This window comes from Salvelinus alpinus, chromosome 30 (assembly GCF_045679555.1).
Source record: "Salvelinus alpinus chromosome 30, SLU_Salpinus.1, whole genome shotgun sequence".
Taxonomy (NCBI): domain Eukaryota; kingdom Metazoa; phylum Chordata; class Actinopteri; order Salmoniformes; family Salmonidae; genus Salvelinus; species Salvelinus alpinus.
In genome coordinates, this window is record NC_092115.1 from 46,297,445 (window position 1) to 46,543,573 (window position 246,129).

At 43.0% G+C, this 246,129-nt stretch overlaps 10 protein-coding genes and 1 long non-coding RNA gene across 27 annotated transcripts; 4 read left to right on the forward strand and 7 right to left on the reverse strand.

The window, feature by feature from the left end:
- Window positions 1–2,436: 2,436 nt before the first annotated feature.
- Window positions 2,437–3,089, forward strand: gpr160 (G protein-coupled receptor 160). The gene is given in 5 exon segments (XM_071376533.1): window positions 2,437–2,673; window positions 2,675–2,863; window positions 2,865–2,888; window positions 2,890–3,007; window positions 3,009–3,089. Coding segments are annotated over 5 exon segments (579 nt in total). The 5' UTR covers window positions 2,437–2,506.
- A 601-nt stretch (window positions 3,090–3,690) lies between these two features.
- Window positions 3,691–37,422, reverse strand: skila (SKI-like proto-oncogene a). Of its 2 annotated transcripts, XM_071377533.1 has the most exons (9): window positions 37,266–37,422; window positions 33,662–35,011; window positions 13,022–13,111; window positions 12,203–12,307; window positions 11,636–11,721; window positions 10,421–10,566; window positions 9,656–9,963; window positions 9,187–9,417; window positions 3,691–8,754 (listed from the first exon to the last, which is right to left on the reverse strand). In XM_071377533.1, the coding sequence occupies exons 2-9, from the start codon at window positions 34,817–34,819 to the stop codon at window positions 8,479–8,481; spliced, it is 2,400 nt and encodes a 799-aa protein (XP_071233634.1). In that variant the 5' UTR covers window positions 34,820–35,011; window positions 37,266–37,422; the 3' UTR covers window positions 3,691–8,478. The 2 variants fall into 2 exon arrangements, with proteins under 2 accessions (XP_071233634.1, XP_071233635.1); XM_071377534.1 differs by lacking the exon at window positions 13,022–13,111.
- Window positions 37,423–57,657: 20,235 nt separating this feature from the next.
- On the reverse strand, window positions 57,658–115,248 carry prkci (protein kinase C, iota). The gene is made up of 17 exons (XM_071377396.1): window positions 114,854–115,248; window positions 96,024–96,145; window positions 87,239–87,328; window positions 86,563–86,613; window positions 86,345–86,430; window positions 78,678–78,815; window positions 78,418–78,481; window positions 68,657–68,712; window positions 68,301–68,477; window positions 67,766–67,950; window positions 67,388–67,523; window positions 66,178–66,265; window positions 65,859–65,984; window positions 64,850–64,929; window positions 64,426–64,515; window positions 61,603–61,718; window positions 57,658–59,899 (listed from the first exon to the last, which is right to left on the reverse strand). The coding sequence occupies exons 1-17, from the start codon at window positions 114,934–114,936 to the stop codon at window positions 59,812–59,814; spliced, it is 1,776 nt and encodes a 591-aa protein (XP_071233497.1). The 5' UTR covers window positions 114,937–115,248; the 3' UTR covers window positions 57,658–59,811.
- On the forward strand, window positions 70,604–73,120 carry LOC139560538 (uncharacterized). 2 transcript variants are annotated; one of them, XR_011671981.1, is made up of 5 exons: window positions 70,607–70,977; window positions 71,222–71,333; window positions 72,004–72,148; window positions 72,467–72,649; window positions 73,007–73,120. It is a non-coding gene; the product is annotated as an uncharacterized lncRNA (long non-coding RNA). The 2 variants fall into 2 exon arrangements; XR_011671980.1 differs by lacking the exon at window positions 73,007–73,120 and having other exon boundaries at window positions 70,604–70,977; window positions 72,467–72,576.
- LOC139560536 (piggyBac transposable element-derived protein 4-like) lies at window positions 72,295–74,270 on the reverse strand. The gene is made up of 2 exons (XM_071377397.1): window positions 72,815–74,270; window positions 72,295–72,666 (listed from the first exon to the last, which is right to left on the reverse strand). The coding sequence occupies exons 1-2, from the start codon at window positions 74,268–74,270 to the stop codon at window positions 72,347–72,349; spliced, it is 1,776 nt and encodes a 591-aa protein (XP_071233498.1). The 3' UTR covers window positions 72,295–72,346.
- Window positions 115,249–117,935: 2,687 nt separating the features above from the next.
- Window positions 117,936–141,736, forward strand: phc3 (polyhomeotic homolog 3 (Drosophila)). Of its 3 annotated transcripts, none has more exons than XM_071376413.1 (13): window positions 117,936–118,024; window positions 119,975–120,253; window positions 131,801–131,995; window positions 132,075–132,227; window positions 132,499–132,588; window positions 133,013–133,247; window positions 133,494–134,294; window positions 134,427–134,671; window positions 137,398–137,641; window positions 137,724–137,838; window positions 138,204–138,345; window positions 138,838–139,111; window positions 140,802–141,736. In XM_071376413.1, the coding sequence occupies exons 2-13, from the start codon at window positions 120,017–120,019 to the stop codon at window positions 140,954–140,956; spliced, it is 2,886 nt and encodes a 961-aa protein (XP_071232514.1). In that variant the 5' UTR covers window positions 117,936–118,024; window positions 119,975–120,016; the 3' UTR covers window positions 140,957–141,736. The 3 variants fall into 3 exon arrangements, with proteins under 3 accessions (XP_071232514.1, XP_071232513.1, XP_071232515.1); XM_071376412.1 differs by having other exon boundaries at window positions 117,959–118,081; XM_071376414.1 differs by having other exon boundaries at window positions 117,959–118,081; window positions 134,427–134,539.
- Window positions 141,737–143,879: 2,143 nt separating this feature from the next.
- On the reverse strand, window positions 143,880–153,495 carry LOC139559714 (PWWP domain-containing DNA repair factor 3A). Of its 7 annotated transcripts, none has more exons than XM_071375948.1 (12): window positions 153,394–153,495; window positions 150,093–152,801; window positions 149,218–149,644; window positions 148,128–148,198; window positions 147,957–148,042; window positions 147,763–147,823; window positions 146,267–146,342; window positions 146,117–146,164; window positions 145,701–145,945; window positions 145,302–145,511; window positions 144,711–144,799; window positions 143,880–144,622 (listed from the first exon to the last, which is right to left on the reverse strand). In XM_071375948.1, the coding sequence occupies exons 2-12, from the start codon at window positions 152,736–152,738 to the stop codon at window positions 144,544–144,546; spliced, it is 4,038 nt and encodes a 1,345-aa protein (XP_071232049.1). In that variant the 5' UTR covers window positions 152,739–152,801; window positions 153,394–153,495; the 3' UTR covers window positions 143,880–144,543. The 7 variants fall into 7 exon arrangements, 5 of the variants coding, with proteins under 5 accessions (XP_071232049.1, XP_071232048.1, XP_071232051.1 ...); XM_071375947.1 differs by having other exon boundaries at window positions 147,757–147,823; XR_011671814.1 differs by lacking the exon at window positions 146,267–146,342.
- A 1,992-nt stretch (window positions 153,496–155,487) lies between these two features.
- LOC139560288 (uncharacterized) lies at window positions 155,488–158,990 on the reverse strand. Its single transcript, XM_071376930.1, has 7 exons — window positions 158,854–158,990; window positions 158,395–158,581; window positions 158,077–158,253; window positions 157,778–157,874; window positions 157,386–157,539; window positions 157,203–157,228; window positions 155,488–157,054 (listed from the first exon to the last, which is right to left on the reverse strand). The coding sequence occupies exons 2-7, from the start codon at window positions 158,548–158,550 to the stop codon at window positions 157,032–157,034; spliced, it is 633 nt and encodes a 210-aa protein (XP_071233031.1). The 5' UTR covers window positions 158,551–158,581; window positions 158,854–158,990; the 3' UTR covers window positions 155,488–157,031.
- Window positions 158,991–159,329: 339 nt separating this feature from the next.
- Window positions 159,330–174,918, reverse strand: LOC139559843 (death-associated protein kinase 3-like). Of its 3 annotated transcripts, none has more exons than XM_071376217.1 (11): window positions 174,806–174,918; window positions 173,337–173,443; window positions 166,401–166,622; window positions 165,609–165,747; window positions 163,236–163,365; window positions 162,857–162,905; window positions 162,719–162,745; window positions 162,272–162,424; window positions 161,995–162,040; window positions 161,561–161,772; window positions 159,330–161,391 (listed from the first exon to the last, which is right to left on the reverse strand). In XM_071376217.1, the coding sequence occupies exons 2-11, from the start codon at window positions 173,396–173,398 to the stop codon at window positions 161,076–161,078; spliced, it is 1,356 nt and encodes a 451-aa protein (XP_071232318.1). In that variant the 5' UTR covers window positions 173,399–173,443; window positions 174,806–174,918; the 3' UTR covers window positions 159,330–161,075. The 3 variants fall into 3 exon arrangements, with proteins under 3 accessions (XP_071232318.1, XP_071232317.1, XP_071232319.1); XM_071376216.1 differs by lacking the exon at window positions 174,806–174,918 and adding an exon at window positions 174,637–174,737; XM_071376218.1 differs by lacking the exon at window positions 174,806–174,918 and adding an exon at window positions 174,502–174,595.
- An 11,330-nt stretch (window positions 174,919–186,248) lies between these two features.
- On the reverse strand, window positions 186,249–194,949 carry LOC139559679 (U6 snRNA-associated Sm-like protein LSm7). Its single transcript, XM_071375884.1, has 4 exons — window positions 194,722–194,949; window positions 187,566–187,680; window positions 187,258–187,329; window positions 186,249–186,978 (listed from the first exon to the last, which is right to left on the reverse strand). The coding sequence occupies exons 1-4, from the start codon at window positions 194,725–194,727 to the stop codon at window positions 186,836–186,838; spliced, it is 336 nt and encodes a 111-aa protein (XP_071231985.1). The 5' UTR covers window positions 194,728–194,949; the 3' UTR covers window positions 186,249–186,835.
- A 153-nt stretch (window positions 194,950–195,102) lies between these two features.
- On the forward strand, window positions 195,103–243,166 carry sppl2 (signal peptide peptidase-like 2). Of its 5 annotated transcripts, XR_011671890.1 has the most exons (16): window positions 195,105–195,335; window positions 198,836–198,952; window positions 199,105–199,287; window positions 201,196–201,285; window positions 201,661–201,800; window positions 210,177–210,316; window positions 210,800–210,896; window positions 211,118–211,234; window positions 227,376–227,457; window positions 229,746–229,820; window positions 229,987–230,049; window positions 230,213–230,312; window positions 235,143–235,220; window positions 235,367–235,527; window positions 239,704–239,778; window positions 240,701–243,166. XR_011671890.1 is itself a non-coding variant. In XM_071376793.1 (15 exons), the coding sequence occupies exons 1-15, from the start codon at window positions 195,288–195,290 to the stop codon at window positions 240,800–240,802; spliced, it is 1,593 nt and encodes a 530-aa protein (XP_071232894.1). In that variant the 5' UTR covers window positions 195,104–195,287; the 3' UTR covers window positions 240,803–243,166. The 5 variants fall into 5 exon arrangements, 4 of the variants coding, with proteins under 4 accessions (XP_071232895.1, XP_071232894.1, XP_071232897.1 ...); XM_071376793.1 differs by lacking the exon at window positions 239,704–239,778 and having other exon boundaries at window positions 195,104–195,335; XM_071376794.1 differs by lacking the exons at window positions 198,836–198,952; window positions 239,704–239,778 and having other exon boundaries at window positions 195,103–195,335.
- Window positions 243,167–246,129: the final 2,963 nt, after the last annotated feature.

A 246,129-nucleotide genomic window follows, 5' to 3' on the forward strand; every position in this document is an offset into this window, starting at 1 on the left:
CTTACTGAGATTTACTGTCAGGGCCCAGGTCTGGCAGAATCTGTGCAGAAGATCTAGGTGCTGCTGTAGGCCCTCCTTGGTTGGTGACAGAAGCACCAGATCATCAGCAAACAGTGGACATTTGACCTCAGATTCTATTAGGGTGAGGCCGGGTGCTGCAGACTGTTCTAGTGCCTTCGCCAATTCGTTGATATATATGTTGAAGAGGGTGGGGCTTAAGCTGCATCCCTGTCTCACCCCACGGCCCTGTGGGAAGAAATGTGTGTGTTCTTTGCCTATTTTAACCGCACACTTGTTGTTTGTGTACATGGATTTTATAATGTCGGATGTTTTTCCCCCAACACCACTTTCCATCAATTTGTATGGCAGAGCTTCATGCCAAATTGAGTCGAAGGCTTTTTTGAAATCAACAAAGCATGAGAAGACTTTGCCTTTGTTTTGATTTGTTTGTTTGTCAATTAGGGTGTGCAGGGTGAATACGTGTTCTGTCGTATGATAATTTGGTAAAAAGACAATTTGACATTTGCTCAATACATTGTTTTCAGTGAGGAAATGTACAAGTCTGCTGTTAATGATAATGCAGAGGATTTTCCCAAGGTTGCTGTGGACGCATATGCCACGGTAGTTATTGGGGTCAAATTTGTCTCCACTTTTGTGGATTGGGGTGATCAGTCCTTGGTTCCAAATATTGGGGAAGATACCAGACCTAAGGATGTTGTTAAAGAGTATATCCAATTGTAATTTGTTGTATGTTAATTTGATCATTTCATTGAGGATACCATCAACACCACATGCCTTTTTGGGTTGGAGGGTTTTTATTTTGTCCTGTAGCTCTTTCAAGGTAATTGAAGAATCCAGTGGGGTCTGGTAGTCTTTAATAGATAAGATTTGTATTTGATCATGTATATGTTTTTGCTGTTTGTTCTTTGTTATAGAGCCAAAAAGATTGGAGTAGTGGTTTACCCATACATTTCCATTTTGGATAGATAATTCTTCTGTTTGTTGTTTGTTTAGTGTTTTACAATTTTCCCAGAAGTGGTTAGAGTCTATGGATTCTTCCTCTCTCTAACAGTGGTTCACAACCAGCAGTAGGCTACTAGGACCCCCGGGGGTACTTGGGCTATTCACAGGGGAAGACTTACGAGACCATAGGATAACTGGTCAAATGCACATGAGGAGAGGGGGTACTTCAGGGGTAACCCGGCCAGAGCAAAATTCAGTCGGGAACCACTGCTCTAACAGAAGCATTCTGTGTAACCTACCATTTAGTACTTTCAACAGACTATTGCCAATTGAGTAGCTTATGTATCTCCCTATTTTTAAGTTTAGACTGAAAACACATGAACATTTGAATCCTGAGTCAGCCATTTAAATGTGGTGGGAAGTGAGCTGCCAACAAGAGGGTTTCTGGCATCAGTACCCACGATGCACTTCATCCGTAAATCTGCTCCAATCTGCTCCTGGCTTCCAACCCCTCGGACAATATACAATTGACTATTCATGTTTTTCTACCCTTTGACAATGGGACCTGTGATACACACCTGTGACAGCAATATGTGTCTACTGTCTATAGATCTTCCCGCTCTATTGATAAACCTGCTGTGTGAACAAACACCCTATGTACTTATGTTTTCTTTTTGGTACTTACGTATATCACTGTCCAACCTATGGACAAACAGGTCACTTACACTGTAAGATGCTTGATGTCAACCTCGACTACATTGCCTTTTATTCCCAACGCTCGTATGGGAACCACAAGAGACTCACAGCTACACGGTAGGTCTACATTACACATCGGCCAACGGTGCATTGAGAATATCACTTCTACTAAGTTGAAGTGTTTGTTCACCCAACAGGCTACAACAGTGCCATATATTTAGAGAGTTCGGACAACTTTGAGAATTTAGAATGCTGATCGCATAAAAGACATTCAGTTGCTTGATATTCCCCATGTTATGTTAATGGGGAGCTAACATAGCTGCCATATTTCATGTAAATGCATCAGAACACAGAAACCTCAAAGCTGTCCCAACTCTCTAAATATTATGGCTCTGGGATACAGGTGTAGTGTATGATTTACATCCTTTTTTACATTGTCATTCATTGTGGTAATTTAAATATGAATGTTTGATGAACAATGAGGTAGCCAACATATATTTGAATAAATCTATCATAGTATGCTAATTGACATGTTCTGTATTCGACCCACTGAAAAACAGCTTGTGATGAAGCTATTCAAGCAAACTGCCATCACAAAACATGCAATACAACTGGTCCCACGACCGCATCCTCTGGCCTGTGGAGGTTCTGACTGGGCTAGACCACTACTGGACCACCAACAACCTGGGTCATGTTCCCGGTCCGACTGAGACCACTTCGCTCTGGGGTGAAGTTAGAGATCTAGGATCAGCTTCCCGGGCTCCCCCAAATCCTGACCGTAACCATTAGTGGGCAAAATACTAAACTCACCCAGCATCTCCATCTAGGGGCAACTTCACCCTACACCATGAGGACTCCATGCTGGGATCTAAAGATCGTGTTCTTAGCGGCTGTCTCTCTGCTGTGGATTGTGGCCCTGCTCTATGTGTTCCTGGTGTCTGGGGTCATTGTAGTGCTGGGGAACCAGTCTTCTCCCCAGCTGCATCAGTGCTGGGTGTTCACTAGCGCTCGTACCTCAGTTGGCCGAAGTGCTGCTACTGACTGTGGCCTGTGCAGTGCTGTACGTTCATAGCCACACAGGGTCTCCTATGGGTATCCACAGGGGTGGAAGAATGCTCACATGGATTCATCCTCCATTTTGGAGTCACACCGGCAGGCAGTGCAGAGTAGAGGTGTTTCGCCAGGTGTTGTGGATTTTCCTCAGACTGGGCTCTGTTACTGGTGTTCCTGCCTGTGTCTGGTCTTCCAAGTCGGGATCCCTGGATACCTGGGGCTGAACGTTCCCTGGTTCTGTTCGCTCAACAGCTTCATTCTTGGGGTTGTGTAGTGTGTTCGCTGCCCGGCTAGCATTTCAGCTAGCTCAGGGCTCAGTGACTACTGACAGACCTAAGCACACATGCTGCGCTGGAGGAGCTACACTTGTCCCCTAATGCTTAAAGCCACACAGAGCTGTAATGCATTAAGGGCCACTCTGTAAGTCCAGTGACAAGACATACACAATGGAGTCCATATACTGTAGGTCCTTTCTTTTTTTGTCATTATCAGGCAAGAGAGCTGTACAAATCTTAACAGGGTATTTATAAGTCACACTCTTAGTCTTGACTTGTAAGACTATGTAGTCTCTCATGAAAGATTAAATATTACACAACGGAAGGTTTGGTTTGGTTCTGGGTACCGAGAATAAAAATAAGACCGGCTGGTCAGTTGTCATTCTCATGTTAACTTTAACATGAACACCCAAAAATATCTGCATATTCACATTCACGTAGTTCTGTCTACTTGATGTGTAGGCCATTGTTGTATTTTGGATAATGATGCATACAATGTAACGAGTTAATTTTATGATGTACAGTTATGTTTTTTTGTACTCTAGTTATAGTATTTGTATATACTTTGACTGGCTGATGTACAGCTAATTGCCTATGAGCGATAATAACGATGTCCTATTCTACTTTAAACTATCAGTGATAGTCTACGACAACACACGACATCAGTCTCGACTCCGGAAGAAAAGAAGATTCACGACACCAATTGTGACACTACAGAACTTTACTTGAATGTGATCCAAGTTCATTGTTTACACAGTGTATATTTACAAGATCTGAAATAAGGGCGGGAGAAGAAAAAAAAACACTGAACACGAGATATACAACTGAGGTATTAGCTAAAAGCAAGTACAGGTATGTCGTCATCGTTTACTAGTAAATATCAATGATGATCAACGGTTAAAAGATGCAGTGTCCTCTGCTTAAAAAACATTTTATATCACAACATGAGGTAGGAGAACAGTGTCTCGTTTCATGCAACAAAAAAAAAAAACGTCTCAATCACTCAATCGTTGTTGGCAACATGGTATGCAATGGTCATACATAGACACTCACTGCCATACAGGTTTCTGAACAAAAAAAAGCCATAAAAAGATAACAGTTCTTCTTTAAACTATGATTTGTCAGGTGTAGCCTACTAACTTTAAACTGAAAACATGGCGTGTTTATCCCAGGCATACATCATATTAAGAACCATTTTGTGAAATCATTAACCAGGTGGGACCTAGCTAGGACGAGGTGTAATGTCCTGGCCAGGTCCCACGCTTGTAAATAAGAAGGGTGTTTATAAATAAATATTTTGACTCAAAGCATAAATGGAAACAATTGATCTAGCGTTATTTCACCGATCCAAAATCCAACTTGTTGCCATTGTTAAAGAGCGCCACTTCTACACTTCATCGCCTTCTTCGTTAAAAGGGATAGTTCAGCCATTTTATATATCTAAAAATCTAAAATCGCTGAACTATCCTTTTATGTCTGGGAACAATCCATTGGGGATGCATGTAAAAAAAAAATATATATATATAGTGATAGTTACTGTTTAGCTGTGCTTCTGAAGCAAGGCCAGGACCAAGCCTAATGGTAATGATCTAGTTAGTAGTGAGTTGGGCAAATTGCACCCCTCTAAAAACATATTTTTTAAAAACTCTGTACAAAGCACATCTGTCTTAGGCTAGTGTCCTAAATGGCACCCTATTCCCTATATAGTGCACTACTTTTGACCATGGCCCGTAGGGCCCCGGAACAAAAAGTTGCTTACGGTGTAGGGAACAGGGAGCCTTTTGGGACACAATATTAGTTCTCATAACAATGCGAATGCAAGAGGGCCCAGCCCGCTGTGTTATATAGTATTTTTTTGGACTTCTTTTAATCCATTGTATCTATCATATCATTATTATGGCATTTAACTAAAGTCAATATAGAGCGCCCTTTGGAAAATAAAATTCAATTTACACCCGACAGAAAATAAAATACAGAAAAACATTAGATACCCCAGAACGATTGTTAAAAAACAAAATGCAGTAGACTGTAGAGATAGGTAATTATGGTGTTAATAACAAACCGAATACTGATTTATCTTGTGATGTAAACACAATGCCGTTAAAGACCCCGAAGAGGACAATTGTCTCTGTGTGTTGGACAAAAATGAGGACAACCACAGTGCTACTTGAGAATAAGCCTCTCCCTTTTTCATAGCTACTGTGCTTCGGTCACTTTCAAATCGATGGCATACAGTCAAGTCAGACACAAATACATGCGCTCGGACACAAACTCGACACACACTTCTCGCTCATCTTTGCAAAATCTAATGAGGCTACATTTGTATGGTGTGATTAGGTAGTTGGACTTTAGTACAATTTAGCCTTCTTCTAAAGCCAGAAGTATATTTCAACGGTCAAACTAGCTCAGATGCCCTCAGTCATTGTGTCTCCTTGCTAGTAGTGAGACAGGTCAACAACGTGTACGTTGGAGACACTGGTTGCATCCCAAATGGCACCATATTCCCTATATAGTGCACTACAAAATCGGGAATAGGGTGCCATTTAGGACAGGGCCCTTTTTTTCTTCTTTTTTTTTTACAAAAACGTATCAATTGAGTGGCTCAGCGAGAAGTAAGAAATCATTCACCTAACAAAATTAATTAGGGGTATCGATCCACTCGTTATATGCAAAGTTGAGTTTCTTTTCAAGTTCTTTAAAAAAAAAAAAAATTATAAACAAATGTTCGGTGCATTTTCAAATTGTCTGGGATGAGGGTTTAGCGCACAAAAAGGGAAGGTATTAAGGGAGAAAGATTATACATCATTATTACACATCAGTCTATCAAGGTGAAATCATCCACAAAAGAAAATAAATGAAAGCAATCAGTTCTGGGGAAGTACTGTAACAATGCTCTTTCTTTCCTATTCAACTCTGACCTCTGTCAGGTGGTCACATCTGAACACCATGCATTTAAACTCCCAACAGCAAGTTTACATCCTTTAAAAAGGTGCAATATGATATCGTCGTACACAGCAGAGCGACAAATTCAAATCTGCCACTATTGGTTAGTCCCAATGTAGGCATGGCTCAATTTTTTGGGAAAGAGCCAAGTGTCAATCTTGAATTAGGTTGTTGATAATGTGTGAACAGGAAGTCACTCAGCTGCGTATTGTCATATTGCTGCGTGTCCCTTTAACAGGGTAAACAACAAGTTAAGTGAATCTTTGAAGAATTCAGAGTTAACAAAAACATCAGGGCTGTTTAGAGCTTCAGGCCTGGTCCAGTTAATATTATAATAACCTTTAAAAGATCATCCCATAACACAGTAAATATATTAAATGACTAATGTATGTACAAAGTGAATATAAATCTTTAGTTAATACATTAAATATATTTTTATTTCTTTATTTTGTTTACAATTTCCAAGAAAGGTTTATGTGGAACAATGGTCGGTAGAGAGCATACATTTGCAGTATGGATTGGATATTTCTGCATGCGAGTGAACTTCACATCACACACCAAGGGTGTTAGTTTCATTGTTGGTTTTTTTCTCCTCGTGAAAATAACTTTTTGTAGCTTAGTTGAAACTCGATTACAAAATAAGACCTACTATACTTTAGTACTCTGGCAGAGCATTGAGTATGTTGTAGGGAATTCTCTTTAGAGATCTGCATTGAACGGTTGAGCACAGTGGAATGTCTATCAACTTGCATGTACAGCAGATGCATAAAAAAGCAGCTTGGGAGTTAAAGCCAAGGCCAATACCTCTTTTAAACAACTATTTACACGCTGCCTGGCTCTGAGTCGGCCTGGGAGGCTATAAAAGAAAGACTGTCTGGCAACTAGACAAAACCCCTGTTCTGTGTGTGTGTACGTTTGTGGGAGGGAGAGATGGCGATGTGTGTGTGTATATATGTGTGTGTGTGTGTGTGTGGCAGAGAGAGGGGCTCCTGTACCAGCTCCCCGGGGGCAAGAGAGAGAGTCCCCAGACTATAGAAACTGCCCCAATTCTGACAGGACAAAAGAGGCTCCTCTCTCCTCCTCATCACCCGCTCCCGGCCCACCCAGCCCGAGAGAGAGAGGGCATCAGCCCCCTGCACTACCTCAATCCCCTTTCTTCCTTTTTTCTCCACCCCTGACTGTCTCTCTGCCACTCCTCTCTTCCCCCGCCTCCATTTCTCTCTCCGCTTGACTGTACCTCACTCCCTGCATCCTGGTCTTTCCCGCCTCCCTCTCGGGATCGGTTTGTTCAGTGAGTTGGAATAACGCGGAGGGGAAAGAGGGAGCAGGGGCCTGGATCCAAGGCAGCAGCCAGCCCACACCACACTGTCAATCTGCACTAATTCCTTTCACCTGTGACCCACATTCCACCAAGCAGACAGCTAGGTTCTGCTGCTCTCACGAGAAGGAGAGATGAGAGGATGGCAAACACACCAACTGCTGCCAACAGGGAAATCAAAACTAAAAAAACAGGACAGATTTCCACAAGGAAATTTGGTGTGTGTGTGTGTATGTGTGTATGTGTGTGAGTGACATGTCCTATCAAAACAGACCGAGCCAGACTAGTTCAGGGGTTTGTTGTTGTTCCAGACCACAACAACCTCAGCAGTCCTCAGAGTCGCATCACTCATATGTCTTTACATCTTAATATCACATCAGCATTTTCAGTAGGCTTAACAATGACGATGCTCTGTACTCTGTACAATATGCTCTGTACAATAACGTTTTCATTTGTTTTACACATTTAGAACTTTTGTCTTCTTTCCATGAATAGGTATGAGTACAAAAACAAACAAAGGTGAAATGAAAATGTCTGTCAATGCAGTCTCCTGCTGGGTGTGGCTGGTAGCTGGTCCAGAATGGCTGGGCTGGGTGTATGTACAGAGATTGAGAGCACCCACACGGGCACCATCTTGGCTCCAGTTGGCGTGCAAGGTAGTAGTAGAAAGAGCGACTGAGCGCTAGTGTAACCACAGTTCAGAACAGAGTCGAGGGGTGCAAGGAGAGAACTGTCTTTCTGTCTGACTGACTTCCCGGTCTCTATGGGGGCGACAAAACAGCAAGTCCAAGATCCAAGGAGGGAGGGATGGAGGAAAGGGTCCTAAAAACATCCAACTCCTATCGGTCTGCCAAGCAGTCATTAGTTTGTTCAGTAAAACTATAAATTAAAACAAACATATACTTCCCAAAATGTAAATACTGTTTAAGGATAGGGGGTCTAAAAAAATAATTTAAAAAAACTACATAAAACTCATTTGATGTGATATTAAATAAAAACCAACGAGAGTTCCTTTTCCAAAGAAGTAAAAATGAGGGGGGGACGAGGAAGGAAACGCGTGAGACAGAGTGGAGAGAAGCAGCCTTGGGGGACAGAGTACTCTGTCTGTCTGTCTAGGGCTGCTGTCTCTGCCAGCAGGGGGTGAGGGATGAGGGAGTGAGTTGGAGGAACAAAACGGAGGGGGTTTGGGGGGGTTGAGAGACGAACGGAAAAGGGGAGTTTCGTGAGGGGCTACTTCTGAGCGTGGCCGTTCTGCTGCTCGAGGCCTGCGATGTGCCCCTCAGTGTGGGGTGTTTGTGTGGAGGGGGTGGGGGGTGAAGAGGGGCTCCCTGTAGCAATTGTGGTGGCCGAGGAAGACGAGGAAGAAGCCGTCTGGTCCATCTGGTGTTTGAGCTGAGAGATGATTCTCTCCAGCTTCTCCCGGGCGTCCCGCTCCCTCTTCAACTCCTCCTGGAGCTCCTCCCTGTCAGCCTCCGCACCGTCCAACCTCCCACGCAGCTCTGCCAGCTAAAGAGGAGGAGGGAGGGAGGAAGAAAGAAGTAAGAGAGATGAGGTCAGGTTAGTCTGAACTGTCTGAACAGCACACAGACACTCACACACTTGGACACACACACACAGCCAGACAGTCTGAGCCAGACACCGAGGCTGAAGGAGACAGCAGGACAGGAGGGGTTTGTGTGTGTGTGTGTGTGTGTGTGTGTGTGTGTGTGTGTGTGTGTGTGTGTGTTACATTCCTCCCGGAGCTGAGCCCAGCAGCACTATCTGAAAATAAAGCTCTGTACTGGAAACCCAAACAAAGACCCAGTGTCCTCTACACACCACACACACCACTACAATGTCACAAACAGATATGAGTATATTTTCCCAGAATGACTAAGTGTTGTGTTGTCTGAGGTCAAGCAGGATATGGTGGTGTGTGTGTGTATCTCCAGTGCCTACCTGGTTGGCGTAGTGTGCCTCCTGGTGTGTGTGTATGTTGTTGTCACACACACACCTCTGCTGTCGCAGCTGTTCCAGCCTGTGCTCCAGCTCCCTCTGTTCCTCCCTCACCTGCCCCAGCCTCTGGGTGTGCTCAGTGTGGACCGCCTCCAGTTCACTCTGCAGCTCACGCTGCTCTGCAGACAACTGCTGCAGCCTGGCTGCCTCGCCTCCACGCAGCGCCTCCAACTCCTAGAGACGGAGGACGGGATGGTCAGTTACATAGCTCTAAATTACACTATATTACACACACATCTTGGTTCTTTGGTCTTGAATCAGGAGTGTTAGTGCTGGAACTAAGAAGACCTGAGGAGTCCCTGATGAATAGATTGAGAAATGTTGTTTTATGCCATTGACTCTCTGGCTAAATCTGTTTCAATGGGTGGAGTAGACAACCTCTAGTTGTCTCACTGTGTGTCTCGTGTCTCACCATCTCTAGATGCAGCTGTTTGTGCAGGGTGGAGTGCAGTTTCTCCTGCTGCCTGCTGTAAATCTGAACGATCTCCACTACGATCCTGTCCTTGTCGTCCTCACAGCCTGAGGACAGAACATCTTTACTCCCCAGCGCCGCTCCCGATGACGCTACCGCCGCAGTCGCCGCGGCTCCCGCTACAGCAGAATAACTCTTGTTGCCGGGGCTGGTCTCCATGGAAACTGGCTGCTGGCGCTCCCGGTCGGCAGCGGAAACGACGCGCTGCTGAGACTTGGTCTCGTCAACTACAGGAGAGGCGTGGAGATCTGTGGAGGGGGAAAGAAGGAGAAGAAGAAGAGAGGGAAGTTGAGAGATGGAAGCAGTACATCCACCTACACAGCATAGTCAACCCACACACATGCATGTGCGACGCAGATATATGGACAAATACACACATCCTCCCACACAGCTGGAGAAGAACCATTCACCTAACAACCCGACACCACATAGTCACCCACACAAATGGTCCCTCATGCACACGCACTTCCAGGACTGAATCCCCAATGGCACCCCTATTCCCTTTATAGTGCGCTACTTTTGACCCATAGACTTTTGGCCCATAGAGCTCTGGTCAAATGTAGTGCAATAGGGTGACATTTGGGACGTGACCTGGGACTTTAACGCACTAATGTATTCATATGTGTGTGACAGGAGGGTGCAGCAGCATGGCTGAGTCATCCATGTGTGGCTGTGTGTGTGTGTGTTTCCGTGTGTGGTACTGACCCATAGCAGTGTCGCCGTGGCCGTGGGTCAGTCTCCTGCTGTAGTGGTGTTTGAGCAGCACCCCCAGTACCTCAGGGCTGACCTCCGGCTGACCCCTCAGAGACACGTTAGGAGCCACCATCTTATCATATGTATACAGGAAGTGACTAGGGAGAGAGAGAAAGAGAGGGAGAGAGTAGACGTTATCAAATGTATATACAGGTACAGAGTTACAGAGAGACACATGCTGACCGTTATTCTACGTATACCACTTGTGCATTTTTGGCATCCAAGTTGCACTAAAATGGTAAAATGGATATACATCAGTTATGGAAACACTCTCTTTAAAGCTGCAATATGTCGCTTTCTGAGAAGCCACGCTGCTTCTCAACACGCTGCTTCTTAACCTGGAAGTCATCCAATGTGTCGGAGAAAACACTGTTCGACTGACGACTGAAGTCAGCTTGCAGGCGCCCGGCCCAAGGAGAGGCTAGAGCGCGATGAGCCCCCCCCCCCCCCGGCCAAACCCTCCCCTAACCCGGATGGCGCTGGACCAAAGTGTGCTCCGTCCTATGAGGCTCCAGGTCACGGCCCCAGGACTCAGCACTGCAGTGCCTTAGCCCGCTACAGCACTCGGTAAGCCCAAAACGATTCGAATTTTAGCAACCATGAAATGGCAGATCGACTTCTGCATAGTGCACACCTTTAATATGGGGCAAGTTTTCACAGGCTAGCGAGACGCACTGGTGTTATAGAAAACACTCGGTTCTAACGGTGAACTTCAGTAGCGACCATTGTAAAAACCACCGAATGCGGGGAAACCAGCTTTGGTCTGGTCTGGTCTGAAGTCTAAGGCAGACATGTCCTGTCGAGCGGTCAGTTGTAATCCCATAGTCTAGCCTGTCTGTTTCCTGCGGTCACATGCTGCCCTGCCATCCTATAATCCAGCTAGTCTCCACATGAATCTGGAGCCGATTACTGATCAGAAGACCACAGAAAGTCACACTGGCACGGGCCCATGGTCGGGTCAACTGGAGGCAGGGTGAGGGGCAGAGCGGGGTTTCAGCACTGCTCTAGTAACGGTCCCCGAGAGGATGTTGGGAAAGTTACTTGGAAAAGATTCTCAAGGGCCAGGTCTTCACAGGAGGAAGACTGTAGCTAGCCAGTCCCCGGGACTCTTGGAAGATTAGCCTCCATTGTGGGCTAAAATATATGAAAATAGGAAAACAAATGTACCTGGGATGGACCATGGCAGGGTGGCCAGGCTCTTCCTTAATGTGGGGGAACAAGCGGTTGAACACCAGAGTAGCCTGGGCTTTAGCCTGTAAACAAACATAATAATACATTAATACACATGTTCATATACTGTAGATAAAAAATTTTTTAAATCACACAAAGATAAAACCAAAAAGAGATCTGTAGATGTTTATTAATTATCATATGAAACCTATATCTGAATGTCAATGTTTGTAGCTATAATTGTGTGTGCGTGTTAAAGAAGATTGTGATGAAAAATCCATGTGTTTTTAATGGCCATGTATGTTTAGGGGAGGGTGGCGTAGGGGTTGAGAGAGAAGGAGAGTGAGCATGACGTGCTTTTTCAAATAGGAGAGTGTTTTAGGGAATGACCCCAGTTTGTGTGGGGTTACGTGGCAAGGGGGGGGTTGGGTTAGGGCCGTAGGGGGTTCGAGGAAGGTTAGGGTGTAGTCAATTCAACCTGTTACATCGTCAGCAGTACACCGCTTCCTGTGTGTGTGTGTGTGTCGTACCTTGTGGCAAGTGTGTGTGTGTGTGTGTGTGTACCTTGGTTGCTGCATCGCTGTCGGCCAGTTTACTATTAGGAGAAACCAGAGGCTCAGGAGGACGCGATCTCCTCACCTGGCTGTCCCTGTCCTCATCTTCCACCTTCTGAAACACACACACACACACACACACACACACACACACACACACACACACACACACACACACACACACACACACACACACACACACACACACACACACACACACACACACACACACACACACACACACACACAGAGAGAGAGAGAGAGAGGAGGGTTAGACACTGGAGAGAGAGCGAGACGGGCCTCTGTGTTATGACGCCGGTTAGCCAGAGGCTTCCACTCTTTTTCAAGACATTATTTTCCAGGACTTTTCAATTATTGGGGGGGGGAGAACAGCATTAACTGCACACACAGGCATCAGTTGTTTTATGTCTACAACAAAAATGTCTGCCCCCTCCCAGCCACGCAGTCCAATCTCGCTCTGCTGGAGCTGCTGCCCGGTTGTGTGCGTGTGTGTTTTAATCCAGGTCACTCTCAGCAAGAGGCCATGAGCTAATGTGTTAATGCTCATCGCGGACAGACAGGGCTGACACACACACACACACAGTACTAATGCAACAGGACGGTTCGCAGCTCAATAACAATTCTAACACGCAGCCAAGGGAAGGAGGGATGAAGAGCACGAGAGAAGCGTGAGAAAAGCCCGTAGTAGGTAAGAGAGAGAGGTGTATGTGCGTTTTTGCATTAGGCTTGGCCATGTGTGTGTTTACATACATGTGTGGTGTGTAATGTACTAATGCAAAAAATATATAAAAAAATAAATACACCTCACCTGAGCCAGTGTGAATATTCCTGAGTGTGTGTATGGGGTGCGCTGTCTGTGTCTGAAATTGTTTGCTGTATTTCTCAGAGGCAGTGCATACTGCAGCAGAGGTGGGGGGGGGGGGGGGAGAGAGAGAGAGAGAGAGAGAGAGAGAGAGAGGAGGGGTAAGCAACAGCAAATCAGCCACTGCAGTGGTGAGGCAGTCTGTCCCTCTCTCTTTCCATTCCTCTCTCCCCCTTTTTCTCTCCCTCGCTCTTTCCATCACCTTCTCATATTAAACCAGACAAACACCAGGTCAGTTAGAGGCCTCTCCGTGAGGACAATACAACTCATTACAAACTCATTACTGTGTGTGTGTGTGTGTGTGGGGGGTTCAGTCAATCAGGAGTCCCAGGGAGAAACAGGGAACCATTAGAATCCGGTGCTGATGTGACACACATCCGAGGGCACTCACAGTGTTCTTACAGGAGCATACTGTCGGGCTGCATCACAGCCTGGTAAGGCAACTCCACCGCCGCTGACTGCAAGGCTCTACAGAGGGTGGTACGCTCAGCCCAACGCACCATTGGGTGCTCACTGCCTGTACTCCAGGACACAGCTGTAACCCTGTGCATGTGACTTATAAACTAAACATATACATACACACAAACGGATTATTGCGTGACTCTGTAGTGTGTGAGCATGTGTGCTTATATACCTATATATACACACACAATTAGCTATGTGTGAGAACCCCAAGTTGTATGACAATCCCAAGCTGTATGACAATGTGGATTAGTATTCTAGGCACAGGAACAGGTCTCCCCTACTGTTATAATCTACCAGCCACAAACACACACACTGCCAGGGTTCATGTCTCTACTCCACATCTCATACACTGCTGAGGAGGGTCAGACCAATGATATACATGTATTCACTAGATGAATGACAGGGGGCGCTGTTCTGAAGTCACCGTCCGCCAATAATAACTCCATAGGAATTGACGGTATTTCAATGTAATTTTTCAAGGACAAAAATACATGCATTTAACTATTTCTTTGTTGTAGTGGGGACTCTAAAATGTTTTTATGTTTTCAATTTTTATTGAGAAATGATTGGCTTCTTTCAGTTCATACAATACTATGTATTTGTCTCTAATGAAATAAAATATGTATTTATCTTCTTAAAAAAACACAATGTCGATTACTATAATGTACGCTGGAGAAGTTAATGCATCATCCCATAATAATGTTTTCAACACCGCTGACCAATTTAAAGATCAACCTGATGTAAAACACTCCCCAATGAAGCCAGAGAAAAGAAACTGATTTAGAGTCAAGAAGACCAATAGTTAACTCTCAGTACAATGAACCAAGGAACTCGTTCACTCAGACTGTCCAAAAAAAACACCAGGTTCACCGGTGACCTTTTTGTATTCATCGTCTCATGTAAAGGTACTAGGCTGGCTGCTAACGTTAACTACATTCATTGTCAACGCACAACAGTTGGAAAAGGACAATTAGACAAACCCGAAGAACAGGAGTTCAATTGTACACACGCGTCGCCACTTCATCCATGTTTAATAACGTCAACAATGGGTTATCATTTCGTCTCGACCTCATTATTATAAGCTCAGCAATGCAGACGTGGATGTAGGCTACGCGGAAATGTTCCAAAAATACAATTGGTGGGAAAACATTGTTCTCGAAAGCGCACCGCACATGTGAGCGGTTTCATGTGTCAAGAGATTAAAATATCCATTAGAAATGAAAAGAGGGGAGATCTAAAGATGCATCAACTAGCAGGGGTTACTTATATGATTATCATCAACTAGCATGGGTTACTTATATGATTATCATCAACTAGCATGGGTTACTTATATGATTCGGATTATGCCTTTGCTGCTGGACAATTTGAAAAAAGTTCATTTGAAAACCAAAAGAACATGAGAAAAATGCTCGTTTCAAATGGTGTTTATCAAATAATTCCTAAATATTTCTAAAGGTCCAATTTTGGCTAGGCTACTTTGAAACAAAGACCCGCTTCATAAAAGTACACAAAATGTCCAGGTTTTAAACAATTAAGTTTCTGGTTAGATAGTTTCAAAATTCTGACTGATTTTTGTGCGGTGCCGTGCGCAACAGGCATCCCCACAGCATGATGCTGCCACCACCATGCTTCACCCTTGGGATGGTGCCAGGTTTCCTCCCGACGTGGCACTTGGCATTCAGGCCAAAGGGTTCAAACTTGGTTTCAACAGACCAGAGAACTTTGTTTCTCATGGTCTGAGAGTACTTCAGGTGCCTTTTGGCAAACTCCAAGCGTGCTATCATGTGCCTTTTACTGAGGAGCAGTTTCCGTCTGGCCACTCTACCATAAACGCCTGATTGGTGGAGTGATCCAGAGATGGGAGAACCTTCCAGAAGGACAACCATCTCCACAAAAGGAACGCTGGAGCTCTGTCAGAGTGACATAGGGTTCTTGATCACCTCCCTGAACAAAGCCTTTCTCTCACGATTGCTCAGTTTGACAGGGCGGCCAGGTCTAGAAAGAGTCTTGGTGGTTCCAAACTTCTTCCATTTAAGAATGACGGAGGCCACTGTGTTCTTGGGGACCTTCAATGCTGCAGACATTTTTTGGTAGCTTTCCCCAGATCTGTGCCTCGATACAATCCTGTCTCGGAGCTCTATGGACAATTTCATTGAGCTCAGGTCTTGGTTTTTGCTCTGACATGCACTGTCAGCTGTGGGACCTGTATATAGACAGGTGTGCGCCTTTCCAAATCATGTCCAATCAATTGAATTTACAACAGGTGAACTCCAATCAAGTTGCGGAAACATCAAGGACAATCAATGGATACAGGATGCACCTGCGCTCAATTTCTAGTCTCATTGAAAAGGGTATGTAAAATAGATGAGGGGTGTTTTTCAAATAAATGATCAAAAGTTTCTACAATCCTGTTTTCGCTTTGTCATTATGGGGTATTGTGTGTAGATTGATGAGGGGGGGAATTAATTTAAGCCATTTCAGGATAAGGCTGTAACATAACAAAATGTGGAAAAAGTCAAAGGGTCTGAATACTTTCCAAAGATAGTTTCATTCCTAAAATAAAGGGATACATACATGTATATATATAAAAAAATATTAAAAATAGTTTGCTGATCTTTCTTATATCTCTCAGATATATGACAGACACTTAAAAAATAAAAAATACGTTTTTTCTTTGGGGAGGGATATCTGTTGTTCCATGTAGTGAATATGTTATTCAATGCATTTGTATTGGCTAATAGCAGTAATGCCAAATTCATTGTTTCACCCAATAATTATTCAGATTTTTTTGATACTTAAGGAGTCTTAAAATTCTAAATCAAATAGCTAAATGATCATTGGCATGACCATCTTAAAACAATTCCATGTTACCCTAGAACACCCCTCCCCCGGCTTAGACAGGGCTTAGACTCTAGACGGTTAAGAAGAAGGGGCCAGGAAAAGACAGGAGCTGGTCTCTACAAGGAAGTAAAACTCTGTTTGGGTTAGCATTCTCCGTCTCCCCGAACGGGAAACAAGGGAGAAAAAGACACACACACACACACAGCAGTCAGTGGGTCCGCCCTGTCTGCAGTCTACCACATCCTGTTCCAGAGCTCACTGTTGTTAGAGCAGTATCAGAGTTCACTGTGTGTGTGTGTGTGTGTGTGTGTGTGTGTGTGTCTCACACTTCATTCTCTCTGTGCCCTAAGAAGAACATGCTGAAAGAACCCTTGTGACTGTCTGGTTAAAGACACACACCTGTTCCTCTGTCTCTTTCCTTCAGACACAAACACAGGAAGGAAAAACAAAAGCAGACAGACATACAGATAAATATCAGTCACGACACACACACACACACACACACACACACACACACACACACACACACACACACACACACACACACACACACACACACACACACACACACACACACACACACACACACACACACACACACACACACACACACAGGTTTGTTCCTGACCAGAGTTGGCTGCTGGCCTGAGGCACATTTTTCAGGCCACATGGGCACTGACTGTCTAGACGCCTGTCATCAGTGGCAGCGTCACACACACACTCCGTCTGCCCCTCCCAGCCACTCAGTCCAATCTCTCCCTTCTCAGCCATCTCCAGGCTGAAGACTAGTTTCCTCTAGTCTGCAGACTAGTTTCGTCGAGATAATGAATTACCCAGTTGTCACTGCTTACCTCTGAGTCATCAAAAAAAAAAAAACGCACAGAGAGTGGGAGGACAGGATGATGACGCACCTTACAGTGCGCACACCACAGTGTACACACATAAACGTAAACAAACAGTAAAGGGACAGAGGCAGACGGACGGACAGGACAGACACCAGGGGATATTGCTTTGGGAGTACAGTACAGTTGTATTTCTCTCATGGATGTACAAACGGAGGAATTGATTCCTGTCAGTCAGAATCCCATCTGATGATGAATCTGTGTTGTGTTGTTGTGATGAGAGGAGAGAAGCAGAGGGCATGGAACACGCAAGTGATGCAGCTCACACACACACACACACACACACACACACACACACACACACACACACACACACACACACACACACGAGTCATCAGGCTACAGAGCTACAGGAAGCAGAGCAGTGACGGGGAGGAAATGACCCAAGTGAGGCTGGGAGCTGTGTCTGTGTGTGGACATATGGCCCTGACCCCTCTGCCCATGGGTACCATAGCCTGTGTGTCATAGGAACCCTGATGATGCCACTACACAGAGTGTGTCACTCCCTCGAGCATGCTGATAATGGCCCCACGTCATACCTTCACAGTCCAGTAGCAACAAAGTAACGTACATTAGTGATGTGACAGATGGAGAGAGAAAAAATCTGAATGTTTAAACAAAACACACAAAAATACTGGTTTTTCCACTTCGTTCATGTCGCTTGCCTTTCTCTGCCATTTCTCCAACTTAACGACAATGACGTAGTGGTGGATTCCTTTGCACATCGACTCCTATTTCTGAGTTTCAAGATTAGTTGCCGTACTTCCGAGAACACAAATACCTGCATCTTTCATAGCGAGCTAGAGAGGATCGACCACCAGGCAGAGTCAGTGCACTAGGCCTATCTATCGGCAATCAAAAGCTGCATCTCGCAATGGAATGCTGTATCTCGCAATTTCGTGGCTTGCGACGTGTCCCAACTTCAGTAAAGCAGGGCCTATCGTCAATGAATGAGCTAGGATATTGAGATGAGCGAGACGCAACACGACGCTCTCACACAGCATCTCCGCACAGGTTCGCTTCACGCTGTTCACAGCATGGTAGCCAGGGCACCAAAACAGTGGAGAAGTCGAGCCTCTAACTTCAACACTCTAAATTGTGGCGGAAATTGAACCACTATACTGTTTACTTTCTGCATCGACGTCAAAATATTTATTTTCTTTTTTCCCTTCTTAGCGTGAAGGATCCGTTTAAACGTTCAAACCCCCAACGTGCCCAAACTATACAGGATTGTACCCTCATGTGACACATGCTGTGTGTGTAGTGTCTCAGTGATGTGCAATAGGCAGTGTGTACTATCCGTTTATGACAACAGAAACAACAGTACTTCTCCTAAAGGCGGTGTTTCCTCAGCTACCTCGCGACTAGAGGCCTGACTGTCAGCACCCAGTTGGGTAAGGAGGGAAAACAGCTCTATTCTGGGAGCACAAAAGGTTGGCGGAGGAGATTCTCCTGAGGTTCCTAATGACAAGAGAGGACACGGTGTAAGTGCAGCTAGCGCGCAAGAAGATCCTCAGCCTCTATCGCCTCTGCTTCCAGGCTTCCTCGTGTTTTTTCCTCAATAAGCCATAGTGATGAACGAGACTTTGTAGTAAGGTAATGCGAGACTGTTGCTACTGTAACTAGCAAGCTTCAAACACATTGGCAGCCATGTTGACATGGGAGCTACCAACCAAAATGAGGACAAACTTGCTTTCATTAAAACAAAAAGGACATGAGAGCAACCAGCAACCAGCACACATACCATTAACACACGCCATTACACACACACACAGAGTGTGAATACATAATCACACAACACCACCACCATGGGTGTGTCCCACATAGCACCCTATTCAGAGCCTAAAACAAACTTGTTCGTCCACCAGCCACTGTGGCAGGTAGACGACAAAAAAAGAAAACCAGCCACTCAAATTTTTTACCAGCCAAAATATTTTGTAATAATTACACTTTTTTGTTTTACATACAAGGGATGAGCATGCTTTGTAATGTTTGTTAAACAATACATGTATTACTAGTACGAAGTGATGTGGTATATTGATGCATTTTATTTCCTTTTTTTTGTAACCTGAGTATCACTGACCAGACAAAAAAAACTCAGCTGCCACTTTAAGGGCGGGAGGTTACCGTGGCAACGAGGGCAGGACACTCAAGCCCTCAAGTCTTTCAGTGACCGTGTGCCTTTGAGGTAGAGAATCTGACCAGTAGCCAATCTTTGCTAGCAGTTGAAGCAAACTCAAACATTGGAGAAAATTACACTAACTTTCATGCCTGGGAACAGCACTTCTAAAAATGAATCTTAAGCCGAATCACAGTGCGCACAGCTCCCCAGCCAGGCAGTGTGGCTGTGCGGGATATATACATTTGAAGTCGGAAGTTTACATACACATTAGCCAAATGCATTTAAACTCAGTTTTTCACAATTCCTGATATTTAATCCTAGTAAAAATTCTCTGTCTTAGGTCAGTTAGGATCACCACTTTATTTTAAGAATGTGAAATGTCAGAATAATAATAGAGAGAATCATTTATTTCAGCTTTTATTTCTTTCATCACATTCCCAGTGGGTCAGAAGTTTACATACACTCAATTAGTATTTGGTAGCATTGCCATTAAAATGTTTAACTTGGGTCAAACGTTTCAGGATGCCTTCCACAAGCTTCCCACAATACGTTGGGTGAATTCTGGCCCTTTCCTTCTGACAGAGCTGGTGTAACTGAGTCAGGTTTGTAGGCCTCCTTGCTCACACACGCGTTTTCAGTTCTGCCCACAAATTTTCTATGGGATTGAGATCATGGCGTTGTGATGGCCACTCCAATACCTTGACTTTGTTGTCCTTAAGCCATTTTGCCACAACTTTGGAAGTATGCTTGGGGTCATTGTCCATTTGGAAGACCCATTTGCGACCAAGCTTTAACTTCCTGACTGATGTCTTGAGATGTTGCTTCAATATATCCACATCATTTTCCTCCCTCATGACGCCATCTATTTTGTGAAGTGCACCAGTCCCTTCTGCAGCAAAGCACCCCCACAACATGATGATGCCACCCCCGTGCTTCCCGGTTGGGATGGTGTTCTTCGGCTTGCAAGCCTCCCCCTTTTCCCTCTAAACACAACAATGGTCATTATGGCCAAACAGTTATATTTTTGATTCATCAGACCAGAGGATATTTCTCCAAAAAGTACGATCTTGTCCCCATGTGCAGTTGCAAACTGTAGTCTGGCTTTTTTATGGCGGTTTTGGAGCAGTGGCTTCTTCCTTGCTGAACGGCCTTTCAAGTTATGTCAATATAGGACTCGTTTTACTGTGGATATAAATAATTTTGTACCCGTTTCCTCCAGCATCTTCACAAGGTCCTTTGCTGTTGTTCTGGAATTGATTTGCACTTTTCGCAACAAAGTACGTTCATCTCTAGGAGACAGAACCCATCTCCTTCCTGAGCGGTATGACGGCTGCATGGTCCCATGGTGTTTATACTTGCGTACGATTGTTTGTACAGATGAATGTGGTACCTTCAGGCGTTGGGAAATTGCTCCCAAGGATGAACCAGACTTGTGGAGGTCTACAATTTTGTAGGCTGATTTCTTTTGATTTTTTAAAGTAGGCCTTGAAATACATCCACAGGTACACCTCCAATTGACTCCAATTATGTCAATTAGCCTATCAGAAGCTTCTAAAGCCATGACAATTTTCCAAGATGTTTAAAGGCACAGTCAACTTAGTGTATGTTAACTTCTGACCCACTGGAATTGCGATACAGTGAATTATAAGTGAAATAATCTGTCTGTAAACAATTGTTGGGAAAATTACATGTGGCATGCACAAAGTAGAAGTCCTAACCGACTTGCCAAAACTATAGTTTGTTAACAAGAAATGTGTGGAGTGGTTGAAAAACGAGTTTTAATGACTCCAACCTAAGTGTATGTAAACTTCCGACTTCAACTGTATTATTGGATTAATAGCTCTGTGTGATTAGCTACCAGCGACGAAACAAAACGACAGAAACACTTTGAAAACAGCTACTGCTTCATTCATTTCGCTAGAATTGTGCTCATACTTGACTGCGAGTGAAATGTGTGCGCCGTGGAGCCCTGACCACCCACCAACGTGGCTGGAGAAATATACATATTACCTGCCAATTCCAAAATCTACCGACATTTGGCAGGTGGCGGGTGTTAATTTTAGACCCTGACCCTATTCCCTTCATAGTGCACTACTTTTGACCAGACCCTGACCCTATTCCCTTCATAGTGCACTACTTTTGACCAGACCCTAATGGGCACTGGTCAAAAGTAGTGCACTATAAAAAGCATAATTTATTTAGGATGCACATCATCGCTTCCCCGTGGAAATGACAGCCATTACAGAACCTGCTGCAGACATAGGAGTAGTAAAGTGGAGCGAAGAGGATTCCTTTAATGGAATATGGTCTTTTCCCTCTTCCCATGTTTGCATCATGTATAATGGAGAGATAGATGGTGGAAGGAGAGAAGGACGGAGAAAAGAGATGTACAGAGACTAGAGTATGTGCAGTTTCAATATGTTCCTGTGTGTGTGTGTGTGTGTGTGTGTGTGTGTGTGTGTGTGTGTGTGTGTGTGTGTGTGTGTGTGTGTGTGTGTGTGTGTGTGTGTGTGTGTGTGTGTGTGTGTGTGTGTCCCTCTGGATGCTCTGGGAGACTAGACGCAGTTAATCTTCTCATTGGTCAATTCATTTATGTACTACTAGCACGAGCTACACATTATTATTCTGGTCTGCATTCTAAAATGGCACCCTATTCTCTACATTTACATTTACATTTAAGTCATTTAGCAGACGCTCTTATCCAGAGCGACTTACAAATATATAGTGCACTACTTTTTGATCGGTGCTCATACAAGGCTGTATATAGAAAATAGGGTGCCATTTGGGACACAACCCTGGTTCCATGCTAACAACCTCATCTCCATGTTCTCCTCTCCATCCGCCCGCCTTCCTTTATGTTGTTGGAGCCAGCTCTGTCTATCTGTCGACTTTAGGTAGTGAGACAAGGGAACAGGCGTGTTTGTGTGTGTTTAGTCTGCTGCCTGACTGCCTGGCTGGCTGGTTGGCTCTGGGCTGGAGTGCGTATGAAGCAAGCTGCAGTTAGAGAACCCCTTCCCCCTCCCCCTGCCAGAAACAACAGGGCAGGAGCATAGCTCTATGGAGGGAAGTGAAGTTTCCCTAGTAATTCTACGGCGCATTTCCATACAGGATTTACCTCAGTGTATTACCCAAGAGCTATCGAAACACAATTTCCCTAGTATAACACAAGGGTGTATACTAGGGGTGTAACGGTACACGTACCATTCAGACCGTGAACCTGAACGAATACAAAAATATATATATTTACAATATTAAAAAAACACTAGGTAACAGGCTATGCCTCTGCTGCGTTGTAGGCCTAAATGCCTCGAGTAAATCTGAGCTGAAAAACATTTCAGGTTATTCCTTTAAAACTAGAGCCTATGCGCACGTCGTATGCAAAACTATCATCTTAATTGGCACATTTCAAACTGTCCTTTTGTGAGGCGCAGCCGGGAACTAGTTCTGTACGATGGTGAGTGGTGGGGTTGATAAACCAGGAGGATTCTCAAATCAGCATTTAAAATCAACAGTTTGGAAAAATGTTGGCTTCCCAGTAGATTAAAACGATGACGGACAGAGTTGTGGATAAAATGTTAACAACATGTCGCCACGCTCAATGAGAATAGCCTATGCAGCTGCCAACACCTCCAATATGTTGACATATTTACGCTGACACCCCCCCACCCCAGTATACCAGAGAAAGACATAAACGCAAAAAAACAACGGTCTCCCTTCTGCATTCAAGCAGCACTTGGCAGCCGATTCTGACCGGGTCAAAGAAATTAAAAAGGGTGATACGTAGGCGCTTTATAGTTTTACAGTCTTTGGTTTATAGCGGCGGATATGCGCCCATTCTCAGTGGTTGAGAGGGTTTCAGCACCTCATGAAAGTGCTCGACCCACATTACGAACTTCCCTCTTGCACCCATTTCTGCAAACAGATAGTACCCGCTCTATGTAAGCAAGCCAAAGTTTTTATTCAATTGGCCAATGCACCATGTGTTGTGTTAGCCCATCACATTACCCCAGAGTCACAAGAGAGAGTCACAAGTACACATCTGGCATGGTCAGTGCAATCCTGGATCGTCCCTACCCTGAACCCTAACCTCTACCCTTACCATAACCCTTCCCTAACCATTTTAAAATGTCAACTTCAAGGACCCATCTGGCACTGAAGAAAGCAGTGTCATGGTGCGTTCGTAGCCAAGTGGAAAGTGGGAATTTACCACATACAACTGGGAAAAATCCATTTTAACGGCCCTCAAACTGGTAATTACTAGTGGGAAACTTGTCTATCAACCTGAGCACCCACTTCTCCCACATGGTGACCTCTGTCACCTACTAAGGAAAAAGCATTTTCTGCAGTTAAATGCAACAAAACATTATTTATAAAAAGCAATCTATTAATGTGTTTTTTTAACTCTATAATTCGTCTACAAGCATGATAGCTGTACTTTTAGTTTATGGTTGACACAGTTTGCTGTCCATTAGCCAATCGGCATTTCTCAATGAGTTCAAAATCACATGAACGCATCCAACTGGTACATACAACTTCACATCTGGTAAATTCCCACCTGCCCACATGGCTACAAACACAGCATCAGAGTGGAAACTTGAGGCACATTATAACAATCCGGTCTCAACAGACAATGCAAGAAACATTGTGACTGCGGAAAATTGTCAATGGCATTTCATTTTCCAGCTGTACCGAAACGTGACCCAAAAACCGCAACACGTACTGAACCATGGGTTTGGTGAACCGTTACACACCTAGTGTAAACACTAGTGTAACCACTGGTGTTACAGTCAAAAAACATCATTAGTATTTCCTTAGCTGGGGCTGTTTAGAAATAACGTAGTGACTCTCATTAAACATCTACAACCACAACTGTGAACAGGTTGTTATTACAGCAGAGGGAAAATAATAAAAAAACGTTTTAAAAACTATCCATAGACTAACACATCCACACGGGGGAGGGGGGAGAGAGAGAGAGGCTGGGAGCGAGAGGGAGACATGGGGAGGAGGCCGGCCCTAGCGTGTGATTGGCTGAACATGAGGGTTGTAAACAGGCGGAGCATTTCGTTCAGACGAGGTCTTGTGAGGTTAGTCTCCCCCTGAACGAGGAGAAGAAGAGAGCAGAGGAGCGAAGAGGGGGAGGAAAGAAGAGGGAGAGGAGAGCAGGGTTCATACACATGTTGACAGATGGAAGTTCATGACTTTTCCAGGACTTTTAACCAAATTTCCATGATCAACAATTGGCAGTGCCTCTATGTATTTACAAAAAAAGTAAGCGTATTGTGGTAACAACACTGGGACGCATCTCCTGTCGTTGTTGTTAGTCAACTGTATAACACACACACGTGGTCAACCCTAAGGCTGGAGAGCTACTGGGTGTGCAGGCTTTTGATCAAGCCCTGCTCAAACACAAACACATCAGAGACAGTTTGCGAAGGTCCGGTTGAGCAGCTCATTTCTAAAATGTGGTTTGTTAGAGGGGAACTGTAATAAAAGCCTGCACGCCCATTAGCTCTCCTGGAGGACGGTTGACCAACCTTGATATACAGTACCAGTCAACGTTTGGACACACCTACTCATTAAAGTGTTTCTTTATTTTTACTATTGTCTACATTGTAGAATAATAGTGAAGACATCAAAACTATGAAATAACACATATGGAATCATGTGGTAACCAACAACAACAAAAAAGTGTTAAACAATTCAAAATATGTTTTAGATTCTTTGAAGTAGCCACCCTTTGCCTTGATGACAGCTTTGCACACTCTTGTCCGACTGTCTCGCTCTCCTTGAGGAACAGCCCACACATCTCACAAACACATGCCGGTGATGCGCACAACCAGACGGGCTAAAGTGTCATTCAGATCCTGACTGATATGTTGATTTTTATTTGATTGATAAAATATTTTTAAACTTTGCCTAAATAACTGATATTAACAGAAATTAAATTAATTTAAATGACTTTTCGGGTTTTGATAATTTTACAAAACTCTTCCAGGCCTGGAAAACACAATTTTAAAATTCCATCACTTTTCCATGCGTTTCATGACCGTACAAACCCTGGGAGAATAGTGGGAGATGAGAGCTGGGAGAATAGTGGGAGATAAGAGGGGGGGGGGGGGGTAGAAACTTCATAACATGCTGCTGCATGAGGGTTTTGCATGTCTGAGCCATGCGTAGAGAGAAAGAGAGACAGAAACAAGAGAGTGGTTTCTGCTGAGTTATGTAAGCATCGACTTATCGTCTCGTTTCAATGCTTATTTTGCTACGGTCTTCTAATTGGGCCCTCAGGGACGTTGACTGTTTAAAAATAATAATAATAATAATAATGTGGTGGGGCAGGGCTCCGGACACGAAGTGGGAAAGATCTGTTCGAGAACTCTGCAGAGAGTAGAATGCTCTAGTCTAGAACGATTTGGAAGAGACAGACAAGTGACCCCCACTCCTATAATTACAAAGCCCTCAAAAGCCATGCGGTGCCATAGAGAAGAGTCCCCTCAGCCAGCTGGCCCTGAAGATAAGTTCACTAACCACTACCAACCCAATAAAGCCTCAGGACAGCACTCAGAAAATCAGGCCCAACCAAATTATCACAAAGCAAAATATATCACCTATTGGAAAATGTATCGAAGTAAACTTCCATGCTATTTGATACACGCTAGAAAATTTAGAAAAACATCGACTATGTACAGATTCAATGAGCACAGACTGGCAATAGAAACCGGCCATCACAGGCAGATCTGGCTACCCAGAGTGGACAGGTTGTGCCCACCCTGCCCTCAGAGGTCGAGCGAGAGAGAGCTGCGAGAACTACACAGACTTAGTGGCAATCTTTTTTTCTTCCCCACAAAATTGAAAACAAATACCAAGATGTTTAAACAAAATCTGAAGAAAAAAAACTTCTTGCCATATTAGTTGCAAATGATGTAGCTTCCTGTATCCTGACACACCCGTAGGGACAACCAGCAGAATGACAAACCACAGTAATAACATTGCTACCTGTGTCTTTCTCACTATTTCATTATTGTCCTCATTCATTTCTTATTGCATTGTCCTGTTAATTGCTATTGAGTATTATAATTCTTCCTATTATCAATCCGCACCATCATTGACATGTGTCTGTTTGCTTTGGCAATGTATGTGGTAACACTTTCCATGCCAATAAAGCTTATTGATTAGAGAGCAAGAGAGAGAGAGAGAACTTGAGAGAGCACATGGGACAGAACGCAGGTCTGGTCTGTGGTAATGAAGTCACTGGTGTGTAAATAGCCAATAGAGGAAGCATAGAGAAGCAGCTGTCTGCTGTCTGTACGGCAGTCGTCTAGGACCTGCCGACACAGACACGCACAGGAGTGTTGTCTGTCTACCACAGCTGACATGGTGCTAGGGCTAAAACTACAGGGGTGGATTGGTATAGGGCAACATGGCTGGCTCTTCTGGACAACTCCCAGGCACACAGACAGACATGTAAACGTTCCCAGCCTCACACACTATCCTAACAAGTACGTCACAAAGTGTTTTTCCTAATCTGAATGTGTGTGTATCAGGACACTGTGTCCCTCCAGACAGACTAGCAGGTATTTCACAACCAGGCCAACTAGGCCAAGGAGGAGTCACACACTGGGAATTTCTGCTTTCCTCTAATCAGAGAACAGAGACAAAACGCCTCCCAACATAGACACCCTATCAATCTGTGTGCGTGCGTGTCTGTCCGAGAGGGAAGTACAAGCTGCTTGTCATCCCCGCAGGCTCATTACATCATTGTTTCAGACGCCAAACACACAAACACTGTAAAGAGCCGCCAGTTATAGTCATCTGTTGTAGTGACTGTCTGTTGTCTCACCAACATCTCCTTTGACACTATCATTACTAGAGAACGACTGATAATTGGTAATCCTAACCCAAAGGGTAACCATAACCCGAAGGTGTTCCTAATGTTTTGTACGCTTAGTTGTATGTGTATTAAAGAAGGAAAAAGTTTTGTATTTGGTCCCGTATTCAGAGCACACAATGACTACATCTAGCTTGTGACTCTACAAATGTGTTGGGTACATTTGCTGTTTGTTTTGGTTGTGTTTCAGATGATTTTGTGCCCAATAGAAATGAATGGTAAATAATGCAGTGTGTCATTTTGGAGTCACTGTTACTGTAAATGAGAATAGAATATGTTTCTAAACACGTTTACATTAATATGGATGTTACCATGAATACGGTAAGTCCTGAATGAATCGTGAATAATGATGAGTGAGAAAGTCACAGACGCACAAATACCATACCAAGACATGCTAACCTCTCACCACTACAATAACAGGGGAGGTTAGCATTTTTGGGGGGGGGTATGATATTTATGCCTCAAACATTATTTATGATTCATTCAAGAAGTTAAATCTGCTTTGTATTTTGTTTCCTTGCCACGAGTCTCGCGATACTGGTATCGTCCAGGCCCTAGCGAACAACCAAAAAAAACACAGCCAAACACCTAAACTAACCAAAACATCACAAAATCTCATAATATATGCACGAACCGCTGACTGGATAGCATGTGACAGGCTTACCTAACCAGTCACCGTACAGCTTCAGCGGTAGGCTACATGATACACCATAAGGTAGATGTGTGTGTGTGTGTGATTAGTCTGCTCTGCGGTGGAGACGTGTCTGCGTGACTGAGTGGCCCCAGGTCGATCTGTCTGACTCTCTCAGACGAAAGTGAGACAAGCCGAGGAGCGAGGGAGGAGAGGGAGAGAGAAAAAGGGGAGGGGGTTAGGAATGTGGTTTGGGCACTAGACTAGACACCAGACAGTATTTCCGGCAGAATCACGCACACACTTCAAACACACAGGGAGAGGCTGGGGATTCTCTCTAACCTCACTCTCTTTCTGCCAGACACAAACAGAGCGGACAGGGAGTGCCAAATGACTGTACAGCAGGTAGTGTTCTCACACCTGTCTGCACACACACTCACACAGAAACTAAAGCCTGTCTGCTCCGAGTCCATAGTCTCTTATTTAACCCATAATGTGCCAGGCGGCTACAGTGAAGACAAATTACTTGGCCTAGAAAACACCAATTAAAGTCAGTGTTTATCTCAACAATACAAAACCGAGCCTGCGTCCCAAATGGCACCCTATTCCATAGATAGCGCACTACTTTTCATCAGACTTATGGGCCCTGGTCAAAAGTAGTGCACTGTATAGAGAATAGAGTGCCATTTGGGACGCACTTAATAGTCCGGTTTGGTCAAGAAGAAAACATGAGACATGGATGTGAACCAGTCAATGGAAGGGAACCAATCTATAGCTTTTCATGTTTTCAGCTATAAAAACAAAAGAGAGTCGCACACTCCATATATATGTATAAACTCCCAGTAATTTATCGGGTAAAACACCAACGTTTCAGCATCCCTGTGCCTTCTTCAGGGTGTCTGACATTTCTATAGGTCCCGGCCTGTGCACTGCTCTCTCTCCCACTGTCACTTTCTTTTTTGTAAGAATGACTGAAAGAAAAAAAACATCAAAACCCCCTCTGCTCTGTAGAAGCCTCCCTTGGGTTTTGGTCTTTAGTGGAAAGCACTGGTGGTGGGGGTGGTGATGCAACATGGGCATTCCCCCATGCAAGGGCTTGGGTTGCCTGTTTCGGTACACTTCCCGCTTGGTGGTACAAAAACAGATCAAAGGATGGTTTCCCGGAAACATCTTAAGCCTAGTCCCCGTTGCGAAGACATTAAAACATAATTCAACAATAGAACATTTTTTATTGAAGTATATGAAATAAACTTAAATGCAATGAACTTATAAAAAAAAAATTATTTTTATATTTAACCTTAATTTAACTAGACATGTCAGTGAAGAACAAATTCTTATTTACAATGACGGCCTAGGAACAGTGGGTTAACTGCCTTGTTCAGGGTCAGAACAACAGATGTTTACCGTGTCAGCTCGGGGATTCGATCTAGCAACGTTTCGGGTTACTGGCCCAACGCTCTAACCACTAGGCTACTTGCCACCCCAAGATAATTTGCCCAAGATAAACATAAGATATGAACAAAATGAACCAGTGATTCGTATTTTCCTGCAACTTTCTGAAATGGAACAGGAATGCCCACTTTGTGTAGCTGCTAGCGGTGATGCTAATGATAACCTTCTGGTAGAGATGGAACAGCTTTGGAAAACCTCCTAAATGAAATGTTAACTACAAAGTAGCCTATGCCTACACGGCAGTATGATATGATTATTTGCATACATCCAGTGGCCATTTGTTTTGCAAACTCTGCAATCACATGAGCGCTACAGAAAAATTGCTAACCAAACAACGGTCTCCTGCATGGTAAATGGTAACTACACCCAAGAATCCACATTAATTTTTTTCCAGACCTCAAAAGTCTCCTTATGTGTTTTAAGTATTGTTGTGGACTAGAAACATAAAATGTAGTTGTTTTACATTCAAAATTGGTGGTTTTGAGAGCAAAAACCGGGAAAAACTGTAATCAGTCAAAAAACAAAATGTATAGGGCGGTATATCGTATTATTTCTATATATACACACACACACCGGTATGCCGCTTTGATCCTTGCTATCTGGGATCCTTGGGACGTCCCTACCCCATTGAAGTTTACATTTAAAAGGGTTAAGGTTTAAGGATAGGGTAGAGACCAAGGATCCTGGATATAGCATGCCGGTTCCCACACCAAGCCCTGCCCCGTCACTCAAGGAGAGCATGTTGTTGCTCGACCATGAAGTCACGAACACGTCACTTGCCGTTCACTCTGCAGTCTGTATGGTCAAGATGTTGGTGACATGGATGCTGCTTTCAAGCGTTATATAATGACACTATTAGTTTGTTTGTCTGCAAATAGCTAGTTTGTCTTTTCATAGCACATGACTAAAATAAATTGTGTTAGCCGCTAACGCTAATCACTAGCTAAATGTATTCAGTCAGAGCAAACGTAGCTCAAATCAAATCAAATTGTATTTGTCACACACACATGGTTAGCAGATGTTAATGCGAGTGTAGCGAAATACTTGTGCTTCTAGTTCCGACAATGCAGTAATAAGCTAACTAATAGAGCCGGATACCAGTGCTGGTGTACGCCTAGATCGGCATGTGGTTTGTACAACGGTATCTTCTAAATCAGAAAGGAATAGGCTTAGCATGAATATGTTAGCCAGAGAGCTAGATAGTTACATGGGAAAACATAATGTAACATCATATAGGATCCCCTGGGAAACACTGACCAACACTACCCTGTCACAATAATTCCTTCCTGGCTTATTCATTTGTCGTGTCATGTCATGTCAAACAACAATGTATTCAAAGTGCTGTCCACTATATTCCAACTAGAGGTCGACCGATTAATCGGAATGGCCGATTAATTAGGGCCGATTTCAAGTTTTCGTAACAATCTTATAAAAAAACGTATCTTATAAAAAACAATCAATCAATCATAATCACTAGTTATAACTACACATGGTTGATGATATTACTAGTTTATCTAGCGTGTCCTGCGTTGCATATAATCGATGGCCTAAATTTCATATCATGATATTTTTCAAATTTATGAGAGTTCACCGATATATCGGTGAACATATGGGAATCGGCCGATATTAGCTAAAAATGCCAACATCGGTATCGGCCCGATGTCTAGTTTAACGCCGATGTCAAAGCTACCGTGCAATGACACCACGCTAAATTTTGCACTACACGTGCAACACAGCATTCCTAACCTAGCCCACAATGTCTGCTGTGTGGATCGAGCAGTCAACAAATCGAGCAGTCATTTGAAAGAGTAAGAACATTTCAGCGAGACAACTCAAAGGCGAAATCCATTAAAGCCAAGATAATGGAATTCATCCCCTTGACAATCAACTGTTCTCTGTCGCGGGTGATGTTTGCTTTCGCCGACTGGACGAGCACCGGTACACACTACTAAGTGCGCTATTTTTCAGATGTTGCCCTACCAGAGTTACAAAGTAATTGCGTCGCTGCTATTATCTTCATGACATATATACTATGGAACGCTGTTTGGGTCTTTGCGTATCAAAAAAGATACAGTAGCACTGTCAAAGCTGTACAAAAAAGTCTGCAAACAAGCAAACACCGGCGAAGAACAATGAGTTTACAATACCGCGTTGGTAATAAAGCATAATTTGTTCGACCGCAACTTCTGGGATAGATAGCTTTAGCTTGGTACCTAGCTAGCACCAATACAACCAGCCTGAAAACAATGACCATTAGAAACTGCAGTCATTTTCATTATTCTTAGCAATGATTTAGGAATCCTTGTGCGTAAGTATTAGCTAGGTTGCCACTTGTTGTTCGCCTATTGAAATTGAACTTCAGTTCATGAAAATAAATAGCTAGCCAGCTACTTAACTCGGTTTCCCAAAGCTAACGTTATAAGCAGCCAGCTAGCTTCATCTGGCTAGTGAGGCTCGACCTGACCGGGTTATCTGTTATGAAGCTAGCCACAATAAGGATTAGGCACAATAGTGGAATTTGTAGGTTGCGTTCAAAATAAATGTAATTGACAGTGATGCAAATGAATACAAATATAATTATGCCATACTTTTATTTTGAAGGCTAACCGCAAAGTCCACTATTGCGGCTAATCCTTATTGGGTCTGACCACCATTAATCAAATAACTGTTTTATAAATTAGGGTTATTTTAGCTGATGACACTTAGCTAAATAGTTAGCTAGCTAACTATAGCTACTGAAACAGATTATGTCGTTTTGCTATGTTTTTGGGGAAGAACATTGTTTGCATCCATGAGCTAGCTAGCTTTTTTTTTATGACCAGCACTGTAGGTGCGAGACAACTTTAGCAGCATCATAGCATATGTATCGATGAATCCCTGTAACATATGAAATACGAGTGATAGTTATTACACATTGATTAAACTATGTAAAACGTGTATGAACGCATTAAATTATTATGTGACGTGCAGTCATATTCAGGTCCTGATTGGTCAACAAGCTTATTTGACACGTCAAATAGTGTTATTTGTATCTTTTTTGACATGCAAAGACCCAAACGGCGTTCCATAGAAATCCTGCTTGAGAATGAAACATCCGAACAATGAAACAGCACAGCAAGTAAGTGAAAGAAATAGGGTTTGATTATGTTTTACTGGTAATGGGGACATACGTAAATGCTAACAAAATAACTTTTTGGCCAGTGTGGTGTGTGTGTGTAACCTTTATTTAACTAGGCAAGAAGGTTAAGAACAAATTCTTATTTACAATGACGGCCCGGACGATGCTGGGCCAATTGTGCGCTGCCCTATGGGACTCCCAATCACAGCCGGATGTGATACAGCCTGGATTCGAACCAGGGACTGTAGTGACGCCTCTTGCACTGAGATGCAGTGCCTTAGACCGCTGCGTTCATGTGTGTGTGTTAACTATTTAACTGTACTAGCTGCCTTTTAGCAGCTTAAAAAGGCAGCTAAAAAAATTAATATTGGGTATCGGTATCGTTTTTTGGCAAGGAAAATATCAGATATCGGTCAAATATATATATATATTTTTTTATATATATATTTTAAACCATCCCTAAAAGTATCAATTAACTAAATTACTTCAAAATACTTTAAAAGTAATTTAAATATGGAAGGGTGTAGCGGGGTGGATGCAATGGATGTAAATTGTCAGCCCATCCATTCAAGCCCAGAGGTCTGTGAAAGAGTCCACTAGTTCAGTTAGTGTTGTGGCCTATTGTCTAGTGATGGTTCTAGTGACCTCCAGCTGACCTGGAAGACAAATGATGCCCTTCCCCGTGACACACACACACACACACTGGGACCAACCGAGAGAGCGAGAAACCAGCTGGTCAGTGGTCATCCTGTCCGCCCCTCCTCAAAATCAGTTTATTGATCACGTACACGAATTTACATATGTTATCGCAGGTGCAGCAAAATGCTCGGATCTACTACACTACAGCCAGCAGGAGGGATGACACCAGTCCCCTGTCTTATACACACACCTAATGAAACCCATAGTTGGGGCTGGCTTCTAGAGACTCAATAGATATCATTTATTGGTAGTTGTATCGACAGTGCAACCAAACGAACTGACAAAATAAAAAGTCTGACACACACACACACACACACACACACACACACACACACACACACACACACACACACACACACACACACACACACACACACACACACACACACACACACACACACACACACACACACACACACACACACACACACACACACACACACACAAAATAAGAAAATCAGTGCTTACTTTGTCAGTGGTCCTGTTGTAGTGGAACTTGTCCTTCATGTCCTCTAGCAGAAGTTTGAGCTGCGGCTCCTCAGGCGTTCCCAGATACTTCCTCCCCAGCTGCAGGTAGCACGGCCACTTGGCCGAGTCAAAGCCCCAGTGGCAGGTCCTCTTGTCCGGGGACTTGTGTGAGTGCATCACAAACTTCTGCGGTGAAAAAATCAGCTGGCACTCCACGCACTGAACACAGGGCGCCTCGGGCTGTGTGTAGAACTGGGGTACAAACAGACCCTGGCATTTCCCTAGACACTGGTGCTCCACCTGGAAGCTAGACTCTGTCTCCTTTAGGAGCCCCTGGCCGGGCCGCTTGGTGCTGGGGTCAGAGGGCAGGGCAGCCCCCGGGCGGAGCAAGGCGTTGCAGAGGCGCTGGGCGTCGGTAAGGGTGATGAGGCCGCAAGACGGGGCGTTGAACGGTAAAATACCCAGCACCTTGAGGATGTGGAGCTGCTCACCGTCACAGCGCGAGCAGTACACGTAGAGCTCGTCGCACACTGCGTTGATCTGCTGCAAGGAGAAGTCGCGGAGCACCGAGTTGAGCACCTGGGGGAGGCAGAGGCGTTTCTCCCCACCGACAGCAAAGCAGGAGATGGATTCACCCTCTAGAAGGGAGTGGCTTAACTCTGTGGAGCTGTCGCTGGGCACCAAGAGGGGTCCACCTCCTAGGACTGGTGGGGAGGGGAGAGGGGCCATGCTGGAGCAGGAATCAGGGCTGACCTCGGGGGAGGCTTCGTGGCCGGAGCGGGCGGAGAAGGCTGCTGGGCCCCCCAGAGAGCTTTGGCTGCTGAGGGTGAAGGCAGCCAGTGTGTGTTTCAGCCCAGGACTGAGATCCAGAGCCTTGGCTCCACATACCTGGAGCTCCCCTCTACTGTCCATCTCTATGGATCTATCCATGCCTCTATCTGCCTCCCGGGGCTGGGTGTGCTCCTCCCCAGACTCCCTCTTCACCTTGGGGGTCTGGGGCAGGGTGTCTAGGCTGCGTCGCTTCAGGTTCATCTCAGCCATCAGCCTCTTCTTGATGGGCACGTCCTCTAGCCTCTCTCGGTACAGCCGCTTCATGTTGCCCTTGAACGAGGTCAGATCTTTGAATGAGGTTTTCAGACTCGTCTGAGTACTGGCCATGTCGGCGTTGATAGAGGTCCGTTTCGTTCCACTACCAGCTTCACTTGGATTTATAGAACCCTTTGAGTTAATGTGGGTTTTGTTAGTTTGTTTTATTCTCGTGTCAAATGTTCCAGATCTTCTGGTGTTCAGAAAGGTACATGGTGGAGACTGCTGTGTTTCTGTTCAGATTGTTGTCTGTATGTCTGCTTCCTGTAGGGGACGAGAGGTGGGGCAGTGGGGGAGTGGAATGGTTCAGGAGTTAACACAAACCGAAGGGTGAACATTTACATTTTTTCCCTCCCTAGTAAAACTCAAACTATGTTTAGCCTGCATGTAGCCTTTTTCATGTCATCTAAAATGATTTGTCTAAGTAGAAGACCATCCCATCAGATGCCTTTTTCTCTGAGCATAAAATAACGTTGAAGGTGTTTACATGTTTTATGGAGGCTATCCTGGTTGGGGGTTGAGTGGCTCAATAGACCCATTGGGGGCCAAATGGCTATTAACATATCTCACCACCCAAACATCTGCCCATTCAGCCCTTGTCATTGAACCCCATGGGGCAATGACAAGTTTTCACCCACCACACCATTTCATTGCCAACAGAAAGTGCTAGTTTTGTCAAGTAAAACCAACCAGGTGGCCAGACAACCAACAACTAGAATCTAGCAATTCTCTCTGGCCTTCTTTCGGTCACTAGATACTGTGACAAAAAAGTTCACACTTGGTGTAGCCTAGGTAATCAAATTAACAATTTGCCCAAATGGCTCTAAATTGACCAAATAGCCAGCCTCCCCAACCCCACCAGTTGTCCTGCTTGCTGTCCTCAAGCCAACGTCTGCTCTGCTGGTAACCCCACGCTGACCCCATCAACTATGTGAAAACAATTGATAAAGGAGTATAAAGGCTCTCATTCAACCGGTTCAATTGTTATCGAAATGCACAGCGTGACATGGAATGGATGTTGAACGAGGCATTTTCCCTATGCCCCGGAATCTAGCTGCATTTACACTGCATCAATTCAAATAATAACCCTGTTCATACCTAGCTACATCTATAAACGACGGATTTATTAACAGGAAATTGTATTGTAATCCAATTTTAGGAAAATTGACATATATATGTGGCTACAACATTTCACTGGAAACCCTGAACATTGGGCGGTGTAAACAACCACCCTCCAATAAAGCTACAATCGTATTATGCTTGTGGGTGACCAATGTATTTTATACTGTAATATCATCCACTTAAAATCGGCTGCCAAATACAAAATGGGGTTAAATGTGTGTATATATATATATATAACAACTGAAGAGACTGTACATGCGTTTAGGCTGTTCAAATGTAGCTGTGTGCGGACTACAGCGACAACACTAACGCGTTAGCTAGATTATACCAGAACAAGTAAGTACACCGCCGCCAGATCTTTCCACCAAAGCTAGCACTATCGGGGTACAAAAAGTTGGACCACAGAGCAGGCTTTGGTCGCAGTATGGTAATAATTACATTACTACCAATGCAAGGAGGTATGCGGCGATGCAAGCTTCACCACCCGTGATTCCTGCGTGGATTTACAACCAAAACGGACATTTTTCCCACGCAACGAAATAATATAGTTTCGGCTAAGAAAGGTTTTTAGACAATATTAATATTCGAACAAAACTAACTATTTCTCAAAAAAATATCGTTGATTGCTGTTTTTTTTTCTCCATCTCGCGGAGTGTCACCCCCTTCTTCGTAGTTAGCAAGGACACCGCGCACAGCTTGCGCTCGGTTCCATTCCACCCGCCCCCTTCCCTCTGGCTCGCCACGATGGCACTGGTATGCAGACAGCACTGATAATGACGTTCACTGGCTAAACTACCGTCTGCGACTAGACTGTCTATCGACCTAGTTAGCTACCTACAATTGCCAGCTAACATTAGCTGAACGTAGAACCAAATACCCGGCTTGTAGCAGCAAGTTGAGCCGACATGAGAATTAGCTGGCAAAGGCGGCTGTGTGGTGTATTTTACACCTCGAACATCGATAAATACTTGTCTTTAAGGAAATAAAACATAAAAAAGCGAATATATTGAGTATCAAATGTAAGGAAACCAATAACGTTACAATTATTATGGCAACACATCTGAGGACCGCGTAACAGAAAACAGAGAAAGACAATTCGATAGCTCGAATTAGCATTGCTTTAGCTACAAAAATGTACGTTATATCCGAGCTGGGCAAACGGATTAGCCAGGTTAGGTTAGCATAGCCACTACTGTTACACACCCAGCGCTGTGTGAAGCCATAGCAAACTAGCCTAGGCTAGTTAACAATTAGCGAACGCTTGTTAAACCCTCAAAGCATGCCTCCATTTCGGTAAACCGTCAAATAATTCACCACCCGATACATAACATTACCCATTTCATCATGTACATAGAAGCAAATAAGCACGTACCGAAACCCGATTAAAAAGACTTGCCTGAATGAGGTCGTTTCGGCTCCTCTTCTCTCGGTTCTCCTCTGTAATACCGACCGTCAACAAGATGCAGCTAGAAACCACTACATCTAGCGCCCCGCGACGTCACATCACTAACGGAGAGACGTCACCCAGACTCGAATTGGGCATGTCATGGAAACAGTGCAGGGGTGTCTGTCTGTCTGTCTCGCAGTCTGGTTGGTTTGTGTAGCCTACATCTGCAGTGGACAGAGAGAGAATGTTGCGCTCTCTCACCGGCCATAACGATTTGTTTTGATTCCCATTCGTTCTGTCATTGATGTCCAGACCTGTAATATATTTAAATAGGTTACATATTAGTCAAGGTGTGTGTTCTTTTCAAATGACCAGCTATTAATAATATTTTTTATTTAATTAAAACAATTCCCTATGTGTCTTTAATAATCAACATATTCTAGCGATGTTCGCTAAATGAGCCACGTTTCACTGAAGGTCCCCCGAAAAATGTCAAACAAGGCTTTTTTAACCTCAAACACACTACAAGTTTTACATTCCCTGAATTGCAGGAAAGTTATCCTGCAACAGTGCGATCAAAGGAGAGAATGGATCACTGCTGCTACCTCGCTTTCCAACCAAGGTGCATGAATTGAGGAGCAAACTGAGGTAGAGAGAGGTCAAATTAAGATCCTATACCTGTATATAGGGAATATATTATATTACATACCATTTAGGATCCACGTAATGGAATACCTAGGATAGGATAAAGTAATCCTTCTAACCCCCCCCCCCTTAAAGAGTTAGATGCACTATTGTAAAGTGGTTGTTCCACTGGATATCATAAGGTGAATGCACCAACTTGTAAGTCGCTCTGGATAAGAGCGTCTGCTAAATGACTTAAATGTAAATGTAATAATGATTTACACCTCTGACTGGGTTGCTGCTGCTGCTTCCTCAGAGTCATACCTGTATCATGAATGAGCCATTCATGTTTTTACATGTTACGTGTTTTGACATGTTTTTACAAGTGGGAAGGGAAGGGGCAATGAAGGTCTGAGTTCAGCTCTATCTATTATCCAGATACTGTTTAAAGCCCTACATCCTGAACCAGAAGGGCTAGGGGAGTTTTATACTATATAAGTGTACTTAAAGGGACTGTGTAATGTTTCATATTGGACTCACTTTCTATACACTAGGCAATCCCTTTCAGATTATTGGCAGTAAAATGTGTTAATATAAAGAAGAAAGAAAATATCAAAAGTTCACTCTTCTGTCCGGCAGATAGAGATCATTACAACAGATTTGAGGTCACATTTCTTTGATTGTTTAAAGTAGCCATAGCTGACTAAACTCCACTCCATGGTGAAGGAAGTTTCTGATAAACTCCACCAACAGAGTGGAGCAGAGACCCCTCACTGGGCACAAACTGGTCAAATCAACGTTGTTTAAATGTAATGTGTCAACCTATTGTTCTCCTTTGGAGAATTTGTCTATCTACGGCTACCATTTGGTCTCCCATCCACAGCTATTGTTTCAATTCAACACAGAATTTAACAAAAAAATACACATTACAATAGGCCTAGGGTTTCAAGCTCTGGTTGATTTCAAATTGAATGATATTTAGTGATATTGAATAGTGTTTGGTTGTCAATGCAACCAAATATCAACATTTGAAGGCATGGGCATCATGCACTCCCCCTATGGGCATGTCACCTCTGTTTGAAAGAGATGTATCTTCTGCTTGGATAGTTCCATCTGTGCCACTGACTTACTCTGGCTTTGATTCTAGTTTATCTACAAATGTTTAATTGATGTCTCCATCTCAATCAAACATCTCAGTTAAAGAATGGACTAAATTAAATCAAGTGTATTTAAAGTTTAATTTGATTTAGTCTATCCAAGCAGAAGATACATCTCCTTCAAATGTTGATATTTGGTTGCGTTGACAACCAAAGACATTTCAATATCACTTTGGAAATACAATAAATAGCCTATTAACTTGTTATCAAATCAAATGTTGGATTCATGTCTCCAAATCAAAGATAAACGTTAAAGAATGTGATTAAGCCAGTGTAACAGTATAACTTTAGTCCGTCCCCTCGCCCCGACCCGGGCGCGAACCAGGGACCCTCTGCACACATCAACAACAGTCACCCACGAAGCATCGTTACCCATCGCTCCAGAAAAGCCATTGCAGAGCAAGGTGAACCACTACTTCAAGGTCTCAAAGCGAGTGACGTCACCGATTGAAACGCTATTAGCGAGCACCACCGCTAACTAGCTAGCCATTTCACATCGGTTACACTCACCCCCCTTTTGACCTCCTCCTTTTCCGCAGCAACCAAGGATCCGGGTCAACAGCATCAATGTAACAGTTTAACTTTAGTCCGTCCCCTCGCCCCGACCCGGGCATGAACCAGGGACCCTCTGCACACATCAACAACAGTCACCCACGAAGCATCGTTACCCATCGCTCCACATAAGCCCCTTGCAGAGCAAGGGGAACCACTACTTCAAGGTCTCAAAGCGAGTGACGTCACCGATTGAAACGCTATTAGCGCGCACCACCGCTAACTAGCTAGCCATTTCACATTGGTTACACCAGTGGCTCAGATGGAACTATAGAAGCAGTAGATAAATTTCCTTTAAATATTGATATTTCGTTCCGTTGTCAACCAAACACAATTCAAAATGACTTGTAATACAGTAAATAGCTTAAAGTTTCTTCTTATGAAATCATTTAAAGCGTGCATGTTCAAGATAGCATACACACAGTGCATTCGGAAAGTATTCAGACCCCTTGACTTTTTCCACATTTTGTAACGTTACAGCCTTGTTCTAAAATTGATTTTTATTTTTTTTATCCTCATCAATCTACACACAATACTACATAATGTCAAAGTGAAAACCTTTTTTGCATTTGCTCCTCAATATCCTCAGCTAGTTTGGGTTTCTTTTTCGTGGGAAAGAAGGATGGAGGTCTGCGTCCCTGCATCGACTACCAAGGGCTGAACAGGATCACGGTTAAGAACCGTTAACCCCTACCCATGATGTCTGGCACCTTGGAGCTGACCTAGGGGGAACAATTCTTCACCAAACTGGACCTCCGCAACGCTTATAATCTGGTGAGAATCAGGGAGGGAGATGAATGGAAGACTGCCTTTAACACCCAGAGTGGCCACTATGAGTATTTAGTCATGCCATTCGGATTATTGAACTCACCGGCAGTTTTCCAAGCATTGGTCAATGACACTCTTAGGGATATGTTCCGGAACACATCCTGCACATCCGCCAAGTCCTGATATGGCTCCTGCAAAGTCAACTATATGTCAAGATTGAGAAGTGTGAGTTCCATGTATCCCCAGTGTCTTTCCTGGGTCACAATATCTCTACCGCCGACATCCAAATGGACCCTGTTAAAAGTTAGGGTGGTCACTGACTGGCCCCGTCCTGCCTCACTCAAACAAGTCCAGCGGTTCCTCGGGTTTGCCAATTTTTACAGGTGTTTTATACAGAACTTTGGTGCGGTGGCATCGCCTCTGCCCTAACACGCAAGTCCCAGACCCGTTTTGGCTGGACCCCGAGTCTTTCCAAGCGGTTCTCGCCAGCAGGAACGCAACTACAATGTAGGCAAATTGGAGCTCTTGGCAGTCAAGTGGGCCCTTGAGGGGTGGAGACACTAGTTGGAGGGGGCACTTCATCCTTTCGTGATCTGGACGGACCATTAGAACTTGGTCTCCATTCAAGAAGCCAAGAGGTTGAACGCTCGCCAGGCTAGGTGGGCTCTGTTTTTTAGCAGGTTCAACTTCACTTTAGCCTATTGCCAGGGATACAAGAATCAGAAAGCAGATGCCCTGTCCCGCCAACACGTGAGAGGGACACTGAACCCATCATCCCCAGCTCCAGGATTGTGGCTCCCGTGTAATGGAGTATAGAGACCACAGTACGACAAGCCCAGACCCGAGAACCTGAGCCCGGCGGGGGTCCCACTAACAGATTTATGTTCTGCGATCAGCCCGTTCTTGAGTACTACAATTGGGACATTCCTCTAAATTAACTGGGCATCCAGGGGTTAATCGGACACTGGAGTTCCTGAGGCGGAAATTCTGGTGGCCCAACATGATTGAGGATGTGAGATCCTTTGTTGCAGCCTGTTCCACTTGTGCCCAAGCAAGTCCTCACGACAGCGACCGGCTGGGTTGCTCCAACCTTTGCCCATCCCCAGCCGGCCCTGGTCCCACCTGTCCGTAGACTATTTATCACAGGGTTACCTCCATCCCAAGGGCTTACCACTATCCTGGTGGTCGTTGATCAGTTCGCCAAGGCAGCCCATTTCATTGCCTTACACAAGTTGCCCTCAGGAGACCGCTGATCTCATGATTACCCAAGTCTTTCGACTACACAGACTTCCCCAGGACATTATTTCGGATCGTGGGCCCCAGTTCGTCGCACGGTATTGGAAAGCCTTGTGCTCCCTGTTGGGGGCGTTGTTGAGTCTCTACTCGGGGTTCCACCCACAGTCGAATGGGCAAACGGAGGCACCCTGCAGTACCTGGTGGACTGGGAGGGCTATGGCCCCGAGGAGCGGGCGTGGATGCCTGCCCGGGACATCCTGGATCCGGGACTCGTTCGGGACTTCAACCAACTACTTGGTGTCACCCTGGCTCCGCGGCTGGAGCTGCTCCTAGAAGGGGGGATACTGTCATGGTTCCACCTGTCACCAGAGGGTGGTGGAGACCGTCCAAGAGACATTAACGACATTCAGGTGTGTCCTATTTACTCATTATGATTTCCCTGTTAAAATAGGTGTGTTTTCTGTTGTCCTTTGCTAAAGCTTGAATTGTGTGTATTTGTCTCCTCAGTGAGTTTTCGAGACTTAGTGTTTGTTGTTTTCCCAGTGTTACTGTGATCTTTTCATTACCATTTCTCAGGAAAGTATTATGTTTATCCTTAACCGCTGTTTCCTTGTCTGGTCTCTTCTCTGCACCTCACCACGTCACAGTTGTCATAGTGACAACACATTGGAAATTCAACTTCAACTTTTGGCTATCCCTTTGAGTGGATGGATATAGCTTGTAATCTCATTGATCAACGTCTCAACCTAATATTACCCAATTATCCATGTTGAAATGATGTAGTGTGCCCAGTGGGAAGACTTTGTGGAATTCAGCTCTGACTACATCAATTCGCCCCAAGGTCAATACTTCCAAAAATGTAAATGAGGAAACACTTAACTTGTGCCTATGTTTGTCCTTCGTATTTGCGTGCCTATCTTTGTTTGCTGAAATCCATACTTTTGAAATAAATGTTAATCAAATACAACCACCGACTGTTTCCTTTTTGAGATTCAATTGGCACATGCGCATTTCCGCTGAGTTGCCATCTTAGAGCAACAGCAATGAGCGAACAGTCGGTGGTTGTATTTGATTAAAGTTTCTTGAAAAAGTAGGAAAGTATCGACCTTGGGCGAATTTATGTAGTCAGAGCTGAATTCAACAAAGCCTGGTCTCTGCTCCACTCTGTTGGTGGAGTTCATTAGTAATACCTTTACCATGGAGGGGAGTTTAGTCAGCTAAAGTAGCCATTAACCTCAAATTGTTTAATGGTCAGTTATGACTAAATATCCATTTTCATCATGTATTTTTGTCGAAGCAATTGAAGATCGTCCGGACATGTTATAACAGCTTTTCTCCAAAATGAAACCCAACCCATTTCTCCTCCTGCTGCCCCCAGCCGAGAGATAGGCTCTGTCCCAAATGGCACCCTATTCCCTACATAGTGCACTATTTTGGGGCCCTGATCAAAGAAAGGTAGTTAACTGTTTAGGGAATAGGGTGGTATTTGAGACTTGTCATGAGAAGGTTATCAGGCGGTGGCTGGGAGAGAGAGGATACGACACGCTCACTTCTCTGTCTGTCTGACCCACACTGGTGTCACTGTCTGGTGTGTGTGTGCATGTGTCTACATTTGTGTGCGCGTGTGTGTGAGCAGCATGATAAAGGTTTGATAAACAACCCCAGCCACCACCATTTGGCTGCATGTGGCTTCCTGGCTGGCTCTCTTACGACAGACAGCAAGGTCAGCAGTTGTATTGTGAGAGGAGCAGAGCAGCAGCGTTTAGCCAAAGTTGCTTAGCATACGCCATGTGTCCCTATGGGCCTTGGTCAAAAGTAGTGCACTATATAGGGAATGGGGTCATTTGGGAGACACACTCTCTCCTCCGGTCCATCTGCAAATCACAAGCAGGGAGACATTGATTTCCTTGTAGTAACATCACTGTGTGCTGCTGCTTGGACTAAATGAATCTCATACATGCAATAACATGACCTGCTCATTGTTCATTAGGAGTTGAACAACACAGAGCTGTTGGCTGAGGTGGTAGTGTATAGGGTTTTCAATGTGTGGGTCTAAAATGGCACTTAAATGGCACTCTTTTTCCTACAAATTTTGACCAGGTCCCATAGGGAAACCCATTGGGCTCTGGTCAAAGATAGTGTACTTCACTACTGGTAAAGACATTTTAGAACACCTACTCATTCAAGGACTTTTCTTTATTTTTTACTATTTTCTACATTGTAGAATAATAGTGAAGACATCAAAACTATGAAATAACACATATGGAATCATGTAGTAACCAAAAAAAGTGTTAAATAAATCAAAATATATTTTATATTTGAGATTCTTCCAATAGCCACCCTTCACCTTGATGACAGCTTTGCACACTCTTGGCATTCTCTTCATGAGGTAGTCACCTGGAATGCATTTCAATTAACAGGTGTGCCTTCTTAAAAGTTCATTTGTGGAATTTTTTTCCTTCTTAATCTGTTTGAGCCAATCCGCTGTGTTGTGACAAGGTAGGTCAGTCAAAACAGACATTTTCAAGAACTTTGAAAGTTTCTTCAAGTGCAGTTGCAAAAACTATCAAGCACTATGATGAAACTGGCTCTCATGAGGACCGCCACAGGAATGGAAGACCCAGAGTTACCTCTGCTGCAGATAAGTTCATTAGAGTTACCAGCCTCAGAAATTGCAGACCAAATAAATGCTTCACATAGTTCAAGTAACAGACACATCTCAAAATCAAATGTTCAGAGGAGACTGTTTCAAATCAGGGCTTCATGGTCGAATTGCTGCAAAGAAACCCGTACTAAAGGACACCAATAAGAAGAAGAGACTTGCTTGGGCCAAGAAACACGAGCAATGGACATTAGACAAGTGGAAATTTGTCCTTTGGTCTGGAGTCCAAATTGGAGATTTTTGGTTCCAACCGCCGTGTCTTTGTGAAATGTGGTGTGGGTGAACAGATGATCTCTGCATGTGTATTTCCCACTGTAAAGCATGGAAGAGGAGGTGTTATGGTGTGAGGGTGCTTGATGGTGAAACTGTCTGTGATTTATTTAGAATTCAAGGCACAATTAACCAGCATGGCACCACAGCATTCTGCAGCGATACGCCATCCCATCTTATTTGGGCTTAGTGGGACTATCATTTGTTTTTCAACAGGACAATGATCCCACACACCTCCAGGCTGTGTAAGGGCTATTTTACCAAGAAGGAGAGTGATGGAGTGCTGCATCAGATGACCTGGCCTCCACAATCCCCCTACCTCAACCAAATTGAGATGGAGTCAGACTGCAGAGTGAAGGAAAAGCAGCCAACAAGTGCTCAGAAGTTGCCCAGGCCCACTTCTCTACTCTATCTTTACTAATGATTTACCTTCAGTAATGAACAAAGCAAGAGTGGTAATGTATGCTGATGACTCTACAATGTATAGCTCAGCATCAGAATGTAATGAGCTAACAGATGTACTGAGCAGTGAACTAAGAATGGTGTCTGAGTGGGTTGATATGAACAAATTGGTGTTGAACATTTCTAAAACTAAATGTATTGTATTTGCTTCAAGATGTATTCTTGCTGATGATCCCCAATTGAATGTGTCGATGAATAGAACGCATGTAGAGCAAATGAAAAAACGAAACTACTCGGCGTCATGTTGAAGCAAGCTTTATCATGGTCAGAACACATAAATAATATTGTTGTTAAGATGGGTAAGTGAATTGCTGTTACAAGAAAATGTTCAGAGTATGTAACGTCTAGCACTCCGAATTAGGTGATTCAATCCCTGATCCTATCACACTTAGAGCACTGTCTGGTTATAAGGTCATCTGCAGCAAAGAAAGATATAAAAAAAAAGCTCCAAATGGCTCAAAATAAGGCTGCCAGTTTAGCTCTTCATTGCGCTAACCATATGAATTACCCAAATGCATCAGAATCTCTCATGGCTTCATGTTAAAAACAAATTACTATCCAGTCTTCTGATTTTCTTTAGGAATGTTATATTTTTTTAAAACACACACAGCATTTTTCAGGCCAGTTAGTATATACTAGCAACACGCATAACCACCAAAACAGACAGGCAAATTCAGGGCAAGGCGAGGACAAATCACCTTAAATCTATAGTTTTATATAGAGCCATAGCTGAATGGAACTCTTTACCAATTCAAATTTCTCAGGCAAAAAGTAAATCCACCTTCAAGAATAAAAGAACATCTAATGCGATAGACCATATGACTGGACAGCAAATAGAAAGCATCAACTGAATGTTAAATGTGTTTTCTGTCAGGTATTTTAATTATCTGTATTGTCTACTTGTTGAATGTTTGTGAAGTCTTGATTGTGGTTGTTTGTAATGTCTTGTTAATTGGTGTTGGACCCCAGGAAGATTAGCTAGCGTTACAGCGTTAGCTAATGGGGATCCTAATAAAAATGACAAAATATGTGGGAACTCCTTAAAGACTGTTGGAAAAGCATTCCAGGTGAAGCTGGTTGAGAGAATGCCAAGTGTGTGCAAAACTGTCATCATGGCAAAGGGTGGCTATTTGAAGAATCTCAAGTATAAACTATATTTTGATTTGTTTAACACTTTTTTGGTTACTACATGACTCCATATGTGTTATTTCATTGAATGAGTAAGCGTTCTAAAACTTTTGACCGGTAGTGTATATAGGAAATGCCACTTGAGATGCACACAACTAGAGGTGTCATAAAAAAATGCAAACCCCTCAACGTAAAACATTTTTTCACACAACCCTCCCCTTGTACTGTAAAAAAATGGCACAACCTCCCCCCTCATAATTAACACAAAATAATCTTTACAACCACAAATAACAATAACTGTAGTGTCCCTGTGTTTATAAACGTGCATATCAACTTTGCCACTTCAGCATGCTTTTGTGGCACAGTCAATGACGCCCAGGGCTATGGGCCAGAAGGTTGAGGGTTCGCCGACCACCATGGATGAGCTAACAGGGATACATAACATGATGCAGCCACCACTATGCTTGAAAATATGGAGAGTGGTACTCAGTAATGGGTTATATTGGATTTGCCCCAAACATAACACTTTGTATTCAGGGCAAAAAGTGAATTGCTTTGCCAATTATTTGCATTATTACTTTAGTGCCTTGTTGCAAACAGGATGCATGTTTTGGAATATTTTTATTCTGTTCACAATTAGTTTAGTGTCACGCCTGCTCCCGCTCCCCCTCTCTGGCGCTCGAGGGCGCCAGGCTGCCCATCATTACGCACACTTGTCACCATCATTAAGCTCATCAGCGCTTCATTGGACTCACCTGGACTCCTTCACTTTGATTGCCCCCTCTATATCTGTCTGTTCCTCAGTTTGATCCCCGTGTCTGCATTAATGTCGTTTTGTTCCCCCTGTTAAGACACTGTCCTTGTTTTGTTTCATGTCAGTTATTTATTAAATGTTCACTCCCTGTACTTCCTTCTCGTCTCCCAGCGTCTGTCCTTACAGGTTAGTATTGTGGATTAACTACAATGTTGTTGATCCATCCTCAGTTTTCTCCTATAACAGCCATTAAACTCTGTAACTGTTTTAAAGTCACCATTGGCCTCATGGTGAAATCCCTGACCAGTTTCCTTCCTCTCTGGCAACTGAGTTAGGAAATATGCCTGTATCTTTGTAGTGACTGGGTGTATTGATAGTGTCATTTTAAAGTGTAATTAATAATTAATAAGTACCCTTCTTTGCGAGGCATTCGAAAACCTCCCTGGTCTTTGTGGATGGATCTGTGTTTGAAATTCACTGCTCAACTCAAAGACCTTACAGATAATTGTATGTGTGTGGTACAGAGATGACGCAGTCATTCAAAAATCATTTTAAATACTATTATTTCACACAGAGTGAGTCCATGCAACTTATTATGTGACTTGGTAAGCAAAGTTTTACTCCTGGACTTATTTAGGCTTGCCATAACAAAGAATACTGACTCAAAATGTTCTAAAAATAATAACAAAAAACATAATTCCACTTTGACATTATGCGGTATTTATTGTGTTTAGGCCAATGACAAAAAGTCTAAATGTAATTCATTTTAAATTGAGGCTGTAAGACAACAAAATATGGAAAAAGTCAAGGGGTGTGTATACTTTCTTAAGCCACTGTATAATTCTATAAAATATATGCAACAAATTTTCCACCAACAGGTTTCGGTGCCAATGCACCACCAATAAGCAAAGCATGCCGATTTCGGGCTCTTCAACATCATGGTTTGCATTTTCAACAGCACAATCTGCACAGTTTGGATGCTGGAATTATATTTTGGACGAACGTGCCTAGGTAGCCTATAGGATACTTTTGAAGTAGCCTAATCAGGTAAACACATTGTGACTGGTTGTGTTCATGCGACACATAAAAGTTAATACATTTTAAAGGGTAAACAACAAATATTTAGGCGATAGGCTATTGAAGTGTTTTGGGTTCTAGGTGCGCGAGGAATCGCAGCTCGGATCACAGAGGAGGCAGAGCCGCTTTAAGCTTTCCTGAATCAGTGGTGTGTATTCATGGATGCCAAGGGAAGCCAGACTTTCAAAAAAAATTGACGAAGAAAAATGTGATTAAAAGAAAAAAGCATGTGAAATAATGTATCTTTAGTTTCTCTGTCTTCATAATTTTCCTTTAATTGGCAAGAGGCTGAATGTATCTCACCAGAAAAAGCATTCAAGTGAGCGAAACAGCGCCCCTCTGTCTCTGTAAGTGTACACCATCTATCTGATGCTGTATGGTCATAAAGAGTATGACATTGTTGCCGCCGTAGCATTGAACGCAAGGGAAGCCATTGAGTATAATAATAATAGCCAATCAGCGTTGAGCTAAACTGAGCGAGCTAAACCGTGAATGGTCCTGACTTGCCCCAAAAAATTGTCAAGGGAAGCCAGTTTGGATTTGGCTCCACTCCTATCACATCGCATCAAGAGAAATACGTAATTGACAGAAATAACTTGAATTGTTGCATTTTGTTGTGTTGTTGTCCTCCAGTGGCTAGCTAGCTAAAATTGGCCCTTTCCTAAATGAACCATTTTGGACTTGTGGTTTTACTTAATTCTCTGTACTGGCCAATGATTATAACGGCGATTCTGATCCAACCATAAAATACAGTTGAAGTCGGAAGTTTACATACACATTAGCCAAATACATTTAAACTCAGTTTTTCACAATTCCTGACATTTAATCCCAGTAAAAATGCCCTGTTTTAGGTCAGTTAGGATCACCACTTTATTTTAAGAATGTGAAATGTCAGAATAATAGTAGAGAAAATTATTTCTTTCAGCTTTTATTTCTTTCATCACATTCCCAGTGGGTAAGAATTTTACAAACACTCAATTAGTATTTGGTAGCATTGCCTTTAAATTGTTTAACTTGGGTTAAACGTTTTGGGTAGCCTTCCACAAGCTTCCCACAATAAGTTGGGTGAATTCTGGACCTTTCCTCCTGACAGAGCTGGTGTAACTGAGTCAGGTTTGTAGGCCTCCTTGCTCGCACACGCTTTTTCAGTTCTGCCCACAAATTTTCTATAGGATTGAGGTCAGGGCTTTGTGATGGCCACTCCAATACCTTGACAATACCTTGTTGTCCTTAAGCCATTTTGCCACAACTTTGGAAGTATGCTTGGTGTCATTGTCCATTTGGAAGACCCATTTGCGACCAAGCTTTAACTTCCTGACTGATGTCTTGAGATGTTGCTTCAATATATCCACATAATATTCCTCCCTCGTGACGCCATCTATTTTGTGAAGTGCACCAGTCCCTCTTGCACCCCCACAACATGATGCTGCCACCCCCGTGCTTCACGGTTGGGATAGTGTTTTTTGGCTTGCTAGCCTCCCCCTTTTTCCTCCAAACACAACGATGGTCATTATGGCCAAACAGTTCTATTTTTGTTTCATCAGACCAGAGGACATTTCTCCAAAAAGTACGATCTTTGTCCCTATGTGCATTTGCAAACCGTAGTCTGGCTTTTTAATGGCGGTTTTGGAGCAGTGGCTTTTTCCTTGCTGAGCGGCCTTTCAGGTTATGTCAATATAGGACTCGTTTTACTGTGGATATAAATAATTTTGTACCCGTTTCCTCCAGCATCTTCACAAGGTCCTTTGCTGTTGTTCTGGGATTGATTTGCACTTTTTGCACCAAAGTACGTTCATCTCTAGAAGACAGAATGCATCTCCTTCCTGAGCGGTATGACGGCTGCGTGGTCCCATGGTGTTTATACTTGCATACTATTGTTTGTACAGATAAACGTGGTACCTTCAGGCATTTGGAAATTGCTCCCAAGGATGAACCAGACTTGTGGAGGTCTAAAAAACAATTTCTGTGGTCTTGGCTGATTTCTTTTGATTTTCCCATGATGTCAAGCAAAGAGGCACTGAGTTTGAAAGTAGGTCTTGAAATACATCCACAGGTACACCTCCAATTGACTCAAATGATGTCAATTAGCCTATCAGAAGCTCCTAAAGCATTTTCTGGAATTTTCCAAGCTGTTTAAAGGCACAGTCAACTCAGTGTATGTAAACTTCTGACCTACTGGTATTGTGATACAGTGAATTATAAGTGAAATAATCTGTCTGTAAAGAATTGTTGGAAAAATTACTTGTGTCATGCACAAAGTAGATGTCCTAACCGACTTGCCAAAACTATAGTTTGTTAATAAGAAATTTGTGGAGTGGTAGAAAAACAAATTTTAATGACTCCAACCGAAGTGTATGTAAACTTCCAACTTCAACTGTACATTGTGCCCCTGGACTGAGTGGATGGAAATTCAATATGTAGCTAGATGTAGAAGGCTAATGTTAACTAGCTAACATTGCCCATGAAAGGATGTTAGGCTAGCATGGAAGCATTTTAGCCAGGTAGCCTAGGACAACAAAAAATAAGTGTGCATTGTATGACAGTCATAAACTGTTTCGTCAACATGAAAGAGAGGATGGCATTGGCTTTTCTCTGCAAGTAGGGTGAGTCAACATGTATTTTCTAATAGCACGTACACACACACACAGAGAAATCAGAAACATGGACAGCCACATCATATTTAGCTTACGTTGATTGGACTAAATAGTTTCTGGTATATTTTTGCTGCTATAAGACTAAGCAGAGATGATTTGATGATGTTGAAATGTTGAAGTTGAAATGGTGCTGGAATAGTGGATGCAGCTTTTGTTTTCTTTGCAACTTGCAAGAACTGTGGTTCTTCATCAATAGTTGTTTATTAGTTCGAAAACATTAACTTGCTTGACCATGCTGTAGGTCATGTAACTGTTTGTTACATGCAATGTGCTTTGTGGACTTCACCGGACAGAGGTTGCTCTCCGGTTTTGTGATGAAACAAAGGTGTGATTGGATTTATTCTGCCGCTGTGTCTTCTTATTGTCTCGGCCTTAGGCCTATACTGTATAACAATGGCAAGGCATATGAAAGAAAAGGTTAGAGAGCAAACAACGCAATTATCACGACAATGACTTTCTTTCTGGCTTGGCTTCCCAAGTGATTTTACCCAAGCATCGCTACTGCTACTACTGTTGACTAAAATCCTATAGTCAACAGTAAGGATTATACATAAGGAATAGGGTGCCATATGAGACAGAAATTATGATTATGATAATAGTCACACACATACTAGATTATTCTAATTGGCATGAGTATTGGATGCTTTATTGGGGGGGGGGGGGGGGTACTAAGCTAACATATGGATAATTTAGCTATTTGATATTGAATTGTAGGACCCTTTAGGTATCAAAATGTTTTATTTAAAAATGATTTGATAAAATATTGAATTTGGCCTTTACTACGATAGCCCATAGAAACGCAAGGAATAACACATTCATAAAAAGGCAAAAAAGACAGTCAAAAAATGTAATTATAAGAAATAAGGTTTTGAAGTGTCTATGCTATATCTAGGTGATATAAGAAAGCTCTGGAAATGTAAACATTTTTGGGACACATATTTAACAACTTATTTTTGTTAGCACAAAACTACCTCTATACTTCCATTTGTTTGCATGGGAGGAGAACACCATCTTGGTCCTGAGAGTCTCCCTTTTCCATAGTGGAGTCGGAAGCTACAAACAGAAGTTGCCACATCAGCGTTACTGACTTCAGACTATCAGGTATGAAGGTAAGACCCAGATGCAGACCACGTCGAATAAACATTTGTTTATTGATCCAGTAGGGGCAGGCAATAGACTTGTCAAGGCAGGCAGGGGTCATCAAACCCAGAGGTGAGGCGACGGTACCGGACTGCAGTCAGGGTAAGCAGAGGTGAAAATCCAGCGGGAGGCAGGTACAAGTCGGTAGGCAGGCGTGTTCAGTGGACAGGCAAGAGTCAAAACCAGGAGGGTGAGAAACGAGAGACTGGGAAACCGCATGAGCTGAGACACAAACTGCTGGTTGACTTGACAAACAAGATTAACTGGCAACAGACAGACAGAGAACACAGGTATAAATACACAGGGGATAATGGGGAAGATGGGCGACACCTGGAGGGGGGTGGAGACAATCACAAGGACAGGTGAAACAGTTCAGGGTGTGACACAGATAAGTCCTGTGACACTTGTGGAGGTTGTAGAGCAAAACGGAGAACACCATTGTGTTTGTGAGAGTCTCCCCTTTTTAGAGTGGTCATAATCGTTTGTAGTGAAAATTACATTTGTTTTTAGCAGGAGCGGACTGGGACAATAATTGGGTTATGGCATTATATCCACACCAGCCCACATCACTACTCGCCGCCAACTCACCCCCAGCCATACACACACCCCACCCTCACACATACGACCATGACCCTCCACACCATAATTAGACACAGGCAGTAGTGCTGACTCATAACATTGACAGTACAGTCACTTGACTGGCCAGACATGTTCCTCCTCTTTTTTAACCGGCTCATGTTTAAAAAACACTACAATATGTAAAAACACCACTGGAGATACAACTCACCACTATAACTGGGCATCTGCTCTAGCCATTTTGTTACCCTTTGTTGTGCTGTCTATCTGTCTCAGCATCTTCTCTGCTGTCACTGTGCTTCTTCTTGTTCTCTGTCTGCCTGTCTCCCGAAGTGTTAATTACTATTACAGGGCCTCCAGACCAACATTTTCCCCAGGTGTGACTGGTGCCACTAGCATTTACAGTTATAAAGTCACTTTTACATCTGATAAAGTCATTCATAGTGTTTTATTAAGAAGTATAATAAATATACTACTAAGGAATTCAAGAAATATGTTGTTTCATCTACCACGTCCAAGCAGGAATGCCCGATTCAATATATTTTGATGTGCAACCTAATCCAGTTATTGTCATGAATCTGGTTGACAATTAGACTATAGTTTAATGTCAAAATAGGACATTAATTAAAACTCCATAATTTCACTTTTTCCCTCAGAACAGCCTCAATTTGTTGGAGCATGGACTACAAGGTGTCGATCGCATTCCACAGGGATGCTGGCCCATGTTGACTCCAATGCTTGTGTCAAGTTGGCTGGATATCCTTTGGGTGGTGGACCATTCTTGATACACTCGGAAAACTGTTGAGCGTGAAAAACCCAGCAGCGTTTCTGTTCTTGACACAAACCGGTGCACCTGGCATACCCCGTTCAAAGGCACAAATCTTTTGTCTTGCCCGTTCACCCTCTGAATGGCACACATAAACAATCGATGTCTCAATTGTCTCAAGGCTTAAAAATCCTTCTTTAACATGTCTCCCCCTTCATCTACCCTGATTGAAGTGGATTTAACAAGTGACACCAATTAAGGTATCATAACTTTCACCTGGATTCACCTGGTCAGTCTATGTCATGGAAAAAGCAGGTGTTCTTAATGTTTTATACACTCAGCGTATATCTTAATGTTCACTAACTAGTGTCATAGGCTAATTAATTTTGGGTTTTAACACCTGAGGAAGCGGAAACTCTAAACACATTAACTAGATCGATAACTCTAAATATAATACCTGCTGCTAGTAGCCATGTATTCATCCAACAGTAAATGTAATGTCCTAAAACAAACATGAGACACACAGGCCTATGCCCTCGCAGTGGTCGGTGAGCATTTAGGGCGCACACTGCTCCATATCAAATATCTTGGTTGAAAAAGTAGTTGCTATTGAGCTGAATATTGAGAGTTGAGATTGTACAAACATTTTCAATGTTTTATCTTAACGGGCCCATGGACATCGCCTTTTTCAGTGTTTTATTTTTACCTCTAATTTTTGGGGGGTGTGTGTGTCCCTTTCGACCAGCACACCCAACTAAAAAATGGTCCAGCCTATTTGGTATTTGCCCGAATTTCCAGATGGCCAATTGCGTTTTAGCTTACCTTTGACTTAAATATGTCAACCAGCTTTTTGGCCCTGGCTGTCATGGGAAATTCGGAAGGTTGTGGCTGTTTTTACTTTATGACAACCCGATTATTGTGGTCACAAGGAACATCTTCGCGAAACAAACAGACAAGCAAATAGGTTCAGTAGTGGAGATTCAGCACCATGGATTGCGGCGCGGTTGATCAAATCCCCGCGAATCTGACTAGTCAAGTCTGCACTTGCTTTTGTTATAGTAACACCGTGGAACAATGTTGCAAATGTCTATTTTCTCGATCGTGTTTTGTCGACAGGGTGTACAGTACCAGCCATTTTGTGAACAGTAAGTAGCTGCCAGTACCACAAAGCCAGTTTGGAGATTTGTTAATGTGAGACAGAGATTGCCTTCAGTATCTGAGTGGAGAGGTCACTTGTAGCCTAGTCTACACATGATAGTCAGCAATGCAGTTTATAGAAGTCATTTATGTTTTCTATTGGGGACTTTACGTTGTGTAGGCTAAATATGGTAGTCTGCTATAGCGTTGTGATGACTGGTCTAATGTATGAATGAAGCCAGAGAGTTTATAGCTATGTCAGTTTCATGCAGATATTCACCGGTATTACACCCTAAATAGCATATGTGAAATGTATTTATTAGACCGTTAGAATGCATTGGCTCAGAACTGGATCGCTAGATGACCAGCTTTTCTAGTGTTAATACTCAGAGAATCACACGATTCTCTACGACTCTGGGTCAAAATTCTACAAAGATCCAGCAAAAAAAAAGAAGGACCATATGAATTTCAGATAAAATATCAACTGAATGTTCATTTTATCTTCCAGGACAAATTAGCTAGCAATGTGCTTTATCAATTTACCAGAGTTTGCTAACCGTTACTATGGGCAAAATCAAGATGTCAATATTCTTGTAATGCTTCTTTTTTAATGAAATTACAACTGAATATGTGGTTAATCACAGCAAATCCTGCAATTAACACAGTTCTTTTTTGTATCATTCCATACAATTTTACAGGATATATTCTATATAAGATATTGATAAACCTTTATCTATGGGGAAGACATCAATGGATAACAATACACTCTATGACCTATTATATTGCAATTTGCTGTCCAGCTATCATACCCATGTGCTTTATGAACCAAGGAAATCCAATCAAAAGACTACATACTCCATAGTCAATCATACATTAATTCAACCCATGTCTTCACCTTTAACCCCCACTCCCTGTGGACATCACCTTGTCTTGATGCTGTTTAATATCAACTGATTTGGTTATTCATCCTTGTGTTTTGAGAGGAAGAGAAATATGTATCTGGAAAAGAGCTGCACTGTGTTTGCTTGGCTGGAAGAATGGTGTTTAAACTAAAGTGGCAATATTAATAACCATTTCAGATGCCGTGTCAGTAAATTGAATGACACTCACAATACTCCACTGGAGATGAGATGCTGTTACAATATCATTACGATTACTGCAGTGGCACACTATTACTGAATCCAAGCTGTGCATCTCACAGCACTATGTGGGTGTGGGGAATGTGACGATAATTACTCATTGTTGATACATTGACAAAGAAGGTTAATCGCATACACCGTTTTAACTGAGTTATAGAATTAAGAGTGCTATTGCTTATAACAGTGTTACCTAGACTGTGTTAAGCATGTAGTATGCAGCACCTTGAAGTACCTACAATGTGCATCCCAAATGGCACCCTATTCCCTATATAGTGCACTATATAGGGAACAGAATGTAAGTTTTACTAAATGGGTTGTAGTAGAACAGTATGAGGTAGATTCCTTTATTGCCTAAATAAATCCCTCTAGGAACAGGGGAGAATAGAAGACAAGCAATTAAAGCAGGATGTTTTTCAGATCCTCCAAAGCGAAGCAGCTTGGGGGGGGGGGGGACCAGCCCGCCCCCCCTTCTGTGAGGAAGAGGGCACAGGACCAATGTCAAACATGGAGTCTTGGGAGAACAGGATTGTTCTGTATGTCCTTCATGGAGGAAATATAATTTACAGTGCAGTACCCCCTGCACAGTTTGAGAAATACACTATATATACAAAAGTATGTGGACATCACTTCAAATTAGTGGATTCGGGCCGTTTCAGCCACACCCGTTGCTGACAGGTGTATAGAATTGAGCACACCACCATGCAATCTCCATAGACAAACATTGGCAGCAATGGGTGGCCTTACTGAAGAGCTCAGTGACTTTCAACGTGGCACCGTCATAGGATGCCACCTTTCCAACAAGTCAGTTTGTAAGATTTCTGCCCTGCTAGAGCTGCCCCGGGCAACTGTAAGTGCTGTTATTGTCTAGTGGAAATGTCTAGGAGCAACAACGGCTCAGCCACAAAGTGGTAGGCCACACAAGCTCACAGAACGGGACTGCCGAGTGCTGAAGCGTGTAACGTGTAAAAATCATCTGTCCTCGGTTGCAACACACACACTACTGAGTTCCAAACTGCCTCTGGAAGCAAAGTAAAAACTGTTTGTCAGGATCTTCATGAAATGGGTTTCCATGACAGAGCAGCCACACACACAAGCCTAAGGTCACACCAAGTGCAATGCCAAGCGTTGGCTGGAGTGGCGTAAAGCTCGCCGGCTTTGGACTCCGGGGCAGTGGAAATGCGTTCTCTGGAGTACTGACAGTACGACGGATGAATCTGGGTTTGGCGGATGCCAAAAGAACGCTACCTGGCCGAATGCATAGGGCCAACTGTAAAGTTTGGTGGAGGAGGAATAATGGTCTGGGGCTGGTTTTCATGGTTTGGGCTAGGCCCCTTAGTTCCAGTGAAGGGAAATCTTAATGCTACAACATACAATGACATTCCAGACAATTCTGTGCTTCCATCTTTGTGGCAACAGTTTGGGGAAGGCCCTTTCCTGTTTCAGCATGACAATGCCCCCGTGCACAAAGCAAGGTCCATACAGAAATGGTTAGTCGAGATCGTTGTGGAAGAACTTGACTGGCCTGCCCTCAAACACCTTCGGGATGAATTGGAACGCCGACTGCGAGCCAGGCCTAATCGCCCAACATCAGTGCCTGACCTCACTAATGCTCGTGGCTGAATGGAAGCAAGTCCCCGTAGCAATGTCCCAACATCTAGTGGAAAGCCTTCCCAGAAGAGTGGAGGCTGCTGTTGCAGCAAAGTGGGGACCAACCCCATATTAATGCACATGATTTTGGAGTGAGATGGTAGACAAGCAGGTGTCCACTTACTCTTGGTCATGTAGTGTATTTTTCAACCAGACTTTTTAGATTGGTAGACAAGGGGTGTTGATGAAACCGTTGATACTGTATAATAACAAACTGTTAGAGGGAGAGAGGATGGAAAGAGAGGGCAAAGGAGGAGAGAGGGTAGATGAGAGTTGAGAGGACAGTCGAGGGGAGTGAAGAGGGAAAAGGAGATGGAGCAGAGGAGAGCGAGGGTAGGGAAAGGAAGAGCTCCCATGGCAGTGAGAGTATTTCAATTGGTTTTGCTCGACTTCTCAAATCAAAGTTTGAGTTGCGATTTCTTATCCGGGGCTGTAGGAGCCAAACGGGTGGCAACATCACATGACCACGGAAGACAAGCTGCAGCAAGTACTGAACAAAACAGAATGCTGAACAACATCCTAATGTTTACCAACATTAGCTAGCCAACTTATTGCTACATATTTGTTATAAACCCCTCCGGTTCATTGCAAGATAAACAGACAGAAAAACACAGGCGGACGGAAGAACAGACAGACGGGAAGATAGCCAGAAGAAGGGAAATAAAATGTTTATTTTTGTTACAGTTCAGTAGGCTCCTCTAGATGAAATCACGCATATTCATCATCCAAGGGTTTTCATACAGGATTCACCCAATAACAATATTACCAATCAACGTAGTGCTCAATCATTAGTTACAGCAAATTCTATTTGAAAAAAGTAACAAAGCAAAAAAGACTCTACAATATAAAGTAGCATGGTAAACATTGTGTTCATTCCTCCAATCAATCACAACATGGCCCTGCTAAAAACACTCCGGATGTCATTCGAATGGCACCCTACTATTCCATGTAGTGCACTACTTTTGACCGGGATCTATAGATGCCATTTGGGCCACATACTTTATACTCTTAACCTTAGTTAAGTTCTTCAGCGACATCTCAACAGAAGAATTGGTCCTGTGTTACAAATGGCACCCTATTCCCTACATAGTGCAGTCAAAAGTACATAGGGAATGTAGGGAATAGGATGCCATTTAGGACAACATTTATTTTTAAATAAACTATTTGGGGAATATCATATTTTGCTTTTATATGCTTTGTATTGATAGTGGTTGTAATCTCTCAGATTTGAAGAAAATCTCATTCAAGAAATCTATCGTTACGTTGTCAGAAATGGTTCAAGAATCAGTGACGGTCCATTCTTTGTATACTGTAGCAATCAGATTAAGACTGACGTGTAATAGAGAAAACAGTAGAAAAAAAGAAAGTGAAAACAGAAACAGGACTCTCAGAAAGGCATTGTATAGTACACATGAACAAAGAAAAAAATGCCATGCGTAGTTTCTAAGACCAATATTAGAAAAGCACGTCTTCCTACTGTATATATACTGTACCTTTTTCAACGTACCACCAAGACATCATTAACATCTTCTCTAGAAAATATTTGTTGGTCCTGTGTGAACAATAGATTGCATGGATGATATATCTGCATAGACTAATAGGGCCTGTCCCAAATGGCACCCTATTCCTTATATAGCGCGCTACTTTTGACCAGGGCCCAAAGGAGTCCCCAGACTTAACTAGGTCTCCAGCCCTACCCGTCCTCTCTCCACATAGTCAATTGTTCCATTCACAGTTTGGTCGCATCCAAAATGGCACCCTGTTCCCTTAATAGTGCACTTTTCGTAGTGTAGAATACATTTCTAATGCACTTGAGACATTGGGTGCCATTTGAGATTTGCCCTTTGTCAGTACCTACGTTAGTGTTGGTTGGCTGCTGAGGTTCCAGTCAGTCACTACATCCTGTAACCATCTCTGTACGGGGGTTGCCATGACAACTACTGTAAACAAACAATAGCGGGCCAACCTATGTGGTTCTGACAGGACACCAGGCTTGAAGACAACGTAACACTTTAGGACAATGGCCATCATACAGAGAACAGCTATTTCATTAAATAAAATGAGAAAAATATATAGATATAGTGTTTTGTTTTTGAAAAAGGCTAGTGTTGTCTTGTTCTTCGTTCCTCTACAAACACAGTGCTGCAACAAAGCTAATAATACATGTAGTGGATGTCAATCATTAAATTGTTTTCAACCATGTCCCCCTGATAATCTGGCTGAAAGCTAAAAGGTCTGGTTGGGAACCACTGGTCTAAACATATATCCATCCTCAATGATTTTTAATATGTACAAATACAATATCCATCAAACACCACCAAGTAGAGAATAAGAGGAGGGTTAGTTCATTCTCTGTGGACTGTCTGTGTTCCTCTTTCCCCCCGCCCCTTTGTGTCACTAGGTACCCAACCACCTACAAGCCTCATTGGTTACTCAGAGCAGGCTCCCTGATGACCAACGAGGAAATCAGTGAGGATTTGATACATGATCCAAAAATAATTCAAAGAGAGAAGGTAGATTTTAAGGACTAGTGGTTATAAATGGCAGAGTGGCTTCCGTCCAAAATGGCCTCCTATTCTCTAATGCACTACGTATGGTATAGGGTGCCAAATGGGACACGTCCACACTATGGGAGATTGGTTTGGCAAGTTAGCATCTCATGTCTGAGAGTCCCGATGGCTCTCTCCAACAGCAGGGTGCTCGATGGTGACGCCGTCGCTGGGTTGTCTGGTAACCATGCAGAGTTAGTTAGCAACGTCGTTGTCAAGAAGACGCGGCGTGCAGCGTCCGATCGATCGCACACTCCTCACACACACTCCTCAGCTGACATCAGGAGAGGGTTGATGTACTCAAACCCTTCAAACTCCGACTGGTCGATCTTCTTCACTGCATCACTGCAAAACAGACAGGAAACAAACAGTTATAGGAGAGACATATGACGACATTGATCAGTAAGTAAATCGCTTCTCATACCACCACAAACTAATCTAGTAAACTGAACAGCCATCATAAAGCATTGATTTAAATGATCCATGAAGAATGACGGACGGGCGGACAGACTGTATGGGCCCTGGTTAAAATTACACTGAACCAAAATATAAACGCAACAATTTCAAAGATTTAACTGAGTTACAAGTTCACATAAGGAAATCTGTCAATTGACAAACTCATTAGTCCCTAATCTACGAATTTCACATGACTGGGAATACACACATATCTAAAAAATAAAAAATAAAGTTAGGGGTGTGGATCAGAAAACCAGTCAGTATGTGGTGTGACCACCATTTGCCTCATGCAGGCTGTTGATTGTGGCCTGTGGAATGTTGTCCCACTCCTCTTTACTGGCTGTGCGAAGTTGCTGAACATCGGCGGGAACTGGAACAGTGTCGTACAGGTCGATCCAGAGCATCCCATACATAGTCAATGGGTGACATGTATGGTGAGTATGCAGGCCATGTGTTCATTGTCTGTCGCTTTTAGATTAAGTCAAGGGTCTGAATACTTTCCGAATGTCCCAGAAGAACTGGGACATTTTCAGCTTCCAGGAATTGTGTACAGATCCTTGCGACATGGGGCCGTGTGATATGAGGTGATGGCGGCGGATGAATGGCATGATAATGGGCCTCAGGATCTCGTCACAGTATCTCTGTGCATTCAAATTGCCATCTCTAAAATGCAATTGTGTTCATTGTCTGTCACTTATATCTGCCCATAACATAACCCCACCGCCACCATGGGGCACTACATTCACAACGTTGACATCAGCAAACCGCTCGCCCTCATGACAACATACACGATGTCTGCCATCTGCCCAGGACAGTTGAAACCGGGATTCATATATGAAGAGCACACTTCTCCTGCATGCCAGTGGCCATCGAAGGTGAATATTTGCCCACTGAAGTCGGCTACAATGCCAAACTGCAGTCAGGTCAAGACCCTGGTAGAACATGCAGATGAGCTTCCCTGAGACGGTTTCTGACAGTTAGTGCAGAAAGTCTTCGGTTGTGCAAACCCACAGTTTCATCAGCTGTCCGGGTGGCTGGTCTCAGACGACCATGCAGGTGTTGAAGCTGGATGTGGAGTTCCTGGGCTGGCGTGGTTCCACGTGGTCTGTGGTTGTGAGGCCGGTTGGACGTCCTGCCAAATTCTCTAAAACGGCATTGAGGCGGCTTATGGTAGAGAAATGAACATTCAATTCTGGCAACAGCTCTGGTTGCCAATTGCAAGCTCCCTGTGGCATTGTGTTGTGTGACAAAACCACACATTTTAGAGTGGCCTTTTATTGTCCCCAGCACAAGGTGCACCTGTGTAATGAGCATGCTGTTTAATCAGCTTCTTGATATGCCACACCTGTCAGGTGGATGGATTATCTTAGCAAAGGAAAAATGTTAACCAACAGTGAAGTAAACAAATTTGGCCACAAAACTCTAAAAATGTCTCGAATCTTATTTCAGCTCATGAAACCAACACTTTACATGCTTGTTTCCATTTGATGTTCAGTACAGTTCACTATATATGGTACCATTTGTTCTTAACTGACTTGCCTAGTTAAATAAAGGTACATTTGGGACGCATCCAGAGACAGACAGATACTCACTCATCATCAGGCGTGAGCTGGATAGGCTCGTTGGTGAATTGGGCGTCGAAGTTGTCTAGTCCAAACTCTCCTGAGATGTTGGGTTTGAATGGGGGAACCACCTGCTTCTGCTCCATCTGAAACGACAATGCAACGAGGTCAGAGGACACACACACACAGCATTGAGGTCAAAGAGACATCCACACACAGTGCATTCGGAAAGTATTCAGACTCCTTGACTTTATCCACATTTTGTTACATTACAGCCTTATTCTAAACGGATTAAATAATCTACACACAATACCCCATAATGACAAAGCGAAAACAGGTTTTTAGAGATTTTTGCAAAGGTATTAAAAATAAATACATTTAAAAAAGTATTTAGACCATTTGCTATGAGACTCGAAATTGAGCTCAGGTGCATCCTGTTTCCAATGATCATCCTTGATGTTTCTACAACTTGATTGGAGTCCACATACGGTAAATTCAATTGATTGGACATGATTTGCAAAAAGGTACACACCTGTCTATATAAAGGTCCCACATTTGACAGTGCATGTCAGAGCAAAAACCAAGCCATGAGGTCGAAGGAATTGTCCGTAGAGCTCCGAGACAGGATTGTGTCGAGGCACAGATCTGGGGAAGGCTACGAAATAAATGCCTGCAGTATTGAAAGTTCCGAAAGAACACAGTGGCCTCCATTTTTAAATAGAAGAAGATTGGAACCACCAAGACTCTTCCTAGAGCTGGCCACCTGGCCAAACTGAGCAATTGGGGGAGAAGGGCCTTGGTCAGGGAGGTGACCAAGAACCCGATGGTCATTCTGACAGAGCTCCAGAGTTCCTGTGTAGATGGGAGAACCTTCCAGAAGGACAATCATCTCAGCAACACTACCAATCAGGCCTTTATAGTAAAAGGCGCATGACAGCCCGCTTGGAGTTTGCCGAAAGACACCTAAAGACACTCAGACCATGAGAAACAAGATTCTCTGTTCTGATGAAACCAAGATTGAACTATTTGGCCTGAATGACAAGCGTCACATCTGGAGGAAACCTGGCACCATCCCTACAGTGAAGCATGGTAGAGGCAGCATCATGCTAAGGGGATGTTTTTCAGTGGCAGGGACTGGGAGACTCGTCAGGATAGAGGGAAAGATGAACGGAGCAAAGTACAGAGAAATCCTTGATGAAAACCTGCTCTAGAGCGCACAGGACCTCAGCCTGGGGCGAAGGTTCACCTTCCAACAGGACAACGACCCTGAGCACACAGCCAAGACAACGCTTCGGGACAAATGTCTGAATGTTCTTGAGTGGCCCGGACGTGAACCCCGATCTACTATCTCTGGAGAGACCTGAAAATAGCTGTGTAGCAACACTCCTCATCCAACCTGACAGAGCTTGAGAGGATCTGCAGAGAATGGGAGAAATTCCCCAAATACAGGTGTGCCAAGCTTGTAGCGTCATACCCAAGGAGAATAGGCTGTAATCGCTGCCAAATGTGCTTCAACAAAGTACTGAGTAAAGGGTCTGGATTCTTATTTAAATGTTATATTTCAGTTTACATTTTTTATACTTTGCAAACATTTCTAAAAACCCGTTTTTGCTTTGTCAATGTGGGGTATTGTGTGTAGACCAATGAGAAACAAGAAACCTATTTCATTCATTTTAGATTAAGTTAAGGGTCTGAATACTTTCCGAATGCACTACACAGCTGGATAATCTTGTTTAAATAATGTATATGAAGCGACTTACAGTCAACATAGTCGAGCAAGCACCATGTTACAACCAAATGAGCCTTATTTACAAAGAAGTACCGTACAAATTCCCCTGAAAATAGTTTAGAACCATTTTAAACCACAGAAAAAAATAATTGCACCAAAAGCCAATCTCTCTCTCTCCTCTGAAGCTGTGAGGCAGCCTGTGGATCAGCGGAAACTCCATTGTTAAGTCAGAACCCAAACAGACAGGCAGCCTGCAGGGTGTTAACCCAACACTACCACCCCCTGGAGGTAGAGGAGTGCAGGGCAAGGCTACAGGTTACATGTGAGGTGAGACTGAGCAGAGGGGGAGCAGCTCAGACAGCCAGTCAGCAGACAGGGTAGACCCTACTGGGAAAAGAGGTCAAGCTGCTCCTGACCTGGCCTGGATGCCTGTCTGGAGGCCAGCCTGTCTGTCTGCTGGATGCCTGTCTGGAGGCCAGCCTGTCTGTCTGTGTCAGGTTGGAGTCAACTCCTTTGAAATTTGCCCAGCATTAGGACAATAACACGTTTCTGAATTTGAACATTGAGGTTAGCCAAATGCTCTTAATTCTCTGGTGGTGACCCTCTAATTACAACAGAATCACTGTGACACTGGCCACTTAGTGCTGACTTTTATAGTCCAGGAATAAACTTAATCTGGGTCTGGAAAACCTGCCCTTAGAGAACCGATACACCCATGGTTAAATCAAATTGGCCCTTCTGTCTGCCTGGTGGGAAAAAAATACTTTCTGGGCTTGTCTAAGGTGATGACCCTCAACTATGACATACTGTCTGGAGGAGAGAATCACCGTGACCCGCTGTGATTGACCTTCACTTGTTGACTAGCTTTTTGCTGTTTTCTTTTAAACTATGTGGAAAGACAATATGAGAGTTGATTTCTCACAGTCCGTCATTCGCGTTTAAGTACATTTTCATTGGTGAGAATTCTGCTTCTGCTGCTTTGTTTGAAAACAATGATCTCTATATATTGGTCATGATGCTCCATCTCACCTAAACACTAGATACAGTAGGACAGATGGAGACAGAGTTGCATTAAAGAGAGAGATAGAAGAGAGGGCAGCGAGAGATAGAAGACAATGACTCACAAGGTCCCAGTCTACGTTTCGGAAGAAGGGATGACCCATGATGTCAGCAAAGCCCGTCTGGGGATGACAGCCTAGCCGCTCCTTAGGTTCCTGGGAAAAGAGAGAGAGAGAGAGAGAGACAGGGAAGGAGGGAAAGAGGGGAGAGAGAGGAGGGAGAAAAAGAGAGATAAACAAGGAGTTCAAGAGCATAGATATGAGACAGACGAGGAGAAAGGGATGGACAGAGGGAGAGAATGAGCTCAAGAGCATTGATAAGAGACAGGCAGAGAGAGGGAAGGAGGATGGAGAGAGGGAGGGAAAGAAGGAGAATAAAGGTTCATTACATCATGGTCAGAGGGCAACGTGACATGACCCTGTTAGGATTGAACTGTGTGTGTGTGTGTGTGTGTGTGTGTGTGTGTGTGTGTGTGTGTGTGTGAGTTACCTTGTTGAGGAAGCCCTTGAGAACGCTGGCAGCTTTGACTGACAACGACCGAGGAATCCTGATCTGTTTTTCCAATATTACTACAGAGAGGAGACAGAGGATATTAGACTGTTATTTATTGAAACAGTTACTTAGTTAGGACCTAACTAACAAGGAAACAAAGTCATATTTAGACACACATTATCCTAGAGCACTCCCAGGAAGTGAACAAGTGCAAGCTCGCTGGAGAGTAGGGTACTAGAAAATAGGACCCAGCCATCCAGTCGGTCAGCTGTTATATAGAGATGCGTGTGAGTGTTACTTTGATCGGTCTCATGCCCCTCTCCCCACCGGTGTTATTACTACCTCTGAGGGTTTAGAGCTTGAGGTAGTCACAAGTACTTGGGAGTACAGCTAGATGGTGCACTGTCCTTCTCTCAGCACATATCAAAGCTACAGGCTAAGGTTAGATCTAGACTAGGTTTCCTCTATTGTAATCGCTCCTCTTTCACCCCAGCTCGTCTTTTCAGTTCGCTGCAGCTAACGACTGGAACGATCTGCAACAAACACTCAAACTGGACAGTTTTATCTCAATCTCTTCATTCAAAGACTCAATCATGGACACTCTTACTGACAGTTGTGGCTGCTTTGTGTGATGTATTGTTGTCTCTACCTTCTTGCCCTTTGTGCTGTTGTCTGTGCCCAATAATGTTTGTACCATTTTTTTTGTGCTGCTGCCATGTTGTGGTCATGTTGTGTTGCTACCATGCTGTGTTGTCATGTGTTGCTGCCTTGCTATGTTGTCGTCTTAGGTATCTCTTTATGTAGTATTGTGTTGTCTCTTGTCGTGATGTGTTTTTTGTCCTATATTTTAATTTAATTTATTTTTAATTCCAGTCCCCATCCCCGCAGGAGGCTTTTTGCCAGGCCGTCATTGTAAGTAAGAATTTGTTCTTAATTGACTGCCTAGTTAAATAAAAGTTTAATAAAAATACCAAAATACAAAGTAGTTTGAAGTATTGTGTGTTACCTTGGAAGAGGTAGTCTTCAGTGTTCTGGTCTGGGTTGTCGGAGCTCCCTACGATGTCGAAGGGCGACCGTCCAGCCATCATCTCAAACATCAGCACCCCCAGTGCCCACCAGTCCACACTGAAACCTGAACCCACACAATTGATAGAAAGTCATTCAAATGCCTTTGCCTTACATTTCAATATAAACACACATAAGAGAACATTCTGGTAGTGTGTAAACGAGGATGAGCGTGGATATCTATAATGACGTGCGAATAATATAGTCTTCTGCTTCTGAATCTGAAGCAAATGTGCATTATTTGGAGCAGACAGTCTTACCATAGTCCTCTCCTCTTAGTATCTCGGGGGCGATGTAGTTGGGGGTTCCACAGAATGTACTGGTGGTGTCTCCTGGCCTCAAGCCCTCCTACAGAGCACAGGGAGCACAGCAGTCAGCACACACGTCTCATAGCATAGAGGTATTAACACACAAACACCTCAGAGCTTTACATGGCATTAACACGCGCGCGCGCACTGTGGTGGCATTTCTCTGCTTTACCAAATGAGGAGAATTACAAACTTCACACACCAGTCAGAGTTATACTTAAACTACATCTTTTTTTTAATAAGAGCTTTGCAATAGCCTTTTTGACTTTCAATGATGCGCCATCTCTAATGAACCATTGAAAAAGTACCAACAGAAAAGTACAAAGATCTTTTATAGCCAAGATACACCCCTCTCAACTTACACTGACGAACCACAGATCTTAAGAACAGTTCACAAAGAAATACTTTTTCTTGAGAAAGGAGTATCCCGTAGCCAGATAAGATTCGCTATTAATTATCGTTGAGTTTGGTCCCTCAGACGAGGTTCTAATCTCGTTCCTGGTACTTCATAGTACAAAAACACCAACTCATCCAATGGCATATATCAACTCTAGATACCCCCATCTCAAGTAAACCCCCTCTTGACCCCACTCCTGGACAAGCTCACTGAGGGGAGTGAGCCTCTAGGTCATACACTATCCCAGCATAAGTGCAACATCAGAGAGGACATACAATGTTACCAGACACTGCCATACACCTCCCCCCAATGGGAAAAGGAGGGAGTGAATGGCGCACAGACATTGTGGAGACAAGTAATTGGTTCCCCATTAATCACGCCATCCCTTCACATGGTTTAAGAATAGGTAAAGACACATTCACATATGAAGACAATGTTCCATTCTGTCCTCTTCCCTTTCTGATATTCTGCATAGCACCAGGGACATGTGAAAGACAAGCCTGACCTCTCCCCTCTCTGGGCCCCAAGTGACTGAGCCCTAGCTGAGGGAAAAGTGCAACTGCCAACACTATAGTCCAAAAGGATACATTCTAAAGACAAGTATCTCACATAAGCATATTATGCAAATGAAACATCTTAATGATCTATGTTACCCGACTAATTCTGATTCATCCGCCACAACACACAAACACACAAAAAAGATAGACAGAAACATACAGGCATAAGCACGCGCATGGACAGACCCCCCCCCCCCCCAACACCCACCTTGCACATGCCATAGTCAGTGAGTTTGATGTGTCCCTCAGACTCCAGCAGCACGTTGTCCAGTTTGAGGTCTCTGTAGATGATGCCTCTCTCATGGAGGTAGTTCAACGCCAAGCTGATCTCTGCTGAGTAAAACCTGACAAAGAGAGAGATGGAAAAGAACCGGTCAGACTCATACACACAGATACATCACTGCCTAAGAGCTACACAACTAATCACCAAGCTCTTCATCAGTCGAATTTACAGGTGTTAAAGACCACAAACAGAAGAAAATGTGCTAAAACAAGAAGGGACTACCAGGATTTTCAATTGCAAAAAGTTCTGTGGCGTACCCTAGTGAACATAACCCAAGTGTAGCTATGACATCATTGTTCAAACCTGGCGTGTTCCTCAGGTAGCTTCCTCTGTCTCTGCATGTGGAACATCAGATCTCCTCCGTTTACATACTCTATGACAAAGAACAGTCTGCTCTCAGTCTGGAAACAGGAGTGTAGCCCAACTAGGAATGGGTGGTTGGATGCCTGCTCAAACACGTGCTTCTCTGTCTGGACCCAGTCAATGTCCTACAACACCCGGGAATAACACACACAGGATGCATTTGGAAATCCAGTGGACTTAAATCATATCAAACACGTAGAAAAGCTAAATAAGCAGACATAACCAGGCAGCTATCTGAAGAGAACAGACAGACAGAGTGAAAGAGTGGCTGTGACAAGAGTGAGCGAGTGGTGTTGACAGATCTCGATTGACAGACAGGTAACAATAGGTCAGGACAGAGCAGCCTCTCAGACAGAGAGGACGGATGGCACAGATCATTGATCAGGTAGCGCCTGTCAACGTGTCAGACTGAGTGTGTGTGTTTCTTCAGAGTGTGTGTGTGTGCGCATGTGTGTCACTCCGTCTGTGTGTTTACCTCATCGTCGTTGACCAGCTCCTTCTTGACCACCTTCATGGCGTAGATCCTCTCAGTCTTCTTGAGTCGAACCAGCAGGACCTTCGCATAGCTGCCCCGCCCGATCACCCTCAGCAGGTCAAAGTCCACCAGACCCAGACTAGACGCTGACTTCCCCGTGTCTCTGCTGCTACGCGCCTACAGGACGGAGGGATGGACAGAAATAGGCATGAGATCAAACGGACAGGCAGACAAAGAGGGAGAGACAGAAACTGACGTGAGACAAAAAGACAGGTGGCCATCACTCTCCCTTACAACAACGTCGGCAACAAACACACTTCTCTCACTCACACACAATCGCAGTCCATCTTCCTCACCTCTTTCTCTTCTCCGTTGTAGTTTAGACTCTCACTAGAATCTCTGTTCTGAGGACCTGAGAGAGCGAGAGTGACAGAGAAAATGACAAAGAGAGAGTGACAGATGGGGGGAGAAAGAAAGCAGGAGCAGTCACATATCCTCCCAGACACTAGAGGGCAGACCTGCCAACATTGAATAATTTTTATGAGTACCACTTCAGCGGCACCCCCAGCCCCGCGGACCCCACAACGGTGCGTGTGACACCCACACCGCACCTTTTAAACCCTAATGTTGTTGGCAGAAGACTGCCTCAGTAAGAATGGTAGGCTATAGACTTAAGGGTACTTGGTAATTGGCTACCATTCATTCAACATGCCTTGTTAATTGGTGAACTGACTATTATCACATCATTAGCAGCCTACTGTTGACACAGCTATATCAATAACATACGCCTGCTAATCTTTAACAGTCCAACATAGCTTTCTGTGAAGGACGGTATTCGCGGAACAGCTTTCTCTGCCATGTCTGTATCCATCCACGCAGCAACACGCACTGAACTACTGCAACACCGCACGTTTCCTTGTTGGTCAATGTGCTCGTGCTTACTACCGAGATCAAAGTATGTGTGGGCAAGAAAGTGTTATTGCTTCGTTGACTAAACGCTGTAGCTACAGTAGCTTCTGAAAGTATTCACACCCCTTGACTTTTTACACATTTTGTTGTTTTACAGCCTGAGATTTAAATGGATTCAATTGATATTTGTCATCACTGGCCTACACACACACACACAACACCCCATAATGTCAGTGGAATTATGTTTTTAGATTTTAAAAATGTAAAGCTGAAATGTCTTGAGTCAAAATGTATTCAACCCCTTTGTTAAGGAAAGTCAAAATAAGTTCAGGAATAAAAATGTGCTTAAGTTGCATGGGCTCACTCTGTATGCAATAGTGTTTAACATGATTTCTGAATGACTACCTCATCTCTGTACCCACACTACAACCATCTACAAGGTCCCTTAGTCAAGCAGTGAATTTCAAACACAGATTAAACCACAAATACCAGGGAGGTTTTCCAATGCCTCGCAAAGGGTACCTATTGGTAGACGGGTAAAAAAAAGCACATGAGCATGGTGAAGTTATTAATTGCACTTTGGATGGTGTATCAATATACCCAGTCACACCAAAGATACAGATGTCCTTCCTAACTCAGTTGCCGGGGAGGAAGAAAACCACTCAGGGATTTCACCATGATGCCAATGGTGACTTTAAAACATTTACAGATTTTAATGGCTGTGATATGAGAAAACTGAGGATCGATAAACATTGTAGTTACTCCACCATACTAACTTAAATGAGAGTGAAAAGAATGGAATTTGAGAGTAAAAATATTCCAAAACATGCACACAATTTATTTTTACCTGAATACAAAACGTTATGTTTGGGGAAAATCCAACATATCACGGAGTACCACTCCATATTTTCAAGCATCGTGGTGGCTGCATTATGTTACGGGTATGCTCATCATCGGCAAGGACTAGGGAGTTGTTTTTTTAATAAAAATAAATGGAATAGAGCTAAGCACACCCAAAATCCTAGAGGAAAACCTAGTTCAGTCTGCTTTCCAGCAGATACAGAGTCAAATTCACCTTTCAGTAGGACAATAAGCTAAAAAGACAAAGCCAAATATTCACTGGAGTTGCTTACCAAGACGGCTTTGAATGTTCCTGAGTGGCCTAGTTACAGTTTTGACTTCAATTGGCTTGAAAATCTATGGCAAGACTTAGCTGTCTAGCAATGTTCAACAACCAATTTGACAGGGCTTAAATAATTTTTTTAACCCTTTCATGCGTGAGTTCCAAATATCTCTAACCGTCGCCCCAGCGTGAGTTTTTTTATGCACGTGATGTTAGAACGTTCTCTCCATTCCAGAATGTGATTGACACGTAACAGTACATTTTATCCGCGCTGCCCTCAAACCAAAGCACGCAGCCTGTTTATATTTATAGGCTGTTTCAACTTCAATTTCAAATTATTTTCTAACAAGTTTTTATTTTCTAAAAACAGTTTGAATTTAGGTGTGTTCCGCCTCCTCATTCATTCACATAAAAATAGTAATTTTTACTTTTGCGGACAATTACATTTTTGGGACATTTCTGACACGGACAAAATTCCCCCAAGCACTTCCCAATTGTTTGTGCAGTTCACGTCTGCAGACATTTGCTCATCTCCCGTCAGAACATGATCTGCACACGTGTTCACATTTTCTATCTGTTGCCCTCATTGCAGTCATTGTTTTCGTTAATAATAATAACTTTGGAAATGTGTGCGTTTCTATCAAAGTAAGTGCATTATTACGTTGTAATAGTTTCTGTATGTCGTTTCTATTGTAGTGTACTGTATGTATGGAGCATAATATATTTGTGTATATTCTTTATAACCGCGGACACGTGAGGTAACGTTACTCATTTTATAACCTTTATGGTGTTATAGTCAATCGTGCTTATGTAGCTACATTATTCTATTAGCTCTGTAAAACAATGCTAATTGCGTCAGAGAAGTACTATCTTGTGTTGTATTTTGAAGCTACATGGCCTTATGACTCCCAAGTGACGCAGCGGTCAAAGGCACAGCACATCAGTGCTACAGGCGTCACTACAGACTCCCTGGTTCAAATCCAGGCTGCGTTTCTATCAAAGTAAGTGCCTCATTACGTTATAATAGTTTCTGCTGTAGCTCACTGTATGTATGGATCATAATATATTCCTTATAACCGCGGACACGTGAGGTAACGTTACACATTTTATAACCTTTATGGTGTTATAGTCAATCGTGCTTATGTAGCTACATTATTCTATTAGCTCTGTAAAACAGTGCTAGTTGCGTCAGAGAACTATTAGCTTGTGTTGTATTTTGAAGCTACCCTGACCTTATGACTCCCGAGTGGCGCAGCGGTCTATGGCACTGCATCTCAGTGCTAGTGGCGTCACTACAGACACCCTGGTTCAAATCCAGGCTGTATCACAACTGGCTGTGATTGGGAGTCCCATAGGACAGCGCACGATTGGCCCAGCGTTGTCCGAGTTTGGCCGGTGTAGGCCATCATTGTAAATAAGAATTTGTTTTTAAATTACTTGCCTAGTTAAATAAATAAAAAAATATGACCATGGTTTGTTTATTTGGTCTATTCAGCATAGCTCTGTTCTGCCCTGCCTTGCCCCCCTGTGGAGCTCAAAAGTTAGTTTCTTAATGCAATAAACTATTTTTTATAGCAGTGTTTATTATGTTACTTCTTTGTAGTATTGTTTTATTGCTATATCCTTATATTGTATTCTAATTAATAATTCCTCTTTCTTCTGTACTTTCAGAAACCACAAACATTATTTGACAATATCATAACTGGAGCTGGACATCTTTGGAGCAGAAGAATGAGGACAGCTTTTGTATGCTAACGTACACTCCTTAACAGTCTTACTGGATGAAAAGACAGCAAGAAAACACATATGCCAATATGTAATAGTCGTCTATTTTATTGCAGTATTGGTAGTTGGTTCAACAACTTGTTATACTAGAGGACAAAAAACTGAAAATGCATAACCCATATTTAATATTCATGCAGGGACTGAACAACTGCATTTCCACCCCCCCCCCCCCCCCCACCTCTGAAGGCATAGTATCATGGCAGTCAGTCACTTATTGCTGCAGATGTGCTCAATAATGCTTGAGCATGTGATACTCCTCAAAGCATGGTGAAATACATAGAGGTGTATCACAAGCTAAACACATGTATTTTGTCATCTTCCTCTGCTTACTTCTCCTGGTGCCAGACAGGCAGACTTTGCAGTGCCTCCTTGTGCGACTACCTTGAGCAGCAGTTTGAGGGACTTTGCAGGGAAAATGCCGTGCAGTAAGGCGTAGGGGATTGTTTACAGCAGGACGACCCCCAGTGGATGGGCGCCGAGGGGTGTGGTGCTCCTCCAGAAGCTCTCTCATTAGGTTCTCTCTGTATTTTTGGTAGGTAATTACTTTACCTAAGAGGGAGTGGGGAGGATGAAGAAAGTTAGAGGATGATGAGGCAGTGGGTAGGTGGGTGAGATATTGTCACTATAATTGCATAATGGATTTGTATGTGAACTGTACATCCAATTACAAAAATAGCTTGTTCAGTAATCATCTCACCTGTTAGTTGGCGGTGAACTATGCTGCCATTGAGGGCAGCAGTGTCGATCAGATGGAAAAATATCTTCTTATACCACTTGGTTGTTTTCCGAGTGCATTCCACAAAGCTGTTTATCATGTCCGCCTTATCCACTGCCCCCATTTTGAGGTTATAGTCGAGCACACAATCTGGTTTGATCTTTCTCTCTCCAGTCAGGTGATCCACCTTCCCTGTGGCCGACATGGTTGCTGTATGGACAGTGGAGAGGACATGGACATCTCTTTTGTCATGCCACTTTACTGCCAGCTGTTGACCATTCTCCTGGAACTCCACCTCCCCTCTCTGCATCTTCCTGCATCCGAATCCTGGCATCCCCTTCCTGTTCGACCTGACTGTGCCACAGGCCCCTGTGCTGTTGGAGAGCAGATGCTGGAAGAGTGTGGGACTGCTGTACCAATTGTCCACGTACAAAGTGTGTCCCTTGCCGAGATGAGGAGCCAGCATGGTCATCACTACGGACCCGGACACCCCAAGCCCCTCATAATGTTTGATGTCAGTGGTGGACCCTGTGTAAACTATAATATCCTGGACAAATCCTGTCTTCACGTCGCACATGACAAAGAACTTGACTCCAAACCTGTGCCTTTTGGAGGGAATATATTGACGGAACGCCAGCCTACCTTTCCATAACATCAGGGACTCATCAATGCATAGGTCCTTGTATGGCACAAAGACCCGACCAAATGCTGATGTCAGGCTGGTTAGAACATTTCTTATTTTGTATAACGGGTCACTTAAGATGGCAGTAGCATTGTTGACGAAATGCAGGCATCGCAGCAGAACTAGGAAGCGGTCTTGGGAAAAGAGGGTGGCAAAGAAGGGAGTTGCAAACATAGGATCTGTGCTCCAGTATTCTCTTAGGGAGTTCTTCTTTACTATCCCCATGAGGAGGACTGTCACCAGGAAGGTATACATTTCACTAATTGTGGTTGTCACCCATTTAGCGAGTTTCCCCCTCACTCCTGGCTCTCTCTTCTCCTGTAGCTCCAAGGCATAGCGATTGGTCTCCTCTACTATGTCTCCCACCAGCTCCTCTGTCAGAAACAACTTGAAGCACTCTGCCTCAGTTGGAAATGGCAAGGGGCGTTGCACTCCAGACTGGGACTCGTCAAAGCAAACAGCAGGGCCAGGAGGGGTGAAATGACTGGTGGCCTTCCAGCTACCACAGAACTCCTGTACTTCATCCACTGTCGGTCTGCCTCCATCACCACCAGCATCTTCAAAGGGAACTGGTACTTCGTCAGTGGACAAGGGAAATTCAGATTCAGGGTTCTCAATGGCTACAAGGTTGGGGGGCAGCTCCTCACTGTCACTGTCAGAATCTGATTCCTGACTTTCATACTCAGACTCATTGTCAGAATTTAAAAAAATCTCCAGAATTTCCACATTTGTGAGTTGTCTCCTTTTGAAAGACATTGCTAATGCTACAGCTTAGCTCACTAGCTACATACATAAACAACAACACTGAATGGCTCAGAGGAATGGCTCAGAGTGAGAGGGTACGTGTTTGACTACCGGCACGCGCCACTTGTATCAATAAATCACTATCAGAAAATGTTTCGTGTGGCAATTATTTGTGTATTTACGGTTTTATTCACATGTTTTCAATTCTAGGTGACAAATCATGCATTCCGATTCTTGCACAGATTGTAATGGGCACATATTATGTGTGTAAAATATTTTTTTTGAAGGTTGTACTGATTATGATGAGCTAAGCTAATTCCAGCTGTGTAGCCATGTTTGTTGACATACAATGCATTCTGGGTTTCACGTAATCGTCTGTTTGACCAAAGATGTTATAACAAAATGAGGTGAGTAAGAGTTCACAAATTCTTTGAGGACTTCCGGAAATGAATGGTGGGATGTGAACGACGGTAGATGACACACCCCTTCAACATGCATACTATAAACAGACCAAACTCATCTCGTCTTCTCTTATTATCTTCGGTTTCTGTGAGGAAAAATGCATGGCTGCACGCTGAAACTAATCATCGGATTACTTTCGATTTCTATAAAGTGTTTTACCTAATTATTTCGATCAATGGTGAGCTCACCCGTGATGTGATTAATTATACATAGTAATTGCTATTAGCTAATTCATATTGTAGTTTATGTCAGCCTAGAGTTAGAAAATATGACTGCTTGTGTTGGGTCAATCTTTCCTCAGTTAGCGCTAGGACTATTGTAGCCTACATTTTCCCGGTTAGGATGATTGTGTTATGCTATATATACTTCTGTGAATATCTGAACATTGAATCCAAAAAATAAACTGCTCACATTCTGGACATAACTTTGTAAGGACTGTGTTTGTGTAAATAGTTTCTGAAAAAAGTGTGGCCAGCTCAAACGCTGATTGTTGCGTCATTCGAAACTGGCCGTTCTAAACGAGCGTTCTAAATGAGTGTTCTAATCACACGGGTGTGATCGTACGCTTCAGGGACCACTGTAGAACGATCACACCCGTGTGATGGTACGTGTGAAAGGGTTAAGAAGGTGCAACTATTGTAAAATCCAGGTGTGCAAAGCTCTTAAATTTACCCAGAAACTCACAGCTGTAATAGCTGCTAAAGGTGATTCTAACATGCATTAACTCAGGGGTGTGAATACTTACGTAAATTAGATATCTGTATTTAATTTTTAAGGCATTTGCTAAATTGTCTAAAAACACGTTTTCATTTTCTCATTATGGGGTATTATTGTGTGTTAGATGAGTGAGAAAAAATATCTAGTAGTGTTTGTACGCTTGACTAACACATACCATTTTGTAAAATGTATTTCGCAAACAGTTCGTTGTTCATTTTCCCTACCCTTCTTCCTCAAACATCTGTGGTATCAACGGACGAAGTGGAGAGCTGCCATACAGTTTGAGGGAGGAAAATAGTACTGCGACTACTGGGGGAGTGGGCCGGAGCGCTACAGATTTAAAGATTTTTCCTCGGCGCCCAATTCTTCTGATTGGTTCAGATCCAACTTCAGACGGTTGAGTCAAAAACCACAATGTGCTTTGAACTAGAAGTAGAGATCCCTGCGGGACTGATTTATTCAAACTGCCCCTGCCTGCACACGCAGCTTTTCATACGCCAACCGCCCACACCTTTTTCTCCCCAATTTCAATCTTGTCTCATCGCTGCAACTCCCCAACGGGCTCTGGAGGCGAAGGTTGAGTCCTGAGTCCTCCGAAACATGACCCACCAAACCGCGCTTCTTAACACTTGCCCGCTTTACTCGGAAGCCAGCCGCACCAATGTGTCGGAGGAAATACTGTTCACCTGATGACCGAAGTCAGCCTGCAGGCGCGCAGCCAGCCACAAGGAGTCGCTAGAGCGCGATGATCCAAGTAAAGACGCCCGTTCAAACCCTTCCCTAACCCGGGCGACACTGGGCCAATTGTGCGCCGCCCTATGGGACTCCCGATCATGGCCGGTTGTGATACAGCCCAGGATTGTACCTGGGTCTTTAGTGACGCCTCTAGCACTGCGATGCAGTTCCTTAGACCGCTGCGCCATTATAGTCTAATCATATTTAATTTCTTTGGAAAGATAACTTCCACGTGATTCTCTGTCCATGCATAGACAGCCTACTCTACTTCATTGACACCACACATATACTAGGCGCACTTGATCTCGCACGCCCAACAAGGAGAGGTAGGCTACTTCACTTGAAGCAGCAAAGTGTGTGAATACTGCGACAAAGATGTGCTTCTAATACAAGAGGTAGGTCTAACACATACAAGGCGGAAAGACTACTGTTTCCAAATAATCTTGACCGCAATGATCTCTGTTCGGACCTGCAGGTCTCATGCAGCCCTCCAACTAGAAGCCTATTTTTCCGTATTTCGTACTTCGACCTCAAATTGCGTGCATGGTACGCAAAATGCGTGCAGGTTGGCAGGTCTGAGAGGGGGATACAGAATGGTTAATAGTGTGAATGTTAAAGGAGAATACCCAAATTCCAGAAACTCCCAAGTGATTCCATACATTGACACTAGTCCAGGGGAGGTTGCCCTCCCCCCTCTGTAGTGCTGTACTGAAACAGATGCAAAAATGGTTCACGTGACTCGTGACGGTGCAGGCCTTTTCTGCTCTGTTGCCAGTGAATTCATGATTCACAAGTTTTATTGACAGCGTATGGCCAAATGAGCTATTTCTGTCAAAAGAACTATCGGTTTTGAGTCAAGAAATGTGTACTTTTACACCAAAAACATTTGGATTATTAAATGTAGCCAACTGCCACAGCAACGGAGATGGGTAACAACTGTGCATGTGCGCTCTCGGAGGAATCCCTGCTACGCAGAAACTGCACGTTTTTCCCTTATTCACAGATTCGGGTATTTTTTCAGCAGATAAGTTAAGACAGCGTAACAGATATATTATACAAAGTAAATAACTACATATCAACAACTACAAATATCCTCGTGAATAGCATCCCCTCGACATGTATAGTAAACAAAATTCAATGCATGGGCATCTATGCCCTCAACTAAAGTCCATTTAGAGAGCATACGCTGAGGAGTTTAAGTCATTCAGTCTGCGTTATTTGCAGGTATTGATGTGAGTTTCTGTGCGCCTGCTTTCCTACACACTGTTTTCACCATATCAATTGCGGCCGGTAATAATGATCAAAGTCTCTGCGATAGTATGTTGTTTCTTATTGTAGCGGGCCTAGCCATTCACCGAATTTTCCCATGATCTAAGTGAACTCTGGTTGAATTTTATCTTTTAGATTAGAATAATTTTCATTTCGATTTTTTAAGGTTAACCACATTAATGATTTTGAGATACAAAGACGATATTATAATCTACATTTTTTTGTACATCTTCTTTTTTTTCTTCTCTGGATTTTGGAAATTCTCCTGTGACCCCATTTTCATATCAGGCAACCCCACACGGGGTCTCGTCCCCTAGTTTGGGAACCGGCTGTGCTAATCTGTAGAGCACCTAGGCCAATGTGTCTACATGTTATGGTGCAATGGTAATAACATAATAAGAACACCTCGAATGTCAAGAATCTGGCTAGGTTACATACCTCCACACGCTGGTTTTGTGGCTGTCTTTTCTTAAACGAGCCTTTGTATTTTGGCACTGCGCCAGATCCAGTCCATGGAAATACAGTAGCAAGAGCTCTATCTTTAAATATCCTTTCTGTCCCCATGCAGCTATGCAAAGTTGGCTGCAGTAGTATTTACAGTGAAAACAGTGACATTTCTAGCAACGTAACGAGTCACGTGATCTGTTTTTGCAGCCGTTTTAGTACAGGGAGAGAGAGGGGGAGATGGCAAACTCCACTGAACTAGTTTCAATGTATGGTATCAATTGGGAGTTTCTGCGTTTTTGGGTAAACTTCTCCTTTAAACGTTCTAATTCAGTCAGCCACCAGTAGAGCACCTGACAGGACGTAAGGTTGTCTTAGTCCTAGTGGATCTAGCTTAGTGACTCAGGTCTAGGGACACGGTCTAAAGAAATAATTAATTGTGTCAAAATGTCTGATTGTTTATGAGGATCTGTCTTAACCCACCAGGGCTAGTTTTCCTTAAAAAGGAAGTGTGTGTGTGTGTGTGTGTTACCTGTCTGTTCTGATTGGTCTAATGGAGTGATGGAGGCCCCTCTATCAGGCCCCATGATAGGCTCCTAGAAAGAGAGCGAGATGGAGAGCGAGAGAGCGTAAGAGGACAACGTTGAGAAATAGTGTGTCTCAGTCCTTTCTTAATGAAAATACAATATGTGTAGGGCCCAGAGTTTTCCGGGACAGGTCACGTGAAAAGACCAAGGTAAAACTCTGGGCACTAAGTATAAGAGACGGTACTGACCGCTCGCTGTTCCTCACCTGTATCATCTGTCGGCCACACTCCACGGTGACCAGTTTGTGACACTTCTTGTGGACCAGCAGTTTGCAGTTGATGCATTTGTAGCCTTGTCTCCCCAGACCCCAGATACGGTCTGTGCAGATGGCGCAGTGAGCTCTCTGGAAGACAAAGAAAACAAACCTTTAGAGAGAAAGAGAGACAGAGAGATAGAGGGAAACAGAGACGAAGAGCGAGAAAGAAGTGAAGGAAGAGAGGTATATACAGTATATACAGTGGTTCCTCAAAAGTTTAGAGCCTATGACCATTTGTGGCAGATTGTGGTAAATTGCGTCATTGCACCACACTATCACAAGGGGGAGTTAGAATGCTGATCTATCGGTAGTCTAAACTGTGGCACAAATTGACGATCTTTTCGTAAATTAATGGAGGTTTGAATGTTTAAGTCAGAGAGTCTCTCTTCTCTGGCACTAGAGTCCTGTATCAGGCAATAACAAAAAAAATGACCTGGCGGGTGGTCCCGGAGTTGAGAGAGAACATGGGTAAATACAATTGCGCAATTACACTTGACATGTAGACTGACAATTTTCTAAAAATAGGCACAGTGGGATTTTGATTTCTCCCCCTCTAAAAACAGAAATAATTCTAAATAACAAACTGGCTTTATTTACCACAGTGTGAAAGAGGGACAGCCCCTCTATGCCAAAATTGGACATGATAAAAGTCTGGATTCACACTGCTGACCCAGATGTCTTAGTACTGTCCGAGACCTGGCTTAATAAAACTATTCTAAAATCAGTCTATAGGCTTGGATAGTTATGTTTATCGATGTGACCAACAAAGTAAGGGGGAGGTATAGCCATTTATATTAAAGACATATGTGGTTACTGAACTAAGGTCTTTACCTAAACCAAAACAGTTTGCGTTTTTAGCATTGAAGCTGCAGTTATCAAAAGCTGTGAACTTAGATTTGATAGGATGTTATAGACCTCCATCTGCAAAAGTAGAATCCCTGGATTCTCTGGCTGTACTGATGCGTGGTTGGGGGGAAAATTAAATGGTCCTCATGGGCGATTTAGACTGGGATTGGTTATCTCCAAACTCGGAGGCCAAAAGAGGACTGTGCAATACATTACATTTCACTCAAATTATAAATGCGGTTACAAGACTCAATCCAAAAGACATCTCTAAGTCAACACTTATTGATGTTATTCTAACAAACAATCCGCATAAATACTCGGCCGTTGGGATTTTCGCTAATGATTTAAGTGATCATTGTGCAGTTGCTTGCATTAGAGACCCCAAAGTGCCCTCTCGCTTCATAGTCAAACAAAATTTTACGCAGTTCTGTGAACTGGGATAGGATTGTGCCTATTCCAGATATCGAAGAGGCATTCTCATTGTGTTTTATACTATCTGTGATAAACACGCCCCTCTCAAAAAAGTACCGGGTAAGAGGTAGACAATCCCTGGTTTACAGGGGAATTATCGGATTTGATCCAGAAATACACAAATGGGCCAAAGCCAGAAAGGGTAATTCCCAGACAGAATGGCAGTTAATCAGGGCACTGAGAAATAAGTGTCTTGTTAATACGGAAATGCAAATCTAGCTTCTATTACGAATCTACCAAGGCAAACCTCAATAACCCCAAAGAATTGATGGGAAAACCATTGAATCCATGAATGCTAACACAAACTCCTCTGGCCTTCCGCTGAAATTGACCTCAAATGCAATGGATGTGACTGACAATAATAAACTGCTTGACATGTTTAATGAGCATTTTACTCAAGCTGGGCATGTATTTGATGAACTCCTTCCAAATATCTCAAATGAGGCTGTGAATGAAACTGCCACATGCCGGCCTAGGGGTCATTTATTTCATTTTACCGAGATTGAGCTTTCAGAAGTTGTAAAGGAACTCAAAATCTATTGCCATTAAGAAAGCAGCTGGCCCGGATGAATTAAACCCATATAAAAAAAAAAAATATTTAAGTGCAGAGATCATTGCTGCCCCTCTCACTCGTATATTAAAATCTTTCATTGGCGAGTAATACCATTCCAAAAGTCTGGAAAGTAGCCTATACATAAAGGTGGAGATCGTTCCCTGTTGCATAATTATCGTCCCATATCTAAACTGTCGGCACTGGCATAGGTTTTGGAAAACCTGGTTTCACAGTTAAAACGGATTTATTATAAAGAAAGTCTTTCATCTCAATTCCAGTCGGGTTTTAGAGCCAAGCATAGTACAATTACTGCTGAAAGTAAGGTTGTAGGTGACATTCTAGATGCTCAGGACAAGGAAAATAACTGTTTCACTTTTTATTGACTTATCGAAGGCCTTGGACACTGTTGACCATGCCCTGTTGTTGGCCTTCGACACTGTTGACCATGCCCTGCTGTTGTATCGACTAAAAAAGGTTGGTTTAAGTGTTGATGCATTGGATTGGTTCCAAAACTACATTTCTGACAGAACACAGTGTGTAGCACAGGGGGGTATGAAATCTGAGTTACGAAGGCTTACAAAATGAGTCCCCAGGGCTCAATTTTAGGTCAGATCCTTTTTACACTGTATATAAATTATATTAGGGTAGACGGTTGACTCTGCAAATCTCCATTTGTATGCTGATGACAATTATTTATTCTAGCACGTCTAATATTGAGGCTTTACAGGACTTACAGTTGGCCTTTGATGTTATTCAAAAGGCAGCTTTTACTTAAATGAAAGGAAAACAAAGTTTATGGTTTTCTCTTCCCTGAAAGTTAACAGATGAGTCACGTGAAGATTTTAACTATAACAGGCCAGCATATTGATAGGGTCACCTCCTATAAGTATCTTAGGATTTGGTTAGATGAAAAATTGAATTTTAAACAGCACATTGATACCTTGACCAAGAAACTGAAGTTGAAATTGGATTTATATTACAGGAACAAATCTTGCTTTTCAATGTTAGTCAGAAAATATATCATTCAAAGCCCTTTTTTTCCTTATTAAAAAAAAAAAAATCAGTGCTGGATTATAGTGATATTGTCTATATGCAGGCCTCGGCAAGTAACTTAAACTCAGGACACAGTGTATCATGGTGCTTTAAGATTTATTACAAACGCTAGATCACTGACCCATCACTGTGATTTGTATGCTATGGTGCAATGGACCTGTCTCTCCACCAGGAGGCTAAAGCACTGGTACACTTTTGTGTACAAAGCATTGATGGGACAACTCCCTTTGTCTCTCTGTTCTTTACTGACCAAATCCGTCACTCAAAATAGTCTTCGTTCAGTCCCTTGTCTGTTCCTAAGGCAAGAACTGAGATGGGGAAACAATATTTTTCCCATAATGCCCCTTCATCCTGGAACATGCTTCAGAAGATTTTAAAGTGAGGGGAGTTAGTGTCTTTGCCTGTTTTTAAGACTCTGATAGACAACACTGTTTGTGAAAACTGCATTTTTTCCTAATTTTCAATTGTATCTAACTTGTGACACTTTGTCTTTTGTTTGTATTCTGTATTTTTCTGTAATGTTTTATGGACACGCTGCTATTTCCCTGTTTTGCCTTCTTGCCAGGTCACCCTCGCAAAATAGGTTTTTAACCTCAATGGGTTTCACCTGCTTAAATAAAAAAAAATGTAAAAACTCTGGGTCTTCCTTTCCTGTGGCGGTCCTCAGAGCCAATTTTATCATAGCGCTTGGTTTTTGCGACAGCAGTTGAAGAAACATTCAAAGTTCTTGACATTTTCCGGTTGTACTGACCTTCATGTCTTAAAGTAGTCTGTCATTTCTCTTTGCTTATTTGAGCTGTGCTTGTCATAATATGGACTTGTCTTTTACCAAATAGGGCTATCTTTTGTATACCAACCTACCTTATCACAAGACAACTGATTGGCTCAAACACATTGAGGAAAGAAATTCCACAAATGAACTTTTAACAAGGCAAACCGGTAAATTGAAATGCATTCCAGGTGACAACCTCATGAAGCTGGTTGAGAGAATGCCAAGAGTGTGCAAAGCTGTCATCAAGACAAAGGGTGGCTATTTGAAGAATCTCAAATATAAAATGTTTATTGATTTGTTTAACACTTTGTTGGTGTGTCACTCCCTATGTGTTATTTCATAGTTTTGATGTCTTCACTATTATTCTACAATGTAGGAAATAGTAAAAATAAAAACCTTGGAATGAGTAGGAGTGTCCAAACTTTTGACTGGTACTGTATGTGTTGACTACGCAAGTGATGTCTGCTAAATTAACAAGTTGATGGCTTAGCCATAAAGCCTTTGTCACCCCTCCCCCCCCCCAAAAAAAAGTTTCACATATCTTCAAGACCTGAGCTATTTCATATAGGTTTTGTTTACTACATTGACGTGTGGAATGTTACCGAATAGATAATAGAAAGAAAAATGTGTCCATTGCCAAGCGGCGAATGGAGTGAAAGTGCACTGTACTGTGAGGACGCAACAAAGCTGTGGGCCAGGTGTAAATGGTTTAGCAGCCTTTCCAATAAATTGGAGTACAAAAGAATCCATCCACCATTGATGGGCTATCAGCAGGACAATAGACTCTTGCTGAGTTTAGGGACTTTAACGGACCTTTGCAAGGCATGTCACTTCACCAATCTCTCTGCATAGCCCACCACATGCACTGTTTTCTAACCACATCTGGATGGATCTGTAACAAATTACTATGGGAATAAATATCACTGAATACAATACATATTGGAATATAGTGGGCAAATCAACTGCAGCCATAAAATTGTTGCTTACTGAAACACCCACAGTCATAATAGGATTTGAAGCAAGCATGGGGACAGGTCTTCATAAATCAGATTTTTCTTGTCAATGAATCTCTGTTTTGCTCTTCACTCGCAGTCGCTTAGTAACCTAGGCCTACTCCCGACCGATCACGTTGTACAACGCCATATTTTCATAACGGAAGCCTTGAGGCCTACATAGGCTACTGTAAAATGCATTTTTTCTTGGAATAGAAACACCATAATATTGGTCAATTTAATGAAGCTACATTTCTGACAGTATAAACAGCACAACAACTACAATAATAATTAACAAAAAAATATAATCAATCTCATACAATGAATTCGGACCCCTTAACTTTTTCCACAATGTGTTACGTTACAGCCTGAATAATAACACCCGGCTGTGATTGGGCGTCCCATAGGGCGGCGCACAATTGGCCCAGCGTCATCTGGGATTGGCCGGGCTAGGCCATCATTGTAAATAAGAAATTGTTCAACCGACTTGCCTAGTTAAATAAAGGTTACATTTTTATTTTTTTATTAAACTAAAAAATTTATAAAATTATTTCTTAATCTACACACAACACCCCATAATGACAAAGCGAATATAGGTTTAAAAATTTCTGCAAATGTATAAAAAAATAAAATAAAATAAATGAAATACCTTATTTACCTAAGTAATCACACCCTGGGGTAAATTCAATTAATTCGTGATGATTTTGGAAGGCAAACACCTGTCTATATGAGGTCCCACAGTTGACAGTGCATGTCAGAGCAAAAACCAAGCCATGAGGTCGAAGGAATAGTCCGTAGAGCTCCGAGACAGGATTGTGTTCGGCACAAATCTGGGGAAGGGTACCAAAAAAATGTCTGCAGCATTGAAGGTCCCCAAGAACCCAGTGGCCTCCCTCATTCTTAAATGGAAGAAGTATGAGCAAACTGAGCAATCGGGGAAGAAGGGCCTTGGTCAGGGAGGTGACCAAAAACCCGATGGTCATTCTGACAGAGCTCCAGAGTTCTTGTGTAGATGGCAGAACCTTCCAGAACGACAACCATCTCTGCAGCACTCCACCAAATCAGGCCTTCCTGGTAGTGGCCAGACAGAAGCCACTCAGAAGAAAAAGACGTTCCTTTTGGCAAACTCCAACCGGGCTCTAAAGACTCTCAGACCATGAGAAACAAGATTCTCTGTTCTGATGTAATCAAGATTGAACTCTTGAGATCGAACTCTCCTAACCTATGGTTAGGTACAATACTGCAACGATTCAGCTTTTTCGCGAATGCGCTATTGTTAAATCATCACTCTTTTGGCAAAGTTGAAGTAGGCTGTGATTCGATGATAAATTAACAGGCACCGCATTGATTATATGCAAAGCAGAACAAGCTAGTTAACCTAGTAATATCATCAACCATGTGTAGTTAACTAGTGATTATGTGAGGATTGATTGTTTTTGATAAGATAAGTTTAATGCTAGCTAGCAACTTACCTTGGCTCCTTGCAGCCACAAGGTCCTTTTGATGCTGCACTCGCGTAACAGGTGGTCAGCCTGCCACGCAGTCTTCTCGTGGACTGCCATGTAAATCGGCATCCAGAAAGGCAGATTACCGATTGTTATGAAATCGGCCAAGCTTCCTGCTGTCCAGGTCCTCTATACCAGGCAGTGTCAAAGGAAGGCCCTACAAATGTGTCAAAGACTCCAGCCACCCTAGTCATAGAGTGTTCTCTCTGCTACCGCATGGCAAGCGGTCCAAGAGGTCTGGGTCCAAGAGGCTTCTAAGCAGCTTCTACCCCCAAGCCATAAGACTCCTGAACAGCTAATCAAATGGCTACCCAGAACGTCCCCCACGCTGCTCGTTATTATCTATGCATAACCACTTTAAAACTCAACCTACAAGTACATAATTACCTCGACACCGGTGCCCCCCGCACATTAACACATTGTACCGGTACCACCGTATATATCCCCGCAATTGTTATTTACTGCTGCTCTTTAATCTGTTATCTGTTATTCTTCTCTCTTACTTTCTTAGGGATTTTCTTAAAACTGCATTGTTGGTTAAGAGCTTGTAAGTAAGCATTTAACTGTTGTATTCAGCGCATGTGACAAATACATTTGATTTGACTTGAGGTTGTAATCGCTGCCAAAGGGGCTTCAACAACATACTGAGTAAAGGGTCTGAATATTTACGTATGTCATATTTCCATATATATATTTTTTAATTAAACCTGTTTTTGCTTTGTCATTATGGGAGTTGTGTGTAGATTGATGAGGGGAAACAGTTTAATCCATTTTAGAATAAGGCTGTAACGTAACAAAATGTTTTAAAAAATCAAGGGGTCTGAATATCTTCCGAATGCACTGTATATGTTCCTACAAAAAAAGGTATTAAAGTCTCTAGTGCAGTCAATATTAAAAACAGTCAAATGCTTTCATGAATTAAATTGCTTTAGCCGACATGTTGCGGTTTATTCATTGTTTAATTATTCAAGGCTCCCTTTGTTATTTTGTTTTATAACTAAAATGCTTGACTTTTTAAAGACACGGGTGACTTTCATCCTGTGTAATGACCACACAAATGAATAAATGATTGATTGATATACTGTATAATGATGTAGGCCTTAATGCCAATAAGTAAGTTAGCTAAAACAGCTACAGTAAACAGGACTCTTAGGCCTACAGCTCCATATCATTTCAATAACGTAGCTTCTCAAAGATGCCCTCTGGTGGTCAAATTAGCAACAACAGCAACAATGGCTGACAGTAAAATACGATGACGTCATGCACTCCATGCCATACATACCATTCCGCAAGCTGTGGAGTAGCGGTATGACGCAACTTCTAAAGGAAGAACCACAATGTATATATAGAGAGAGGGGGAGATAGAGACAAAGAGGAACAAAGAGTGGAATATAGAGAAAGAGACAGATAGAAAGGTAGCTCACCCTGTTGAAGCGTTTTGCCTGGAAGGCATGGCCACTGGCGTAGTAGAGCTTCCTCCAGCGTCTCGCCCCACGACGATATATAGACTCTGGAGGAGCAAGAAACAGGGCTTACAGGATAAAGTATGTGTGTGTGTGTGTGTGTCAGAGAGAAACTCCCCATCTTCAGAAAACAATGATACGGATATAAGAGAAAAAGGGACAAGTAGTTGTAGACTTACTGTCCTCTCCTGGACAGGGCATGCCAGGCTTCTCTGGGACACAAGGAAACACTGAGAGGAGAGGGGAATAACAGCATTAGGCCTACAACATCGCAGTCCCTACATCACACAAGTGCGTGTGCCAGAGGTGAGTGGTGGATGCGCCATCATTAACTAGCACACTTAGCACCCCCCCTGTGCCCTTCCCCCAACTCCCTCACTTCCTCTACTGTGACCTTCACCTTGCTCTTAACCTGTCACCCTCCCCTCTAACCGGTGTTGATTAAGGACATCCACATCGCACTCGTGAACAGGCTACTCAGTAAACCCATGACTAGTTCCTGGTTATTGTGAGGCTACCTGATGTTTGCCTCGCTAGCAGATGGATAGGATCAGTGTAGCAGACAGAGTGATTCATGTTTGTTATGTATACATTATGTTGTCTGCAATGTCAGCCCAGCAGCCAACATTCTTATTTATTCAATTAATACCATGAATTGAAAGTAATGGAAGGTGAACGTTCTCAAGTTGTCTGTTGTTTAATCTGTGTCTGCACTGAGGATAAACTTAAACTTATTGAATGCAAGGCCAATGTATGTATTATGTTGTCTGCATTATCACTGCACTGTCAGTCAAGGAATGATTTCCCCTTGGGTATAAATAAATGTTTATTGAATAGAACTGAAGGTCATGTTACCATGGATGATGAGTTCAGAGTCTTTATTGAGTTCATAGAGCCTCAGGGCTTCCTCCATCTCCAGCTGAGACGATACTGTACACGGGTCACCTGGGAGGACAGTGGACACAGCAACACAACCGGTCAGTACAGCAACTGCATCTCACATTTGTCACCCTATTCCCCATATAGTGGAGTTCAGTAATCCTTCAGCACCACCACCACGTTCCTCAAGATCTCTTAGCCGATACATTTAGCTGTTCCCAGTTTAGAGAAGGCGCCTATGAGGGAGTGTGTGTGTGAGTTCTGTTAAGGCAGCGGCTCAGTCTTGGCTGAGTTCATTATGAACAGTTACAGTGTGTGTTTTTCAGAGCCTGTGACGAGGCTATTGAAGTATGGCTGGCTGGTGGGTGGTGATACATTAATTAGTTAGGGCAGCCTGACCTTTCACTGAGCCCAACAACCTGACATCATCAACTGTGCTGTGACACACGCAAGCGTTTACGACCAGCCCGATACCGAGGCAGGACCAGCTAGCTAGATACAGTAGCGATGCATGACTACCTGGACAGATACTGAGGGGGTACAAAGCCAAGCACAGTTAGCACTGCTTTCTCTCATATCATAATGCATAGCTATTTTCAAGTCTCTCCAGAGATGTTCGATCAGGTTCAAGTCCAGGCTTTGGCTGGGCCACTCAGGGACATTCAGACAATTGTCCCGAAGCCACTCCTGCGTTGTCTTGGTTGTGTGCTTAGGGTTGTTGTCCTGTTGGAAGATGTCCGTTCACCCCGGTCTGAAGACCTGAGTACTCTGAAGCAGGTTTTCATCAAGGATCACTCTGTACTTTGCTCCGTTTATCTTTCCCTCAACCCTGACCAATCTCCGAGTCCCTGATGCTGTAAAACATCCACGCGGCATGATGCTGCCACGACCATGCTTCACCGTAGGGATGGTGCCAGGTTTCATCCAGACGTGACGCTTGGCATTCAGGTCAAAAAGTTACATCTTGGTTTCTTAAGACCAGAGAATCATGGTTTGAGTCTTTAGGTGCCTTTTGGCAAACTTCAAGTGGGCTGTCACGTGCATTTTATTAAGGAGTGGCTTCCGTCTGGCTACTCTACCATAAAGGCCTGATTGGTGGAGTGCTGCAGAGATGGTTGCCCATCAGCAAGGTTCTCCAATCTCCACAGAGGAACTCTGTCAGAATGACCATCGGGTTCTTGGTCACCTCCCTGACCAAGGCCCTACTCCCCCGATTACTCAGTTTGGCCGGGCAGCCAGCTCTAGGAAGAGTATTGGTGGTTCCAAACTTCTTCCATTTAAGAATAATGGAGGCCACTGTTCTTGGGGAACTTCAATGCTGAAAGAAATGTTTTGGTACCCTTTCCCAGATCTGTGCCTCGACACAATCCTGTCTCGGAGCTCTATGGACAATTCCTTCGACCAATGGCTTGGTTTTTGCTCTGACATGTCTGTCAACTGTGGGACCTTATATAGACAGGTGTGTACCTTTCCAAATCATATCCAATCAATTGAATTTACCACAGGTGGACTTCAATCAAGTTGTAGAAACATCTCAAGGTTGATCAATGGAAACAGCATGCACGTGAGCTCAATTTCGAGTCTCATAGCAAAGGTTCGGAACACTTATGTTAACAGGCAAACATTTCTAAAAACCTGTTTTCGCTTTGTCATTATTTAATCCAATTTAGAATAAGGCTGTAACGTAACAAAATATGAAGAGGTCAAGAGGTCTGAATTTTGGGCTCCCGAGTGGCGCAGCGGTCTAAGGGACTTCATCTTAGTGCTAGAGGCATCACTACAGATCCTGGTTCGATTCCAATCATGGCTGTATCATAACCGGCCGTGATTGAGAATCATAGGGCAGCGCACAATTGGCCCATCATTGTAAATAAGAATTTGATCTTAACTGACTTGCCTAGTTAAATAAAAATATATATACTGTACATACACATATACAGCGTACCATCAAAAGTTGACACCTATTCTTTCCAGGGTTTTTGTTTTTAATATTTTCTACATTGTAGATTAATAGTGATTACATCAAAACTATGAAATAACACATATAGAATCATGTAGTAAACAAAAAAAGCATTAAATCAAAAATACACTGCTCAAAAAAATAAAGGGAACACTAAAATAACACATCCTAGATCTGAATGAATGAAATATTCTTATTAAATACTTTTCTTTACATAGTTGAATGTGCTGACAACAAAATCACACAAAAATTATCAATGGAAATCAAATTTATCAACCCATGGAGGTCTGGATTTGGAGTCACACTCAAAATTAAAGTGGAAAACCACACTACAGGCTGATCCAACTTTGATGTAATGTCCTTAAAACAAGTCAAAATGAGGCTCAGTAGTGTGTGTGGCCTCCACGTGCCTGTATGACCTCCCTACAACGCCTGGGCCAACTCCTGGACAGTCTGTGGTGCAATGTGACGTTGGTGGATGGAGCGAGACATGTCGTCCCAGATGTGCTCAATTGGATTCAGGTCTGGGGAACGGGCGGGCCAGTCCATAGCATCAATGCCTTCCTCTTGCAGGAACTGCTGACACACTCCAGCCACATGAGGTCTAGCATTGTCTTGCATTAGGAGGAACTCAGAGGTCTGAGGAACTCATCTCGGTACCTAATGGCAGTCAGGCTACCTCTGGCGAGCACATGGAGGGCTGTGCGGCCCCCCAAAGAAATGACACCCCACACCATGACTGACCCACCACCAAACCGGTCATGCTGGAGGACGTTGCAGGCAGCAGAACGTTCTCCAGACTCTGTCACGTCTGTCACATGTGCTCAGTGTGAACCTGCTTTCATCTGTGAAGAGTACAGGGCGCCAGTGGCGAATTTGCCAATCTTGGTGTTCTCTGGCAAATGCCAAACGTCCTGCACGGTGTTGGGCTGTAAGCACAATCCCCACCTGTGGACGTCAGGCCCTCATGGAGTCTGTTTCTGACTGTTTGAGCAGACACATGCACATTTGTGACCTGCTGGAGGTCATTTTGCAGGGCTCTGGCAGTGCTCCTCCTTGCACAAAGGCGGAGGTAGCGGTCCTGCTGCTGGGTTGTTGCCCTCCTACGGCCTCCTCCACGTCTCCTGATGTACTGGCCTGTCTCCTGGTAGCGCCTCCATGCTCTGGACACTACGCTGACAGAAACAGCAAACCTTCTTGCCACAGCTCGCATTGATGTGGCATCCTGGATGAGCTGCACTACCTGAGCCACTTGTGTGGGTTGTAGACTCCGTCTCATGCTACCACTAGAGTGAAAGCACCGCCAGCATTCAAAAGTGACCAAAACATCAGCCGGGAAGCATAGGAAGGCGAATTTGCCAATCTTGGTGTTCTCTGGCAAATGCCAAACGTCCTGCACGGTGTTGGGCTGTAAGCACAATCCCCACCTGTGGACGTCAGGCCCTCATGGAGTCTGTTTCTGACTGTTTGAGCAGACACATGCACATTTGTGACCTGCTGGAGGTCATTTTGCAGGGCTCTGGCAGTGCTCCTCCTTGCACAAAGGCGGAGGTAGCGGTCCTGCTGCTGGGTTGTTGCCCTCCTACGGCCTCCTCCACGTCTCCTGATGTACTGGCCTGTCTCCTGGTAGCGCCTCCATGCTCTGGACACTACGCTGACAGAAACAGCAAACCTTCTTGCCACAGCTCGCATTGATGTGGCATCCTGGATGAGCTGCACTACCTGAGCCACTTGTGTGGGTTGTAGACTCCGTCTCATGCTACCACTAGAGTGAAAGCACCGCCAGCATTCAAAAGTGACCAAAACATCAGCCGGGAAGCATAGGAACTGAGAAGTGGTCTGTGGTCACCACCTGCAGAACCACTCCTTTATTGGGGGTGTCTTGCTAATTGCCTATAAGTTCCACCTGTTGTCTATTCCATTTGCACAACAGCATGTGAAATTCATTGTCAATCAGTGTTGCTTCCTAAGTGGACAGTTTGATTTCACAGAAGTGTGATTGACTTGGAGTTACATTGTGTTGTTTAAGTGTTCCCTTAACTTTTTTGAGCAGTGTATATTTAATATTTTAGATTCTTCAAGTAGCCACCCTTTGCCTTGACAGCTTTTCAGTCTTGGCAATCTCTCAACCAGCTTCATGAGGTAGTCACCTAGAATGCATTTCAATTAACAGGTGTACCTTGTTAAAAGTTAATTTGTGGAATACATTTCTTAATGCGTTTGAGCCAATCAGTTGTGTTGTGACAAGGTAGGGGTGTTATACAGAAGATAGCCCTATTTCTTAAAGACCAAATCCATATTATGGTAAGAACAGCTCGAAAAAAGCTAAGAGAAACAAAAGTCCATCACAACTTTAAGACATGGTCAGTCAATACGGAAAATGTCAAGAACTTTGAACATTTCTTCAAGTGCAGTCGCAAAAACCATCAAGCGCTTTGATGAAACTGGCTCTCATGAGGACCACAACAGGAACGGAAGCCCCAGAGTTACCTCTGCTGCAGAGGACAAGTTCATTAGAGTTACCTGCCTCAAATTGCAGCCCAAATAAATGCTAGACAGAGTTCAAGTAACAGAGACATCTCAACATCAACTATTCAGAGGAGAATGCGTGAAATTAGTCCTTCATGGTCGAATTGCTGCAAAGAAACCACTACTAAAGGACACCAATAAGAAGAGGCTTTCTTGGGCCAAGAAAAATTAGCAATGGACATTAGACCAGTGGAAATCTGTCCTTTGGTCTGATGTACAAAGCAGAAAATAGTTTAAAAAAATAACAAACCCTTGAAAAGTAGGTGTCCAAACTTCTGACTGGTACTGTATGTGTGAATGTATGTACAGTTGAAGTCGGAAGTTTACATACACTTAGGTTGGAGTCATTACAACTCGTTTTTCAACCACTCCACAAATTTCTTGTTAACAAACTATAGTTTTGGCAAGTTGGTTAGGACATCTACTTTGTGCATGACAAGTAATTTTTCCAACAATTGTTTACAGACAGATTATTTCACTTATAATTCACTGTACCACAATTCCAGTGGGTCAAAAGTTTACACACACTAAGTTGACTGTGCCTTTAAACAGCTTAGAAAATTCCAGAAAATGATGTCATGGCTTTAGAAGCTTCTGATAGGCTAATTGACATCATTTGAGTCAATTGGAGGTGTACCTGTGGATGTATTTCAAGGCCTACCTTCAAACTCAGTGCATCTTTGCTTGACATAATGGGAAAATCAAAAGAAATCAGCCAAGACATCAGAAAAATAATTGTAGACCTTCACAATTCTGGTTCATCCTTGGGAGCAATTTTCACGTTCATCTATACAAACAATAGTATGCAAGTATGAACACCATGGGACCACGCAGCTGTCATACCACTCAGATAGGAGACGCGTTCTGCCTCCTAGAGATGAACGTACTTTGGTGCGAAAAGTGCAAATCAATCCCAGAACAACAGCAAAGGACCTTGTGAAGATGCTGGAGGAAACGGGTACAAAAGTATCTATATCCACAATAAAACGAGTCCTATATCAACATAACCTGAAAGGCCGCTCAGCAAGGAAGAAGCTGCTGCTTCAAAACTGCCATAAAAAAAATGCATATGGGGACAAAGATCGTACTTTTTAGAGAAATATTCTCTGGTCTGATGAAACAACAATAGAACTGTTCGGTCATAATGTCCATCGTTATGTTTGGAGGAAAAGGGGGGATGCTTGCAAGCCGAAGAACACCATCCCAACCGTGAAGCACGGGGGTGGCAGCATCATGTTGTGGGGGTGCTTTGCTGCATGAGGAACTGGTGCACTTCACAAAATAGATGGCACCGCGAGGAAGGAAAATTATGTGGATATATTGAAGCAACATCAAGACATCAGTCAGGAAGTTAAAGCATGGTCACAAATGGGTCTTTCAAATGGACAATGACCCCAAGCATACTTCCAAAGTTGTGGCAAAATGGCTTAACTTCTTATGGCTGCAGGGGCAGTATTGAGTAGCTTGGATGAAAGGTGCCCAGAGGTGCCCATAGTAAACTGCCTGCTCCTCAGTCCCAGTTGCTAATATATGCATATTATTAGTAGTATTGGATATAAAACACTCTGAAGTTTCTAAAACTGTTTGAATGATGTTAGTGAGTATAACAGAACTCATATGGCAGGCAAAAACTTGAGAAGAAATCCAAACAGGAAGTGGGAAATCTGAGGTTGGTCGATTTTCAACCCAGCCCCTATTGAATAGACAGTGGGATATGGATCTGTTTGCACTTCCTACGGTTTCCACTAGATGTCAACAGTCTGTAGAACCTTGTCTGATGCCTCTACTGTGAGGTGGGGTCGAAGGAGACAGGAATGACCTGACCATGCTCTGACCATGCGCGTTCACATGAGGGAGCTCTGTTCCATCGCACATCTTGAAGTCAATGGAATTCTCCGGTTGGAACATTATTGAAGATTGTTTTTAACTATTCTAAAGATTGATTCAATACATCGTTTAACATGTTTCTACTGACTGTTACGGAACTTTTTGACATTTCGTCTGCTTTTAGTGAACGCGCTTCCTGACTTTGGATTTGTTTACTAAACACGCTAACAAAAATAGCTATTTGGACATAAATGACGGACATTACCAAACAAAACGAACATTTCTTGTGGAAGTGGGAGTCCCATGAGTGCATTCCGACGAAGATCAGCAAAGGTAAGTGAAGATTTATAATACTATTTATGAGTTTTGTTGACTGCACAATTTGGCGGTAACTGTATGGCTTCCTTTTGTGGCTGAACGCTGTTCTCAGATTATTGAATATTGTGCTTTTGCCGTAAAGCTTTTTGAAATCTGACACAGCGGTTGCATTAAGAACAAGTGTATCTTTAATTCTATGTAAAACATGTATCTTTCATCAAAGTTTATGATGAGTATTTATGTTATTTGACGTGGCTCTGAATTTTCTCCAGATAATTTGGAGACATGGCTGTGTTTTTCTGTGATTTTGCGGTGACCTAACAATCGTTTGTGGTGCTTTCGCTGTAAAGCCTATTTGAAATCAGACACTTTGGTGGGATTAACAACAAGATTATCATATACAAATGGTATAAGATATATGTATGTTTGAGGAATTTTAATTATGAGATTTCTGTTTGAATTTGGCGCTTTCACTGGCTGTTGTCATATCATCCCGTTAACGGGATTGCAGCCATAAGTTAGTAGCAGTCATATACAAACAGCTCGTTGTATATTTCATCCCTTCTCGCATCTATGCGCTCTCTTCCCACCATTTTCCTTAACTTGTGCACTTCAGTGTTCAACACATCAGCTGTCTGTGACCAGACGAAAAACATTTCCAAGCCCAACCTTTATATCATGACCACTAACCGCTACACACAGCCTACACCATTGTCACATCATATTTCTAGTAGCTATGGTGATTGACTAACGCGTTAGTAAACCTGCTAAAATCATGCAGTACAATGTACAGTCAGCAGCAGCAAGCAATTTAGCAGATACTCCGGTGGGCCCCGGTGGCAATAAATGAAGACCAAAAGCTTACCTGGACTTAGAAGAGTTAGTGTTGGATAGCCATAGCCAGCTAGCTAACATAGCATCCCTCGCCGTTTGAGCCGGGTGTTTGAGTAGGCTAAACTAGCTGGCTGCATTCAATGCTAGCTAAGTAAGAGAAAAAATATATACTTCGAATAGCTCTCTCTCGCTTCTCCTTAAATTTTGGAAGAAATTACTTCGTTCAAAACTGTTAAACTCTTTTTCTGAGTCAACTACTCCCCATATTCTATGCACTGCAGTGTTAGCTAGCTGTAGCGTATTCTTTCAGTACTAGATTCATTCTTTGATTGGGTGGACAACATGTCAGTTCATGCTGCAAGAACAGGAGCTCTGATAGGTTTAAGGACATCCTCCGGAAGTTGGAAGGGGGTGAGAACAATGAGTCTCCTAGGTTTTGTATTGAAGTCAATGTACTCAGAGGACAGAAGGAAGCTGTCCTCTGGCTACACCATGATGTTACAGAACATAGTGCTACAGACGCTACTGTAGACCTTTATTGCAAAACTTATTTGGTGACGTGAATATATTTAGTATAGTTTTATCTAAAAAGGATAACTTTAATGTTCCGCTTAAAAAAAATAGTTTTTTTTTTTTTTTTTTTTTCACTGAGAAGGATGGTCCTCCTCTTCCTTCTCTGATGAGTGTCCACTGTTTGGGATGCTCCAGTTCCCGCCAATATCCAGCAACGTCGCACAGCCATTGAAGAGGAGTGGGAAAACATTCCACAGGCCACAATCAACAGCCTGATCAACAATGCGAAGGAGATTTGTCGCGCTAAATATTTTTGTTCAGTGTACGTTTTTCCTCTTTGGACCTGTGTTTACATTGCATCCACAATGCATCCAATTTCAGTTTGTGTAGTTGTTGGTTTAGCAAGTACGGTCTGCATGTGTAGGCACATATTACGTCATGATTGCAAGGTGTTCCAATATCTTTTCCAACTGTCCCGTTATCTGGTTTTAACGTCCATTCTAGAATGCCTTCTAGCAAATCAGAAACAAGAATTCAACAATGCTGTGGTATAATTTTTTATAATATAATCTTTGAGAACTAACAATCACCAAAATAAAAGCTAGACCGTCAGGGAGAATTGAAAATAACAAAAACAATGAATTTAGCAGTATTTGTTATGTTTGAACAAAATAACAGATTTAGCCATAGCAAAATGCATATAATCGCAGGAAATTAGCTTAGATGGATAGATGGGTGAGAGATGGCTAGATGGATGGAGGATAAGAAAAAAAATAAAACCTTCTTCGTCGATCCACTTCATGGTGAAGAGCTGGTCGTTGTCCATGGAGCACATGTCTTTGACCTCCCCGTGCAGACCCTCGTAGGAAATGGATGGCTCAAAGTGTGTGATCATAATGTCCCTGGGAGAAGACCAGAGGAGAGAGGGAGAGGAGGGGGGGGGACAGTCAGGGACAATACACTAAGTACACGTACATACACTTATTTACATAATTTTTATTCTGTCAGACTTGAACCCTGACAGTGACTTTCAGTAAGACAAAAATAAAGGTGTTCCAACAAAGGTCCAGTTGCTGGGACAACAAATACTATCTAGACACCGTTCTCCTAGAGAACACAAATAATTATACCTACCTCAGCCTAAACATCAACACCACAGGTCACTTCCACAAGGCTGTGAACGATCTAAGACACAAGGCAAGAAGGGCCTTCTATGCCGTCAAAAGGACCATTAAACTCTACATCTGAATTAGGATCTGGCTAAAAACTCATTGCCCTCTATGGTTGTGAGGTCTGGGGTCCACTCACCAACAAAGAATTTACACCAAAAAAAAAAAATGGGACAAACACACAATTGAGACTATTTTTGAAGAATTCTGCATGCACTTTGTGTACAACGCAAAACCACAAACAATGCACACAGAGCAGAAATAGGACTATTCCCGCTAGTTATGAAAATCCAGAAAAGAGCTGTTAAATTCAACAATGACTTAAAGAGGGTGATGCACACACATTCCACCAGAAAGCCCAAACCTACAGAGATTAACCTAGAGAACAGTACCATCAGCCAGCTGGTTCTGTTCAAAAACACAGACCCCACAGAGCCCCAGGACACCAACAAAAAGATAACTATTTGACACGCTGGAAAGAATCAACCTCAAAAATGAGAAAATTGGAATGTTATCTGGCCCTAAACAGAATAACATTTTAGTCATTTAGCAGAAGCTCTTATCCACAGCGACTTACAGTTAGTGCATTCATCTTAAGATAGCTAGGTGGGACAACCACATAATATCACAGTCATAGTAAGTACATTTTGCTCAAAGTAGCCATCCGCAAGGTCAGAGCTAGTAGGGGAAAAAAAGGTGCAAGTGTTGGCTTTTTTCCCCCCTTACAACTGACTGACCAAAAATTAAGAAAGTCCTTATGTACAGACTCAGTGAGCATAGCCTTGCAACACTGCTGCACCACAGAGCATCTTGACTGGCTGCATCACAGCTTGGTATGGTAACTGCTTGGCATCAGACCCCAAGGCCCTACAGAGGGTAGTGCGTACACAGCCCAGTACATCACTGGGGCCAACTTCCTGCCATCCAGGACCTCTATTGCATGCGGTGTAAGAGGAAGGCCGTAAAAATTGTCAAAGACTCCAGCCACCAAAGTCATAGACTGCTCTCTCTGCTACCGCACGGCAAGCGGTACGGATACACCAAGTCTGGAACCAACAGGACCCTGAAAAACATTTACCCACAAGCCATAAGACTTCTAAATAGGTTAAATAGTTAACCGGACTATATGGATTGACCCTTTTTGCAAAAACTCGACTCATCACATACGCTGCTGCTACTGTTTATTGTCCATCAGTTGCCAAGTCGGTTTATTCTAAATTTGACTAAATAAAAACATCTCAATCTACACACAATACCCCATAATGACAAAGCAAAAAACAGGTTGACATTTTTGCAAATGTATTGAAAATAAAACTGAAGTATCACATTTAGATAAGTACTTAGACCCTTTACTCAGTACTTCGTTGAAGCACCTTTGGCAGCGATTATAGACTCGAGTCTTCTAGGGTGACGCTACAGCTTGGTACGTGTGCTTAAGGGTCGTTGTTCTGTTGGAAGGTGATCCTTCACCCCAGTCTCAAGTCCTGAGCAGGTTTTCATCAAGGATCTCTGAACTTTGCTTCATTCGTCTTTCCCTCGATCCTGACTAGTCTCTCAGACCCTGGCGCTGAAATACAGCATGATGCTGCCACCGCCATGCTTCACCGTAGGGATGGTGACAAGTATCCTCCAGGCATGACGCTTGGCATTCAAGTTCAAATTTGGTTTCATCAGACCAGAGAATCTTGTTGCTCATGGTCTGAGAGTCTTTAGGTTCCTTTTGGCAAACTCCAAGCGTGCCTTTTACTGAGGATTGGCATCCGTCTGGCCACTACCATTAAGGCCTGATTGGTGGAGCGCTGCAGAGATGGGAGAATCTTCCAGAAGGACAACCATCTCCACAGAGAAACTTTGGAGCTCTGTCAGTGACCATCGGGTTTCTTGGTCACCTCCCTGACCAAGGCCCTTCTCCCTTGATTTTGTTTATTTATTTTTTAAATAACTTGGCAAGTCAGTTAAAATTCTTATTTACTATGACGACCTACCCCAGCCAAACCCGGACGACGCTGGGCCAATTGTGCGCCGCCCTATGGGACTCCTAATCACAGACGGATGCGATACAGCCTGGATTTGAACCAGGGACTGTTGCACTGAGACACAGTGCCTTAGACCGCTGCGCCACCCGGGAGCCCGATTGCTCAGTTTGGCCCTGCGACCAGCTCTTGGAAGAGTCTAAGTGGTTCCAAACTACTTCCATTTAAGAATGATGGAGGCCACTGTGTTCTTGGAGAGCTTCAATGCTGCAGAAATGTCAGATCTGTGCCTCGACACAAACCTGTCCCGGAGCTCTACGGACAATTCCTTCAACCTCATGGCTTGTTTTTTGCTCTGACATGCACTGTCAACTGTGGGACATTATATAGACAGGTGTGTGCCTTTCCAAATCATGCCAAATCAATTGAATTTACCACAGGTGGACTCCAATCAAATTGTAGAAACATCAAGGATGATCAATGGAAACAGGATACACCTGAGCTCAATTTCGAATCTCACAGCAAAGTGTCTGAATACTTAAATTCTTATTTTTAATACCTTTGCAAAAATGTCTAAAAACCTGTTTTCCCTGTCATTATGTGGTATTGTGTTGAGATGTTATTTATTTAATCAATTTTATAACAAGGCTGTAACGTAACAAAATGTGGATAAAGTCAAGGGGTCTGAAAACTTTCCGAATGCACTGTAGGTGCCAAGAGGCATACAAAATCCAAGGCCAGGTATTCGTGTGGGTTTGAAAGTTAAAAAGTATTGGCTTACACCTTCATCAGGGTGTCCTTTTGCTTTCCATATATTACTGTGTGTTTTATTAAATTCTGTTGGCGGGTGAGCCCATAGTACTTTTAAATAGAGCTGGGACGATAAAGCGAAAATTACAGACACTGCCCTCTTACCCAAGCAATTTTGCTTACATCGGTCATGTCGGTGATTAGGCGACAAGGTTCCCACAGATTTTTTTGGTTCTAAAACCAATAGTTGGTCAACAATAGTGTGCATAAACATGCTTCCTGCCATGAAGGTATCTGCCCTGTCTCGCTGCTGGCTCTCACTCCCGCTCCCTCCCCTTTGCACATGGAGAAAAGGGAGAGAAATTCTGATTAGTGGAAGCATACGGACAGTTGAGCAACATTTCAAAAGTATAATTGCGAGGAAGACAGTTTTTTAAAACTACCATTAGTTTAAAAAAGAAAGAGGAGTCCGAGTTATGTGAATAATGTTTTTTTCCCCTCAATTGTTAATAGAGGAAATACCACCACTTTACAAACGGAGTATGTAATTGAGATGCGGAATGGAGCGGAGTGTGCCATTTGCGGTGAATAGGCCTACTTCTAGTGTCTACAAATGGAAAGTTTGTCAAATTGCATGGCATCTCGCAACAATATCACATTTAGAGTTCGCAACCTGGCTTAAGGTGTTTTGAGTTCCCACTTCCTCAGGTGGTAAATCTAGCATATAGCCCAGTCCAGGGTTGTCCAACTGGTGAGCTCATATTTTACTTTATTTCATTATTTTATGTTTATTTTACACAACATTTTCACCAAACAGAAAACATCTTACAAGGTAAGCTTCCATTTGGTCTGTGTTTGAGCTATAGCTACATGGGGGTATGAAATAAAACCTTAGGTTGGTAGGAACAAATCTGGCCTATTGCCAATGGTATCTGATGACGTATGACAATGGCAACATCGAATGTCCAACGAGTGACGATATCTATGCGCATAAAAATATGATGAAAACACTTGGATATGCCCTGTATGTCCCCCAACACCACCACAATGTTTGAGAAAGGTTGTGGTAAAACTTTAGTTTTTATAGGGAACAATAACTTGGGCACATCCAGTGTGCAATTACAACATTCAGACACTTTGGAGAAGTTATATGGACACTTGAATGTACCCTGGGATATCCCATAACACCACCACAATGTTTGAGTGAGGTTGATATGGTAGAATTGTGTTTTTATACTGAACTAATAGCATTTAGGGATTGCAAATATGTAATAGCACTGGCATTATCTAATTTACAGACATATGCCACTTTGGAGAGGTTTAGGGATACTTGGAAACATCGTGACCACACCTGACACCCCTTCCTGAAACATCTGCCCATTTCTAGTTGTTAGGTCTATCAAGCCCATTTTTTCCTGATATTGTTCACGTTGTGGAAGCCATCTGATGGGTTTCCAGCTCTGGGCATCAATAATACACTTGCCACTTGGGCTCCCGAGTGCCGCAGCAGTCTAAAGCACTGCATCTTATTGATGCCCAGAGCTGGAAACCCATCAGATGGCTTCCACAACGTGAACAATATCAGGAAAAAATGGGCTTGATAGACCTAACAACTAGAAATGGGCAGTTAGTCGAGGTAATATGTACATGTAAGTAGAGTTAAAGTGACTATCCATAGATAATAAACAGAGAATAGCAGCGGTGTAAAAGAGGGGGGGCAACGCAAATAGTCTGGGTAGCCATTTGATTAGCTTGGTAAGGAGTCTTATGGCTTGGAGGTAGAAGCTGTTGAGAAGCCTTTTGGACCTAGACTTGGCGTTCCGGTACCGCTTGCTGTGCGGTAGCAGAGAGGACAGCCTGGGGGCGTGCTCAGTCCTCCTTTTCCTGTAGTTCACAATTATCTATGTAACTCCCATCTATCTTCAGATCATTTCCCATTAATCTCCCAGACGTCTTCTTTCCAAAAAAATAAAAAAAGTTTTGGCATGTCAGAATCATGTAATTACACATGTAATGTAATTACACAGCAGTTCCTTTTGGTTATGTCTATTTAGGCGGAAATCTAAATGCAAAGTACCCAATGCATATGGGTCCAGTAAGTTTAGAAAATTTCCAGTAAATTAAAATGCTGCCGGTCAAATGTCCCGCACCACATTTTCCTAACGGAAACTATTGCTGTCAATTTTCAGTCACACATTATTTATAATTATGTTCCGGCCCCCCGACCATCTACGCAGCTGAATCTAGTTGATGATCCCTGGCCTAGGCCAATACACACACAAAAATCATGCCGGCAATTTCATCTCTAAAGAACCAAATTGAGATAGGATTATTCTGGATCCTATTTTGTCATGTTGCACATAAAAATATCCATCACACATTCCCTGGACATGTTAGATGAAATAGCTAACGTTTCATGTCTTACTTGGCACTGGAAAACTCAAGTCTAGAGTCATCCTGCTAATGGAAAGTAAATGTGCATAATTGTATTTTTTTTGTTATTATTATTGTTCCATTTATCATGAGAGCAAAACGGGTCAATTTATTGCGATAAGACTTTCTGTCCACAGCGCCCAGCTCTACTTTCACATCACGTCAGTCAGGTAACGCTGGAGCTGAAGGTAGTAGAAGTAGGCCTACGTGAACACTGCATGCTTTTTTAAATACATTTTTATTTCACCTTTATTTAACCAGTTAGGCCAGTTGAGAACAAGTTCTTATTTACAACTGAGACATGGCTACTGCCATGTGTGACAAAGAATACGGCAGTGTACAACAGCGTGTAAAGATATATTTTTGTAAAGAATATAAATTTGCCAGCACTGCACCTGCAATTGTTACATATGCGAGGTTCAGAACAGGCAGAAAATTGGCTGGTGTATGCCGTCTCGTATTCCCACCCCTGCCTCTCTCTCGCTTCCTCCTTCATATTCCCACCTTCTGCCTCTTGATTCCTCTAAGTCACATTTTCACTCTTCTCGCTTCCTCCCCCTCACCCTCTCCCTTGCTTGTGTTAATTAGTGACAGTACAGGAGGAGTGTTGACCCTCATTTTGGGAGCTCTGCTCCCAACTTTACAGGCCCACACGTCCTTCTAAGCACCATGGCTGATAGGAGCAGGAACAGACAGACACGTGTTCTCTCTCAAATGACACCCCATTCATTCAGCCACACAGTACTGTTACTACACTAGCAGAGCCAGTATCAATTAGAGGTCGACCGATTATGATTTTTCAACGCCGATACTGATACCGATTATTGGAGGACCAAAAAAGCCGATACCGATTAAATCGGCAGATTTAAAAATAAAAAATTAATAAAAAATGTATTTGTAATTTGTAAAGTGGTTGTTCCACTGGATATCATAAGGTGAATGCACCAATTTGTAAGTCGCTCTGGATAAGAGCGTCTGCTAAATGACTTAAATGTAAATGTAAATGTAATAATGACAATTACAACAATACTGAATGAACACTTATTTTAACTTAATATAATACATCAATAAAATCAATTTAGCCTCAAATAATGAAACATGTTCAATTTGGTTTAAATAATGCAAAAACAAAGTGTTGGAGAAGAAAGTAAAAGTGCAATATGTGCCATGTAAAAAAGCTAACGTTTAAGTTCCTTGCTCAGAACATGAGAACATATGAAAGCTGGTGGTTCCTTTTAACATGAGTCTTTAATATTGCCAGGTAAGAAGTTTTAGGATGTAGTTATTATAGGAATTATAGGACTATTTCTCTCTATACGATTTGTATTTCATATACCTTTGACTATTGGATGTTCTTATAGGCACTTTAGTATTGCCAGTGTAACAGTATAGCTTCCGTCCCTCTCCTCGCTCCTACCTGGGCTCGAACCAGGAACACATCGACAACAGCTACCCTCGAAGCAGCGTTACCCATGCAGAGCAAGGGGAACAACTACTCCAAGTCTCAGAGCGAGTGACGTTTGAAACGCTATTAGCGCGCACCCCGCTAACTAGCTAGCCATTTCACATCGGTTACACCAGCCTAATCTCAGGAGTTGATAGGCTTGAAGTCATAAACAGCGCAATAGCTGCTGGCAAACGCATGAAAGTGCTGTTTGAATGAATGCTTACGAGCCTGCTGCTGCCTACCGTCGCTCAGTCAGACTGCTCTATCAAATCATAGACTTAATTATAAAATAATGACACACAGAAATACAAGCCTTAGGTCATTTATATGGTCAAATCCGGAAACTCATCTCGAAAACAAAACGTTTATTCTTTCAGTGAAATACGGAACCGTTCCGTATTTTATCTAACGGATGGCATCTCTAAGTCTAAATATTTACAAAATAAAAAAAATGTATATATATTTTTTTTATTAAAATCGGCAAATCAGTGTCCAAAAATACCGATTACCGATTGTTAAGAAAACTTGAAATCGGCCCTAATAAAAATCGGCCAATCCGATTAATCGGATCGACCTCTAGTATCAATGCCAGTACACTGCTCCATTACGTACCATCCAGCTAGGTAACTGGGCCTGTGCAGTTGCTGTTCATTAAAGTGGAACTGACAGCGTTTTAGCAACATGAAATCTTATTCCAATCCGCAGGAAGAATATTACACTTTTTAAAAAACATTCTGACAAGCAAGCACTTAGATATGGTCATTTTCATGTTTTCATAAGTTAATAGAATGTTTGGGAATAATGTATAGTAAGGCATTTGTCAAAATTCTACAGCGGTCGTGCGTTTGGACAATTAATACAGAAGTAAATAAAACCTAATAAAAACGTTGGTCATTACTAGGACCGGAATCTACGCAGACCGGTGCGCCATAGCCAATCAGAGCTACAGTAGGCCTATATGCAAATAAGCTCTATGCCACACGGGCCTGCCATCATTCACTTTGAACTGGACTTAGTGTTTTCAGTTAAGTACCAACAGTGCAAATTTAGATTAGAATGCATTCGCCAAAAGCCACAAAATACACCTGAATGGATTTTTGCAAATATGTCACTCAACCCCTGCTCCAATGACATGACATCCTCCAGTAGCTAGCTAATAGTTATATAAATATATACGCTAGCCCAGGGGTGTCAAATTTAAATCAGCTCACGGCCATATAAAAACAAAAAAAGCGCAGCCCAGACATAGCCCATTTGTTTTTACAAAAAAACATTCAATTGTGACCCAAAATGGCCATTGTTGTATTAGGAAAAAGTACAGTCCTTTATAGAAAATGTCCACTTATGTACAAAGGACGCTGTATAGCATTTTAAGATATTAAAACAAAAGATAAATAATTTATCCAGCCTTTGCTGCTATGCTTGCAGATGTGCATAATATGCTGAGACCCTAATCAAAAAGTATTTTATAACTCCAAATAACAAAAACTTAGCTATAGGTTTGTTGTAACACTTAAACTTAAAACATGTTTATTTTTTATTTTTTGCACTACATGGATCCCCGCTGCGGTTGAATGCAGCATTGCTGTATGGTGCACCAGTCTAGGCTACTGTTCAAATATTGCTGTAACAGGCCGAACAAGTTTGCATGGTGTTTTGTTGCAGGTTGTGTTTTGGTTATTCATTGTCAAGCTTTAAAACCGAAGCTGTACTGCAACATTTTAGAAGCCTAGCTTGGACTAAACAGGACACACGAAAGCAACGCAATTGAAGTTTAATCCTCCAATGAGAGCACATCAGGCTGAATATTCATAATGTAGATGACTCAACGGTTTATACTTGCTTGTGTCCTATTCGGCCCACGGACCTTGTGTTGGACACGTGCGCTAGCCTATTAGCCACATTATGACTGGCTTGTAATTATTGCCCTTGCTAGTTTGATTGTATTGGCATTCCCAGCCTCAGTTACAGTCGTCCGTTTTTGTTCAAAATATTGAGTCATTGAAACTGAAGTGCATACCGAATGGGTGGAGGCAGAAAACAATGTACCAGGCCAGCTATCAAGAAATATATCGGTGAATTATATTAATCATGCACTAGACTGCATCCATCTAGTCTGCCAACAATGACTGGAATTTGTCAAATAGAACCCATTTCTAAAGCCTTTTATAAAGTTGGTTTTTAAGCATAAACTGGACATGTTATATTTGACTGTTCTATATCTGCAACGCTATCAGTTCCACTTTAAACACCTAGCTACTACACTGTGGTTAAAAAGTTTACCCAGCCAGCAGCAGCACTAACAAAGAAACTGCTGTTACTCCCCTACACAGAGCAGGTCTGCAGGCAGTAGCGCTAAAGCCTCACAGAAAACAAATGGATATTGACATGGATGAACAGTAAAAATAAAAATAAAACTCTAAACCTAAATGAAACTGTTAACCTACCTTGGGGCTGTGACTGTGCTGTGGGGATAGCTACATGACAGTGAGAAATACAGATGAATTGTGTAATAGTTGCTCATCATTGGTGAGTAAGAGAAGAAATGCCATTCTATGATTCCACTCCATTCTTGTGCAAAGGAAGTTGGTATAGGCCTACTACTACTGTCGCCTTGTAACAGTCAGTCCAACTGAGCTGTATGAACAAAATAAGACTATACTAGGCTGGACAATAGAACGAGTCAAAATTCACCCAAGGCTGAAAAATGGCAAAAGAACGTTGGATGAGCTGGAACACTAGCTGGCCATGGCAAATGAATTGAATCAAATGTTCGCAGAGCCTCTTCTGACTGGATTGATGCTTAGAATTCCATTTCAACGAAATGGCACCATTTTTATTTTTTTCACCACTTCAATCTGTTCTTAGGACAAAACTGAAAAATAACTTGTGTATAAAGTAAACAGCCACACCTCGATGGTGCCAAGTGTGCTTATGTCAGCATAACGAGGAAGTAGGAAAGAAAATGGCAACTTCAGACTATTTCTGGTCTAGCGATCCATGACAGCAGAGTACACTGCCCAACCTTACGTAATTAGAGATTATACTGATTATTAAAATGGTGTCCGACTTGAAAAAAAATCTAAATATACACATTGCGAGATATTTGGCGAAATATACGAGCATGCCTCTCCATAAGAAAACAATGGGGGGAGCTCAGCGTTTCAAAGGCAAAAGGTATATCGGGGCTAGCGTTTGATGACAACGGAGTACGCTGCCCAGCCTTACATAATAAGATAATAAGATTCTCATGGTTGCGAGATATTTGGGGAAATAAGACAGACATACCTATATTTCCCAAGTAGGAAACAATGGGACGACCTCAGAGTTCCATGGGTCATTTTTTGTTGTTGACGTTTTAACTACCAGCAATTGGTTAAGCATGGGCAGGTCTCACTGCCAACAATAGCAAAGCAGGCATTGTGACCTAGAACAATAAGCTGGGAACAGAACATTCGGAAAGTGAGTTGGTACCACGGTGCTCAATAGAACTAATAGGAGCTGGCAGGGTGAAAAATGCCCTAAAATAAGGCCTGTTTTTTCGTGATTACTTCAAAACTACAGCAAGCAGCTGGGACATACGGTAATATTATCAAACTGGGCTCCACAGCAGATGTAATAAACTCGTTTTTATCTATTGTTAAAAATGTTGTGTTCAGCCTACACTGAGTGTAGAAAACATGAGGAACACCCTCCTAATATTGAGTTTCACCGCCTCCTTTTTCCTTCAATTCGTCGGGGCATGGACTCTACAAGGTATCGAAAGCATTCCACAGGGATGCTGCCCCATGTTGACTCCAATGCTTCTTACAGTTGTGTCAAGTTGACTGGATGTCCTTCGGGTGGTAGACCATTCTTGATACACATGGGAAAAACCCAGCAGCGTTGCTGTTCTTGACACCTGACCCCCCCCCCCCTCCTTTCAACTACACTGAAGCGACTTTAAAAAAAAAAGTGACATCAGTAAGGGATCATAGCTTTCACCTGGTCAGTCGACCATGGCTCCCGAGTGGCGCAGCGGTCTAAGGCACTGCATTTCAGTGCAAGAGGCGTCACTGCAGTCCCTGGTTCGAATCCAGGCTGCATCACATCCGGCAGTGAGCCCCATATGGAGGCGCACAATTGGCCCAGTGTTGGCCGGGTTTGGCCGGGGTAGGCCGTCATTGTAAATAAGAATTTGTTCCCAACTGCCTTGCCTAGTTAAATAATGGTTACACATGGAAAGAGTAAGTGTTCCTAATGTTTTGTACACTCAGTGTACATGTGAGTGGTATAATATTCAGACACTCTTGGAGAAGGACATTGAGAGAATGTCTTTTCCTTTATAGTTTCTGAGCAGTGTTTCTGCATTAGCCTTCATAGGGGTACTTCATTAGTTACGTATGAGAAAAGTCATTACCCATGTTACAGAAAATGAACAAAGGTAACTAGGGTGAATGGAATTCTGCCCCTTCCCCTTGTCGCCACTACCCTCTAAAACCCCAGCGGCAGCCCCATCTGCTGCTAAGCAGGTAGGTCATTGGTCACTGATGAGCACCCAAGCAGGGAGAGTGTTGATCAGTGTGCCCCTCTCCCCAGGCAGCACACCTAGGAACATCCATCTCTCTGTCACCACTGGAGGCATGTACCCTCAATCTCCATTGCAGCTATAAACACTCAGCTACTGTAAATCTCAATTTCCCTACTCAGGATCCGAGTGTTTCATTAACTCTGTCAGTGATTTCAATTTTAGAACCATGTTTTGGCGTGATTATATGTCTGATTTCAAGTAACTAGCAGCAGGCTTAACGAAACATTCAATCATATAGCCTACTTCGGGTAGAAACCCAAATAAAAGTATGTAGATAGAAAGATGCGTGGGTGTCATGTATCCTAGAATGGAGTTTAATAAAAACTACAGCTGCATATCCATATTAGCCGAGACAGCATTGCACACACATTACATACGCTAACGTTCAAAAGTTTGGGGTCACTGAGAAATTCCCTTGTTTTTTGTCCAATAAAATAACATCAAATTGATCAGAAATACAGTGTGGACATTGTTAATGTTAGAAATGACTATTGTAGATGGAAACAGATTTTTTTATGGAATATCTACATAGGCGTACAGAGCCCCATTATCAGAAACCATCACTCCGGTGTTCCAATGGCACGTTGTGTTAGCTAATCCAAGTTTATTATTTTTAAAAGGCTAATTGATCATTATAAACCCACTCCAATCAGTGTAGATGAAGGGGAGGAGACATGTTAAATAATTATTATTACATGGATTGTGTGTGCCAACTCAATACAAGGAAGGTGTTCCTAATGTTTGGTATACTCTGTCTACATGAATGTCATTCTCTTTATGGTGATGTATCCTAAATAGGTACACAAAAGGTAGAAATATGCGATATCCTCCTTTGCATATTGGAATATTTTCTACACACTGGCTTTTATTTTAATGAGCTCTGCCAAAAAGTGTTAAACTAATTAAAACATTTTATATTTGAGACTCTTTAAAGTAGCCACCCTTTTCCCTGATGATAGCTTGTTGACAGCTTTCTTGGCATTCTCTCAACCAGCTTCATGATGTAGTCACCTGGAATGCAATTCAATTAACAGGTGTGCCTTCTTAAAAGTTCAGTTATGTAATTTCTTTCCTTCTTATTGCGTTTGAGCCAATCAGTTGTGTTGTGACAAGGTAGGGGTGGTATACAGAAGATAGCCCTATTTGGTAAAAGACCCAAATCCATATAATGGCAAGAACAGCTCAAATAAGAAAAGAGAAACGACAGTACATCATTATTTTAAGAAATGAAGTTCAGTCAATCCAGAAAATGTCAATAACTTTTTTGGGAATGAGGTGCTCTCCCTCTACTGTGTGTGCATCTTGCTAGCCATCACTTAAATGGCGAGGGGCTGAAACTCATTGGCTGGAACTCAAATTGCAAGGGAGCTAGCCCACATGGGGGAAAATGCAGGATAAAATGTCACATTCAAACAAGGGATTTTGTGGCTAATTGCTTATGCATGTATGAAGTCCACATTGACACATCCAGCCCTAGGCATGAGGTTTAAAGAAAAAACGTCCTAGTCGCCAAAGTTCAGGAACGTGTTTTTAACCCTTTACACTTGTGGGAATTGGCCTATATGGATAGGGCTAAATTGAAATGTTTACTACATTAGAAATATGAAAATAATGGTAGTAATAGAAAGCGAACAGTTTGGAGATTATGGGAAAATTATTAGCACAAAGTTGAGGTCACAACAGCTCAAGACTGAATCCAAACATTACACTTGATTTTATGTGCATTTTACATTTACGGTACTTCGTGCCGCATTTGTTGATAACAAAATCTGAAAATAATCGGAATACATTCAGTGACATAAGAATATTCCTGGAAAACGCTTGGTAGGTGCACCATAAAACAAAATTATCAAGGGTTTGTGTGAGAGGACTAACTGGTGTCTCAAAGTGGCCACACGCCTCTCCAAATTGTGCTCAGTTCCTAAGTAATTTCCATGCACTTCAATAATACTGACCAAAACTATAAATTCAACATATAAACTGTTGGTCCCATGTTTCATGAGATATAATAAAAGAGCCCAGAAATGTTCCATACGCACAAAAAGCTTATTTCTCTCAAATGCTGTGCACAAATTTGTTTACATCCCTGTTAGTGAGCATTACTCAATTGCCAAGATAATCCATCCACCTGACAGGTATGGCATATCAAGAAGCTGATTAAACGGCACGATCATTACACAGGTACACCTTGTGCTGGGGACAATAAAAGGCCACTAAAATGTGCAGTTGTCACAACAATGTCAGAGATGTTTCAAGTTGAGGGAGCGTGCAGTTGGCATGCTTGACTGCAAGAATGTCCACCAGAGCAATTCTCTGGCAACAGTACGTTCATTTCTCTATTATAAGCCACCTCCAATGTTGTTTTAGAGAATTTGTCAGTACGTCCAACCGGCCTCACAACCACAGACCATGTGTAACCACACCACCCCAGGACATCCACATCCGACTTCTTCACCTGTGGGATTGTCTGAGACCAGCCACCGGACAGCTGTAAAACATTTTGACCAATCAATGCAAATGTTCTTCACAATAGACAAACATAGGCTCATTCCGTTAAAACAACCCAGGGTATGATGCCATGTCCAATTGTGCAACAAACATAGTGATTAAACTATGACACGGTATATGGCATGAGTTTTGTGATATGGAAATGTGAAGTGCACATTTGGACGGGTGTTTGGCTTGCTTGTATGATATCAAAGCTGTATTATTTAAAATCCTCAATGTCTCATCTTCCAGAATACATAGAGTCCTCTTAAATTTACAGCATTTCCCTCACTCAGACAAAAAAAAAATTGATGGGGGTAACTTCTTGTCGAGTAAGGTGCTCAAGTTCAGAACGGCTGTCAGTCAAAACCAACACAGCACTATGAATCGCAGAGTCTGAGCTGTGACGTCATTTATGGCATGTTACTGTACAGTCACTGCGTTCCAATTTAGGCACTTATTAGTGTCCAAATCTGCCATTTTCAACCCTTATACAGGTAAAAGTTTTATAGGGTAAAATATAATAATAATCTACTTCACTAGTTAAAAGATCATATTTGGCCAACCCCATGCTTTAGCCTATTTAGTTATTTATTTATAGCCACTGTGCTGCATTAGTTGGGCTACAGGTGATAATGCTTATTGGTAATAGCATACCTAATAATATACCCCCCCACACACACACACAAATATGGTCCCAAAAAAATGTACTTGTATTTTTCCATATATAGACACAACCTATGCGTTTTAATAAAATCAACTATATGCTTGTCCGCTGCTGTTTGATGAAATAAAACCAATGACTCAAGAGGAAGCCAAAGATCTAGATAGCTAGAAGAAAAAAACCTTAACCTGACCCAACTATTCTCCTCCCGCTCCTGCTGGCTTTCGCAGATTCTGCCATTACTCTCCTGAAGATGCCGGTAATATAGGCTACACGAGGAGTCGGCAACCTTTCTCATGTGGAATGCCAATTACTCTTACCATTTCTACCGATCTGCATGCCAGTTACAGTTTTCATATGCACATTTTCGTAGAACAGTTTAGATAAATTTATAAATGTCTTTGTATCTCAATCATTGTCATGTGGTTAATCAATTCTATCCAAATCTAAATGCAAATAATACAAACCTAAAAAGTAACTTTTTTGCCCAAGGGATAAGAGTTCATCGGGTAGACCTATTTTATGATGTTTCCACTGGATCAGAGCATTACATTTTTTTCCCTTTCACGCTGCATGGTTATCGAAAGAGAGAGCAGGAAAGATTTTTCAAATAGGCTATTCTGAGGAACTATTGTTATTCTCAATGGACGTAAAAACACTTCATTTACTGGCCATTAGCAGTGGCGAGTTAAGACAATCAGATCCCTAAATGGGCACAATTATAGGCCTACATTTGTACACAGGTCAGGTATCCTTGGCCAACTTCTATGCGTAATCAGGTGTGAGTCCTTACTCAACATTGACAGGAGCGCTCCAAACAAAAGGCAATAAATAAATGGACAACTCGTAAATGGAATGAAATAGACCAAAACATGTTTCTCACAAGTGTAGAATAGCTTGTGCGCGCTGCAAACAACGAGACCACTCCAACAATGAGAATGGTAAAATACAAAAAATATAGTGAATGCATTAACAGAAATTATCGAGAATTAACAGTAAATGCACTACTGGTGTGCCATCCCCACGGCCTTCGGAATGCATTAGTCCTCTGATCAGACGGGTGTCTCGTGTGCCATAAAAAATATATTTTTAGACTGCTCGACTAAAAAACATCTTGGTCGACCAACAGCCTATTGACAAAACAATCGACTAAATTGTGGCCGCCAAAAATACATTACAAAAAATAAATAATTGTATACATTTTTACCCCCTTTTTTTAACCCCGTATCCAATTGGTAGTTACAGTCTTGTCAGTGTGCACTGCGCCAGGCCAGCCATAAGAGTCACTAGTGCGCGATGGGATAAGGACATCCCTGCCGGCCAAACACTCCCCTAACCCGGACGACGCTGGGCCAATTGTGCGCTGCCCCATAGGTCTCCCGGTTTGCGGCCGGCTGCGACTGGGACTTGAACCCAGAATCTCTAGTGGCACTCGGAAGGCCCACTTTTTTAATGTATTTTTTTTAAATTATAAACCTTCGGAATGGTAAAACATTTTCAGTGTAAACTTAAAAATGACTAAATTCATATATAAAGTATATAGAAAAGATAATGGAACAATATATTTTTAAATAAGATCTTTGAGGAAAAAAACAAAAAATAGATGGTCAAGGATAATCAAGAAATCCCCAAAAAACATGACATGGGGGCCCCCATTGATTTAGTTATAATGTTTGAGTCACTCAGACAGCATAAGAACACAGCATATGCCATGGCAAAATGTGTAGAATTGCAGGAAACCAGCTTTAAACTATAAAGTGTACTCATCACCATGGCAAAATGTGTAGAATTGTGTAAAATCCCCCCTCCCCCAACTTTGCTGAAAGAAATCCTAGGGGAAACACTGCAGTGCTATGTTGTTCATTGCTCATGCGTCATAATGTTTACTTTACAAAGAGGAAGTTGATAGCAGCTGATGTTTGGTGGTGACATTGAAACTCCTGAGACAAATGAATGTTGCGTTAAAACTAAGACAGCAGACAGGCTTACAAATGGGCCTAGAGATATAAAAATATTTACGAGTGTACGCCTTAAAACCAGAAACTTGATGAGTTCCTGGAACATTCTATGAACATTCCACTGTCAGTCAGGTGACTTAAAATAATTGGAAACAGGTTGCTGTATCATTACTCAAATGTGCTATATATATGAATAGTTACTAAGCTTATTGTATCATCATTGCATCCAGTATCTGTTACCAGCTGCCATGCCTCTATTCTAACCACTACTCCCTCTATTCTAACCACTACTCCCTCTATTCTAACCACTACTCCCTCTATTCTAACCACTACTCCCTCTATTCTAACCACTACTCCCTCTATTCTAACCACTACTCCCTCTATTCTAACCACTACTCCCTCTATTCTAACCACTACTCCCTCTATTCTAACCACTACTCCCTCTATGTGTCAATAAAGAGTAATGACAGTGACAAGCAGAGACTGCCACAGCCTGACACCACATGTCACCAGACCCTGCCTACTGCTAGCATTGACTGGAAAGCTGGCTGACAGCAGTATGGGTCTGTGTGAATGAGACTATGAAAGTGAACGGAGCTAGAGGGCAGTTCTCGTTACCGCCAACTCTCTTCTGTCAAACTGGCCATTATTATAGGACAGTATGAATTCCCAAATTCTGTCTTCAGTTTAGTTTTTTGCCCTAACACTACACAGCAGATTCAAATTATAAAAGATTGATGATTTGTTGATTATTTGAGTAGTTCAGTCAGCTGTGTAGGGCTAGGTCAAAAAACTAAATGTGCACCCCTTGACGTCCCGAGTACGGGAAACCCTGGAAGACTGTGCAGTCAAAGCAGAGCCATGTATACATTATATGACTCTGATACAAAGTGCAGCAGACATAAAGGAGCAGGCTTGATGGTTAGAATCATAAATGAGATTCGGACGAGAGCCAATTAATGTATGATGTAGGCCTAGCCTGGATCCAATTGAATTGTTCTGTTTCAATCTGATTGGATGTAGGCTAACAGATGAGCTATTCCACAAAAATTCCCTTCACCCCCATCCTTCGCAAATGTACATGTACAACCGCCAATGCTGATTTAAGGCCTGCCTAGCTGGCTTGATGATGTGTGACCCAACACTGTATTTGACCAACCAATGAAATGTTTCATCCCAGATTCCCCACATACTTGACCTTCCAAGGCATTGATCTCAGAAATATTTTGGATGCTTTTGTCTCCATAAAAAAAAACATGTAAGTATCCAGGGACAATAGAGTGCTGGCAGGGCGGTAATTAGAGTGAGTGGGAAATACAACAGGTCTGGCTGGTAATACACGTTTAGCCAGTCTCTCTTTTGGGAAAAACAACAATCACAGACTCCATCACACAGCAAGAAGTGTCATGGCAACACCTGTGTGTGACAAATGATTTCCATCTCTGAATACAATTACTAGGTCCACTATTCACTGACTATAAATAACTAGCTACACCCCAAATAGTCGCATAATCATGTCATGAACATTAAGTATCTCTAATTGTTGTAAACTCTCACCTATCTATGTCAAAGATAAGAAAACAAATCCGAGATTACATCCAATGTGAGCCTCACATAATAATAATGTCACAGGATGTTGTCAAAGTTTGCTTTACATCAATTATTGTAATAGTGTAATTTGAGCTGTGACAACAATAACTCACCAGGTTCAGTACAGTACGGCTATATGAGGACACGTGATGAGTATCAAACATCCAGCTAGCATCATCAAAAACATCAGCATACTGGTTAAAAAGTTACCATTTAGCTAGCGAACTAGTAAATTCAATGTAGCTTAGTCATGTTTCAGAACCTGTAGCTAGCTACCAAGCCATAAACAATGGAAGAAACTTCACTTACTAAAAATAGATTCATATTGGGAACGTGCATGCTAACTAATACTGGCCAACATTAAGTAGTTAGGTAAGTTAGCAACAGCAAACTAACTACATTTCTGGACAGTTTCACTTGTCTGTCAAGTTTATAACGTTAACTAGCGAGCTAACTTAGCTAAAAAGCTAACTGTCTGGCTAATAAAGCCTAGCCCAAGTTCCTAACGAGTCAAATAACGAAGTGCTTTATTACGATACAACTCACACAAACCCTAACCGTCTACTTACCCTTTGTAATAAGCTTTTACCCGGACTTGGTGAGGGTTTTCGCCGGGGTGAGACATGGTGCTGTCCCGCAACGTCGGCATCATAAGCCCTCGGAATCGGAACTCCGCACGCCGAAGATGATTTCCTTCTGGCTGCGACAAACTTAGCTGTGTACCACGCCCAAAACAATAACCTCTGTAACTTGCCTCGATAGATAAAACAATTAGATAGCTGACTAGCTATGGAAACGAACAATTTGAGTCTTCTTAATTTTACAAAATCCAGACAAAGTAGTGTACAACTTCAGGAGTCCGCCAAACAACACTCCCTACTGCAAAAAGGCCTCACGACGGACGAATCCATTGGCGGAATGTAGGAGGGACCAAAAAATATTTGAATCAACAAACTAAACAAGAAGATACTGTCTGATCATAGATAATATTCGGTAAATGGAACATATTTAAGGCGAATCATATGAATATCAAATATTGTAATGATAGACAAGGAGTAAATGTTACTTTTAACACAGTTCTGTAAATGTGAATATGTTCATGATTCCTATTGTACCAAATGAAATGCAAGGGCGTTTGTGTTGTCCATGGGAACATTTGTATATGGCCATTTATACATATAATATATTTTCTATGAAAATATAATGTGGTAGTTGGAAATGTAGTTATTGAACTGAAATTCATATTTTTTACAAATGGATCGCTTAGGCTGCCTTTCTCATACATTTACATTTACATTTAAGTCATTTAGCAGACGCTCTTATCCAGAGCGACTTACAAATTGGTGCATTCACCTTATGATATCCAGTGGAACAACCACTTTACAATAGTGCATCTAACTCTTTTAAGGGGGGGGGGGGTTAGAAGGATTACTTTATCCTATCCTAGGTATTCCTTAAAGAGGTGGGGTTTCAGGTGTCTCCGGAAGGTGGTGATTGACTCCGCTGACCTGGCGTCGTGAGGGAGTTTGTTCCACCATTGGGGTGCCAGAGCAGCGAACAGTTTTGACTGGGCTGAGCGGGAACTGTACTTCCTCAGAGGTAGGGAGGCGAGCAGGCCAGAGGTGGATGAACGCAGTGCCCTTGTTTGGGTGTAGGGCCTGATCAGAGCCTGAAGGTACGGAGGTGCCGTTCCCCTCACAGCTCCGTAGGCAAGCATACATACAAAACTACTTTACAGTCATAGAGTGACTACCGACAAGTAGCACTCATGTCTGTAGCCATGAAGTGCTTTGAAGGCTGGTCATGGCTCACATCAACACCATAATCCCAGAAACCCTAGACCCACTCCAATTGTCATACCGCCCCAACAGATCCACAGATGATGCAATCTCTATTGCACTCCACACTGCCCTTTCCCACCTGGACAAAAGGTACACCTATGTGAGAATGCTATTTATTGACTACAGATCAGTTTTCAACACAATAGTGCCCTCAAAGCTCATCAATAAGCTAAGGACCGCCACGCTGATCCTCAACACAGGGGCCCCTCAGGGGTGCGTGCTTAGTCCCCTCATGTACTCCCTGTTCACTCATGACTGCACGGCCAGGCACGACACCAACACCATCATTATGTTTGCCGATGAGTGGTAGGTCTGATCACCGACAATGACGAGACAGTCTATAGGGAGGAGGTCAGAGACATGGCCGTGTGGTGCCAGGACAACAACGTGATCAAGACAAAGGAGATGATTATGGACTACAGGAAAAAGAGGACCGAGCACGCCCCCGTTCTCATCGACGGGGCTGCAGTGGAGCAGGTTGAGAGCTTCAAGTTCCCTGGTGTTCACATCACCAACAAACTAACATGGTCCAAGCACACCAAGACAGTCGTGAAGAGGGCACGACAAAACCTATTCCCCCTCAGGAGACTGAAAAGATTTGGCATGGGTCCTCAGATCCTCAAAAGGTTCTACAGCTGCATCATCGAGAGCATCCTGAGTGGTTGCATCACTGCCTGGTATGGCAACTGCTCGGCCTCCGACCGCAAGACACTACAGAGGGTAGTACGAACGGCCCAGTACATCACTGGGGACAAGCTTTCTGCCATCCAGGATGTCTATATCAGAGGAAGGTTCTAAAAATTCAAAGACTCCAGCCACCCTAGTCATCGACTGTTCTCTCTGCTATCACACGGCAAGCAGTATTGGAGCGCCAAGTTTAGGTCCAAGAGGCTTCTAAACAGCTTCTAACCCCAAGCTATAAGACTCCTGAACACCTAATCAAATGGCTACCCAGGCTATTTGCGTTGCCCCCCCTCTTTTACACCACTGCTACTCTGTTGTTATCATCTATGCATAGTCACTTTAATAACTCTACCTATATGTACATATTACCTCAACTAACCAGTGCCCCCGCACATTGACTCTGTGCCGGTACCACCCTGTATATAGTCTCGCTATTGTTATTTTACTGCTGCTCTTTAATTACTTGTTACTTTTATTTTTATTCTTATCCATATTTTTTAAAACTGCATTGTTGGTTAGGGGCTCGTAAGTAAGCATTTCACTGTAAGGGCTACACCTGTTTTATTCGGTGCATGTAACTAATAACCTTTGATTTGACTTGATTTGAGAAACAACACATGAGCATGACACATACCAGCATTTCTCTGTCTGATCAACATAGCCTAATCATGATTTATGTATTGTAATTATATATGTAAAAACAACACATTTGCCCCGATCTGCACCTATCCAGGGTCTGTGACAATAAAACACACACACACACACATATATATACATAAATAAATATATATATATATATATGCTGAGGACTGAGGAAAAGCTGGGGTCTTTTTTCCCGAGTCGTGTGCCCCCTAGTGGTGATAGTGTTACAGTATATACTGCCAGTAAAATAATTACTATGTAGATATGGGACCCCAGACTCCACAATGCTACCTTTATAATGCGTTTCGTGACACAGCCTGAACTTGACTTGATATTTGTTGTTTGTTGCATGCTGGAGTAAAACCTTGACTGAGTCTCCAAAATGACAAATGAGCTTTATAAAAATCTATTTTCACAATAACCCCTCTTGCTCTACTGTATAAGGTCCTCCCGCGCTGCAAGTGGTGCTGTGTCAGGGTTTTCATTCCGTCCGGCCCGTTTGTTTTTCTCTCCATTTTAGCATTACAGGCTTGACGCATTAGAACATGACTGGGATTGTGACAGTCTGAACCGGTGGGTTTTCGTTCGGTCACTTCGCCATGGGTCAGGTCTAATAACAAATCCAGCCAGGTAACGCTAATGATAGGTGAACGATTGTGCATGGCGCATATATAAGGCTCTTATCGGTGGCCATAGAATTGGCCGAGGAAATAGAGGATGATGCCCAAACATAATATAATTATTATACGATTTTGTTTTAGTATAATGAATAAATAAATGATCGTATAGCTAGGTTACTGCAGCCTATAGTTGCCAGCACTGCACATCCATCGAGAAAAGGCGAAAAGGGGTGACTGTAGCCCAATGCATGAATTGCCCAATTAGATGCATTCCGCACACGATAACGACAATTGTTCATAGATTTTAAATTGCATAACGGATTTGATGCATTGCTATTGCTGAATGAAAATGTGTGTACATTTAACCAGTCTGCTTTTTGTCAGTGCATGGTTGTGGCTATAGGGTTTGGAATATTTTCTCGGTTGAGCATTAGGGGGGTGTCGCACTAAAACTACATACATGTTTAAACATGAAATAGTTTAGCACCAGGAATTGGAACAGAATCAATATCAGCAATCTATTATGTCTCAAATTGTCCTTTTTTACCAAAATGTTATCAGCAAATTAAAGTAGGCACTACTTTATTTACACAAATTAGGCTACATGTAAAAAATGTGGACAAAATAGCCTATTTCAAACTAGGCCACTATTTTTGGTAGGTTTGTGTAATTTTCTTTCAATTTCATTCAACAATTCAAATACTGGATAAATGTAGTTTGATATAGCCTGTTTTTCAGATTCTTCCAGTATTTTTATGTGTAAGGCATATAAACCTGACGAGTAGGCTATACTAATCAACATGACATCCAAGCGCAGAGGCTTTATCAAAATACATTTCTGATCTATTTATTTTAGGCTATAGGCTATTGAATTTCGATAATTTCATACATGGAAAAACTTGGAAAATGTCGTGGTCATATGGGGAGAAATTCAAAAACAGAAATGCCCTTTCATTATGACAAAGAAATTAACAAAACTGAATTGATTTCGTTGAAAACGCAGCAAATCAAATGAAAAAAACCTAACGAACAACTGCTTGATTAGAACTTTAATATGAATAGGCCGACATAAGTTCGACCTGATTTTAGTACAATTCCTTGTTTAGGCGTACAAGCCCCGGTTTCTGATTTGCTATTTCCTACTGACCATTACCTTTCAATAAATGTAATAGGTCAGTTGAAATGTTAAGTAGTCCTAAACACATGCAATTAATACAGCTCGAGACTTCTTAAACACATTTTATTCAAATATATTACACTTTTGCTAAGAATGCTTTATGACTAAGACAAATAGCCTACTCTAGTGACCAGGATCCAGGGACATAGCTTGAGGGGCCTTCATATCTATAGATCTTTAATTAAAGGATTTTTTTTTTGTGACGCCGTTGGCCCAAATGTCCCGTTTGTGATTTTAAGGCCTATAAATGTAAATATAATATTTTTCTTCGATTTAAGGTTGTAAGAAATAAGGAGAATGTGCACACAGAGCATGGAAAGTTCACTTCAATCAACCTCTAGATTTATAGCCGCGCGAGAAGCGCTCTCTTGGTCCGGTCAAGCAATACCCATCACATCCGTTCGAGCCAGTGCTATAGGCCCCGTTTCTCAAGTGTGTTCAAACGCACCCAGCACTAAATTGTCATTGACATTGTTATAGATAGGCATATGCATCTATAATTAGATGTATTTTATGATGGGACAATTTATCAGCAAAATTTTGTCCCAACAAATATTCTCTTAGGGATGTAGGTGGGATTTATTTTTTACTGAACAATTTAGGGCACCAGATATAAATGTTATTTTCCCAAAAATACATCCAGCATCCCATATGTCAAATCAAATATGTACAAATATGTTTAGGCTACAGACTTTGACAGAGGTGTTTTCTGTGTGTCCTTTCCAGTTGGCCCAGTGATACAGACAGTAGCTTAGTTTAACCAGCAGCATGATGGACAGGCAGAGCCCTGAAAAGACAGAGGGAGGAGGAGAGAGTGAGACCAATGGGACTGCTGCTACTGTCACTGTCACCTCTAACACCAAAGCTGTTACAACGGTTGCCAACAACAACGTCGCCGCTTCAGTGGTCATCGCCATGACGACAACAGACAGCACCACGCCCACAAGCAGTCAGGCCCCACCCACTTCTCTTGGCACCGCCCCTACAGAGAGCCAGGCGGTTCAGGTGAGAGAGGGGACAGGGAGGGCGCCAGAGGGGACAGTGTCAATGTGTGTGTTGAACTTCAAATAATGAAGCCACTAGTCTGCGTTTCAGTTTTAGCTAACATTTCATTACTTGCCACTCCTGTCATTTGTCAAAGAGACTGGAACTTCCGGCAATCTCAAAGTTCAATATGCAGCTGGATTTACTACAGTTGCTGATTGGTAGTTGAAAACAACACAAATATTTTCCATTACAACATTATGTGCTTGCAAATTTGGTGCAATAAGAACGACAAACAACAACACCCTTATGACCTGCTGCGATCATTCTCTCGTGAGAAGGCAGTGTCAATGAAGATCGTGTTGTTCAAAGCGTCTAGAGGACTCCATAATGAGAGAGAGAAATAATGATATGGGAAATATTAGCCTACAAGATTCAATCGAGCCAAGTTTGCTTCAGTTGCATCCCATTAATGAGAGGAAAGAAATGCAAACCTGCCACCTCTCGTCGTTCCTCGCACATATGCTGATCATCATGACTTGCTTAGGCCTACGTTTGTAAAATGTTGTAATGCTCATTTCAGTTCTATTATTTGTCCCTCCTCTCTTATTAAGAGATGGAGTCCAGACAGGCTACTTTAGGAAAAACAAACAAACCCTAAAAGGACCTACACAGCAAATTGACCAGTGTTGATTTTTTTGGTATAACATTTCTAGTGTTGATTCAGGAGTTAAATTCACGCTGTAAGAGGGAAATTAACACCCAGTGGTCTAAAATAACCCCCTAGTGTTGGTGTTAATAACCAGAGTTATTGTTTTACACTTTGGAGAGTAAAACAGCCCAACAAAACCACCTGACATTATCATATTTCCCAGAATGCACTACTGCAAGTAGATTTTGTAATGATTGTTTATAATATCTGTGTTTTTGCATGTACATTGATTGATTAATCATATGCTACACTAAGACAAATAACATATATTTTTCTAAACTAATCAAATCAGTTAGTTAGAGTAACAGTTAGCACCTGTTACTGAAATGGTTTTTCCAGGTTAAATGGTTTAGGTAGTCTTCTTATCAACTTTCCTAACCCTGACAGTCATTCTGAATGCAGGCAGCGGGTGAATAAAAATTCTAACTTTTGGATATCCTAATGATGTCTCATATTGAACTGCATATTAAACGTTGAGATTGCTGAAAGGCCAGTCAATTTGGCAAATGACAGGACTGGCAAGGAGTAGAATGTTAGCTAAAAAGACACATCACTTTGCAATCCAACATAGTTTGACTTTCAGGCCTGATGTGGCCTGTAAACCCGGAGTTTCCTAACACCACTGGGTTATGGTAAAACTAGGCCATCAAAGTAAGGCCTTATGATACACAGTATGTAAGGTATTGTCATTGTTGAATTTGAATGATAGCCTTCACCTTGGTACTCACTTGGTGAAAGTCACAAGTCTGTATTTGGAAATAATTCAATAACCATGTCTCTCTCAGAAAATATTACAGTCATGGATGGTAACTCTAAAATTCCCTTGAAAAGAAAAGGCAAATTAGGCTTTACACCATCGTTTTTAAACAACACCCAAAATGATTTACTGTATCACTACAGGTGTTAATTTCTTACACTGAGAAAAGTTTAACAGCGTCAGCACTAAGGTATTGTGCATAGATGATTACGGGTCTCATCCCGTGTTGGATCAGTGTGCGCTTGTGTTTTCGGGTCTCGTCCCGTGTATTTATTTGAGGTACTCCTCGCTCTTTTGTTTGGGTTTCAACCCTGTGTTTCAACCCAATACGTGTTTGTTTGGTCGGTCTTCGTCCCCTTTGCCTTTACATGGCACGCTGTAATTTGGATAAAGAAAAAAAAATATATATTACGCATTCCTGCGCCTGTCTCCCGATCCATTATACCAGCGTGACACTGTAGGTGTTGCGTATTACTCTACAGTAGAGATATGCAAACATCACAATCAAGTTCATGTGATCACTTTAAGAGTTGAATGGGGAACACGGCAACAGAGTTAAATCTTCAACACTTTCAAAAGTGTTATTTTAGTAGGCCTACAGTGGGACGCATATGTTCACGGAAAATAGCGTACATTTTACACTTTGAGTTAAATGGGGAACACCACAACAGAGTTAAATCTTTAACACTTTCAAAGGTGTTATTTTTAAACCGGTACAGTGGGACTCAAATGTTTACTGAAAATTGTGAACATTTGACACTTTCCAAGTTAAATGTACACCATTGATTTTGCTGTGCATCAATCAAAGCCACCAGTGCACCTCAGACACACACTAACATTTCTACTTTCTTAAAAACGTATTCAAAACCAAGGCTCACCTTCAAATCTTGGCTATAGTCCATCGGAAAGTAGGCCTAGGCTACATTATAGCATAATGCTAAAATAATGTAGCCTATCAAATGAATTTACAAGGAATGCTTGAAGGGGGGCGAGAGAGAGAGCTATAGTATTACTAGACACTTTGGTTATGTCATTGTTATCCCAGATTCGACTTTATTACAGAGAAAAAATGTTTTTTTTGTTTTTCCAAACTGTCCCCTGTAATTCTTTTTTTAATTCAGATGAGTCGATGACGGAAGCCTGGTGGATATTTAATCATGTCTAGACGATAAAAGGCTACAGTGATCACTCGTGTTTGGCTGCCAAATGTATAAAGTAGGTGTCCCCATAGGTCTTATATATATAAATTGAGGAAATGTAATTGATCATAATCATTATTTTAGCAATCCACGTTAGAGGTCCCTCCTAATGAAAAGGCCCCCCATCCTGCAGATGTGAGCTGCTGGGCTCCAACGCTGAACAGCGCGGTTGGTCACTAACGTCATGGATAAGAAAGTGAACTCGCCATTTCCAAAAAGGAGCTCAGTGGGAAATTGGGGATTCCCTGCTTTGTCAAATCAAATCAAATTATATTTGTCACATGCCTTGAATACAACAGTGAAATGCTTACTTACAAGCCCTTAACCAGCAATGCCGTTTAAAAAAACAAACAGAAAAAAAATAAGAATAAGAAATAAAAGTAACAAACAAGAGCAGCAGTAAAATAACAATAGCGAGGCTATATAGAAGGGGTACCGGTGCAGAGTCAATGTACTGGGGCACCGGTGAGTCGAAGTAATTGAGATAATTTGTACATGAAGGTAGGTTTATTAAAATGACTATGCATAGATAATAACAGAGTGTAAAAGGGCAGCCATTTGATTAGACATTCAGGAGTCTTATGGCTTGGGGGTAGAAGCTGTTTAGAAGCCTCTTGGACTTGGACTTGGCGCTCCGGAAATTTTTAGGGCCTTCTTCTGACACCGCCTGGTATAGGGTCCTGGATGGCAGGAGGCTTGGCCCCAGTGATGTACTGGGCCGTTGTGATCTGTTGCCTACGTCAACAGCACTAGGGTTTCATTAAATAGGCCAAGGCACTATACTTTCTAATTGCACATTTAAAGAAACGGACGCATTTGGCGATGTTCAAAATCAAATCAAATTGTATTTGTCACAAATGCTGAATACAATGACTTTTCCGTGAAATGCTTGCTTACGAGCCCTTCCCAACGATGAGGAGTAAAAAAAAACACATGATAAATAGTAATGAAAGAGGAATAAAAAACAAGAATGAAGATGTATACAGGGAGTACCAGTACCAGATCAATGTGCAGGGGTACAAGGTATTTGTGGTAGATGTGTACAGGTGATGTCGGAAGGTTACATACACTTAGGCAGGAGTCATTAAAACTCGTTTTTCAACCACAATTTTTTTTTTTTGTTGAACAAGCAGTAGTTTTGGCAAGTCGGTTAGGACATCTACTGTGTGCATGGCACAAGTAATTTTTCCAACAATTGTTTACAGACAGATTATTTCACTTATAATTCACAGTATCACAATTCCAGTGGGTCAAACGTTTACATACACAAAGTTGACTGTGCCTTTAAACAGCTTGGAAAATTCCAGAAAATGATGCCATGGCTTTAGAAGCTTCTGATAGGCTAATTGACATAATTTTAGTCAATTGGAGGTGTACCTGTGGATGTATTTCAAGGCCTACCTTCAAACTCAGTGCATCTTTGCTTGACATAATGGGAAAATCAAAAGAAATCAGCCAAGACCTCAGAAAAAAAAATGTAGACCTCCACAAGTCTGGTTCGTCCTTGGGAGCAATTTCCAAACGCCTGAAGGTATCACGTTCATCTGTACAAACAATAGTACACAAGTATAAACACCATGGGACCACACAGCCGTCATACCGCTCAGGAAGGAGATGCGTTCTGTCTCCTAGAGATGAACATACTTTGTTGCGAAAAGTGCATATCAGAACCCAGAACATCAGCAAAGGACCTTGTGCAGATGCTGGAGGAAACAGGTACAAAAGTATCTATATCCACAGTAAAACGAGTCCTATATCAACATAACTTGAAAGGTTAACCTTCTTCCGCTCAGCAAGGAAGAAGCCACACTTCTTGTTGTGGGTGTGCTTTGCTGCAGGAGGGACTGGTGCACTTCACAAAATAGGGGCAGGAAATGTATGTGGATATATTGAAGCAACATCTCAAGACATCAGTCAGGAAGTTAAAGCTTGGTCGCAAATGGGTCTTCCAAATGGACAATGACCCAAAGCATACTTCCAAAGTTGTGGCAAAATGGCTTAAGGACAACAAAGTCAAGGTATTGGAGTGGCCATCACAAAGCCCTGACCTCAATCCTATAGAAACTTTGTGGGCAGAACTGAAAAAGCATGTGCGAGCAAGGAGGCCTACAAACCTGACTCAGTTACACAGCTCTTTCAGGAGGAGTGGGACAAACGTATTGTGGGAAGCTTGTGGAAGGCTACCCAAAACGTTTGACCCAAGTTAAACAATTTAAAGGCAATGCTACCAAATACTAATTGAGTGTATGTAAACTTCTGACCCACTGGGAATGCGATGAAAGAAATAAAAGCTGAAATAAATCATTCTCTCTACTATTATTCTGACATTTCACATTCTTAAAATAAAGAGGTGATCCTAACTGACCTAAAACAGGGAAACAGTTCATTTGACCTATCAGTCTAATTTGCATAAACATTGGATGATACCTGTGAAGGTTATCGAATCAGGATCCAATCCTCTGATCTCCTCAAGCTCATTAATGATATTTGGCAAATGACAGGAGTGGCAAGGAGTGGAATAAAATGTAGCTATGAAGCCATATCTGTATGTAAAGCAAAGGCTAGTTTTCTAAGCATAATCCAGCTAGCACATACTGTAATGTTCTGAGAACCATATGTTTCTTAGAGCATGGTGAGAGTGGTTGTCCTATGGTTATTTTGCATACAAAATTCCCACAAAGGTCTGGGAATGGTGCAGGATACCCAGCTAGCACATAACGTTCTGAGAACCATACAGTGGGGCAAAAAAGTATTTAGTCAGCCACCAATTGTGCAAGTTCTCCCACTTAAAAAGATGAGAGAGGCCTGTAATTTTCATCATAGGTACACTTCAACTATGACAGACAAAATGAGAAAGAAAAATCCAGAAAATCACATTGTAGGATTTTTTATGAATTTATTTGCAAATTATGGTGGAAAATAAGTATTTGGTCACCTACAAACAAGCAAGATTTCTGGCTTTCACAGACCTGTAACTTCTTCTTTAAGAGGCTCCTCTGTCCTCCACTCGTTACCTGTATTAATGGCACCTGTTTGAACTTGTTATCAGTATAAAAGACACCTGTCCACAACCTCAAACAGTCACACTCCAAACTCCACTATGGCCAAGACCAAAGAGCTGTCAAAGGACACCAGAAACAAAATTGTAGACCTGCACCAGGCTGGGAAGACTGAATCTGCAATAGGTAAGCAGCTTGGTTTGAAGAAATCAACTGTGGGAGCAATTATTAGGAAATGGAAGACATACAAGACCACTGATAATCTCCCTCGATCTGGGGCTCCACGCAAGATCTCACCCCGTGGGGTCAAAATGATCACAAGAACGGTGAGCAAAAATCCCAGAACCACACGGGGGGACCTAGTGAATGACCTGCAGAGAGCTGGGACCAAAGTAACAAAGCCTACTATCAGTAACACACTACGCCGCCAGGGACTCAAATCCTGCAGTGCCAGACGTGTCCCCCTGCTTAAGCCAGTACATGTCCAGGCCCGTCTGAAGTTTGCTAGAGAGCATTTGGATGATCCAGAAGAAGATTGGGAGAATGTCATATGGTCAGATGAAACCAAAATATAACTTTTTGGTAAAAACTCAACTCGTCGTGTTTGGAGGACAAAGAATGCTGAGTTGCATCCAAAGAACACCATACCTACTGTGAAGCATGGGGGTGGAAACATCATGCTTTGGGGCTGTTTTTCTGCAAAGGGACCAGGACGACTGATCCGTGTAAAGGAAAGAATGAATGGGGCCATGTATCGTGAGATTTTGAGTGAAAACCTCCTTCCATCAGCAAGGGCATTGAAGATGAAATGTGGCTGGGTCTTTCAGCATGACAATGATCCCAAACACACCGCCCGGGCAACGAAAGAGTGGCTTCGTAAGAAGCATTTTAACATTTACATTACATTTAAGTCATTTAGCAGACGCTCTTATCCAGAGCGACTTACAAATTGGTGCATTCACCTTATGATATCCAGTGGAACAACCACTTTACAATAGTGCATCTAACTCTTTTAAGGGGGGGGGGGGGGTTAGAAGGATTACTTTATCCTATCCTAGGTATTCCTTAAAGAGGTGGGGTTTCAGGTGTCTCCGGAAGGTGGTGATTGACTCCGCTGACCTGGCGTCGTGAGGGAGTTTGTTCCACCATTGGGGTGCCAGAGCAGCGAACAGTTTTGACTGGGCTGAGCGGGAACTGTACTTCCTCAGAGGTAGGGAGGCGAGCAGGCCAGAGGTGGATGAACGCAGTGCCCTTGTTTGGGTGTAGGGCCTGATCAGAGCCTGAAGGTACGGAGGTGCCGTTCCCCTCACAGCTCCGTAGGCAAGCACCATGGTCTTGTAGCGGATGCGAGCTTCAACTGGAAGCCAGTGGAGAGAGCGGAGGAGCGGGGTGACGTGAGAGAACTTGGGAAAGTTGAACACCAGACGGGCTGCGGCGTTCTGGATGAGTTGTAGGGGTTTAATGGCACAGGCAGGGAGCCCAGCCAACAAGGTCCTGGAGTGGCCTAGCCAGTCTCCAGATCTCAACCCCATAGAAAATCTTTGGAGGGAGTTGAAAGTCCGTGTTGCCCAGCAACAGCCCCAAAACATCACTGCTCTAGAGGAGATCTGCATGGAGGAATGGGCCAAAATACCAGCAACAGTGTATGAAAACCTTGTGAAGACTTACAGAAGACGTTTGACCTCTGTCATTGCCAACAAAGGGTATATAACAAAGTATTGAGATAAACTTTTGTTATTGACCAAATACTTATTTTCCACCATAATTTGCAAATAAATTCATTAAAAATCCTACAATGTGATTTTCTGGATTTTTTTTCTCATTTTGTCTGTCATAGTTGAAGTGTACCTATGATGAAAATTACAGGCCTCTCATCTTTTTAAGTGGGAGAACTTGCACAATTGGTGGCTGACTAAATACTTTTTTGCCCCACTGTATGTTTCTTAGGTGGGAATTGCAGTACTTCAGCATAACGTTTCCTTCAGGTTTCCTCATGGTTCTATTTCAAGTCATGTTCTCAGAACGTTCAGAGAATGTTAAGAAACAACGTTCTTCTGTGGGAATTTCAGTACTTTAGCCTAATGCTTTCTACAGGTTTCTTCATGGTTCTATTTCAAGTCATGTTCTCAAAACATTAAGAAAACGTTCCATTAAAACCAACAAGAAAACATTCATGTTCAAAGAACGTTCTAATGTTTTAAAAGCATAAACACTGTTCTCAGCGTCAAACTCTCTCTATCCTCTCTCTTGTTAAATGTGTTCAGATGTGTTGGCCACGCCCACTCATTGGCCACACCTGATCTTAATGAGTGTTTGTTTCCTTTGAAATGGGGTCTGTTTGAATGGACTAACATTAACAGCTATGTAGGAGTAAAAAAAAAAGGCATGCTAGCTAGAGGTCTTCACAGGTCCAAAAAGTTGGACCAGTTCCAAACTGGACACTGGGGCTTTCCTAATCCAGACTCGATAAGCTTAAATACATTTTTTAAGTATAGAGGCCTGTTCCGAATGGACCCAAGCACAACTAATCCCATTCCGTATAGACCTGGTTGAATCCAGACCGGTCAGATCCGAGTGAGGGAAGCAGCAGAAAAGTCATTTTTTAAGCTACTTTATTAGCCGGAGCTGATAAAGCGTGAGAGGAGGGAGAGAGAGGTGCCGCTCAAGCAGGCGGGGGTGGGGCCATACTATGAGCGAGTGACACAGGGAGCAGGGAGGATTAGATATCTCCTAACTTAGCCTATTGCCGCTATGATGACTTATGATTGGCCAACAACAACAACAAGCTACACGCGCCACGCTCCACTCTCGTGAAAAGCACGAGCAGCAGCATAAATTATAACATTTCTCTCTCTATTGCAGCTGTTGCGTTCAATCTGTACTGTTCCTACCGGAAAGGTCAGTTAAAATTACACATACCCGTGACAATCATATCAGATCGGACCCAGACGCATGACATTATTTCGAATTCTGGATCTGAACCTGCTCAGGTCTCGGGTATTCGGGTACAGGTGGATCCGTAAAGACCTCTAATGCTAGCTCCATCCTGGTGGCTCAGTGGACTAATTCCATAGATAGAGAACAGAAGGTAATAGGTTAGAATCTCACTGACGCCGTGCCACAATAAAAAAGAAATGTGTTTGCATGATTAATGCCTAAGCAAGTGAATTTCCATGTGTCCTATCTGTGCTTCAAAACTGTTAACCCAAACTAAGCTAGCAGTGTTATTAGAAGTCTTATTGAAACATATTCTCAGAACGTTATTTAATTACCTTCAAATAACATATAATTTCTATTCTCAGAACATGAATAAAACCTCCCAGGAGAACATTCTCAGAACCTCCCTGCAACCTAAAAATGTATGTTCCCAGAACAGGCGAAAGCTTCACTTCCGTTCTCAGAAACGTTTTTAAAAAATTACGTTTTACCAGTCAGAAAACATATCAAATCAAATGTATTTATAAAGCCCTTCTTACATCAGCTGATATCTCAAAGTGCTGTACAGAAACCCAGCCTAAAACCCCAAACAGCAAGCAATGCAGCTGTAGAAGCACGGTGGCTAGGAAAAACTCCCTAGAAAGGCCAAAACCTAGGAAGAAACCTAGAGAGGAACTCTATGAGGGGTGGCCAGTCCTCTTCTGGCTGTGCCGGGTGGAGATTATAACAGAACATGGCCAAGATGTTCAAATGTTCATAAATGACCAGCATGGTCAAATAATAATAATCATAGTAGTTGTCGAGGGCGCAGCAAGTCAGCACCTCAGGAGTAAATGTCAGTTGGCTTTTCATAGCCGATCATTAAGAGAATCTCTACCGCTCCTGCGGTCTCTAGAGAGTTGAAAACAGCAGGTCTGGGACAGGTAGCACGTCCGGTGAACAGGTCAGAGTTCCATAGCCGCAGGCAGAACAGTTGAAACTGGAGCAGCAGCACGGCCAGGTGGACTGGGGACAGCAAGGAGTCATCATGCCAGGTAGTCCTGAGGCATGGTCCTAGGGCTCAGGTCCTCCGAGAGAGAGAGAAAGAAAGAGAGAAAGAGAGAATTAGAGAGAGCATACTTAAATTCACACAGGACACCGGATAAGACAGGAGAAGTACTCCAGATATAACAAACTGACCCTAGCCCCCCGACACATAAACTACTGCAGCATAAATACTAGAGGCTGAGACAGGAGGGGTCAGGAGACACTGTGGCCCCATCCGATGATACCCCCGGACAGGGCCAAACAGGAAGGATATAACCCCACCCACTTTGCCAAAGCACAGCCCCCACACCACTAGAGGGATTAACTTCAACCACCAACTTACCATCCTGAGACAAGGCCGAGTATAGCCCACAAAGATCTCTGCCACGGCACAACCCAAGACAGGAAGATCACGTCAGTGACTCAACCCACTCAAGTAACGCACCCCTCCTAGGGACGGCATGAAAGAGCACCAGTAAGCCAGTGACTCAGCCCCTGTAATAGGTTTAGAGGCAGAGAATCCCAGTGGAGAGAGGGGAACCGGCCAGGCAGAGACAGCAAGGGCGGTTCGTTGCTCCAGAGCCTTTCCGTTCACCTTCACACTGATGGGCCAGACTACACTCAATCATATGACCCACTGAAGAGATGAGTCTTCAGTAAAGACTTAAAAGTTGAGACCGAGTCTGCGTCTCTCACATGGGTAGGCAGACCATTCCATAAAAATGTAGCTCTATAGGAGAAAGCCCTGCCTCCAGCGTTTTGCTTAGAAATTCTAGGGACAATTAGGAGGCCTGCGTCTTGTGACCGTAGCGTACGTGTAGGTATGTACGGCAGGACCAAATCAGAAAGATAGGTAGGAGCAAGCCCATGTAATGGTTTGTAGGTTAGCAGTAAAACCTTGAAATCAGCCCTTGCCTTAACAGGAAGCCAGTGTAGGGAGGCTAGCACTGGAGTAATATGATCAAATTTTGGGGTTCTAGTCAGGATTCTAGCAGCCGTATTTAGCTCTAACTGAAGTTTATTTAGTGCTTTATCCGGGTAGCCTGAAAGTAGAGTATTGCAGTAGTCTAACCTAGAAGTAACAAAAGCATGGATTAATTCTTCTGCATCATTTTTGGACAGAAAGTTTCTGATTTTTGCAATGTTACGTAGATGGAAAAAAGCTGTCCTTGAAACAGTCTTGATATGTTCGTCAAAAGAGAGATCAGGGTCCAGAGTAACGCCGAGGTCCTTCACAGTTTTATTTGAGACAACTTTACAACCATCAAGATTAATTATCAGATTCAACAGAAGATCTCTTTGTTTCTTGGGACCTAGAACAAGCATCTCTGTTTTGTTTTAAAGTAGACATTTTGCAGCAATCCACTTCCTTATGTCTGAAACACAGGCTTCCAGCTAGGGCAATTTTGGGGCTTCACCATGTTTCATTGAAATGTACAGCTGTGTGTCATCCGCATAGCAGTTAAAGTTAACATTATGTTTTCGAATGACATCCCCAAGAGGTAAAATATATAGTGAAAACAATAGTGGTCCTAAAACGGAACCTTGAGGAACACCGAAATGTACAGTTGATTTGTCAGAGGACAAACCATTCACAGAGACAAACTGATATCTTTCCGACAGATAAGATCTAAACCAGGCCAGAACTTGGAGACAGACAGAATTGCAGTGATCTTACTAGGCATTGGTAGTCTTGGTAGTCTTGATACCAGAGTGCTTTTTGGGAAATCCAAAAAATAAGTTCCAAGGAACCAACTGTGCTAGCTGGGAAGAGTGTTATCTTGACCAAACCTGGGTCTTTCAGCATTCCTGGTATCGAACCCTGATCATGCACGTGCTGAGCTAAAGCTGAGCCATTAGTTCTGGGAGCGTAGTAGTTACCGAACCGTTCCCAGCTACCCAATATGACTATTGTTTCTCTGCTGTCTCCCTCTCTAGGTGATCCAGCAGGCCATCCACAGCAGGCCCCAGACCATGGCAGCTCAGTACCTGCAGCAGATGTACGCGGCCCAGCAGCAACACATCATCCTGCAGACAGCTGCGCTGCAGCAGCAACAGCCTTACAGTAGCAGACAGTCCCCCTCCTTACCCTCTGCTGCCAACAGCACGGTGCCCCAGTCAACTGGTACCTCTGTAAGTTGAGCACTCTGGTATCAAGACTACCAAGACTACCAATGCCTAGTAAGACCACTGCAATTCTGTCTGTCTCCAGATCACCCTCCCAGCCTCTCCAGTAACAGGCCAGCTGATTGGTCATTCTCAGAGTTCCAGCTCCACCACAGGCACTATTACCCAGCAGGCCATGCTCCTGGGGAATTGCTCTGCTTCCTGTAACCAAGCCCAGATGTACCTTCGCACCCAGATGGTACCTACCTTCTCTCTTTATTGTAACAGCTTTGTAGCATATGATAAACTATCTACTTGCCCAAAGACCATGGGAAGTAAAAATAAGTAAGCATGCCAAGTTCTCTGTCTCCTTTTCCACGGATGTTCTCCACTAACTTCTTTCTACTCTATTATCTTTTCTCTTTCTTCTTTCTTCTTTGTCTTTTCCCTTGCTTCTTTGTCTTTTCCCTTGCTTCTCTGTCTTCTCTCTCTTCTGTCGCGTTCTCTTTTCTCTCTTCTGTCTCTGTAAGTTGATTCTGACCCCTGCGGCCACGGTGGCAGCAGTCCAGTCTGACCTGCCTTCTGTCTGCTGCAGCTCCTCTCAACTCTCCACTTCACAGGTCAGCAACCGCCACCAGGGGCAAAGGTCAAAGGTGAAAGGTTGAGCATTGCCAGGTTTTACATACCTGGCAAGCTAACTAGGTTGTCATCGGAGGACAGCAAACTCCTGTTGACATGTTATTTATATCCCTGGAGGACAAATCATTTTTATACAAAAAATGTGAGCCAAAGCACAAGTCGCTCTGGATAAAGGTATCTGCTAAGTGGAGTGTATCTGACTTGACTTGGTATGTCATTGCTCGACATGATCAAGTTGCAATTACCTAAATATATATCAGGTACAGACAGTAGTGCCCCAGTATGGAACCCAGTGGGACACAACATGATATCCACATTATATTTTTTGATATCAAGCACTTTCTAAGAGACATTGGATGTTAGATTTACGTCTATAATAATACTGCGGGTCCTCTCCTCTCTCAGGTCCACAGCCTCGCTGTGCAGGCCCATCTCCCAGGGGCTTTGGCCCCTGCCCAGAGTGTCCTGTTGAAGCCATTCTCCACCCAGCCCCAGACGCTGGTCTCCTCTCTGCCCAAGATGTCCATCTGTCCCCTGAGGTCCAGTCAGCAGTCTGACCCCTCCACAGAAGCCTCTGGAGCTAAGCCTCGGCTGGCTGACATCACCAGGCTAACATCAGCAAACCAGCTTATCGCGCCTGGTAAGTCAGTCACCATGGCGAGGTCTCATCTTTTGTGCTCTGTTGGTTCATATCAGTGTTCTTAAATAATACTGATCCTGAGTTAGGCTTTTGTTCCAGCCCAGAGGAGGTTTACAACACATATCAATGTCTCAATCACTTAAGTCTGTTAACATGGTTTTATTTCAACTCCAGTGTCGTACATTTTGTTCCAACCTAGTGCAGGTTTAGACCACCTTCAGGTGTAATAATGTGGTTCTATTTCAGCGTCGTACACTCCTGTCCAGTCCCATGCTGTGGTCAGGCACCAGCTGCACTGTCCTCCGAGCCATAAGGGGGCACCCCACCAGCTCATCATCCAGCAGACCACAGCAGGATCCCACCGGCAGCTGCACCCTATCGCACTGCGCCTCGCACCCCAGGACACTTCCCCCTCTCTCTTCCCTCTTACCCTCCAGCCCCTGGCCACTCCCACCCATACCACCACCACTGTCCAATCCCAGCCTGGGGATGGCCTCTCCTCCTCTTCCTGTGAGCTGCCCACCCCACCCCCTCCCCAGCAGACAGTGGTAGTATCCTCATCATTAGCCCCTCCACCTCTTCTGTGTCCCAGCCTGCTCCAGCCCCAGCTCCACCGCCAGCCCAAGCCCCCTACCCTGCGTCTTGGCCCCATCTCCCAGGCCTCTCTCCCCAGGCTGCTCCAGTCTCCACCGGCCTCCCTCCAGAGGTTGTCCCTGCGCTCAGTCCAGGCCCTGGCAGTGCAGTCCACTGGGGTTCAGGTGTCGGAGGAGATGCCTGTGGCAGAGGCTCCGGTCCAGATGCCTTTTCAGAACCATCACCCCCCCCAAACGTTCCAGAATCTATCCCAGACGTTCCATAATTTCTCCCCACCCCAGACTGTAGCTGTGGACCTGAAGATGCTTCCAGCCACCCTACGCACCCAGACCCCAGAGAGGAGAGAGGAGATGAGAGAGGAGAGGACGACCCCTCCACCCACACTCTCTCCATCGGCTGGTTCAGACAGACTCTGTAAAGACATACAGCTCGCCTATACAGAGAACTGCACAGGTACACGGCACAATAGCATTTAGTTTTTTCATTACTTAACTTTACCTTTTACACTATTTACTATTTTCATACTAAATCTAACCCTGACATACAGTAACTGCCTCTCTCTCTTTGCTCGGCTCCATCCTCCAGGCAGGTTGGATTTCCCCTGCGTCCCTCCGTCCAGCTGCTCCGTTACCCACTCGTCTCAAGACCCCTCCTCTTACACCAGCTGCTCCCCTCCTCCACTCCTGCCCTCGGCCGCGGTAAGAAGCCCCGGCCAATCCCCCTCAGCCTCAGCCACCCTACCAGGGAGCCCTGAGAGAGCTAGACCTCTCATCCTCACACACATCATAGAGGGGTTCGTCGTCAGAGAGGCCCTGCAGCCGTTCCTCCCGGTATGTTCACTGGTGGGTGTGTTAACCAAGCTCCACAGTGTACACAGGCACTGGTCTCGTTAATTGTCACCAAAGGCACTGAGGCCAGTGTCAGCTCTAGCCTTTTGGGGAACCTAAGCGAGATTTGGATGGGGGGGCCCCCCAACAAGCAGGCAAAAAACTTGACAGTGGAGAGAAAAATGTACGTTTTAAAGTTCGACTGAGTACCGTTTTTTGGAGTCGGGACCCCCTAGCGGCCGCTTATGTCACTTATGCCTGGAGTCAGCCCTGCGACTGAGCCCAGCTAGCACATAATGTTCTGAGAACCATTTGTTTCTTAGAGCTTGGTGAGATTGTGGTTGTCCTTTGGTTATTTTGCATGTTCTCAAATTGTTCTGAGAACGTTAAGAACATTTTCTATAAAAACCACAAGAAAACTTGAGTAACGTTCTAAGAATGTTATTTAAAAACTTTAGGTCTAGGCGTCCCGCTAGCGGAGGGCGCGGAATTTAAATAAATAAATATTCATACAAATTATGGATATTAAACATTTAGGTACATACAAGTGTCTTATATCGGTTGAAAGCTCAAATTAATCTAACTGCACTACCCGATTTACAGTAGCCATTACAGCGAAAGTATGCTATGTGATTGTTTGAGGACGGCGTACCACATCAAAATATTTTTCCGCTGGCACAGGTTTCATAAATTCACAAATAGCGATTAAAAATCTTCCTCTGATTTGTCATCCAAAGGGTCCCAGCTATAACATGTAGTGTCGTTTTGTTAGATAAAATCCTTCTTTATAACCCAAAAAGTCAGTTTAGTTGGCGCCATCGATTTGAGTAATCCACTCGTTCAACATGCAAAGAAAGGAATCCAAAAATCTACCCCTAAACTTTGTTTCAACAAGTCAAAATGTTTCTATTTACTCCTCAGGTATCCTAAAATGTAATCAAACTATATTATTTCTTACGGAAAGAAGTATGTTCAATAGGTAACCGATTTTAGCAGGTGCGTTCTGTCTTCATCGCGCGTTCATACATTAATTTCCAAGACTGTGTCCCTGTACTAAAACTCATATTTATTATTCGTTTTGGAAGTTACAAGCCTGAAACCTTAAACATAGACTGCTGACACCCTGTGGAAGCCATAGAAATTGCATCCAAATTGCTAGAATTCAATATGCCCCTATACTTTCCATTGTAAGAGCATGGGCTCTCAAAAAAAATCTGGTTGGTTTTTCTTTGGATTTTATCCTACCGTATCTATTGTTATATTCTCCTACATTATTGTAGCATTTCTACAAACTTGAAAGTGTTTTCTTTCCAATGGTACCAATTATATGCATGTCCTGGCTTCAGGGCCTGAGCAACAGTCAGTTTACTTTGGGCACGTCATTCAGGCGGAAATTGAGAAAAAAAGGGGCCTAGCCCTAAGAAGTTTTAAAAACATATACATTCCGTTCTTAGTATCAGCAAAACTCTCTCTATCCTCTATCTTATTATTTGTGTTCAGGTGTGTTGGCCGTGCCAACTAACACCTGATCTTAATGAGTCTTTGTTTCCTTTGAAATGTGGTCTGTTTGAATAGACTAAAATGAACAGCTTTGTAAGTGTAAAAAAAACATGTCAGGCTAGCTAGAGGTATTCCAAAAAGATGGACCAGTTCCGAAATGGACCTGGGGCTTTCCCACCCGGACCCGATATGCATTAATTTATACAAAAAATATAAAGAGACCCGTTCCGAATGGTCCCAAGGACAACTAATCCCGTTTCATACAGACCTTGTTTGATCAAGACCCGGTCCGATCCGAGTGAGGGAAGCAACAGAAAAGCCATTATTTAAGCTACTTTATTAAACTGAGCTGATAAAGTGCGAGAGGAAGGAAAGAGAGTTGCAGCTCTAGCAGGCTAAATCCATGGATAGAGAACAAAAGGTTATTATTCTTTTGAAATTTTATTGAACCTTTATTTAACTAGGCAAGTCAGTTAAGAACAAATTCTTATTTACAATGACGGCCTACCCCAGACGATGCTGGGCTAATTGTGCGCCGCCCTATGGGACTCCCAATCAAAGTCAGTTGTGATACAGCCTCGAATCAAACCACGGTCTGTAGTACCTTAGACTGCGCCACTCGAGAGCCCCTAAAATAGAAATGTGATTAATGCCTAAGGAAATTAATTTCCATGTGTCCTACCTGTGCTTGGAGTTAAAAAAAAGTTTAACCAAAATAAGCTAGCAGTGTTATAAAAAGTATTGTTGAAACATTCAGTAAAAGTTAAGGAAGTTATTCAAAAATCAAATAATGTATAATTTCCGTTCACAGAACGTTAATAAAACCTCCAGGGTAACGTTCAGGGAACCATAGTAAATCATTCTCAGAACCTCTGCAACCAACAAGTTTACATTTCCAGTGTCAGAACGTTTAAAAAATGTTCAGTTTTACAGGTCAAGAAATGTATGGCTTCATTCCCGGAAACAATGAGAAACCAAAAACATACGTTCCCACATCTTCCAAGAAACCAAATGTGCTAGCTGGGAGAGTAGCTTAGTCCCAGTCACACCTCCCTCACTGTGAGAGCACTGCATCAAGAACCAACAACCTCGCAGATACAAAATGTCCTCTTGAACAAGCAGTCTCCCACTGGTAGTTGATTAGTTACCATTATGTTCAGCCCTCTATAGTGGTAAATGTTGTGTACTGTATGTGATCCAGTGATACAGTGGTGTTTTTCCTGCTTCAGATGGGCCGTTCCTCTTTGGGGGCGGACCAGCAGGCCACGCTTCCTGAAGCCCGGGAGGTGAGAACCAATGGGGATCCAACACCTGAGATGAGAACCAATAAGGATTCAGCTCCAGAATTGAGAACCAATGGGGATCGAGTGTCTGAGATGAGAACCAATGGGGATCGAGTGCCAGAGGAGAGCCTGATGGATGCTGAGCAGCCAGACAATGACTCAGACATGGATGATACCCCCACCCAGGACGGTCAGTTCCGGTGTGTCTGTGTGTGTCTGTCCATCTGTCTGTGTGTCTGTCTAACAGCTTGTCATCTCCTGCTGTACTATAGAACCTGCTGCTGAGAGCCTGGTAGACGTGCTGCAGTGTGAGTTCTGTGGGAAGAGAGGCTACGTTCACACCTTCCTCCGATCCAAACGATTCTGCTCCATGACCTGTGTCAAGAGGTGAGTCCTGTAGGGTTGCAACATTTCTGGGGTTTCCAGATATCCCAGTTGGAAGATTCCTGTAGTTCCTGGTTATTCACTCCTGATTCCAGGAACCTGTATTTCTTGAAAAATCTGAATTTTGGAACATTATTCCTGAGGCAGATTAAGCTCCTCAAGCCCACTTGTGGACTTGTTGTCAAAAGCCATATGTAAATGTTCTCTTCCAGGATCCAGGGGAATCTAGACACCCCAACTGGAATGTTTTGAACATTATGGTGTTCTGTGGAATATCTCCCCTGAATGGCTAAACTCCAGAAACGTTTTATCTACAGATCTCATCTCTCTCTCTCTCGCTCTCTCTCTCCCCTCCCCCCTCCTGTCAGGTTCAATGTGAGCTGTACAAAGCGTCTGAGCGTGTTGAAGGTGGACAAGGCCAGTCGTTGGGGCCACAGGCCGATGGGCCGTAGAGGACGTCCCTCGGGGAGGGTCAACGGGGGCACCAGAGAACACTTCCTCCTCAGACAGGTCAGATGTCATAGCCTGGTCCCAGATTTAGCATATCTAGCAAACTATCCTATGGTCAATGCCAATCACGACAAGACAGTTTGCAAAACAACACAAACCAGGCAACAGTAAACGTGTCGTCCTCCACGAATGATGAAGCGCCCCGCCTTGACATTTCTGTTGATAACTATAGCTCCCGTCTTGGGACAATCAATTTTGCCACTGCCGGATCTCTATGGCACGACGCATCATTCACCCCATTTGTCAAAATCGCGCCAGTGCTGTCTGAGATATCGCGTGTGACTAACGCACAAATGAATGAGACAGTTCCCCAATTTCATCATGGGGGACAACAAATCTGAAACCAGGCTAGGTCAATCAGACAGACAGAATTGATATGAACAACTTTGCAATTCTCTGGTCTACTTACAGTATGAAACCCCAAACTGTTATCATTCAGAATATTCCATAGGTAAATGTCTGATTGTAGTCATGCTGGTTTTTCCACTGCAGGTGCAGGGGCCGTACGGCTCTGAGGAGACCCAGAGAACATTGAGGGGAGAAGGGGAAGAGGAGGCTGAGGATGAGCCCCCTGTCCCTATGATCACCAGGCTGCGCCGGCAGGAAGAGAGGGAGAGGGTACAGGAGAGAGAGAGGGAGCAGGGAAGACAGAGGAAAGACACATTCATATCCTCTGGTGAACAGACCACAGGACGACGAGAATGTAGTGACAATCCAACACAGTGGAGCGTGGGTCAAGTCTGCTCCTACATCAACTCTCTACCAGGTATCATGAATTTGTCCTACCATGGGACTTAAAGCTGCTGTAACCAATACTGTAATGGATGTAAACTCAGCAAAAAAAGAAGTGTCCTTTCACTGTCAACTGTGTTTATTTTCAGCAAACTTAACGTGTAAATATTTGTATGAACATAAGATTCAACAACTGAGACATAAACTGAACAAGTTCCGCAGACATGACGAACAGAAATGGAATAATGTGTCCCTGAACAAAGGGGGGGTCAAAATCAAAAGTAACAGTCAGTATCTGGTGTGGCCACCAGCTGCATGAAGTACTGCAGTGCATCTCCTCCTCGTGGACTGCACCAGATTGGCAGTTCTTGCTGTGAGATGTTACCCCACTCTTCCACCAAGGCACCTGCAAGTTCCCGGACATTTCAGGGGGGAATGGCCCTCGCCCTCCGATCCAAAAGGTCCCAGAGGTGCTAAACGGGATTGAGATCCGGGCTCTTCGCTGGCCATGGCAGAACACTGACATTCCTGCCTTGCAGGAAATCACGCACAGAACGAGCAGTATGGCTGGTGGAATTGTCATGCTGGAGGGTCATGTCAGGATGAGCCTGCAGGAAGGGTACCACATGAGGGAGGAGGGTGTCTTCCCTGTAACGCACAGCGTTGAGATTGCCTGCAATGACAACAAGCTCAGTCCGATGATGCTGTGACACATCACCCCAGACCCTCCACCTCCAAATCGATCTCGCTCCAGAGTACAGGCCTCTGTGTAACGCTCATTCCTTCGACTATAAACGCAAATCTGATTATCACCCCATTGAGACAAAACCGCAACTCCTCAGTGAAGAGCACTTTTTGCCAGTCCTGTTTGATCCAGCGACTGTGGGTTTGTGCCCATAGGCGACGTTGTTGCCTGTGATGTCTGGTGAGGACCTGCCTTACAACAGGCCTACAAGCCCTCAGTCCAGCCTCTCTCAGCCTATTGCGGACAGTCTGAGCACTGATGGAGGGATTGTGCGTTCCTGGTGTAACTTGGGCAGTTGTTGTTGCCATCCTGTACCTGTCCCGCAGGTGTGATGTTCGGATGTACCGATCCTGTGCAGGTGTTGTTACACGTGGTCTGCCACTGCGAGGACGATCAGCTGTCCATCCTGTCTCCCTGTAGCGCTGTCTTAGGCGTCTCACAGTACGGACATTGAAATGTATTGCCCTGGCCACATCTGCAATCGTCATGCCTCCTTGCAGCATGCCTAAGGCACGTTCACGCAGATGAGCAGGGACCCTGGGCATCTTTCTTTTGGTGTTTTTCAGAGTCAGTAGAAAGGCCTCTTTAGTGTCCTAAGTTTTCATAACTGTGACCTTAATTGCCTACCGTCTGTAAGCTGTTGGTGTCTTAACGACCGTTCCACAGGTGCATGTTCATTAATTGTTTATGGTTCATTGAACAAGCATGGGAAACAGTGTTTAAACCCTTTACAATGAAGATCTGTGAAGTTATTGGATTTTTACGAATTATCTTTGAAAGACAGGGTCCTGAAAAAGGGACGTTTCTTTTTTTGTTGAGTTTATATACAGTATATCTTATACAATATCACTGGGGCCAGTAGTTTTTCCTGCTCAGGTCACATCTCCTGGCCCTAAACTCCTCTCTTTCCACCTTCCTGTTCCTCTCCCCCCACTCTCTTCATTCTCCCACCTCTCTCTCCACCCTCTTCCTTCTCTAGGTGGGCGGGACATATCAGAGGAGTTCCGTTCCCACGAGATTGACGGCCAAGCCCTCCTATTGCTGACAGAGGACCACCTGATGACAGCGATGAACATCAAACTAGGACCCGCCCTCAAACTCTGTGCCCACATCAACTCTCTGAAGGAACCATGAGCACAGGACAGGGCCCATCTTGTCAAAAGTAGGGTACTATATAGGAGATAGAGTGCCATTTGGGAGGCGAACGAGAGGAGCACCCTTATCAGACTTAGAGGATATGAGATTCTAGGAAATGACACACAAACAAATATACTTGCTCTCTACCTTTTAACTCTGTGAGAAGCAGCGAGTTGTAAACTGTTCATCTGTGTGTCAGTCATCATTCAACACATTAACAACCATCTATCATTGTAGTGATTGTAGCAATAAGGCTCAGGGTGGCCTTTTTTCTGTGTATTACATTGTAAGTACTGTACATGCTGTTTAAACTTTAAAGTTTAATGAATTGTATTTAAATGTTTTCAAAATGTTACTCTCTGAAGACCGTTTTCCAAACCTGAGAGGAGATGGGATTTAACAATGACTCAAAAGTGTGCGCCCCAAATGGCACCCTATTCCTTTTATAGTGCGCTGCTTTTGACCAGGACCCATAAGGCTCTGGTCAAAATTAGTGGACTATATAGGGAATAGGGTGCCATTTGGGATGTAACCAGATTGACTGAAGTTGCATATGAGGAAATCCACTTCCAGCCCGTGCAGCATAGCAACTGCAGAGCAACCAGGAAGTGCCTTGTGAATTCCAAGGTTGATGAGACATTAGATCAAGTAACATGTTTATTACTGCTATAATAAATACACCAAAAAATATATATAAACGCAACATGTAAAGTGTTGGTCCCATGTTTCATAAGCTGAAATAAAAGATCACTGAAATGTTCCATTCACACAAAAAAAGCTTATTTCTCTCAAATTCTGTGCACAAATTTGTTTTCATCCCTGTTAGAGAGCATTTTTCATTTGCCAAGATAATCCATCCACCTGACAGGTTTGAAGCATGATCATTACACAGTTGCACCTTGTGCTGGGGACAATAAAAGGCCACTATAAAATGTGCAGTCTCGTCACACAACACAATGTCGCAAGTTTTTAATTTAATGTTAATTTCTCTACCATAAACCGCCTCCAATGTCATTTTAGAGAATATGTTAATAAGTCCAACAAGTGCAGACCACGTTGTGGTAAACCATGGGGTGTTGGGTTTGAGCACACAAACGGACACAGAGACAGGGAGGTTCTAGAAAACACGCTTTTACTGGTCAACATAAAATAAATGTAACAACTAAATAACTTAGTAGTTGGCTCGGTCCTTCATCTGGGCCGCCTCCTCGTATTCGGTTCCGTGCTCCGGGAGCTTCGTTCCCATCTGTTGGCCCACTCCCTGCCTCTCATTTTCTCTCCCACGGTGCTCCATTTACATGGCCTGCACAACTGGTTGGCACTCTCCCCTAATTGGTGGCATCAGTGTCGTGGTGCCCACCCCGGGTACTCCCAGCAGAGGGAGCCAACGTCGCGGCACGTACCTCCCCTCTATCACCAACCCCCAGGGTAGACCTCTGGGATACCACAACGTGTATGGCGTTGTGTGGGCGAGTGGTTTGCTGATGTCAACGTTGTGAACAGAGTGCCCCATGGTGGTGGTGGGATTATGGACAACGAACACAATTTCATTTTATCGATGGCAATTTGAACGCAGAGATACCGTGATGAGATCCTGAGGCCCATTGTTTTGCGATTCAACCACCGTCATCACCTCATGTTTCAGCATGATAATGCACAGCCCCATGCCGCAAGGATCTGTGCAAAATTCCTGGAAGCTGAAAATGTCCCAGTTCTTCGATGGCCTGCATACTCACCAGACATGACACCCATTGAGCATGTTTGGGATGCTCTGGATCGACGCGTACGACAGCGTGTTCCAGTTCCCGCCAATATCCAGCAACTTCGCACAGCCATTGAAGAGGAGTGGGACAACATTCCACAGGCCACAATCAACAGCCTGAACAACTCTATGCGAAGGAAATGTGTCGCGCTCCATGAGGCAAATGGTGGTCACACCAGATACTGACTGGTTTTCTGATCCACACCCCTACCTATTTTTTAAAGATATCCGTGACCAACAGATGCATATGTGTATTCCCAGTCATGTGAAATCCATAGATTAGGGCCCACTTGACTTTATTTCAATTGACTGATTTCTTTATATGAACTGTTGAAATTGTTGCATTTATATTTTTGTTCAGTAAATAATACAAATGTTTCCAAAACTGGAAACACTTATCTCCCTCACTAGCTTTAAGCACCAGCTGTCAGAGCAGCTCATAGATTACTGCACCTGTACATAGCCCATCTATAATTTTGCCCAAACAACTACCTCTTTCCCTACTGTATTTATTTATTTTGCTCCTTTGCACCCCATTATTTCTATCTCTACTTTGCACATTCTTCCACTGCAAATCAACCATTCCAGTGTTTTACGTGCTATATTGTATTTACTTCGCCACCATGGCCTTTTTTTTGCCTTCACCTCCCTTATCTCACCTCACTTGCTCACATTGTATATAGACTTATTTTTCTACTGTATTATTGACTGTATGTTTGTTTTACTCCATGTGTAACTGTGTTGTTGTATGTGTCGGACTGCTTTGCTTTATCTTGGCCAGGTCGCAATTGTAAATGAGAACGTGTTCTCAACTTGCCTACCTGGTTAAATAAAGGTGAAAAAAAATCAAATCCTTTATCAGACTTGCATGTATTCATTATTGACCTGTCATTGGGGAATAGTCTTGTTCCTATACTGTTCCTATACTGTCATTTGGTGTGCGTCCCGAATGGTTTCCTATATAGTGCACTACTTGGGCACTGACCCCAAAAAAGTGCACCATAAAGGGAATAGGGTGTCATTTGGGATTCACTATAGATGAGTTGACATGATTCACATTCAGAATGTTGTATAGCTTGATGTTCTAAACACTGTCACCAGGAAATGGGTACTTACTGACAAGCTAACCTTACATGACCATAGAATAAGACTGAAACGTTCAAATATGACTATTTATTTAAAAAAAGAGCAGACCTTTCCATAGAAAAATAGAGCAGTGTCTTCTTTAATGTCCTGAATTTACAGTTGAACAGCCTAGACGGGCGACCATGTTGGATCAAATACTGTTGCAGTGGGTCTAAAATGAAGTCACAGTTTCAACCGGCGGCGTAAGTCTGTCTGAATGATACGAGGTCCCACCCTCCCAGGAGTTCCGTGTTGAAGCTGTAAATCTTGACCAGTCCGATCACAGATGATTTCAGTTGATTTGACAATGATTTGATTAACTTGGTAATTCAATGTAGTTTTGTTAAGTCACACCACTGCTAGCATGTACAACAGCAGTTGATTGTCCTCAGAGCCACATTTAGAGACAGTTATATATGGTTCTTATTGTCTGCGATAGACCAGCGTCCTGGCCAGAGGGTGTACTTGTATATCAATCTACTTCACGGTACAGAAAAAGGCTTCTACCTTACTGGCTGTTCTTGCTTGGACAAGGCTACTTACTTATTTACTGTCCTATAATGCTTAGAAGCATCGTTTGATTAGGACACTGGCATTCTGAGGCCGCATCCCAAATGGCACTATTCAAACTACTTTTGACCAGAGCCCTATGGCCCTCTTAGTCTGAGGGTTGGAAGCCAAGTAGGCTGTGTTATGTTCAGTGTGCAGGACGCTGACGGATCGATGCTTTCATCTTCATCTGCTGCTCGATCATCGCATCGAACTCCTCTCTTTCCCTGAGGAGAGGAAGGAAAGAGAAGAAAACAGATTCAGACCTAGAAATAAATGTAACGGTGTTGGCCTTTAATTCAGTGAGCCACTTACCTTTTACTCAGACAGGGCCCTTTCAGGTATTTGTCTTCTGCCTTCACCAGTGACAACTCGTCCACTCCAGCTATGGCATAGATAATAGCCTACACAAAAAGACATCACCCTTCAGAACAATAACTCATTTAAGACACACTCCAGCTATTTTTTAAACTTTTCCCGTTGAAAAACAATATCAATAAGTATAAAACAACAAGTATGAACACAGTAATGTAAACACACTTAAGGGTAAAACAAAATAGTTTTGGGTAAAATGTTTTTTTTTTTTTTTTTGGACAACTGCACACTTCAAGGAGTTGGTCTGATGTCATCGGCCTTCCTCCTTGCTTGAGGAACAATAGAGAACAAAATAGGAAAGGCCCACCCCCCCACTTGTGCCATGCCATGTCATGTCATACATGGACCACCTATTGAGAAGTGCCTTTTGTTAAGTAAATCAGGTGTTAAATGAGGTGAAAAAGGAGACTGGAGTAGGACTTCTAACATCACTTCAACAATAAAGAATGGTGGTAATAACAGACAGCAAATAAAGACACATTTGTGTTTCGATGGACAATAAAGTTGTATTCTATTCTACAGCATTCTGACCTCTGGTAACAGCACGTCCAGTACCAAGCGGATGCGGTCTACATCGGCCAGACAGGGTGCGGTGAGGGGGGCGGTCTCGTACACCCCTCTCAGGTACTGGTACACCTGGTCCAGCTGCTCCTCGTCCTCCAGGTACGTGTCCACAACTGACCGACTGGCCGCCAGGAACCAACGCAGCCACTTAGACTGCTGCTGACCACTGATTACGCCCTGGGGTTAGAGAGAGGGTTTATCTTCTACATATAGAGCTACTCCAATTTGGAAACCATATTACATACAGAGAAAGACGGAAAGATAGAGAATGGACAGAGAGAGGGGGATGGAGAGAAGATACTGACAGGTGAAGGAGCGGGACGGACAGATGGAGGGAGAGAGAGAGGCATCGGCATGGTTACTCACTAGAAGGCGTGTCTCCACCCGGCGCTGCCTGACGACGAAGTCCACCAGTTTCTCGTTGGCACGGTTACGTGCAGCCTTGGAACGGTCAGGCAGCAGCTTCCTCCTCCTCTCCTCCTCCTGCCGTTTGCTGCCCTCCTGATCGTCCCCTTCCGGGTCAGAGGTTACGTACTGCTCCTCCAGAATTAGCTTACTGGGGAAGGTCAGGTCTGAGGTGCCCCGGGGGTAGCACCTTCTCACTGGGCAGCCTGGGGGAGGGATCATACAGGTAATGTATTGATATATCTAACTCAGTCACAGAGAACACATTATGTGGTACTAAAGACCTGTTTTAAAAAGGACAGACAGCATTTGAGATGACTTGAGGGAATGTCACTGTATCAACATCGGAAAACATCAGTGAATGGACATGAACTTACTTATGTCATCAGAAAAGTATTCAATGAAGGAACCGGTGAAGCCGCATCCTGAAAAGACAACACAAACATTAACGACAGTCATGGGGAATATAACACCGAGTATAATCTGGGTCAAGGTGCTCATTCTAAGAGAAGTGCAGAATAGTTTACCGATACGGATTCTATAGTCGGCTATCAACGCCAGACACCATTTGATGGCAGCATCATACTTCTCTCTGGCTTTACACTACAGACAACAGGAAACATCAACACAACAGTCACCAGAAATGTTGACAAAATATACGCTGAACAAAAACATAAAACGAAACAATTTCAAAGATTTTACTGTTACATATAATGAAATCAGTCAATTGAAATAAATGCATTAGGCCTTAATCTATGGATTTCACATGACTGGGAATACAGATATGCAATATGTTGGTCACAGATACCTTTAAAAAATAAAATAATAATTGGGTGTGGATCAGAAAACCTGTCAGTATCTGGTGTGACCACCAGACCGCCTCATGCAGTGCGACACATCTCCTTCGCATAGAGTTGATCAGGCTGTTGATTGTGGCCTGTGGAATGTTGTCCCACTCCTCTTCAATGGCTGTGCAATGTTGCTGGATATTGGCGGGAACTGGAACACACTGTCGTACGCGTCGATCCAGAGCATCCCAAACATGCTCAATGGGTGACATGTCTGGTGAGTATGCAGGCAATGGAAGAACTGGGACATTTTCAGCTTCCAGGAATTTTGTACAGATCCTTGCGGCATGGGGCTGTGCATTATCAAGCTGACACATAAAGTGATGGCGACAGATTAATGGCACGACAATGGGCCTCGGGATCTCGTCATGGTATCTCTGTGCATTCAAATTGCCATCGATAAAATGCAATTGTGTTTGTTGTCCGTAGTTTATGCCTGCCCATAACATAATCCCACCGCCAACAAGGAACACTATGTACACAACATTGACATCAGCAAACCGCTCACCCACACGACGCCGTCTGCCCGGTATAGTTGAAACCGTGATTCATCCATGAAGAGCACACTTCTCCAGCTGTCCGGGTGGCTGGTCTCAGATGATCCTGCAGGTGAAGAAGCCAGATGTGGATGTTCTGGGCTGGCGTGGTTACATGTGGTCTGCGGTTGTGAGGCCGGTGGACGTACTACCACATTCTCTATAACCGCATTGGAAGCGGCTTATGGTAGAGAAATTAACATTAAATTCACTGTCAACAGCTTTGGTGGACATTCCTGCAGTCAGCATGCCAATTGCACGCTTCCTCAAAACTTGAGACATCTGCAGCACTGTGTTGTGTGACAAAACTGCACATTTTAGAATGGCCTTTCGTTGTCCCAAGAACAAGGTGCACCTGTGTAATGATGCTGTTTAATCAGGTTCTTGATATGCCACACCTGTCAGGTGGATGGATTATCTTGGCAAAGGAGAAATGTTCACTAACAGGGATGTAAACAAATTTGCCCCAAAAAATTGAGAGAATAAGATTTTTGTGCAAATGGGACCAACTCTTCACATGTTGCATTTATGTTTTTGTTCAGCGTATATATATATATAAAATATATATAAAAACTGTATCTATATTATATATTAGTTCTGTGGAGTTCTTAATAAACTGTTTTCTTCAGTTACCCTTACCACTAGCTGATCAGCCTCTTCACAGTCAAAAGGCTTCAATGTTTTTAGGGACACAGAAAAGCTTTGAAAGAAACACAAAAAGACAACAGTTAATATTGGAGCGCGGAGGCTAATCCGGCAATCAGGGAATGGACACCAGTTACAGCTCATAGGGAATGACTGTGGGAAGAGCTGCACAGAGTTTTGGTTCCTACCCTTTTCGTATCCTCTTTTTGTCAAACAGCAGGTCGTCAATAAACACAATGCTGGCTTTCTTCAGTTTACGGTTCACACTCTTCACCTATGGAGTCAAACAGTTTCTAGTTCAGTTGCGACTGATGACTATTCAAAATCAATTTAGTTGAAGCACGGCGATCAATACTCACCATTGCCGGCCAGAAAGGATAGTTTCTAAATTTGCACCAAACACATATTCCTTCTGTTATGGACAGTGGCTCTGAAAAGAGACAAATAACTACGGGTTATTTTAGTTTGAATTAACAACTCAACATAAGCTATAGTACACACATGCAGGAAGGCATCATATCGTCAAGGGAGTTGACCAACGCGCACTCGCTCTCTCACACACCACACCGGCCCCCACGTGCATCCACACGCGCTTGTTGATGTTGTCTATCCCCACCAGACACGTTCATGACACGCAGGCTCAAATACCAAAACCAACTGTGAACCCACCATATTAAAATTGGGGACGGGTCGAAACACACATGAAACAATGATGGACATTTAGCTAGCTTGTTGCTGCTAGCTAATTTGTCCTGGGAGATAAACATCAGCTTGTCATTTTACCTGAAATGCATATGGTCGTATTTTTTGTTGTTGTTGATCTGTGTAGAATTTTGACCCATTTTGAGTCATACAGAAATGTGTGTTTTCTACTCCCGACAATTAATCCACAGGTAAATCAGGAAACATAGGTTGACTCATCTTTCAACCACCCACGTTGGTTAGCATGCTTGTGAAAACCAATGAGTAGATGGGAGAGGAGGGACTTGCGGTGCTTCAAGCATCTCAACGCAGACGCTCGTTGACGCGCGCGAGCAGTTTGGATTAAATGATTGAATAACATGTAGGGCCGGGACGATACCAGTATCACAATATTTTTTTCCATGGCAAAAATGGAAACATTAAACAGTCAAACTCTTTGGCCCTTTAAAAACCTGCTTTATGTAAATTATTGTGTGCTATAGTTTGGAAAACAAATAAATGTGACTCTGGATCACAAACATGATCTGTTTTCCAACATTAGTGCTGTTTTCCTACAGAAATGAAATATGCTCTGTGTTTTGTTTCCTTGCCACGATACTAATGAGTATCACAATACTGGTATTTCCCGGCCCTAATAACACGCATGTGTACATATATTTACATAATATTATTTATAATACATACATGAATAATATTTTGCAATGCTTGCGCACGCAACGTAGCCAGTCTAGTCAGCACGTTACTCACTTGTGTTATTTAAGAAACTGGGCAGATCTTCCTCGTCGTCTTGCTCTTCCTCCTCTTCAAGAGTCAGTGATGTCACACGGTCTTCCTGTACGCTTAACTCGATGGAGAGGTCTGAGGACAGGGAGGCATCTCCTGTGTCTTCGTCTGGTGAGTCTGACTCCTGCAGCTCAAACCTTGGTCTGCAGCGTTGGAGTGGCTCAGTGCTGGTCGTGTCACCGCTCTGCAGGCCAGCTCCCTCTTCCGTCTGGCCCCTCCTGCTTCTACGTCTGAGTTTGGCTGGGGGGCCTTCCTCAGAGCTGAAGGTCTGGGACCGTTTTTCTGCTGCAGGCTTCACCTTCTTCTTCACTCCCTTCACTGTAGCCGAGTTCTTCCTTGGCCTAACTCTGGGTCTACCCCGAGGTTTACTACCGGGTAAAGCTAAGTGTGTCTGGGAGAGATTACATATATTTTTTTTGAACAATTTTGTATTGAACATATGAATACTGGGATTTCATTTAAACAGATTGAAATGCAATAGGCAAGAGAGAAGGTTATTGAACGGTGATTACTTTTAAACACTGACCACAATCCTGAGCACTATTCCGTGTTTGACCATTCACCTGACAACGTAATATAGTGTTAAAGGAAAAGGAGGTGACCTGAGGTTCATGACAACTTGTTTTTGATAAGAGGAAATACAGTGCATTCGGAAAGTATTCAGACCCCTTTCCCCACATTTTGTTGTTACAGCCTTATTCTAAAATGTATTAAATAAAACATTTTCCTCAATCTACACTCAATACCCCATAATGACAAAGTGAAAACAGATTTTAACCTTAAAGGTTAAATAAATAAATAAATGTTTCTAATCAGTGATGAAGATGATAATACAGTACCTTCTCCAGAGGGCTTAGTTCCAACAGCTTCCAGGGGGTGATGGGTGAGGCGTTCTGAGGGCCCTCTGTCTTGGAGCCCAGTCCCAGGTGAGACAGGGAGGCAGAGAAGGGGTTGTCTGTTCCTGTGGAGGATCCGGGGTGAGGGCCTGGCGTGGAGCTAAGAAAGAGCTGCTGCTGTACCCGCCGAGGTCTGCCTCTGACTCTCTTAGGTGTGTTTGGTGAGAAGGGGATGCCAGAAGGGCTGAGAGTAGGAGAGAGGCTACTCTGAAGGCTGGAGGAGAGGTCTGCAGACAGTACAATGAGTGAGGATGGGACATCTGAGTCTACCTTGAGGGTCTTTAATTTTTTTGTATATTTTCTCTTTGGAAGCGCAGGAGGGCTGCATGTGGGAGAGGAAAGGTTGAGGGAGAGGTCTGCAGATAACACAGGGAGTAAGGAGAGGACTCCTGAGTCTACCTTGTGGGTCTTTGATTTCTTAGTGTATTTCCTATTTTTTACAGTCTCCTCCTGTGACTGTTCCGTGTCTCGTAACTCTACCTTATGCTTCTGTGATTTTTTGGATGTCTTTTCCCCATTTCTCACAGTCTCATGCGAGTCCTCCTTATGCCTCTGTGATTTCTTTGTGTAGTTCCTCTTTCTCACGGTCTCTTGTGATTGGTCAATCCCCAGTGACTGTTCTACTGTATGGCTTTGTGATTTTTTTGATGCCACCTTGTTTACCTTATTCGTCAGTGATTTCATAGATGCATTTTTTCCAGTCTCCTCCTGTGACTGGTCAGTCTCCTGGGTCTGTGATTTTTTTGTATATTTCCTCTTTTTCACAGTTTCTTGTGAGTGGTCTACCTTGTGGGTTGAAGATATTTTAGACACCTTTTTCCTTTTTGTTACAAACTCTTGTGACTGGTCTACCTGGTGGGTTGGTGATTTCATAGTTGTCTTTTTCCCATTTCTCACAGTCTCCTGTGGCTTGTCTCCCTTATGGCTCTGTGTTTTTTTTGTATATTTCCTCTTTATTACCATCTCTTGTGACTGCTCTCCCTTATGGGTTGGAGATATTTTAGAGCCCTCTTTCTTTACAGACTCCTCCTGTGACTGGTCAACCTTAGGGGTCTGAGATTTTTTTGTATATTTCCTCTTTATTACCATCTCTTGTGACTGCTCTCCCTTATGGGTTGGAGATATTTTAGAGCCCTCTTTCTTTACAGACTCCTCCTGTGATTGGTCAACCTTAGGGGTCTGAGATTTTTTTGTATATTTCCTCTTTATTACCATCTCTTGTGACTGCTCTCCCTTATGGGTTGGAGATATTTTAGAGCTCTCTTTCTTTACAGACTCCTCCTGTGACTGGTCAACCTTAGGGGTCTGAGATTTTTTGGTATATTTCCTCTTTATTACCATCTCTTGTGACTGCTCTCCCTTATGGGTTGGAGATATTTTAGAGCCCTCTTTCTTTACAGACTCCTCCTGTGACTGGTCAACCTTTGGGGTCTGAGATTTTTTTGTATATGTCCTCTTTCTCACCGTCTCCTGTGACCAGTCTATCTTATGGGTTGGTGATTTTATAGATGTCTTTTTCCCATTTCTCACTGTCTCACTCTGCTGTGACTGGTCAGTGTCACTTGGCTGGTCTACCTTATGGCTCTGTGATTTTTTGGTATATTTCCTTTTTCGCCCAGTCTTTTGTGTCAGGCAATTCTCCTGTCCTACCTTAATAGTCGGTAAGGGTTTAGATGTTTTTTCCCCATTTGTCACAGCCTCACTCTCCTGTGGCTGGTCGACCTTATGAGTTAGTGATTTTTTAGCCGCCTTTCTCCCATCTTTCAGATTCTGTGGTGACTGGCACAGAGTCCTTTGCTCTTTGGCACATTTGCTTAAAAATATCCCAGTGGCAGTGATACTGTCATTCTGGCTGGGTTCAGCCCCCATCCCCCTGGCCTGTGAGTTTGTGTATCCACCAGTGGTTAGAACATTATGGCCTGTTAGGTCTCCTTGTCCAACAGAAGCACTGGAGAGATGGGGCCATTTCTTACTCTGTCCCTTATTGGCGCTCTGTAAATCCAAGGTGGGGCACGGTGGTTCAAAGGTGGCCTCAGGTGACTGGCACTTATCCTCAGGCACAGGTGAGCTGGGTGACTGGAGCTGTGTCTCAACCTTTGTTTGGGCATCAGGTGACTGACACCTGTCCTCTGGTATCACAGGTAAGACGGGTGTCAGTGTCACAGCCTCTGTTTGGTCCTCTGGCTGTAAACATGGATGTGTAGCTGTCAGAGACTGGGCCTGATGGATATGGTGTTCTGTGTCAGTCTGGAGTGTCTTGTGTTTGCGTGGCCTCCCCCTCTTGCGACGTTCACCCTGTGGCTGTGATGCATCAAAGGTTCCTTTCTCTGCTGTCCTCTTTTTTTGGGGTGAAACAGGTGTTTGAGATGGGCTAGAAGGGTTGGTTGAAACTGGTGTTTCAGATGGAGTTGCAGGGTTGGTTGAAATGGGTGTTTCAGCTGGGTTAGCAGAGCTGGTTCTTTCCCCATCCCCAAAGCAGTGTGTGGGAGACGGAAGGCTAACTCCCAGCTGTGGAGTGGCTGTTTGCTGGTCGGCCCAAAACGAGGTCTTCTGTGTGGAAGAGGAAGAACTGTCCTCTGGAGAACTCATGTTCAGGGCCAGGCAAGCTCCAGTGCTTCAGCTCCTCAGGAGGACAAAGCTCATCATCTTGAGCTGTGGTGGAACCATGCAGGATGTGAACAGGTTTATTCTTTGTGTTGATCAAATAATGTGAATTTCAGAGAGGGATGTCATCTTAGGGCTTGTTGTGTGCATCTAAGAAACATTTTAGCAAAAATCTGTTCTGCTAACCACTGCTTGTAAATAATTGAAAGTTCTGCTTTGCTAGCTATAACTTTAATAACAGGCCTAAACGCTTTTGCGTGTAACTAGCTAGTTGTGGGGATTGTGGGTTTACCATCGACAACATACCAACAGGTAGATAAAGTAAATTAACTAGCAACACATCTGTTGTCGACACTCCACTGATCAGTCTCGTCGAAATTTCACAACAAAAATGATCGAATGACATTACAGATAGTTGCCTAGCTTTGATAACTTTTTGTATTTACTTTACATCACACCGTGTTTGCTGGTCAAGCAACAGTAGCAAGCTAACGATAATTATATCACATACTCTGTACTGGCTAATCAGATAGCTAGCTACTGTATCGGATTGCAATTAATATTTCGCTAACAAACCAGAAATAAATAATAGTAGCATAGAAGGTTCCAAATACTGATTTGTATAAAGATGTATACATACACATAGACACAGCAAAATAGATGGAATAGTTTCTTCTAGATACTTGAAAGGTTGCAACTCCTCTCAGCGTCTCGTCAGCAACTCTTAAAAAAGTAATTCCGGGGTCACGGAATTTCGAACATTTTCAGAATAAAATTCGCCCAGCTAATAGTAGAAAAGTTATAATAACGTGTAAATAATTGTTTAAACATTAACATTGTTCATATTTAAGTGACATTTGCATTACATTTTGGTTTTAATACATGTTCCAAGGTCAAATAAATTCCCCCAATGCGAATCACTGTATATGGAATACATATTGGCTTGTTGAGCAAAAGGTATTCTGGGGACCGTACTAAAAGTATTGTAGGGAATAGTCAGTAGTGTCTGTAGAATGTATATATGATGTCATTTCATGTGGCTCTGAATAATATAGAGTGTTGCTGGCCTTTTACTGTGGTCAAATAGCTTAAAATGGGGGCTTAAATATAAACAAATTATTCTATGTGCAGAGGTAAAAGTGTGGTTGGGAGTACTCAGTAAGGTCTGTATAAACCACCTTCAAATGACCCGGTGCTATCTATGGTCCTGAAGTCAATGCCTATACACACTAAACTATCAGCACTCAAATAACAAACCCATAAGGCAAAAATATTTGTCAAAACAAAAATCTCATTTATTTACAATTTAAACATAAATCAACAGCAACCAGGCTATAGGGACACAGTCACTTCAGCCACCAATTGTATCAAATGTGTCAGTTAAAATTCATGGTCATACTTAATTCATTTCATAAAATGTTTCAGCAAAACATTTATGGTCTAACACACTTTATGATACATTAATTTGTAGCAATCCCTTATCAAATACATACATTCAATTAGTGATGGGCACAAATATGGAAAATCAATATCAGTTGCATTTTCGATTCGATATTGATATTATATCGGTTCGTAGAAAATACATTGCAACTGTGTGAATGTTCACTTTTCTGTGACGTCCAGACAACTGCTTGCGGATTGCCCATTGGGCCAAGTGTGTTCCGGTGGTATAAACCTACTTTACCCGTTTTAATACAATGGGAAGCCCATCCACAATTTATGACCCATCAGCTGGCACTTAAATAATATTACAGTTTTACTGCAGCACCCAGAATCGTTCTTGCTCTATAAGCCAATATGTGTTCCATATGCAGTGATTCGCAATGTGGCCGCCAATGGAATGGATGGAGTAAAAGGCCAGCAACACTCCATTTTATTCAGAGCCCCATGAAATGACACCATACAGTATACATTCTACAGACCCTACTTAGTACTTCTTTCCCTACTTTTACATCATCACAAAGAATCATTTTTCCTGTACATTGCTATATTTTTACCGTATAGTGTCCAGGCACCCCATTATTAAGCTATTTGACCACAGTAAAAGGCCAGCAACACTCAGAGTCCCATGAAATAACACCATACAGACCCTACTAGAATAGTTTTTTCTCTATAAGCCAATATGTAATTTATAGACCTACACCCACTCCTTTGGTCCCAATGCAACACACTGTTGCATTGGGACCAAAGGAGTGGGTGGAGTAGAAAGGGCTGCTGGGTATTTAGACCACAGTCATTCAAGAAATAACACCATCTATAAACTCTAGTCTAGTGCGACATCAATAGGGTCTGTAGAATATGATTTTCATTTACTTAAGATCCAAACATTTACCAATTTATTTATTTTTATTTTACCTTTATTTAACTAGGCAAGTCAGTTAAGAACAAATTCTTATTTTCAGTGACGGCCTAAGAACAGTCAATGAGCTCCACGGCCTAGGAACAGTCAATGTGCTCCACCTTATAATATTATTTATCTTATATGGAGTAGTAATTCTCTTTAGTTTTAACATTATGCACTATGTAAAGCTGCACACAATTATTGATTTCATGTCATACACAGCGTTTTGCCGCAGACTTTTATTGTGAAGGCAAAATCGGAAGACCGGAAGTCTTAACGTTTCTACCGGGACGCTAATGCAACTGTTGAGCCAAAACACAACTTCTATCGTCGGGTTTTGCGCCCTTTGATTCATGGCATATGTAGCACATTACACTGAATTTAGGAACAACGCAATTATATTTTCCTTTATTTCAAGACAAGTTGACAACATTAAATATTTTGGCAGAAACCCAAAATAGGAAAGGAATTAAAAGGAATTTACTGTAACTGTAACAAACTAGTGATTAAACATTAGTGTCTGAGACAATAATAAATAAAAAGCAAGAACAAATATATTCTTATATTTATATATATTTATTTACAATGACGGCCTACCGGGGAACTGCCTTGCTCAGGGGCAGAACGACAGATGTTTACCTTCAGCTCGGTGATTCGATCCTGCAACCTTTCGGTTACTGCTTGGCCCCCCTGACACTCGTGAGTCGACAGTAAACAATAATTCACCAATGAGGATAGAGCTATGTATGGCGGGACCTTTAAACTCTCGTCAAGAGGACGATGGAAAAATATATTTTCTTTTAGGTAATTTTGTTCGCGAATTATGTTTATTTTCTTTAGATTAGCTACATTTTTTTGTTTGAGTTTTCATTGATCATCATCATCGATCGGAATATCTAGCAGGTAAGATCACCGTATTAGGCTACAGTAACGTTAATATGTTAGCACGGTTCGGTTAACAAGGTTTACAGTGTAGCTACGGTAACGCTAACGCGTTAGTAAACTGGTGTTTTGACACTGACACAGGTTAACGAAGTAACGTAACTTTAGCTAGTTTAACGTCCGATGACTCAGACCATCAAAATAGTCTGTTAACCTCACTATTTTCATATTAATCTGGAGTTATTATTTTCATTAATGATGACGCTTAGTTGATAGAGATAATAGGTAAGTAAAACAAAGGATCGTCTTTTGATGGTGTTTAATCTATTGATCTAATTAAGTTAATAGTTCTACTTTTCAGCCTGTATTTGAAGTATTTATAGTGATGACTTGCATTTTAAATGATATACAGGCCTAACGTTACACGGCATATCTCATGTGATATGATGACCTGTTCTTTGGGGAACGTATCATCAATACATTATTTCTCATTTGGGAAATGTTGTTGTGTTATGATTTCAGTGAGAGATGTATGCCTTGCCAAGGGATGGCAACGCATTTTGCCTGACGTGGACCATAAGTGAGTGTCCAAGGCGTTGTTCAGGTAGTCGGGAAATGGGATTCCAGAGATGGACGTTTGCCAGTGTTGACAAAATGTAGTGGGACTGCTCTAACCATTAGGCTACCTGCCGCCCCACATAGGGTTCTGGTCATGGCTGGAAAATGTTACATGTTATTCCATCACAATCATGTGATGAGTGTAATACTGTATTGTGAAAAATACACGGGGGATTAGGAATGATACAGACAATGACATTGATAGAACCCACCATCTATCTGTAATATTAAAGCTGATCTACCCCCAGGAGTGTTTTATTCACAGAGGAATAACAACACAGACACATGGCAAAGCAGTGCAACATGTTTCCAACCCTACAGAAAAATATCATATATAACAGTACACACAGAGCACGGTGAAACAAGTATGTGTTAATCACATTAATTAATAAACCCTTCAGATTAACAATGAGGCCATCCTTGTTCTCTCCTCACAGTCAAAAAGCTCTGGATGACAATCCTGAGAGAAAGTAGGGAAAAACGACAGTATAAACTAAAGCAATTGCAAACTATTATGCCATGTTGGTTTGATACAAGCCTGCATATATGAGGTTATCAATCATAGTGTGTATGAGCAATAAACAGAAGTGATTCTTGTGGTGAATTACCATTGATCTTGCAACCTTTTCTTTCCCTGTAATACAAAACATAATGTACTTTTTAAGATCTTTGTTTAGTGGAAATGAAACTGAACAATAACAGGAATGCTGGTGTCTACAGCACAACTACAGTTTTTAGTTTAGTTTTTTGTATTTATATATATTTTTACATATGAGCTGCTGTATACTCACATTTGTGTCACCATATAGTGTTTTCTGGACTCGCAGGCTTTCATTTGACTTGTTGCTGCCACCGCCTGGCTATTTGAAGCATCACATGAAGCAGAGCAGGAGTGGGACTGGTGGACAGCTTGGGTGAAGTTGAATTGTAACCACTCAAAATGGTCTACAGTAATAAAAAAACGGAACATTATTAAACAACATCTTCCAGTGTCATAAAATAACATTTATAATGTAAGATATCTCGGTTATTCTGTAATCGCTATCACGTGAGTGATATGATTCATGGCCAGGTCTCCCTCGTACAAGAGACTCCGTCTCAATGGGACTTTGCTTAAATAAAGGCACAAATTTAAAAAATACATGTATATATATATTTATTCTTTGATCCAGTAATAACGTACCTCTCTGTAGACTCAGATCTAGGGACATATTTCTCTGTGTGTCTCTGTGCAGGAAAATAGCCTTCCTTCGTGCTGTTTCATTCGCATGCAGCATCGCCTGTATACAAAGCAAATCTACAGTCACTGACAATCTACATGGATATGTTGTTTTAGAATAGATAGTTTTGACCAAAAGTTTTGATTCCAAGGAGTTGTATCCTGAACATGAACAGCATACAATCTATAATCTATGTATTCTGAACATGAACAAGGATGTCAAACATGTGAATGTCTAAAATGACATTGGAGGCTACACTCACATTCTCCTGCAGGCTGAGGCTCAGGGACACGTTATTCTCTCTCAGTGTCTCAGCGACAACCTCCATCTCCTGCTGCAGTGTGGTCTGGTTCTCCTGGCTCAGCCTTATAGACTCCAGCAAGGCCTGCTTTTCCTTCTCCCACACAACCTTTGCCCCCTCCATCTTCTCCGTCAGGGACTGTGTGACAGAGTTAAGATTGTACCGGTAAGCTCACAGTAAGCCCTGGCTCGAGCTCTTGTACAGTGTACCCTGGGTTGTACCCAGATAGGGAGGGCACCATACTGCTAAACAAGTATGCTAAACAACTGTGGTCCACACCTGTTGAGCTACGTCGCACTGGGCCACGCCCTTCATGTGAGGAGAGGTGGCCCACACCACGATAACGATGAGGGAGACCATGGACCACAAGGTCAGCAGTGCCATCACCAGGTTACAGCAGGTCCCGGATGACTTGGAACTCTTGGAACGAGCCATGGTGTTGAAGGGAGCAGGAGCTGTGGTTGCGCTGGGAATGACAAAGATCATATCCCTTGTCGGTTATGTCTGACAACAGAGACAGACAGCAGTTGTACAAGCTCCAGGCGGAAGGACTCTTTTGTGTCCACTGTGATGGGGAAAAAAATGAGAATTCTGAATCTCAGAAGTCCAGATAAGTTTACACTTGTCTTTATCAACTGAGCCTAACGACTCATGCTACACAGGCTGAAGAAGTCCTGTATATTGTAAGGTTTTCCGTTGAACTGCAGAGTCCTCTTTCAACAAAAACACCTCACTTACCTTTGTCCAAATATCCTCTTTTAAAACCAATACCCAGTCTTTCGCCACTTCTTAGTTAGAATGCTTTTATAGAGGAAGAATCATAGCAGCCTCTCTGTTTATTTTACCATGCCAGGACGAGTGTACAGTACACGCCGCGTTCATCACTGCACATTCCATCTCACTACTTTTTAAACAAATCCTTTTGTAGAAGGTTGTTCACATGCCAACTACTTGTAGAAATAAGCCTACACTTTCCCTGACAAATGGTTGTAGACTCCTATGACATCACCTAAAGATCAAATACATCCCAAATGGCACCCTATTCTGTATCTAGTGCACTACTTTTGACCAGGGCCCATAAGGATTCGATTTTAGCTGGTCAAATGTTTATTAAGTTGTAATAACTTTTCCCTGAATTATTTTCCACATTCCTTCATTTGACCTGAAAGGTAAACTCTTATCTCAATGGACACAATAAATATACACAAGGAAAGTTAAGCTACATGTATTTAAGCTTGTTTATTTAAAACACAAACCTGTCTAAAACTGTCATTGTTCAAACCAATAAATACATACCAATTATACGTTTTGCGTACATAAAAATAATTCAATGGGAGATAGTTTGGAACACTGCTGTATTCTTAAGTGCAAATGAGAATATTAAACTAGGGAATTACACAGTATATAGGGTTCTATAGTTCTATGGTGAACATGGAATGTGATGCATAGATTTCATGACTAACTCGTGGAATGTCTTAAAGTGTGTGGGTTATTATGGTCGTAATGAAAAAACAAACATGTTTTATACTTTACATTGTTTAACATCATGCAGATAATTTGGTAAGATTCTTATGCACAATAGTTGTACTTAAACGGGGCAGTTTCCCAGACGCAGATTAAGCCTAGTCCTGGGCTAAAAACCTAATTCTATGGACAACTTCCATTGAGCATGTTTTTATCCAGGAAACTGGCCCAAAGCGTTTTGAGGGACAGTCACTAAGCCTGCATTTTCACTAACATGTCTAGCCATTACTACATATTTGCTTTTGCTTATGTATAGGCAATAAGGTGTTCTATATCCAGGCACAGAGTACAAATAGCAAAACAGGTTTATACAATCTATATATCTTAAGACTACTCTCTCCTTAGGTAAGACTGCTATAGTATTTGCATTTGTTTCATTTGCATCACAGCACAAGTCAGCTGAGTGACATATGGTATAGAATAGATGTGTGTCAATAAGATGAAGTTCTGGGATCTCCCTATAATACATCGACATGAATTTCCTGTTATTTCTGTGCAATTTGTACTATGTTGTTACTTATAACAGTCAGCTGTGAATGATACATGTTATGAGGCGAGAATATTGCTTACTTGAAATTGGCATACCAAGCCAGACTAAGGCTGTCGCACAGGTGCATATACCATGTATTTCTTCAACTATGGAGCTTAAAACTCTTTAGGAAAATGATTGCCGATGCAGAAAACCAAATCATAACCAAATATACTGCAAAAACGAACAGCGTATTTTACAAACAATGTGTCAGTATTGCGTATAACAATCAAAATCCTTATCTTCGACATTAAACATTCATTTAGAAAATCTATTATTAAACGCGTATTTAGTTGACCAAACATATTCACAAGGACTCTGCGTTGCTAGTTCTCTCCATACAAAGTGATACAGGAGGAGTAACCTTTTTCCCCAATCAAATGTGTGTGAGGGGCAGCAGGGCTTATGATCAGGGGGCCCCAGCGTTTTCTCTAACCCGAAGAACTCTCGACCCTCGTTCTGAATCTGATGACAGCTGGTGTAAAATATGTGCCCTGTTCGTGCCACAAACACACAGACACAGACATGGAAAGAAGAGGCTGAGAGTGCAGAAGCAGAATAATGTCAGTGATTCCAACAACCACACCAACACCAGAAAAACTCTGACAGCTGGTGTACATGTACTGTCCTGACTGTACCAGGCACACACACAGACACGGACATAGTAGGAAGTAAGCTGAGAACTAGAATAATGTCATTCAGTGATTCCAGCCCCAGCCCAGTAGGACTTTGCCTACAGGCTATGACCAGACCGCCCTATACAGGCCATGACCAGACCGCCATAGAAAGAAGAAACTGAAGAGTGTAGATTCAGACTAATGTCAGTGATTCTATGAGAATAATGTCAGTGGTTCTAGAAGGCAGGCCAGGCTCAGGACTATTCTACAAGCCAAGCTGGAGCCAGGTCTCAGGGCATGACCAGCCCGTCTTTCTCCCTCTCTATCCCTCTGACCAGCTCCTCCACCCAGCGCACCTCCGACGCCACCTGTTCCGCCAGGACCTCGTAGCGGTTCTCCAGGCGCCCAAACGTTCTCTTGAGTGCGTTAGCGGCCAGCATGGCGACGCGGGCATCCTCCTGACTCTGTCTGCGCTGGGCCTGGGTACCCTGCAGAGCCTGGCGGATGTGACCCAGGTCGCTGGCGATGCTCTGGTTCTCTTTCTTGTACCAGCCCTCCTTCTCCTCATAGATAGAGAGTAGAGCAGCCACGTCCTCCTGACATGACCTGCAGAAGAGAGGGGGATGTTAGAATGAATGGATAGATGTATTGTTGTACCCAACTAGAACGGCTTTATATGTTGTTTTTAATAATCACAAATGAATTCATCCGCCCATTCATTGAATCATCCATCCATCTATCCCTCCGTTTATCCCCCCCCTCCTTCCCCCCCTACCTCTGGCTGTGCTCCAGCTCTCTCAGCCCCTCCTCGGCAGCGGCGATCTCCTCCAGCACCCGGGAGAAGCGTTCGAAGTTGACGTAGGTGTTGTTGGGGGGCATGGAGGAGTGGGACTTGATAGTGTACTCCTTTAGACGCGTCGTCTTCAGGCGCCTGCGCTCCGGCTTCTTTCCGCTCTCCTCCTGGCGCACGTTCCGCCTCTTGATCACCTGGGAGGAGAGGGGGTTTAATGGATAGTAGATAAAAGTGTGTGGGGGGGTGCTCAATTATTTTGTCTGGCCAAAAAACACCCAGTATAATGGGTGCTATTAGCCAGCAGTTGCATATATTTTTTTTTTGGGGGGGGGGGGGTTAGTGATATAGTTTGGGGGATTACTGATATGTGAGGTACAGTATGTATGAAATGGTGAAAGGTAGTGAGAGGTACCTACCTTGATCCAGGGATGCTGAAGGCTGTCATCGATGGTCATTCTCTTCCTGGAAGAAGCATTTGTCAATGATTAGAGATGAAAATCAACGACTCATTTCTTCCTGACTTTTATGCTTTAGTATATGCAGTTGGTGCAAAAAAGGTACAGACCTTTAGTTCTTGCTAGGGGTCCCTGAGATAATATGCTATTAAAAAAAGACAGACAGAGTGCACGGTTCCGGTGTATGTTATTTTAAGCATTCCCTGGCGTACTCCGTCCAGCGTAAAACCAGGCTTACTTGGGATCCTTGACCAGCAGGCGTCTGATGAAGTCCTTGGCCAGCTCACTGGTGCTGCTGAAGTACTCCTCGTCAAAGTCATAGTTGACTGCAGAGATGTTGGTCAGAGTCTCCTGCTTGGTCTCCCCCAGGAACGGAGAGGCACCACTCAACCTGAGGACCGACAGACAGCATGGTGAGAACGCAATAAGAACCCTCAACAGGAGGTAAAACAGACGTACTGTATCGTGTCATCTTTCCGGTCATGGCCAAACGTTATACACAGGAGATTGGCTTACTTGCTATGACATCATTTTGACGATGGAATTACTGAGAAATACGTGTCACTTCTAGAGTTGTAATGCAAAAATGTGTGTATATTTGAAATAATTTAACTTAACACTGTTTAAAATCACTCAACTGACTGTATGAAAAGAGATAACCATTATAATGTGAACAAGTACTTACAGAATGTATGTGATAACTCCAATACTCCTGGAGACAAAAGGGACAAAACTTAGTGAGATTTACCCTCAGAGCGAAACAATAAGAAGAAAACATTCTCAAAATCATAAAAAACATTTAAATGATCTTAGTCCATTTTACCACATGTCAGCCTCCAGGCCTAGCAGTTCATAGTTGACTATCTCTGGAGCTGTAAAACAAGCAGCATCATCACCAGAATCGCTTTAAAGCTTTAATTCAACCCAGGTGGTCGTCAAGGATATCACACAGACCTCCACTAAATAAGATAAATGTCAAGGAATATTTTCCCCATGTGGGCATACCATAACAATAACATATTTCTGGATAGACATTTTATGGATACTGTATGTCTTAAATAGGAATAAGGAATTATTTTTTCCCCCGTGGGAATCCAAACCCGAAGTGAAAAGAATCGATTTGAAAATAAAAGCCGTACCAATGCCGGTAAAAAAAACAGTTCATGGCTCTTTTGGTCTTGAGCGGTAGGAGAGGGTCTCACCAACGAACTCTGGCGTTCCGAAGATGTTTTTAAACTCGTTCCCAGCTTTGATCTGATGAGCGATGCCGAAGTCGATGAGTTTGATCCTGGGGTTGGGAACATTCTTATCCAGCAGCATAATGTTCTCCGGCTGCAACAAAAACAAACAAGCATTCCATAATTCAAGTTAGAAGAGAATGGATACACTACAGATGTTTTGAAATATAATAACAACGTCATATGTTGAAAATAAATAGCTAACCTGAATGATTATTACTATTATTATAATATCCTAAACAGTATACTATCATGGTACACTACATGACCAAAAGTATGTGGACACCTGCTCATCAAACATCTCATTCCAAAATCATGGGAATGGAGCTCGTCTCCCCTTTGCTGCTATAACACGCAGGAAGCGGCGCAGGTCCTAATCCAGGCACTTGTCATCTCCCGTCTGGATTACTGCAACTCGCTGTTGGCTGGGCTCCCTGCCTGTGCCATTAAACCCCTACAACTCATCCAGAACGCCGCAGCCCGTCTGGTGTTCAACTTTCCCAAGTTCTCTCACGTCACCCCGCTCCTCCGCTCTCTCCACTGGCTTCCAGTTGAAGCTCGCATCCGCTACAAGACCATGGTGCTTGCCTACGGAGCTGTGAGGGGAACGGCACCTCCGTACCTTCAGGCTCTGATCAGGCCCTACACCCAAACAAGGGCACTGCGTTCATCCACCTCTGGCCTGCTCGCCTCCCTACCTCTGAGGAAGTACAGTTCCCGCTCAGCCCAGTCAAAACTGTTCGCTGCTCTGGCACCCCAATGGTGGAACAAACTCCCTCACGACGCCAGGTCAGCGGAGTCAATCACCACCTTCCGGAGACACCTGAAACCCCACCTCTTTAAGGAATACCTAGGATAGGATAAAGTAATCCTTCTAACCCCCCCCCCCCTTAAAAGAGTTAGATGCACTATTGTAAAGTGGTTGTTCCACTGGATATCATAAGGTGAATGCACCAATTTGTAAGTCGCTCTGGATAAGAGCGTCTGCTAAATGACTTAAATGTAAATGTAAATAACAGCCTCCACTCTTCTGGGAAGGCTTTCCACTAGATGTTGGAACATTGCTGCGGGGACTTGCTTCCATTCTGATGTTGGGCGATTAGGCCTGGCTCGCAGTCGGCGTTCCAATTCATCCAAAAGGCGTTAGATGGGGTTGCGGTCAGGGCTCTGTGCAGGTCAGTCAAGTTCTTCCACACCGATCTCAACAAACCATTTCTGTATGGACCTCGCTTTGTGCACGGGGGCATTGTCAAGGGCCTTCCCCAAACTGTTGCCACAAAGTTGGAAGCACAGAATCGTCTAGAATGTCATTGTATTCTTCAGTGTTAAGATTTCCCTTCACTGAAACTAAGGGGCCTAGTCCAAACAATGAAAAACAGCCCCAGACCATTATTCCTCCTCCACCAAACTTTACAGTTGGCACTATGCATTGGGGCAGGTAGCGTTCTGCTGGCATCCGCCAAACCCAGATTAGTCCGTTGGACTGCCAGATGGTGAAGCGTGATTCATCACTCCAGAGAACGCATTTCCACTGCTCCGGAGTCCACTGGCAGCGAGCTTTACACCACTCCAGCCGACGCTTGGCATTGCGCATGGTGATCTTAGGCTTGTGTGTGGCTGCTCTGGCATGGAAACCCATTTCATGAAGCTCCAGACAAACAGTTATTGTGCTGACGTTGCTTCCAGAGGCAGTTTGCAACTCGGAAGTGAGTGTTGCAACCGTGGACAGAAGATTTTTTACCCGCTACAGCACTCGGCAGTCCCGTTCTGTGAGCTTGTGTGGCCTAGCACTTTGCGGCAGAGCCGTTGTTGCTCCTAGACGTTTCCACTTCACAACAACAGCCCTTACAGTTGACTAGAGCAGCTCTAGCAGGGCAGAAATTTGACAAACTGCTTGTTGGAAAGATGGCATCCTATGACTGTGCCACGTTGAAAGTCACTGAACTCTTCAGTAAGACCATTCTACTTCCAATGTTTGCATGGCTGATTGCATGGCTGTGTACTCGATTTTATACAAATGTCAGCAACGGGTGTGGCTGAAATAGCCGAATCTACTAATTTGAAGGTGTGTCCACATAATTTTGTATATATAGTGTAAGTGTTTAAAAAGGATGACTGTTGAAAACATCAGCCTGGATGGTGTTCACTAGGCACTAGAGACTACCTGGACTTAAGAATAAGAAGTGTATTCCATTGCAAAACGTTTTCCGTTGAACATGACCCTGGCTTACCCAGCTCCACAGCCTACGGTCCACTTTGAGATCAAAGTGTGAGATGCATTTGGAGTGCGGGCACTGCAGGTAGTAGACCCCATCCGGGATCTGTGTGTGTGTGTACCTTGAGGTCAAAGTGAGCTATGCATTTGGAGTGCAGGTAGTGGACCCCATCCAGGATCTGTTTGAGGAACTGTGTGGCGGCCTCCTCTGTTAAAGACTCCTTCTCTGCCAGGAAGTCAAACAGCTCCCCTCCAGACACCCTGAAACACAACATAAACAGATTAATCTAAAACAACATACACAACTAGCATCTCAACAGAACCACATCAGGATGTTTTGGGATTTTTCACTTTACAAGAGAGCAGGAACAGAATGTCACACAGGCTAATTTAAACCCAGGTTTGTGGCCGTATGTATAAAATGTCTCAAGAGTATTGTGCTGTTCTAGGATCACGTCCCCCTGTCTGTTTAAAAATATATATATTTCACCTTTATTTAACTAGGCAAGTCAGTTAAGAACAAATCCTTATTTACAATGACGGCCTAGGAACAGTGGGTTAACTGCCTTGTTCAGTGGCAGAACGACAGATTTTTACCTTGTCAGCTCGGGGATTCTATCTAGCAACCTTTCGGTTACTGGCCCAACGCTCTAACCACCAGGCTACCTGCCACCCCTATGTAATTAATTATAATTGGCTCATTCATCCCCCTCCTCTCCCCTGTAACTATTCCCCAGGTCGTTGCTGCAAATGAGAATGTGTTCTCAGTCAACTTACCTGGTAAAATAACGGTAAAATAAAAATAAAATAAAAAAATAAAATTGTGATTTTAAAGACAAAACTGATCCTAGATCAGAATTTCTACTCTGACATTATTTATGAATATGACCCTGGTCTCATCTAGTCTCCCTTACAGCTCCAGGATGAGGATGACGTCGGTCTTGTTCTCGAAGATGTCGTGTAGCGTTATGATGTTGCTGTGCTGGATCTCTCTCAGGATGTTCACCTCCCTCTCGATCTCCTCGCGGCTAACGCCCCGGCGGCTAGACGACAGACGACGCTTCTTGATAAATTTGGCGGCGTACTCAGAGCCAGAGGGCTTCTCTTTACACTTCCGTACGATGGCAAACTGTCCGCTGAGGGGAGGGGGGAAATGACATCATGAGAATGACGATACAAAGTAAAACATGAACATATAATACACAAGAAAGAGTGACTGGGCCACAATCAGATAGCTCATCTAGAAAAATCCCGATTTGAAGCAATATACCAATCTTGACTACAGATTGTATAGGATAGTGTTCAGTGGCCGCATTGCAACACACTGGCTGGCAGTTTCATAACTTTGATGTAATAAGATGAAGACCATAAGCAAATGTAAAGTGGGTGACAAAAAAATTATCTAAAATCACCCAACATTTGATTTAGCGCATGGTAATGCTATAGGAAGAAGAAGCTATGAAGGCTGCATTCCAGAGAGTGAATCCGTTCCTAAAGGAATGTCTTGGGTTATTGTGTGTCTGCAAAGAACTGAATTTTCTGCTCTGCCATTTAATGTATGTCTGCAAGCCCTTTCCCAGGAGTTAAAACAAAAATAAATCCCATAACTGAAACTTAAAGACTGAACTTTTACTGTTCAAAAGTGTATTCCAAGTATATATACAGTAAAGTGCACACTAAAGCAAAAAAAAAAATTGATAGCAAAGTAGTGTTTTTTAGACAACTGCAAATTTCAAGGAGTAGGGCATTCAAGGAGTTGGTTTGATGGGAAGTCGTGATGTCACCGGCCTGTAAGAAAGCCTATGACCATCATGCTTTTAGGGAAAAATTATAATTTTGTACATGTATTTAACTGAGTTTGACCAATTCCAGTCCCTTTTCTTAGGGGGTCCGGGTTCCTCCCTGGGATCATTGTTATGTAGAAGGACTGAGAAGCTTTTTAAAAAGGACATTCTAACTCCAACATGAATGAAAATGAAATGAAGCTGAAACCATCTAGAATATAATTTTCACCTCCAGAAATTAGTGAAATAACATATTGGTGAAACATTGAAAACAAATATTGGACTGATGCAAAATAGTGGCTATAAAATGTACAGGGGTGGTTTTAAAAAGAAAATATTGGTGGGGCAAAATCAATCAACAAAGCTCATAGGCATCGAAACCAGTACACTACACTGACTACACATTGAATCCCATAAATGAGTTGAGCCACACACAAACGTTATAACATGAGTTATTATCAGTTTATGGCTACCTCCCATATCTTTAGCTCTTATTGCACAGAAGACCACGGTAGTCCAGCAGACTTTTCTAGTGTAAACGAGCTAGTAATCTGTCTGCAATATTATGTGTCTGCCTGCCTGTTATAAAGGGGCCCGGTTAACAACATGCAACGTTTATAACGCTATTCTCTTGCTTAATCTATTGCACAGTTCCATCAAAGATATGTATAACTAACCCTTATTTTACATGTGGTTCCATGCGTAATACAGTCTGCCATCAAACATCAACTATAATACATGTAACGTTAGGTAGGCTAGCTATAATATCCTATAGGCTCAAAACAGATGTTAGCAGCTGCTACATGATCCACCACCAACCACTCGACCTGAATCTCATTTTCCAGATTGCTTTATTTTATTGGATGGACATATTTTCAAGTTTAGGTGAATAATGAGCACCAGGCGTTCCCTACACATTTCCTTCATAATACTAAAAGGTAGAAAATTATTTTCTAGGACATAACTAAGCTACCTAGCTTAAAGACGTGGTAACAGCGCCTGGTAAATAACTAGCTAGCTATGAAGTTGACACATTTTGACCCAAATTATTATTATTATAAAAATAAAAAAAATGTAATACATTTATTTTATTCATAATACAAAAATCAACTTACATTGCTACATCAAACATGTCTAGCAAACCAAACACAGGTATTAACAATACTCAAACATACAAAAAATATAAATACAAATAAAATACAAAAAATAAACAATTTAAGTGCAATTATATTCACTCATAAAAAAATATCTTATTATAATGATTCATGAAGATGTTATTCTTGTTGTTATTCACTAGGGTTAGTGTTTTAATAAGATAATTAAATTCAATCAGAAAAATTTGTAATTTTGGTATAGAATTTTGTAATTTTTGTGTGTGTATAAAGTATTTGGCAACAAGAATTTTAAAAAATACAATAATTTCAGTGGTTTTGTTATCATTGCAATAGTAACATATTATATATTTTATGTTAAAATTATAGGCAGTGTTCATAATGTTAAATAAGTACTTTGCAAGGTTTTCCCAAAATTCTGACACAAATTTACATTCAAAGAACAAGTGAGACAGATTCTCACCTTCTTTTTCACAGAAAACGCAGATATCATCAATAGCCACAAATTTGGAAATCATAGAATTACATGGATATATCTTATGTAAAATTTTGAAATGCACTTCCTGTCACGCCCTGACCATAGTTTGCTTTGTATGTTTCTATGTTTTGTTTGGTCAGGGTGTGATCTGAGTGGGCATTCTGTTGTATGTCTAGTTTGTCTATTTCTATGTGTTTGGCCTGATATGGTTCTCAATCAGAGGCAGGTGTTTGTCGTTGTCTCTAGATTGGGAACCATATTTAGGTAGCCTGTTTTGTATTATGGGTGATTGTTCCTGTTTCTGTGTCTTTGTGTATGTCACCATACGGGACTGTTGCGTTTTCGTTCGTTTGTCCGTTTATTGTTTTGTAAGTTTATTCAGTCTTCTTCGTTAATAAAAGTAACAATGTCACGCTGCGCATTGGTCCTCTAATCCTTCTTACTACTCCTCCTCAGATGAGGAGGACGACGAACGTGACACTTCCTTAACTTTGTTTGGTATACAGTATTTGTAAGTCCTTAACCATGCATTTTTCCAGACAATGTCAGGAATAAGCATGTTCCAGAAAAACTTTCCTCTCGGTGTAAGTTGGTTTTGTGAATGAAGAATTTGTCTTATATATTTATTACAACAAGATTTCTCAAGTAAGCCCACGCCTTCCAATCTGAGTTCTGGATGAAGTTGACACATCAGTCCAGAGTTAACGGGCATAAAACGTTGATTTATCTTTGGCCAATGACAATGAGCCTTCTTGGGCGGGAACTTCTACTGTAAATCCATGGAGCACCGAAGAGGGGCTTTAGCCACCCCATACAGAACCAATCAGTCAATATAATCGAGAACAATCATTGTATCAGGTGCACCCTGCTTTTGCTGGCTCGCTCTCCCAGCAGGTGCTGCGGGGACGTAGTGTCCTCATGAGTGACAGCACCCTGAGCCAATCACGTACAACCACAGAGAAGATCAACGACACCTGTACTACCAGTTAAAAGTTTTAGAACACCTCAATTTTCCCAGTTTTTATTGAAATTCACACAGTTTAATGTCTTAATGTACTCTGAAATTAAAGCATAGAACAAATAAACAATTGGAGACCAAAAATAAATAATGGAATCGTGTTTTGTTTAACAAAATGTAATCGACATTTTTGATTCATCAAAGTAGCCACCTTTTGCAGACATAACAGCCGAACACACTTGTGGCATTCTTTCTACAATGGAAATCAAATATTGTTCGTAAAGTTCTTCCCAACACTGTTGCAGAACTTCCTACAAATGTGTTGCACATGTAGATTGCTTTGCTTTCACCCTTCTGCCCAGTTTATCCCAAACCAGCTCCATAGGGTTTAAGTCTGGAGACTGTGCTGGCCATTCCATGATTTGAAGCCTATCGTCTTGTTCTTTTCTTCTAAGGTAGTTCTGACATAGCCTGGAGGTATGTTTTGGGTCATTATCTTGCTGTAGGATGAACCCCTGACCAACTAGGCGTACACCAGAGGGTATTGCATGGCGCTGCAAAATGCTGTGGTAGCCGTTTTGGTTCAGGGTGCCACTCACTCTGTGCAAGTCGCCGACTCTGGATCCAGCAAAAGAGCCCCAGACAATCACACGTCCTCCTCCACGTTTGACAGTTGGTGTCACACACTGAGGAACCATCCTTTCGCTTACTCGACGGCATACAAAAACCCTGCGTGATGAACCGAAGATTTCAATTTTTTATTAAATCAGTCCGTAAGACCTTCTTCCAGTCTTCAGTAGTCCACTGGCGGTGCTTTATGGCCCAGGCAAGCCTCTTTTTCTTATTTTGCCATCTTAGCAATGGCTTTCTTACTGCCACTCGACCTGTCAAACCTGCAGCTCCAAGTCTTCTCTTCACAGTTGAAACTGAGACTTGCTTACTTCGACCAGTGTTAAGCTGTGCTTGAAGCTGTCGTCCTATGAGCCGCCTATCACGCAAGCTGTTGACTCTTAGAAACTTGTCTTCTGATTCTGTTGTGGCATTGGTTCTGCCAGACCTCTTCCTGTCAGTTTCCAAGTGCCTTTTGATGGTGTAGGAAACTGTACTCACCTTGGCTTTCTTTGCAATTTCTCTAAAGGAAAGACCTCAACTTTTAAGGGTTATAATGGTCTATCTGTCTTCCTTTGTTAATGGCCTTTTTCTCGCCATTATGATAGCAATATACTACTTTCTTGCAGTACAATACTGTCCAAATAATGCTTAAAAGGGTGGAGTAACACAGTCTGTTCCAACACTGCTTTTATACAGACAGAGGGATTGTAAGGGTTTGTATCAACAAAAGTTGGGAGACCTGAAGGACTTGTTAACATCAACCTACAAGGCTTAATTTACTTCCATTGCTGCAGAACAGCTGTAAGTTGTTAACCCATTACTTGTTCCCTGAAAAAGGCCTCTTTTTTTTTTTTTATAACTCTGAAATGTACATTATTTTTTCAGTAAAAAAAAAAAAATTATATATACCTCTGGCAGTTTACCGCTTACCTTTGTACCATTTCAGGTTATTCACTGGACTTGAACTGCTTAAATTTCTATAAAAAATGAAAAATGGGGGTGTTCTAAAGCTTTTGACTGGTAGTGTACACTCAGTACTTTCTCCGTCTGCCCCTCCACCACAGAAAGCACAGAGCGAGGCTGAGAGGGCTGCATTTTGGAGATGAAAATGTACCAAAACAACAAGACAATGGGAATGCGACCACGTATGCTTTATTAGATAAAGCATTTTTTTTTTTAAATAGATAAATGTACGTAGGCTAAAGCATGGCGTTTGTCCCTTTGCATTTACCCCACTGGACACAACATCCTGATTGTTATTATTAATGAATAATTATTATTCACTACCCACATTTTTTGTTGTTGTTTCTATTACGAAGTAGGCCTATATCATTGCCCTTTTAAGAGGCCATTGCTCCTTTAAGAGCTCTGTTATGCAGCTGCCCCTAACATGCTTGAAACTCCTGTTGTCACTGCATTTGTCAAACCATACCACTTACGCTATTGAAGGAGTAGAGAAATAAATGTGGTAGCAATGGAAAACTGTGATCCCCTCTTTTACTAACAAAGGCCAAAACTGCTTTCAAATTATATTTGCCAAAACTGCTTTTAAAAGTGTTTTCTTGTGATTGCATTAAGAATTATTGTGCATTGACTGCTTGCCAGAATACATGTTTCCCTGTAGGCTACACACCACTGTTTGAATTGAGCGACGCGGAGATGCGTATTATAGACTATTTAATTCCCTTCATCTGAACGTTGAGTGTCTGAGTGTCAGTAACAATCATGCATGTCAGTTCAGTGTACACAGTTTAACAGAGAAAATAAAATACTTGAGAAAACATTTATTTGGGAATATATTTTGTAGAACAGCTTCTCTGTATTAGGCCATGTCACCCCCCAACATTTTTATTGCAGATCTACATTGCTCTCAAAAAGAACCTCTCCAGAAACCATATGATGGAAATCCGTCGCAGGAGAACTTTAACTCCTGCAGTTTCCTGAGCAAACTCAGTCTCCCCTCCTCTCACAGTAAGTCTAAACCTAGAGGCATGGAGAGAAAATAAATGCCTCACTCCTCCCCAACTCATGGCTGTCCTACCTTATCTGTTGACTGAAACCAGACTGTGGCACTTCTCCTCTCCATAGGATACCTGAGATTTAACAATAACATGTTCTTCCTGCACTCCCCTTTCCCACTCAGTAGATTTCCATACCCTCAGTTCTAATACGGTAACATGAATAAGGATACTTCAAGTTTAGAAGTTAGTACCCAACACAATGATGTCATTCCTCTGCTGCAACACTGTAGCAAAAAAGCCTGCTTCCATATAAAGCACTATGTTCAAGTAGTGCGCTATGAAGGGAATAGGGTGCCATTTGAGATAAAGCACAGGTTTTAATCCTCTACAAGCACATGACTCATTCTATTGCTCTAGCTCTGTTTAGTTTACAAGGACTTGCTAAAAACAGAGCTTGTATAACAAGGCAGAGTGCAATGCAGTTTAATAAACAGTTCCACAAATACACTGGGGATGTGCCAATGCATGGTTTCCTCCTGCTATGCATTTTCAAGTTAAATAAGTGGTATTATACTGGTATATCATTATGAGAGTTAAACAACGGATTCTATATTAAAAAGATTGTTTGGAGAAATTGTGTTTCACTTCACATGCAAGCGAGAACGAAAAGGTGATAAGAGATCGGTATTATTCTGCCACCTCATTCAAAACATATTCATTAGTAGGCATACTTGATTGAAATTGTCTGATGTGCTGGGTAGGCCAGGTTTAGAGTTTACCTCACTTGCCCTGAAGTGCGAACTCTACCCACTGATGCACCGGGCAAGCTGAATCAAGTCAAGGCTAGTATCATCCAGCAAAACAGTATCACACAATCACGTCCGATCTTGAAAAAGCAGAAGAATCTGTGCGCTCTCAGTTAGCCCTACAGATGTCAGAACTTACCTCCCCAGCTCCTCCCCCATATCGTAGAACACCTCCACATCCTCTTGCCTGAAGCCAGCCATGGTCTGACTGGGTTGCTGCTGAGAGAAGCTGTGTCTTGAATCACACTGAAATACAGAAGAGGGGGCAATTTTTTTTTGTAATTACCAGAGAAAGAGCACAAAGGTTTAAGACCAATATCATAACAATGACAGATGAATGTGATGTTGACATGAGCAGAAATGCCTAAATGAACTACAGGATTGATTGTTATAGACATGTTACAGCAACATTAGGTGGCAGTGATAATAAAATCAGCTCAAACAAACACATACAGTATGGATTTATGACCGTGCGCACATTCCCCCCCAAAAAAGATAATCAAGGACAACAACCACCCGAGACACTGCCTGTACACCCCGCTACCATCCAGAAGGCGAGGTCAGTACAGGTGCATCAAAGCTGGGAACGAAAAACAGCTTCTATCTCAAGGCCACCAGACAGCAACCACTAACTCAGAGAGGCTCCTGCCTACACTGAGGACCAATCACTGGCCACTTTAATAAATGGATCACTAGTCACTTTAAACACTGCCACTTTAAATAATGCCACTTTAATAATGTTTACATATCTTACATTACTCATATCACATGTATATACTATATTTTATACCAGCTATTGCACCTTGCCTTTGCTCATCCATATATTTATATGTACATATTCTCATTCCCCCTTCAGATGTGTGTATTAGGTAGCGGTTGGGGAATTGCTAGACTACTTGTTAGATATTACTGCACTGTAGAAACTAGAAGCACAAGCATTTCGCTACACACGCATTAACATCTGCTAACCATGTGTGTGTGACCAATACAATTTGATTCAACAACACCAGCAGTGGCTGTCCATACTTGGCCGAAGTCAACACAGCAGGCTGATGTCGATGCATTAGTCAGTCCTACTTACGTCATATTCTTCCATCAACTACCTAGCTGATTAAAGGCTCTCAATTCGGTTTTAACATGACATTGGATAACCATTTGCTAACTTCTGCTATCAAGAAAAAAACATTTAGATTTGTTAAATAGGCCCACGATTTTGTTTCAAGCAAAACAAATCTTGCTAGCTAACGTCTGTAACAAGCAAGCGAACTATGTCTGTCCACTTAGTCCAGAAGAAAATAACTCACCAGCAAACCTAGCTAAAACACCGGACTGATATGACAATGGGTCAAATCGATAACTATTCATAACATTTAAGCTATTGTAACAATTTGACAAAACTATTACATTGTATCTAGTTAACTTGCTAGCTGCTAACTTACATTAGCCAGTCTAGCCATACAATTTAGCAATCGCTGCATGCTAGCTGTGCTTGTCACACACAAGGTCGGGATTCGAAGCAAACGCTAACGTTTGTGTAAAACGACACGATGGCACTTTTATTTTTTTAAATGACGTAATTTAATCACAATAATATAGATAGCTACCTACATTATAACGTTAACTGGCTACGGGTCCCGCATTCGTCTCCGGAGTCAAAGGTGGTTAAAGATAATTACAGCATGTTCCATTTCAGGATGGACCATATGGCATGAGGGGCTCCTGATGACTGGATGGATAGGTATCCCACCAGGCATTCAGCCCATTTTTTAAATAACTTAATTATACATTTCTGCTCCAACTTTCACCTTTCCGATATTTGGCGTTCTCAGAATCCAACTTTAAAAATGTTATTGGTTTAACTCTACAACTAGCGACAGACAATTCAAATCTATAAATGATTATTGGTTGGTATCTTCCAATCTTATGAATCTTGTCAGTGAATGTAGTATTTCTTCAGCTCCTCTGACAGACTATTGTTCTATTATTCTTTTGTTTTGATAATGACAAGAGATTTTCTAAAGCATATTGGACATTTCATTATTTAATTTTAAAGAATGAGTCATTTTGTTTACAGTCTAAAGCTCTTATCAGAGAGACCTGTCTCGATTCTGCTCTTTCTTCTACTAACAAATGAGAAATTATTAAATTCAGAATTCGATGTCTTGCTTGCTACGGGTCCCGTAGCTACTGGTAAAATGCTAGCTCGGAAAAGATTCATCAAGCTCATGGATATTATTGTTGATATTAACAGGCTGAGAAATAAACTTGATTTAAATGAAGATGAAAAACCAGAGCTTGCTAAATGCCAACGTGAACGACATATACAACGATAAGGCACATGATGCCTTCATCCATTCAAAGGCCAGGATTGGATTGAAAAAGGTGAAAAAAAACATCTTATTTCTTTAATTTGGAGAAAAGTAGGCAGAGTAGGAATAGGATTTAATCCATTTATGTAAATGACACTATATCTGATGATTTTGAAGTGATTAATAAGAAAATGCACTCTTTCTACAGTTCACTATATCAATCTCATCTTTGGGAAGGCAACTTGGATTCCTTTTTCATTCCTTTAATAACTCTGTTTAGCCTATAGAAGAAAGGTTTAAGAAACGGTGATTCTGATGTAGATATTACTGAGTTGGACCAAGCCATTAAACAAATGCCTATAGGTAAATCTCCTGGACCGGAATGGGTGTCTCCTGAATTCGATCAAAATTTTTGGCCTGATATTAGAGACTTATTGCTTTTGGTCTACAAAGAGGGTATTGCTAACGCTATCTTACCTCCTTCTTTGAGACAGGGGCTAATAGTTCTTATACCCAAACCAAAGAAGTACTCTCTTTACCTGGACAATTGGAGACCAATCACGTTGTTGCACCTGACAATAAGTTACTAGCCCATGTCTATGCCAATAGGCTGAAACAAGGCCTTGATGATATAATCAGTGAAATTCAATCAGCCTTCATTAAAGGAAGGAGTATTCATAACCAGGCCCAGCGCCACGAGGGTGCAAAGGGGGGCATTGCCCCCTTAGTTGGAATATTGTGCCCCCTCAGTTTTGTATCCATATTCTGTCCCACAATCTGCCCCCTCCGTCATGCCCAACCGATTTGTTGTGTATGCTTCATTCATGCAACTCCCTTGCATGCATCATACGTACGTCACACATTTTACCAGGACATTTTCTTTTGATTGGCCTTCACAGTAGAAGGGCAGGGTCAATTTGACCGTTTAGGTTTACTTTCAAAGTTACGTACTACGAAGAAAAAAAAAATTTCACCTCGCAGCTGGATGGAATTTAGCCAATGTTAACAGTTAGGTAGGTAAACAGCGAGTAGCAGCAGTGTAAAAACAAAGAGGGGGGGGGGCTGTTTGGCCCTCCTTTTCCTGTAGTCCACGATCAGCTCCTTTGTCTTGCTCACATTGCGAGAGAGGTTGTTGTCCTGGCTAGGGTTGCACATTTTGGGGAATATTCAGAGGTGGAAACTTTCCGTGGGAATTAACGGGAATATATTGGAATTAACAGGAATATATGGGAATTAACATTTACATTTACATTTAAGTCATTTAGCAGACGCTCTTATCCAGAGCGACTTACAAATTGGTGCATTCACCTTATGATATCCAGTGGAACAACCACTTTACAATAGTGCATCTAACTCTTTTAAGGGGGGGGGGGTTAGAAGGATTACTTTATCCTATCCTAGGTATTCCTTAAAGAGGTGGGGTTTCAGGTGTCTCCGGAAGGTGGTGATTGACTCCGCTGACCTGGCGTCGTGAGGGAGTTTGTTCCACCATTGGGGTGCCAGAGCAGCGAACAGTTTTGACTGGGCTGAGCGGGAACTGTACTTCCTCAGAGGTAGGGAGGCAGGCAGGCCAGAGGTGGATGAACGCAGTGCCCTTGTTTGGGTGTAGGGCCTGATCAGAGCCTGAAGGTACGGAGGTGCCGTTCCCCTCACAGCTCCGTAGGCAAGCACCATGGTCTTGTAGCGGATGCGAGCTTCAACTGGAAGCCAGTGGAGAGAGCGGAGGAGCGGGGTGACGTGAGAGAACTTGGGAAAGTTGAACACCAGACGGGCTGCGGCGTTCTGGATGAGTTGTAGGGGTTTAATGGCACAGGCAGGGAGCCCAGCCAACAGCGAGTTGCAGTAATCCAGACGGGAGATGACAAGTGCCTGGATTAGGACCTGCGCCGCTTCCTGCGTGAGGCAGGGTCGTACTCTGCGAATGTTGTAGAGCATGAACCTACAGGAACGGGTCACCGCCTTAATTAACAGAAATATATGCAAATTAATATTAATACCATTTAAATGTAGATGTGTTTTTGCATTTAATATATTTACCATATCATATGGAGACAGAAACATAAACCTTTCAACCTTATAAGAAGACATAATTGCAAATGATTAAATCCTTCCAATAGAAATAAATACAAATATTTAGTCACGAATTGAACTTTAATTAAATGAATTGACTCTTCACATGGGATGATTTCACTGAAAAACAAAAGAAAGGGAATACTGAATGATCCCAATGATCCATCACATCTCCCCAAAAAGTTTTCAACATACATCTGTAAAATGATAGTCTAGAAACAAAAGCTTTGGTTTTCTTCCTCTCAGGCTTCCATGTCTTCTCCCTGGACTTCCTCAATGTCCACCTCTTGAACATCAGACTCTGAGGCCTCATCTTCACTGTCACTTTCCAACCTTGTTGAGGAGGTTCGTCAGCCGCCTTTGCTCGTTGTCAGGCTCAAAAAGCCTCATATTTGCCCGGATGGCCACCAATTTTTCAACCCTTGTATTGGTCAGCCTGTTGCGTGCTTTGGTGTGAGTGTTCCCAAACAAGGACCAGTTGCGCTCTGAGGCGGCTGATGTTGGTGGGAATTGGAGGATGATGGAGGCAACAGGGGAAAGAGCCTCAGATCCACAAAGTCACTTCCACCAGGTGGCTGATGAGATATACTCCATCCCAAAGCCCTTGCTTGGAAGTGTACTTCGCCAGACTGCCAAGAACCTTGCCCTCTTCCAGACCAAGGTGGCGAGACACGGTAGTGATGACACCATAGACCTTGTTGATCTCTGCACCAGACAGGATGCTTTTGCCAGCATACTTGGGGTCCAACATGTACGCTGCAGCGTGTGTGGGATTCAGGCAGAAGTCTTCACTCTTTTTGATGTATTTCAGAACTGCAGTTTCCTCTGCTGGGAGCAACAGTGAAGTGGGCAGGGAGATTTCTTCTCTTACATCTGCAAACAGAGTCTGAACATCAGACAGGATGGCATTGTCTCCCTCAATCTGTGCAATGGCTACTGCTATAGGTTTCAGGAGTTTCAGGCTGCTTACCACTCTCTCCCAAAATACATCATCAAGGAGGATCCTCTTGATGGAGCTGTCCATATCGGCAGACTGTGATATGGCCATTTCTTGGAGACTCCTTCCCCTCCAGGAGACTGTCAAACATGATGACAACACCACCCCAATGGGTGTTGCTGGGAAGCTTCAATGTGGTGGTCTTATTCTTCTCACTTTGCTTGGTGAGGTAGATTGCTGCTATAACTTGATGACCCTTCACATACCTAACCATTTCCTTGGCTCTCTTGTAGAGTGTATCCATTGTTTTCAGTGCCATGATGTCCTTGAGGAGCAGATTCAATGCATGAGCAGCACAGCCAATGGTTGTGATGTGAGGGTAGGACTCCCCTACTTTAGACCAAGCAGCCGTCATGTTCACAGCATTGTCTGTCACCAGTGCAAATACCTTCTGTGGTCCAAGGTCATTGATGACTGCCTTCAGCTCCTTTGCAATGTAGAGACCGGTGTGTCTGTTGTCTCTTGTGTCTGTGCTCTTGAGAATACTGCTTGAGGGGTGAAGATGATGTAGTTAATTATTCCCTGCCCACGAACATTCGACCACCCATCAGAGATGATTGCAATACAGTCTGCTTTCGCTATTATTTGCTTGACCTTCGCTCGAACTCTGTTGAACTCTGCATCCAGCAAATGAGTAGATAATACATGTCTGGTTGGAGGGGTGTATGCTGGGCGAAGAACATTCAGAAATCTCTTCCAATACACATTGCATGTGAGCATCAGATGTGAACCAGTTGCATACACAGCTTGAGCAAGACATTCATCAGCATTTCTCTGACTACATTCCTCCATTGGGTCAAAAAAACTTCAGATTCCAGGAGGACCATGAGCTGTTGCTATCGATAAGGTGTCTGATTCATAATTTCCACCTCGAATAGAAGTAGAGGGACGTTTGTCAGAGGTTGCTTGTGTAACAGTATAGCTTCCGTCCCTCTCTTCGCCCCTACCTGGGCTCGAACCAGGGACCCTCTGCACACATCAACAACAGCCACCCTCGAAGCATCGTTACCCATCACTCCACAAAAGACGCGGCCCTTGCAGAGCAAGGGCAACAACTAATTCAAGGTCTCAGAGCGAGTGACGTCACCGATTGAAACGCTATTAGCGCACACCCCGCTAACTAGCTAGCCATTTCACATCGGTTACACCTGTTGTGAGCGCTGAGGGAACTTTATGCACTTGGCCAGATGATTCTGCATCTTTGTTGCATTTTTCACATATGATTTGGCACAGTATTTGCAAATGTACAAAGCTTTTCCTTCTACATTAGCTGCAGAGAAATTTCTCCACACATCAGATAGAGCCCGTGGCATTTTTCTGTAAAGATTAGAAAAAATGAGTAAAACAAAAACAATTCCATGTACAGATAAATAGTTTAGCAGTTAGATTAAACAACTCCTTTGTAAGATAAATGTTTTAAATGAAACATGTATGGAAATTCTAGTAAAAATTCCCTATATTAGGTCAGTTAGGATCACCACTTTGTTTTAAGAATGTGAAATGTCAGAATAATAGTAGAGTGATTTATTTCAGTAGGTCATTAGTTTACATACACTCAATTAGTATTTGGTAGCATTGCCTTTAAATTGTTTAACTTGGGTCAAACGTTTCAGGTAGCCTTCCACAAGCTTCCCACAATAAGTTGGGTGAATTTTGGCCCATTCCTCCTGACAGAGCTGGTGTAACTGAGTCAGGTTTGTAAGGCCTCCTTGCTCGCACACGCTTTTTCAGTTCTGTCCACAAATGTTCTTTAGGATTGAGGTCAGGGCTTTGTGATGGCCACTCCAATACCTTGATTTTGTTGCCCTTAAGCCATTTTGCCACAACTTTGGAAGTATGCTTGGGGTCATTGTCCATTTGGAAGACCCATTTGCGACCAAGCTTTAACTTCCTGACTGATGTCTTGAGATGTTGCTTCAAGATATCCACATACATTTCCATCCTAATGATGCCATCTATTTTGTGAAGTGCACCAGTCCCTCCTGCAGCAAAGCACTCCCACATCATGATGCTGCCACCCCCGTGCTTCACGGTTGGGATGGTGTTCTTCGGCTTGCAAGCATCCCCCTTTTTGCTCCAAACATAACAATGGTCATTATGGCCAAACAGTTCTATTTTTGTTTTTCATCAGACCAGAGGACATTTCTCCAAAAAGTACAATCTTTGTTCCCATGAGCAGTTGCAAACCGTAGTCTGGCTTTTTTATGGCGGTTTTGGAGCAGTGGCTTCTTCCTTGCTGAGCAGCCTTTCAGGCTGATATAGGACTCGTTTTACTGTGGATATAGATACTTTTGTACCTGTTTCCTCCAAGGTCCTTTGCTGTTGTTCTGGGATTGATTTGCACTTTTCGCACCAAAGTACGTACATCTGTAGGAGACAGAGAGAGTCTCCTTCCTGAGCGGTATGACGGCTGCGTGGTCCCATGGTGTTTTTACTTGCGTACTATTGTTTCTACAGATTAACGTGGTACCTTCAGGTATTTGGAAATTGCTCCCAAGGATGAACCAGACTTGTGGAGGTCTCCAATTTCTTTTCTAAGGTCTTGGCTGATTTCTTTTGATTTTCCCATGATGTCAAACAAAGAGGCACTGAGTTTGAAGGTAGGCTTTGAAATACATCCACAGGTACACCTCCAATTGACTGAAATTATGTCAATTAGCCTATCAGAAGCTTCTAAAGCCATTATATAATTTTCTGGAGTTTTCAAGCTGTTTAAAGGCACAGTCAACTTAGTGTATGTAAACTTCTGACCCACTGGAATTGTGATACAGTGAATTATAAATGAAATAATCTGTCTCTAAACAATTGTTGGAAAAATGGCTTGTGTCATGCACAAAGTAGATGTCCTAACCAACTTGCCAAAACTATAGTTTGTTAACAAGAAATTGGTGGAGTGGTTGAAAAACTAGTTTTAATGACTCCAACCTAAGTGTATGTAAACTTTCGACTTCAACTGTACCTACACGTAGAAGACACAGGTCTCCTTACGGTCCCTGGATTTTCTAAGCAAACAGCTGGAGGCAGGGCATTCTCCTATAGAGCTCCATTTTTAGGAAATGATCTGCCTATCCATGTGAGAGACACAGACTCGGTCTCGACCTTTAAGTCTTTACTGAAGACTCATTTCTTCAGTAGTTCCTATGATTGAGCGTAGTCTGGCCCAGTAGTGTGAAGGTGAACGGAAAGGCACTGGAGCAACAAACCGCCCTTGCTTTCTCTGCCTGGCCAGTTCCCCTCTCTCCACTGGGATTCTCTGCCTCTAACCCTATTACGGGTGCTGAGTCACTGGCTTACTGGTGCTCTTCCATGCCGTCCCTAGGAGGGGTGCGTCACTTGAGTGGGTTGAGTCACTGATGTGGTCTTCCTGTCCGAGTTGGAGCTCCCCCTGGGGTTCGTGCCATGGGGGAGATCTTTGTGGGCTCTACTTGGCCTTGTCTCAGGATAGTAAGTTGCTGGTTGAAGATATCCTTCCGGTGGTGGGGGCTGTGCTTTGGCAAAGGGTGTGGGGTTATATCCTGCCTGTTTGGCCCTGTCCGGGGGTATCGTCGGACAGGGCCACAGTGTCTCCCGACTGCTCCTGTCTCAGCCTCCAGTATTTATGCTGCAATAGTTTGTGTCAGGGGGCTAGAGTCAGTCTGTTATATCTGGAGTTTTTCTCCTGTCATATCCGGTGTGCTGTGTGAGCTTAAGTATGCTCTCTCTAATTCTCTCTCTCGGAGGACCTAAGCACCTAGGACCATGCCTCAGGACTACCTGGCCTGATGACTACTTGCTGTCCCCAGTCCACCTGGTCGTGCTGCTGCTCCAGTTTCAACTGTTCCACCTGCGGCTATGGAACCCTGACCTGTCCACCGGACGTGCTATTTTCAACTCTCTAGAGACAGCAGGTGCGGTAGAGATACTCTAAATGATCGGCTATGAAAAGCCAACTGACATTTACTCCTGAGGTGCTGACCTGTTGCACCCTCTACAACCACTGTTATATTATCTGACCCTGCTGGTCATCTATGAAAATTTTAATATCTTGGCCATGTTCTGTTATAATCTCCACCCGGCACAGCCAAAAGAGGACTGGCCACCCCTCATAGCCTGGTTCCTCTCCAGGTTTCTTCCTAGGTTTCGGCCTTTCTAGGGAGTTTTTACTAGCCACTGTGCTTCTACACCTGCATTGCTTGCTGTTTGGGGTTTTAGGCTGGGTTTCTGTACAGCACTTTGACATCAGCTGATGTAAGAAGGGCTTTTATAAATAATTTGATTGATTGATTCACTGTTATAAGCTAATGTTTTTGATGAATTCCTGGGCTTAACTTCCCATGGAAAATTTCCGTAAAGTTTACGACCCTTTGCAGCCCTAGTCCTGGCACCACACTGACAGTTCTGACCTACTCCCTATAGGCTGTCTCATCGTTGTCAGTGATTAGGCCTACCACTGTTGTGTCGTCAGCAAACTTAATGATGGTGTTGGAGTCGTGCTTGGCCACGCAGTCGTGGGTGAACAAGGTGTACAGGAAGGGACTAAGCATCCCCGAGGGGCTCCAGTGTTGAGGATCAGCGTCGCAGATGTTTTTTTATTTATTTAACTAGGCAAGTAAGTTAAGAACAAATTCACAACGGCTACGGAGAGCGTGATCACACAGTCGTCCGGAACAGCTGGTGCTCTCACTCATGCTTCAGTGTTGCTCGCCTCAAAGCGAGCATGAAAGGCATTTAGCTCGTCTGGTAGGCTCGCGTCACTGGGCAGCTAGCGGCTGGGTTTTCCTTTGTAGTCCGTAATAGTTTAAGCCCCGCCACATCCGACGAGCGTCAGCGCCAGTGTAGTAGAATGCTGATGAGAGTACAGAGATACAGTCTACATGTGATAAACAAACCAGGAACAGAGATGCATATCACTGATGCACTGAGCTGAGCATACCTGAAGGAACAGAGAGCGAAATTGCTGGATGGTGAGCTGGATGTAAACTACATCACTCATCAACTTCCTGTTTCAGAAGAGAAACTGCAGCAATTCAAAACAGCAACAGCATAAGATGAAGAGTTAAGACTAGTCACAGAAACAGTTAAAGGATGGCCAGACACGAGAGGGAAAGTTACAAAGAAAATACAGCACTACTGAACTTTCAGAGAGGACTTGACATACTCAGATGGACTGCTGTTCAAAAGTTCAAAACGTGTCGTTCCTCAGATAATGAGAGAAGAAATTATGGAAAAAATCCATGAATAACACACGGGAACCGTAAAATGCAAGGGATGTTTAGTTCTGGCCAGACATGGCTAAACAGATTGGAGATGTTGTGACAAAATGTGAAGTCTGCAACACACATTAAAACAACAACCAAAGAGAGCCGCTCATGTCTCATCCAGTCCCAGAGAGCTTGGGCAAAAGTTGGAGGGGACCTCTTCCATTACGACACAGATTATCTACTATTTGTGGATAACTACTCAAAATACCCAGAAATCTCCGAGCAGTGGGACAGCAAGTAAACATATCATTACTAAAGTCGATCTTCTCAAGGCATGGGGTGCCCGACCTTTTGTGCTCCGACAATAGAAGACAGTTGGTGAGTCAAGAAATGTCATAGTTCTCTACGAGCTGGGAGTTCAATCATGTCACGTCGAGCCCTAGAGTTCTAGTCAAACGGCCAAGCTGAGAGAGCAGTTCAGACTGTAAAGAACCTGTTGAAAAAAGCACAAGACATCAACAGAGACCCTTACATAGCTCTCCTTAAGTACAGAAACACACCCCTGGATGGAGTACGTCTCTCGCCTGCACAACTACTAATGGGAAGAAGGCTGAAGACAAAGATTCTGACATCAAAGAGATTGTTAAAACCAGGACTCTTATCAGCATGTCAGGCGCTGTCTCACAAGCAGACAACCGAGACAAAAACACTACTTTGACCAAGGCACACATAAGCTTCCGGTCATGAAGGAAGGAGAACGAGTCAGGATCAGACAAGACAACAAATGGTAACCAGCAATTCTACTTGGAAAACATGACCAGACAAGGTAATAAATAGTACAAACACCAAACTAGAGAATCTACAGAAGAAACCGGAGACACACTCCGAGAGACAGTCAGAAAGAGAGATTAAAAAAAAGTCTAAATTAAGGGAGATGTCATGTATGTACATGTACTTACCTGGAGTGCCTGAAAGTGGCACTGTTACTAATTACTACATGTGATCGTCTGTACTTGCACTTGACCCATGACATCTGATAAACATTGTTCTTCTACCTGCATCCATTCCTCAGTGTGCTAATATATTACAAAGGTAAAAAGAAAATCCATACACGATAGGGAAAACTAACCTAATCCACTCAAATAAAAATAGTACATTGACAAAAACAAAACAAACTCCCATTTCTTCCTTCAAATCTCCATAGGGCTTGTGACAATACTCCATGCAACTCCTCCGCCAAGAAATATTTCAATCCCAGGAACCGCACCCACAATAACATCTATTTTCCTGGACCTTCTTTCCACCTTGGCAGTGCCATTAATCACCATAGCTATAAAGGCCACAATGTCCACCTTCTTAACCTTTGAAATATCTCGGTCCCGCTGGTGAAAGGCAACCCCTACAGTCTGCAGTGAAGGCTTATGCACCACTATGGCCTCTTCTGGAACACCATTTGAACCCTCAACCCTTTTAACAACCGCTGCATGTGAAATGCTCTGGACAGCCCTGACTTTGGCCACCTCATTCTCCTTCACCCTTGTCAGGCATTCCAAAGCAGTTGCTTCCTGGTTCCCACCACAATTGCAACGTGTCACATTTTCATCCATTTTAAAACATGACATTATCTTTTCCATAACTTGGACATCTTGGCATCAGTGGCGACCCGTCATCCAGGGCGGGTGGGGCAGAGCTCCACATTTGTAGCAAAAATAAATAATTATATTTTTTGGGCTTGCCTGTTTTACATGTTATTTTGGAATTAATACATATCACATATCAGTTTGCAAACAATGTAAAAAAAGATATATAATTCAGTTAATAAAGCTGCATACACACATGGTTTTCTTGAGTAAGGCAGCTCCAAAGTGCAGATGTTTCAGCCTAGCTCAGTGCTTTCTGTGGTGGTGGGGCGAGCCAGCTAAATCTGGAGCGTTACGCCGTGATTGGCTCAGTGTTGTGTCACTCGTGGTGCTGGCGCTTGGCTTGCACGTACAAATTCAGCACACACAACATTCTATGATAGAATTGTGTTATTTGACATGTCAAATTAAAAGCTTATTTAACACGTCAAATAGCGCTATATGACGTGTATCTTTTTTGACACGCAAAGACCTAAACGGTGTTCAATGTGCCTCAACCTAATTAATTTTGCCTACTGTTCTAACTTGGTGGTGCACATATAGCCTATAACCTGTTTTAGAGAAATGTAATCATCGAATATTGTAAGAGCTTCTCATTGTCTGTTTATATTGGGACAGCTTTATGTAGGCCCTAACAGTTTGTGAGCATCGTTTGTCACCGCTATAGTGCAATTAATGTTTAGTCTTGTGGGTTTGCTAGCATGCATCCCAATTGTTTTTTTTGCCCCACCAAGATTCAAATGCTAAAATCGCCACTGCTTGGCATGTGTATGGGTCTGTTTCATTAATCACAATTATTTACTCCAGTTGGGCCCTATGTTCCATTAAGCTCAAAGACAATGCAAAACACACGAATAAAGAAAATAGTCAATGTATTACATTTGGAATGTAAAAACATAATATGCCATATCATTCAATCCTGGCCTGACTGGGAAAACAGTAGTAAAAAGTAATAAAACCATTTTCAGTGTTTATCATCACAGCAACAACAAAAAATCTGCAGTCAGAGACACTTCCCTGCCAAAAAATAACATTTAAATCACTATTCTTCAGTTATAAACAAAATACATGCCATCACACCATACCCTGCTAGATCAATATTCAGGTTGGCAACACCAACTAAATTACAACAAAATGATTTTCCTGATTATAGGGACTCAAAGACGTGTGGGGCTGTAAACATGACGTACACCTTGGGGAGATGGGACAGGGGAGCATAGGAGTTAATCTCAATTATATTTAATTGAATCCTCACATCCTCCCTCCTTGTCTCCTTCTCAAAGCACATGGAGTAAATCTTACATTCCCCACCCTCGGATCTTCTCCAATGCATTTTGCGAAGGAGGCAAGTAGAGGATGCGAGGAATCAAGGAAATACAATTGCCATACACCCCAGGAATTGGACTACTGTGAGGTTATCCGAGAGGAATGAGACTGGCCGACTATCCGTCCTGCTGCTGGATGAAGGGGTTGGGGATGGCTTCCATGCCATCCTGAGGACAGATGAGCACCACGGACGTCCCTCTACAAACCACCAGGCCCAGCTGCCGCGTGTCCTCAGTCAACTTGAACTGGTCGTCAGGATCTGGAAACAACAGAAGGAAGTGACATAACAGGCCAGAGGTCATTGACAGTATGCGCAACTACACCATGAATGACCCAACACAACCTTCTTTATAAAATTGGCAAGTTATGACCTTTTGGTTTCATTGTCAATTTTTTTTTTTTTACTGAGGGGCTACATCACATACGTGTTCCATTTAAGTCTGTGGGCAACAGTCTCGTCACAAACCCAGGAGTGCATTTTTACTTCTGTAGAAGTGATATGAGGTCATACAAGCAAGTCTTAGTTTCTGCTACATACCCCGCAAGTACTCGATGGTGCTGTCCAATACCAGGTTCAACAGGGGGTCAAACCCCTTCAGGACTCCACTGGCTGAGACAAATACATTTGGATTATTATCTTGAATGGAATCAGGGAGAAGAACACTAGAGAAAAGGATGAGGACTGTGGCCAGTCATGGAACAGCATTTCCACACAGGCAAAAGTTTGTCAGTGTTCTGTTGTGAAAGCTGCATGTTTTCACATCGTAATGAAGAGGACTAAGTAAATGTTATCTTCACTTTCTTTTCAATAGCTAGATCAAAAGGTAAAAACTGATTTAGGCCTACCCTCTCGTCCTCCCTGAAACTTCACACGGATTTGTTTATCAATGTACTTTGACAGGTCAAAGATACTCTCTTTCTTCTTCTTCTCTCCTTCCTTGTTTCTGTCCTGGTTTCTGTCCTGAAAGGAAAACATTTAGTATATTTATTTAGCACACTGCTATGATTCAGTCCTGAGTTTGCACCTCACACTAACAAAGATCTCAACCCACTCCCTCTCTCGCTAGTAGTGGTCAGAATACTGTAACTAGACTGAAAGACACCTATTTTCAATTTGTAAGAACTATAGAACAGATAGTGGACGATATATTAGGTGGTTTAGGATAAGTTTATGCAGGGCCGGTTCCAGACATAAGCGACATAAACGGTCGCTTAGGGCCGCAAGGAAGCCCCGACCTAAAAATATATAAATGTATATACACCAGGAGCAATTTAAAAAATGTGGTTGTGCATGATACGTTTCTCTTGTTATGTCAGTCACTGAATTATTTAGCCATGTCAGCTAACATATTTTAGAATGGTAGTTAGTCTTGCAAGCGATTTAAACTTGTAATAATCATCAATGAATACCAACAGGCATGCAAGGCACATGCCCAGGGGCGTGGATCTCAAGGGGGCCATCATTGATTTTGTTGGTCATTCTCAATCAAATATCATATTAACATGGCATAACTCATGACAAAATTTGTAGAATTGCATGGGAATAAGCTGTAAAACTGCAACAACAAAAAAATCTCTGCCCCATGGCAAAAGGAGTAGAATTGCACAAAATGTGTAGAATTGCAGAAAACTTGCTTTAAAACTACAACATTAGCTAGGTTTCCATCCAATTGGCATCAGATTTTTGTGAATATTCTACAAATCGGCATTAAAAACAATATGCACATTTTCCAACACAAATGTGTTTCCATCAAATTGACTTGTTGTAGATAAAAGGCTGTGCATGATGACGTAGTGCACATAAAAATTACATTTGTGGTTAAATTGTACCGAATAAAAACAAAGTTAAATGGGTTTCCATCGCATTTAACTCTACTGATGGTTTTGTCACAAAAAAAAATTGCATTAAATAGCGATTGTGCCCACTCTGGTCTTGGCACGTGCACTCTAGCCAACAACTGGCAGATACAGTACGGGTAGCCTAGTACATGATGACATTATTATGGACATAAGAGTTCAGGGTGGTCCTGGGCTGGTATAGTTACAGATGGTCTGTGGTTGTGAGGCCGGTTGGACGTACTGCCAAATTCTCTAAAACGACGTTGGTGGTCGGCTTATCAAATCAAATTGTATTTGTCACATGCGCCGAATGCAACAGGTGTAGACCTTACCGTGAAATGCTTACTTACAAGACCTTAACCAACAATGCATTTTCAAGAGGGAAAAAAAGAGATAAATTGCTATAAAATAACAATATATTATATATCCAAAGGCTATATACAGGGGATACCGTACAGGTTAATCGAGGTAATTTAGGTAACATGTACATGTAGGTAGGGGTAAAGTGACTATGCATAGAAAATAAACAGCGAGTAGCAGTAGCGTAAAAAAAGGTGGGGGACAATGCAAATAGTACGGGGAGATAAAGTAACATTCAATTCTCTGGCAACAGCTGTTACCAATTGCACACCCTCAAAACATGAGTGACAGTGTCATTGTGGCCTTTTATTGTCCCCAGCACAAGGTGCAGCTGTGTAATGATCATGCTGTTTAATCAGCTTCTTGATAATCCATCCACCTAACAGGTGTGGCATATCTTGGCAAAGGAGAAATGCTCCTTAACAGGCAGTGCTTGACTTGGGTGGGAGCTGTTTGAAGGCTGTACTGACACTTCAAATTTTTGGGGAATTGCATACCGGCTCCTCTATAAAAAAACAAAAATAGCCTATCACTGGCTCCAGATGCACACACCAAGGCAAAAAAGGTTGATCAAAGCGGAATGAATGCGGGATCTTCCTTGAATAGCAATGGAGACTGGGTATTCATTTCTTGATTCCGCTTTGTTCAAGTTTATTTGCCTCTAATCTGTGAATCTGTGTGACACCGTAGCCTTTTCGAGATTGCGCAGATTGAAAATGTGCCAGCCTGAATGGCATGATGCGATGTTCCAAATTGTCAAATGAGGGTTTGTACGGTCACAAAAAGTCATGGAAATTAGTTTCATAATTGCTGTTAAATGTAATTCATGAAAGCACACTTTAAATATGATCAATCAATTAAACAAGTACATATCAGCCAATATCAAAATCAAATCAAATTTTATTAGTCACATACACATGGTTAGCAGATGTTAATGCGAGTGTAGCGAAATGCTTGTGCTTCTAGTTCCGACAATGCAGTAATAACCAACAAGTAATCTAACCTAACAATTCCACAACTACTACCTTATACACACACAAGTGTAAAGGGATAAAGAATATGTACATAAAGATATATGAATGAGTGGTGGTACAGAACGGCATAGGCAAGATGCAGTAGATGGTATAGAGTACGGTATATACATATGAGATGAGTACTGTAGGGTATGTAAACATAAAGTGGCATAGTTTAAAGTGGCTAGTGGTACATGTATTACATAAAGATGGCAAGATGCAGTAGATGATATAGAGTACAGTATATACATATGCGATGGGTAATGTAGGGTATGTAAACATTATATTAAGTGGCATTGTTTAAAGTGGCTAGTGGTACATTTTTACATAATTTCCATCAATTCCCATTTTTAAAGTGGCTGGAGTTGAGTCAGTATGTTGGCAGCGGCCGCTAAATGTTAGTGGTGGCTGTTTAACAGTCTGATGGCCTTGAGATAGAAGCTGTTTTTCAGTCTCTCGGTCCCTGCTTTGATGCACCTGTACTGACCTCGCCTTCTGGATGATAGCGGGGTGAACAGGCAGTGGCTTGGGTGGTTGTTGTCCTTGATGATCTTTATGGCCTTCCTGTGACATCGGGTGGTGTAGGTGTCCTGGAGGGCAGGTAGTTTGCCCCCGGTGGTGCGTTCTGCAGACCTCACTACCCTCTGGAGAGCCTTACGGTTGTGGGCGGAGCAGTTGCCGTACCAGGCGGTGATACAGCCCGACAGGATGCTCTCGATTGTGCATCTGTAGAAGTTTGTGAGTGCTTTTGGTGACAAGCCGAATTTCTTCAGCCTCCTGAGGTTGAAGAGGCGCTGCTGCGCCTTCTTCACAACGCTGTCTGTGTGGGTGGACCAATTCAGTTTGTCCGTGATGTGTACACCGAGGAACTTAAAACTTTCCACCTTCTCCACTACTGACCCGTCGATGTGGATAGGGGGGTGCTCCCTCTGCTGTTTCCTGAAGTCCACAATCATCTCCTTTGTTTTGTTGACGTTGAGTGTGAGGTTATTTTCCTGACACCACACTCCGAGGGCCCTCACCTCCTCCCTGTAGGCCGTCTCGTCGTTGTTGGTAATCAAGCCTACCACTGTAGTGTCATCCGCAAACTTGATGATTGAGTTGGAGGCGTGCATGGCCACGCAGTCGTGGGTGAACAGGGAGTACAGGAGAGGGCTCAGAACGCACCCTTGTGGGGCCCCAGTGTTGAGGATCAGCGGGGTGGAGATGTTGTTACCTACCCTCACCACCTGGGGGCGGCCCGTCAGGAAGTCCAGGACCCAGTTGCACAGGGCGGGGTCGAGACCCAGGGTCTCGAGCTTGATGACGAGTTTGGAGGGTACTATGGTGTTAAATGCTGAGCTGTAATCGATGAACAGCATTCTCACATGGGTATTCCTCTTGTCCAGATGGGTTAGGGCAGTGTGCAGTGTGGTTGCGATTGCGTCGTCTGTGGACCTATTGGGTCGGTAAGCAAATTGGAGTGGGTCTAGGGTGTCCGGTAGGGTGGAGGTGATATGGTCCTTGACTAGTCTCTCAAAGCACTTCATGATGACGGAAGTGAGTGCTACGGGGCGGTAGTCGTTTAGCTCAGTTACCTTAGCTTTCTTGGGAACAGGAACAATGGTGGCCCTCTTGAAGCATGTGGGAACAGCAGACTGGGATAAGGATTGATTGAATATGTCCGTAAACACACCAGCCAGCTGGTCTGCGCATGCTCTGAGGACGCGGCTGGGAATGCCGTCTGGGCCTGCAGCCTTGCGAGGGTTAACACGTTTAAATGTTTTACTCACCTCGGCTGCAGTGAAGGAGAGCCCGCAGGTTTTGGTAGGGGGCCGTGTCAGTGGCACTGTATTGTCCTCAAAGCGGGCAAAAAAGTTGTTTAGCCTGTCTGGGAGCAAGACATCCTGGTCCGCGACGGGGCTGGTTTTCTTTTTGTAATCCGTGATTGACTGTAGACCCTGCCACATACCTCTTGTGTCTGAGCTGTTGAATTGCGACTCGATTTTGTCTCTGTACTGGGACTTAGCCTGTTTGATTGCCTTGCGGAGAGAATAGCTACACTGTTTGTATTCGGTCATGCTTCCGGTCACCTTGCCCTGGTTAAAAGCAGTGGTTCGCGCTTTCAGTTTCACGCGAATGCTGCCGTCAATCCACGGTTTCTGGTTTGGGAATGTTTTAATCGTTGCTGTGGGTACGACATCGTCAATGCACTTCCTAATGAACTCGCTCACCGAATCAGCATATTCGTCAATATTGTTGTTGGACGCAACGCGGAACATATTCCAATCCGCGTGATCGAAGCAGTCTTGAAGCGTGGAATCAGATTGGTCGGACCAGCGTTGAACAGACCTGAGCGCGGGAGCTTGTTGTTTTAGTTTCTGTTTGTAGGCTGGAATCAACAAAATGGAGTCGTGGTCAGCTTTTCCGAAAGGGGGGCGGGGGAGGGCCTTATATGCGTCGCGGAAATTAGTATAACAATGATCTAGGGTTTTTCCAGCCCTGGTAGCACAATCGATATGCTGATAGAATTTAGGGAGTTTTGTTTTTAGATTAGCCTTGTTAAAATCCCCAGCTACGATGAATGCAGCCTCAGGGTGTGTGGTTTCCAGTTTACAAAGAGTCAGATAAAGTTCGTTCAGGGCCATCGATGTGTCTGCTTGGGGGGGAATATATACGGCTGTGATTATGATCGAAGAGAATTCCCTTGGTAGATAATGCGGTCGACATTTTATTGTGAGGAGTTCTAGATCAGGTGAACAGAATGACTTGAGTTCCTGTGTGTTGTTATGATGATCACACCACGTCTCGTTAATCATAAGGCATACCCCCTTCCGCCCCTCTTCTTACCAGAAAGATGTTTGTTTCTGTCGGCGCGATGCATGAAGAAACCAGCTGGCTGCACCGACTCCGTTAGCGTCTCTTGAGTTAGCCATGTTTCCGTGAAGCAGAGCACGTTGCAATCCCTGATGTCTCTCTGGAATGCTACCCGTGCTCGGATTTCATCAACCTTATTGTCAAGAGACTGGACATTGGTGAGTAGTATGCTAGGGAGTGGAGCGCGATGTGCCCGTCTCCGAAGCCTGGCCAGGAGACCGCCTCGTTTGCCCCTTTTACGGCGTCGCACAGGGTCGCCGGCTGGGATCAGATCCATTGTATTGGGTGGAAGGCAAAACACTGGATCCGTTTCGGGAAAGTCATATTCCTGGTAGGAACGATGATGAGTTGACGTTAATCGTATATTCAGTAGTTCCTCCCGACTGTATGTAATGAAACCTAAGATTACCTGGGGTACCGATGTAAGAAATAACACATAAAAAAACAAAATACTGCATATTTTCCAAGGAACGCGAAGCGAGGCGGCCATCTCGTTTCGGCGCCGGATGATATCGGAATGACCCTTCAGTGCAGGTCTATGGTGCTGCGTGTGTGCCAGTGGGCTGTTGCCCGAGAGAGAGAGTGCAACATTTCAGAAGCAGGTATAAAATAACGACAGACTAACTAGATCACCAATTCAAAACATAACTAGTAGCAGTTGTCTCGCTAGGTAACTATAGCTAACTAAGCATTCATTTCGTTGTTGCCTTTCCACCTGCACTGTAGAGCCTAAATACACCTGCACAGTTGGAAAGCTGGGATTCTCCTCTATTAAACATTAGCCATGTCATTGCGACAACGTTAAAAATATTCTAGGAGTAGCCTAATTGACAAATAACTTGCTGTGCATAGATCTCCCCAGAAGCATTAGTATTTCAGCCTTATATATAAACATGCCTAGTTAGATATCTTGCTTTGAAGTAGCCTACTGTATCCATTTGATCCCTGATTTATTGAATGGGGGAATAATTTTATAAAGACAAATGTATTTGGTTGTAATGTTGAAAAAGCCTGCACAAGCAGGAGCTCTCCAGATGGAGGGTTGACCACATGTTAACAACATGTGACTAACAGTGCAGTTCTACGTGAGGGACTAAGTGCCTTGATTAAGGGCACAACCACTGTAGAAGGTGGTATGTCTACATCACACAGAGCAACTTTCCAGTGCCAATAATACTTACTTTTTCATGTAGGCTATAATAATAGTTATGAACATTTGGTTAGAAGTCATGGAAAATTTGTATAAACCGTTAACAGTGAATAATCAGGTCTGTCTAGCATAATGTCATTTGTGAATTTCAGTTAACATAGTCTAATGGACCGATTTGGAAAAAGACAGCTCATGCACTTCTTCCACCCTAAGTCAAACACTGCTAACAGGGATGTAAACAGTTGTGCACAACATTTTAGAAATACGATTTGAGCGCATATAACATTTCTGGGATATTTTATTTCAGCTCATGAAACATGGGACCAACACTTTACATGTTGCGTTAAAATGTTAGTTCAGTATAAAAGCCTCTACCAAATATGCCCTGTTTGGTTTTTGTAGTAGACGGCCCATCATTCTCAGACAACTTGAGTTCATTTGATGATCGTTTTTTTTTATGTCTATACGGAATTTTCTTATGTAGTCTAACGTTGCACGTTTTGCTGAATATATTGTCGTCATCTGCAACGTCCCAACGGGGTTTCAAGAGATGTATTCAAGTGGGTGGATATTTTTTCTTTTGTCGGTTTCATTGACAACACGATGCAATCTAAACAGCACGCTCCCAAATATGTCTACTCTGCCCTCACTTGCTAGTTACCAGAATACTGATGCTAGATTGAAAGAGACACGTATTTCCAATCGCTAAGTAAATAATATACAATAGTCAATAAATAGTTTACGACGATTTAAAAAAAGTTTATGGAAGATATGATTGACTCACCGCCATTTTTAAACTGTTCCAGCCAAGTCTTTCGAACTCCAACCCTTGACCCGGAAGAAGCAAAATAATCAATTTTTAGCTCAGCTGTTTCAAGTTGTTTCTATATACATTAAATCAAATTTAGCCTATTTTTAGACCAATTTTAACTCGTCAATGTATTGTAAACCACAAGTTTAGCTAGTATGCTGACAGAAAACACCTGGATTTTATCGCAATAATTTCATTGGCATCGATGTAAACCAATCAAAATGTATATACCTCGGCGATGGATCAAAATCAACCAATGATAAACGCATTTGTTAATATGGGCGGGAGCTGGCAAAACAGCTGGTGTTGAGCAGTGGGTATCATACAAATTAATGAAAACAAAAATTAGCTTTTTGGTCTTAATTTAAGGCATAAGGTTAGCAGTGTAGTTAAGGTTCGGTTTAAAATCAGATTTTAAGAAGATACTTTTTAGAAATAGGCGGAGTTTAGCCATACTTATGATTTTGTGGCTGTGGTAACTAGGCACGACCGGACCAGAGCAGTGCGGGTAATGGGGAGATAACAATAAGCTAAGCAACATGAAGGTTTCGCTAAACCTGGTTTGGGGAGTTATTCTCATAAAACAGGTGAGATTGGTCTCATGTCTATTCACCCAATATTGTGTGGCCTTAATCTGTAAAACAATCTAAACAGTCAGTACTTGTACTTTTGTCGAGGTGTTAATTAGTGTGCATGCTAACATACCCCAACGATTGAGTACAAATCAAATCACATTTTATTTGTCACATGCGCCGAATACAGCAGGTGTAGACCTTACCGTGAAATGCGTACTTTAAAAAACAACAACAATGCAGTTAAAGAAATAGAGTTTAGAAGATATTTAGTAAATAAACTAAATCAAATCAAAAAGTAACACAAGAAAATTACATAACAATAACGAGGCTATATATAGGGGGTACCGGTACCGAGTCAATGTGCTGGGATACAGGTTAGTCGAGGTACAGTAGGGCGCTGAGAATATTCGTAGCTACACAGGGCTCTTTTTATTGTGTATTTATTTAACCTTTATTTAACTGGCAAGTCAGTTAAGAACAAATTGTTTTTTACAACGAACCCTCCCCAAACCCTGACGATGCTGGGCCAATTGTGCGCTGCCACATGGGAATCCTGATCACGGCCGGTTGTGATACAGCCCGTGATTGAACCCGGGTCTGTAGTGACACCTCTAGCACTGCGATGCAGTGCATTACATGCTGACCACACCGCTCGCATCGCGTGTGCATCAACGAGCGTCTCCGTACCCAGACGCTAAAATAGAACTTGGTTCTATGTGTGACACTTGACATGTGCAAGTCCTGCCTCTCCCATCTCCTCATTGGTTTTTAGGAGCAAATACCCACTTGGGTGATTGAAAGATGAACTGAGGTCCACACTCCAGTCCAGTTGGTAGTGGTAATGCACCTTAAAGTTGGTTGCCAACCGCCATATAAAGCCCAAAGAAGAAGAAGCCAGAAGGAGGAGAGATTACTAAAAACTAACTCAGTTTACCCCTTTATCTGTGGATTAATTGTCAGAGTAGAGGGCCTTGTGCATTTCAGGTAAAATAACAACCACATTTTTATATCCCAGGACAACAGAAAGCTAGCGAGCTAAATTGCCATAAATGTTTAATGCTTTTCGACCTGTCTTCAAATTAATGTAGTTGGTTCAGAGTTTATTTTGATATTTCAACCTGTGTCCTGATCGCGTCTAGTGTGGGTGGACAAAATCAACATGCGCGCGAAGACGCACGCGGGTGGTCTGTTCAGCATGTTAGACCGCTGCGCCACTCAGGGTCTGCTAGACGTCCTCTGTAAATCCTTGTGTGACATGACTTTGATCATTTAAGTATCGCGGTGGTTTAAGATGAATTTCCTAATCGTTTATACACCTCTCATATCGTGTCTGCTGGTATTGTCACTTTGAGAAATATCTAGCTAAGCTTGTGCATAAGAGTAAAGCTAGCTAGCTAACGTTAACTGGTGTTAGAAAGATGCAGTACTGCACCGCACCAACAGTTAACTTTAGTGTGGCCAGTCTTAAAGACAATTTATGCTTGCTCTGGAAATGCGAACCAGAGGCTCCATACGGAGGGTAGGTCCTGAATAAACACAAATTCACTTCCTTGACAACTTCATTCACAACCAGGCTGGGATTAAAAATATAGGACAAAACACACATCACGACAAGAGAGACACCACAACACTACATAAAGAGAGACCTATGGCAACATAGCATGGTAGCAACACCACATGACAACAACATGGCAGCAACACAACATAGTAGCAGCACAAAACATGCTAGACATTATTGGGCACAGACAACAGCACAAAGGCAAGAAGGTAGAGACAACAATACATCACGCGTAGCAGCCACAACTGTCAGTAAGAGTGTCCATGATTGAGTCTTTGAAATAAGAGATGGAGATAAAACAGTCCAGTTGAGTGTTTGTTGCAGCTCGTTCCAGTCGCTAGCTGCAGCAAACTGAAAAGGAGACCAACCCATGGATGTGTGTGCTTTGGGGAGCTTTAACAGAATGTGACTGGCAACACGGTTGTTGTATGTGGAGGATGATGACTGCAGTAGATATCACAGATAGGGGGGAGTGAGGCCTAAGAGTTTTGTAAATAAGCATCAACTAGTGGGTCTTGCGACGGGTTTACAGAGATGACCACTTTACAGAGGAGTGTTTTTTAAATTTAATCATCTTTGAAATGCAAGAGAAAGTTCAATGTATTATTCCAGGTTAGGCTCAATTTAGATTTTGGCCACTAGATGACAGCAGTGTATGTGCAACGTTTTAGACTGATCCAATGAACCATTGCATTTCTGCTCAAAATGTTTTATCAAGACTGCCCAAATGTGCCTAATTGGTTTATTAATACATTTTCACGTTCATAACTGTGCACTCTCCTCAAACAATAGCATGGTATTCTTTCGCTGTAATAGCTACTGTAAATTGGACTGCAGTTAGATTAACAAGAATTTAAGCTTTCTGCCCATATCAGACATGTCTATGTCCTGGGAAATGTTCTTGTTACTTAAAACGTCATGCGACTCACATTAGCGCACGTTAGCTCTTCCATCCCGTGGGGGGAGACACCGATCCCGTAGAGGTTAAAACTATAATTTTGATATCATTTATGGTCAGTCCTTGCATCGTAGCTCTGTCTATGAATTTGAGGGTGGTTACATTTCTCCAGCCCTATCAGCTTTTTACCGAAACAGGGGCGGGGACACGCCTTTGTTATTGTTTCTACTGCTGATTGTCACTTAAGTCCAAGGACCTTGTTATTTTCAGAGGTAGACTGGCTCTGGCAGCCAAAACAGCAAAATACTCCATCTAAACGTGTGTCGATTCTCAATTTAGATACCGTTCTAGAAACATAAAGCCCTTTAATATTACATCAAAATAATTTGTCAAATGCAAAATATACACTTACAGTACAGTGTTATAACCGGCTTCATCACAGTTGCAGCCGACAGTATATTTTTGGTGACAACACGCTTCTGGCGGCCTTCTTCCGTTACACAGGTGTTCGGAGCATGCTAGAGAGCTAATTAGGACAGGTAGTCCCTCTGTCTTCCGTAAACGTGCTCTAACATGGAGATATGGCTGTGTGGGAACACTAACCCTGTAAAAGTGTGAGTCAATTTAACCTGTAGTTTAAAAAAAATGATTTCTTGCTTATATGAAAGATACGGTCCTTATGCTTACTGCAAGCGATGCGTGTTTAATGTTCAGATCAGTGGGGGCTACTGAGGGGAGGACGGCTCATAATAATGTCTTGAATGGAGTCAATGGAATGGTATCCTACACATCAAAGACGTGGTTTCCATGTGGTTGATACCACTCCTTTGACTCCATTCCAGCCGTTATTATGAGCCGTCCTCCCCTCAGCAGCCTCCACTGGTTCTGATTGAGTGTCGGGGCTCGGTCTGAACATTACACCTTCGTCCAACGACTCTTACGTGTAATGTAATGGAACTGAGAGTCATTATCAAGGTCAAGGCCAGTCTATGAAACATCTTCAGTTCTTCTGACCACTGTCACCGTCTGTTAATAATCTTCATTCTCTTATGCAAGGTTGTCGGGGAATACGGCATGGCCCATTTCAGAAACAAAGGCCAGAGCAAAGGAAAAGATTACTGCATCTTCTTCAACTCCCAGTGGGCTCGTCTACCTCAGCACCTCAACAAAGCAGTACGTGGTGGAGTAACCTAACTTCTCGAGAGATGTCGGACAAACATTTGTGTGTGTTTGTGCTCTATGCTGGATACTCTCGAAACACAGCCGCCCTGACAAGTTGAAACATTGCGAGCAGCCCACATTGTTAACCTATCCTTTGTCTCCAGTCCCGTCTCCAGATCTATGACCTGACACCGTCAGTCCTGTGTTCCTCATCGGACGTCCCGGAGGGGGGCTTCCCCAATCGTATCCCCATGGTAATGAGGGGGAACTGCACTTTCTACGAGAAGGTCCGCCTGGCCCAGCTCAACGGAGCTAAAGGCCTGCTCATCATCAGCAAAGACAGACTGGTAAGAGGTGAATCGTTCTTCAAAGACGGGCTGGTAAGAGTCATCCAATGGTGTATTGGAGGGTAAAACCAAATTTGTGTTCACCCACCTTTTGCAGAAAAAAAGGCATTGAAAGTATAGGGAGCGCAACTTTACTTACTGCGAATGGCAATCAGCATTTACAACTACATTACTGGTCATATCATTCAGCAAAGACCGGCTGGTAAGAGTCAACTCATTTAGCAAAGACAAGCTGGTAAGAGACTACTCATATCATAGACAGGCTGGCATGAATCAACTCATATCATTCAGAAAAGACAGGCTAGTAAGAGTCAAACTATATCATTCAGCAAGTCCTATCATGTTAGCCTGTGGTTCCATACTTGTCTATGTTCTTTAGCGATCTCTCCTGTTTCCTTTGATCTTCACTACTGCAGTTCTAATAGGCTTGGAAGGAGAGAAGCAGGATAAGAGCATTGGAACACACCTTAGTATTCAGGTTATACAGTCACCACAAATTATTGGCACCCTTGATAAAGATGAGCAAAAAATACTATAAATAAATTATATAAATACACTGTGCTATATTGTATGAAAAATTATACAATTGCTTTGAGAAATAGATTTTGTTTAAGAAGTAATATATGTTTTCTCAAAGGTGTGTCAAAATTATTGGCACCCCTAAAGATTCTTAGAAATTAAATCAAACAAAATGAAATCTGCAATAACATTCTACTTAAAAAAATAAGAATAATGTCAGTTTGTACTGTATTGTGGCCTTCCATGTCTTCCCGTTTCACTGGGGGTCTAAAAATTTGGTAACACGCATGTACAACGTGTTATCCATCACCATGAGAAAAGGCAAAGAAAAGACAAATGGTTGTTCGCCTTCATAAATCAGGCATTAGGTACAACAAAAATTGCTAGAAAAATGAACACTTACCACTATTAGGGCAACAATTAAGAAGTTTAAAACCACTGGAACAGTGGTCAACTTGCCTGGTATTGGACGCAAGTGTCCCCATGCACAGTGAAGAAGATGGTTTGGGAGTCAAAGAAAAATCTAAGAGCCAAAGTTGGAAAATTACAGATCTTGGTATCTTCGGGTCACTAAGTCTCAAAACCACATACACCAGTGGTGGGTTTGGCGTCAAAATAAGTATGCAGAAAATATCCTCATACCTACTGGTACCTACCTATATGGTGGTGGATCTTTTGATGTTATGCGGCTGATTTGCTTCCACTGGTCCTGGGGCCCTTGGTAGAGTTCCTGATGCCGTTGACCTGAACAAGTACCAGGATATTTTAGCCAAAAACCTGTCTGATTCTGCCAGGAGGCTGAAACTTGTGGATCAATAACCCCAAGTACACTTCAAAATTCACAATGAAATGGTTAATTGACCACAAAATCCACATTTTGCATTGGCCATCTGTCTCCTGACTCGAACCTGATTTTAGAAATCTGTGGTTTAAATGGAAGAGGGCGGTCCATAAGTGCAGACTGAAGGATATCAAGGATCTGGAAATATTATGTTTGGAGGAATGGTCTAAGATCCTTCCCAATGTGTTCTCCAAATTCATGAAATATTTTTGAAAAATATGCCGGAGTATTAAAAACAGGGCTGCCAATAATTTTGACACCTATTTTCTGGTTGTTTTACTTGTTAAACAAAAATATTTCTCTGAGCAATTGCATTAGTTTAACATAATATAATTTTAGCATACAATATAGCACAGTATTTGTATTATTTATTTTATACAGACTTTTTTGCTTTGTCAAGGGTGCCAATTATTTTGGAGGTGACTGTAGGACATCGTGTGTATCTGTCCTAGTAGCCTACTTGGTGTATGAATAATAGATTGAATATAGATTTTTCCAAAAGGCTTTTGGTTCTGTACAGTATTTGCTCATTTATTTTTCCTGATAAGACCCCACCGGCAGGAAACAAGACTCAGTATGAGAAGATTGACATCCCTGTGGCGCTGCTCAGCTACACTGACATGCTGGACATCAGTAAGGTGAGAGGGGAGACCAACCAATATTAGCCTAGGTACCAGCCATCATGCTTGTTTGGCATGACAAGGAGTGGAATGATGGCACAAACAGATCTGGGACCAGGCTACATCAACACTGTTCAGCAAGGCACAATGTGGGATTGTGCAATGTTCCGTAAAGCATATATCTTATAGATCAGAGATTTCTCTAACATGTAGAGAACGCATTGAGGATAAGGTACCAGGTCAGTTCTATTTATGACATGTTTTATCTGCCGCCGTTGGCATGTTGCATCCTCCTGTATGTGACTCTGTTCAAACAAACGTAATGTTTGACAATTAACTTGACTAACAAATATCAATAAATTGACCCAAATGCCATGTTCCTGTCCCCTGCAGACGTTTGGACCGGGCCAAGAGGTGGCCATGTACGCCCCGAGCGAGCCGTTCCTGGACTACAACATGGTCGTCATCTTCCTCATGGCTGTGGGGACAGTGGCCATCGGAGGATACTGGGCCGGCAGCAAGGACATCAAGAAGTAAGACCGGTAGTAGTCCAGTAGTAGTAGTAGTAGTAGCAGTAAGGACAACAACAAGTGAGACATGTGGTAGTAGTATCAGCAAGGACATCAAGAAGTGTGGCAGATATGTACAGTATGGACACCTACTCATTCAAGGGTTTTTCTTTATTTGTACTATTTTTACATTGTAGAATAATAGTGAAGACATCAACACTATGACATAACACATATGGAATCATGTAGTACCCCAAAAAAGTGTATATTTTAGATGTTAGATTCTTCAAAGTAGCCACCCTTTGCCTTGATGACAGCTTGGCATTCTCTCAACCAGTTTCACCTGGAATACTTTTCCAACAATCTTGAAGGAGTTCCCAGATATGCTGAGCACATGTTGGCTGCTTTTCCTTTACTCTGCAGTCCAACTCATCCAAAACCATCTCAATTGGGTTGATGTCGGGGGACTGTTGAGGCCAGGTCATCTGATGCAGCACTCCATCACTCTCCTTCTTGGTCAAATAGCCCTTACACCGCCTGGAGGTGTGTTGGGTCATTGTCCTGTTGAAAAACAAATGATAGTCCCACTAAGCGCAAACCAGATGGATGGTGTATCGCTGCAGAATGCTGTGGTAGCCATGGTAGTTAAGTGTGCCTTGAATTCTAAATAAATAGCGCTTGATGTTTTTTTGCGACTGCACTTGAAGAAACGTTCAAAGTTATTGACGTTTTCTGGATTGACTGACCTTTATGTCTTAAAGTAATGATGGACTGTCGTTTCTTTTTGCTTATTTGAGCTGTTCTTCCCATAATGGCAAGAACACCCCTACCTTGTCACAACACAACTGTTTGGCTCAAACGCAATAAGAAGGAAAGAAATTCCACAAATTAACTTTTAAGAAGGCACACCTGTTAATTAAAATGCATTCCAGGTGACTACCTCATGAAGCTTGTTGAGAGAAAGCCAAGAGTGTACAAAGCTGTCATCAAGGCAAAGGGTGGCTACTTTGAAGAATCTCAAATATATTTTATATTTTGATTTGTTTAGCAATTTCTTTCGTTACTACATGATTGCATATGTCTTATTTCAAAGTTTTGATGTCTTCACTTCTACAATGTAAAAAGGAAGAAAAACCCTTGAATGAGTAGGTGTCCACATTTTTTTGACTAGTACTGTGTGTGTGTGTGTGTACAGTTGAAGTCCGAAGTTTACATACACTTAGGTTGGAGTCATTAAAACTCGTTTTTCAACCACTACAAACATTTCTTGTTAACAAACTATAGTTAAGACATCTACTTTGTGCATGACACAAGTCATTTTTCCAACAGTTGTTTACAGACAGATTATTTCACTTATAATTCACTGTATCACAATTCCAGTGGGTCAGAAGTTTACATGCACTGAGTTGACTGTGCTTTTAAACAGCTTGGAAAATTCCAGAAAATGATGTCATTGCATTAAAAGCTTCTGATAGGCTAATTGTCATCATTTGAATCAATTAGAGGTGTACCCATGGATGTATTTCAAGGCCTACCTTCAAACTCAGTGCCTCTTTGCTTGACATCATGGGAAAATCAAAAGAAATCAGACAAGACCTCAGAAAATAAATTGTAGACCTCCACAAGTCTGGTTCATCCTTGGGAGCAATTTCCAAATGCCTGAAGGTACCACGTTCATCTGTACAAACAATAGTACACAAGTATAAACACCATGGGACCATGCAGCCGTCATACCGCTCAGGAAAGAGGCGCGTTCTGTCTCCTAGAGATGAACGTACTTTGGTGCGAAAAGTGAAAATCAATCCCAGAACAACAGCAAAGGACCTTGTGAAGATGCTGGAGGAAACGGGTACAAACGTATCTATATCCACAGTAAAACGAGTCCTATATCGACATAACCTGAAAGGCTGCTCAGCAAGGAAGAAGCCACTGCTCCAAAACCACCATAAAAAAGCCAGACTACGGTTTGCAACTGCACATGGGGACAAAGATTGTACATTTTGGAGAAATGTCCTCTCGTCTGATGAAACAAAAATAGAACTGTTTGGCCATAATGACCATCGTTATGTTTGGAGGGAAAAGGGGGATGCTTGCAAGCCGAAGAACACCATCCCAAACGTGAAGCAGGGGGGTGGCAGCATCATGTTGTGGGAGTGCTTTGCTGCAGGAGGGACTGGTGCACTTCACAAAATAGATGGCATCATGAGGTAGGAAAATTATGTAGATATATTGAAGCAACATCTCAAGACATCATTCAGGAAGTTAAAGCTTGGTCGCAAATGGGTCTTCCAAATGGACAATGACCCCAAGCATACTTCCAAAGTTGTGGCAAAATGGCTTAACGACAACAAAGTCAAGGTATTGGAGTGGCCATCACAAAGCCCTGACCTCAATCCCATAGAAAATGTGTGGGCAGAACTGAAAAGGCGTGTGCGAGCAAGGAGGCCTACAAACCTGACTGTTACACCAGCACTGTCAGGAGGAATGGGCCAAAATTCACCCAACTTATTGTGGGAAGCTTGTGGAAGGCTACCTGAAACGTTTGACCCAAGTTAAACAATTTAAAGGCAATGCTACCAAATACTAATTGAGTGTATGTAAACTTCTGACCCACTGGGAATGTGATGAAAGAAATAAAAGCTGAAATAAATCATTCTCTACTATTATTCTGACATTTTACATTCTTAAAATAAAGTGGTGATGCTAACTGACCTAAGACAGGGAATCTTTACTAGGATTAAATTTTAGGAATTGTGAAACTGAGTTTAAATGTATTTGGCTAAGGTGTATGTAAACTTCCGACTTCAACTGTATATATAGATAAATAGTTTCTAATTTTCAGAGTACAAACTCATCGGACACTATGAAAGCTTTAAACCAAGTTTTTCTGCCCAGAGGTTCAATACAGCTGCATTAGACAAAGACATGGTTTCACCCGTGGTAGTATACATACCCAACTTTTGGTGGAGTCTCTTCCTTATCACTACACATTGCATCCTTATTGCTAGGCAGGGAGCTGAGTGAAATGGGCCTTAAACAGTTCCTCCCCTTATCAGGACTTCCACATGTGACCATTTTCCCTGCACTCAGCCTCTCCCCAGCTTCATTATGGCACCCCTCATGTCTCTTTTATAACTGATGATTAATAATAGTTCAAGCTCAGAAACCAAACATAAATGTATGAATGAATGATATTAACGAGTCACATGTTTTTTTGTTTTTTGGATAGGAAAGAGGTAGAGAGAAATAGAGGAGAGGGTGTGCGCTGAAATGGCATTGGGCCAGATTCAAATCAATGCTGCAGCAGTATATGTGATCTGGAGGCAGCAGCGTAGACCGCTATACCACCCTAAGCCACTCCAACAGACAGTTGTGGAAAGCAGTGTGCTCTGAGACTACAAGACCACGGTTTAATTATCAAGGGTTATCATTTGGGATGTAATGATTCACCGATACGCATCAGTCCCTGATTCAAATGTTTAAGGTACAAGTGCATCGGACCGTGCACCTGCACCGCGCACCTGTCAGAAAATAGATTAAAAAGCTACAAATTGCCGATTTGCTAAAATGTTTAGCAATTTTTTGGGGGTTTGTTAAGTTTTTAAATATTTTTTTTACCCCTTTCTCTCCCCAATTTTGTGGTATCCAATTGGTAGTTAGTCTTGTCTCATCGCTGCAACTCCCGTATGGACTCGGGAGAGGCGAAGGTCGAGAGCCGTGTATCCTCCGAAACACAACCCAACCAAGGCGCACTGCTTCTTGACACTACCCCTTTAACCCGGAAGGCAGCTGCACCAATGTGTCGGAGGAAACTCCGTACACCTAGCGACCGTGTCAGCGTGCACTGCACGCGGTCCGCCTCAGGAGTCGCTAGTGTGCGACGGGACAAGGACATCCCTCCCCTAACCCGGACGACGCTGGGCCAATTGTGCGCCGCCCCATGAGTCTCTCGGTCGCGGCCGGCTGCGACAGAGCCTAGACTCGAACCCAGAATCTCTGGCCTTAGACCACTGCACCACTCGGGAGGCCCCGCTCATCTTTTGTGACAACTGATGCATCCTCTCTTTAAGTGTCGAACTGCATGTAACTGGGTTGACAGTCATTAATCTACAAGTCATTTTGCATGCCGGATAACCCCATGCAATATCAGTAGCCTTGTCAAACAGCTTCCCTCGCAGACCGAGGTAGTCGGGCCGGTTCATGATCTTGCACATCTGTGCTGCACTTTCAGCATTCAAATGCTAAAATGGCTTGCGTGATATTAGGCTTTATTAGTTGAGTGACAACATATGTGATTTGCTAGGTTATTGTGATCTATGCGTGGTTTTAAAATGGTGTTTTACTGGTATAAAAGTAAGCTTCTGAAGACAACTCATCTGGCTATACCTGCTGAACAGTGCTTACAATATATTTTATTTTGATCAGGTTCACCATCAGCAATGGTTTTGGTAGTTATGCTTTAAACAATCAGTGCATTTGGTCATTTGTAGATGAACAGGGTAAAGTTGATAATTTCATAACGAGGACGGCAATCGCGTTTGCGAGGCGCACTGCATGGCCGACGCGAAAAGTCAAAACCATTCGATTTTGAGATGGGATGGAATCCAAATTTGCAGCAGATTTTAATTTAAATCAAATCAAATTTTATTAGTCACATGCGCCGAATACAACCGGTGTAGACCTTACAGTGAAATGCTTACTTACAAGCCCCTAACCGACAGTGCAGTTCCAAATAATACGGATAAGAATAAGAGATTAAAGAGGAGCAGTAAAAAAAATAACAATATATACAGGGGGAGTGCCGGTACAGAGTCGATGTGTGGGATCACTGGTTAGTTGAGGTAGTATGTACATGTAGGTAGAGTAAATTAAAGTGACTATGCATAGATGACAACAGAGAGTGGCAGTGGTGTGGAGAGGGGGGCAATGTGAATAGTCTGGGTAGCCATTTGACTAGATGTTCAGGAGTCTTATGGTTTGGGGGTAGAAGCTGTTTAGAAGCCTCTTGGACCTAGACTTGACGCTCCGGTACCGCTTGCCATGTGGTAGCAGAGAGAACAGTCTTTGACTAGGGTGGCTGGAGTCTTCGACAATTTTCAGGGTCTTCCTCTGACACCGCCTGGTATAGAGGTCCTGGATGGCAGAAAGCTTGGCCCCAGTGAAGTACTGGGCCGTTCGCACTATCCTCTGTAGTGTCTTGCGGTTGGAGGCCGAGCAGTTGCCATACCAGGCAGTGATGCTCTCGATGATGCAGCTGTAGAACCTTTTGAGGATCTGAGGAGCCATGCCAAATCTTTTCAGTCTCCTGAAGGGGAATAGGTTTTGTCGTGCCCGCTTCACGACTGTCATGGAGTGCTTGGACCATGTTAGTTTGTTGGTGATGTGGACGCCAAGGAACTTGAAGCTCTCAACCTGCTCCACTGCAGCCCCGTCGACGAGAATGGGGGCTTGCTCGGTCCTCTTTTTCCTGTAGTCCATAATCATCTCCTTTGTCTTGATCACGTTGAGGGAGAGGTTGTTGTCCTGGCACCACACTGATCTCGTCCCTATAGGCTGTCTCGTTATTTGTCGGTGATCAGGCCTACCAATGTTGTGTCATCGGCAAATTTAATGATGGTGTTGGAGTTGTGCCTAGCCGTGCAGTCATGAGTGAACAGGGAGTACAGGAGGGGGCTGAGCATACACCCCTGAGGGGCCACTGTGTTGAGGATCAGCGTGGCAGATGTGTTGTTACCTACCCTTACCACCTGGGGGCGGCCCGTCAGGAAGTCCATGATCCAGTTGCAGAGGGAGGTGTTTAGTCTCAGGGTCCTTAGCTTATTGATGAGCTTTGAGGGCACTATGGTGTTGCACGCTGAGCTGTAGTCATTGAAAAGCATTCTCACATAGGTGTTCCTTTTGTCCAGGTGGGAAAGGGCAGTGTGGAGTGCAATAGAGACTGCATCATCTGTGGATCTGTTGGGGCGGTATGCAAATTGGAGTGGGTCTAGGGTTTCTGGGATGATGGTGTTGATGTGAGCCATAACCAGCCTTTCAAAGCACTTCATGGCTACAAACGTGAGTGCTACGGGTCAGTAGTCATTTAGGCAGGTTACCTTAGTGTTCTTGGGCACAGGCACTATAGTGGTCAGCTTAAAACATGTTGGTATTACAGACTCGAACAGGGAGAGGTTGAAAATGTGAGTGAAGACACTTGCTAGTTGGTCAGCGCATGCTCGCAGTCCACGTCCTGGTAACCCGTCTGGCCCTGCGGCCTTGTGAATGTTGACCTGTCTAAAGGTCTTACTCACATGGGCTGCGGAGAGCGTAATCATACAGTTTTCCGGTACAGTTGGTGCGCTCATGCATGTTTCAGTGTTATTTGCCTCGAAGCGAGCGTAGAAGTAGTTTAGCTCGTCCGGTAGGCTCATGTCACTGGGCAGCTCTCGGCTGTGCTTCCCTTTGTAGTCTGTAATGGTTTGCAGGCCCTGCCACATCCGACGAGCGTCGGAGCCGGTGTACGACTCGATCTTAGTCCTGTTTTGAAGCTTTTCCTGTTTGATGGTTCGTCGGAGGGCATAGCGGGATTTCTTATACGCTTCCGGGTCCTGCTCCTTGAAAGCGGCAGCTCTAGCCTTTAGCTCAGTGCGGATGCTGCCTGTAATCCATGGTTTCTGGTTGGGGTATGTACGTACGGTCACTGTTTGGACAACGTCAATTGTGTACTTATTGATGAAGCCAATGACTGATGTGGTGTACTCCTCAATTCCATTGGAGGAATCACGGAACACATTCCAGTCTGTGCTAGCAAAACAGTCCTTTAGCTTACCATCTGCTTCATCTGACCACATTTTTTATTGATCTAGTCACTGGTGCTTCCTGCTTTCATTTTTGCTTGTAAGCAGAAATCAGGAGGATAGAATAGTTGTCAGATTTGCCAAATTGAGGGCGAGGGAGAGCTTTGTACGCGTGTGTGGAGTAAAGGTGGTCTGGAGTTATTTTCTCTCTGGTTGCACATTTAACATGTTGATAGATATTAGGTTAAACTGATTTCAGTTTCCCCTGCATTAAAGTCCCTGGCTACTAGGAGCGCCGCTTCTGGGTGAGCGTTTTCTTGTTTGCTTATGGCGGAATACAGCTCATTCAATGCTGTCTTGGTGCCAGCCTCTGATTGTGGTATGTAAACAGCTACAAAGAATATAGATTAGAACTCTCTCGGTAGGTAATGTTGTCTGCAGCTTATCTCTACCTCAGGCGAGCAATGGATCGAGACTTCCTTAGATATCGTGCACCAGCTGTTGTTTACAAAAATACATAGACCGCCTCCCCTTGTCTTAACAGACGCCACTGTTATATCCTGCCGGTACATCATATAACCAGCCAGCTGTATGTTGATATTGTCGTCGTTCAGCCACGACTCCGTGAAGCATAGGATGTTAGTTTTTAATGTCCCTTTGGCAGTTTAATCTTCCCAATAACTCGTCCATTTTATTGTCCAAAGATTGCATGTTTGCGAGCAGAATTGAGGGGAGTGGGGGTTTATCCAATCGCTGCCTACTCCTCAGAAGGCAGCCCGCCATCCGGCCTCTCTTTCTCCGCCTCTTCACGCAGATCACTGGGGTCAGGCCTGTTCCTGAGGGAGCCGTATATCCTCGGGCTCGTCAGTCGTGAAAGAAGAAAAAGGATTCCGCTAGTTCGTGGTGAGTAATCGCAGTCCTGATGTCTAGAAGTTATTTTCGAGAGACAGCGGCAACATTATGTACAAAAATAGTAAAGAAGTTACAAACAATGCAGATAAACGAACAAAAAAAAACACAATCGGTTGGGGGCATGTAAAACGTCTGCCTTCTGCTCCGGCGCCATTTTAATTTAGAATGGAAAATGTATGCGTTTATGCAACAAATGTTAGTGTATCTTACCGAATCGCATCGATTCGTTCTCTAATCAAACCGAATTGTTTCAAATTAAAATGGATCGTTCCTGTATCGAATTAGAGCCCATGTATAGAGTCAGATGCACATCCCTAGTTATCATCTCTGGGGAAAACCCACCCAACACAGTTTAATCGTGTCCGATGTTATCCCATTGAATTGCAGTCTGAGGACTCCTTCTACTGCGTGTGGAGGCAGTGTCATAGGGCAAGGCTGAGTGAATCCTCGTGTTGTCTGAAGAGACATTCTATGTGGAGTGGAGAGCATGGCTGTGTGACTGGTGTTGTCGTTTAGAGTGACTCAGTAGTGACGTTGACCAGAGAGAAAGAGCCAGCTACACTGCAAGGCTGAGTGGCCGTTGCCGGGGTGACTAAAAGCAGAGTGGAGAGAGAGAGAGAGGGCTAGAGTGTAGTTGCCTCTACTGATCAGAGGTCAGTTCGGCATCCCAGGGGCATCTTCCCTCATGTGTCCCTGTTGTGTCCCTCTGCAGGCGCTACATGAGGCACAAGCGTGACGACAGCGCGGAGAAGCAGGATGAGACGGTGGACGTGACGCCCATCATGATCTCTGTGTTTGTGGTCATGTGCTGCTCGATGCTGGTGCTGCTCTACTTCTTTTACGACCACCTGGGTACACACCTAGATATACGCCTGTAGCTGTCGTTATCTCTACCTCTCTCTCTCTACCTGTAGCGTTCTGTCTCTCTCTCTCTCTTTGTCTGTCTGTCCGCCTCCCTCAGCCTTTCTCCATGTCTCTCTTTCTCTCTACCTGTTTTTGCAGTTGTCAGTAAAAAAAATAAGTAATTACATTATAATAAGCTAGTTGAAATACACTGCCCTTCCTGCAGGGGTTAAAGTTTTCCGTCACAGAGAAAATGACTGGCATTGGTCAAACTCAGTTTAATAAATGTACAATATTTAATCCTCTTTCCCTAAAAGCATGATGGTCATGCCTTTTTTACATGAAAGGGGAGGTTAACTTCACCCCACAGACACTCGATCTGAGTTCTACATACCTTTTTTTGTTTGTTGCTTTAGCCACAGCCCTCCTGTTAATTTCTCTCTGTGTGTATATAGTGTGTATGCTAAATCCTCGCGCTCTCTGTCGGTTTAGTGTATATCATTATTGGGATATTCTGCCTGGCCTCGTCTGTTGGCCTCTACAGCTGTCTCTGGCCCTTTGTGAGGAGACTCCCCGTTGGCAAGTGCAGGTGAGAGACTTATCAAATAACAAAGATCTGTTCATATTCACAGAATAAGGGCTACCCAATCAACTTAATAACACAAATCACAAGATGAGTAGGCCTATTCAATCAACCAATCAAAAACACTAACTGAATCAATGCAAATAGTTTACTCTTCTCTAACTATTGTTGGTTTTTTACTTTTTCTAACTTCTAACTTATTCCTGGTTTGTTGTGTGTGTATATAGGATCCCAGAGAACAACCTTCCCTACTGCCACACGAGGCCTCAGGTCCGCATGCTGCTGCTGTCAGCCTTCTGCATCGGAGTCAGTGTTATCTGGGGCGTGTTCCGCAACGAAGACCAGTGAGTTTCTGTGAGCGTGTGATCAAATCGAACTTTGTCACATGCGCCTATTACAACAAGTGTTGACCTTACCGTGAAAGACCTTAACCAACAGTGCAGTTCAAGAACAGTTTTTTTTTTTTACAAGAACAATATTTTCCAAACTAAAAAAAAATATAAAAAGTAACACAATAAAATAACAATAACGAGGCTATATACAGGGGGTACCAGTAACGAGTCAGTGTGCAGGGGTACAGGTTAGTTGAGGTCATTTGTACATGTAGGTAGCTGTGAAGTGGCTATGCATAGATAATAAACAGCGAGTAGCAGCGGTGTACAAAACAAATGAAGGGGGGTCAATGTAAATAGTCCAGTGGCTATTTGATTAAATGTTCAGCAGTCTTATGGCTTGGGGGTAGAAGCTGTTAAGGAGCCTTTTGGTCCTAGACTTGGTGCTTGCCGTGCGGTAGCAGAGAAAACAGTCTATGACTTGGGTGACTGGAGTCCATGACAATTTTATGAGCTTTCCTCTGACATATTATATAGGTCCTGGATGGCAGGAAGCTTGGCCCCAGTGATGTACTGGGCCATACGCACTACCCTCTGTAGCGCCTTACGGTCAGATGGCGAGCAGTTGCCATACCAGGCGGTGATGCAACCGGTCAGGATGCTCTTGATGGTGCAGCTGTAGAACTTTTTGAGGATCTGAGGACCCATGCCAAATCTTTTCAGTCTCCTGAGGAGGAAAAGGTGTTGATGTGCACTCTTCACGACTGTCTTGGTTTGTTTGGACCATAATAGTTTGTTGGTGATGTGGACACCAAGGAACTTTTAAACTCTCGACCCACACCACTACAGCCCTGTTGATGTTAATGGGGGCCTGTTCGGCCCTCCTTTTCCTGTAGTCCACGATCAGCTCCTTTGTCTTGCTCACATTGTGGAAGAGGTTGTTGTCCTGGCGCCACACTGCCAGTTCGCTGACCTCCCTATAGGCTCTCATCGTTGTCAGTAGTTAGCAAACTCAATGATGATGATGGAGTCGTGCTTGGTCACGCAGTCGTCGGAGAACAGGGAGTACAGGACGGGACTAAGTACACACCTCTGAGGGACCCCAGTGTTGAGGATCAGCGTGGCAGGCGTGTTGTTGCCGACCCTTACCATCTGGGGGGCGGCCCGTCAGGAAGTCCAGGATCCAGTTACAGAGGGAGGGGTTTTGTCCCAGGGTCCTTAGCTTAGTGATGAGATTTGAGGGCACTATGGTGTTGAACGCTGAGCTGTAGTCATTGAAAAGCATTCTCACATAGGTGTTCCTTTTGTCCAGGTGGGAAAGGGCAGTGTGGAGTGCGATTGAGATTGCGTCATCTGTGTGTATCTGTTGAGGCGGTATGCGAATTGGAGTGGGTCTAGGGTATCCGGGAGGATGCTGTTGATGTGAGCCATGACCAGCCTTTCAAAGCACTTCATGGCTACTGCCATGAGTGCCACGGGGCGGTAATCACTTAGGCATGTTAATTTCGCTTCCTTGGGCACAGGGACTATGGTGGTCTGTTAGAAACATGTAGGTTTTACAGACTCGGTCAGGGAGAGTTTGAAAATGTCAGTGAAGACACTTGCCTGTTGGTCCACGTATGCTTTGAATACACGTCCTGGTAATCTGTTTGGACCCGTCTTTCTCACATCGGCTACAGATTTTCAGAAATCCTGGTTAGAGGATTCCTGGATTTCCTGCTTATTCGCTCCTTATTCCAGGAATCTTCCAACCGTCTCACTGGTTAACTATGCTAGAGGGATGAGTAACATTGCCTGAGACCTGAAGACTGGCTTCAGCCTTTTCCCAGATATAATGAATGCAAAGGCTTCAGGTGGTTTCAGCTCAGTAGGCTAACATAGTGTTCTTGAGGTGTTTGTGTCAGAGTTTCCGTTTAAATATATATATATATTTTTTAAACTAGGCAAGTCAGTTAAGAATACATTCTTATTTACAATGAAGGCCTACCAAAAGGCAAATGGCCTCCTGCGGGGACGGGGGCCTGGGATTAAACATTTAAAATACATACAATATAGATATAGGACAAAACGCATCACAACAAGAGAGATAACACTACATAAAGAGAGACTTAAGATGACAACACAGCATGGTAGCAACACATAACAACATGGTAGCAGCACAAAACATGGTACAAACATTATTGGGCACAGACAACAGCACAAAAGGAAAGAAGGTAGAGACAACAATACATCATGCAAAACAGTCACAACTGTCAGTAAGAATCCAAGATGGCGTAGCAGTCGGACGTGTGTTTGTATTGTCCTGTATTGTCCTGTCGCGTGTAAATAGTAAATAGTAAATAGTCTTCGTATTTTTCGTATACATTTCCTATATATTTTAATTTCACTTTCCATCTAGGAACTGAATATACATTCCTACATTCCGCCTCACCCAATGTGGTACGGACCTGCTATTTTTTTTATACTTTAGAACCGTAACCCCAAGCAGAAGCTAGCCAGATAACTAGCTACTAGCTAGTAGTCAGTTAGCCACTGCTGCGGTCTTCACCCTCAACTCGGACACAGCCAGCTTCAATACCGGGCCAATACCTGCCAGTCTGCAAGCGCGATATCAACCCAGAGCATATAGGACTGCTTTTTCTCTACCACATCACCGGATTCCTGACGCAAGCTCTGGACAATTACACCGTATCATCACAGCTAGCTAGCTGCAACCGAGTGGCTACTACTGGCTAACACCTCTGTCCCGAAGCAAGCACCAGTTAGCCTTGAGCTAGCCTCGAGCTAGGCCCATCTGCCGGCTAGCTGAAGAGGTCTACCAGCGAATTCTTGGGCTACAATACCAGCTACAAGCTAATTTAGCAATTTTTTTTGCCGCTGCTAGTAGCTTTTACCTTCTGCACAGACACCAGCCCTGTTATTAGCCTGGATATTACTCACCAATTTACCAGCATCGGACTGTCTCTCGACAACAACGCCGGATTCCTGCCGTAATCCCTGAGCCACTGCTTCTGATCCTCACAGCTAGCTTGCGGCTAGCGCAGCTAGCGCCACTGCCACGAAGCTAGCACCAGTTAGCAAACACAATTCTACAATTCACAACCTCTCTTTCGCCATCGCCATCTGGCTTGGATTCTCTGTCGACACAACCACGTCTGAGCAGACCCCCTCCGTCTGAGCAGACCACCCCCCGGGCTACTAACTTTAAACGCCGCGTGCTAGCTTAGTGGAGGCCTCCTCTGCTCCATCTACGGCTGCCCCCTGGACACTATGATCACTTGGCTACATAGCTGATGCATGCTTGACTGTCCATTAATTCACGGTACTCCATTCTGTTTATTTGTGTTTTATCTGTCGGCTCTGTGCTTTAACTCAGGATCTGTGTGTAGTTAATCCGACCCTCTCTGCCTAGTCGTCGCCATTTTTACCTGTTGTTGCTGTGTTAGACTAGCACCCTGTTATTGCTGCTGTTATCTTACCTGTTGTTTTAGCTAGCTCTCCCAATCAAGACCTGCAATCACTTTATGCCTTATTGTATGTCTCTCTCAAATATCAATATGCCTTGCATACTGTTGTTCAGGCTAGTTTTCATTATCATTGTTTTGGTTTGCAATGGACCCTGTAGTTCCACTCTCCGTACCTCTGATACCCCCTTTGTCCCACCCCCCACACATGCGGTGACCTCACCCATTGAGACCAGCATGTCCAGAGATACAACCTCTCTTATCATCACCCAGTGCCTGGGCTTGCCTCCGCTGTACCCGCGCCCCTCCATACCCCTGTCTGCACATTATGCCCAGAATCTATTCTACCACGCCCATAAATCTGCTCCTTTTATTCTTTGTCCCCAACGCTCTAGGCGACCAGTTTTGATAGCCTTTAGCCGCACCCTCATCCTACTACTCCTCTGTTCCTTGGGTGATGTGGAGGTAAACCCAGGCCCTGCATGTCCCCAGTCACCCTCATTTGTTGACTTCTGCGATCGAAAAAGCCTTGGCCTCATGCATGTCAACATCAGAAGCCTCCTCCCTAAGTTTGCCTTACTCACCGCTTTAGCACACTCTGCCAATCCTGATGTCCTTGCCGTGTCCGAATCCTGGCTTAGGAAGGCCACCAAAAATTCTGAGATTTCCATACCCAACTATAACACTTTCCGTCAAGATAGAACTGCCAAAGGGGGAGGAGTTGCAATCTACTGCAGAGATAGCCTGCAAAGTTCTGTCATACTTTCCAGGTCTATGCCCAAACAGTTCGAACTTCTAATTTTAAAAATTAATCTCTCCAGAAATAAGTCTCTCACTGTTGCCGCCTGCTACCGACCCCCCTCAGCTCCCAGCTGTGCCCTGGACACCATCTGTGAATTGATCGCTCCCCATCTAGCTTCAGAGTTTGTTCTGTTAGGTGACCTAAACTGGGATATGCTTAACACCCCGGCAGTCCTACAATCCAAGCTTGATGCCCTCAATCTCACACAAATCATCAAGGAACCCACCAGGTACAACCCTAAATCCGTAAACATGGGCACCCTAATAGACATTATCCTGACCAACCTGCCCTCAAAATACACCTCTGCTGTCTTCAATCAAGATCTCAGCGATCACTGCCTCATTGCCTGTATCCGCCACGGGTCCGCGGTCAAACGACCACCCCTCATCACTGTCAAACGCTCCCTAAAACACTTCTGCGAGCAGGCCTTTCTAATCGACCTGGCCCGGGTACCCTGGAAGGATATTGACCTCATCCCGTCAGTTGAGGATGCCTGGTCATTCTTTAAATGTTACTTCCTCACCATATTAGACAAGCATGCTCCGTTCAAAAAATGCAGAACCAAGAACAGATATAGCCCTTGGTTCACTCCAGACCTGACTGCCCTCGACCAGCACAAAAACATCCTGTGGCGAACTGCAATAGCATCGAAGAGCCCCCGCGATATGCAACTGTTCAGGGAAGTCAGGAACCAATACACGCAGTCAGTCAGGAAAGCAAAGGCCAGCTTTTTCAAGCAGAAATTCGCATCCTGTAGCTCTAACTCCAAAAAGTTCTGGGATACTGTAAAGTCCATGGAGAACAAGAGCACCTCCTCCCAGCTGCCCACTGCACTGAGGCTAGGTAACACGGTCACCACCGATAAATCCGTGATAATCGAAGACTTCAACAAGCATTTCTCAATGGCTGGCCATGCCTTCCTCCTGGCGACTCCAACCTTGGCCAACAGCCCCGCCCCCCCCGCTGCTACTTGCCCAAGCCTCCCCAGCTTCTCCTTTACCCAAATCCAGATAGCAGATGTTCTGAAAGAGCTGGAAAACCTGGACCCATACAAATCAGCTGGGCTTGACAATCTGGACCCCCTATTTCTGAAACTGTCCGCCGCCATTGTCGCACCCCCTATTACCAGCCTGTTCAACCTCTCCTTCGTATCATCTGAGATCCCCAAGGATTGGAAAGCTGCCGCGGTCATCCCCCTCTTCAAAGGGGGAGACACCCTGGACCCAAACTGTTACAGACCTATATCCATCCTGCCCTGCCTATCTAAGGTCTTCGAAAGCCAAGTCAACAAACAGATCACTGACCATCTCGAATCCCACCGTACCTTCTCCGCTGTGCAATCCGGTTTCCGAGCCGGTCACGGGTGCACCTCAGCCACGCTCAAGGTACTAAACGACATCATAACCGCCATCGATAAAAGACATTACTGTGCAGCCGTCTTCATCGACCTGGCCAAGGCTTTCGACTCTGTCAATCACCATATTCTTATCGGCAGACTCAGTAGCCTCGGTTTTTCTAATGACTGCCTTGCCTGGTTCACCAACTACTTTGCAGACAGAGTTCAGTGTGTCAAATCGGAGGGCATGTTGTCCGGTCCTCTGGCAGTCTCTATGGGGGTACCACAGGGTTAAATTCTCGGGCCGACTCTTTTCTCTGTATACATCAATGATGTTGCTCTTGCTGCGGGCGATTCCCTGATCCACCTCTACGCAGACGACACCATTCTATATACTTCCGGCCCTTCCTTGGACACTGTGCTATCTAACCTCCAAACGAGCTTCAATGCCATACAACACTCCTTCCGTGGCCTCCAACTGCTCTTAAACGCTAGTAAAACCAAATGCATGCTTTTCAACCGTTCGCTGCCTGCACCCGCATGCCCGACTAGCATCACCACCCTGGACGGTTCCGACCTAGAATATGTGGACATCTATAAGTACCTAGGTGTCTGGCTAGACTGCAAACTCTCCTTCCAGACTCATATCAAACATCTCCAATCCAAAATCAAATCAAGAATCGGCTTTCTATTCCGCAACAAAGCCTCCTTCACTCACGCCGCCAAACTTACCCTAGTAAAACTGACTATCCTACCGATCCTCGACTTCGGCGATGTCATCTACAAAATAGCTTCCAACACTCTACTCAGCAAACTGGATGCAGTTTATCACAGTGCCATTCGTTTTGTTACTAAAGCACCTTATACGACCCACCACTGCGACCTGTATGCCCTAGTCGGCTGGCCCTCGCTACATGTTCGTCGTCAGACCCACTGGCTCCAGGTCATCTACAAGGCTATGCTAGGTAAAGTGCCGCCTTATCTCAGTTCACTGGTCACGATGGCTACACCCACCCGCAGCACGCGCTCCAGCAGGTGTATCTCACTGATCATCCCTAAAGCTAAAACCTCATTTGGACGCCTTTCCTTCCAGTTCTCTGCTGCCTGCGACTGGAACGAATTGCAAAAATCTCTGAAGTTGGAGACTTTTATCTCCCTCAACAACTTTAAAAATCTGCTATCCGAGCAGCTAACCGATCGCTGCAGCTGTACATAGTCCATCTGTAAACTACCCACCCAATTTACCTACCTCACCCCCCATACTGCTTTTATTTATTTACTTTTCTGCTCTTTTGCACACCAGTATCTCTTCTTGCACATGATCATTTGATGATTTATCACTCCAGTGTTAATCTGCTAAATTGTAATTATTCGATTTATTGCCTACCTCATGCCTTTTGCACACATTGTATATAGATTCTCTTTTTTTCTACCATGTTATTGACTTGTTTATTGTTTACTCCATGTGTAACTCTGTGTTGTCTGTTCACACTGCTATGCTTTATCTTGGCCAGGTCGCAGTTGCAAATGAGAACTTGTTCTCAACTAGCCTACCTGGTTAAATAAAGGTGAAAAAAAAAAAAAGAGTGTCCATGATTGAGTCTTTGAATGAAGAGATTGAGATAAAACTGTCCAGTTTGAGTGTTTGCTGCAGCTCGTTCCAGTCGCTAGCTGCAGCGAACTGAAAAGACGAGCGACCCAGTGATGTGTGTGCTTTGGGGACCTTTAGCAGAATGTGTCTGGCAGAACAGGTGTTGTATGTGGAGGATGAGGGCTGCAGTAGATATCTCAGATAGGGGGGAGTGAGGCCTAAGAGGGTTTTATAAATAAGCATCAACCAGTGGATCTTGCGACGGGTATACAGAGATGACCAGTTTACAGAGGAGTATAGAGTGCAGTGATGTGTCCTATAAGGAGCATTGGTGGCAAATCTGATGGCCGAATGGTAAAGAACATCTAGCCGCTCGAGAGCACCCTTACCTGCCAATCTATAAATTATGTCGCCATAATCTAGCATGGATAGGATGGTCATCTGAATCAGGGTTAGTTTGGCAGCTGGGGTGAAAGATGAGTGATTACGATAGAGGAAACCAAGTCTAGATTTAACTTTAGCCTTCAGCTTTGATATGTGCTGAGAGAAGGACAGTGCACCGAGAGAAGGACAGTGCACCGTCTAGCCATACTCCCAAGTACTTGTATGAGGTGACTACCTCAAGCTCTAAACCCTCAGAGGTAGTAATAACACCTGTGGGAGGAGGGCATTCTTCTTACCAAACCACATGACCTTTGTTTTGGAGGCGTTCAGAACAAGGTTTAGGGTAGAGAAAGTTTGTTGGACACTAAGAAAGCTTTGTTGTCGAGCATTTAACACAAAATCCAGGGAGGGGCCAGCTGAGTATAAGGCTCTATCATCAGCATATAAATGGATGAGAGAGCTTCCTACTGCCTGAGCTATGTTGTTGATGTAAATTGAGAAGAGCGTGGGGCCTAGGATCGAGCCTTGGGGTACTCCCTTGGTGACAGGCAGTGGCTGAGACAGCAGATTTTCTGACTTTATACACTGCACTATTTGACTTAGTTAGCAATCCAGGCCAAAGACCCCTCAAAGACACCAATACTCCTTAGCCGGCCCACAAGAATGGAATGGTCTACCATATCAAAAGCTTTGGCCAAGTCAATAAAAATAGCAGCAGAACATTGCTTAGAATCAAGGGCAATGGTGACATCATTGAGGACCTTTAAGGTTGCAGTGACACATCTATAACCTGAGCGGAGATTGCATACCCGAGAGAATACTATAGACATCAAGAAAGCCAGTCAGTTGATTATTGTTGAGTTTTTCCAACACTTTTGATAAACAGGGCAAAATAAAAACAGGCCTATAACAGTTAGGATTATCTTGATCTCTCCCTTTAAATAAAGGATTAAGTGTGGCTGCTAAAGGAGCTCCTTAAACTTGACCCCAAAAAAACATCTGGGTCAGATGGTTTAGACCCTTTCTTCTTTAACTTCTTATGGCTGCATCCTGCTACCGGGATTGATATGACAGCAGCCAGAGAAAGTGCAGGGCGCCAAATTCAAACAACAGAAATCTCATAATTAAAATTCCTCAAACATACATGTGTCTTATATCATTTTAAAGGTATTCTTGTTGTTAATCCCACCAAAGTGTCCGATTTCAAATATGCTTTTCAGCGAAAGCACAACAAACGATTATGTTAGGTCACCATCAAACCACAATAAGCACAGCCATTTTTCCAGCGAAAGATAGCAGTCAGAAAAAGCAGAAATAGAGATAAAATTAATCACTAACCTTTGATTATCTTCATCAGATGACACTCATAGGACTTCATGTTACACAATACATGCATGTTTTGTTTGATAAAGTTCATATTTATAACAAACAATCTGAGTTTACATTGGCGCGTAACATTCACTAGTTCCAAAAATATCAAGTGATTTTGCATAGCCACATCATTTCAACAGAAATACTCACCATAAATGTAGATGATAATACAAGTTATACACATGGAATTATAGATATACCTCTCCTTAATGCAACCGCTGTGTCAGATTTCAAAAAAACTTTAAGGAAAAAGCAAATCATGCAATAATCTGAGACGGAGCTCAGAACAATAGCCAAATTAGCCGCCATGTTGGGGTCAACAGAAACCAGAAAATACATGATACATGTTTCCTTACCTTTGATGAACTTCATCAGAATACAGTCCTAGGAATCCCAGGTCCACAATAAATGCTTGATTTGTTCGATAATGTCCGTTATTTATGTCCAATTAGCTACTTTGGTTAGCGCCTTTGGTAAACAATTCTAAAGTCACAAAGCGCCTCCACTATAACGTGACGAAATGTCCAAAAGTTCCGTAACAGTCAGTAGAAACATGTCAAACGATGTACTGAATCAATCTTTAGAATGTTGTTAACATACACCTTGAATCACGTTCCAACCGGAGAATTAGATTGACTTCAGAAGAGCGGTGGAACGGACGTCCTCCTCATGTGAAGGCGCATGGTGAATGCGTGATCAGCTCGTGGCAGTGATTACTCATTCCTGTCTCCTTCGGCCCCCCTTCACATTAGAGTCATCAGACAAAGTTCTGTTGACTGTTGACATCTAGTGGAAGTCGTAGGAAGTGAAAACTCATCCATATCTCGCTGTAATTTCATTGAGAGCTTGGTTGAAAATCTGCCACCTCAGAAACAATTCAAACAGGAAGTGGAACTTCTCAGGTTTTTGCCTGCTATGTGAGTTCTGTTATACCCACAGACATAATTCAAACAGTTTTATAAACTTTAGAGTGTTTTCTATCCAACATGAATAATAATATGCATATATTAGCAACTAGGACTGAGGAGCAGGCCGTTTAATATGGGCACCTCTGCACCTTTCATCCAAGCTACTCAATACTGCCCCTGCAGCCATAAGAAGTTAAGGTTGCTGCCCGATCATCGCCAAGCCTGTCTCTCTTTTCTGGGGAGGTACCCATTGCTTGGATGGCAGCACCTCGGACTCAGTGACTGCCTGCAGGGAGAAAATTTGTAGCGGGGCAGGGGAAAAAGAGGGAGGAGCATCAGGGATAGTCGCATTAGAAGGGGTGGGGGATGAGGAAATGTTGGACGGGCAAGGAGGCATGGCAGAGTCAAATAGGAAACCTGACTTAACCTGTCTCGCCCCCCCGTTCCGCTAGCGGAACTCCTCCCACATTCCACTGAAAAGGCAGAGTGCGAAATTCAAAATATATATTTTTAGAAATATTTAACTTTCACACATTAACAAGTCCAATACAGCTAATGAAAGATACACATCTTGTGAATCCAGCCAACATGTCCGATTTTTTAAATGTTTTACAGGGAAAACACAATATATATTTATGTTAGCTCACCAACAAATAGAAAAAAGCACAGACATTTTTCACAGCACAGGTAGCAAAATCAAAATCAACCAAACTAACCTAGAACAAACCAAAGAGACCAAGAAACAACTTAATCAGATGACAGTCTTATAACATGTTATACAATAAATCTATGTTTTGTTCGAAAAATGTGCATATTTCAGGTATAAATCATAGTTTACAATGCAGCTACAATCAGAAATTGCACCGAAAGCAGCCAGAATAATTACAGACACCAACGTGACATACCGAAATACTCATCATAAAACATTTCTGAAAAATACATGGTGTATAGCAAATGAAAGACAAAGATCTTGTGAATACAGCCAATATTTCCGATTTTTTTAAAGTGTTTTACAGCGAAAACACAATATAGCATTATATTAGCTTACTACAATAGCCTACCACACTACCGCATTCATTCATCAAGGCACGTTAGCGATAGCAATAGGCACGTTAGCGTTAGCGAATAAACCAGCAAAAGATATTAAATTTCACTAACCTTCATAAACCTTCCTCAGATGACAGTCCTGTAACATCAGGTTATACATACACTTATGTTTTGTTCGAAAATGTGCATATTTAGAGCTGAAATCCGTGGTTATACAACGTAGCATAACGTAGCATAACGTGCTAACGTAGCATCTTTTTCCCAGAATGTGCAGATATTTCTATTAGACTCTCACCTATTCTGACCAAATAGCTATTCATAAACATTACAAAAAAATACATGTTGTATAGGAAACGATAGATCCATTAGTTCTTAATGCAATCGCAGTGTTAGAATTCTAAAAATATCTTCATTACGACATAAGACTTAGTTATGGTAAGGGAATAACCAAAACCTGAGCGCAAAGCTACTAGTACACAGTTCGACAGATATATGAAATAGCATCACAAAATGGTTCCTACTTTTGCTGATCTTCTATCAGAATGTTGTACAAGGGGTCCTTTGTCCAGAACAATCGTTGCTTGGATTCAGAACGAACTCTTTCCCTCTTGAATTAGCAAGCACACTGGCCATGCAGCGCTAAGCTCTCCAACGTCAACAAAGTCGAACAACGCAACACGCCGAACGTCCCGAATAAAGTTAAATAATCTAATGAAACTATATTGAAAAAACATACTTTAGGATGATATTGTAACATGTATCAAATAAATTCAAAGCCGGAGCTCATATTCGACCATAACGACAGGTTTCCAGTAGGCAATAACAGGTCCCCCCACGCGCCTTGCAGACAACAGAAAATGGGGGACACGTTATTCCAAGATGGTTTATTCAACGTCAGACAGAGATAATCAACTCATTTTTCCTCTCACTTCCTCTTGACATCCGGGTGAAGGCGTATGACGTGCACGTATAGTCATACGTATCATGCCCATTTATAGGCAGTCACTTGAATAGAAGATAGATTTCAGACTTTCCACTTCCTGGTCACAAAGTGTGCTGCCAAAAGAGTTCTGTTTTACCCACAGACAAAATTCAAACGGTTTTAGAAACTAGAGAGTGTTTTCTATCCAATAGTAATAATAATATGCATATTGTACGAGCAAGAATTGAGTACGAGGCCGTTTAAATTGGATACGATTTTCCCCAAAAGTGAAAACAGCACCCCCTGTCCTCATCAGGTTAATGAAGTGGTGACTGAAGAGCTAGCCATTTGCTCAGGTGGTTTAAGCATGTCCCGGTTTAGGTCACCAAGCAGGACAAATTCAGACTTAGTGTAAGGGAGAGAGAGCTTAGGGCAGGTAGGGTACAGGCCGGTGCTGATGAAGGATGATAGCACCCAGCAACAGGTCAACAAAGAGTTATTTGAAAGTTTAATGCTTAAAACCAGCAAATCAAATTGTTTGGGGAAAGACCAAGCACTGAAGGTGATCATTGGTAAAGATTGCCACTACCCCACCTTTGGAAGATCTGTCTTGCCGAAAAGGTTATAACCAGAAAGGTTAACATCGGTATTCAAAACACTCTTCCTTAACCACGTCTCAGTAATGACCAACACATCTGGATTGGAGCTGTGAACCCACACTTTCAAATGATCCATTTTAGGGTAATAAGCTTCTAGTAAAAGCCTGCGTTTTCTGCACGTTAACACGAGAGCAGAAATCAGTGAAGCACAAGTCAGAATTGGGGCTAGCAACAGTATATAGGCCAGGGTGTTCATGCACATTTCTAGATATCATCAACAGTAATACAATCAAGGCACGGCAGAGGACAGGGAGAGCTCTGCAGTGCTGATTTATGACATCTGAATGTGGATCAGATGGCAGCAGGATCATATTGTAAAGCAATTTCATCAGGTAACATGAATACAAAGCTGGCGAGAGGTGGTTAGATTAGGATGAGAGGCCAAACGTCTGTGTACCCAATAGAGAGGCAGAGTCCCAAGTGTGGGGAAAAAACATAGTCGGTCCCACGGTTGGGTAAAGAAAGTTTGTTGTCAACAAAGTATGCAGGAGTCATGAGGCAAATAGCAAAATGCACAAGAAAAAATATATATATATAACGACTTGGCCATTGTAAGTTCAGAGTTACTCGCCCCAACAGTGTGTGAGTGCTGGAGGTGACCAAAAGCTTGGGAGAGAGGAAGGAGTGTGGTGGGGGTACCTGTACCAGACAGGGGGAGACAACCAGGGCAGACAGTGAACAGATCGCCAGGTGGAATCCGTGCAGCAGTGCAACGGTAGTAGGTGTCACACCCACTTGGGTGAAGCTTTTATTTCTGGAGGCAGATTTCTTGTAGAAAATGCCAGTGAATGGTCTTTGAACAGCTGGAGGGGGCTTCAGAGGATGCGTCAAAGGCTCCTGCCACTTGTTGGGCCCAAAGGCCTCAACACCTTTTTACTTCACACCTTAGTGCTAATTGAATTTGCATCTGGTCTGTCCTTGCAAGCCTCGGAGCCTTAACTCAGCATTCAGTCTCCATTTAAAATAAAATATATCATTGTATTGTACTTTATTTTCTTTTTTTCTTTTTCTTCTTGGCTTTCAAAATAGCATCAGACCAAGCACTACTCACTCAGTTCCAGGTTGGATGGTGTCCTCAGGTCTCTGCTGTTTGTTTGCCAGAGCACCCTCTGTATAGCTTGGGGGAAAAACATTGGAAGCAGTAATCTCTCTTGTTAATTTTGGTCAAAATGAGGTTGCAGGTTTGGAGTTTTGATCTGGAGCGAAGGCTGTGCTGTGGAGGGTAGCATCCTGCATATGTACCTGCTGAAAAATCCAAGTTTATCTTACTCCAAATGTATAATTTAGTTAAAAAAGATTTTTTTATGTGTTGGGGGGCATTTGACCAGCAGCATTTTAATTTACCAGACATTTGAGATGTTTACCGACCCATATGCATTGGCTGCGCAACCTGATTAGGGCGTCCTCCCATGGTGCTCAGAATGACATAAATCACATTTTAGATTATGGTAATTTATCTTAACAGAACATGCAACTCAAGGATGCAATGGCGTGGCCTTCTTTACCGAATTCCGATGTGGACTTTGAAGACATTTACATTTCCTCAGCCAGCAAGACGAGTAATGAACCGCAAAATCACTAGTCTATGTCAATCTACTATCCCCCATAGTAGAAAAGTTGACCTATTCTATTGGTCAGCGTGTCCTTCTGTGCGAGGATCGCCTATTCCAAACAGACTCCGGGACAGTTGTGGAATGATAGATCCTAAATTCATTCAACCAGTACATAAAAAAACTTTAAAACGCAATAAGACTGATGCAACAGATCAGAACATTTAGCCTAAAACATTTCAAACTTGTATTCATACGCATTGTAAGTGCAGCAGTAGGCTATGCGCAAATGTTAGGTTCATAATACAATTAGTTGAAAACTCTGATTTGGAGAAGACATCCTAATACAAAAAAATCGATTCTCAAATATTGTATTTTCCTTTACGCAGTGTGCACTGAACTGACATGCAAGAATATAGTTTCAAAAGACACACACAGGTGTCTGTAATCATGGCCGGGTGTGGCCTGATATCATTGATTTAATTCTCATATATTAAAATAGCATACAAAAAACAATTTTGCTACATAAGCCTACAAACATTTACAATAGCAAAATCACAAGAGTGGCTTCAGATCAAAGTCTACGTTTAAATTAAAGATCCAGGCAGCCTCTCGTTTTAATAATAAATTGTCGAGGTCACCCCCTCCTAGGGAGGGTGACATGTTCGATGCCGATATAACGTAGAGACGAAATCGAGTGGTTTGCTTCCAGAAAGTGGGCCGCAACTGGGTAAGTCGGGTTTTTGCACCTAATGGTGCTACGATGCTCTGAGATACGTACTTTTAATTCATGCTTTGTTTTACACACACAATTTTTATCACAAGGACAAGTTATAAGATAAATAACTGCCTTAGTGGAGCACGTGATAACACCTTTTGATTGGGATCTGTTTCCCTGTTTGGGGGTGTTTGAAGGATCTACATTTATAAGGGCCATTGCATTGAGCACAGCCATTACACTTGTAGTTTCCATCCAGTAGGGGCGCAATACACGTTGTGCAGGGATATCTTGGGGTGGTAAATCAGTTTACCAATTGATCTGAGGTCCGAGGTTTGAAAACACATTACCGATACTATCATCGGATCATAGAATGTGCCAATATTTGTGAACGATTCCCTTAATTTGTTCAAAGCACTTTGAATAGTGGGTAGTTAGAATGCAAGAATGCTTCTTTTTGCGAGACTGAACTTGAAAAAGGTCATCTCAATGGCAGTATTAATCTGACAATTGTTGTAACCCCTCTCCTTGAATTTTCTTTGCGTCTCAGACATATTTCTGTCGAAATCAGATTTTTTTTTTTTACAAATTCTTTTGATTCTACAGAATTGCACTGTAGGGCAAACTGTTTTTCAAGGGAAGTAGGTGACAACTATCAGCCCTCAACAAACTGTTACGATAATTAGGTTTCCTGTAAAGATCAGTGTATAGAACATTATCTTCACACAAGATCAGAAGATCAAGAAAACAGAACAGGAGTTAAGAAAAGCATGGAACGCCTGGAGCTGTTTTGCATCATCCCACCATAGAACAAAAATATCATCAATATACTGTTTCCAAATAATGATGTTAGGCAAGAAAACATTTTTGAGACGATTGAAAATAGACTGTTTCTCCCTGTAACCCACATACAAATTAGCATAGTTAGCAAATTAGCATTAGCATAGCCATGGGGGATCCCATAGCAGTACAGTCAAATATACTTATCATCGACTGGTATTTTCATGAACGAATAGTTGAAAAAGCTGTATTTTGCAATGGGATTTTTTTATTCTCATGGACAATTAGCTGGCGGCAATTTTATTTGTCGTTTTTTAATGTATTTTATCAGCCAAAAGTCGGCCATTTTTTTATTTAACCTTTATTTAACTAGGCAAGTCAGTTAAGAACAAATTCTTGCTTGCAATGACGGCCTACCGGGGAACAGTGGGTTAACTGCCTTGTTCAGGGGCAGAACGACAGATTTTTACCTTGTCAGCTCAGGGTTTCGATCAAGCAACCTTTCGGTTTCTCTAACCACGCTCTAACCACCTGCACCCCCAAAATTATTATTTATGTGTATATGTATATATAAAAAAAAAATATATATATGTATATATATGTTTGTGTGTCCTCACCTAGGTGGGCGTGGGTGTTACAGGATGCCCTGGGCATAGCCTTCTGTCTCTACTTGCTCAAGACTATCAGACTGCCTACATTTAAGGTGGGTACACCTGTATAGAGATCCTATAACAAGATGACGTTTTATGTTTTTCTATGGGTACACTAGCATAGATGGAGCTCTATAATGTACTGAACACAGAAGTAGAATCATTAGAATGGACATCCTCATTCAAGTTGTTAGTTTCTACATTATGGTTCAATAACCCAGACAGATATCAAAGAAAGCTCAGGCTAGATTTATTCACCGCACTGGGTGTTGTAGCGTTACAAGCATATATTTATAACCTCCGACTAGGCCCCCCTTCCCAAACGGTACCAGTCAAAAGTTTGGACACACTTACTCATTCAAGGGTTTATCTTTATTTTTACTATTTTCTACATTGTAGAATAATTGCGAAGACATCTAAACTATGAAATAAAACATATGGAATCATGTAGTAACCCCCAAAAATGATTTTAGATTCTTCAATGTAGCCACCCTTTGCCTTGATGACAGATTTGCACACTCTTGGCATTCTCTCAACCAGCTTCACCTGGAATGCTTTTCCAACAGTCTTGAAGAAGTTCCCACGTATGCTGAGCACTTGTTGGCTGCTTTTCCTTCACTCTGCGGTCCAACTCATCCCAAACCATCTCAATTGGGTTGAGGTCGGATGATTGTGGAGGCCAGGTCATCTGATGCAGCACATCTGATGCAGCACTCTCCTTCTTGGTCAAATAGGCCTTATACAGCCTGGAGTGTGGGTTGTGTTGGGTCATTGTCCTGTTGAAAAACAAATTATCGTCCCACTAAGCGCAAACCAGGTGGGATGGCGTATTGCTGCAGAATGCTGTGGTAGCCATGCTGGTAAGTGTATCTTGAATTCTAAATAAATCACCAACAGTGTCACCAGCAAAGCACCCCCACACCATCACATTTCCTCCTCCATGCTTCACGGTGGGAACCACACATGCGGAGATCATCCGTTCACCTACTCTGCGTCTCACAAAGACATTGGAACCTAAAATCTCAAATTTGGGCTCATCAGACCAAAGGGCAGATTTCCACCGGTCTCATGTCCTTTGCTCATTTTTCTTGGCCCAATCAAGTCTCTTCTTCTTATTGGTGGCCTTTAGTAGTGGTTTCTTTGCAGCATTTCGACCATGAAGACCTGATTCACGCAATCTCCTCTGAACAGTTGATTTTGAGATGTGTCTGTTACTTAAACTCTAAAGCATTTATTTGGGCTTCAATTTCTGAGGCAGAGGTATCTGGGTCTTCCTTTTATGTGGCGGTCTGCACGAGAGCCAGTTTCATCATAGCGCTTGATGGTTTTTGCGACTGCACTTGAAGAAACTTTCAAAATTCTTGATATTTTCCAGATTGACTGACCTTCATGTCTTAAAGTAATGATGGACTGTCATTTCTCTTTGCTTATTTGAGCTGTTCTTTCCATAATATGGACTTGGTCTTTTACCAATAGGGCTATCTTCTCTATACCCCCCCTACCTTGTCACAAAACAACTGACTGGCTCAAACGCAATAAGAAGGAAAGAAATTCCACAGATTAACTTCTAACAAGGCACACCTTTTTTTAATTTAAATGCATTCCAGGCGACTAACTCATGAAGCTGGTTGAGAGAATGCCAAACGTGTGCAAAGCTGTCAAGGCAAAGGGTGCCTACTTTGAAGAATCTCAAATATATATATATTTTTTGATTGGTTTAACACTTCTGGTTACTAGATGATTCCATATGTGTTATTTCATAGTTTTGATGTCTTCACTATTATGTTACAATGTAGAAAATAAAATAAAAAATAATAATAAATAAGTAGGTGTGTCCAAACCTTGAATTGGTATGTGTATGTAATGTGCTATATATTTATCTTAAGAATATATAATGGTATAAGACACGGTTCTAGATTGTAATTACTGCTCTATCGCCAGACACTTGGCTCTTATTCAAACCTTGCCCTCAGAGACAGGCCTTTGTACTTTCTCTCTGCCCAAATACAATGCACACAGATCATTCCATCTAACCCATAACACAATTACTACTGCTAGGCTAATTATACAATTATGTTAAAACAGGCTTAAGTCCGTATCCAACAAAGTCGATCGGTCTGTCGTGGATTGTCTTGGGACCATTTTTAAAGTGATTTTATGGCTATGGTACTGACCACATTTAATAACTAACTAGAGTCACGAGTTGTACTGATGATCATGCATGTGTGTTAATGACCAGGACTTTCCTAACCACACCTATGACACTCAATGGCCTGTGTATCTAACCATGGGCATGAAAAGACAGTCATAGTAATGTCTTCTTCCATGTTCTTTCTTCCAGGCCTGCACCATGCTGTTGGTGACCCTATTTGTCTACGATATTTTCTTTGTATTTATCACACCTCTCTTTACCAAGGTATGTCAGTCATTCATGGTTGAGCCCAACCTTTCATTAAGAAATAATGATACATTTTCATTCTAAAACACTTTTTGTTACAGGAAGAACTTAAAGAACTATAACTTGCTAGATAAATGTACCATACATTAAGCCACTACCATGTTTCCTGTGTTTCTCTCTTCAGAGTGGTGAGAGTATAATGGGGGAGGTTGCGGCTGGTCCCTCTGACTCCTCCACACATGAAAAGGTACAGTTGGCATCATTAATCAATCGGTCAATCAATTGGTTTTATATGTTTTGTTGTTGATTTGGCGTCACAAGAGTTGTTTTTTCACTTGAACCGATGTAGTAATAGAAGTAAGAAATAATGTACTAATCTATGCTCGCTGTCCTTCCTGTCCTTTCTCCAGCTTCCTATGGTGCTTAAAGTGCCCCGCCTCAACTCCTCCCCCCTGGCTCTGTGTGACAGGCCCTTCTCTCTGCTGGGATTTGGAGACATCTTAGTACCAGGTAACATTATTGTTCTATACTCTGCCCTCTACCTACATGTTTCAAGCAGACCGCCAAGGTAACCTGTCTAAATGACTATCGCCCCATAGCACTGTTAGGTTTTAAATGATCCTAGTAAAACTCAGACGATTAGTAAAGCTTAAATCAAGTTTATTCACCCATTGGGTCACACAGCTGCATAAGACAAAGACATGGTTCCACCAGTGGTTTATATATATATATCCCAATTTGGGTGACGTCCTCCTTCCCTCTCAACATTACATCTTTATTGCTGGGCAGGAAATTAAGTGATGCGGGCCATAAACTGTTCCTTCTCCCTTAACGTGACCTGACCTGACCTCGGCCCCCTTCCTCACTAAACCACATCTCTCCACTCTTATCAGTCCCTACCACATGTGATTGCCCTCCACCATATTACATTCCTCCTACAGATAACCATTAACTTCTGGTGTTGACCCTAGACTATAGCACTCAATATTTCAATAGGATACCTGATAATTAACACTATTCCAAGTTTAGGAGTCAGAACCCAGAATCCATCAGCACTCACATCTGTAGCCATGAAAGGCTTTGAAAGGCTGGTCATGGCTCACATCAACACCACCATCCCAGACACCCTGGACCCATTCCAATTCGCCGACCGCCCCAACAGATCCACAGATGTCGCAATCTCTATTACACTCCAGACTGCCCTGTTCCACCTGGATAAGAGGAATGTTGTTCATTGACTATGTCGTGGAAAATTGTCTCAGAAATATGACACTCTTACAAGAACTTGTGAATTCAATATAGACTTTAATACAAAGTAGCAAAGCCGAGCCCTTCCATGGAAGGACCCTATCACAAACGTAACAGAGCCGAGCCCCTCCATGGAAAGAGACTAAATTCTCAGACTAAGTTCTGTCTTTGCATAACGTATAGAGTCCCCTCTCTCCTATATGAAAATAGCTTCCCTTGACATTTCTCCATTATTATCTTTTCATCTCAGAGCTTGTTAACGCCCACATCTGACAGCTGTATAGGTTATAATGGTTGCGGGACCCTTTTCACGTCCTGAAAATAATGCATGCCTATGTTTTACCTGTTGGTCATCAGTCATTTTGCTACCATCCTCCTTCCTGTATCCTTCTGACCATAGTATGTCCAGCTGTCATAAATGTACGTATGGCCTTGGTTAGTGTACTCTTTGGCATGTTACCCTTTCAGAAATGGAGTATGGCCTGGGTGTCATCTTCTTTAAATGTGCATGTCCTTGCTACTTCAGCATGGCAACTACACCTATTCATATTTAATGCGTAGCTCCCACAACTACAGCTCAACGTTCAACACCATAATCCCGTACAAGCTCAACACTAATCTCAGGACCCTGGGACTGAACACCTTACTCTGCAACTGGATCCTAGACTTCCTGATGGGCTGCCCCCAGGTATTGAGGGTAGGCAACAACACATCCGCCACGCTGACACTCAACATGGGGGCCCCTCAGGGGTGTGTGCTTAGTCCCCTCCTGTATTCTCTGTTAACCCACAACTGCGTGGCCGCACACGTGGCCGCAAACACTATCATCAAGGCGTTGAGGGTCGCCCCCAGGTGATAAGGGTAGGCAACAACACATCTGCCATGCTGATCCTCAACACTGGGCCCCCCCAGATGTGCGTGCTTAGTTCCCTCCTGTACTCCCTGTTCACCCACGACTGTGTGGCCAAACATGACTCCAACACCATCATTAAGTTTGCTGACGAGACAACAGTGGTAGGCCTGGTCACCGACAATGATGAGACAGCCTGTAGGGAGGAGGTCAGAGACCTGGCAGTGTGGTGCCAGGACAACAACCTCTCCCTCAATGTGAGCAAGACAAAGGAGCTGATCGTGGACTACAGGAAAGGGCGGGCAGAACAGGCCACAATTAACATTGACGGGGCTGTAGTGGAGCAGGTCGAGAGTTTAAAAGTTCCTTGGTGTCCACATCACCAATGAACTATCATGGTCCAAACACACCAAGACAGTCATGAACAGGGCACGACAACACTTTTTCCCCCTCAGGAGACTGAAAAGATATGTCATGGGTCCCCAGATCCTCAAAAAGTTCTACAGCTGCACCATCGAGAGCATCCTGACCGGTTGCATCACCACCTGGTGTGGCAACTGCTCGGCATCTGACCATAAGGCGTTACAGAGGGTAGTGCGTACGGCCCAGTACATCACTGGGGCCAAGCTTCCTACCATCCAGGACCTATACACTAGGCGGTGTCAGAGGAAGACCCAAATTTTTTTCAAAAACTCCAGTCACCCAAGTTATAGACTGTTCTCTCTGCTACTGCACGGCAAGTGGTACCGGAGCGCCAAGTCTAGGACCGAAAGCCTCCTTAACAGCTTCTACCCCCAAGCCATTAAGACTGCTGAACAATTAATCAAATGGCCACCCGGACTATTTACATTGACACGCCCCCCCCCTCCCTTTGCACTAACTCCTTTGACTCATCACATACGCTGCTGCTACTGCTTATTATCTATCCTAGTCTAGCCTAGTCACTTTACCCCTACCTATATGTACACTGAACAAAAATATAAACGTAACATGTAAAGTCTTGGTCCCATGTTTCATGAGCTGAAATAAAACATTCCAGAAATGTTACATATGCACTAAAAGCTTGTTTCTTTCATTTTGTGCTAAAATTCGTTTACATCCTTGTTAGTGAGCATTTTTCATCCACGTGACAGGTGTGGCATATCAAGAAGCTGACTAAACAGCATGATCATTACACAGGTGCACCTTGTGCTGGGGACAATAAAAGGACACTCTAAAATGCACACAACACAATGCCACAGGTGTGCAATTGGCATGCTGACTGCAGGAATGTCCACCAGAGCATTGAATGTTAATTTCTCTACCATAATCCACCCCCAACGTCGTTTTAAAGAATTTGGCAGTACGTCCATCTTGCCTCACAACCGCACACCAAGTGTATGGCGTCGTGTGGGTGAGCGGTTTGTTGATGTCAATGAACATGACATGAACAGAGTGCTCCATGATGGCATGGGCAGGCATAAGCTACTGTTATCGAACACAATTGCATTTTATCAATGGCAATTTGAATGCACAAAAATACCGTGATGAGATCCTGAGGCCCATTGCGAGGTCCATTTTAAGGTATCTATGACTAACTGATGCATATCTGTATTCCCAGGCATGTGAAATCCATAGATTAAGGCCTAATACATTTATTTCAATTGCACATCAATTCAGACCCCCAGACCCCAATTCAGACTTTTTCGACATTTTGTTACGTTACAAAAATGTCCTCAATCTACACACAATAATGACAAAGCAAAAACAGGTTTTTAGAAATGTTAGCAAATTTATTAAAAATAAAATGCAGATTTACCTAAGTATTCAGACCCTTTGCTATGAGACTCAAAATTGAGCTCCGGTACATCCTGTTTCCATTGATCATCCTTGAGATGTTTCTACAACTTGGAGTCCACCTATGGTAAATTCAATTGATTGGACATGATTTGTAAAGGCACACGCCTGTCTATATAAGGCCCCACAGTTTACAGTGCATGTCAACGCAAAAACCAAGCCATGAGGTCGAAGCAATTGTCCGTAGAGCTCCAAGACAGTATTGTGTCAAGGCACAGATCTGGGGAAGAGTACCAAAAATGTTCTGCAGCACTGAAGGTCCCCAAGAACACCCCAGCCTCCATCATTCTTATTTGGAAGAAGTTCGGAACCACCAAGACTCTTCCTAGAGCTGGCTGCCCAGCCAAACTGAGCAATAGGGGTAGAAGGGCCTTGGTCAGGGAGGTGACCAAGAACCCGATGGTCACTCTGACAGAGCTCCAGAGTTCCTCTGTGGAGATGGGAGAATCTTCCAGAAGGACAACCATCTCTGCAGCACTCCATCAATCAGGCCTTTATCGTAGAGTGGCCAGATGGAAGCCACTCCTCAGCAAAAGGCACATGACAGACCGCTTGGAGTTTGCCAAAAGGCACCCAGACCATGAGAAACAAGATTCTCTGGTCTGATGAAACCAAGCTTGAACTCTTTGGCTTGAATGCCAAGTGTCACGTCTGGAGGAAACCTGGCACCATCCCTACGGTGAAGCATGGTGGTGGCAGCATCATGCTCTGGGGATGTTTTTCAGTGGCAGGGACTGGCAGACTAGTCAGGATCGAGGGAAAGATGAATGAAGCAAAGTACAGAGATCCTTGATGAAAACCTGCTCCAGAGCGCTTAGGACCTCAGACTGGGGCAAAGGTTTACCTTCCAACAGGACAACGACCCTTACCACACCGCCAAGACAACGTAGCAGTGGCTTCGGGACAAGTCTCTGAATCCTTGAGTGGCCCAGCCAGAGCCCGGACTTGAACCCGATCGAACATCTCTGGAGAGACCTGAAAATAGCTGTGCAGCTACACTCCCCATCCAACCTGACAGAGCTTGAGAGGATCTGTAAAGAAGAATGCTATAAACTCCCCAAATACAGGTGTGCCAAGATTTTAGCTTCATATCCAAAAAGACTCGAGGCTGTAATCGCTGCCAAATGTGCATCAACAAATTTCTGAGTAAATTGTCTGAATACTTATGTAAATGTGATATCTGTTTTTGCAATACAATTTGATTTACTCTACTCTTGTATCCTGTCTTACTACCAGGTAATACCCATAGTGCCTAATCTAAATCTCATTTAGGGCCAGGAATTCTCCCTGACCTGGACCTATATCATACAGCATCTTTCTGTGGCGAGATAAAGCTGCTATCTGAACTCGTCCCGGCTTAGCTGACATGGTCTCTCGCTCTCTGCCTCACTCTCTGTGTGTGTCAGGTCTGCTGGTAGCCTACTGTCACAGGTTTGACATCCTCATGCAGTCCTCACGGTTCTATTTCCTGGCCTGCACTATCGGTAAGACCAACACATAATCTTTTTGATAGTCAAATCGACTTTGTTTGTAGTCTATACCGGACAATATTTGTTCCAACCAAGCAGTAACACACCTGATTCACGCTTCCTCTACCTCTTTCACCCTCTCCCTTGCTCCCGCTCTCCAGGTTATGGTATCGGGCTGCTCATCACCTTTGTAGCTCTGGCCCTGATGCAGATGGGTCAGCCGGCCCTGTTGTACCTGGTGCCTTGCACCCTCCTCTCCAGCCTGGCGGTGGCGCTGTGGCGCAAAGAGCTGCCCTTATTCTGGACAGGAAGTGGATTTGTGGTGATTACCAGTTTGATATGAGTGTCGCCGCCGCCGCCTATGGACAGAAACATGTCTAGTATTATGTACCAAACTTTAAATTCTAGGTTTACTGTTGAGTACCGTAGCCCCGAAAAACTAGATATCGGTTTCTTTGTTCCCCCTGCTCTGCCCTCCCAACCCATACTGTCATTTTACTGTGGGTTCTTTGCTATCAGGTGTCTATGAATGTCGCTGCCGATATCTGATCTGGGCTTGCCTTTATTCTTTACTAGTATAATTATAGTCCTCTGCTGCTAGATACCAGTCAGATTGTCTTACAGTAGATTGTAATGCTGTGGTGTTGGAATAGACACGATGCGTTATAGGGTTTTGGGTCATTAAACACCATTTGGTAGGTAGTTGACAACGCATAGTATCTGGCGGTGACAAGGGAGTGTACTGTACTTTGTATCTCACCCCTTTTTCTCTGAACTGCACATTGTGAACATGTTTCTAGAAGCTACTGGGTTTTGTATCACAAGGTGCTCTTAAGGCTCTTGCTTTCCTCTTAATGTTTCCTCCACCTCTGTGTGTCAGATCTATCGCTCAATGTACAGCCATACCTGTGCTAACAAGCTGCCCCACTATCTGTGGTCAGGGAGAGAGACGGAGACACACAGAGAGCATGGGCTCCTGAGTTCTTCTGCAAAAACATAGAATTTGAGTTTGATAAATGTAGATAAAAGTCAAACTAAAATTTGCAAGGACTTATTATAGGATACTAACATCAAAACCTTTATTACAATTCACAATTCCATACCTAAAACCTTGATTTTGGATAAAATTACCTGAACGGACTATTACCACCAAGGACTATCAAGAAAAACAAACTTCTAACAAGCCAAAACATTCAGAAGAAACACAGCGGAACCTGGAAATACCATCCAACACAAAACTGAGTGAGTAATATTCAGTCTGAACCTCCTTTCTGAAGCCAAACAGTAAAATACTGTCTCTAGCTAATTTTGTTATATAAAGCTTAATAATTAAGGCTATCAAGCTGCTAGGATAGAATCTGACTGAAATTAGCACTGAAGTGCAAAGTGAGAGATGTGAACTCTTGGCCTAACAATGGCGGGAGAGTTTCACAGCCCCCCCCCACCAAATGAGGCCTTTGAAGCCCCCTCCATCTGTGCAGAGAAAAAAAACTTCTCTCAAACTTCTCTCACCTACTCCCATTGCCTGCTGCACTGCTGCTTGGATTCCACCTGGCAATCCGTTCGCTGTCTCCCTGGCCTGTCTCCCCCTGTCCCCCCGCCACACTCCCCCTTCTCTCCCGAGCTTTCGATCACCTCCAGCACACATGCACTGTTGGGGCAAGTGACTCTGAACTTACAATGGCTAGCCCCAAGTTGTTATATTTTTCTCTTGTGCTTTATGATATTTGCCTCATGACTCCTGTGTGCTTTGTTGACTATGAACTTGCTTGTTTACCCAACTGTGGGACAATCTGTGTGTTCCCACACTCGGGACTCTGACTCTCTATTGCAGGGCTGTCCAACCCTCTTCCTGGAGAGCTACCATCCTGTAGGTTTTCGCTCCAACCCTAATCTAGCGCACCTGACTCTAATAATTAGCTGGTGGATAAGCTGAATCAGGTTAGTTACAACTGGGGTTGAAAACCTACAGGAGGGTCGCTCTCCAGGAACAGGTTTGGACAGCCTTGCTCCATTGGTTACACCGACTTTTGGCCTCCCATCCTATGCTAACCACCTCTCGCCGGCTTTGTATTCATGTTACCTGATGAAATTGCTGTACAATATGATCTTGTTGCCATCTAATGAACATTCAAATGTTCTAAGTCAACACTGCAGAGCTCTCCCTGTCCTCAGCCGTGCCCTAATTGTATTACTGCTGTTTTTTTTCTGGAAATGTGCATGTACACCCTGGCCCGTCTGTTGCTAGCCCCAATTCTGACTTGTGCTCTGCTTCACTGATTTCTGCTCTCGTAAAAGCCTAGGTTTTCTGCACGTTAACACTAGAAGCTTCTTACCCTAAAATGGATCATTTGAAAGTGTGGGTTCACAGCAACAATCCAGATGTGTTGGTCATTACTTATTATCATTATTTGGTAAGACAGATCTTCCAAAGGTGGTGGAGTGGCAATCTTTACCAAGGAATACCTTTTGTGCTCGGTTGTCTCCACAAAGTCGATCCCCAAACAATTTCATTTGCTGGTTTTAGACGTTAAGCTTTCAAATAGCTCTTTGTTGACTTGCTGGGTGTTATCGTCCACCATCAGCACCGGCCTGTACCTTAAATGCCCTTACACTAAGTCTGAATTTGTCCTGCTAGGTGACCTAAACTGGGCCGTGCTTAAACCACCTGACCAAGTCCTAAAGCAATGGGACTCCCTAAATCTTTCTCAGATTATTACCAATCCTACAAGGTATGACTCCAAACACCCAGAAAAGGCTACTCTCCTTGATGTCATCCTTACAAATAATCATGATAGGTATCAGTCTAGTGTTTTCTGTAATGACCTTAGTGATCACTGTTTTACAGCCTGTGTTTGTAATGGCTGCTCAGTGAAACGACTTGTCATAGACGCTTGCTAAAAAACTTTCATGAGCAAGCCTTCCTTCATGAGCTGGCCTCTGTAAATTGGTATAGAATCAGCTTGATCCCCTCTGTCGAAGACGCTTGGATTTATACATTTTTTTTCAGGGGTATCGTTAACAAATATGCGCCCATAAAGAAAATGATAATTAAAACAGGTTCAGCCCCTAGTTCGACCGTGATCTGGTAGAGTTACACTCCACCTCAAGAATGCCATTTGGCAAATCGCTCGGCCCACGCATACTCGGGCTGACTGGCTCTCGTTCAGGCAAACTAGAAAAGTGCACTCAAGCTATCCGGAAGGCCAAAGTTAGTTTCTTTAAGGAGCAGTTCTCTCTATGGGTCTAACCCCAAGAAGTTCTGGAAAACGGTTTAAAGACCTGGAGAATAAACCCTCCTCACAGCTGCCCATGTCCCTTAATGTTGACAATGTGGTTGTTACAGACAAGGAGCACATGGCTGAGCTCTTTCATCACCACTTCATTAAGTCAGGATTCCTATTTGACTCTGCCATGCCTCCTTGCCCATTAAACATTTCCTCATCTCCCCTCTTTCCCCTGCCCCGCTACAAAGTTTCTCCCTGCAGGTAGGGTGCTAAAGGAGCTCCTTAAACTTGACCCCCAAAAAACATCTGGGTCAGATGGTTTAGACCCTTTCTTCTTTAAGGTTGCTGCCCCTATCACCGCTAAGCCTATCTCTGACCTTTTTAACCTGTCTCTCGTTCCCATTGCTTGGAAGGCAGCCACGGTGTGTCCTTTATTTAAAGGGGGAGATCAAGCTGGTCCTAACTGTTATAGGCCTATTTCTATTTTGCCCTGTTTATCAAGTGTTGGAAAAACTTATCAAGAAAGCCAGTCAGTTGATTATTGAGATCTAGAATATTCTCTCTGGTATGCAATCTGGTTTCCGCTCAGGTTATAGATGTGTCACTGCAACCTTAAAGGTCCTTAATGATGTCACCATTGCCCTTGATTCTAAGCAATGTTGTGCTGCAATTTTTATTGACTTGGCCAAAGCTTTTGATACGGTAGACCATTCCATTCTTGTGGGCCAGCTAAAGAGTATTGGTGTCTCTGAGGAGTCTTTGGCCTGGTTTGCTAACTACCTCAAAGAGTGCAGTGTATAAAGTCAGAAAATCTGCTGTCTCAGTCACTGCCTTTCAACAAGGGAGTACCCCAAGGCTTGATCCTAGGCCCCACGCTCTTCTCAATTTACATCAACAACCTAGCTCAAGCAGTAGGAAGCTCTCATCCATTTATATGCAGATAGTTTTATACTCAGCTGGCCCCTCCCTGGATTTTGTGTTAAACGCTCCACAACACAGCTTTCTTAGTGTCCAACAAGCTTTCTCTGCCCTTAACCTTGTTTTGAACGCCTCCAAAACAAAGGTCATGTGGTTTGGTAAGAAGAATGCCCTCCTCCCACAGGTGTTATTACTACCTCTGAGGGTGTAGAGCTTGAGGTAGTCACTTCATACAAGTACTTGGGAGTATGGCTAGACGGTACACTGTCCTTCTCAAAACATATCAAAGCTGAAGGCTAAAGTTAAATCTAGACTTGGTTGCCTCTATCGTAATCTCTCCTCTTTTACCACAGCTGCCAAACTAACCCTGATTCAGATGACCATCCTACCCATGCTAGATTATGGCGACATCATTTATAGATCGGCAGGTAAGGGTGCTCTCGAGCGGCTAGATGTTCTTTACCATTCGGCCATCAGACCATTCGGTCTATCTTTATGTAGTGTTGTGTGTTTTGTCCTATATATATTTATTTTTAATCCCAGCCCCCGTCTCCGAAAGATGCCCTTTGCCTTCTGGTATGTCGTCATTGTAAATAGGAACAAATTCTTAACTGACTTAATAAATAAAAAATGTGTGTTTAAAGATGTCTCCTCTCTAACACCCAGGAAGCTCCGATTTCAAACTCCCATTAGAGAGCTCTGCAAACGCTATGTCAAAATACGATTGTTACTCACCAAATATGGAGTTTCGCTGAGCAACTATCTTCATTTACTCCCATTACGGCCAGTATGTACTTCCAATACAAGAAACCGTTAAAAAAAAAATCTTCAGTAGCTTCAATGTATTCTGCTGTTGTAGACTTCCGACCTGTACATTGCAGTAATGAGTGATTGGAGGTGCTAAATAGGCTTTTTTTTGGTTGCTTGTACATTTTTATTTAGACCTTTTTTGGAAGTACATACTGGCCGTAACAGGAGTAAATGAAGATAGTTTCTCAACGAAACTCCATATTTGGTGAGGAACGAACCTATAACTCTTGCGGAGCTGTCTAATGGGAGTTTGAATCAGAGGTTCCTGGGCGTTAGACACCTACTCATAGTGAAAATCCTTAATGCACAGATACTAGAGCTCTAACAAGCTTGCTATAGTAGCACACTCTTCCAGTCAGTGGATTGCTGTGATAAGAAATACAGTGAAGGCTTTATTTAGTCCATTGATCTAGAATTGACTTGTTGACAGAGGAATGGCACTATATGTTTTGGTGTTCTGCATAAACTGTCATGTGCTTATTGTTGTCTCAGACTAGCTCCACAGTGGTCTGATGTCTCTCCTCTATTTGTCCCTCCCAGCCTCCCATAGTTCTGCAACCAATCAACTGTACGCAAACCCCAGGACCACCCATAGAGGAGCCCCTCACCAATCCTGAACTACAAGGTCTTGAAGCAGAGTGAGGACCCTCTTCCTCCCCCACTTCAGGACACACCCCCTCCAGAGGCCAGCAAATCAGAATAAAGGATTTCTAGGATGCCAATTTCTTATTCATTTAGTTTCTGTTCTTTTTTTTCTTTTTCTTTTTTACAAAGGTTCTCAATGGAACTCTATACATTCGTAATGGACAAAATTATAAACATTTCAGTGCACTTGGTGTGTAAAGAGGATGGATGAAAGGGAAGAATGGATGAGCGGGAGGGAGGGAAAGAGGGCACCCAACCTACAGTGGCTGTTCTTCATATCCTTGGGGCGGCAGGATCAGCCATGGGAGTCCTGGTAAATGAGCCAGACGTGACCCAGGCTAAACAACACCAAGCCAGGCAAAGAGCACAATATAGCTTCGACCTACGCTGACCTAGTCCCTTGTTACCATTGTCATGGAAATTCTAACCAAAAGGAAGAGAGACCTGATTCTTCAAACAACTTAATTATAAGATTTGCAAAAACGGAGCAGTTAAGTCACTCAATTGTGCAGATTTAGAGCCCAACGAACAGTTGGGTCTCAGCTTTTATATGAAATTACAACCTCTTGGTATATGTGGCAGTTAGCAGATGTGTGTAAACGGGCGTGGAACAGTGTGTAAAAGGCGATTAGTTTGCCTGTGCAGATTAAGATAGCACGAGGGCTTAACCATCTAACGGCATTTGCCACAGCTCACACTGTGCTCGTTTCTGCAAGTTTCCACACAGCTGAGTTCCGGCAGATAGATAAAATGTGATGTCGCATGCTGCGTTTGCACCCAAACGGCTCTTAGCTGTCGACAAGATTGTATCAGGGGGGAAAAAACACTAGCATATAACAATAGACACTTCTCTAAGTATAAAAAGTATGTCTAACTTTCTCACCACACACTATGCCAAAGTCTTGTTCACTACTCGGCTATTCCAATCGGACATGAGGTAGGTTGGAAATAAAGGCTTACGCTAACCAACACCCCCTGGCCCTTCCCATATGAGTTAGACCCCCGTGACTGAAATTGAGTCACATCACTATAGATTGCCTACTCTGCCCTGTTCAACCCCATATGATGTGGTAGCCGATTATGTTCATGCATCTCCCATGTAGTCAGCCTGAGTCGCATCCAATACACATGACCTGCCCTGCTCAACATCCCACCCTCAACACCATCCTGTTCAGTTTGTCTCCCCCACCAATTCTATGCAGAAAAGCATTCAATAATTTTTTAACCTTTATTTAACCAGGTGAGTCCCATTGAATCTCTTTTTTTAAGGGAGGCCTGGCAGCCATTATAATCTACACTACTAGAAGGTCAATATATGTGCATTCTAAATTACACCCTGTTCCCTAAATAGGGCCCTGGTCAAAAGTAGCGCACTGTATAGGAAATGGGGTGCGATTTGGGATGATGCCAATGTGTCCCACCATTATAAATCGGTCGGCTTGTTCCCTTTCTTTTTCTTCTTGAAGTACCATGAAGAACGAAAGAGCCACACTACGGCCTGTCCTCTGTACATCAAACATGACTGAACTATCAGACATACCCTTTTTCATGTGGTGCTATCATGGATTCTCAACCAGCCAAAGGTATATGATAATAATGATTATTGATTTAGGGCATAAAGGGATACTTTACTAGTGGACTAAAAAGCAAGCTTTGTGGAGAATCTTCATGTAAAGTGTTTATAAATCCAGAATAAGATTTAATCTGTGTTTGGGAAATCTTCCCAAATATATATATATATATTTTTTTTTTTTAATCTTATCTTTGCTTGCTATGGGTTTGGTTTGATCCAGGCTGTCTTTTATATACATTTAAGGTTGCAACAATTAAGGTTGTCCCCACTCTTTTTCCAGTAGATGTTGTGGTTCCACTTTATAGTAGGTGTAAAACCCATGTATGTGTTTAATTACATTGTAGGCAGCTAGGCAAACATTCTTACATAGTACTTACAACTTAAACTGTTTACCTAATTCATTACACTAACTACTTACCAGTACGTAACTACGTTATAAGGAGACTTAAGGGCTCGATTCAATCCATATCACCAAAGTTCAGCGCTATAGCACGATTGAAATTGAAAGGCAACGTTCCCGCTGCATTCATGGTAAATGCTGTATATAATGGCTCAATCTGAAATTACCTTTATTTCAAGTGCACAATAGTGCTGAACTTAAGCAATACGGATTGAATCAAATCCCCTAGATTGACCGATTTGGTTATAATATTCAATATTGTCTTAAATGGGTTTTGGCCTTACTTGTATCCATGGTTACAATTTGAATGTCTCTGTGCATATTGCTTTATGAAGACAAAGTGCTGTGTTTGTTTCGTAATTAAACTATGATAAGTGATCATTTTGAAGTTTGGTGGGTGTCTCATAATAATTACCAACAGTCTCAATTCTCGAGTGACTTACTCGATACATTTGCGCAATATTTTTGTCTGCATCCCAAATGGTACCCTATTTCCTATACAGTCCACTACTTTTGACCATGGTCTAAACTGGCGGGCCCTTTTGTAGGTCCTCGGACAAATAAAAAATATATAATACATGTTTTTGTAAATCAGTCAGTGTCAACTTAGTGCTGACAGAGTAATACAATACACAAGGAGCAATTAAAAAATGTGGTTGAGCATCAGCAGTCACTTAATTGGCCCATGTCAGCTAAATCTTTCTTAGCTGTCCGCTAAACTAATGTACCAGTCTATCTAAACTTATCGTACGCATGGTCTAATTACCGACAGGTTGGAGCCATTGATCATCAGTTATATTAACTGCAAACATGGGGCCTCCTGAGTGGCGCAGTGGTCGAAGGCACTGCATCGCAGTGCTTGAGGCATCACTACAGTTCCGGGTTCGATCCCAGGCTGTCACAACCGGCCGTGACCTGGAGTACCATAGGGCGGCGCACAATTGGCCCAGCGTCGTCCAGGTTAGGGGATGTTTGGCCGGGGGTCTTTTACTTGGCTCATAGCGCTCTAGCGACTCCTTGTGGCGGGCCGGGCACCTGCAGGCTGACTTCCGGTAGTCAGTTGAACGGTGTGGGAAATGTGTAGAATTACAGGAAATTAGCTGTAAAACTGCACATCTTTCTTTCCGCCCCATAGGAAAATGTGTAGAATTGCAGCAAACTTGCTTTAAAACGGCAACATTTTCTCTACGCCACATGGCAAAATGGCAGGAAAGGAACGTTAAAACATACGTTTTTGCTCTCACGGGTGGGTTACTGAAATGTTTGTCGCAAAGTGTGTGTTGGGGGGGTACGCAACCACAGCAGCCCTAAACAAAGAGTCGCAGTCCGTTTTACCTTAGATTGTATAATGTCATGGTCAAAACATTGTGATTCAAGAGTTGTAAAGATAGGGAGAGGTCTGTCTGCTTTTTTGACAACACACACAAAGCAAGTCCTGCAGGCTCAAGTTTTATCTTAACTTGATTATTGTCCAGTCATATGGTCAAGTGTTGCAAAGAAGGCCCTAGTTAAGTTGCAGCTGGCCCAGAACAGAGCAGCACATTTTGCTCTTAATTGTAATTAGAGGGTTAATATCAATCATATGTATGCCAGTCTCTCTTGGCTAAGAGTTGAGGAAAAACTGACTGCATCAATTCTTGTTTTTATAAGAAACATGAATGTGTTAAATTCCAGATTGTTTGCATAGTCAATTTACACACACACACTTACGTGAAAAGGGGTCTTTTCACAGTCCACAGGTTCAGAACAAATTCAAGGAAACGTACAGTATTATACAGAGCCATGATTGCATGGAACTCACTTCCATCTCATATAGCACAAGTCAGCAACAAACTTGGTTTAAAAAAAACAAATAAAGCAACGCCTCTCCATGTGACCTACTTTGTATGTACTGATATGAAATGTGTAACTGATAGATGCAAACAAACATGTTCATGTTTTTAAATTTCAGTTGTAAAGTATTTTGTCTGTACCGTCTTGGACCCCAGTAAGACTAGCTGTCGCAATTGGCATCGGCTAATGGGGATCCTAATAAAAATCACTTTCTGTTTTAGACTGGAAAGGGTAGGAGGGGAGTAATTCGGAGATGACATTGACTCGACAGCCTTAACAAACAGGCAAGGCTGGCTACATACGTCATCATGGTTCTTTTTATTATTTCTATCAGCTGTGGATGGGAAGAACAGCAGAACAATGATATTACAACAGAATAGTCAAGACCATAGAGATCTACAGTGCCTTCAGAAAGTATTCATACCCCTTGACTTATTCCACATTGTTGTTACAGGCAGAATTCTAAATGGATGAAATACTTTCCGCCCCTCTACACGCAATACCCCATAATGACTGTAAACATGTGTAGACATGTTTGCTCATGTATTAAAAATGAAATACAGAAATCTCATTTACATAAGTATTCACACCCCTGAGTCAATACTTTGTAGAAGCACCTTTGGCAGCGATTACAGATTTGAGTCATCTTGGGTATGTCTGTATGAGCGTTGTACGTCTGGATTTTCTTCCTTTCAGGTTTTCTCAAGCTCTGTTAAGCTTGATAGGGAGCGGTGGTGAACAGCAATCTTGGTCTTTCCATAGATTTTCAATGGTATTCAAGTCTGGGCTTTGGCTGGGACACTCAAGGACTTTTACATTATTGTTCTGAAGCCTTTCCAGTGTTTCTTTGGCTGTATGCTTGGGGTCAATGTCCTGTTGGAACGTAAATCCCCCCCCCCCCCCCCCCCCCCCAGTCTATGGTCATTTGCACTCTGAAGCAGGTTCTCATCAAGGATTTGCCTGTATTTAGCTCCATTCAATGTTTCCTCTATCCTTACCACTCTCCCAGTTCCTGCCACTGAAAAGCATCCTCATAGCATGATGCTGCCACCAGCATGCTTCACAGTAGGGATGGTGGTCGACAGGTGGTGAGCTGTGCCTGGTTTTCTCAGCGCTTTGCATTCAGGCCAAAGAGTTACATTTGTCTCTTCAGACCACAAACTTTTGCCTTATGATCAGTCTTTCACATGCCTTTTTTCAAACTCCAGGTGTGCTGTCATGTGCCTTTTTCTCAGAAGTGTCTTCCATCTGGACATCCTCCCATAAAGCCCAGATTGGTGAAATGCTGTAGAGAATGTTGTCCTTCTGGCAGGTTCTCCCATCTCAGCCAAGGAATTCTGTAGTTCTGTCAGAGTGGTCATTGCCTCCCTGACCAAGGGCCTTCTTGTTCAGTTGCTCAGTTTGGATGGAAGGCCAACTCTAGGCAGAGTCTGGGTAGTTCCATATTTTTTCAATTTCCCAATGATAGAGACCACAGTGTTCTTGGAAACTTTCAACAATCTAGAAATAGTTTTATAC

Coding starts and splice junctions, on each gene's coding strand:
- LOC139559843 (XM_071376216.1), bottom strand. CDS start 174,675: ATGCAGCGATTGCTAAATTGTATGGCTAGACTGGCTAAT. Junction 162,746..162,856: donor GGCCTGGAGGCTGACATGTG/GTAAAATGGACT, acceptor TTTTGTCTCCAG/GAGTATTGGAGTTATCACAT. Junction 161,773..161,994: donor TTCAGCATCCCTGGATCAAG/GTAGGTACCTCT, acceptor CTCTCCTCCCAG/GTGATCAAGAGGCGGAACGT.
- LOC139560288 (XM_071376930.1), bottom strand. CDS start 158,550: ATGGCTCGTTCCAAGAGTTCCAAGTCATCCGGGACCTGCTGTAACCTG. Junction 157,875..158,076: donor GCCTCAGCCTGCAGGAGAAT/GTGAGTGTAGCC, acceptor CTTTGTATACAG/GCGATGCTGCATGCGAATGA. Junction 157,540..157,777: donor AGATCTGAGTCTACAGAGAG/GTACGTTATTAC, acceptor TTATTACTGTAG/ACCATTTTGAGTGGTTACAA.
- sppl2 (XM_071376793.1), top strand. CDS start 195,288: ATGAAGGTTTCGCTAAACCTGGTTTGGGGAGTTATTCTCATAAAACAG. Junction 199,288..201,195: donor TCATCAGCAAAGACAGACTG/GTAAGAGGTGAA, acceptor TTTCCTGATAAG/ACCCCACCGGCAGGAAACAA. Junction 210,317..210,799: donor CTTCTTTTACGACCACCTGG/GTACACACCTAG, acceptor CTGTCGGTTTAG/TGTATATCATTATTGGGATA.
- prkci (XM_071377396.1), bottom strand. CDS start 114,936: ATGATGCCGACGTTGCGGGACAGCACCATGTCTCACCCCGGCGAAAAC. Junction 96,146..114,853: donor GTAAAAGCTTATTACAAAGG/GTAAGTAGACGG, acceptor GTCTTCTCCCAG/GGACATTATGATCACACACT. Junction 78,482..78,677: donor GTGGCCGACAGATGATACAG/GTGAGGAACAGC, acceptor CTCTCTTTCTAG/GAGCCTATCATGGGGCCTGA.
- LOC139559679 (XM_071375884.1), bottom strand. Junction 187,330..187,565: donor GTTTCAGGGAGGACGAGAGG/GTAGGCCTAAAT, acceptor TATTTGTCTCAG/CCAGTGGAGTCCTGAAGGGG. Junction 186,979..187,257: donor CACCATCGAGTACTTGCGGG/GTATGTAGCAGA, acceptor TGTTGTTTCCAG/ATCCTGACGACCAGTTCAAG.
- phc3 (XM_071376413.1), top strand. CDS start 120,017: ATGATGGACAGGCAGAGCCCTGAAAAGACAGAGGGAGGAGGAGAGAGT. Junction 120,254..131,800: donor CAGAGAGCCAGGCGGTTCAG/GTGAGAGAGGGG, acceptor CTCCCTCTCTAG/GTGATCCAGCAGGCCATCCA. Junction 134,295..134,426: donor CTATACAGAGAACTGCACAG/GTACACGGCACA, acceptor TCCATCCTCCAG/GCAGGTTGGATTTCCCCTGC.
- skila (XM_071377533.1), bottom strand. CDS start 34,819: ATGGCCAGTACTCAGACGAGTCTGAAAACCTCATTCAAAGATCTGACC. Junction 11,722..12,202: donor ACAGCGATGCAGCAACCAAG/GTACACACACAC, acceptor GTTTGTTTACAG/GCTAAAGCCCAGGCTACTCT. Junction 9,964..10,420: donor CCACGGCGACACTGCTATGG/GTCAGTACCACA, acceptor CCCCCTCCACAG/ATCTCCACGCCTCTCCTGTA.
- LOC139559714 (XM_071375947.1), bottom strand. CDS start 152,738: ATGAGTTCTCCAGAGGACAGTTCTTCCTCTTCCACACAGAAGACCTCG. Junction 148,043..148,127: donor ATCCTTTCTGGCCGGCAATG/GTGAGTATTGAT, acceptor TTGACTCCATAG/GTGAAGAGTGTGAACCGTAA. Junction 146,343..147,756: donor CTGATCAGCTAGTGGTAAGG/GTAACTGAAGAA, acceptor TGTTGTCTGTAG/TGTAAAGCCAGAGAGAAGTA.
- LOC139560536 (XM_071377397.1), bottom strand. CDS start 74,270: ATGTCTTTCAAAAGGAGACAACTCACAAATGTGGAAATTCTGGAGATT. Junction 72,667..72,814: donor AGTTCACCGCCAACTAACAG/GTGAGATGATTA, acceptor ACTCCCTCTTAG/GTAAAGTAATTACCTACCAA.